We start from the raw sequence: 251,447 nt of genomic DNA on the forward strand, positions 1-251,447 counted from the left end.
CAGGCCCGCCGTCCCTCCCGCGCTCCTCTGCCTGCGGCTCGGGGGCCTCGAGGGGAGCCCCCGCGGGGGGGCGGGCGGACGCGCCGGGGTGTCCCCGCGGCTGGGCCCCCACGCCAGCACCCGGGAGACCCGCCCCGGCACGCGCACCCCTCCCGGCGCCGCGGGTCCCCCGCCTCCTCCGGCCGCCCCGGGGCGGCGGGGGGCGCGAAGGTAAAGGTCCCTCCCGGCCCGGCCCGCGGTCCCCATCGCGGGTCTCCGCGCAGGGCCTGCGGGAGGGCGAGACGCGCATCCCCCGAGTCCGCGGCCCCCGCGCGCCGCCCCGTCTGTGCACCTGCGCACCTGCGCGCCCGGGACCCCGGCGCCCGCTCCCCGACGGCGGCCCTCGGGAGTCCCGCGCTCGGTTACCTGGGCTCCGGGGGTCGCCCGCGGCCGGGACAGTCCTCCGGGCCGCCGCGGCCCCCAGCCACGCGGGCGCTGCACCTGGCCCGGCCGGTCGGCGCGCCTCCCCGCGGGTCCCGCCCCCGCCGGGGCCCTCCGGCGCAGGGCGGGGCGGGGCGCGCCGGGCCTGGGGGGCGGGGCCGAGGGCAGGGGCACCCCCACACCCCACACCCCCCGCGCCCGCCCGCGTGCCCCCGACGCCCGCCCCGCGCCCCGCTCGCCGCCCGAGGCGCCGCAGCATCCGCGCTGCAGGTGCAGTCGCGAGGGGCGCACGGGCCCTCCGGCCCCTGGACCCCTGGGCGCGCCCCACGGCCCCCACCCCCGCTCCGGCCCGAGGGCGGGCAGCCTGCCCTTCGGAAGAATGCGCGGGGTGGAGCCCAGGGAAGGGAAAGAAACAACAGGGTACCCGCAGCCCCACCCCGCCCCGCCTCCCCGCGCCCGCCCGGCTCTCTCCGGAATGCCCCTGCCCTGCCCAGCTCTGCCAACCTCAGCCTTGCCCAGGGCTCCGCTTGCTTCCCGGCGCTGGAAGGCGCTGGGCCTGGCTGTCTGCCACTCAGTGGACACGGCGAAGGAGTTGAAGGGACACGGGACAAAAAAAAAAAGCAACAGCCACGCAGCCTGTGTGGTGGCTACTCCCAGGTGCTGAAGGGACAGGTTGCAGCTACTTCCTGTCTGCCCCCTGCCCACCCACCCCCCAACGGGAATTCTGGAAAATGCTCCCTTTGGATAAAACTCCCAGACTGAAATGGGGGTTGTCCTTCCTCCCCCTCGCCCAGGCTTCCTGAGTCCTCTCTGCTTCCCGCCTTGCGGGACACAGTGGAAGGGGCACAGGCCTGGGAGCCCAGAGGCCTCCACTTAGCTCTGTGACCTTGGACCGGTCTCTATCCCTTTCTGAGCCTCAGTGTCCCCATTTGCTGCAGTTGATTATCTCTAAGGCCCTTTTTATGGATCCCGAATTGTGCTATTGGCATCTTGTGTAGGTTTTCCTGTAGCTTCGCCTCATAAAGGAGTGAGTGTATGTGCACGGGTCTCTGTCTAGACTGTCCTTTCAGGTGTAAGCTCTCGAAGGGAAGGGACGAGGCCACGCAATCAGGCAGCCAGCCTGTGCAAAGCGGAGCTTGACAAGACTGATCAGCGTAGGGAGAGCGGATCCCAGCCCCAGCTTTGGCTGAACACGGAGTGGCCTCGGACAAGTCCCTCGTTAATAACCCAAGGGTTTGGGGGACGAAATGACATAGGAGATGTGAAGCCCTTTGAAGGGGAAGGCAAGGCAAGGGGCTTTCTGACGTCATCTCTTGATGCCTGTGACAGTGATGGGCTCCGGAGGCAGAACAGGGTGTGAGGTGTTCTGTGTTCCCCACCCTGCAGAAGCTGCGCACTCAGGGAACAGAGACAGCCTCTGCACCCCCACCCCCACCCCCCACCCCCCACCCCCCGCAGGCTCCTGCCTGCTGCAGGGCTCTCAGGGACTGAAGAGGGAAGATTAAGAGTCTCCCAAAATCTGAAGGAGGGTGGTTTGTGGATTGCTCCTTAATTCAGCAGCATGTCTTGGCCAAACACCTGGTTGGCAGGTGCCGCAGCCCACCACGTCTGCTGCAGGGAGAGCCTAGCCTAGCCAAATGGCAGAACAGGAGCCCCCTGGAGAAGGATGTGGAGTGAAGAGGGCTGCTGTGGAGCATACAGGGAGGGCTTTCGACCACGTGGAGAAGAATAGGGAGTATTGGGCTCAACACCCCTCCAGAGAGGAGGAGTGATGTGCCCAAGATCACACGGTCAGCAAAGGTTGCGGAGCTAGGACTTGAACCAGGACGTCAGGACTCTGTACAGGGTTGGGGACCCAACCTGTGTGGCCCGAAAGAACTGGAAGCATGGGAAGGACTGGGAATGTTCCAGTGACTGAGAAGAATATTCTAGCCCAGGAGGAGGAGCTGAGCCAAGGTACAAAGATGGGGAGAGAGGGGAGGGTGCCAGAGTCCCAGGGAGGTTGTGCAAAGCCAGGCTGGGAACTGCAGACCTTGGAGGATTTTGAGGCCACACCAGTTGGGAGGTACAGGCACAGGACATTTCCTGGAGAGACACAGACCCCAAATTACCCCATGAGGCAGCAGATGCCACGTCAAGAAGGCAGTGAGGTGACATGGAAAGAGCACCAGGAGTCAGGCAGCCTGTATTCAAACGGCCTTGAGCAGCCGTTTCTCCTCGCTGACCCTCAGTTTTCTTACCTGTACGGTGGGGGTGGGGGGGTCAGCATCTTGTCCCCTGCAGGGTTATTGTGGTGACCACAGATTGCATTTGGAAGTGTGCTGTGCACTACAGAGTGCTGAGCGAATTAAAGGTTTTGTTGTTTTCTCTTCAAGGACCTCAGTGAACATTTGTGGAACTGACCCATGCTGGGCTGGGCGCTGCCTCTCTTCTTGGCAAGGAGAAGATGGGCCACAAAACGGGGTGCATCTGCAAGTGATCAGGGGGACCGTGGGAGGGGAAAGACAAGGGCTTGTCACTCAAGTGTCAGTTCTCCCTGGGACACTTTCACAACACGATGCAAATACCCTTTTGGGGAAGACGGTTCTTCTCCATCCATATGCCTTGGAGTCTCTCACCGCTCCCCTTGCCCTCCCTGGCACCTGGGTGTGCAGGGTGCCCAGTGTCAGAAGTCCTTCTCCCAGCCAGGAGCCTACTCCGCAGGGGGCTGGCCAACTCCTCCTGGAGGGGCCCAGATGTCTGTCCTCTTTGTCCCAAAGGCCTCATCAGACAGCAGGAACCGTGCACCTGCCTTTCACAGCAGGACTCAGGTGCCTCGTGCATTCTCCCTCCTCTCACGGCTGACCCTCACTCAGCTCCCAGGTTCTGTCCCTCCCCTCGGGTCCCCTGAGATGGAATCTTCAGGCCAGGCTTACGGCTCCACTTTGCAGATGAGAAAACTGAGGCCGCAGTCAGGGAGAGGGGTCAGCACTGCCCAACAGCACCTCTGGCAAAGCTCTTTCCTTGTTTCGTTGGGACTGGAAGTATTAGGCTCATCCCATGGGAGAAGAAGTGGCTGCTCAGGGGCACTGCATGATCGAGGAGGACTCCAAGAGCTTCCCTTTGGGCCACTGCGATCTGCACCTTGGCCTCCTAAGGCGGCCGAACAGATCACCACAGATGCAGAGGCCTAAAGTCGCAGAAATGTACTCTCCTGCTATCCTGGAGGCTAGAAGTCTCAAATCCAGGTGTCAGCAGGGCCACACACCCTTCGAAATTTCCATAGGACAGTGAGTCCTTGTCTCTTCCAGTTTCTCGGGGCTCCAGGGGGTTCTGGGCTTGTGGTGGCACGACTCCAGTCACACAGCCTTCTCCCCTGTGTCTGTCTCTCTGTGTCCTCTCTTATTTGTATAAGGGCTCACCACTGGCTTCAGGAGGAGCTCATCTCAAGATCCTTAACTACATCCGCAAAGACACTTTTTCCCAAATAAATTCACAGTCACAGGGACTGGAAGTTAGGACACGGTGTTGTCTTTTTAGGGGACACCGATCAGCCCAATACGATGTCTTTCCTCCTACTGGGGACCTTGCACGGTCCCTCAATTTCTCACCACCTCTCAGCTGCCTGGCAGAGGGACTCCTACGGCATGTTGCCCCACTAGGTTGTTTAGGGAGGAGATAGGAGGCTATAGCCACATGGGGACCTTGCTGGGGGCGTGAGTTGGGGGACTCACCTCCTTTGGATTCCTGTCCCAGCACCTCCCAGTCTGCCTATGGCTGTTTCAACAGCACCCTTTGTGCCTCTTTCTCTAACGCCTCTCCATTATGGGGTACCTATGGGAGAGATGCCCTCTAGGAGGACGTGCTCACCACCCCCTATGCCCCAGCCCCTCTGCTAATGCTGGGGGGGGGGGCTGACAGTCACCAAGCTGTGAGGAGTGACAAAGCTTTGCATTCCTTACAGAGATCTCAGACCCCCAGGCGACCCCTCCCCAGGTGTGGATGCGTTTTCAGAGCAGGATCGAGGGAGCTGGTCTGTGTGGAGGGGAAGATGCTGAGAGGGGAGGAGGGTGACCACCCCGTTCCCTCGCCCGGGGCCAGGGCCAGGCCACAGGACCATGCTTAGGGCCTGCACTCCTGCCTCCCCAGAGGAAGACCACAAGGGCTGTCATCTTGGATACCTGGAGGAAGCGCCAGGCTGCCCCACCGGGTGGGGTTCTCAGGGCCAGGATCCATCAAGAACCAGAGAGTCTGGAAGGGCCTTCTGGGTCATTTGACCTAAGGAGTAAAGATGCTCAGGGAGAAGCAGCAGAGACACCGTGAGGGAGCCCACAGACCACTGGTGTCTCACACGCGAGCATCCTAGGCCAGACCAGATCTGTGCGGCCCACAGGGGCCCGCAATCCACTCTACAAGGGGCTTGGGCCACCCCAGTTTGCAAGGGGAGGGCGACAGGACTGCAGCAGCAGAGAAGTGCACAGATCTGTTAGGGTGGAGGGTGTCTTTGGGTGACTGGGGGGGGGCACACATGGAGATGATAATGGGGATTAGCCCCCTGCTCCCCAAACACCATCATAACCCACAGTAACCTCTGTCTTCTCCTCATGGCCTCTGTCCCCGCATACAAAAATGACCTACCAAGAAAATGTAAGATCTAATCCAGTGGTTCTCAGTCCTGCCAGACGTCAGCACAGCCCCCAGTTGAATCCAAATCTCTGGAGGCGGGGCCTGGGGCTTCTTGAAGGTTCCCCAGGTGGTTCTGAGGAGTAGCCAGTGTGGAGAAATGTTAGTCCACCCCCTGGGGCTGCCTGACTCGCAGTGCGCCTAGAGAGCCGAGGCCACGGGTGTGTCCTCAGCAACCTGCCCGCAATGCCCTGGGTTGGGCCCAGCTCGTGGCAAATACCCACCCAGATATGGGGGAGCCTGCCCTGCCGGCTCCAGCGCCAGCATGCTGGTGTGCTTGCCCCAGCAGAGACTGAGCTGCACTTCCTACCTGAGTGGGGGGCCATCTGTGCACATGGCCAGCGCTTCCCTGGGTTTCTCCTTCTGCTGTCCCCCTGAGCTCCATGCACCAGGTGTGGACGCAGCACCTGCTGGAGGTGAGTCAAGCTCTCCAGGAGGAGTGCAGAGGGATGGGGGGCCTCCTCCACGCAGCCTGGGGTTATCTGCTCTCAGTCCGAGGCTGCAGCCTCTCCTCCAGGACTAACTGCCTTTAAGGATTGTCCTCCCCACCCCAGCAAAGGCCCACTGCCCCGCTGAACCGGAGACCCCTCCTCCCCGACCCCCAGCTCTTTCTCAGCCCCCAGGTCCCAGCTGTCTGCAAGCTCCAGGCAAAACCTGGACTCTCTTTCCAGAGCCACATGCCAACGCATCACCTTTGACACAGCAGTGCCCCACCTGAGAGTCTACCCTAAGGGAATAACCCTCAAAAACTGAAAAAGCTGGACGGCCCTGGTGGCTCAGTGGTTTAAGTGCCACCTTCAGCCTGGGGTATGATCCTGGAGACCCGGGATCGAGTCCCATGTCAGGCTCCCTGCATGGAGCCTGCTTCTCCCTCTGCCTGTGTCTCTGCCTCTCTCTCTCTCTCATGAATAAATAAATAAAATCTTAAAACAAAAACTGAAAAAGCTCTTGGAACAAAGTTGCGGCGTTATTTCTGAAAGCAGGGAACTGGAAACAGCTTCGGAGTGCAGCCCCAGCGCGATGGGGAGCAGCAGCACGCCCATTGTAAAAGCTAATTGTGAGCACGATTGCAACACGGGGAATCACTAAAGATACAGCGTTGAGTGCAAAATTGCATTGGGCGGGAGTTCAGCGGTGGAAAAGTTGTATATTTGTCCCTACAAGGGCCAGACGGGGGAAAAAAAAAGAGAAAGAAAAAAAGAGAAAAGAAAACCAGTATGCCCTTTATTTAAAAAGGTTTGTGATTGGGGGTGATTCCTTTTTCTGATTTCTGAACTTGTTGTAATATTGTTTGTGCAATAAATATTTGAATGAATATTTAATAATAGTGATTTTATTAGTGCCTTGTTCAGGGAAGGCTGTTGAAGACGCCCATTCAAGCTCAGGTGTAAATGAGCACAGGTCCCGGTGTGGGCTGCCTCTGTGGACTATTTGCATTTGAAAGAAGCTAAAGTTTCAGACAAACAGTAGCAATCCGGACCTCCACAGACCTCCTGATGTAGGGTCGCCACTTTGTGGGGCAGCCCAAGAAGGGACAGCTTACAGGTAACAGCCTCTGAGCCTCCCCTGCCCTGCACATTATGTTGTACAATAATAAGGACACCTGTGGGGTCACACGGGGACACTGAGCTGCGGGAAAGGTGTCACGGGTCCGCAGCTAGGAAAGGGCAGGGCTGGGATCTGAACCCAGGTAGGGTTTAGCTAAGGGCCAGAGCCTCCTCCCCCCTCTGAGATGGAGAGGTGGCAGGTGCTCTCCGGAGCCTTCTCAGAGGCAGCCTGGATGGACAAGGACACTTGTTACCGGTCCGACAGGGACGAGGTTCTGCCTCCAGGGAGGAGGGGGGCTGAGCCTGAGGCTTTCTTAAAATCTGAGAGTGGACCTTTTGAAGTTGTGCTCTCAGGAAAGGCAGCAGGAAACCTGCTGTGTTCTCTCTCCCCACCCAGCTCCGGAGCTGTCGGGTGGGGGGGGGCGGAAGGGCCCCCCTGCTGGCCTCCTGGGGCCGGCTACAGCCGCTGAGCCCTATAGGATACACACCCAGCCAGCGTGGGCGTGGCAGGACAGACTCACACAAACCCTTCTTGGGAAGGAAAGCTTCACTTGGACAAGGAGATTGAAAGCGACAATCACGACCTGACCCGTGTTTACCAAGTTCTCACGACAGGAGGGGTCTGTAAGCTCGAGGGACACCAGATCTCACTTAATGCCTGCTGAGCCCCACGTCATTGTCCCTGTTCCAGAGACTGGAAAGTTGAGGCAGTGACTTAAAATGAGGTCACCCGGCAGGGACTCAGCTCAGGACCGGTGCAAAGTTTTGCTCTCAAGGGCTGTGCCGTTCTGGCTTCCTTAGTAGCCAGAGGCTACATTTCGATTTCCAAAACTTAAACACATACGTGGTTTCTCCTGGAACGTGTCTGCTCTGAAGTTCACCACAACGTCTATCCTACAGGTAACGTCCAAAATATGACTCCTGGGACGCCCTGGGGCTCAGCGGTTGGGCATCTGCCTTTGGTTCAGGGTGTGATCCTGGGGTCCCGGGATCGAGTCCCACATCGGGCTCCCTGTGTGGAGCCTGCTTCTCCCTCTGCCTGTGTCTCTGCCTCTCTCTTCTCTGTGTCTCTCATGAATAAATAAATAACCTCTTTAAAAAACCAAAATGTGACTCCCGTTTGCATGAACCGGCCCATCTTAAGGCTTTCCCAGGATCAAGCCTTTGAGGAACAGTCCACGTTAGAATCCAAGGACCGGAGGGATCTATTAGCCATCCTAGGAGCAGGGAGGGACTTAAAGGGCAAATGGCCTGAGTGGCTCCATGAAGTCAAGGCCGAATTTGTATTAGATTGCCATCTGCCCTGCTGGGATTTCTTCCTCCTCAAAAATTGTTGTGCAACTCTCTCCGGTATGGTTTCTGACCTACATTCTAGAAAGTCCCTTTGGCTCCAGCCTGTGTCATACCTAGCCTACATGGTTTATTTTGTTTGCCTTTTAAAGATCCAAGTGCAATGTCTTTCGTCCAAGATGCAGATCTGGCCGAGCCAAGTGGAGTCTCCTGGCCTCCGATGAAAGCGCCCAGCGCTGGGAATGGGCTGAAGCCTGTGGTCACGTCCTCCTCACTATCAGATGACTCTGAACCACAGTTGGGTTTGAGAATATACTCTTGAAATCCCTGCTAAATATTTTAGCGCGGGGAGGGAGCTGCTAAAGAGAGGGAGAAGATCATCGAGGGCTGTGTAAATATTTAATTTAGCTCCAAGCTGGTATCCTCCATTACAGCACGCTAATGTCTTCATTGGAATATTCCTGAATCTAACTGAGGACAAACAGCCCTGTCTCAGGCACAATTCAAATCCCGGGGGCTGAAGACGCCAAGCAGAGCCTCTTGCTATCACTCCCCAAATCTGCATTCCCCTCCGCCTCCCTGGCAGGTCCCGGCCCAGGAGGGCCAAGGAGGAGTGGGGACAGATTGCATCTTCCCTGCTTACAGAGGGGGACACTGAGACTTACAGATGCTTCCCCGAGGAAGCTGGTAAGGGGATTGCTCAGACTGTCCGTGCCCAGATCTTGAGCATTTCCTGCTCTACCTTGGAGTCCACAGGGAGGTCCCGTGACTCCTCCCCTCTCTGAGTTTCCAGTTCTGCTGCAGTGATGGCCAAGGGGTGTCAGCAATTGCCAGAGAGAGAGAAAGGGCCAGGGTAGGCCCCGGAGGCTAGTCCCCAGAGAACCCAGGGTCAGGGTCAGTGCCTGCCCCTCCCCGGGTGCCCAGGGCTCTGGCTCCCTCTCTGCCCTCCTCCCCAGGGGTGCAACCCCACCGTCCTCCACCACGCCAGGCCTGGAACTTCGTGCCTCCTGTGTGGCTCTCACCCCCCCTCCCCCCCCAGTGAGACTGCTGGTATCATTCCGAGTTGCCCATGGAGAAACCAAGGAGGGACTCCTCTGTGAGCGGCACATGGCTGAGTCAAGACTGGAGCCCAAAGTGCATGTTCTTTTGGTGACCCCAGGCACCAAACCCACCAGCAGGGCCCCCGTATTCCCCTCGCAGCTTGCCAGCCCCAAGTTTGCTGAGTGCCGCCCCCTGGCCCCATCCTGGCTGGTGGAGGCTCACTTTTGAGCCTCACCTGCCCAGCGCACGTGCACTTGAATCGAAGGAGCAAGGTGCCCAGAGGTATGGATAGGTCTCATCACTTCTGGACCTGGTTGGATGCTGGAAGGAGGGCCAGGGCTCATAGGATGGGGAGGAGGGAGGCTTCATCCTCTTCCTTGTTTCTTTCTTCATTCACTCATTCATTCTTTTTTTTTTTTTTTTTTAAGATTTTATTTTTTGGGGCAGCCCAGGTGGCTCAGCGGTTTAGCGCTGGCCTTCAGCCCAGGGCCTGATCCTGGAGACCCGGGATTGAGTCCCACGTCGGGCTCCCTGCATGGAGCCTGCTTCTCCCTCTGCCTGTGTCTCTGCCTCTCTCTCTCTCTCTCTCTGTGTGTGTGTGTGTGTCTGTCATGAATAAATAAATAAAATCTAAAGAAAAAAAGAATTCTTAAAATTAAAAAAATATATATTTTATTTATTTGAGAGAGTGAGCACAAACTGGGGAAGAGGCAGAAGCAGACACCCCGCTGAGCAGGAGCCCATCAGACTCCAACCCAGGACCACCTGAGCCTAAGGCAGACCCTTAACCAACTGAGCCACCCAGGTGCCCCTTCACTCATTCATTCTTTCTACAGATCCTTGCTGAGCACCTGTTCTGGGACAGAGGTTGAATAATGGTCCCTCAGAGATGCTCACAGATCCTATGACTATGGAACCTACATGGTGAAAAGAACTTAGCAGATGTGACACAGTTAAAGATCTTGAGATGGGCAGATGGTCCTGGATTTTCAGGGTGGGTCCCTTGTAATCACTAAGGTTCTTAGAAGAGGGAAGTGGGAGGGTCAGATGTCAAAGTGTGACAATGGGAGTAGAGGTCAGAGTGCTGCAGCAATGAGCCAAGGAATACAGGCAGCCTCTATAAGCAGGGAAAGGCAAAGAAATGAATGTCCAGGAGGCACACATCCATTTACACCGGGGAAACTGATTTCGGACTTCTGCTCTCCAGAACCATAAGATAATAAATTTAGGCTGTTTTAAACCACTGTGTTTGTGGTCATTTGTTACAGCTGCAATAGGAAACTAATACAGATGCCAAGATAAACGAGCTGTGGTCCCTAACCTTGAGGAGCCCTTTATGGGGCTATGCGGAATCCCTTAGAGGGCCTATTAAACACAGGTGCCGGGTCCCACCCACAGAGTTTCTGATACTGCAGTAGGTCTGGGTGGAGGCTGAGAATTTGCATTCTAACAAGCTCCCAGGAGATGCTGAGGCCACTGGCTGGGACCTTTCTCTAAGAACTGCTTGCACAGAGGAGTGGTTCTCAAATTTTAACGTCCATTCAACTGTCCCAGGGGTCTTGGAACAAGCGGGTTCTAAAGATAATTTCTTCGGGTTTATTACCTGAACCCTCTGCTAGAATGGCAGGTCTGGGAAAGCAGCTCCTCTGCTGCTGCCGCTGGAGCTGCTGCGTCTGGCAAGAGGCACGCAATCCACAGCTGCTGCACGGCTGTGTGAATGAGCAGGGGTTGGAGCTTGCCTCAAAGGTTAGGTCAGACACCGCCGTGTGCGTGTCCTGGGCGCCCTTGCTAATGGCACAGACTGACCGAAATCCCATAGGGACAGAACAGGGGATCAGGAATCAAAAGGGTGGGAAGGGTCCCTAAAGACCCCACCGTAGGAGAGGGGCAGTGGGAGTATCCAGCAAGGAGGGGGGGGGCAGGAAGAACACCGGGAAGAGAGGGGAGAGCTAGGCTAGCCCAGAAGGAGGAGTACCCCAGAGGGAAGGGAAGTCAGCAGCCTCCAGAGCAGACAGTGGAAAGGGCCTTCTGGATAAGGCTGTAGGGAGGGAGAAGCTAAGCATAAAACTCCCATTTTATGGGTGCTAGGGTGGCATCCTCTATGGGAAGGCTTAGGGATTCGGCTATGCATCCATTTTTTCCTCTCTTATTAGACAATTTTATTTTTTTATTTTTTTAAAGATTTTATTTATTTATGATAGAGAGAGAGACAGAGACAGAGACACAGGCAGAGGGAGAGGCAGGCTCCATGCCGGGAGCCCGACATGGGACTTGATCCCAGGACTCCAGGATCGCACCCTGGGCCGAAGGCAGGCGCTAAACCGCTGAGCCACCCAGGGGTCCCCATTATTAGACAATTTTAAAAAGCAATATGTGCATGCTGAGAATATTTTGGAGAATTCTGAGAGGTATAGAAAAAACCCGAAATCACCCATAATTGCCACACCCAGAAATGAGCCTTATTTACGTGTTTATGTATTCCGGTTTTTATTTAATACATGTACGGGGGCCCCTGGGTGGCTCAGTCGGTTAAGCAGCCGACTCTTGATTTCTGCTCAGGTCATGATCTCATGGGTCATGAGGTTGAACCCCGAGTCTGGCTCCACATTCAGCGGGGAGCCTGCTTGAGATTCTCTCTCCGCCTGCCCGCCCCCCACGGTGCACATGCTTTCTCTCTTTAAAATTAATAAATAAATCTTTAAAAAATACATGTACGTAACACACACAAATTTCCTTCATAAAACTGTTCATATCTTTAAATACTCTTTCTTTTACTTAATATATTGTTCCATAGGCATTTTTATGCTTTTCTGAAGAGCAAAATATAAATTTTGAAGGTGGATAATATGCTTTTGCACAAATGCACCATAATTTAGCTATACCCTTATTTTTGAATATTTAAGTCGTTTCATTCGGTTTTAATTTACATTACCCTAAGACTAATATGATGTTTGGCATCTTTTATGTGTTTATTTGCCATCCTTATTTCCTCTCTAGTGAAATAGCTGTTGAGATCGTTTGCCTATTTTTTAATTGGGTTATTTCTTTTCTTATATATTCTGAATATAAGTCCTTTGTCAGGGATATGATTTGTAAGTTTTTTTCACCCAGTCTGTGTTTACATTCTCAGTGTGTCTTTTGCAGAACAGAAGTTTTTAATAGTGATGAAGGCCACTTTATTATCAACGGTGGTCCTTTACAGATTCTGGTTTTGATATCTGAACACTTTTTGCTTAACCCAAAGTCACAAACATTTTCTCTTGTATCTTCTAGAAGTTTATAGATTTGCATTTCACATTTAAGACTATGATCCAGGGCAGCCCGGGTGGCTCAGCGGTTTAGCACCACCTTTGGCCCAGGGTGTGATCCTGGGGGCCGGGGATCAAGTCCCATGTCGGGCTCCCTGCATGGAGCCTGCTTCTCCCTCTGCCTCTCTCTGTGTCTCTTATGAGTAAATAAATAAAATATATATTTTTTAATAAATAAAATCTTAAAAAAAGTAAGACTATGATCCATTTTGGAATGAGGTCTTTTTTTTTCTTTTTTAAATAAGATGTTGGGGGGTAGGTGAAGGTTTTTTTTCTTCTTTTTTCTTTTTGGTCTTGCAAAGAGATGCCCAATTATCTCAGTGACCCTGGCTCTGCACATCCCCACTTATACAGAGAAGGGGCACAGGAATTCACCACTGCACCTGCACTGCACTCCTTTCCCACAAGCAGAGTCGGTGCCTGGCAGGAAGTGCCCCGGGCTTGTGTTCAGATCCCCATTGTTTCCTGCGTGCCCTCCTCTGTGGACCAAGTCACACCACCTCCCTAGGTCTCGGTTTGAAGACCAGCAACAGCCGTGCTGATTTCAGCGGGTTGTTGTGAGATTAGAACAGATTTCCAGGGATCCCCGGGTGGCTCAGCGGTTTAGCCCCTGCCTTTGGCCCAGGGAGTGATCCTGGAGTCCCGGGATCGAGTCCCTCATCATGGAACCTGCTTCTCCCTCTGCCTGTGTCTCTGCCTCTGTCTCATAAATAAATTCAAAAAAATTTTTTAAAAAAGGAAGAAGTGAAAGGGGTCAGTGAGTGACCGGTCAGGAGAGCAGCGCGAGTCTTTCCTGACTGCAGTTGTCCTGACTTTCTTCTCTCCAGGGTGACCTGCCCCCCCATCCCCCCCCCGCCCAACCCCACCCCGGGGCTCGCTGCCTCTCTCTGTGTCTCTCATGAATAAATAAATACAATCTTTAAAAAATTATTTGTATTGGCTGCATACGGAAATGACAGTTTTAAAAACCTTGTAATGAAGTTTTATGTTACTTTGTAGTGAATATAGTCTGATGCATCTATTCATGAAATGATATGTCTGAGATAGCAAGGGTCAGCACCCTCTCCCTCTCTCTGTGTCTCTCATGAACAAATAAATAAAATCTTTAAAAAAAAAAAAAAAGAGTAATCCCTCCCACTTTGTAGGGCCCTCAGGACACCTAACAAGCACTTAAGGGGTCAGCGATCATTGCCAATCAGCACACATGAGGTGTCCCAGACTCAGGAAAGGCTACCTTTCCCACTAGACGGACTCGGCTGAATGCTAAGAATCACAGTGGTTTTATTTTTATGAAGTATTTTAACAAGATTCAGTTATAATTTTAAAGACTTAAGAATTCCAGATTAAGTTACTTTTATTTCAAGTTTTGGTATTCATTACTTAGGATTTGTATTTGGCCTTTAAGGTATAATAGGTAACTTTTTTAATATCTTAGAAAAAATACAATTATTTTTCACATCCTTTTTTTTAAAAAAAAGATTCTATTTTTTTATTCATGACAGACACAGAGAAAGGCAGAGACACAGGCAGAGGGAGAAGCAGGTGCCCCCTGGGGAGCCCGATGTGGGACTCGATCCCAGGACCCTGAGATCACACCCTGAGCAGAAGGCAGGCGCTCAGTCATTGAGCCACTCAGGCATCCGAATTCAACTATTATATATGATATTTTCTGGGTCTGTCCCAAGACTGAACATCTTGATGAAACACTTACCAAATCTGACCTTACAATCAGTCATACACTTGATGGGAATGCCAGCAAAATGCTCCTAAAGGAATCAAGATATCATTTGGACGAGATACCACATAACTAGAAGAGCTCAGGTAAACAGCATGTCCTCCAGTAAAGAGCAAAGCATGGTCTTTGACGGAAAATGAAGAAATATTCTTTAAATTTATGCTATCTGTAATTACACGGTGTGAACTGTTGCTTGCTGGGCCATTAACAACAAAGACAAAAGGTTATTTTTCAAAAATAAACAGAGCTTAATTGGCTGTGTCACTTTTTAAGATGCTGAAAATATTTTTAAATGTTTAGAGAAAATTGATTTTTTTAAATGTGTAGTAAGGGCCTTCATAGAAAATATGCAATAAATGCGACATTCCAGTAAAATATAATTAGAAAACAGAAGTAAATGCTCATAAGACTAAAAAGGAGGAGGTTCACATTCTGATAGTCCAGGTTTTAGTGACTATGTTCAGGGCACTCTAGATTAAGGCAAAGTCTCAATTAAAGAGATTGTAACAGGGACGCCTGGTGGCTCAGTGGTTGAGCGTCTGCCTTTGGCTCAGGTCGTGATCCTGGGGTCCTGGGATGGGGTCCTGGGATCGAGTCCACCTTGGGCTCCCTGCATGGAACCTGCTTCTCCCTCTGCCTGTGTTCTCTGCCTCTCTCTCTCTTTCTCTGTGTGTCTCTCATGAATAAATAAATAAAATATAAATAAATAAATAAATAAATAAATAAATAAATAAATAAATAAATAAATAACACTTATGGTTCCCTTCTGGATCTAAGTACTCCTGTAAGGAATGTATTGATAATTCCAGTTGCTATTGTCTCAGAAAATTGAAGTTTCACATACAGAATTTAAAGGAAAACCGTCTACGAATTCAAGAAAGATGGTCTCATTTGGCATTTCCTTCAATAAAAGAAAATGTTGTTAGTGATTCTGTAATCACGTTGTGAAATATAATTATGTTGTTGCCTAATTAATTTTGTTGAAATAAAGGGAGACAAATTTCATGAAATAAATCAATGTATAATGTGTGTTTATTGTTCTTGCAAACATCATTAGCCCTTCAGCTGAACACTGATATCCACAGCAATGATCATGTGCAGTCATCTTTGGTTATTTTACTGACTTTTGGCCATTTTTCAGTCATTTGTAAAAACACTCTTCCACTTTTGTCACTTTTAAGGTATATTTGTTAAGGTAGGAGGAGAAAACATTTCCCTTTTAGGGACCATGAGCCTGATTAGTTACTAATATTTAGACATAAAGTAGGTGGGCCTCCTTTTGTGCTCTTTCAGGCCCCAGAAGCGTCAGGAAACTTCCCTAACTGTGAAGTGTTAGGCAGGTGCCTCACTCCCTCACTTCTGAGGGGCTCTGAGGCATAATGGGGAAATCACTGCATATAAAACAAGAGGACCCACCCGGCTTGCTTTATTTCCTTTGTCATCCATAAAGTGCAGGTGATACCATCTGCCTCACAGCACTGCTTAGAGATCATGTGAATAGTACAGGTGTGTGTGGGGGCGGTGCTTCATGACACAGACAGGACCATCCAGATGGAAACTATTCCCTTTTTTTTTTTTTTTAAGATTTTACGTATTTATTCATGAGAGACACAGAAAGAGAGGCAGAGACACAGGCAGAGGGAGAAGCAGGCTCCATGCGAGAAGCCCGACGCAGGACTGGATCCCAGGACCCTGGGATCACAACCTGAGCCAAAGGCAGACGCTCAACCACTGAGACACCCAGGAATCCCCAGGTGGAAACTATTCTTGTCAAGGCTCAGGACTGCCAGTATCATGCCTCAGCTCCTTCCTAAGGAACACTGGCTAGCCCCAGAGCGTACCTCAGTGGCAGCTCCAGACCATCTTACGTACCAAGGGCTCCCTCTTACCCACAGTTGACCCAAGGGTAGTCAACCTACCACATAAGAGTAGACAAAGACGGGCTAGAACAGAGAACGTTTTGAGCCTCCTATGGATGCCCCCTCCCCCTCCAGGACACCCTTATGATTGCTGCTCAACTTCTCTCTTCACTCTGCCTCCCCTCCTTTGTCACCCTGCCTCTCCAGCTCCTAAATGTCCTCACGGTTTTCTTGTGGTTTAAACTGAGAAGTAGTTACAAGTCCTAAAGATTATTATTTTTAAAGATTTTTATTTATTTATTTGAGAGAGTGTAAGATGAGGATGATCAGGGAGGGGCAGAGGGAGAGCAGGGAGAGGGAGAAGTGGGCCCCCCTGCTAAGCAAGGAGCACCTACATGGGACTCAATCCCAGGATCCCGGGATCATGACCTGAGCCGGAGGCAGATTCTTAACCTACTGAGCCACCCAGGTGCCCCCAAATCCTAAGGACTGTATCCAATGCATAGAAAAACTAAGATGGCTACATTAGTAATTCGTAATCTACTAGAACTCATGAAAGAATCCAACGTTCTTGACAAAACTCAGAACAAAATTGGACCTTGGACAACGGATTTGGTAGAAATAAAGCTCACAAGAGGAAACTCGCCACCACAGACACTCTCATCAACGTTGCTATTGGCAAAAATTTGATCTATGGGCCAAATTTCTGATATAAAATTTAAGTGAAAAAGAATTGGTCCCAGTGAGAATAGTTTCAATCAAGTCGAAATGAAAAAGTGAAAACATTGGAAATGGCTTAACAGAGCTTTATAGAAAATTGATCAAGGAATTAAATTGACCTAATGGAGTCCATTCCGGAAAACACTTTCCCAAGGAAAATTCATCAAAGTCAGCAGACTCCCTAGATACACGGTTGTATTCAGAATGTCTCCAGGGCTCCAGGGCATTCTCTGGAATTTTCGTTAACAAGCAAGGAGAGCTGGCCCATACAGGAGGTGCACCTTCAAGGTCACAGTGTAGAAGGACCGGGAAGTGTGATGGGCGGTGTGCCTCAATGGGCAGGCCTCTCAAAAATATTTTAAAAATTACATGACTGCATTGGCACAGAGAGGGACCCCAAATAGGCTACATTCATTATTTTATATTCTTTTATTATATATCATCGTATTCTTTTTTTTTTCCTTCTGATTTTAAAAGAAGTTAAAATATTTTCACTTAAAAAGTGCCCTAGGCCCTGTGGCTACTGGCTCAGTTGGCCTGGAAGGGCCCAGGTCAAGTGTAAGCAGAAGAGCCTGGATAAACCCTGTATCCGGGTGGCATGGGAGGTGTAGAAGTGACAGGGCTTTCTCTGTATCTGCTGAAAAGACAGTGCCAGGGTCCCGGCTCCCAACCTAGCCCTCCCCGGTGCTCTGCTTTTGCTAAGGCCTGCGTTTCTACTCGTGTCTCTTCACAGTGAATAATCGTTGCATCTCCCAAGGAGCCCTGGGTACACTTCTGTTCTTACAACCTAAAGAGTCCAACTAAACAAACAATTCTAAAAAATAATAAAATAAAATAAAATAAAAAAATAAAATAAAATAAAATAAAATAAAATAAACAAACAATTCTAAGCCCATGAAGCCCCTCGTGGCAAACTCATCGCATGGCCTTAGTTGAGTGGTCTGTGTGGAAGAGGGCCAGCGGGCTGGAGGTTACCTCCTGGACTCAGCTGTGTGCTCCTGGGGCTAACATTGGCTCTTTCTGTCTCTCTCTCTTTTTAAGATTTTATTTATTTGAGAGAGAGAGAGAAAGCACGAGTGTTGGGGGCGGGGTGGGCAGAGGTAGAGGGAGAAGTAGCCTCCCTGCTGAGCCGGGAGCCCTACATGGGGGCTCGATCCCAGGACCCTGAGATCATGACCTGAGCTGAAGGCAGACGCCCAACCGACTGAGCCACCCAGGTGTCCCCAGCTCTTGCTCTTGTGCCCATCGTCTCACCATGTGCCCATTGTCTCACCGTGATGTGTCTCACCTCATCAACACACCTGCCCTGAGGCCCTTCTGCCTGCCAGACCCTGTGTTACAGGCCCTGAGAGCAGGGCATTAACCAAGGCACAGCCCTGCCCTCCAGGAGCTCATTCAGGGCCAGCTCAGGTCGGGGTTTCTCAACCGTGGCACTATTAACAGGCCAGGTGATTTTTATGGGGAGGGGGAGGGTTGTCCTGTGCATCGTAGGATGTTCAGCAACATCCCTGACCTCTGCCACTAGATGCCAGTGGCACCCTGTCCCAAATCATGACCATCAAAAATGTTTCCAGACACGGCCAGATGCCCCTAGGAGACCAAATCATTCCCCCCACTATTGACAACTGAGTCAGAGGGCTCCGGGAGCACAGGGTGGTGCATTGGGGCTCCCCCAGGACACCCATAACAACTAAAGGATGGAGGGATGTAGGTCTGGCTGTCAGGGCCACTGCATGGCTGAAATGCTGTTTAACCTGGGCCTTGGACTAAGTAGACAGACTCCTGCAAGAACTGGGAGCAGCACAAAAGAAAAGCAAAGAGAAAACTCTTATCGAGTAAGACCAAGGGGGAAGTGGCATGTGCTGCAGTAGGAATGATTGGGGTTGGGTAATAGGTAGATCTCAGTATCAGTTGGAGGCTGGGGCAGGTATATATACCTAGAAGATCCTATGACAACACACAGGTAAGACATGAGCTAATTCTAGTCTAAAGATGTGTCTTGTCTGGCTCATCCAATAATAATTTAATTTTTGAAATGATTATTTTTATTTTTTTGTTTTTTGGGGTTTTTTGTTTTTTTTTTGAAATGATTTTAAGTGCTCCATTTTAGCCACAGTCCTCAGCATTCCTTATCACCTACTGACCCAATTAGTCACTTACAATCATTTTACCTGTCAGGTTTCTCGAGGCTTGTGAGTTTATATTTTCAAATATAAACAAAGCAATTTTTCACTTGGGGTTCATGGATCCTCTCCAGATCTTAGGTGAAATTCAGGCTATCTGGAGGCTTAACAATTGTGGGCAGGGATAATGAGACCCTGAAATGCATCTAAAATTCTCTGGGCATTTTTCTTTTCTTTTTTTTCTTTTCTTTTCTTTTCTTCTTTCTTTTTTCTTTTTCTTTTTTCTTTTTTGGAGTTCAATTTGCCAACATATAGCATAGCACCCAGGGCTCATCCCATCAGGTGTCTGGGCATTTTTCTGATGAAAGAGTGCCTGACTTTTATAGAGTTCTCTGAAGGTTCTCCCCCTCACCCCACAAAGCTCAGCAAGGTGGGACAGGGGTCCCTGCAGGTCCCTGGAGAAATTTTGTGCCGTTGGCAAAAGAGAGGCCCAGGGCTGAGCTCTGCTCACCTTTCCTTCTCGGTCCAGTTTAATTCGGTTAGTGGTGAAAACTAACGATGCACCATGGGACGTGCTATGGCTCAGGCAGGGGCTGGGGCTGTCCCTGGAGGGCTGGGCCCATTGATTTGAGGAGGTGGTGCAAAGTGAGCATCGGGAGACAGAGAGAAAGCCTCCCATTAGTGATTTCTTCTCCTTAAGAGGCTGCTTCGGAGGACACGGGGAGCCAGAGCGGGAGGCAAGAATTGTGGCAGGTGGCAGTCGCCCAGGGAGGACACCTGGTGAGGGTGGTGTGGCCCACAGGCAGGTCTCTCCCATCCTCCTCCATCCCTGGCCCCAGGGCCCCCTGGCTGTGCTACCTTCCACCCAGCAAGCCACTCCCAACAAAGGATCTGGTCACTCCATTCACCCAGGAAGCTGACATGACAACAGCTTGCCACTGGGTCTGCATTTGAACCAGAAGCATCACTGGGCGAAGGGGCAGGAGTTCTGTCCTCAGATTCTTTCTGGGTGGTTCCAGCACGGGCAGAGACTCATTTCCATTGAAGACCCAGCAGCTGAGTGAGATTTTCCTAATTTCTCTTGGTTTTCTGTTCCTCCTACCCCACTCCAGCTGTTGTCCAGAGGGTCTGTTGGGCCCACCAGGCCTGAGAGGAGCTCTGGATTTCCCAAGGGGGTGGGCAGGCTGGCAGGGAGTGTGTGGGAGCATGCACACGGGCAACTGCACACGCCGGCACGCTCACACGCATGGGCCTGGTGTGACCCTGACCCTGACCCACCTTCCTTGCCCAGCATCCATCATAGAACTGCGTGGGGGGCTCTGGAGAACGGGTTTGTTTCAGGGGATGGAGAAAGTGAGAAGACTTCGTTCGGGAGGTCCTTATCTGACCACGGTTTAGTGCCCATCCTGGGTAATGCCCCAGTGTGATGGGGGAGACACAGCCCTCCCGGTCGGAGAGCACCATGAAGAGGAGGGAAAGAGGGCCCAGAGCACCTTAGGAACCAAGAGAAGGGTGCTCCCATATAACCAGTAAGGGCAAACAAGCGCCCCGCTGACAGCTGAACCCCAGGTGGGAGGCAAGCGGTTTCCCTTTCTTTCTCCCACCCTTATCACGCCTTACCATTCTTCCAGCTTTTTTTTTTGCTTGCCAGCAGGAAAGCTCCCCAGACCCCTCCCTGGTTCTCCACCTGGGCTGCACTTTACAATGGCCTGGGCACCAGGCCTCCCAAGAACAGGTCAGATGGGAATCCGGGGCGGGGGGGGGGTGGGGGGCAGGCACCAGTGTTTTGTTCGACTCCCAGGGGACTTTCAGGCTCAGGCAGTCCTGAGCCTCAGTGCACCAGGCAGGGCCTCTTACACTTTAACACCCACACCGAAATAAAGTAAGTAAGTAAGTAAGTAAGTAAGTAAGTAAATAAATAAATAAATAAATAAATAAATAAATAAATAACACCCACACCGACTGCCTGGGGATGTTGGTAAAATGCTGACTCTGCTGCAGCAGGTTTGCTTTGCGCGGAGCTAAGACTCTTCATTCCCAGCAAGCTCCTGGGCGACGCTATGCCGATGTTGGAGGGCGTAAGGAGCTCTGTCAGAGAGTTGTAAGGAGAAAGCTAGTTCCCAACCCCCTCAATTCTTTGAAGCTTGCCTGCACGCATTCATTCATTCATTCACCCACCCGGGCACCATTTATGGAGCTCACTTACGGGCTCTGGGCTAGGTGCTAGGGATAAGGTAGAGACCAAAGAGCCAAGCCCCTCTGTTAAAGAGGCTGCAGTCTAGTGGATGGTGGGGGCCGGGGGTGGGGGGGCAGTGCGCAGGTGAATCCACACGTGAAGGCTGCTGGTGAGAAAGGCTACACACATATATAAAGTGGGGTGCTGTGGCAGGGGTGTCTGGGAGGCTACCTTAGCTGGGTACTCAGAGGAGGGGCAAGGACCTGAGACTGGAGGTGACATCTGAACAAGGAGAAGCAGCCACCCCTGAAAACCTGGGAAAGAGGTCCAGGCGGGAAGCATGGCTGTGCAAATGCCCGAATGCGCTGGAGCTTGGCCCTGCAAGAGGCCCTCAGTATGGAGCGTGGAGTGTGGAGAGCGGTAACAGGGGAGAGGCGAGAACGGGGTGTTGGGTGGGGGCAGGGGCAGCTCCCAAGGGCCTCCCAGGTCTGGGGAGGAATTTAGATTCTGGGTTTGGCAATGGGAAGCCACTGGAGAGTTTTAAGCATCTGATTTTTGGTCTAAGACAATGTCTGCTGGCTACAGGGACACAGTGTTACAAGGCAGCAGGAGTGAAATCCCACTGGCGAATGAAGTGGCTCGGGTAGTGCAACACACACACACACACACACACACACACACACTCTCTCTCTCTCTCTCTCTCTCTCTCTCTCTCTCTCTCTCAATCCTTTTACCTCCACATACCCTTAGATACCCCTGGAAAAGGCACTGCTCGTAGGCCCAAGAGGGGACCTGGTCTGCAGAAGCCCCCTGAGCGCACATGAGGCCTCCCATCTCAGCCGGGGGCCCTCCTGTCACCCACACCTGGGGCTGCCCTGCTCCCTCCCCGTCCCTCACCCTGCACGCACAGCCAGCCCATCCGCTGCACATCTATCCTTAATCCAACCACATCTCACCAGGCCACCTCACCTCTCACCTGGGCGCCTGCAATGACCCCCATACTCCACTTCTTACTCCCACCCCGCCCTTGCCTCTGAGACCCTGTGTCCACACAGCTGGTGTCACTGAGCTGTGGAGAGGCCTGGGGAGCACTGGGCTAGTCTCTCTCAAGCAATACAGAAATGAAAGGCTGGGTTGGAGTGGGGGTTCTCAAGGGTGAAAGACTCTGCTTGGGTTTTCCTGAGAACAAAATTAAAAAAAAAATGATCATTCTTAAAAGTTTATGAAGAATGGCACCTTAAGATAGGGTATCCCTGGGGCGCCTGGGTGGCCCAGCGGTTGAGCATCTGCCTGCGGCTCAGGGTGTGATCCTGGGGTCCTGGGATCGAGTCCCACATCAGATTCCCCTGTATAGAGCCTGCTTCTCCCTCTGCCTGTGTCTCTGCCTCTCTCTCTGTCTCTCATGAATAAATAAATAAAATCTTAAAAAAATAAGAGGATATTCTTTTCCTTTTGACATTCAATTTTCTTTAAATAAAATCCCAGCTTGAAACAAGGCAGCCAGGCGCCAGTAGGCAGGCCTTTGGGTGGTGTTTGGGTCACTTTCTTCTGTCCTGTCAGTAAGAGCTCAGCCGTGATGACATAGGGGACTGATAACCAAAGAGGAACAGAATCCCAGAGGGAAGCGCCCCTCTTCCAGCAAGGCCGAGGCCAAAGGAGACACGCAGGGCACTTCCCACGCTGACCTTGGGCCTCCCTTCTGGACTCCCACACAGGCCAGGATGACAGCACATGAGGAGACCAACGGCGGGTTTCATGGCCCAGCCCCCAGTCCATGGACCAGACTCCCGCACTGAAAGCAGATGCCCTCCCCTTAGGACCACCCTGAGGATAAACTCTATAAAGTTGGATGTAGGAAAGTTCTTTAGGATCTCATGAATCTAAACCCGGATCTGGCATTTGTCAGATTTCCAACACCAAGAATAAAAACATCGACCCCCTGAATCCGTTCCTGGCAGACTTGCAGAGGGCAGGGGCTCGCTCTTACCCATCATTGCATCCCCAGCAGCCAGCAGGGTGCCTGGCACCTTCCCTGTGCCTCCTTCCAGCTATCTCACGTGCATTTGGGTGCATGCCTGCCCACACGCACACGCTCCGTTATACCCTCCTCTGTGATAGATAGAGCTTATGGAAGTCCGTTAGGGAAGGCAGTCAACAGCAGGAGGGGGTTGCAGAGAGGCTACCGACGGGGCTCTAATGCTGGGCCCTCAAAGTCTAATGTAACCAGACAACCCAGGGATGCTGAAATGGGGCACATGCCCAGGAGCCTTGATCGAGAAATAACCTCCTGTTTCTGGACTCTTCTAATCATTTAGTGGCTCAAGTACCAATTTCAGCAGGTCTGATAGAGCCTGCAAGTGATATGTGCTGATTTTCTCATCTGCTGGGGCTTTCTTATCCCAGGAAGAGCTGCGGCCCAGGTTGGGCGCTGTGTGGGACGGCTGGGGGGGTGGAGCCAGGAGTGAGTGGAGGTGGTCACGGCCTGGGGTGGCTGGTTCAGGACACGGAACCTGGCTTCCAGACCTTGGTTTGTCAAGTAATAGCCCCTCTGCAAAAAGGCACTGCTCTTAGGCCCAGCTTAGGCCCGGGAGGTGGGGGACCCGGGCTGCAGAACACCCCTGTGCACACGTTTAGACCTCCCATCTCAGCCCGCGAACCACCAGTCACCGTCCCCCTGAGGTTGCCCCGGCCCCTGCCCGCCCCTCACCCTGCACAGTGTCTGTCAGCTGCACGGCTGCCCTTAATCCAACCACGTCTCACCAGGCCGCTTTCGCAGTTATATTGCCACTACTGCTTGGTCTTGGATTTGGGAAAGCTAAGGCTACCCCAGGCCTACCAGAGGAGAGCATTCCAGGCTGTGACTCAGGGCAGGAATGGCATCTATTCCACTTCTCCTGTTGGCAGGTAGCTCAGGGCTGGCAGGAAGGTGTCAGTAAGTGTTCAGTGGAAACAACTGCCTGACCTTGAGCAAGTTACCTAAATGGTGTTGTTTCCTCATCCCCTCTTAGAGTCAGGCCTTCACTCACGTAAGCTGTGAGAGTTTGGGAAGCGCCTAGAATGGTGCTTGTTCCCTACGCCTAACCTTAAGCAAAGATCATCAAGCATCTGCTCTAGTCAGATAGCAAGAACCCAGAATACTCCTTCAAGGGCACTGGCACTTACCCGGGGAGCATCTTCTGCTGGGCACTTCCAGATGGAGATAGTGCCTCTCTGCTGCCTGCAGGAGTTGAGAAGATACGCTCTCCTCCCTTACCTTGTCACACCATTGATGGGATTTGAGAATTACTTTGGGGCCTCCCACTCAATATTCAATTGAATTGCAGAGATTTAATTTCACTGGTGTTAAAGAGGAAAGACAAAGTAACAGGCATTAAATCAAAACCGTGCACTTTTGCCAAGACACCCCCACCCCCACCTGGTCCCAAGGATTTATTTCCTTCTTCTAGTCCCCAAAGAGATTACCCCTCTTGGCTAGATTTTTCTAAACTGAAAAGGAGCAGCCTTTCTTATTTCAGTGCTTTCACAAGGTACAGATGAGAACAGCAGAACCCCAAGAAAGTACCAGCTCTTCCAGGGGGCGGGGAGCTCGGATGTCACGAGCTTGGGGTTGCCCCATAATATCTTTATCTCAACTGTGTGTTTGCCATCAGTTCCAGGGCTGCTCTATTCCTGAGGCTTCACGGTTTTTTTTTTTTTCCCCCTCCCCTTTTGCTGTTCTCTTTGCTACAGCTCCCCCTTGGTTTGCTTTGCAGCCCTGTCATTTTCCAAAATCCTTCTACTCCTGGAAAAGGATTAGCAAAATTACAGTGTTGCTGCTACTTAACATTCAGGAAATGCAGCACACACACACACACACACACACACACACACACACACACAAGTTACCAATCGTGCTCACCAGATGGCAAATGTAGCTCTTTTCACCAGAAAGTGAGCAGCAAACATTCAAATTCATCATCGATACAGCATTTAAATTCACATCCATTTTCAGTTTGACATCTTTGATGGGTTGGTATAATGAAAAGCAGTATTTTATCCCTATGTTGTTAACTATTTGTAACAGTTGCAATAATGCAGACTTGAGATTTTTTTATAAAAAGATGTCATTAAACACATCTCACCACAACTTTGCAATTCGGATACACCGTTTATCTGTTTTTAATACCTCCAACTTCCGTATTCGGGGTGGGCTAAAGGTAATGTCACAGGGTAGGAAGAATAAAAATCGACAGCTGATGTTTGGGTCTGTGGACTTTTTTAACACCACTGATTAAGTTTAGTGGTTACCTTTTATGAGTTTATAAAACTTGAAGATCGATTAGTCTCTCTTACTGGACTGCATTACAAGACAGTTCGAGGCCATGGGGGTAGAGCAGGTTCCTGATGCTAACTAACAATAGCCAAGCCTCAAGTGTAGATTTTTTTTTTTAAGATCTTATTTATTCATGAGAGAGAGAAGCAGAGACACGGGCAGAAGGAGAAGCAGGGTCCCTGTAGGGAGCCCGATGCGGGACTCCATCCAGGACCCTGGGATCACGCCCTGAGCCAAAGGCAGATGTTCAACCACTTAGCCATTCATGTGCTCCTCGAGCATAGATTTTTGCCCACTCGATATTCCCTAAAGATCTAGGAGTTTTGGCCTTTGCTGGCTATCAACTAATTAAATGGAGACCTTGGCTCGTTCTGTTTCTCTGCACTTCAGAGTGAAGAGTGGTTGTTAGGAGCTGATTGTTTCCTTCCCCCCAAATCCATGTTGAAGTCCTAACCCCTAGGACCTCAGCTGTATTTGGGGATAGGACGTTTAAAAAGGTAATTAAGGGAAAATGAGGTCATCTGAATGGGGCTGAATTCAGTATGACTGGTGTCCATATAAGAAGGCAATAGGACAGAGGGACGACCATGCAAGGACACAGTGAGGCAGCTGTCTACAGGCCAAAAAATGAGGCCTCAACCAAACCTGTTGACACCTTGATTTTGAATTTAGCTTCCAGAGATGTGAGAAAATAAATTTCTGTTGCTTAACCCGCTTAGTCTATGGTACTTTGTTATGGCAGCCCTAGTAAATATAGTCCAGATTGGAGGAAGAGGTCTGTAATGTAGAATTTACATTATACGTTTCTCTGTAACGCAGGCACGGTGTCATTAATCAGTGCTTGTTATTCTAAGTAACGTAAATCAAGCCCAGCCAACTTCAGCACACAGAGGAACGCATCCTAAGAATATACTAGTAGCTCCTGAGACTGAGGGACACAGCTGGCCTCAGAAATGCACCGGATCCAGGGCCTGGAGCACTGTCGAGGTTCTGATTTCATCTCTGCTTTTCACTGTGTATCTGCTTCAGGTTTCTAATCTTTCTCGATTTTGGATTCTGGGCAAGAGGCTCACTGGCCCAGCTTGACTGAGGGCCTCACCCCTAGTCCAGCGGTTCTGGCTAAGAGGCGGCAGGGTCATGCGACCCACAGTGGCTGTCACAGTCCCGTGGAGGAGGAGGCATTCTCTGGGAGGAAGAGCTCATCAGACTATGGGCTAAGTCCACCGCCATGTCTAGGAGGGTCTGGGCCCTCTTGAGGGCAATAGGGAGGCAAATATATGGCGTTTAGTGTGCTAACGCAGAATGGCCAATGTATTAACAGTTTGGCTATAAATAGCAAAATCAAAGCAAGACGGAGACCTCATCCAGACCAAGAACTGCTTGCAACCTATGGCTGTTTCCCAACTGGGGATGAGAGAGGGGAGAGAGTTGCCACGGATGTTGATTAGCAAGTGGTTGGTGATCCATTGGAATTCCATCATACAAATGGTGCAGAATGCTTATAGCCCCCAAAATACTGTGCAAGGAAACATAGTATAAACCCAGACTGGTCTCTGGTTTTATTTGTATTTGGGGAGCCTGTATCATTACCCTCTGAGAAGAAGAGGGGGAGAAGATTAAGTAATGCTTATTGTTCTGGAGAAGGGGCAATTATAGAAAATACAGGAAGGACAAACTTTCAAATAAATTCAAATCAGGCAAAAATGGTAACCAACCTGAATAGCCTAAGGGCACCTTCAAAGCTGCCGCGGCACCCCGATTTTGCTCATTACCCCTTCCTCTTCCTCTACCTGGTACCTGGGCCTGAAGACCCCACTTAGGCTTTGTCTCCTCCACACCTTCCCTGACTGACCACACAATTTGGCATTTTATCTTTCCAAAGCTGTTCCCTGGACATTGTGTCCCTGTCCATCACATCTTCTGGGGGTGAGACCTGTGACAGGCTCTTCGGCACTTTGCCTTACAGGGCCTGAACTGCTCATGAACATCTGTTGCCTGACTAGTTGTCACAGGTTGAACAGAAAATGGTCAAGAAATCCACTTGCTGGGCTCAAAAAAAACCTTAGAGAAGGAACAAATTATCCAGGCATATTCCTTTTAAGATAAAAACTTTATTTTACAATTTTATAAAGCAGCTTTACATTAAGCACAAACAATCCATTTACTTTGTATAGAAACAAAATACCTTTCCATCTGCAAAAAATCAAGTTTTGCTGTATAGAAAACTAACATGTGCACATTGTGCTTAAACCGCAAAGTCTGTACAGCTTTACAAGGACCACCCTTTGGAAGGGCATCCGGTAAACACTTTATTGCATATTTGACACATGGTCTCTAACCCACATGTACAATGGAGGAGAAACAAGAACAACAATTGCAACAAGGATGAAAACAGCAGCTTTCAGCGAGAGTCCGCGCGCTGGCCAAGGAAAGGACTGCCACATCTGGAGAGTTGTGCTTGTGTCATTTCTTTATTTGCTCACATACACTGGATGGTTTTTGGATGAAGCCTTTATGTACAACGATCCTAAAGGGTCAAACTTGACCTCTGTCTGGAAACTTTTGGCTGGTTTTACAACTGAAGTGGCAACAGATTTAATTTAACAGCAAAGCTAACTCAAGATAAGCGTACAAAACAAATACCCATTACCTGGAACCAAAGAAAAATTTAATGAAACAAAACAAAGTAAAACTTTAAAACACCTTCCCCATTCTCTCTAAGCTCAGAATAAGTAAACATCTTACATGATTAAAAACCCAAAGAACTCTGTAGGTGTTTCGGAACAAAAATGCAATTGATGGTCTTGGGCAGTGTTCCTGAACGTCTGCCCCCCAGATCATCTGCACCAGAATTATCTGAATGCTTGTTAAAAATGCAGACTGTCATGCTTTGCGGGCAGATTTAGTGACTATCTGGAATCTGTAGCTCAGTAATCAACCAGGTGATTCGGAGGCAGCCTAAAGCTTGAGAACCACTGGTGTACACTGGCGGTGCTGCTGCAGGTTCAGCTCATCCTCTTAGAAAATTCTGGGATCACAAGAAAAATCAAGTTGCTGTTGCAACGTGGAAGGCAGTGTGAAACCAACAGCAGTGAAACAGCAATGCCATTTCTAGATCAAAATGTCTTTCCTTTTTCAGTGGAAAAGGACAGCCACATTGTTAAGGCACTGATATTTGTCGCGGAACAGTACCATGCTGTGTTCATGGATTCCCTTAGTCTGAAGTACCAGTATGCAAACACAAGGCCGAAGTCTGGACCGTTCTCAGTAAGAAGTAAGATAACGGGTAAAGGGTTTCCCGACTGGAGAAAGTTCATGTTGGAGCACGGAAATAAAAAAAGGAGTCCAGATAGTCTTGTGGAGGCATCTAATAATGTGTAAGAACTACAAAGGTCAAAAGCCAGCGGGAAACTTAATAAACCCACAAACCGTCGTGTTGTGGGCAGAAGAGAGTTGTGGTCATGTAACTTGGGAGTTTAAGCTTCTTCTACCGTGGCCAGTTTGTCTTCAGTGTACATCTATATTGTCTTCTCTGATCCTGCTCTCTTTGCCACTAACACATATTATATTTTGCATGTTTACTATATTCATGTGTATGTATATATTTTCTGGTTTCTAAGTAGTGTTGGTAGGCTGAGTTCAATTTATGCTGGAATATGTAGGCAAGTGCCCATGTGGCTCTTGATGTGCATTTGATACAGGTCACAGACAAATTGCAATGTGTTTGTCAGACTCAGTCTCCTGAAAAGTGTGGGGTCTCATATTTCAACCTGTATAAGTTACAGTGTTGATTTAGTGTACTGTCATACATTCAAACAAAAACAACAAAATCGACCTCGCTTGATTTGGATGATGCCTGAAGCCCCATAGCAGACACTGCCCAGGATACAAGGGCTGTGAAACGTATTTACGTGAGGTAAGGTATAGTGGGATATAAAATCCAAATAAAGGTCTTGGTTACACACGTACAGCAAATGTGGTAGCATCAATCCCTTCTACCCAAGAGCTGAAATAATTTATAATTAAAATTGCAAAGGAAAAACATTGACCATTGACCACTGCAGAGTCAATGTCAATGACCAAGAATGATCTAAAAGTAGGGAAAACACCTGCTATGATTCTTGTAAGTAATATTTGACATAGTATTTTTCTTTAAAGGGTGCTGAGGGTGGACTAGCTCCTTTCTCAAATAAAATTTCCACAATGTCCCAAAAATGTCCCCCCAAAAGAGACAAAACTCTCAAGTGCAATCTGAAATGAAACACAGAATTCTAGACAGTGACAAAAAGAAACCATCGCAGTGAGGATGGGGAGGGATAGACTGATTATCAAATCTTTACTGATTGTAGATCAAGTTTCATAAAACATAACATTTTTGTGATTTCTTGTGCAGTCAACAAGTTTTGTTTTAGTTGTGCTTACATTATATAACTGTGAAGCCTGAACACTGGTTGTGTTTTTAATTCACACATTTCAAGAAAACCATACATTCAAAATATTCTCCATATATAACAAATTCAAGAAATGCAACACGAAACTCGCCAAGAAATTAATCTGTAGAAAAGAAACATCATTTAAAAAAGTTGCACATGGTCCACTATTCAGGCTGCGAGTACACATTTACTGTATTACAGCACATTATTTTTTTTAAAGTTTGTTTCCAACATAAACATAAATCATCACATTTTAAAAGAGACCCATACTAAGTTTTCAGGTAAGTGCCAGACGACCGGCCAGTAACAGCTACTTACCAGTGTCTTCCCCAGGCCCAGAGGGACTGGACTGTCTGCACAACTGTAGACGGTGATAAGCAAGGCAAAGTTATATATCATGTTCAGCCATCGACTAAACACTTTTCTGCTCATGTTTTGAAACACCCAACTCATAGAATGCGATTACGGGGTGCATCTAACACTTCGATGTAATCCACACAAACCTAGTACACAACCTTTTAAAATGTGCCTATGCTCTGCTGAGACGGAGCCTATGGTCTCTGTGCAGGGCAGAGGCTGCAAGATCATTTTGGTTCTGAGCTCTAGTTGTGCTTTGCCCTGCTGCCTTTAAGGTAGCTCTTCCACCTCTTGACAAATTCTTTGAAGATTGGGGACTCATCGATGGTGCTGAGTAGCTGCAGCTGATTGATGTGGGTGGTGTGGTAGTCCCAGCGGGCCAGGTTGGGGGCAATGCCAAGCATGAAGTGGCGGAGGTCGTAGATGGTTCCTGAGCCAGTGTCGTACAAGGGGAGCATGGCTTTCAGGGATTCCATACCACGCTCATACAAGGACCTCGCTTCTTTGCCGAGTTTTTCCCCTGCAGTTTCTTTTAAGTCATACAGCCCGATTAAAGAATACATAAAGCCATTCAAAACGAAAGAGCTAGGTGTGGTTGGATATTCTTCATACCAGTCGTGTTTATTCATAAACACAGCCTTAACTCCATGCTGCTCGGACAGAAACTTGTAAGGGGCTGTTGCCCTTAAAGCTGAACTGAGGAATAAATGGTCCTTTGTCAATAGATAGGCCCTGACTAAAGTAGAAATGGCTTGCCCTTGGGCCATAGCAGAGTACCACCCCGGCTCTAAAGACTTGAACCCCTCTCCTAACTTGCGGGTCACCATAATCGGCCAGCCACCTTTCTCATCCTGGTTCCTTACCAGCCAGTCACTGGCAGCGAAGAATGCAGCCATGTGAGCCGTGGTGGAGATGGTAATGTTGTCGAGGAATCCTTTCCCTTTTGCAATCAACCTAACCACCTTTTTGGGCATTATTTTGGTTGGCTTGACGGCTTTTGTGTTGGAAAGACCCACTCCTTTCCTGAGGTCAGTGACCAGGTCCCTTGTAACCGTGCTCCATGAAGTTCTAGGCCCAATGCCATAGTATATGTCTCTTTCTTTAAAAGCAATTAGTTGGGTATTTGAGACATAATGTATGGTGAAGAGCTGATTCTTTTCTGTGGTCTCTAGAACCACAGACACACTTCCATTTGTCAAGAACTTGAGGTCAAATGAAATAATAAAATCTTTCGTGTTCCCCAGTTGCAAGGATACACCTTCACTGGTTTCTGTAGGGGGAGAATTTACCAACAAAGACTGGTTAGAAGAAAAGCTCCTTGTATTAAAAGTTAATTGTAATTTATCCTTGATAACCACTAACCATACAAAATTAGCACTTCACTACTTTGTGTCTGATCATCATCATCGTTATCATCATCATCATCATCGTTATCATCATCAATTATTTCACTAAAGTCACCATAAATAAATCATAGAACTGATGAGTCTATGATGGCTTGTGAGCATCAGGCCTGTCTAGTTCCTATTAGAGGCTTAAGAGCAAATGGATAAGGTATTGTTGATCAAACTGCCTTTTCTAGATGAAACGCTGGCTGATCAATAATCAATGACTGTTCTGATATATCCTTTTTAAAAAGATTTTATTTGAGAGAGAGCACGCGCGCGCGCGAGAGAGAGAGAGAGAGAGAGAGAGAGAACACAAGCAGAGGCAGAACCCTGGGATCATGACCTGAGCTGAAGACACACACGTAACAGGCTGTGCCACACAGGTGTCCCTAATATACTCATTTTATTAAAAGAAAAAAAAAATAACTAAAATAGGCTCAGCGCATAATATTGTGAGAAGCTAGAAGAATGGCTTATACATGAATTAAAATTTTTAATTTAATTAACATTTAGTAGGTATTTACTATATTCTAAGTGCTTTACTCATATTAACTCATTTAACGCTCATAACAATTATAGGAGTAGTGCTACTATTACTCTCACTTTATGGCTGACTAGGAGGGAAGTAACTTGCTTAAGATACAAAATGTTGAATGTAGGTTGCCTAGTTTGGTTCCACAATACACATTCTTTTTTTCTTTTTTACAGTTTAATTTTTTTGTAATCTCTATACCCAACATGGAGGTCAAACTCCTGACCCTGAGATCAAGAGTTGCACGTTCTCCTGGCTGAGTCAGCCAGGAAACCTCAAGACACACTCTTAATTACTAACTGATGCTGAAAACGATAAGGTTTATTTTCAGGTATTTGCTGGAGTTGTGAATAAATTTCAGAAAATTAAGCAGGGGCTTAGGTAGTCAACCAAAAGTGAGGGGTATTGGGGGAAGTTGAGGGGGAAGCAGAGGTTTTGGAGTTTAAAAAAAAAAAAAAAAGCCAAAACCTTGTTTGAATTGTTTCTCTTCCACTTCCTAGCTTTGAGATGTTCAAGATGAAATAGCTCTTTGAACTTCAGTTTCTTGATGTTAAATAGAGATAATATTACTTTGCAAGGTAATTGTGAGGATTAAAAAAAAAAAAGAAAGTGGCTTGGAACAAAGTAAAAATTGATAGTGATTATGATTATTATTATTCTGAAGGTACTGGCCTTCAGAGGCTGATAAAATAATAACAGCTGTTTTATCTGGCAAATTATCAGACAGGAAATTTCTCTTGCATATCTATAGTCAATGACGGCAGATTCCCAGAAAGTTGACTTTATGAATACTGCTGGTCTAGGTCTACCAAGAACAGAAAGAGAGCATATTACAACCCAACAGCAGCAGCAGCAGCAGCAGCAAGAACAACGCCAATGACAACAACAACAAAAAATAGGTAGTACATATTTTATATATAACCTTACAGGTAAATATGAATACTTTGATCTCTATTAAACTTATGTTTTTGAAAAACATGCCTATGTGTTATCTTGTATGATCCTTGCAATAATCTGAGGCTGGCAGAGCAGGAATTACTACTTCCATTTTAGAGATGAAGATATGGAAGTTTTGCAAGGCTAAAAGGTTTGCCCAAGCCAAATGCTAATTAGCAGTAGGGTAGGGACCAGAAACCAGGATTGCTGGATCCAAGTCCAAAGACTGAAAAAGAAATGATACTGGAAATGGAACCCTCATGAGCATAATTGGTGGAAGAGTTATTTCTCTTAAACACAGTCACAGAATCAGGTTGAGGAGTTCCTGAGGAAATCTTTAGGGTGTCAACAGGAGCAAAGACAAAACGTGGACTGATGATAGTGTTTATAGTGTAATTAGCTTGGATAGTCTTAGTATGTTGGCCTGGTAGTTAAACTCCCCCAATACTGGACTCCACCAGTGTGGATATAATTGATCCAAGGCTCTTAATGATTTCATATGGAACAATCATGAAAGTTGTATAAGGAATGAGAACATCTTGACAGACTTACAACATTAAATGATGCTTCGAGTGACTTTTTAAACAGTGACTTCAGAATCCTACTTCTAGTAAAAAAAAAATCCATTTCATCTGGAAAAATGTCAACATGCAATCTCTCTCTTAACTAGCATTTTCCTCCATCTAATGGAGGTAAAATGGAATCTGATGCTCAATACAATAACATTCCTGAATAACATTCCAGTAGTCCAATAACACTACAGGATTCTGAATTGACTGATGAAATCACTCAAGTTTCAATTATATTCAGCAGAGAAGGGTATATTGAGTGCTAGTTATTTTTCATTCTTAGGGTAATGCCTCATTAATTAGGCAGTATCATTAACCATGACATCCATTTTCCTGAAACTGGATAATAGGTATCCAACTTTAGAAGTCCAAATGGGAGGAGGCTGAAGAATTGCCTATTTTCCTCCCAGAATTCCATTCTGATTTACTGTATGAATACAAATCTAATGAAATGATACGGTCTCACTATAAATGATATGTTTCACTATAAGAGATTAGTTCAGAGAACTAAGTAACGATGTCACAGGATGTAACCTTTCAAAAAACTATTTTCCTAAAACCCCAAAACCACCAGAGGGAGTTACTGAGCCACATAGGGAAGTCCCGATCCTTCACATGAAGCAATCAACAGACCAGCGTCCTCTTCACAACAATCTTGTCTTTTGATTCCCATTTTCTAGATATACAGAGTAGCTAAATAACCTGTCAGCATCACTGAGAAGGATCCAAATGGTAGCAAGTGGAATGTGAGCGTGGTTTTGGGAACCACTCTGGAAAATGTAGCAGGCAAGGTTTGAGCATATTATCTGGAGACTCCTGCTTTAAAGCTGAATATAAAGTTTTCGGTTTCCCATTTTTTTGAAATCCGTGACTCCTTTCTCTGAGCAGTTAAACCTGGGAGTCACTACAAGTGTTTATTCTTGGCATATGCAGTTGTGTAATGTCCCTTTAGGCAACAAAGGATGATAAACACTTAAGGGCAGTCTTTAAATCAATGTTTTTACATGCAACACAAACTATTCATTCATTCATTTTAATCAACAGGTTTACTAGATGCAGTGAGAAGAGGCATGAGGAATACCTAGAGATAAGGGCCAGGCAGAGGAAGAGACCGCTCACTAAGTCTGAGAAAGAATGTCATGGAAATGGAGTGGACAGAGTGCTTCCAGAAAGGGAAAGCTATTTAACAGAGCACAAATTTATTTAACAGAGCACAAATCAGGAAGAGGAACAAAACATTATTCAACAAACAAAACAATAAAAATATGATGTAGACCCATGTTCTGGTTCTTTCTTCTAGACAACTTTATTTCCTTTCAGGGAAAAAAATTCAAGGTCCAGAAAAATAAAAGGCCAACGCATTTGGCCCCTGGTCTTCCAGGGATTCACCTTACTGAGGCCTAGGCTTTTGTGTACAAGTTCCAATTTCTTCTCAACAGTGATTCTCAACAGTGAATTGATCTCCCATGAGGTCTATGCCCTCTGAAAAGCTTCATCTCCCCGTACCTGTGCTTCAATACAACAGTCTCACCTCTTTGAGTCCCTTTTCCTGCTCTGAGCAACAAATCTCATGTAACTCCAACTCACTTGTCTCAGACACTTGGATCAAATGCACCCCCAGGCATGCCCAAGATATCAAAATAAGCACCCCATTCCCAGTTAGCACACTCCCACCAACAGGGAGTTCCAACTGTGAGCAGCTTGCGTTCCACTGGCAGAGTGACTGTCACAGAGTTCTCTCCCCCATATATTTAAAACCACCTTAGGAAGTAGTTTTATCTCCAGCTATGGGCTGCAGAATGAAGAAGTACTGTGAGGGTCCTTCACATGGTATGAGGAGACTTATCTTTTATATTACTTTGGGCATCTGGAAGTGCACAATGAAATCGACTGCTCTAAATAGGATACAGTTCAAAGAACTGTTCTAGAAAACTTGCTAGCATTTGAGATCATCAAGATAAGGGCTGCTGTTTTCCACCCTAATCCACACAACACTAACAATTAGTACAAAAATAAGCTTAGATAGAAACAAATACAAATGTATTTTTGCAAAGTCTAATCATTTTCTGCTACAATAACCTTTTAGGTATCACAAGCTACATATTCTTAAATATCTCCACATACTTTCTCACCAGTCAAGCAGACATGCCCTATCTACTAAAATACACAAAATACCATAGGAGAAAAGAAGTTCTAGTCACAGAATAAAAACTAAAGGTCACCCATTATTTGCACTGCATTAAGCACTCATAAATCCATTACTTAAGGCCATCTAGAATGAGTAGATTTGTACTGTGGCTTTCAAGGTCTGTGAATTACACAGTCATCAATAAAGAACAAGGAGAGAATACAGAAGAGGTCTTATAACCTTTTCTCTCGTTTTATTTACTGACTACAAGGTTGGTGGTGGTGGTGGCGGGGGGAGGGGGGGATGAGTTTTGTTCTTGACAACATTTCCCCATAGAGTATTAGGCCTGAGGTGCTAACTAAAATTATTTCATTGTCTTTTTAAGTAATGGACTCATTAATTCTCATGGATATTGATTAGTGGAGAAAAATACATCCTAATTAATGAGACTGTCTTACTAAAAGGGGAAATGTTGCATAAAGTTAATTTGATTTTATAAATGAAATGGTTTTATATGAAGTTTGAGACAATCTAGTACATTAACAAAACTCAATATGAGAAGCAGGCCTGGTTGCTAACGCTATCATAGCTCAAAAAAAATAAAAGCTCCTGGTAAAAAACAGACAAAGAAAAGGATGGCTCTCTTATAAAGAAAAAATTCTACCTTAACGCAAAACAGTTTAAAAGCTAAAGAATTAAATATTGTACTGAAATACTAAAATGAACCAAAGAGTATCATTCCTGTGAGACACAGATCCCTGGAAGGAGATACATACCATGCAGTAACCTGGATCTTAATATTCAATCAATGGCTTGCCTTTTCACACAGTAAATATTTTCTTCATAATCTTGAATTTTTTTTATTTTTTATTTTTTATTTTTTTCATAATCTTGAATTTTTAGCTGTTCTTTTTCTAGGGATTTCACTTGGGTGACACCGCTGGTTTCTTTATATAAAGGGTCTGCTAATGTACTTTTTAAAACCATAAAAACAATTTTAAGGGAGTATCAGGTGCCATAAATCAACATAAAATTACCAGACACACATAGTAATACATTACTTACCTGGAGCAATGAACTGTTTAACATTGGTGAATCTAGACTTCTCAGCCACACTAGCCATAAAGCAGCCCTTTGGCACGGTCCAGTCATTAGGCTTGTTTTTGTCCCTGTCTTCTGCGGTTTCATACACCTCTATGTGAGGGGGTTTCTCAGTTAGATTCTTGCTGTAATGACTTAACCCATATTGTGCAATCTGGATTGGGTAGAAATAGCCTTGCGGTCCCCACTGTGTAGATAAAGGTACACCTATAAAAAGGAGAATCAAAATAAATCACCATGTCTGGACACTTAAGAGCCTACTGTGAACACTACTCTTTACTGTTTTACCTCTGAGGCATGTTATAGGCTTATCAGCAACTTTTAAGCTTCTGCATTATGCTGTTTTCATAATTATTAAAAACTAGTACTAAATCAGATATGAAAAACAAAACGGAGGTTTATCCACTCTTGTTCAGTATTTGTTGACAGACAGCAATGCCATGTTGTAGATTACCTTTTCAGGACTGACTTTTTACATGTTGCTCATAGCAAAATGTTGCTCATAGCTATAGATGTCTTGTTTCATAATTTTGTTTCATACATTAAAATTTTGTACAATATTTATTTTTAAAGATTTTATTTATTCATAAGAGACAAAGAGAGAGAGATAGAGGCAGATGCAGAGGCAGAGGCATAGGCAGAGGCAGAGGTAGAAGCAGGCTCCACGCAGGGAGCCTGATGTGGGACTCGATCCCAGGATTCTAGAATCACGCCCTGGGCTGAAGGCAGGAGCTAAACCACTGAGCCACCCAGGCGTCCCCAAATTTTGTACAATTTAAATACACGTAGATAATGTTACCACAGGTTCATCCTAAAATATTAATCATGAAATTTTCTTAAATGTTTGTACTTAACATTCAAGTTAATTACATACTCATCTCTTTCTCCAATATCAAGATGTGGTCTTTTTTTCAAAAGATTTTATTTATTTATTCAAGAGAGACACAGAGAGTCAGAGAGAGAAAAAGAGAGAGAGGCAGAGACATAGACAGAAGGAGAAGCAGGCTCCATGCAGGAGCCTGATGTGGGACTCGATCTGGGGACTCCAGGATCACGCCCTGGGCCAAAGGCAGACGCTCAACCACTGAGCCACCCGGGCATCCCAAGATGTAGTCTAATACCTATATCATCTGACAGATGAAATATCTGCTTAAGGGGCCAGTTATGACTAGGCAACTTAAAGTATAAACACAGCTTGCAATTCTTTTTTATATCCTTCATGTCAAAATGTAATGCTTGAGAACAAGGCATGTTTTTTTAATGAATTAAAATTGCACACTTAACCATATATTTTTGACATAGTTCACTAATGGATTACCTCTAGTAAGGTTCTAAACAAAACTTTTGAATGTTTGGCATTAGTGGTTTAGTAATTTCCTACCTGGGAAATACAATAATATTACAGTGTACAGAATTTGGTCTATGTGTTGAGAGATAAGCTTCTCTCTGCAGTTCTAAAATAAATTAACAAGCATCAGATGGGCACAGCAGAAAGAAACTAAGAACCCACAAAACCATATGTGTGATGTAGTTTCAAAACAGTTTAAGGATTTAGGAACCATAAGGGCTAAGAAATCTAGGCTACAGATAAGTTCTAGACTTTGTATTTTTTTCTCCAAGAGGAGACTTTTTTCCTCAAAACTCAAATAGAATTATTTTCACTTAATGAAAGGAAGGTTTATACAGTATCTCATTAAAGATGGGTGATAATTGAAACAATGTACAACTGACATAAGAATTGATACACTGATCAATGAACAAGAATAACAGGCCAGAAACATATTCTGCTATTCAAAATGTTTTAACAATGAAGACTGCATCATGAACCAATTGGTGGGAAAAGATCATTCAGTACATATGAGAAGAAAAATCTGAAATTACCCTGACCTTGTACCATTTACCAAAATACAAATCAATTTAGCTGGCCTAAAGAGTTGAATGCAAAAAAACACAAACCTAATAAAAGTATTAGAGAAAATACAGATGAACAGCTGATTATAGTGTGGCAATGATTTTCGAAGCCATAAAAGAAGTTTAAAAATGTCTTTAAGTTCAGTAAACAGGATTTAAAACTTCTAAGACTAACAAATCATAAGTAAAATGAAAGACAAATTGAAGAAAATATCTTTAACAAATGCAATAAAGTATCATTGTCCTTAATCCATATATAGCAAAGTTCACAGGAACAGAGATCCCACTAATCACATAAGAAAAAGGGGAACAATATACAGATCTTATGATGATTAGAAAAGCATATGAAAAGGGTACGTCACCCCACTGATTGTTACAGAAAGGGAATCATGAGGTCCCTTTGTAAACAACAGATTAAAAAACAAATGTTCCGTGACAGCAAGAGCTGGGTGACAAGAGCAGCCTACACTCTGCTCTTGGAGGTACAAAAAGGTTCAACCTTTTTGGAGAGCGGTTTAGCAAAATAGATCAATTTATATTATTTGACATGGAGTTAACTTCCTAGGAAACTACTCCTAGACTATAATTAAAATAGCAAATGAGTAACTATGACTATCTATACTATCATTACGTGTAAAAGCAAAAAAAAAAAAAAAAAAAAAAAAAAAAAACTGGAAATGACCTAAGTAGCCAACTAAAACGAAAGGACTGCAAGTATTACACATATCATGGCATATTCTTATTATGAATACTAGTCATTAAAATATTCAAGATTCAACAAGGGGAAATAAGATATTTTACAGAAAAAAGGAGAATATAAAATTAACTATATAGCATGATCCCAATTTGTCTAAAAAATGTGTCTCTACAAGAAGATTGGAAAAACAATCAAAATATTATTTAACAATGGTTATGGGTACTCTTCACTTTTTCTTTAGCATCTAAAACATCTATTAATATTATATATATATATATATACACACACATATGTAAAAGATATATTTAAAAAAGATTTTATTTATTTATTCATGAGACACACAGAGAGAGAGAGAGGCAGAAACACAGGCAGAGAAAGAGGCAGGCTCCATGCGGGGAGCCCGATGTGGGACTCGATCCTGGGACTCCAGAACTATGCCCTGGGCCGAAGGCGGGCACTCAACCGCTGAGCCACCCAGGGGTCCCTAATATTATATATTTTATAGAATTCATGTGAAAAGGTTTGGTGATGGATATCTTTGAAATCTCCTAAGAAAATATTTCCATTCTGGGCAGCCCTGGTGGCTCAGCGTTTTAGCACTGCCTTCAGTCCAGGGCATGATCCCGGGGACCCGGGATCGAGTCCCACGTTGGGCTCCCTGCATGGAGCCTGCTTCTCCCTCTGCCTGTGTCTCTGACTCTCTCTCTTTCTCTGTGTGTCTCTGGTGAATAAATAAATAAAATCTTAAAAAAAAATTTCCATTCTGAACACTGTATAACTAAGTATCATTACAACTATGTTAAAATATAGGCCTACATACAAAGACCTCCATACAAAAATGGTAATGATTATCTTGAAATGGTAGGAATATAAGCGAATTTGGCCCTTCCTTCTTCTGGACATTTGGTAAATATATTATAAAACCTTAAAATATTAAGATATTGAAATCACTTTTCATAGAATGGGGAAAATAAATTTTAAACTAAGAAATCTTAAAACACACTAAGCTCTTTCCTACGGTTAAATGACGTTTTATTATTTTTTTTAAAAGACTTTATTTATTCATGAGAGACACACAAGAGAGGCAGACACACAGACAGAGGGATAAGCAGGCTCCTTGAGAGGAGCCTGATGCAGGACTCGATTCCTGGACTGGGATCATGCCCTGAGCTGAAGGCAGACGTTCAACCGCTGAGCGTTGAGCCACCCAGGGGTCCCTAAATGACATCCTTTATTTTATTTATTTTTAAAATATTTTAATTATTTATTCATGAGACACAGAGAGAGAGAGAGGCAGAGACACAGGTAGAGAGAGAAGCAGGCTCCACGCAGGGAGCCTAACGTGGGAATTGATCCCGGGACTCCAGGACCACGCCCTGGGCCAAAGGCAGGCACTAAACCGCTGAGCCATCCTGGTATATCCTAAATGACATATTTTATTTTATTTAATTTTAATTTTTTTTTTAGATTTTATTTATTTATGAGAGACAGAGAGAGAGAAGCAGAGACACCAGCAGAGGGAGAAGCAGGCTCCATGCAGGGAGCCTGATGTGGGACTCGATTCTGGGGCTCGATCCCAGGGCTCGAACCCGGGACTCCAGGGTCATGCCCCTAGCCGAAGGTGGGCTCTAAACCACTGAGCCACCCAGGGATCCCCCTAAATAACATATTTTAAAGTCAAATTCTATTTGGCTTTCTGATCAATCTTAGGTTTGAAATACAAATTCCAAAATGTACCAATTATACTCATAAGAAAGGTCTGAAAGACAATGAAAGACAGTATGTAATAGACTATAAGAGTGTAGCATAAAAGGTCAGAGAAAATGGTGTCTATGTGTTATCTTGTTCCGAGGATTTTATTTTATTATTTTATTTTTTTTAAAGATTTTTTATTTATTCATGAGAGACACATAGAGAGAAGCAGAGACATAGGCAGAGGGAGAAGCGGGCTCCATGCAGGGAACCCGATGTGGGACTTGATCCCGGGACTCCAGGGTCATGCCCTGAGCCAAAGGCAGACACTCAACCACTGAGCCACTCAGGCATCCCTGTTCCGAGGATTTTAAACCTCCCTCGAGAGATGATGCCTGGCTAATGTGGTAACAAAACTGACCTGGTACACAGATAGGTCTATTGGTCTCCTGTTCCTGTCTCCTCTCATAGGACCATAACTGTATCTTTTCATGCAAAATTTTTGGAGACGCTGTGCCTTTACCTTACTAGTGAGAATTTCAGATTCTGAGGCAGGTTGATGGAATAATCCTATTTGCTCAGGTGTGATATTCTTGAAGCCCTTAAATCACATCATCTAGAAAATTGCCCCAGGTTCAGACTTAACCTGTTCCTCCTTGCTAAGTCAGAGCAATGAATGGTCTCTGGTAATAAGCCATGTACTTGCTAGATAATTAACACCTACAACTTCTTATTCCTCAACACAATCAGGATAGAAAATACAGTGGAGCGGACGGATACCAACCTTCAACCCCACTTATGCACTTGACTCTGTCCCGGACTTCCACATTATAGCCTTCAAAGGACATAAACACACCATCAGGGTGATAGGGGGCTCTCTGTGCATAGACTTTGGAATAGCTATGAGAGAATTCAAACCGATCATAGCCATCATACTGAACCACCTTTCCATATACGTCAAAATATTTCTCCACCCAAGTGAATGGAAGAAAGACTTCATTTCCCTCTCGTCTCCCTTTAATTGTGTGTTCATCATTTATGAGACAGTCAATTTCTTCATATTTGAGCCCTAACACCTTGCTTCCCCCATTGCTGTTGAAGCTCCCAACAACAGGGGGTGCTTTCTGCTGTTCCTGAGGGAATGCTTCCTCAGACTGTTTGGCCATGTGGTTCACATAGTGATTACTCTCAGATGCTGCTGCTCTTTTTTCTAATCCATCCACTCTGAAGCCACTACTCAAGTGCCGTGGAAACTGGATCGCTTTATCGCTGGAACATTTATTCCACAGAAGTACTGTGACCAAAGTGAAGAGTGTGCAGATGATAATCAAAGTCTTGTAGTTGACCCGAGCTGCCAAGCAACGCATATTCAGACCATACCTATGGAGGCAAGAAGAAAAATTCATGCAAAGATGTTATTGCAGACATTTCGTGGGATAAGGTTTTCTTTATTTTTTTTTTATACTGAACCACATTAAGGCAATTTTATTCACTGCAGTAACCTGATCAGATTTAAAATTACTAACTCAAACTTTTTAGCAGAGACAAAGAAAAGGCAGAGGAGCTTGGCCCTCTTAAAATACTTAATTAGCATGACCCTCTAAAGCAGATATTCTTAAACTTTGTGACTCTCTAGGTGTCTTAATAATCATTTCAAAGTTTCAAGGCCAAAAGAAATACCTAAAAGAAATCCATGTAATAAGTAGTTGGGCCCAAACAACTTAATGCATTATTTTTGTCCCAACAAGTTAGCTGTTTGAAAAAACATAAGGGTATTGCTAGCCATGTTGCCAAATCCAACAGTGAATTTTTAGTGCTCGTCCTACTTGATTTCTCAGCAGCTTGAATAGTCAATGACTCTTTCCTACTGGAAACATTTTCTTCTCATGGCTTCCGGGGCACCATCCTCTTGTGGCTCCCTCTCCTTATACACCACTAGCTGCTCCTTCTCAGTCACCTCTGATCATTCTTTCTCATCTACCTGAATCTTAAGTGTTAGCATGCCTAAGGTCTCCATCCTCACACCTCATTATCTCTATTCCCTCCTAGGTGATCTCACCCACTCTGCCAGAGCTTTCTTCAGAACTGCAGACACACACGTATATATCTAAGTGTCAATCCAAGTAGTTGACATCTTTACTTGGAGGTCAAATGGACTTCTGAAACATCCAAAACTTAAGTCCTAGTCTTTTCCCTCAATCTGTTTCTCTTTTCCTACTGCTCAGACCAGAAACGTCTACTCCTTTCTTGCTCACCCTATATCTAATCATTTAGGAAATGTTGTTGGTTCTATTTTCAAATTATACCCAGAATCTGACCTCTTTTCCCCAACTCCACTGTTACCACCATATCCAAGACACTGTCATCTTTTATTTGGAATACTGAAATCATGTCCAAACTGGTCTCCTTATTTCTACCCCCAAGTCTATTTGCGACATAGCCATTATAATGATGCTTTTAAATATAAGCCAGATCATGTCACTCTAGTCATGACGGGAAAACAATCTGATGATGTTGCATCTGCTGGCCATATGGTGTACCAGTCAGTTGTGACTGCAATTAAAGTAGTCCTGAAATGCCTATTGCTGATGTCACAGGGAACTATGGAAAATTATGGGATTAGTCTCCTTATTGTTTGCTATAGTAGCTCGATAACTTATTTTATGGTATAACTCCACAACTACTTTACTGTTTGTAATTCTTCATCCCTTTTTTTCTCTCAATAAACCCTTTTGGCAGTAATGAGATTTTAAAAAAAATCAAACCCAAAATGAAAATGTTTAGTGAAAATTTATACAATAATCTTCTATTTTTAAAGAAAGCTAATGGTGAAAGCGTAATTATCTATCTAAAGTAAGCTTTACACCCATTGTGGGGCTTGAACTCATGACCCCAAGATCAAGAGTTTCATGCTCTGTAGACTAAGCCAGAGAGGTGCCCCCTCATCCATTTCTTTTAATTCCAAGACAAAGTACCTTTGAGTTCTTGAAAGTCTAAAAACAACTTCAGTCAGCTCTTACCTTTGATTAACAGTTTGGTAAGATATAGAATCTCTGGTTACACATTTTTTCTTTCGAAAAGTTGTAGACAATGTTTTACTGTCTTAAAGCATTAAGAGAATTAGAGATGACAGGTTTGATTTCGGTCTGACACTTGTCACTTTGTACATCCTCTGGATCTTTAGTTTATCCTTGAAATTCTGCAGCTTCCCAAGAAAGTAGTACATTATGATATCTGATTTGCTATTTCAGCACTTGCTGTGTCCTTTCAATCTGAAAACTTGTGTTCTTTTATTCTGTTTAATGAGTGTAGTAGTATCTTCCTGCAGCCCTAAGAATATGAGAGTTCATTTCTTGTTAAGTTCTCTCTGATTAGCTCTATTTTCTTCAGCAGCAATTTTTCTGATTATTTTAGTCTCTCTTTCATGCCATCAGTTTTGCTCACGTGCCTGGTAATCTTGGTTACTCATTCATATTTATGCCTGGATGACTCATTAATCAACACAGATTTCCTCTACCATTGTGGAAATGGTCTGATTTTTGGCTAGACTGCTCTCCTGAGGAGGACTCTGTGTAGGGTAGTTAGTTACAAGCTGTGTTCCTTTAGGATGCATGAGTAGGGTGCCAACAGGCCCTCTAAAAGCCAGAATGATGATGGTGTTTTTCTTTTGTTCTGGAGACCTAACTTGTACTCTAGAAGCCTTAGCTTTTCCCAATTTCTCTACAGGATATGTTTGATATATTGCTTGCTGTGCATGCCTGCTATATATATATATCAATAGTCCAAGTGCAGGGATGAGAGTGGTGTAGGCAGATGAGAGGGTAGAGTTGTGCCTTTTAGTACCTGAACAGAGAGATCTAGAAATCTGCTCAGTTATCACTTTTTGGTAGTCTTCCTACTTATTGGTTTCTTCATTTTTTATTTCTATACATTTTATTTCAGTAGGGCATCAGGAGGGAAAAAGGCAAAGACAGAGTTTGGTCCATCTTGGAAATCATACACAGATTTAAGAGCTGGAATCCAGTAAGACTTTATCATCTGCTATGAAAAAATGCTAAAAATGCTAAAAAAAAAAAAAAAAACCAAAGAGTGGTATAGGCAAACCTTCAGAAATCATATATTTATAAAGGATTTCCTTATATTGTAGTACAGGCAAACTGATAACACTAAATGGTGTTTATTTAAAAAAGCAGTATTTCTTTTTTAAAAAAATTTTATTTATTTATTCATGAAAGACGGGGGGTGGGGGCAGAGACACAGGCAGAGGGAGAAGCAGGCTCCATGCAGGGAGCCCGACGTGGGACTCGATCCCAGGTCCCTAGGATCACACCCTGGACTGAAGGCGGTGCTAAACCCTGAGCCACCTGGGCTGCCCCAATCTTTCTTTAAGCATTCCTGAAAAACACTTATGTGCCAACATTTGAATCACTTGTCAGCTATACCTAACATTTAGATCAATTAAAATGGAAATATAAAGATTTTGTCCCATCTCTGAGAAGTGTCCTTCCTCCACAATGGAGAGTGAACATGCTTATGGAACTAGACTACCATTACAATGAGACACATGATAGGAAAGTAAAGAAAAATGAAAATAAAAAGCTTTTATTAACCTTTAGGCTCAGATTTTATTATCTGATACCATCCCTTACTAAAAGTAATGATGGCTTCTTAGAGAAATGGAGGATTCCAGGTCTAAAGCCTTGCTATGCCAGAAAATAAAGAAAACTTTGAAATATCAGTAAGATCATAATCCAGGGGATCAAAAAAGCAGTAAGAGATAAAATGAGATAAGAAACACTGATAACTTTGAAGCTGAGGTATATTCAAGGTTCACTACATTATTTTCTATACTTTTGTTTGCTTGAACATTTCCATAATCAAAAAATAGTTATCATAGCAAAAAGACACAAGACAAGAATCAACCTGAAAGGTCCCTTTCACCATTAGTCAAAGTTGTAAGAATTATGATTGATATTAACTGAAATAATAAAAATCCACGAGTCTACAATCATAGACTAAAAGGAGAAAGTCAGAAAGAAACCCAAAAAACAAACATATCATCTTCTGATTTAGTTATTAGTAACTAAATGAAATTATTTATCTGGCCTTTGCAAGAGAACAAACCAATAGCTCCAGATGATAGACAATTCTGTTACTGAAAAACAGTGGCTAATGAGGTAGCAGAGAAAAATTTAAAATATCAGAAAATTAGTATTATGTGATCCCTCATGAAATGTACTCATTTAGACAAGCATTATATTCAGGTATATGTCTGAATAGGGACCTAGAGATTCATACTGTGCAAAGTAACACCAAATTACATTATTTTTCAGTAATAAGATGAAAAAGCTGAAACTCTACAATGAAGGGATCAGATTTGTTACCCTAATTCAGTGCTCAAATTCAATCTCATTAATGGTGACTCATCTAGATACTGTGCTTTTTGATGAGTTACAATAAGAAGTAAATAACCTGTCATAGATCCGAGCGAAAAATGTTTAATATGGATCTCTTAGGCCTTACAATTTGACTTTTAATTAATAGGAAATACAAGAGATAGAGGAACAAGTTAAATGTAGATGCGACCAGACACATCTCATTTTTTTTTTAAAGATTTATTTGAGAGAGAGAAAAAGAGCAAGCAAGCATGCACATGAGTAGGGGGAGGGGCAGAGGAGATGGAGAGAGACTCCTCAAGCAGACTGCCCCTGAGCGCAGAGCCCCACTCGGAGCCCAATATGGAACTCCATCCCAGGTCCCTGAGATCATGACCTGAGTCAAAACTAAGAGCAGGCCATTTAAGTGATGGAGCCCCCCAGGTGTCCCTCAACTAGACATGTTTAGAAAGCAAGATATCCTGCAGGAGAGCCGGTCCTGTTGCCTCAATAAGTCAGTGGTATGAAAAGAAAGAGGACTAGGTTAGATTTTTTTTTTCCCCCAAAGAGACTTATTAGGGCATATGACAACCAGATGTGAGACCTGGTCCTCCCCTCGGAAATCTGACTGTAGACTTGTTAAGAAGTGAAGATGGAAATACATACAGAAGCTGTTTATTGAAAAAAGGAGGCTACAGGGCAGCCCGGGTGGCTCAGTGGTTTAGCACGGCCTTCAGCCCAGGGCGGGATCCTGGAAACCCGGGATCAATTCCCACATCGGGCTCCCTGCATGTAGCCTGCTTCTCCCTCTGCCTGTGTCTCTTATGAATAAATAAAATCTTAAAAAAAAAAAAAAGGAGGCTACAAAACAGCATACATAGAACAGTATCACTTTAGCAAACAATGCACACATAGGTCTTTATTTTCTCATTTCTCATATGTACTGGGTTTTTAAAAAATCATTAAAATTAAGGTCAAAGTCACTTTCGTTAAAATATTAAAGGAAATGTAAATTTTAAAGTTTAAAAATGTTTATAAATATTTAGTTTTCAAAATAGGCACTGACATTTTTTTCAGGGGAGGGGGAAAATATGGGAGAAAGGCGAATAGAAAATAAGAAAACCTTGAACACTGATATGCACTATTAACTGCCAAATAGATTTATCTAAAGGTAAAAATGATAATTTATTTTAAAGTTGCTCAAATTATAGAAAACTAACCAGAAACTTTAAAATTGCAGAAAGTAGACTGCACTGACATTTTGCTAGTACAGTAACAACAGGACCTTTAACAGACCAAACCAGGGTTTTCTGCTGAGTGGTGATAAGCTTCCTACTTATTTTAAAACTTTTGACACATCTATAAACCAGATTAACCTTTCAAGTTAAAAAAGGAAAGTTTAAAAAGTCAGTAAATTCAAAAACTTTGAAACCTCATCTACTGCAGACCCTAAGATTTATTTCAATAGAAACATAATCCAATAAAAATTGGTTTTAGTACCTTTGGAGATCTAAAACAGAAAATTATATTCGGTAAGTATCATAAAGAAACTGTGAAATAATTTCTTTTCAGTAATGATGGAAAACAAAATATAACTTAGTTATCTTTTGGGAAAGCAAATTGCTCTCTTCTAAAATGATTTACAATCCAAAGAACTCTTGTGATGTAGATACTTTACTTTTCAAATTCACCTTTCTAACTGAATATTTCAAGTAACCAAGTCATTCAGTAAACATTAAATCATAGATGTCAATCACCATGAGTTTTTAAAATATGAAGGTTATATTTCAGTTAAGAATATTTAAATACATTCATAAAAGATTTCATTGAAAGAAATTTCTTTCCTCTGAATTACGCAGACCAAGGCTTGATCATTTTTTCTCTTACTTATGTATCTAATAATTTGTATTTCTTACAATACTTTGGTTCCAAGTAAACAGAAAAGTAGTTGTGCAACAGCTAAACTGTCTCAATCACCATCTATTCAGCACCTATTCTGTGGCAGGTAAGGCACTATTCTTGTCCCTGAAGGCCAGATTTTTCAGAAATATGCACGTAACAATAATGCTGAGATAAGAACTGTAAAAAAGTTACATAGAAATATGCTATGACACACAGAAAAGGAGGTCTATAAGTCTCCCTTAATTGTTTAAGGTGTTAAGGAAAGCTTCAAGGTGGAATGAATACAACTGACAACTAAGCATGTTCCCAAATCAGGTAATCTGCACTTGCCATGCCCTCTGCCTGGCATTGCTTCCCCAGATAACAACTGGCTTGCTCCCTTACTTCTTCAGGTCACTGCTTAAGTGTTAATTTATCAGAGGGGCCTTCTTTCCCTGATTACCTTATCTAAAACAGTATTTCTCACTCCATCACTCTCTAGGTCTACACAGCTATATTCTTCTTCACATTTACCACACTTGGTATTATACATATTTCGTTTATTGTCCATCTCCAATCCACTAGAATCTAAGTTCCATGAGGACTGGGATTTTGTTTCTCCTGTTCACTGCTGGATCCCCAGTGCCTAAAAATGTGTCCGGTTCACAGTAGACATTCAATAAAGATTTGTTGAATGAATGAATATTGTTAAGTATGCAATTTTATTTTTTTTTAATTTTATTTATTCATTTGAGAGACAGAGAGAGGAGGGGTATGACTGGGGGAAGGGACAGAGGGAGAGGCACAAGAAGACCCTGGCTGAGGGTGGAGCCCAAGGCAGAGATTGATCCTATGATCCTGAGATTATGACCTGAGCTAAAATCAAGAGCTGGACACTCGACTGACTGAGTCACCCAGGCGTCCCTTATTTTATTTTATTTTATTTTATTTTATTTTATTTTATTTTATTTTCTATTCTATTCTATTCTATTCTATTCTATTCTATTCTATTCTATTCTATTCTGTCAAAGGCAGGAAGGGGCAGAAAGAGAGGGGGAGAGAGAGAATCTCAAGCAGGCTCCATGCTGGTCATGGAGCCCGATGTGGGGCTTGATCTCACAACTCTGAGATCGTCACCTGAGCTGAAATCAAGAGTCAGATGCTTAACTGACTTGAGCCACCCAGGTACCCTATGTATGCAATTTTTTAAAATAATAGACAATTTTGTTTTCCTTCCCATATTTGGGTATTCTGAAATCATAATCCAAATAAAATAAACATAATTGAGACAACAGAATATGGACTGTAATGCTGTAAACTGGCCAACTCTTTTTTTTTAAATTTATGATAGTCACACATAGAGAGAGAGAGAGAGAGAGAGCGGCAGAGACACAGGCAGAGGGAGAAGCAGGCTCCATGCACCGGGAGCCCGACATGGGATTCGATCCCGGGTCTCCAGGATCCGCCCTGGGCCAAAGGCAGGCGCCAAACCGCTGTGCCACCCAGGGATCCTGGCCAACTCTTTAAAATAGATTTACAGTTTAATTATTGCTGTTAGAAATGTTCCATCTGTTTACTGCTTGATAGACCAAGACTTAAATTACACAAATGGTTAAGTACTTTGTGATAGCTCTAACACAAAAGAGAAATGCCTAATATTTCTGGTGGTCAAGACCAGCAAGGTAAAACAAGTAGTATTGTCACTATGAAGGACAAAATGAGAAGGCAACTTTGCTATCCCATTTTTTTAAAATAACAAAGTTAAAATAATCTATGATACAACTGGCTTACAATGCTTCAAATAAGATTATATTTCTAGGTAAGCACCCCAAAGAAATTGAGTAGGCGGTATAGAGTACACAGGTATACCTCAGAGATACTGCAGGTTAGGTTCCAGAACACTGCAATAAAGCAAATATCACAATATGATGAGTAATTTTTTAGTTTTCCAGTGCTTTTGAGTACACTGTTAATAGACTATTATGCTTAGTTGACTACAATGTAGTCTATTAAGTGTGCAACAGTATTATGTCTAAAAAAAAACAATGTACAGACCTTAATTAAAAAACACTTTATTGGGCAGCCCAGTGGCTCAGCGGTTTAGCGCTGCCTTTGGCACAGGGCCAGATCCTGGAGACCCGGGATCGAGTCCTGTGTTGGGCTCCCTGCAGGGAGCCTGCTTCTCTCTCTGCCTGTGCCTGTGCCTCTCTCCCCCTCTCTCTGTGGATCTCTCATGATTAAATAAATAAAATCTTTAAAAAAAACCCACTTTATTGCTAAAAAATTCTAATCATCACATAAGCTTTCAAGGAGTTGTAATCTTTGCTGGTGGAGGGTCTTGCCTTGATACTGATGGCTGCTGAGAGATCAGGGTGGTGGATGCTGAAGGTTGGGGTGGCTGTGACAGTTTCTTAAAATAAGACAACAGTGAAGTTGGCCCTTATCGATTGACTCTTCCTTTCACAAAATGATTTCTCTGCAGCATGGATGTTTTTTTTTTTTTTTTTATTTATGACAGTCACAGAGAGAGAAGGAGAGAGAGGCAGAGACAAAGGCAGATGGAGAAGCAGGCTCCATGCACCGGGAGCCCCATGTGGGATTCGATCCCGGGTCTCCAGGATCGCGCCCTGGGCCAAAGGCAGGCGCCAAACCGCTGCGCCACCCAGGGATCCCAGCATGGATGGGTTTGAAAGCATTTTACCCAGAGTGGAACTCCTTCCAAAACTGGAGTCAATCCTCTCAAAACCTGCTGCTGCTCTATCAACTAACTTTATGTCTTATTCTAACTCCTTCATTGTCATTTTAACAATCTTCAGAGCATCTTCACCAGAGTAGATTCCATCTCAAGACACCACCTTCTTTGCTCACCCATAAGAAGCAACTCATCAGTTTTTTTTTTCATCAGTTAGTTTTAGCTTGTGATTGTAGCAATTCAGTCCCACCTTCAGATTTCACTTCTAATTCCAGTTCTCTTGCTATCTCCACTACATCTACAACACTTCTTCTGCTGAAGTCTTGAACCTCTCAAAGTCCTCCATGAGGGTTGGAAAACATTTCTTCCAAACTTCTGTTAATGCTGGTATTTTGACCTTCCTCGTGAATGCTCTCAATGCCATTTAGAATACTAAATTCTTTCCAGAAGGTTTTCAATTTACTTTGCCCAGATCCATCAGAAGAATCACTCTCTATGGCCGCTATAGCCTTATGAAATGTATTTAACTTTTTTTTTTTTTTTAAGGGACAGAGTGTGTGTGCTCACGAGGCAGGGCAGAGGCAGAGAGGAAGAATCTTAAGCAGGCTCCATGACCAGCATGGAGACCAATGTAGGGCTCAATGTCACAACCCTAAGATAATGACCTAAGCCAAAATCAAGAGTCAGACACAACCAACTGAGTCACTCAGGCGCTCCTGAAATGTATTTCTTAAAGTAATAAGACTGAAAAGTTGAAATTCCCCTTGATCCATGGGCTACAGAAGAGCTGATGTGTTTGCAGGTATGAAAACAATATTAATCTCATTGCACATCTCCATCAGAGCTCTTGGGTTACTAGGTGCATTGTCAGTGAACAGTAATATTTTGAAGGACTCTTTTTCTTCCAAACAGTAGGTCTCAACAGTGGGTTTAAAAATAAAATTCAGGGGATCCCTGGGTGGCGCAGTGGTTTGGCGCCTGCCTTTGGCCCAGGGCGTGATCCTGGAGACCCGGGATCGAATCCCACGTCGGGCTCCCGGTGCATGGAGCCTGCTTCTCTCTCTCTCTCTCTGTGTGACTATCATAAATAAACAAAAAAAATTAAAAAAAAAATAAAATTCAGTAAATTGTGTTATAAAGAGATGTGTCACCATCTAGGCTTTGTTGTTCCATTTACAGAGCACAGGCAGAGTGCATTTAGCATAATCTTAAGGGCCCCAGGATTTTCACAATGGTAAATGACTCCTGGCTTCAACTTTAAGTCACCAGCTGCATTAGCCCCTAACCAGTCAGCCAGCCCGTCCTTTGAAGCTTTGAGTCCAGGCATGGACTTCTCTCCAGCTATGAAAGTCTGACATGACATCTTTTTCCAATATAAGGCTGTTTCATTCAACGCTGAAAATCTACTGTTTAGTATAACCACCTTCATTAATTACCTTGGCTAGAACTTCTGGATAACTTGCTGCAGCTTTCTGTATCACTGCTTGTTGCTTGCTTCACCTTGCACATTTATGTTATGGAGATGGCTTCTTTCCTTACACCTCAGGACCAAACCTCTCTCAGCTTCAAACTTTTCTTTTGCAGCATTGTCACCTTTTAGCTTACGTAGAATTACAGAGAGTTAGGGCCTTGCTCTGGATTAAGCTGTGGCTTAAGGAAATATTGTGGCTGGTTTGATCTTTGATGTAGACCACTAAAACTTTCTCCTATCAGCAATAAGGTTACTCTGCTTCCTTATCACTCGTGTGTTTACTGGAGTAGCACTGTTAATTTCCTTCAAGAACTTTTCCTTTGCATTTACCACTTGGCTGTTTGGCACAAGAGGTCTAGCTTTTGGCCTGTCTCTGCCTTCAACATGAATTCCTTATTGAGCTTAATCATTTCTACCTTTTGATTTAAAAACACAGACATGTGACTCTGAACACATAGAGGCCATGGCAGGGTTTTAACTGATCTAATTTTGAAATTGTTGTGTTAGGGAATAGGGAGGCCCAAGGACAGGGAGAAAGAATGGCCAGTCCAGGGAGCCAGAACATATGTAACATATAGCAATTAAGTTTGCTGTCTTTTATGGGCACAGTTCATGGACCCCCAAAACAATTTAACAATAATAACATCAAAGATCACTGATCACAGAACACCATAATAAATTGAAAAAGTTTAAAATGCTGTGAGTCACCAAAATGTGACACAGAGACAAGAAGTGAGCAAATACTACTGGAAAAATGATACCCATAGACTTGTTTGATGCACGGTTGACAAAATCTGAACTGACTCCAAACCTTGTGCTCTGACGTGTCATAAAGTATCTTTGAGCAGTTATAGATTGTACTTTAGAAGCTGAATACTATCCTTCCCCAGAATATATTCTAATTTATAACAGGTTACCACCCTGTGAATTGAACTCAGCCATCAAGGATGTTATTCTAGACAGAGTTGAATTTTGACCATGAATCCATAGTTTGCATAGGTAAAATATAATTTTAGAAAAAGTTACCTATTCTAAAAATTTATTAGTATCTCTGAATGAAGCTACTGGAATTTTTAAATTTTCTTCAAATCTAACAATTATGACATATTAATATTAGAAAAGAATAGAAAGGAGTTGTAATTATGGATATATATACATGTATGTCATCTAATAAAACTACCTGCTTTCCACATGGGTTAGAATAATTAAGCCCTTGAAAAATAGGATCCTCAGTGGCCCCACATACCCAGCAACAGCTTACAAATGCATTACAATAACTCATTTTTGCTAATAATTATTGTAATGTACTGGGATAACTTGTCCAAGAAAAACCTTTCTCTAGAGATAGAAATGGAGCTTACTAATAACAGTTTCATCAGTCCATGTTAATTTGAGGCTTTGAAAATAATGCACTGGTGTCTTAAAGACTCCAAGGTGGCAGTATATAAGGAAAGTAACTAGCATTAATATAAGAAATTAAGAATAGGGGCACCCTGGGTGGCTTAGCGGTTTGGAACCACCTTCAGCCCAGGGTATGATCCTGGGGACCCAGGATCGAGTCCCGCATCAGGCTCTCTGTATGGAGCCTGCTTCTCACTCTGCCTGTGTCTCTGCCTCTCTCTCTGTTTCTCATGAATAAATAAATACAATCTTAAAAAAAAAAAAAACAAAAGAAATGAAGAATATAAGAAAGAAAAAAATTTTTTAAGATTGTATTTGTTTATTCATGAGAGACACAGAGAGGCAGAGACACAGGCAGAGGGAGAAGCAGGGTCCATGCAGGGAGCCCAATGTGGGACTCAATCCCGGGTCTCCAGGATCACACCCTGCGCTGAAGGCAGACACTCAACCGCTGAGCCACCCAGGCGTCCCAAGAAAGAAATCTTTAGTAAAAAAAAAATTTTGTTCCATGACTATCTTTTTTTATTTTTTAAGATTTATTTACTTGAGAGAGAAAGAGAGATAGAGCAGGAGCAGAGGGGATGGACAGAGAGAGAGGGATTAAGTAAAAAAAAAAAAAATTCCATAATTTTTTTTTTAAGATTTTATTTATTTACTTGAGAGAGAGAGCTCAAGAGAGAGCAGGAACAGGGCAGGGAGGGGCAGAGGGAGAGGGAGAAGCAGATTCTTCTCTGAACAGGGAGCCTTAGGGCTCCATCCCAGGACCCTGATTTTATTACCTGAGCCTAAGGCAGACACTTAACTGACTGAGCCACCCAGGTGCCCCCATGACTATCTTCTTATTAGCAGTAACAACTGCCACCAAACCAAAAAAAGAAAAAAAAGAAAAAAGAAAAAAAATTCCTTTAATATAAATACTTTAATTTTTTTTTTTTACTTAGTCTTGGATACATATTATCTCTAACTTCAGAATGAAAATTACCTATGGCATCAAAGTTCAAATTATCTACTCAGTTACTCATCACAAATATGCTTTGAATCAAGTTAAGCCATTTTCTCTGCTATTCTCTTATAAACATATCTATTGCAGAAAAGGAAAAAAACAAACAATAAAAATGAAAAACTTTAAACACAGAGATGAAGGAGAGTCATCTAATGAGGAATACATTAACTGTATAAATAAAAATTCAAAATAGAACTTGGGAGTTGGGAGAAGATACACTTGTGGTACTGTACTCTATCTGCAAGGAGACCTGAGACCACCTGGTATTTTCTATTATCCCAGAGTGTAGAAGCTCACAGTTTTTTCCCAATTTTTTTTATTGTGCTAAAATACATGTAATATAAAATTTACCATCTTAATAATTTTTCAGTGTACAGAAAAACAAGTGGTATTAAATATATTTATAATGTTGTGCTATCATCACTACCATTCATTTCGTAACTCTTCACCTTGTAAAACTGAAACTCCCGTGACCATTAAACAATAACTCTCAGGGATCCCTGGATGGCTCAGTGGTTTAGCACCCGTCTTCGGCCCAGGGCGTGATCCTGGAGTCCCGGGATCGAGTCCTGCATCGGGCTCCCTGCCTGGAGCCTGCTTCTCCCTCTGCCTGTGTCTCTACTTCTCTCTCCGTCTCTCAGGAATAAATAAATAAAATCTTTAAAACAAAAAACCAAAAAATCCCCAGTAACTCTCTCTTCCTCTCTCCCCATCAGCCCCTGGCCACACCATTCTACTTTCTGTGTCTATGACTTTGGCCACTGTAAGTATCTCATGTAAGTGGAATCATACTATTTGTCTTTTTTTGTAACTAGTCTATTTCACATAGCATAATGACTTCAAGTTTCATCCATCCATGGTATGGATGTTAGATATGTTAGAATTTCTTTAAGACTTATTAATGTTTTATTATATGTACACACCACATTTTTCTTAGCTATTCATCAGCTGATGGACACTTGGGTTACTTGCACTTCTTGGCTACCGGGAATGCTGCTTCTATAGACATGGGTGTGCAAACATGTTTTCAAGACCCTGTTTTCAATTATTTAGGATATATATATACCTAAAAGAGTTACTGGAGCATATGGTAATTCCATTTCTAAGTTTCTGAGGAACCACCATACTGTTTTCCATAATAGCTGTTAACATTATATTCCCACCAAAAGTGCACACAGTTCCAGTTTCTCCATATCCTTGCCAACTTTTGTTTTTTCTTTAAGATTTTATTTATCTATTCATGAGACACACACAGAGAGAGTTGGACTCCCCACAGAGAGCCCGATAGGGACCCTGATCCTGGGATCCCCCGGATCATGACCTCAGCCTGAAGGCAGATGTTCAACCACTAAGCCACCTAGGCGTCCCTGTTTGTTTTGTTTTTAGATAGTCCCATCCTAATGTGTATGAGGTAGTATCTCATTGTAATTTTGAAGTGCATATCCTTAATTACTAGTAATGTCGAACATCTTTTCAAGTGCTTATTGGCCAACTACATATCTCTTTGGAGAAATGTCTTTTCAAGCCCTTTGCTCATTTAATTGGGTTTTGTTGTTGTTTTTAGGAGTTCTCTATATATTTGATATTAATCCTTTATCAAATATGTGATTTGCAAATACTTTCTGCCATGCTGTGGACTGCCTTTTTTACTCTGTTGATATTATCTTTTGGTGCACAGAATTTAATTTTTTATGAGGTTTAATTATTTATTTTTTCTTTTGTTGCCCATGCCTTTAGCATCATATTAAAAAAATCACTACCAAATCCAATGTCATGAAGCTTTCATTCTGTTTTCTTCTAAGAATTTCATAGTTTAAGGTCTAACATGTAACTCCTTGATCTATTTAGGAGTTAACTTTTACATGTGGTGTTAGGTAAAGACCAGAACTCATTCTTTTGCACGTGGATATCCTGTTTTCCCAGCACTGTTTGTTGAAAAAAAAAAAAAAAACAAAACTGTCCTTCCCCCCACGGAATGGTCTTGGCACTCTTGTCAAAATCATTTACCCATACATGCAAGGGTTTATTTCTGGGCTGTCTACTTCATTGGTCTATATGTCTGTCTTTACTCAAATAATGCCCTATTTTGATTATTGTAGTAAGCTTTGAAATTAGGAAGTGTGAGTTTTCCAGTTTTGTTTCTATTTTTTTTATTTTTTTAAAAAAATTTATTTATTTATTCATGAGAGACACCGAGAGAGAGAGAGAGAGAGAGAGAGAGAGAGAGAGAGAAGCAGGCTCCATGCAAGGAGCCCAATGCGGGACTCGAACCCAGGGAATCCAGGATCACGCCCTGAGCCAAAGGCAGGCACTCAACCACTGAGCTATTCAGGCATCCCTGTTCTTCTTTTTAAAGTCTGTTTTAGCTATGTGGGGTCCTTGGAGATTCTACAGGAATTTTAGAATGAGTTTTTCTATTTCTGAAAAAAACATATGGAAATTTTGATAGGGATTGCACTGAATGTGTAGATTACTTTAGATAGTATTGGTACCTTAACAATATTAACTCTTTCGATCCACAAACATGGATGGGTTTCCATTTACTCATGTCTTTTTTAATTTGGAAGTTCATATTCTTTTTTTTTTTTTTAATTCATGAGAGATAGAAAGAGAAGCAGAGGGAGAAGTGGGCTCCCACCAAGGGGAAAGCCTGACATGGGACTCAATCTCAGGATCGTGGGATCACAACCTGAGCCCAAGGCAGACGCTTGACTGAGTCACCCACCTGCCTGGAAATTCCTATTCTAAACCTACTGGGCCTTCCACCTGACACACTATTTTGTGGGAAAAGTTTAGTACCAATAGGACACCAAAGCCATACATTTTCTAAAATGCAGCCATCACAAACTAGATAAAAACAAGGAACATTTCTTTAAATAATTTTAAGAAGTGAAGTACAGAATAACCACTTTTCCATACTAGAGGAAAGAAACTGCATAAAAATACAAAATTAATGAAGTAAAAAATGAAAATACTTAATAATTCCAACAGTACCGGTTATTACAAAAAGCTAGTAAACAGATTCATAAATATTTTACTTGATATTACTATGTACATAATTTAGCCTAACATCTGACACTGAAGAAAATACAAAATATTTACACGTGATTCCTTCTCTCAAATGACTTACAACCTCAAAGAGACAAGCTCTGAATGTATGGAAAATTATTGAAGAAAAAATTTTATTTGAAAAGGTGTTAAAAATAAATACAATCATTGAATTTGCAAATCTAAAAGTAATGTGGCAGGAAGTTAGGTAAGGGAAAGATGCTTGAAAGGATATATGAAGGGTGCCTGGGTGACTCAGTGGGTTAAGCATCTGCCTTCAGTTCAGGCCACAATCCTGAGGTCTTGGGATCGAGTCCCACACCAGGGTCCCGGCTCAGTGGGGAGTCTGCCCCTGCCCCCTGCTCATGCTCTCTCTCTCTCATATAAAGATAAAATCTTAAAAACAAAAAAAGAGAGATGCATGGAAGAACATATACTAAAGCAGAACATAGAGAATATACTTACAGCTATGGATTTCCACATGTATTGTGCAAAGTGCTTTTATATTCATTTCTTCATTTAATTCCTCCAACAATCCAATGAAAAGGGCAGGAAAATGAGTACTATTTTACAAAAGAGAAAACTGAGGCTCAGCAATATTAAGCAGGTGGAGCCAAGCACAGAACCTAGGTCTTCCGAATCAAGCTCTATTTTACCAGTGATTTCCAAACCCAGCATATCAGCCTCTGGGGTGGGAACAGATGTTTCAAGATCTTCACAGGCGATTCTGATGATTAATTAGGTTTGGGCACCTATATACTATGTCAGCAGTTTGAGTTTTATCCGGCATCAGAATTATCTAGAAGGCTTGTTCAAACACAGATTGGTAGGTCCCACTTCCATGATTTGATTCAGTAAATCTGGGTGGGTCCAATAATCTGCCTGTCTAAATAGTCCAGGGGAGAAATCTATGTTGCTGGGCCACACTCTGAGGATCACTGTAATATACTACATGCATTAAATTTATTTAACTAGTAGGTACTATTTGCAAATGATGAAATAAGTGTGCTGCCCAAACTCAGAACAATTTTCGGCAATTGTGAAGATTAAGAGCATTAGAACACTAATTTTTGCAGAGTAATTAGTCCATACTCCAGTGAGAATGACTTCAGTTAATGTCCTTCCTTTCTAAAACTGACAAAGGAGTGATTCAAAAGCTATCTAAACCTGAAACATAAAGTCATATTTGGAAAAATGTTCCAAATTCTGGCATTTGCTTGTATATTGAAGAATTTCTCAGTCAGCTTGCATATGTTTTGAAATAATTTTTTCAGAAGGGTAGCTGCATGGTTTATACTTTGAAGCTTCGTAGAACTGAAAAGATATGTTGCTTCTTGACTGCTAAGTCGGCTGGATAAAGAATCTGGTGGTCCAAACTGTCCACAGAACTCTGTAAACAATGCTCAACTGTCTCCTGATGTTTAACTGTAAGAATAATCTAAGGCTAGGAGGCTGCCTTACTTCCCTTGTGAATGAATAACTTTTATATATTTGTTTGTTTTCTTCTTTGCCTGGATGCCTGGTCATTATTGTTATTATTTTTAACAAGGAGAAGTACAAAGTTTCACCAGGACAGGTTTAGTTGTTAGTTTCTTTTTATTAAATTCTCTTGGTATTTGGCAACAGGACTGTTTGAATTATAGACTCAGATCATCCTTAAGCTCAGGAAAATGTTTTTCCTATAGTGTGCTTAATAATTGCTCCTGTTCAATTTGTTTTGATGTCTTGCAGAATGTCAATTATCTACATGTTGGATCTCTTTTACCCTATCTTTTATGTTTATCACCTGTTCTTCATGTTTTCTTTGTCCATCACATTTCTCCTTCACCTTTGCATTCTGGGAGAGCTTCTCAAACTTGTTTTCAGTGATATCATTGAGTCAATTTTCTCAACTTTCTAATCAATTTTTTCCAGTGCACAATTTAATTTGAATACTGCATATTCTATGGCTTTTTTTTAAAGATTTTATTTATTTATTCATGAGGTGCACACAGAGAGAGGCAGAGACACAGGCAGAGGGAGAAGCAGGCTAATACAGGGAACCCGACGTGGGACTCGATCCCGGGACCACGGGACCACGCCGTGGGCTGAAGGCAGGCTCTAAACCACTGAGCCACCCAGGCGTCCTTATTCTATGGCTTATTTGGATGCTGCATTTTAGTTTCTAATCTATCATTTCTTATTTTATCCAATACCCTTTTAATTTATGCCTCCCCATTAGCCACCCTCCTTTCATCTCAGTTTACTCTCTTATGACTCATTTTCCATGTCTTACTCCAAAGAATCCGCAGGTTTTTTTTTTTTTTAGTCTGCAAGCATAAAAAATGCTTTGTGAAATTTCTGTTATTGAAGTAACCTGTAATATCAAGGGTATGTTTTTTATCCTGTATGGAGTGCTACATTCTTATTTTTTAGTGGTTGCAGGATCTTATCTCAGATTCCATTCCCAAGTATCTCCTGTAAACTGGCAGTAAGATCTATAACTTGCTATAACAAGTAGGGCTTGATTCTTCAGCAAGGATACTTCATGGTAGAGGCGTGAACCTTCATTAGGAAGCATATAACGTCTGACAGTCTTTCTTTTTGTTATGCTAGGGTTAATCTGTATGTTCATGTGCTGTCAGCCCAATCCAATATTATAAAGTTCCCCATTAGCAGTCCATCTACTAGTTTTAGCAATCACTGATGACTGTTTCATTAGGGGTTGTGAAATGGTGATATTTTATCAGCCCTTCTTAATGTATTAGCTGACATATTTCTGTCAGAAAATCTTGGCCCTTTCTTTACTAACGATCTGGTAATCCTGAGGCATATAGTCTGCACAGGAAAGACAGAATTAATGCCTGAATCTTTCCTTTTATTTACCAGTTCAAAACAATGAATTGATCCCCTAGTAACTTCTAAAAATAAACAAGTTTTTTTAAAGTAATATATGAACTCATGAATTTTAAATGTTTAATGTGTTTCAATCCATTGCAGTTTTAACTTTTTGATGCTCAAATTATCCCACCTTTATTTAGTCAGTTCAAATCTTTCAAGTTGGCTCCTAAGTCCTTGTGACACAACCCAAGTAGCTTCTGACAGCCTTTTTGCTTTTTTGTATGACAGGCTATGCCAGGCTCATCATGTATGTTTCTTGCCGAAGACACAGCCCCTTCTTCAAAGAGTTCTAGTTCTTATAGTGGGAATACCTCTATTATTTCTGATAGAATTTCTTGACATTTCCGTATTTCAGGATATGAACACCTCCCCTTTTCCATACTTTGGTGCTGGTGTACTATTTTTTAAAGATATATTTAGGCATTTCCAAACTGAGTAGATGCTGGGTTAGAGGGAGTCAGATGCTTGCACCCAGACAGCTATCTGATTGTAAGGATTAGGTTTTGCTACTAGTAATAGAAACTAGAAATAAAATAAAATAAATCCTTGTATGCTCCAGCCATTGTTATTTTTCACTCATGTAGAAGAACTCGAAGTAGGTGATCTGGAACTAATATGCAGCTACATTATCAAGAACCTATGCATTTTGTCTTTCCACACCACATTATGGCCCAAAGACAGTGACTTACATCTCATCCATCATGGCTGTGTTATAGCCCAGAAAGAAGAGGAAAGGCAGAAGGGCAAAAAGAGTATATCTCTTAATTGAATGTCTCACCCACTTACAGAAAGTACTCCATAAATATTAAATTGGAAAGAGCCTTATTCAATAACAGTGTTTATGGTTGTATACATTTTCAATCTTATCTACTGGATGTATGACCTACATGGCAATCAGTCTTCCCACAGTCTACAGCTTGTGCTAAAGATTATCACAAGCAATCACTTATGGGTAGGTCAAACCTGCCTCATCTATTCTTAAACCTTCATGAGACATACTTAGCCTTAAAAAACAAACCAGCAAACACCAAATTATATTTGAATAATAAAGGAAGTTTGTTTTTGAGGAGATAGGGGGCAAGCTCACAGGGAAAGGAAGTATTTAAAGAGTAGTTATATGCCAGGTGCTATACATATTTTAGTTACTGAAATCAAACCCTAAGAAGGAGTTCTTGTTATCACTAGCACATAGTAGAAGAAACTGAGTAGTTTTTAACTCTGATGAAGAAAACCTACTAGCAAGCACATAGTGGGATTTAAACCTAGATTTACCTGGCTTCAAAGTGTTAGGCTCTTCATATCATACCACAATAGCATATTATCTGGTTCCAAATCACTATTTACTCTTTCACCAACTAGATTAAGAGCGGAATGATTTGTCCTTGATTTGTGCAGACAACTTAAACTACTGGCACTGTACAGCAGCTTCTGAAACTAAAATTTATTTCTGAAAAGAGGTTCTAAAATGTATTCAGCTTAATTCTAACATTGAAAGCAATAATATAAAGAACTAGGACAGAAATGTTTTTTAAGGAGCAAAGAGCAGCTTTTGTATACAGAAAAGCTGAACAGTTGTAGTGTAGCTAAAATGTTCTTTGAAGTATTGTATAATATTTAACTAGAAAAATTCTGCTTCTTCTGAGCAATGTGTCAAACTAAGCATATGTTATGTAAATAAATCAGTTCAGAAAGGAATCCTAGGCTTCTCCAGCTGTGTAGCATTTCTCCCCTCATTAGGAAAGGAAGAGAAAGAAAACCTAATGATGTGTTTACTCTGCATGGTTCAAGCATAGGGGGATTTTACAGTACGGCCTTGTAGAACTATCCTAGGAAGTTCTACAGAATAGCTGCTGATAATAACTTTATCAAGTTTGGTGCAATCCTGCAAAACCAGAATGACAGAAGAGGGAAAGTTCATCAAGCTGCTTGCTTATAGCAATTTTAAATAATCATAAAGTATAGTGTCTAGGGTATGCAGAAACTATGTGGAAGAAACCATATGTGGGCATTGATCCCAGATGATTTTTAAATATGAGTAAATACTGGGGTAGTTGTAACACAGAAGTAGTAGAATGCAGTGTTGAGCTACTTCACAAGCAATACAGAATGTATCACACTGGAAAAAAGGATTGAGGGAATGTGCTAACAGGAACCATGTGAGACCAATCTGCCAAGTTGTTGGACTACACTGTGAATTCTATTTGCTAGCTGAGTTAGGGTTTTTCTAATATTTATAATAAAAAGAAACATCTAATGTACTAGCCTTCTGACATTATACAATCTTTTGCAATCAAAAAGACATGGGTGGGGTTGCCTGGGTGGCACAGTCGGCTGAGCATCTGACTCTTGGTTTTGGCTCAGGTCATGATTGATCTCAGAGTCATGAGATCAAGCTGGGCTCCATATTCAGTCTGCTTGAGGACTTTCTCCCTCTGTCCCCACCCTCTGCTCATATTCTTGTGCTATCACTCTCAAATAAATAAATCTATATTTTTAAAAAAAGACATTAAGATTAGCATCCACATTTTAGATTTCTCTTAAGTAGTTAACAGAATTGCAGGACAGGAGACAAAGAGGGACCTTTATAAGAAGGGAAGGAGAGTAAGTGGCAGTTTTGAGTCCTTATTAATATAATCACACTTAATTCCCACAACTACAAAAGTGGGCATTATCTTCATTTTTGAGATAAGGGAAGTGGTATGGAACCAACTGTTGAAGCACCCACCTACTTACTGGCTTTGCTACAACTACCAGTTACTTCTGTGAATCGTAGTTTCCTCTGCAGTGGAATACGACTGGTACTAATCTACCACATAGGTACCTCTTAGGGTGTCTTGAGGACTGAATGAGCTAATGTATGTATCTAAAAAATATGGAAACCTTAGTTCCATCTTCCTTCTTCCAGAGTAGTTACTAATTTGTTCAAAGTCACAATTTATCCAAAATCTAATAAAAGACACAGCTGAAAACTGAAACCAGATTAAAGGACTAGAAATCAATTTTCTCTTAGTCCAGTGTTTGCCATTTTACTACATTTTTACTGTACTTCATCTTGTACCATTTATCTTCACACTACTATGGGTATACTAAATTAAAAAAAAATGTCCCAAACATCAGAGTAATCTCCCAAATTTTGAAAACACTCAACTTTTATCATTCCCTAATTCTAATAGAGGGCTCAAAGCTCCCCAATGAAGTATCTCATATTTTACATTATCTAAAACTAAGTAATCTATGAACTAGTCATCTAAGAGAATGCCACGTCACTCAAGATAATGCCATGTTAACCCAGAAATTTAAAAACTAAACAGGTTATGAACATGAATTTTTATAGCATTTATTCATAATAGTCTAAAACCAGAAACGACCTAAATGTCCATCAACTAGTGACTGGATAAACTGTGGTCCACCCATATAATGGAATACAACTCAGCAATAAACCAATACCTTGTATCTGCAACAACATGGATGAATCTTAAAAGCATTTTGCTAAGTGAAAGAAGCCAGACGCAAAAGGTTACTTAATATATGATTCTATTTACATGACATTCTGGAAAAAAGCAAAATAACAGGGATAAAAATTAGATCAGTAGTGGCAGGACAGGATTGATGGGCACGAAGGACTTTGAGGGAGTAATGGAAATGTTCTAGATTTTGATTGTTGTGATACAGGTTACATTTGTCAAAACTCACCTAACTGTACACTTTAAAAGGAGTGCATTTTGGGACACCTGGGTGGTGCAGCACCTTACTCTTGATTTTGGCTCAGGTCACGATTTCAAGTTCGAGAGACTGAGTCACACAATGGATTCCATGCTGTGCATGGAGTCTGCTTGAGATTGTCCTTCACCCTCTGCCCCCTCTCAAATAAATAAATAGGGGCACCTGGGTGGCTCAGTTGGTTAAACATCTGCCTTCAGCTCATTCATGATCTTGAGGTCCTGGGATTGAGCCCAACGTGGGCAGTGGGGACCCTGCTTCTCCCTCTACTTCTCTCCCTGCTTTTGTGCTTTCTCTCTCTGTCAAATAAATAATTTAAAAATAATAAAAAACAAAATTAAATTAAAAAATAAAAGGAGTGCATTTCATTGCACGTAAATTATACCTCAATAAATCCAACTATTTAAAACTTGTAACCTGTGGGGATGCCTGGGTGGCTCAGCAGCTGAACGTCTGCCTTTGGCTCAGGGTATGATTCTGGGGTCCATGATCCAGTCCCACATTAGGCTCCCTGTGGGAGCCTGCTCTTCCCTCTGCCTATGTCTCTGACTCTCTCTGTGGGTCTCTCATGAATAAATAAATAAATATTTAAAAAAAATAAAACTTGTAATCTGTAAAATTAGGCAAGAATGAATGCACTTCTATAGTTTTTTGAGCAATAAATTCTATGAATATATGGAAATAACATAAAATAGGCCATAATAAAAGGAGATAGTGTATTTTGGAAAAAAAACAACAACAAGCTTTTGAGTCTGATACACATAAACTTAAATACTGGTAGTCTGGACAATCTTGGACCAGTTAGGTAATCTCAAATTTCTCATCTGTAAAGCTGAGATAATACCTTCTACTTTATAAAGTAGTTGTAAGATTAAATGAACACTTAATTTGGTTCCCATCACACAGGAAACAAAGGAAAATGTCTATGGATGAAGTGATAACTCTTTTTAAAGTCAATAAAGAAAGAGTAAAGCTTCACCTATCTATATTTCATTTAATCACCACATATTTGTTAAACATCCCTTATTATAGTAAGTTACCATTTTCCCAAATAAGCAATCTGAAAAATGAGATAAATACAAGTTTCCCCCTGAAAAGAACACCTTCCTCTAACTTCTATGACTTTTATTATCTCATAAAAGTTGATAAGAACAGCACTCAAGAAACAAATACAATCTACCTTTCACAGAATGATATATTAGTAAGGAAAACACATTTTTATCAACAATAAATGTGAATTAAGTAAGACTTAAGCTAAAATTTCCCAAATGTACAATTTTCTAAGCAAACAGGAAGGTTACCAAATTGAATTAACTTTAGCACTGTAGGAACTTACATTTAACTCCTACTTAAGACCTTACTGCATGCAGAGCAAAGAGTTTGGATACTTTGTTGGTTTTTAAGTTTGAAATGAATGTAAATTACCATAAGAAATTCATTTGCTTAAATAAATAAGGCAGCTGAAGGAAGCTGAAATAAAATAGTATTTCTTTATGTATAAAAACATGTTTCTATACATTTTCTAACTTTTCATTGACATTTATATTGTTTTAGATCTTGGCACTAGGACTAATTATAAAGGTGAAACCTGAATTACAATATTTGACAAAGAAAATTATATCTTCTGGAATTTTTCCCCAAATCAAAATCCTTTTCTCCATATATGTGCATTTATCATGTATATTTAATATGTATGTACATATATATTTTTTCTCTTCCAGCAACAAGGCCTATTTTATACTGCACACATAGCTTTGTGTTTTTAAAAAATTACTCCATCAGAACAGACTTTAAAGTATTATCCCATATCTCATGAGCTTTAGGTTTCTAAGTGTGGCAAATATTGATTCAAGAATAAGAAATTAAGATGATAGACAAATCTTTCCTTTGCTCTTAAGCCAATCACAAAGCAGCAAGGGCCTCCAAATAATCTAATATGAATCTGGGTTATAAACCAAGCTTCTATCATATCTTATGATGCACATTTGTCGTAAGGACAGACATCATTCTTTTTTGTTAGCGCTAAACTCCATCTCTAGGAAGCGGATAAAATTTTAAAAGCTTACTATTATTCACTGAATTTGAAGACATGATACCAATGTTTTCCATCCCCTTACTATTTACTGCGTGGGGTAGGGAAGGGGAAAGGGGCTCAAGTATGTTACTGACATCAATTTTTGACTGAAAATTAGATTCTTCTAGCAGTTTCTTGGTACAAATTCACAGCGTGAAATGCAAAATGAAACAAGGGGACTTTATCTTATAAGCTAAAAACAAACCACATTAATGAAACTTTTATTTCTCATTTTCCGCTTTAGTCACAAGAAGTGGCTAAGGAGGTTACAGGAATTTGGTGGCTTCAAGACATTTGGGAGTCATATGGAGTCTTTTACGTGTTTTTCGTTATATTCTAGACCTAAACTCTTACAAGTTATAGACCACCTTTATTATTTTATTTTTATTTTTAAAGATTTTATTTATTTATTCATGAGAGACAGAGAGAGGCAGAGACATAGGCAGAGAAAGAGGCAGGCTCCATGTGGGAAACCTGATGTGGGACTCGATCCCGGGTCTCCAGGATCATGCCCTGGGCTGAAGGCAGCGCTAAACTGCTGAACTGGGCTGCCCTATAGACCACCTTTAAAGCTAAATATGTCCAACCTGAACATACTTTTCTGTAAGGAACTCCTATAGAGAATTCATAAAATTCTAAGCCCAGCCTTTCCTGCAGGAAGGTAATGCCCTAAAATGCTCAAATATGGATATTCTACAATCTTTAAAAAAGATGTATTTATTTATGAGAGAGGGAGAGAGAGAGAGAGAGAGAGAGAGAGAGAGAGAGAGAGAGAAAGAGAGAGAGAGAGAGAAAGAGAGAAAAGCGTGCAAGCAGGAAGAGGGGCAGAGGAACAGGGAGAGAAGCTGACTCCCCACTGAGCACAGAGCTGGATGCAGGACTGGATCCCAGGACCGAGATCATGACCTAAGCCGAAACCAAGAGTCAGATGCTCAACTGACTAAGCCACCCAGGCATGCATGCAATTTGATAACGTTAAATAATTTCATTACATTACTAGAAAATTATTTCTCACTTGTATATTCTCTCAATTCCTTACTGTCTGCTGCTCCTCCCCAAACAGCATATCCTCCACTAACACAGAAACAGTCTCAATTAGCTTATGATTTTAAACTAATCTAAAGCTTCTAATTCTCCAAGGATGAATTTCTTATACATTTTACTGAGGTACTTATGTCAAAAAATAAATTCCTTGAAGGGAGAAACCAAGTGTGAATGGATTTTTCTCCCTCTCAAAGTGCCTAGGACAATACTGGGATTGTTTTCTTTCCATATAATAGTCTAATTATTTCTGAAATACATGTGTATAAATTCCTGTGAATATAATTCCCACCTCAAATTCTACTTTGCTATCATAAACACTTTTTTCTCCTGTAAGAAATACTCAGTTTGGGATGTGTGAAGTATCCCAAGCTCTATAACAATGAAACACATTTATTTAAAGGCAACCCATTTAAAAAAAAAAAAAAAGGCAACCCATTAATTAAACAACAACAACAAAAAAGTATTAGAAATCCTTAAGACACCTGGCATAAGATAAAACAGCATTTTCTACTTTCACAACTAATAAACCTAAGAGGAATTAAGGAAAATGGGCACAAGTTTATATACACACATGCTTTGTGTAGTTACACCAATCCCATTGTACCAAGTGACAGATCAAAACTATTTTGTAATGTAACACAATATTATGTATGTGCTACTGCCCAGAAATATCATAATATTATGATATACATTATATCTAAATATTATTTAGAACATATTATACCTGGATCCGCGACTATTAGGAAGGCATTAAAGACTGTTCAACCATGCTCTACTCTCCTATCAGACTGATACTACTGGTTTGACGTACCCACATACTACATACATACAGGAAGTTGCTGTCTAGCTTAAATGATTAGAATTATGTTATTTTTATGCAAATAAAAAGGTATTATGATCACTCAGACAACAGCTTACTTTATTCCATCAAAGGTTATATTTAGGGTATATAAATGGGAAAAGGATACGTAAATGACATATATAAAGATATTAAAAAGGTCTTTCAAGAGTTAAAGAAGAATAATAACAAAAATGAAACCGGGATATTTGCTATGGGTTTCAAGTGCGCAATGAATATTCCACCAAGACACCTAGTACAGGATTTTTTAGGAATGACTGGAAAAGAAATGCTAGATAGCAAAAACAAAACCCTTGTCTGCTTGGAAAAATATTTGTCTCTAAAAATTTAAGGTATAATAAAATCTGTCTCATCATCCACTTACCCACATCCAAATAGAGCACCAGGAGAAAGGCTGATTTTTGTCACAACTGCAAAGTGGATTTGAATTCTTGATCATTTGTTTTGTCAAAGATTTACTTTCACTGTCTTGTTTGAATTATCTCTATCAAGTATTCCATCTGAAATACAGGCCTTTTTACTTTAGAAGGGAGTCATGAGCCACAAAATGCTGACAGCCTCTAGAAGCTAGAAATGCGAGTAATGCAAGTAACAGATATTACCTACAGCTTCAAGAGGAGCACAGTTCTGCCAATACCTTCATTTTAGCCCAGTGAAATCCACTTTGAACCTGTGACTTCCAGCACTAGAAAATAATAAAATTGTGTTGTTTTAAGCCCCTACACAGTAATTTGTTACAACAGCAATAGAAAACTAATACATCTAGCAATCAGTAAGTCCCAACAAATAACTGTTTTTACCGATTCTTGGTTGGGGATACTTATATAGAATCTATACCTTATTTTGATAACCAGGTTTGGTAGGCATAATTTTATGGCTAATGAGAAAGTGAATGTCAAATCAAAGAAAACATTAAAGCTAAGAAACAGTGATAAATCATGCCTCTCATGGCAGACTATAGCTCAAACATATATTACTGAGAGAATGCTGAAATTTGCAACTATAATTGTACATTTGTCTACTTCTCCTTTTAGTTGTACTGTTTTTCTTCATCGATTTTGAAGTTCGATTATTGGATGCCTTACAGATCTAGGACTGTTTCAGCCTTTTGACAAACTGACTGCCTTTACATTATGAAATAACTTCCATATTTCTCATTCAGAAATCTACATTATCCAACATCAATATAGGAACTTCAAGTTTGTGATTACTGTCAACATGGTATATAATTTTCTCATCTATTTACTTTTAACCTGAATATTTCAAAGTGGGTTTCTTGTAGACAGTATCCAACTGAACCTTACTTTAAAAACATCTAATCAGACAATTTCTTTTATCTGGAGTGTATAGACCATTTACATTTAATGTGATCACTGATATGGTTGGATTTAAATTAAATCTCTTTTACTTCTCTATTTGTCTCATCTTTCTTTTGCTCTTTTTCTTTTTTTCCTGACATCTTTTGGTGGGTATTTTTTATGATTCCATTTTAGCTCTACAACTTTTAGCTATACGTCTTTGGTTTTTGTTTGTTTATGTTATAAACACCACAATATATTGTTATTCTTGTTTTAAACAATTATCTTGTTTTTCTATAGACTTCTCTATCCAAACATATTTACCATTGCCTATTTTCTAAATTTCTTTTTGTGGATGCAAATTTCCATCTGATATCATTTTCTTTCTGCCTGAAGAACTACTCTTAACAGTTCTTACAGTGTAAGCCTGCTGGTAACAAATTCTCTCAGCTTTATCTTTTATTTTGCCTTCATTTTGGAAACATTCTTTTTGCCAGGTACAGAGTTCCAGGTTGAGTTTTTGTTTATTTTTCTTCTTCCAGCACTTTAAGGATGTCATTTCTGGCATGCATAGTTTCTGACAAATCTGTAGTGATTTTTATATATCTGTTCATCTGTTATTTAATGTGGTGTATTTTCCTCTGGCTGATTTTTACATTTCTTTCAATACATTTGTCACTGGTTTCAACAATTTAATTATTATATCTGGCTCTTCTGCTTAGAAATTTGTAAGCTTCTATATTCTATGAATTTACAGTTTTTATCAAACTTGGTAAATATTTGCCTACCATTTCTTGAAATATTTTTGTCTTCCTGTCTCCTTCTGAAACTTGATATACTTGTGTTAAATTGCTTGATGTTATCCCACAGTTGACTGATGTGTCTTTTCCAACTATTTTTTTGTTGTTATTTCATTTTAGATAGTTGCTATTGCTATGCCTTCAGGTTTTAACTAATCTTGTTCTCCTGCAATGTCTAGTCTGTTAATCTCATCCGCTGTATTTTCAATTTCAGAAATTTTATTTTCTATCTCTGGGTGTTCTATTTGGGTCTCACTTTTTAAAACGAACTCCCATTTCTCATTGTGGCATGTTTGTTTTCCTCTACTCTCCTGAACTTAAGGAGTATAATCACTGATTTAATGTCCTTGGTCTGCTAATTTGATAATGTGTCATCTTTCTTCCTATTGGTTTATTTTTGTCATGGTTATGGGTCATATTTTCTGTTTATCTGCATGTCTGGCGATTTCTTATAGGATACAAGACATTAAGAATTTTACATTTTTGGATACTAAGTTTTTTCAGATTTGTTATGGATATATTTATCTTCCAAGCTTAATCTTCACTATATGGATATACTGCATAGTTTTTAAAGGATAAATGGTATTTATAGTGAATATGAATTAACAAATGAATTTTTGCAATTTATTTTATCCACAACAAATTTTTAAGTGTACAGTACAATATAAACACAATGTTGTACAGATTTCTAGAACTTTTTCAACTTGTATAACTGAAGCTTTATTATACTCATTAAACAGCAACTCCCCATTTCCCCTCAGCTCCAATCCGTGGCAACCACTATTCTACTTTTTGCTTCTATTAGTTTGACTACTTCAGATACCTCATATAAGTGGAATCATGCAGTATTTGTCTTTCTGGAACTGGTTTATTTCAGTTAGCATAATATCCTCAAGGTTCATCTATGCTGTTGCTTTACAGGATGCCTCCTTTGATTTATAATTATTTTTAAAAGATTTTATTTGAGAGAGAAAGAGAGTGGGAGAGCAGGGGCAGGGGAAAGGGAGAAGTAGACTCCTCGCAGAGTAGGGAGCCTGATGTGGAGCTCGATCCCAGGACCCCGGGATCATGACCTGAGCCAATGGCAGATGCCCAATCAACTGAGTCACCCAGGTGCCCCGAATGCCTCCTTTTAAGACCAAATAATATTTTATTGTACATACCACCATTTTTTTTATTCATTCATCCATTGATGGACACTTGGGTTGCTTCCACCTCTTGGCTTCTGTGAATAATGCTTCATTGAACACATAAATGCAAATCTCTCTTCAAAATCCTGATTTCAATTACTTTGGCTAAATACCCAGAAGTGAGATTGCTGGAAAATATGGTATGGATTTTCTGAATTCCTTTAAGTGTTTTTGGGCTTTATTCTGGGAGTAGTTCAATGGCTAGGAAACAGTTTGAGAGTTTCAAGGCTTACTTTTTTTTAAACCTTCTTAGGTGGGATCAGAGTACAACAGTCCCCCCTCATCTGTGGGAGATACTTTTCCAAGACTGACCATCGATGCCTGAAATTACAGACAGTACTGAAACCTATATATGTTTTTTCCTATATAGACATACCTCTGATAAAGTTTAATCTATAAATTAGGCAGAATAAAAAATTAACAATATAAAGTAATAATAAAATAGAACAATTATAACAATATACTATAATAAAAGTTAAGTCAATGTGGTCTCTCAAAATATCTTATCATACTATACTCACAGTTCTTGTGATGATATAAGATGATAAAATGCCTATGTGATGAGATAAAGTGAGGTGAATGACATAAGCATTGTGATGTAGCATTAGGCTACTACTGACCTTCTAATGATACATCAGAAGAACTATCTGCTTTTGGACTACAGTTGACCAGGGCTAACTGAAACCACAGAAGGTAAAACCATAGATAAGGAAGGGTTACTGTAGCTTTTATTCTAGAGCTATGACCTTTTTAAGACTTTATCCCATGCCTTTCCAATAGGTGGTCTTTCTACTCTGGTTAGTGTGCCTACCTTACTCTCTGTGATCTCTGAGGACTTTTCTTCATACTCCTTGCAGTGGTTCTTTTCCTAGTGTTGAGTAGTTATTTCATATGCATACACAGATTGATAGCCAAAGACTTGAAAAGGGTACTTTCCAGGTCCCTTGAGCTCTCCATTTCTATTGTCCTTTCCTCTCTAATATTTTGTCCTCAAAATTTTAGCTTGTCCTTTCTGAACCCCAAACTCAATCCTATGAGACTCCTGGGCTGTTTAGGTTCCCTCTATTAGCCCTGTGGCTTGGAAACACTATGGGCCTACCCTATTAGTTTCTCTTCTGTCAGAGATCAGTATCCTGGATTGATTTTTACCCAGCATGTGAGAAACCACAAGTAGGAAAGAAGTAAAGTTGAGAAGTCAATTCTTACCATTAATAAGTTCCACTTAATTATTATGCCATTGTTTTGCTGCAACTTAAAAAGCCTCACTGTATTTGCAGCTGACTAATTACTGAACTATCACATAAAATATTATTCTACAAAGTGCATTCTAAATCAAGTATGACTAAGAGGGATAATCTTCCTTAGAAATGTAAATCTTTCTTCATCTCTCCTTGTCTTATAACTGAACATGTGCATTTTTTGGCTAACTCTCCAAATATCATTTTCATTTTTTTAAATTAAAAATTTTAAATGAACTTTTTATCACAGTATAATAAATTAGTGTACAGTTTAATTTTCACAATTAATGCACCTCTGTAACCAATACTCAGATAAAAAAAAAATATAGTACAAGAACACAAGGGTGGTTTAACATTCAGAATTCAAATTAAAAGAAGAAATTGGAAAACCACATCATGTTAACAGCTTTTTTCAAATAAAAGCATTTGACAAAATTTACCCAGTCATGATTTTATTAAATGTTTACAACAATCAGTATACTAGAACTTCCTTAACTAGCTATATAGGAGATCCCATTATTTCCCAGTCAAATCTTTCCCCCAAAATAACATCTCTCCAAACTTCTAACACAATAAATCATTTTGCCTGTTTTAAACTTTATATAACTGGAATCACAATGTGTACTCCTTTGTAACTGGCTTTTTCTACTGAACATTATGTTCCTGAGGTTCATCCATTTGTCTTTGCACTACAATAGTTTATTTGTTCTCACTGCTGTGTGGTATTCTATGGTACAAATATACCATTATTTAGTTATCTAGTTTGCTGTTTTTAAACATTTGGATTGTTTCCAGTTTTTGCCTATATGAATATTGCTCTATGAACATTCTTAAACATGTATTTTGGAGAACACGTTAGTATTTCTGTTGGATATACGCCAAGAATGGAATTGCATGGTCATGTGGTACAAGTACAAGTAAGTTCAACTTTAGTGTGAGGGGAAAAAAAATGAGTATTAACCAGAGTGGTTAAAGCAATTTATATTCCTACCGGCTATGGAAAAGGACTTGCAAATGCAACATATCCTCATCAACATTTGATACCATCAATCTTTTAGTTCTAGCCATTCTGGAGGGTAGGCAATGGTATCGCATAGGTTTAATCTATATACTACAGATGACTAATGAAACTGATGATCTATTAATATGTCTGTATGCTTTTTGAAGATCTTCTGTGAATGGAGGACCATTTAAGTGTTTTGCCCATTTTTCTACTCGGTTATCTGTCTTCCTATTGCTATCTAGAAGTTTTAAAATTTAGGGGATCCCTGGGTGGTGCAGCGGTTTAGCGCCTGCCTTTGGCCCGGGGCGCGGCCCTGGAGACCCGGGATCGAATCCCACGTCGGGCTCCCGGTGCATGGAGCCTGCTTCGCCCTCTGCCCCTTTCTCTCTGTGTGTGACTATCATAAATAAACAAAAATTTAAAAAAATAAAATAAAAATAAAATAAAATTTATTCTGAGTTTTTTTGTCAGGTATATGTAATGCAAACTACAAATACTCTTTTTTCAATTGTAAATACTTTTTTCCCCCACAATCTGGCCTGCCCTTCATTTTTCACTGTGCATTTTAGTGAACAGAATTTCTTAAATTTAATGTAGTCCAATTTATCATTTTTATTTTATTGTTAATGCTTTATGTGTTCTGTTTAAGAATCTTTACCTACCCCAAGTCATGAAGATAATGTTTTCCTAGAGCCATACTAGAAGAAAATTATGAAAGAGAAAAAATTTCATTGGCAAAAGCAAACATAAAATAAAAGTAGTAGATCAATCACTTATAAAGCAGATATGAAGGTCAAAAGACAAAAGTAGTAAAATTGACTACATCTACAGTAATTAGTTCAGGAATACACAAAATAAATAGATGTAAAATATGACATCTAATACAGAAAATGCTAGAAGGGGTAAAAATGTAGTACTTTTAGAATGTGTTTGAATTTAAGCAACCACCAACTTAAAACAGACTGCTACAGGGGTGCCCAACTCTTGGTTTCAGCTTAGGTCACGATCTCAGGGACATGGAATCAAGCCCTGGGTCTGACCCCTTGTTCAGTGGGGAGTTTGCTTGAAACCTTCTCTCCCTCTACCCCTTACCCCTGACTCCCTTGCTCAAATAATCTTTTTTAAAAAACAGACTGCTATATACATAAGGTATATATGAACTTCATGGTAGCCACAAACCAAAAATCTATAATAGATACACAGAAAATAAAGAGAAAGGAATCTAAAGGAAGAACACTAAAGGAAGTCATCAAATCACAAGGGAAGAGAGCAAGAGAAGAAAGGAACAGAATTACAAAAACAACCAGAAAGCAATTAACAAAATGGTGTTAACTACATACCTCTCAATAATTACTTTAAATACAAAAGGACTAAATGCTCCAACCAAAACATATAGGGTGACTGAATACATAAGAAACAAAATCTGTCCATATACTGCTTACAAGAGACTGATTTCAGACCTAAAACACACAGACTGAAAGAGAAGGGATGGAAAGATACTCCATGCAGATGGAAAATTAAAAAAAAAAAAGCTGGGGGAGTAATACATGAGACTTTAAAACAGACTTTAAAACAAACATTGTAAAAAAAAAATAAAAAAAAATAAAACAAACATTGTAACAAGACCCAAATAAAGGCATTACATAATGATAAACATACAGTCTTCCCAGACAGAATCAGGAAGAAACAGAAAATCTGAACAGATTACTAGTTATAAAATTAAAACAAACAAAAGTCTAGGACCAGATGGTTTCACAGGTGAATCCTACCAAACATTTAAAGAAAAGTAAATTCCTATCTTTTCCAAACAATTTCCCAAAAAAGTGGGAGGAAGAAATGCTATGCTACCAAATTCATTCTATGAGGCCAGTATCACCCCGGCACCAAAACCAGACAAAGACACGACAAAGAAAGAAAATACGGGTCAATATTACTGATAAACATAAATGCAAAAATCCTCAACAAAATATTAGCAAACCAAATTCAACGATACAGTAAAAAGGATCATTCACCACCATCAAATGGGATTTATTCAGGGATGCAAAATGGTTCAATACCTATGAATCAACCAATGTGATACACCACATTAACAAAACAAGGGATAAAAGTCACATTGGCATTTTAACAGGTCCAAAAAAATTTTTTTGACAAAATTCAACACCCATTCATGATAAAAACTCTCAACACGATAGGTATAGAAGGAACATACTTCAACATAATAGAGGCTATATATGACAATCCTACAGCTAACGTCATACTCAGTGGTGTAAAGCTGGAAGCTTTTCCTCTAAGATCAAAAACAAGACAAGGGTGCCCACTCTCACCACTTTTATTAACATAATACTGGAAGTCCTAGCCACAGTATTCAGACAAGAAACCGAAATAGAAGACATCCAAATTGGTAAGGAAAAAGTAAAACTGTCACTACCTGCAGATGAAAATGATGCTATATATAGAAAACCCTAAAGACTCCACCAAAAAACTGAATATATAAATTCAGAAAAGCTGCAGTATACAAAATTAATACACAGAAATTTGTTGTTTCTAGATATTAATAACGAAGTGGCAGAACAATCTGTTTACATTTGCGTCAAAAAGAATAAAATACCTAGCAGTAAATTTAACCAAGGCAGAGAAAGACCTGTACTCTGAAAACAGTAAGACATTGAGGAAAGAAATTGAAAATGACACAAACAAATGGAATTATATACCATGTCCATGGTCTGGAAGAATTAATACTGCTAAAATGTCCACTACGTAAAGCAATCTACAGATTCATTGCAATCTCTATTGAAATTCCAACAGCATTTTTCATGGAACTAGAACAAATAATCCTAAAAATTGTTATGGAACCACAAGACCTCAAATAGCCAACAGCAATCTTGAGAAAGAAGAACAAAGTTGGAGGTATCACAAATCCACATTTCAACTATACTAAAGCTACAGTTATCAAAACAGTACAGTACTGGCACAATAAGAGACATAAAGATCAATGGGATAGAACAGAGAGCCCAGAAATAAACCCATGCTTATATGGTCAATTAATTTTCAATAAAGGAGGCAAGAATATACAATGAGGAAAAGATAGTCTTTTCAATAAAAGATGCTGGGGAAACTGGACAGGTACAAGCAAAAGAACTGGAGTACTTTCTTATACCATACACAAAAATAAACTCAAAATGGATTAAAGACCTAAATGTAAGACCTGAAACCATAACACTCTTAAAAGAAAACAGACAATAAACTCTTGAACATCAGTCTTATTAAATTTTTTTTTGGATCTGTTCTTCAGGCTAGGGAGACAAAAGCAAAAACAAACAACTGGAACTACACCAAACTAAAAAGCTGCATAGTGATGGAAAGCATCAACAAAATGTAAAGGCAACTACTGAATAGAAGAAGAAATTTATAAATGATGATATTCTAATAAGGGGTTAATATCAAAAATATATAAAGAATTCATACAAATTCTCAATACCAAAAAACAAACAAAAACAAAAAACAAAAAAAAAACCAAACAATCCACCATAATATTTCCAAAGAAGATAGCCAGCAGACTTATAAAAAGATGCTCAACACCGCTATTCATCAAAACCATACTAAGGTATCACCATACAGCTGTCAGAATGGCTACTACATAAACAACAACAACAACAAAAATAACAAGTGTTGGTGAGGATGTAGAGAAAAGAGAACCTTAATGTACTGTTGGTGGAAATGTAAATTGGTGCAGTCAGCATGGAAAACAGTATGGAGGTTCTTCAAAAAATTAAAAGTAGAAACACTATATGATACTAGTTCTGGGTATCCCCCCCCCCCCTCAAAATGAGAAAACTAATTCAAAAAGATACATGTACTCCTATGCTCACTGCAGCATTATTTACAATAGCCAAGATATGGGCAGCAACCTAAGTGTCCTAAGTGTCCACTGATATATACATGAATAAAAAAGATATGGTATACATATACAATGAAATATAACTCAGCCATAAAGAAAGAATAAAATCTTAACATTGCAACAACATGATAGAGCTAGAAGGTATCATAGGAAGTGAAATGTGTCAAAGAAATAGTGTATGATTTCATTGATATGTAGGATCTAAAAATATAAATGAACAAACAAAACAAAAACAGATTCACAGATACAGAGAACAAATGGGTCTTTGCCAGAGAGGAGAAAGGTATGGGGTGGGCAAAATAGGTGAAGGGTATTAAGAGGTACCAAGTTCCACTTATTTTTTTTTTTAAGATTTTATTTATTTATTCATGAGGGACACAGAGAGAGAGAAAGAGGCAGAGACAGGTAGAGGGAGAAGCAGGCTCCATGCAGGGAGCCTGATGTGGGACTTGATCCCCGATCCCAGGATCAGGCCCTGAGCCAAAGGCAGATGCTCAACCGCTGAGCCACCTAGGCGTCCCCCAAGTTCCAACTTATAAGTAAAGTCTTGTAAAGTATAAGACTTTAAAGTACAACATGGGGAATATATAGTCAATAATATTTAATAATTTTGTATAGTGGCAGATTGCAACTACGATGATGAACATTTTTTTTTTAAAAGATTTGAAAAAAATCTCCACTGAATGTGGAGCCTGACATGGGGCTCCATCTCACAATCCTGACCTGAGCCAAAATCAAGAGTCAGATGCTTAATGGACTGAGCCACCCTGGCACCCCAGTGAACATTTCTTAATGTATACAGATGTTGAATCATTATGTTGTTCATGTGAAACTAAAATAGTATTATTGTATGTCAACTATACTTCAATTAAAAACATTTTTTTAAGATACTTTTCTTCTAGAAGCTTTAGTGTTTTACTTTTCATCTGTATAATTCATCTATATTTCTCAATATGGCTTGAGGTTTCAATCTGTTTTTTCCCCACATGTATATCTAATGAAGCACAAGTTATTAAAAAGAACATCCTTTCCTCTCTGCAGTGTAAAATTACCTTTGCTATAAATCAAGTGACTATGTATGTGTGTATCTGTTGGCTCTATTTTGATTCACTGGTTTGTCTTGTGCCAGAACCACATTGTCTTTATTACTGTAGCCTTATGACGTCTTGTAGCATAAATCCTCTAGTTTTGTTATTCTTCAGTACTATCTTGGCTATTCTTGGCCCTTTGAATTTCCATTATTTAGGAATCAGTTTCTCAACATCAGAAAAACTGAAAAACTCTAAGAAACAAATCTGGGATTTTGTTGGAGACTGCATTCAATCTACCTGGGGAGAGCTGACATCCTTATTACAACTCTAACTCTTTCAATCTACAAAGTGGCATATTGCCCTATTGATCTGTCTTAATTTCTCCCAATAATGTCTTTAAAATTTCAGTATGGAGGTCTTTTGTTAGAGCAATTTTGGGTATCTGATGTTTTTGATATACTGATATAAAATCATTTTTAAACCTTCATTTTTGGTTTATTGCTGGTATTCAAGTCTAAAATTGATATTTTTAATGCCAATTATTATCTGGCAACCCTGCAAAAATTCACTTTTTAATTCTATTAGTTTGTAGATTATTTTGAATTTTCTTTGTAACCAATCATGTCATCTGTAAATAAATGCAGTTTTATTTCTCTCTTTCTGATCATTATGCTTCCTCCCTTACTGCACTGTCTGGATCAGCACTGTCCAATGAAACTTTCTGTGATAATGGAAATGTTCTCTATTTTTGTGTTTGGTAGCCACTGGCCATATGTGCCTATATGTGGTATGTGGCCAGTTAGACTGATGATCTATAATTTTAATTTTAATTAACTGAAATTGCCAAATATGGTATCAGACAGCTCAGGTCTACGACCTCCAATATAATGGTGGCTACAACAGTTATAGTAGCCACTCTTGTTTTATTCTTGATCCTGAGATAAATGTTTTCAATATGTTACCACTAATGTGATGCTTGCTACAGATTTTCTGGGTGGCACAGAGAACTCCCTATCAGATTAAGGAATTAATATTCTACTGATGGTCTACTGTAAGCATTTAATAAAATCATAACTAGGTAAATTTTATCAAATGCTTCTATTTGATAAAACCTATTGAGACGATGTTGATTTTTTCTTTTTCTGTTAATTTGGTCAGTTACATTTACTGAGTTGTGAAATGTTAAATCAAATTTGTGCAGTATTAAATTCAACTTGGTCATGACATCTACATCTACATTTACCTACCTAGATTTGATTTACTAGTATTTTGGAATTCATTCACCTATATTCACAAGAAAAACAGACTAGAGATTTTTCTTTTTATATCCTTACCAGGTATTGATACTAAGGTTATGCAAGCCTCAGAACAGGTTGGGAAATATTTTTTTTTATTCTCTGAAGGAGTTTTAGTAATACTGATGCTAGTTGTGAAAACTCTTGGAAAAATTCACTTGTGGAGCCATCTGAGCCCGGAAATTTCTTTGTGGAAATATTCCAAATTACATACTCAATTTCATAAATAAATAGGAAACTATTCTGATTTCTAATTTTTTATAACTTTCATCTATTTTTGTTTTTCTTGTTATTTTTTTTTAAGAGTGAGAGAGAGTAGAGGGAGAGAGAATCCCAGCAGATGCCATGCCCACTGCAGAGCCTGATGCAAGGCTCAATCTCAAATCTCTAAGATCATGACCTGAGGCAAAATAAAAAATCAGATGCTTAGTCAACAGAGATACTGGTGCCCCAATATGAGGATTTTTAATATAAATTTATGCCAATGGATTTGAAAAATGAGGTAAAATGGACAAATCCTTAGGGAAAAAGACTTATTATTAAAACTTCCAGAAGGGCACCTGGATGGCTCAGTCAGTTAAGCATGCAACTCTTGACTTTGGCTTGGGTCATGTTCTCAGGGTTCTGGGATTAAGCTCCACAGGAGGCTCTGTGCTCAGTACAGTCTGCTTCTCCCTCTCCGCCACCACTCTCTCTCTAAAATAAATAAATAAAATCTTTACAAAAAATCCTTTTATATTTTTTAATATGTGTGGGATCTGCTAAGATGTCCCTTTTTCATTCTTGATATTAGAAATTTATGCCTTTATTTCTTTTCTTCATCAGCACTCTAAGAGGTTTATCACTTTTATTAAAAGTAATGACTACGTTGATTCTCCCTTTTGTACTTTTGTTTTTTACTTTATTCCTTTTGGCTCTTTTTTTTTTTTCTGCCTTCTACATTCTTCATAGAAGAATTCTTCTTACAAGATTTTTGCTTGGCTCAAAGTGTTTGCTAAAAAAAAAAAAAAAAAAAGTTATACCATTTTTTTAATGTCACAGGAAAAAATATGTTGCTGGCTGCCCTGATTTAGTTACCTAACAGGTCATTCTACTGGCTGTATTTTCAGAAGTTTCCTCTGACATACCTACTCTAGTTATCAGCTCTAAAATGAGCAGTTAATATTCAAGACTAGTGATGTGCTGTACAGGGATTCACTAACACTTCACTGATACATCACTAATACTTTTTTCTCACCAAAATATCCTTTTATATAAATTGGGGGTCCCTAATGATTAACTGGATACCCTTACTGTAGCACATACAAATTAGTCTAGTCAGGATAATCAACATCTGGGGAAGTAACAAATATTCCCAACACTTTTAAATGACCTAGCAAAGCAAATTTATTTTTTTCTCATACATGGTCTACTAACTCAAATTACACTTAAACAATTAACCACCACTATTTAAGGAAGCAATAATTTTATATGTGGGGTTGTGTATATGTGTGTAATTTTTCTATTGACATGCATTCTTGAATATGCTAATTAGTAGGCTTACTCTGAAGACAGGAAATCTATATTTAAAGTCCTTATTTACAGATTAGGAAAATGTGAAGTCCTTACAAAGTTTCCATGCAGCCATGTTTTGATTTCCACTAAGATGTTAGAATTCCTTGTTGTATAAACTTTCCTGCTTGGCAATTTAGCCTCACTCCAAACACCCCCACTATTCCTATTACTTTTTTTGCAAATAACACTGTGGACAATGGAAAAATGCTACATTTAAAAAGTGACTGATTGGCTATATTATTGCCTCAGATTTTCCTATCTTCTTCATTGTACAGTTGTAAGACAGGGCTTATACAGAACTGGAGATTTATGAGATCTTTATAAAAATATTCTATCTTCAATGTCTACTTATCTTAGTACAGTATTCAAAGTTCTATCTAGTTTGACAGTTCCAACAACAGCAGTGTTTGAAAGTTTGCCAAAATCAAGTTTATTAGTCATGAAATAGTTCTAAAATGTTAATAGTTTGGAACAAAAGAGATTATTTGTGTCCAAAACCTAATTCTTAGCCAACTCACCTAAAGATAAGCAGTTTAGCAACAGAAAAAGTCATGATCACAAGATAGCCTAATCAGTACATCTAATAACAAAGAATTGAAATGGGTATGGTGTGTGTGTGTGTGTGTGTGTGTGTGTGAGAGAGAGAGAGAGAGAGAGAGAGACAGAGAGACAGAGAGAGACAAGAGTGAGGTTCAACGAATTTAAGTCTTAAGTCCAACAAAAATCCAAAATTTCACATATATAACACTTGGAAGCTGTATAGCATAGTAATTAAGGATATAGACTTCTAACTATTCCTTCTGGGTTAGAATCATGGCCTGTCACTTATTAATTCTGTCTTTAAGAAAGTTATTTAACATGTTTACATCTCAGTTTCCTCAAATATCGTATGGGTTTAAAGAATAACTACTTCATGTAGAATTAAATGAATTAATGTGTGTAAACGGATCAATGACAGGCACATACAGAGTATTCAATAAGTGTTAGTAAATCTACCATTTGAAAAAAAAGTGAGAAAAATAATTTTTAGTAATGACAAAGTCAAAGTTCAAAATTTTAAATGTCACAGAAAGTTGTTCATATACTTTCAACCAAATGTCTACTGAAATTTCAAAAACTTTATTACTCCACAAAACAATATTATTCCTTATACATGATGATCCAATCAACAAGTATTTATTGAACACCTACTAGGCACTTGGACATAAAGACATTAAACATTACAACTGCTATTTAAAACCTTATAATCATTATTAACTACTTAGAATATAAGACGATATATAATTAGATGCTTAACTCTGTGGTCAAGAACACACATCTTGACTAAGGCAACAGGGAATCCCTATGAGAGCTGATGCCATGATGCCTAGTGTACTGTAGGCACTCCCAGGACTAAGGGCTTATTAGTCCACATTATGCCAAGCACAGAGAGGTCCAAATAACCTAATCATTCCCTACCTCCATCCTGCAAAAAAGAAGAAAGAAAAGCTTAAAAAAAATTGGCTGTTATAGTCTTTTATTCCTCATCATCAAGAGTTGTACGTTTTTATGTACATTCGGGACTATAGGTGTGTGTGTGTGTGTGTGTCTGTGTGTGTGTATAGTACTATGAAACATTAAATTCACCAGCATAGTTGTGCTGGGTTACCCATTCTGAAAACAAACCAAAACAAAAAACCCCCAAATCCCTATTTATTGGTTGAAAACCAGAAATGACAAGTAGACCAACTATACCTTTTACGTTAAGTTTAGTATTGACATAATCTCTGGCCTAAGAATCACTGATCTGGGAATAACATTAGAAACTAAGGTCCAATTACTTTATTTACAGACAAAAAGTTTAGATCTAGAGAAGTTTAATGATTTGTCCAGTCATACAACCTATACTGTCTGTACCAACATTAGAACTCAACTAAGCTGACTTCTAAGCATCTGCTTTCCATTTCAACCTACTGGCTATACGATCTCTGTGAACACCAAAATGAATAAATAAGTAAACAGACTCAGATAATGCTTTTATATCATCCTACTTAATATTATAACACACTTTGCCCTAAAATATAACAAAACAAATAATGAATTCTGGACTTTTTCCTTACCACTAATATTTAGTATGTTTTAAACAAAAAGTCTGTAATTTGACTGATTATATATACTGAAACATATATACAATTCCTATACAATTTTTATCATATTTGAAATATTTTCTATACTTATTGATTTGAGAATTTTAATGCTAGGAAAAAATTCTAATGACTTGCCTATAGATGGATTTACAGTAAATATACAATAAGACCACTAATACAATGAAAATATTAAGAAAAACTCTTGCAGCTGACAACAAGTCTACGTATAGTCGTTAATTTTCACAGTATAACATTACTACAGGGTAAAACACCATTAAGATAAAGACAGTTTAATCACTGCACAAATGGAATTTATTGATCTACATAAAATGAGTTTATTGACCAAACAATTTAAAGCATTATTTGCAAGCTATAGAACAGTTTGTTCCGCAACTGTTATACTAAGTATCATTTCTGAGTTTATTACACCACTAAAAAGTTACAAGTGTGAATTTTTGTGATGAATATTTTTATTACTAACAGCAGTTCATACATGTACTTTCTGATTCATATATGTTTTATCTTCAAGAAAGCTATTATGCTAAAATCATTAGAGAATGCTTTTTGAGACATAAATTGGAGAGTCGGTCATAAAATTAGCATTAATGAGTATTCCGCTAGTGGTTCTCTCCTGTAACATGTATAAAATAATTTGTCTTCCAAAAGTGAAGCCCCTTAAGGTTGAAGAAAACACTACAAAGGTTGAGATAATTTTAGACTTATCTATTGGTTTCTCTCCCTGAGGCTTAAAACTTTAGAGAGATTTTCTAATAATTTTCATTATTTTTATAATTTTAGGAGAGGCAGCATAATAGATAAATGTTGGCTTTCAGCTCAAAAAACCAAAGGTTTAAATTCTGACTCTGGTGCTACCAACTATGTTATTTGGATAAATTTTTTAAATTTGTAACATGTGGATAATCATACGTACTATGTAAGCTAACTGTGAGGACTAAGTTAAATAACATGGAAATAAAAGTGCCTGGTTTGGAGTCAACCAGTCAAAGAACAGCTACTCAAAAGATGTTAAGCTCCATACTTCCTCATTCCTCAAATTCATAAACAGTGATTGGGGTGTGTGGGTGGCTCGGTCAGTGCCCAACTCTTGATTTTGACTGGGGTTGTGAGATCCAGCCGTGTGTTGGGCTGTATGCTCAGTGGGGACTCTGTTTGGGATTCTCACGCTCTTTCTCCCCCCCCCCCCGCCCCGTTTCCCTCCATCCCTCTCCTCGCTTGTGCGAGCTCTCTCTCTCTAATAAATCTTAAAAATAAATACAATCTTAAGAAAGAGAAATGGTTATTTTAATACTGGAAAAAAAACTGGTATTGTCAACTCTCAAACATGGACAACTACTCGTGGCTGCCCCTTCTTGGGCTCTAAAGTATATGCAACTAAAGTCACAAAGTTCACCTTCAAATAAGAAGCTAAAGTCACAAAGTTCGCCTTCCTAATCTATAAATAAGAAGCTACTATCAAAACATTGGAAAATGCCTCCCTCCCCTTTTCCCCTACTGTTCAGGAAAATGGAAGAAGAAAATAAGATCTTACTATAGCATAAACATACATAGTATTTTTTTTCCCCTTTCACAAGGCGACTTTGTCTTTTCCATAACTTACTTACAAAGAAAGCCTGAAAAGGTAGGTCAATATAAGTTATATATAGTGACCAGAGCAGCCACTATGAAAGGTCTGCATTTTCTTTTCTTTTTTTTTTTTTTTTAAGATTTTATTTATTTATTCATGAGAGGCACAGAGAGAGGAAGAGGCAGAAACACAGGCAGAGGGAGAAGCAGGCTCCACGCACGGAATCCGATGTGGGACTCGATCCTGAGTCTCCAGGATCACACCCTGGGCTAAAGGCGGTGCAAAACCGCTGAGCCACCTGGGCTGCCCAGGTCTGCATTTTCCAATTTAAAATTTGCTGGTTTGAATTCAGACTGCCATGATCATAATGTAATAACCATCCTAGTTTCAGCCACTAGAATCATCAGTAATGTAACCACACTGTCAAACAGGATATTTAAAGAGACAGACTCATTATTAAGCAGACAAGAAAGTCATCTTCCCATTTGTAATGATTGCTAATACTATTATTTTCATAATCTTAATATGTTAATAAAATATTCCTTAAACTGACTTTCTCCTGCTGAAATCGGGGATAATGCACTTTGATAAATAGAATCCGTATCAACAGAATCAATCATAACTATCCAAGTGATGTGATGTGATGTGATAGGAACATCATCCTTGAAGGATGTATTTTAAGCATACATTTTATGTAATATATTAAGTTCTTAAAAGGACTCTGTATAGCAAACAAACAGGAAAACCTATTTAAATAATCTGGTATCCCTGCACATAGCCTAATAGATTAAATACAGGCCTTTACAAAAAAGAAACAGTAAATATAAAGCTTTGTGTCTTTCATGAATAAATAAATAAAATCTTAAAAATTTAAGTGAAAGAAGCAAGTTCTAACAGGCTACACATTATATGATTTCATTTATATGAAATTTTGGAAAACACTAACTAAAGGCATAGAAAACAGAAGCACCTGCTTGGCTTTAGGAGAGGTGGGAAAAGGGGTTGACTACAAAAGGGCAACACAAGAACATTTTGTGGGTGATGGAACTTGTCAGTAGATACAGGACACTATGCACTTCCATAGAACTATACAGCACATGGAGGGAATTTCATTAAAAGTAAATAAATAAACAAACAAACAAATAAGCGAACAGAAGTCAGGGAAACTGAAGATGGGATGCAAACTGTGACAAACTGAACCTAACTATATTACAAATGAATGACAGCAGACTGAAGGGGATATGGGAGAAAAGACCCGACTTAATGAACTGTGGAAAAGAGCATTTTTGGCTAGACTGTGAGAATAAAGATAAAAAGAGCTGTACATAAACACTGTATTCTATTTGGTAAATTTGTTTCTCACAGGAGGATGGGTGACCAATTCTCAAATACTATACCTGGATAGCAAATACATAATTTTTTTTAAAGATTTTATTTATTTATTCATGATAGACATACGGGGAGAGAGAGGCAGAGACACAGGCAGAGGGAGAAGCAGGTTCCATGCAAGGAGCCTGATGTGGGACTTGATGCCGGGACTCCAGGATCGCGCCCTGGGCCAAAGGCAGACGCTAAACCGCTGAGCCACCCAGGGATCCTCAGCAAATACATAATTATAGTGCAGATAATGAGTCAGGTTTCTCACTGTGGACAATATAAGTTACAAACAAGCAAAAGATAAATGCTAGAATAATCCCTATGGTGCTAGACTGGAGTTGGAATTATCAGTATCAATGTTTTATGTATACATAGATAGTACATACAGAAATAAACACAGATGTGTGTATATCCGTGGGTTAATATACACGTACACATTCCCTAGCTCTGAAAGGCCTAGATGCTGTTAATGCCATGGTAGCAATGAGTACACATAGTCCCTAGATGTGTGTGTTTTTTTTTTTTAAGATTTTATTTATTTAAAAAAAAAAGATTTTATTTATTTATTCATAACACACACACACACACACAGAGGCAGAGACACAGGCAGAGGGAGAAGCAGGCTCCATGCAGGGAGCCCGACGTGGGACTCGATCCCGGGACTCCAGTGGCACGCCCTGGGCCGAAGGCAGCGCTAAACCGCTGAGCCACCCAGGGATCCCCGAGATGTTGGTTTTTAAATACTATTCTCCATTAAGATGGACCTGGGCTCTTTGGAGATGTAGGTGATTTTAGGCCTGGGGCAGGAAAAACATCAGATGAGCCTGGAGCATCCGGGGGGCTAGAGACTAAGAAATGGCTGGAAACAACAACAAAAGACGTGTTGAAAGGACACAGAGGCAAACTCCAAAGAGCTCCTGGTGGCCAAAACTCAAACAATATGAACAACAAAAGACATCAATATTAGTACTGATCCTAATCCAGAGAATAAAAATCCATGAGTGTGTATGGATATAAATAAGTGATTAAATAAAATAAATCAATGTGGGGAAGGACTTTTTCTTATAGGAGGATCATAATTAATAAATGTAGAAGAAAGGAGTGGAATAGAAAATCACCATCAAAACATCAGACTAAGGATCCCTGGGTGGCTCAGTGGTTTAGCGCCTGCCTTCAGCCCAGGGCATGATCCTGGAGACCCGGGATCGAGTCCCACGTCGGGCTCCCTGCATGGAGTCTGTTTCTCCCTCTGCCTGTGTCTCTGCCTCTCTCTCTGTGTGTCTCTCATGAATAAACAAATAAAATCTTTAAAAAAATAAAATAAAATTATAAAAAGGCTTTGGCTTTAAAAAAATAATAAAATAAAGAAGAAATTCTGTCTCGGTCTTCAACACATATATTTAATTACAGTGATACTGTCAAATTAGCAATGACTTAGTACCTGATTTTTAAAATGAAATATTTGATGCTGACCTAGAAAAATATAACTAATCTAAGTTTGTATGGAGGGACCATGATGAAACATAAATCAAAGTTTAAAAATAAAAAGACATCTTCAGATATGATTTTGATAGAGGTAAAAAGCTTTAGCAGTACCTTCTTTTATCATCCATCATTTAAAAAGGAATTCTTATTCATAAGCCTCAGTCTATGAATCAGATAGGTACTTTCCAAACCAAATTTAGTTTAGATCACAGCTAAACATGCATAATATACTAAGGTGGCCTCATTCACATATTCAAGCTACCCATCAATTCTTCTGTAGCTATATTTATCCATTTTTCAGAATTCAAATATATAAGTACTCTAATAAAGAAAGGCTTTAAATCTATATTGATTTAAATATAAAATGAGGGACACCTGGGTGGCTCAGCGGTTGAGCGTCTGCTTTTGGCCCAGGGCATGATCCTGGAGTCCCAGGATCGAGTCCCACATCAGGCTCCCTGCATGGAGCCTGCTTCTCCCTCTGCCTATGTCTCTGCCTCTCACGAATAAATAAATAAGATCTTAAAAAAAAAAAAAAAAGAAACTTTAAAAAAAATAAAGTGATACTATAAAATAATGTAAAATACATCCTTTCAGATAAATTTCTAGATTTCTCCCTTTAAAAAGTAAATTTTAAAAAGTTTTAAATTCATTTGATAAGAACACAAGCAAAGATACCTCAAACAAGTCTGTTAGGAAGCCAAAGTATCTGAGCTTCATGTATGATGGGAGACTGTTTTTCAAACCAAATAGTTCTTATGATATAAAGATTTAAGAAAGTTATTTTATTTTGTTAACAAAAAAGAATTTATTTTTCAGATTTTGTTTTCCAAAAAAGAAAATTCCTTTATTTTATATTGCTTGGAAACTCTAATTTATATGTCCATATATGAAAAAAAAAATGTTTTTCTTTAGCCAAGAGAATCCTGAACAGCCTAGCAAACATAAACTGTCTAGGCTCAAATTGTAATTTCTCCTTCTATCTTATGTTTTTAATTTTTTTTTTTTTTTTTTATTTACGATAGTCATACAGAGAGAGAGAGAGAGAGAGGCAGAGACACAGGCAGAGGGAGAAGCAGGCTCCATGCACCGGGAGCCTGACGTGGGATTCGATCCCGGGTCTCCAGGATCGCGCCCTGAGCCAAAGGCAGGCGCCAAACCGCTGCGCCACCCAGGGATCCCTATCTTATGTTTTTAAAATACTCATAATTTTAGGAATCACAAACAGGTATAAGTGATTCAGTAAATTTCAGAAACATATTTCCAACTTTAGCCACCAAAACAGATTTATATCAGAATCAATTTCATTTAAAACTTTATATACCCTAAAATACTTATGTTACCAGGACAGATATTAAACACATAATGATTACTTCCAAAATATTACTAGTTCTGTTTAAATTTACTATGAAAGAAAAGAGAATTAAATACATTTGTGTGAATCTATTTTAGACGGGAAGAAGTTTGACCTTTATCACATAAACCTTTCTTTTTAAAAAATCTAAGCAAAATGAAGACTTGTACTGGAAATAAGTACTTAGCATTTATCTGCTCACAGCACTGTCTTATTTTTAAAGTCAATTACCTCAGAAAATTAACACCTTTTTCTAAAAAATAATCTCTAATTAGTTTTCATACATGATGACACTTACAAAATCAGTTAGGTATCACTTCACATATAATTACATGGCATAAGTAAGATACTCTGATTCAGTTTTCTAAGCCAAAGATCAGCAAACGTTTTTTCTTTTCTTTTCTTTTCTTTTCTTTTCTTTTCTTTTCTTTTCTTTTCTTTTCTTCTTCTTTTCTTTTTTTTTAAGATTTATTTATTCATGGGAGACATAGAGAAAGAGGCAAAGACACAGGCAGGGGGACAAGCAGGTCCTCACAGGGAGCCTGATGCAGGACTAGATCTGATCCGGGGTACCCCAGGATCACGCCCTGAGCCAAAGGCTGACTTTCAACAGCTGAGCCACCCAGGTGTCTGGCAAACTTTTCTTAAAGAGCTAGATTTTAGAATCTCAGGTAGACTGAAAAATTAAAGTGTGTTAATAAAGCACACATTGAAAAAAATAAAACACACATTAAAATGTAAGTTTGAAAATGTTGGGCAGCCCCGGTGGCTCAGCGGTAAATTTAGCGCCTGCCTTTGGCCCAGGGCGTGATCCTGGAGACCCGGGATCAAGTCCCATGTTGGGCTCCCTGCATGGAGCCTGCTTCTCCCTCTGCCTGTGTCTCTGCCCCTCTGTCTCATAATAAATAAATAAAATCTTAAAAAAAAAAAAAAAGAAAATGCTTAGTGGGGGTATGATTAATTTTACAAAGCAATCTTACCTTAATCAAATGAAAGAATCTACACTTGACTACATGTCTAGTTTCAAATTCAAAATCTATTTGATGAAAAATTCAGTTTCTTATTAGATTCCTAGAGAAATAAAATATAAAATTTTAATTTTTTTGAAGATTTTATTTATTTGAGAGAGAGAGAGCATGAGTAGGGAGAGGGCAGAAAGTGAGGGGGCAGGAGGGCAGAGAGAAGCAGATTCTCCACTGGGCATGGAGCCCACTCAATGCAGGGCTCAATCCCAGGACCTGGGATCATGACCTGAGCTGAAGGCAGAGGCTTAACTGATTGAGCCACCCAGGTACCTCTAAAATTTAAAGCTTTTTAAAAAATATGATGTTTATTTATTTATTTTTAAATTTTATTTATTTATTCATGAGAGACAGAGACAGAGACAGAGACACAGACAGAGGGAGAAGCAGGCTCCATGCAGGGAGCCTGATGTGGGACTTGATCCCGGGACTCCAGGATCACACCCTGGGCTGAAGGCGGCACTAAACCACTGAGCCACCCAGGGATCCCAAAATTTAAAACTTTTAAGTCAGGTTTTAGTTTCAGATAAAACGGGGTAATCACACTCCAACATGTCTCTCCGAGTCAAGGCAGCTACAAGATTTGGATAGAATACATGGAAGAGCTACTTTAGAACTTTGGAAAGTAAACAGGAACACACAGATTGGATAAGAAGAGTAGAATCTGAAGTACCACTGAAATTTCATTTTCCAGTATATAACCCTCCTGTTCGGGTATCCTCCAACCTGAACTTAATACAGCCCCAAAGTCGGTATTAGTACAGAGAAAGCTTTAGTAAAGCTGTCTAGTGCTAGCTGCTCTAGGAGAGGGAAAAGGATCTTCGACTCAAAGAAAAGTGTGGAGTCCCCTCCCCATTCTCTCAAGCTCAGCCTCCTGTAGCAGCTGTGGCAATGGAGGTCCATCAGGACCCTAAAACCTCTGAGGAAGGGGAAACCTTCCTCTGATTAGAGGAGCTGTGGTCCAAAGACAATATGGTGAATCCCTATTTGCTTTCTCTCTGTTGTTCTGCCACTTGGCCCTGGATATGGGCACAGTTGTAGGGAGCACATATTAGAGAAGAAATAAAGCACCACCTTTCTGGTCAGAGAATAGAAAAGGGAGCCCTACAGGATCAGAAATTACTGGGAGATCTCAGAGAAGAAAGAACTTAGGAAAGCAATGTTTCAAACTGTTTATGAACTCTCAGACTCATCCTCAAGCAGCCCTAGTGTGGATATGACCCAAACAAGCATACAACAATTTTGAGATTTGAACTATGATACAGACTACTGCCCAAGTTCCAGACTGACCTACGTGTGGCACACACGTAGGACGGATCCAAATAGAATGGCAAAGTCTTTGAAAATTGAACTAATGTTGTAAACATGACCCACAGGAACTTGCAGTCTTAACCTAAGGGGTTGTTTGCCCACTAAAACAAATATATCAACATTCTGCATAGGAACTGAACAAGATGCAAAGTCTCTTAACATAATAGTCAAACCATCCAGGATATAACCGAAAATTACTTGACAAATGAAAAACCAAGAAAATCTCAACTTGCATAAGAAAAGAAAACAAAGACACTGAAACTACCTGAGGAAGATAAAAGATGAGAGCAAGCAGTATAGAATGCTTCACCAAGTAAGAGAAACATTCTTGAAACAAATAGAAAAGTAGAAAGTCTTAAAAAAAAAAAAAAAAAGAAATAGAAGATATAAAAAAAGGAATCAAATACCAATGTCAGAAGTGAAAAAATATCAGTAACCAAAATTAAGAGCTCACTAGATAAGCTCAATAGAATAGAGATAAAGGGCATGTGGGTGGCTCAGTCAGTTATGGGGTCTGCCTTCAGCTCAGGTCCTGATCCCTGAGTCCTCTGATAGAGCCATGCTTCAGTCCCACATCAGGCTCCCTGCTCAGTGGGGAGTCTGCTTCTCCATCTCCTTCTGCCCTTTCTCATCACTCTTACTCTCTTTCTCTCATTTGCGCTCTTTCTCTCTCAAATAAATAAAATCTTAAAAACAGAGAAAACAAAAGATGAAGTCAATGAACTTAATATAGATGAACTGAAATTACCCAATGTAAACAATAAAGATTAAAAAAATTAAAAAAAAGAAGAGTGCTTCAGACCTCACATGTGTGACACTAGAACCCTAACAAGAAAGTTCAGTATTTGTTGAATTTGTTGTTAAACTTACAGTTTTAAGCTCATCCAACTCCTCAGACAGAATAAATACAAAGAAATCCATGACTAGTCACATAATAATAAAACTTTAGAAAACTTTAGACAAAAAGTCTTGAAAGCAGCCAGAAAAATCTGACATTACTTAGAGGAAAGAAGTGTTCAAATGACTGTGAACCTATTTTCAGAAATCCTGCAGGGCAGAAGGAAGTAGAACATTTTTAAAGTGCTGAAAGAACTGTCAACCTAGAATTCTGTGTCCAGCAAAAATATCCTTCAGAGATGAAAGTGAAATAAAGACATTTTCAGATGAAGGAAAACCTAGAGAATGTTTTGACAGCAGGAGTGCTTTCAAAGAATTGCTAAAGGAAATTCTTCCAACAGATGGTAAATAACACTATACGGGAACTTTGAAACATCAGGAAGGAAGAGCAATGTAATTGTTAAATATGTAATTAATTAATAGACCATTCTTAACCTCTTGGGTTCTTTAAAATACGTTTGGTAGTTGAAAGTATAACATTGCATGATGGAGCTTTCAATGTATGTCATACCACATAATATATAACACAACAAGAGCATAAAGTGGGTGGGATGGTAAAGGGACTATACAGTGGTACAGTTTCCATGTGCTACAGGAAGTAGTAAAATCTTGATTCTAAGTAAACTGTGAAAGTTAAGTATATTGTGATCTCTACAGCAACCACTAAAAAACAAACTATAAAAAGATATAGTTAAAAGCACAATCAACAGATTATAATGGAATACCTAGGGGCAGCCTGGGTGGCTCAGTGGTTTAGCGCCACCTTCAGCTCAGGGCCTGATCCTGGAGACCCGGGATCAAGTCTCGCATTGGGCTCCCTGCATGGAGCCTACTTCTCCCTCTGCCTGTGTCTCTGCCGCCCTCTCTCTCAATAAATAAATAAAATCTTAAAAAAAAAAAAAACCTAACCAAAACACACGCACTCACACACACACACACACACACACACACATGCATGCAAACACAAATCAAATACTCCAAAAGAAGGCAGAAAAGGGAAAATAGAGAAATAAAAACAGGGTAACAAAAGGAAAAAAGGAATAAGAAAATGGTAGATTGAAATTCAAATATATCAATAATTACATTAAATGTAAAAGATCTAAACACACCAATTAATTAAAAAGTCAAAAGAGAATAGTAGAAAGAAACATTCTTTAAGTATAATACCATAAGTAATAAGTCACTGCTAAAAGAGGCCATGAGTCAGGGTAAGTGAGCAACCTTTAGAAAGTGGCAACAACAAAGAAACAAACTATCCCACAGAACTTCCAGAAAGAACAGACTTGCTGATGTCTGGAATTTAGCCCAGTGAAACCAGCTTCAAACTTCTGAGCTCCAGAACTGTAAGACAATAAATTCATGCTATTTAAGCCACTGTTTGTGTTAATTCGCTAAAGGAACAATAGAAAAATAATACACTGGATCACAAAACCTTTACAAACAAAAAAATTAAAATCATACAAAAGGATTTATCTGTAATACAATTAAGGCTAAATGCCAACAACAGAAATATAACAAGACATTCTCCAAAGATAAGGAAATTTCAAAACACATTTGTATGCAATCAATGGGTCAAAGGGTAAATAGAAAATACTTCGAACTGAACAAAAATAGACAACATACCAGAATTTGTGGGATGCAGCTAAGGCAGTACTTAGAGGATAACTTATAGCATTAAATACTTCAAGCTTTCAACTTAAAGAGACTAGAAGAAGAAGAGCAAACTAAAAAGTAGAAGGAAGAAAATTATAAAAAGGAATGAATGAAATTGAAAAGAACAAATAAATACAGAAATCAATAAAAAACTAAACTGGCTCTTGAAAAGATCAATACAAGCAAGACTGACAAAGACAAAAAGAAGACATAAATTCTCATTATCAATACAAATGGGGAGATTTCACAATAGATCATACAAATATTTAAATAACAAGGAAATACTGTGAGCAACTCTAAGCATATATACTCAACAACTCCCTGAAATCACAAACTACATTCACGTACAATAATATGGATAAGGTGCATATAACAGAAATATAAGATAAATGGAATTTGTAGTTAAAAACTTAAAAAAAAAAAAAAAAACTTTCAAAAGATGAAGACATCTTCAGGCCCAGATGTCTTCACTAATCAAATCTACCAAGTATTTAAAAAAGAGATAACTCCAGACTGATAAGACTGGCAAAAAAGAAATAAAACCATCCCTATTTGCAAATGACATTATTATCTACATAAAAAATTCCAAGGAATACAAAGAAAGCCCTCCTGGAACTAATAAGTGAGTTTATCAAGGTAAAAAAAATTCAAGGTCAATATCAATTATAGTTCTATATACTAAACAATGAACCCTATAGAACTCCAAAAAATTTAAATAATGCCATTTATAATAGTTTCATAGGAACAAAATACTTAATTATAAATCTGATTAAAACATGTACAGGATCTGTATGCTAAAAACTAGAAAATGCTGATGAAATAAGTCAAAGAAGACATAAATAAATAGAAGGATATACTGAGTTTATAGTCTGGAAAACTCAAAATAGTAAAAATATCAATTCTCTCCCAAACTGGTCTACAGATTTATGCAATTCCAACCAAAATCTCGGGATTTTTGCTTGTTATAGCAAGTTGATTTTCAAACTAATATGAAAAGGCAAAAAATCTAAAATAGCCAAAACTATTAAAAACAAATATTAAAAAAAGAAAATTGGGGAACTCTACCACCCAAGAGAATAGAATAGTGTCCACAAACAGCTCCAGCCAAACACGACCAACTGATTTTTGACAAAAGTGCAAAGATAATAATACAATGAGGAAAGGATAGCCTTTTTGACAAATTGTGTTAGAACAACTGAGCATCCAAATGCAAAGAAAACAATGAATTTGGGATCCCTGGGTGGCTCAGCGGTTGAGTGTCTGCCTTTGGCCCAGGCATGATCCTGAAGTCCTGGGATCAGGTCCCACGTCGGGCTCCCTGCATGGAGCCTGTTTCTCTTTCTGGCTGTGTCTCTGCCTCTCCCTCTGTCTCTCATAAATAAATAAAAATCTTTTTTAAAAAATGAATTTTTATCTAAACCTCTCACTTCATAACAAAATTAACTCAAATGGATCATAACCCATGAAGAGAACAAAATTTTTGTGACCCAGTAAAGAGTTCTTAAATATTGCACTAAAATACAACCTATTAAAGTAAAAAGGGATAAACTGGATTTTTATCAAAACTAAAAATATTTGCTCTAGAAAGTTACCTAACGTAATATAAAGACAAGCTACAGACTAGAGATGTTTGTAAATTACACATCCAACAAAGAATTTGTATCCAGAATATATAAAGAACTCTCAAACTCAGTGTAAGAAAACAATCTGATTTCAATATGAACAAAAGCACACTGATTAGAATGGCAAACACACAAGCGCGCGCGCGCGCACACACACACACACACACACACAAAACAACAAGACGTAGCAATAGAAAATGCTGCCAAAAATGTAGAGCAATAGGAATGCTCATTCATTGCTGGTAGGAATGAAAAATGGCAAAACCACTTTGAAAAACAGTATGGCAGTTTCTTATAAAGTTAAGTTTATATTTATACAACCCAACAATCAAACTCCTAGGTATTTTCTCAAGTAAACTAAAATCCTTTTTTAAAAAACGGAAATAATATAGGTGACAGAAACGAATTTTATTTAACATTTTATGAGGTATATAATCTCCATTCCAAGAATTGTAAAATGGGGCAGAAGACAGGAAGCTTTTAGGAAAAATGGAAAGTATCTGATTGGCTAGAACCACACACTCAACCTCATCTGGGGTGAGAACGCCCAGGATGGCAAGCATGTGCTCTTCAGCAAGGTGAGAGAGGGCATGAATATTGTAGAAGCCACGGAGCACTTTGGGTCCAGTTATGCAATGGCAAGACCAGCAAGAAGATAGATCACCATTGCTGACTGTGGACGGATCTAATAAATTTCACTTGTGTTTTATCTTACCACCAGACTATTCCTTCAGTAGCTCAGGAGAGCAGCCCTTCACCCCCACCTGTTTGAAATATCCTATGATCTTTGTGCTCTTGCTGCAGTTCTATAGGTTCCATATTTTCCTTACTCTCCCCCAAATCTAGATGGATTGCAGAGTTAAGTTCATTATTATGAAATAAAAACTCAACAAATAAACAAAAGAATGATCATGATAAGTGTTCTTATCTGTTCTGACAAACAGAACAACTGGAACTATCACACATTGTTGATGGGAATACAAAGTGGTACAACCAATTTAGAAAAGTTTGGCAATTTCTTATAAAGTAAAATTATACAGTTACCAACAATCCCACTACTATATATTTACCCAAAAGAAATGAAAATTTGCATTCACAAAGCCTATACACAAATGTTTATAACATCTCTATTCAAATAGCTACAAATTTCAAACAAATCAAAGTCTTTCAATGAATTAAGGGATGAACTGCGGTAACCCCTACATTAACTACTACTCAGCAATAAAAACGAATGAAATAATGATATATAAAACAACTTTGGTGAAATCTTAAGGCACTATCCTGAGTAAAGGCATGTGTAAGCATTCCAAATAGCTACATACTTTATGATCCCAGATAGCAGCCATTTTTTAAAAAAGACAAAACTAAAATGACAAAGTGATTGCCAGGGGTTATGGGTGGGATTGGGCAAGTACAACTATAAAGGGATAGCCTGAGGAAGTTTTATGAACTAAAGGAACTATCAAGATACTGACTGTGATGACAGTTACATGAACCTACACACATGTTAAAGTTCATCACCTGTACATAGAAAAAGTCAATTTTACTGCATATTCATTTAAAAAATTAATTTCTGAGACGCCTGGGTGGCTCAGTGGTTGAGCGTCTGCCTTTGGCTCAGGGCATGATCCTGGGGTCCTGGGATCAAATCCCGTATTAGGATCCCCATGGGGAATCTGCTTCTCCCTCTACCTATGTTGTCTGCTTCTGTCTCTCATGAATAAACAAAATCTTAAAAAAAAAAAAAAAACTAATTTCTGATACTTAAACAAAAAACCTTTAAGTAATCAAGATTTTTCCCAGGATATTTAATTTGGATTTTATAGTCTGTAAAAATCCTCTTTGTTTATTCTGGCTACTTTTAAAATAGAACAAATGACTAATTTCTCAGCTTAGTCCTAACACAGAGAATCACCCGGGGATCAACACCTTAAAAGTCAGTTCCCTTAGCCAGTGCAGCACCTTCGAAGGAGTCTAATCTGCTAACAATCACAATCCCACTTAATTGAAGAGTAAATCCTGACATGTACCAAATGGCATCATAAAAGAATTTTCTTTTTTTTTTTTTTAAAGAATACTGATTTATAGCCAAAGAATTCCACGGAGGGGGAAAAATGTGATTAATTCTACCTCAAATGCATTGAGAACATTCTAAAAATGAGAGAGTAAAACAATCATGTTTCCACTTTTATTATCAGGGAAAAATCGTTTCACTTGAATAAGAAGGTGAAGCAAGGATGTAAATCAGGTAACACAGTATTTCAGAATTCTACTCTTCTGCAAAAGTTTTACCTCAACTAATAAGATACAACTATAAGCTCCCATTACACTATACATACACATAGCATAAAACATTCATATCCATACACTAAAACAATTGTTTTAAATTTAAAAATCTAAGTAGAAAGGTATTGTCTTTCCTGAAAACACCTATTCAGGCAACTATTTTATTTAAATAAAACTTACTGATTATTTTTTTAAGTATATAACTGTTCTCAGTTATGCTAGTAAATTTACCAACAATTTTACATTGCTACACTTTATTTAAAAGAATTGGAGTTTTTTTTTGTTTGTTTTTTAATAAAAAGCCAATCCGCAACTGCACTAATTTCAAATGGAAAACAAAAAAAACTCTGTAAGGAACAGTTTTTTGCCTTAAGGGTTTTTGTTTTCCTAATATTACATTCAATTAGAAGTGAAATGGCCTGCTTCAAGAATTTAGGTTTATTTCCCCCAGAAACATATTTGGAAAAATATATGACTTACATCTGGAACCATATCCTTTCAAACTGAAGCCATTTGTATGTAGCCAGAGTAATAGTTCACTAAGGCCACTTTAGTTTTAACATCCATGAAAACAGCTCAAAACAGTGCCTACTGCAAATCAGTATGCTTATTCCTCCATGTAATCTTCTCAGTAAATGTTCAATTTACTAAACAAAGGCTGCTTTAGTAATTCAAATCTGACGTCTAAAGATGCAAATGCACCTGTCAAAAGCTTTTTCCGTAGTCAGTAAATTCCATCTCCTTGGCGTTGCATGTATTTAAGTCACTCCTACATTTTAATGTCCAAAACCACAGAGGGTTTTTTTCCATCTCTTTACAAAAATCAAAAGAACCTCAGTCATTTTCATTATTGTATTGTTATACTTCCAGCCTTTTTCAAAAGTTTCCATTTAGTAAGAATTTTTGCATATGAACGAAATCCAACAGGATGCTACTTTCCTAGACACTAAAGCATCAAAAAAAAAAAAAAAAAGCCCACAGAAATCAACATTATCTGTTAACACTTTCATGATTACGGTGTACTAAACCACCTCTATAGGGCAGCCCTGGTGGCTCAGTGGTTTAGTGCCGCCTTCAGCACGGGGTATGATCCTGGAGACCCAGGATCCAGTCCCACATGGGGCTCCCCGCATGGAGCCTGCCTCTCTCTGTGTGTCTCTCATGAATAAATAAATAAAATCTTAAAAAAATAAACAAACTACCTCTACAAAAGTAGCTACCACCTCCCTTGACCTACATTAATATCACTCAAACTTAATAAGAGCCATCTCGACATAAGCAAATGAAATGAATTTTGCATCCATTGTTCTAAAATTTCTTTTATCAGAAATGAAATTTTGCATTAATATACTTAGGCTACTTTGTTTGGAGACATGAAGAGTCATATGGATGAGATGTCATCCATAAATAATGTTAAATTGACAAAGAATCATGAAAGAATTTTGGTTGGAGCTCTGTATGTACTGAAACTAAGGTGTCTAAGGCCCCATATGACATTTATGCCTTGGAATCCCAGCCATGTAACAAATATATTTAACCACTTGTCAGTTGTTCTGATAAAAAGTTGTGTTGATCCCATCTGAAATTAATGCTGGTATATTATCTATAAATTTCACATACCCATGCTTACTCCAATCCATCATTACTGATGTTCCTTATTGCTGCTCTGGGACATTACATAGCACAGAATAACCTTGACCATCACTGAAAAGATTAAGAACTGCTTTTTAAAAGTCTTTGAACAATTGGTAAGAATCCTATGGATTTTCACCAAAAAAAGAGACTAAGGCTCAGTACATAGTGGGAGCACAACAGGGAGCTGTGTTTGAAGACAACTCCAGGCACAGTAAACAACAGTGAATTTCATTATCTTATTTTTATTCATTCATTCTTTTTTTCCCCCTATTACTTTAAAAGGCTACCCAGGCACAGAAAAGCCATATTGAGAAGTTTATTTTAATGTGCTTCGGGGGGATCCCTTGGTGGCGCAGCGGTTTAGCGCCTGCCTTTGGCCCAGGGTGCGATCCTGGAGACCCGGGATCGAATCCCACGTTGGGCTCCCAGTGCACGGAGCCTGCTTCTCCCTCTGCCCATGAGACTGCCTCTCTCTGTGTGTGTGTGTGACTATCATAAATAAATTTTTTAAAAAATTAAAAAAAAAATAATGTGCTTCAGGGTTGGTAATTCTTCACTATCTATTGATGAATACAGGGCTTAAAGCAACTGCTGATTTTTTTTTAATTGGGTAAGGACTTTCTGGCTGTCGAACCTAGGGGGAAAAAAGCAAAAGTGCCAATTTATATAACAGCATTTGTAAAGCTGCCTTTAGCACTCTGGAGTTTTAACTCAGAAAAGGAAGATGGAGTACATGATAATTCTTAAGGCCTTTTAAAAAATTCTTCAGCAGGTATCTGATTAAATCTTAAATTGTCATGGGTCTGGATTGAACTCAAAATTCCTTGCTGCTTTTAGAACGAAAATATCAGAAAAGAGAGATAAGTCAATGCAAAGGAAAAACAAGGTAAGCCTTTGTGAACAGTATCTGGTAAGCATCTAAGATGTAAAACACTGTTGTAGTGGTGGGATGAGGAAAAGGCCACAACAAAGAACACTATGACCTGCTTTCAAAGAATTTAACATAAATAAGAAATACAAGAAGAAGAATCTTCTCTAATGCACTACTCTATCTGTTTTTGTTTATTTTCTAAGTATGTTGCAATATACTTACTTACAGGCAGGGTAGGGAATGTGTTTTATCTATCACAATACCCCCAGTGCCTATTGCAATGCCTGGTACAATGTAAGTAATCAAAAATTATTTGTTAGACAAATGAAGACTTTCAACAGCTATGTCAATACTGACATTTGGTTTCCTCAACCCTTTTGACAGACAGAACAGCCCTCCAAAGATGTTCTTGCTCCTAGCTTCCCTACCCCCGGCCTAGCTTTCCTTACATGGCAAAAGAAGACTATCAGTTATAATTAAGATTAAGGATGCTGGGACAGCCCAGTTGGCTCAGCAGTTCAGCACCGCCTTCAGCCCCGGGCCTGATCCTGGAGACCTGGGATCAAGTCCCGCGTCGGGCTCCCTGTGTGGAGCCCGCTTCTCCCTCTGCCTGTGTCTCTGCTTCTCTCTCTGTTTCTCTCATGAATAAATAAATAAAATCTTTAAAAAAATAAAAATAATAAAGTGGAAGAGGAAGACAAAAGGTAGATCAGAGAGATGAGACAGAAGAGGAACAAGGAAACACTGTGAGTATGAAAGGGCCTTGAACTGTTGTTGCTGGTTTTCAAAATGGAGGAAAGAATGCCGTGAGCCAAGGAATGAGGGTGGTCTTTAGGGTCTGAGAAGGGTCCTCAACTGACAGCCGGCAAGGCAACTGGAATGTGAGCCCTACAACTGCTAGGAAAAGAATCCTACCCTACAGCCTCCAGAAAGGAACACCACCCTACTGATATCTTGATTTTAGCCCCGTTGGAGCCTTGTGTTGTCCTACTGACCTATAGAATATAAGGTTTTAGATTCCTGTTGGTTAAGCCAGGAAATCTGTAGTGATTTTCTACGGCAGCAATAGAAAACAAGTACACCCCCATAACCTCCACTCCAGCCACCTGAATGTATAGCCTTTTGCCATCACCTTGACACTACTTCAATAAAAGATCTAAAATTCTTAAATGCGTCAATCTGATCACAATGTCCTATTAACTCTTCTACTCATGCTGCTGGTTCCTGTCATTATGAAGGAAATACCTTGTTTAAAGGAAGGGATATCTTGAAACAGAATGTCTTGTTTACCAACCACAAATTCTATTTTCTAGTTACAATGTTCAGTTTCCTACCAAAGAATACATGACTGCTCTCACAGAATGGTTATAATAAAACTGCAAATTTCACATTCCATGCAACATGCAGTACCAAGGACAGACACAGAAATGTGTTATTAAACAACCCAGTATGTCAAATCCAGATTAACTTACTTTCAAAGGAAAAACCTTTTGTTTTTAAATCTGGAACCATTTCTTTGCCTCTTTATATTTATATGCTTGCTCTAAAATATTAAAAAAAAAAACAACCACCTCATAAGCAATCTGTTTAACAGTAATTAGAATTTTATCTAGTTAAAACAACAGCAGAGCATGCCACAACACAGATGGCAGAAGACTTTCTCCTTGCCTAATCAGTGTCAAAGAACTGTTCTTCTATTTCATGGTTAAGAAGAATTCTGTTGCAGGTTACCTCATTTACAAAATACACGCTAGTGAGTGAAAGGAAAGCTTTATTAAGAGAGCCTTTGTTCAGCAGAATTCCTGGCTATTTCTCAATGTAAAGGTTTTCTTACTCCCCAGACAAAACCTAGCCAAATATATGATTAAGGAATCAGAATGGACGGAAGTCTGTACTATTGATTTCATTCTGGTTCCAAGTCCTTAAGCACACTCAATCCTTATGGAGCAGGTTCCCAAACTTGGGAGTTTTTAAAAATCCCAGTGTTCAACTTCTACCCCATACCAATGAACTCCGAATATCTGGGGATGAGACAGGCATCTTGAAGTAGTTCCGGTATGCTTTATTATAATTAGTGTGGTGGGGTACCAATGCACTTCATGGAATTACAGGCCTGGGATCTTGCATTGGCCCTGCCACCAGCAAGTTTATATATATCACTGACTGGGTAGCCATTTCCTCATCTGTAAAAAGACAAGGCTGGGTAAATTATTGCCAATATCAAACATGCTACGAGTTTAGGAAACATTCCTTGGTTCTCTTCTAAAGATTAAACTGCCTCAATTTTTTTTTTTAAGATTTTATTTATTTATTCATAGAGACACAGAGAAAGAGAGAGGCAGAGACACAGGCAGAGGGAGAAGCAGGCTCCATGCAGGGAGCCCGACGTGGGACTCGATCCTGGGTCTCTAGGATCACGCCCTGGGCTGAAGGTGGCGCTAAACCGCTGAGCCACCGGGGCTGCCCAACTGCCTCAATTTTAAATGCCCCCACCCACCACCAAAATCCAAATCCATGACTTGATGTTTTTTCCAGCCTATTAAGAGCTTATTTTTGTAAAGAAAGATTATTTTATAGTAGAGATCAAATTTAGCTATACCTCCAACTGCTCACATTTTGATACATCATTATGTCTATCCAAGTCATAAAGTAGTATGGACTTGGAATGACTGGGGAACCTTGAATGATCTCAAAATACAAGCCTGCTATTAAACTATCTCTTGAATTCCCATTAAATTACATACTACATGTATCCTGATTTTCCTAAGTAGCATTCTTCATTTTATTTAGGTAACAGAGAAATAAAATGATTTTAACTTTTCACTAATGTTAACTTATTTCATAAAAGCAAAGCATTAAGGACATGGGAAAACAGGGGTTGGGAGAACCCCTGAGTAGGAGTTGTCTGACAGTGTCAAGCTGAGTCCTTACCCTAGCCAGCCATCTCATTAATGTATGCAACAGTGATTTGAGTGCTTGTGAAAAAGGCTAATCCATTCAATGCGTTAAGCATTTCGTAATACCTGGGTTTAGGGACTGGGTGACAGACTTCTAAAATGGATCTTTCATGATCCCAGCATTCATGGTACTCACATGCTTGTGTAATTCCCTGTTCCCGAGTGCGGGATGAGCCTAGTGACTTCCTTCCTAAAGAATATGGCAAAAAAAAGAAGAAAAGAAAGAAAGAGAGAAAGAGAGAGAGAGAGAGAGAGAAAGAAAGAAAGAAAGAAAGAAAGAAAGAAAGAAAGAAAGAAAAGAAAGAGAGAGAGAGAGAAAGAAAGAAAGAAAGAAAGAAAGAAAGAAAGAAAGAAAGAAAGAAAGAAAGAGAAAAGAATATGGCAAAACTGATGGGATGTCAGTTCTGTGATTAGATTAAAAAGAGTATGATATCCTTCTTGCTAGCATTCTCTGCTTCTGGCACTCTTTCTTGCCCTCTTGATTACTTGTTCTGAGGGAGATATTCTATGGAAAGGTCCACTTGTAGGACACCTGGGTGGCTCAGCGGTTGAGCGTCTGCCTTTGACTCAGGGCATGATCCCGGGAATCCGGGATCGAGTCCCACATCAGGCTCCTTGCATGAAGCCTGCTTCTCCTCCCTCTGTCTGTGTCTCTGCCTCTCTTTCTGTGTCTCTCTTGAATAAATAAAATTTTTAAAAAAAAATTAAAAAAAGAAAGACCCATTTGGCAAGGGACCAAGGGAGGCCTCTGACCAACAGCCCGAGGAGGAAATGAAGCCTGCCAACAACCATATCAGTAAGCTAGAAGTAGATCCTTCCATAGTAAACTTTCAGATGAGTCAACAACACATTGATTATAGCCTTTTACAAGACCCACCAAAGACATTCCTATATTCCTATCCATAGTGAAATAATCTGGTGTTGGGCTGCTAAGTTTTAAGGCAATTTATTCGGTCGGAACCAAGAGCGGAGTAGTGAGTAGGATCAAGGTATCAACAATCTAGTAATGGGTAGGAGACATGTAAATAAATGTAATAAAGTGACAATGTATGGCACTGACATAAAAAGGGTTTGTTTTTGGAATAGTACAGACAATGAAGTTCTTTAAAAGGGAGGAATGTAAGTTATAAACATGAAATATAACGGTCAGTTTGGAAAACTACAGGTAATCTGATAAGTCTGGAACATAGAGGGAAAAGATGATTATTAATCCTCCAAAAATGTGAAAGTATTTATAGGTAGCATAAGAGTCAAAGAGCTCTCTAGTATTGTATGTAGTAATTTTAGTTATATTAGTAAACTCTCAACCTCCACTAGATTACAGAACATCATTTAATTATGGAATAATATCACTAATTATGAATAAATGGTCCATGCTCCAAGACAGGACTTGGCCAGGGCCAATCTTTCTACCTGTATACTAGATCCCAATTCCCTTCCATCTATGCAAGGAAAATGCTCCAGCAATGACCTCTTCTCTCTACTGCATTGTCAAATCTTCCCTTTCTACTGGATCATTCCTACTTTATATTTAAAAACAAAACTTCCTCGGGGCACCTGGGTGGTTCAGTCAGTTAAAAGTCTGCTTCAGCTCGGGTCATGATTCTGGGGTCCTGGGATCAAGGCCTGAGTCGGGCTCCCTGCTCAGCAGGAAGCCTACTTCTCCCCTCCTCCTGCTTGTGCTCTGTCAAATCAATCAATCAATCTTTTAAAAAAGTAGGGGATGCCTGGGTGGCTCAGTGGTTGAGCATCGGCCTTTGGCTTAGGGCATGATCCCTGAGGCTGGGGATCGACTCCCACATTGTGCTCCCTGCATGGAGCCTGCTTCTCCTTCTGCCATGTCTCTGCCTCTCTCTCTCTCTCTCTCTCTCTCTCTCTCCCTCTGTCTCTCATGAATAATAAAATCTTTAAAAAATAAATAAATCCCTCTCCCTTAACTCTACATGCCATATGTGCATAGCTCCCCCTTTATAACAAACTTTTTTAAAAGATTTTATTTATTATTTATGAGAGACACAGAGAGAGAGAGAGGCAGAGACACAGGCAGAGGGAGAAGCAGGCTCCATGCAGGAAGCCTGACGTGGGACTTGATCCAGGGAATCCAGGACCACGCCCCAGGCCAAAGGCAGGCACTAAACCACTGAGCCATCCAGGGATTCCCCCCCTTTATAACAAAACTAAAAAGTGTTGTCAATACTCACCATCTCATCTCCTCTTGAATCCCTGTCAACCAGGCTTTATTCTCTACCTATTTGTCAAACTTGCCCTTAATAAAGTCAACAATGGCTTCCATATTGCTAACTACAATGATCAATTCTCAGTCTTCCTCTTACTTTACCTATGACCAACAGATGATACAAACAGTAACTCCTCCACTAAAATACACTTCTCCCAGAACACTCCACTCTCCTGGTTTTCGTCTTTCTTGTTCTCCTCTGCTGGTTCCTCTTTTCTCTTCCCTCTAAATATAGAATGTTGTAGACTTCAGTCCTTGGACCTCTTCTCTCTTATGTGATACTATAATTTATAATACGAAATATAACAGGCATTAAGGAGGGCACATGATGAGATGTATCTCATCTTGTATATAGTATAGTATAGTGTGTTACACTATATATAGTATAGTGTTATACTATATATGTTGGCAAATTGAATTTAAATTAAAATATATATATATATATATATATATATATATATATATATATATATACACACATATTTGATCTTCCCTGTTTCTGGCACAAAGCTCCTAAAACTCTCGGAGTTTTGGAATTTCCTACAAGATAAGAATAAAAGTGTCTTTTGTTATGTTATTGAGGTGACTTTTAGAAAGTACCAAGGAAGGGAGCTGATTGCCAGGAGGACTAACCATGTAATTGGTGGGTTGGAAATTTCAGTCCCACCCATCTGACCTCTGGAAAAGGAAGAGGCAAGTGGGTGGAGGTTGAATCAATCACCAATGGCTAATGATTTAATTAATCATGCCTATGTAATGAAACCTCCATAAAACATACAATAGGAGGGGTTTAGGAGAGCTTCCAGATTGGTGAACAAACAGACACATGAACAAGTGGTGTGTTCCTCGAGGGCACAGAAGCTCTGCACCTTTTCTTCATACCCTGCCCTATGCATCTCCTTCCATCTGGCTGTTCCTGAGTTATATCCTTTTATAATTAACCAGTAATCTGTAGCTAGGTGTTTGAGTTCTGTTAGCCACTATAGCATAAATTAGCCAAACTCCTCCTTATGCCTCAAACACACAAGGCATACAACACTTTCCTTAGGGCCACTGAACTTGCTTTCACCTTAGAATAGGAATCCTCTTCCCTGAAATAGCTGTTTGTGTAGCTGCTTCTTTATGTCTTTGCTCATTTATTGCCTTCTTTCTCTGGCCCGCCCTCATCCAATCCTCATGCCTCTGAACATTCGCCATCCCCTTTCCATCCCTTATTTTTCTCTACAGTACCTACTGCTATCTGCATACTATGTGTTTCATCTGCTATTTTCTGTCTCCCTTCACTAAAATGTAAGCTCCACAGGTACAGGAATATTTGTCTATTTTGTTTATTGTTGTACATTACTGTAGAATAATGCCTGACAATAGCAGGCACTGTATTAATATTTTTGGTTCAATGAATGACTGAAGCAACCAAGGAGAATTCTCTCACTGATCCATTCTAATAAAGGGGAATAATCTGAATAATTTCAAAGGTACCAAAATATTACATCCATATTTCAATCACTGTGATTTAAGTTCTGGCAGATTTAGCTCCCTAATTATATTCATACTGGTCTCACATTCGTTTGCATTCCCTTGGATGCATACTAATTATGTGGGGAAGAGGAGTGCAGAACCATCTTAAGCAACAAGGAGAACCGAGATTGATTTTTTTAAAAGATTTATTGATTTATTTGAGGGGCAGGGGGAGGGAGTTAGGGAGGGGCAAAGGGAGAGAGAATCTCAAGCAAACTGCACCAACCACAGAACCTGAGTCAGGGCTTGATCTAATGACCCTGAGATTGTGACCTGAGCCAAAAGCAAGAGTCAGACACTCATCTGAAAGCACTACCCAGGTTCCCCTCAGGTTGATTTTAAAAAATAATTTTCCATAAGGGTGTCTGGTGGCTCAGTCCGTTAAGATCTGTCTTCGGCTCAGATTATGATCCTGGAATGAGCTCCACAACAGGCTTCTCGCTCAGCAGAGAGTCTGCTTCTCCCTTTCCCTCTATGTCTCCCCCCCATTTGTGCTCTCTCTCTCTCGCTCTCAAATAAAGTAAATCTTTAAAAGAAATTTTTTCAATAGATAATCCAAAGTGGAAAATCCACACACAATATTTCATAGAGTATAATTGTTAAGAATCTGCAAAGTCTAGGAGTAGAGAAGAGGTTAAGTAAAACTTTCAATGAAATTTTACTGGTACAAAAAAAAAACTACTCTTAAGATTTTATAATTTTTTTCATAGATAATTTATAAACTTTGCCTAATACAACATCACATATTTTCCATCTATACTCCAACCTACATTTCCCTTTTTCTAAACTATCAGTGATAAAAGAACTACTTAGATGAAACTAACAGATTCTCAAAGCACAAGACTTAACTGAGCTGAGATAAAATAATTTTATAACTATATTTTTCTATTTGTATGTTTTACACATTTTCCAAAATGCTTTCACATCTTTATGATGATCTTCATACTGATCTGCACAATAAGCAGACAGATATTATCACACCCTCCCCCACCTCCCATACACTTACTTACACACACTTTACAGATGGAAAAAATTGAGTCTTAAAGAGATTAACTGACTGGCTCAGAGGCACACAGCTACATAAGTGGTTCAACCTGGACTGTAACCAAGTTCTTTCACGTCCAAGTCTACTGTTTTCTATCATAACATATTACTTCACCCAGTGATTAAAGAAAGGTATCACTGCCTAAATCTACAAAACTTGACTCTAAAAGCATCTTCTTTCAGGATTGGATATTTTCACATTCCAACCTATTATAAAACACTTTGCAGATGGTACAAATGTGCTAACATTCTCACAGAGAAAAAGGAGAAAAAGCCCAAGAAGTCAATATAATTAAAGAAAACTCGGTATCCAAAGCAGTAGTAACATGAGATTAATGGCTATTCTCTGCCCACAAAATCAATGTTTTAGAACTGTTCAACTATCAAAGAGGTACTTAATACCACTGTAGCCAGCAGAAGATATTTAACAGGGGCTATTCCGAGTAAAAATCACTTAGTATTGCTAGAACTCATACTAGGTCCCTCTCTGAATAACCCTGGACATCTGGAATGAAAATAACAAGAATGAATTCTTTTTGCCCTTCTCCCCTAAGGATTAACTCAGGTTTAGATCAACAAATGGCTCCATGACTCATTTCATCTGGACTTCCTCCAGGTCTCCTCTAATATTCTAAGATGAGGAGAGAGAGTGATTCCTTTATCATTCCATCTGCACCCTAAAGCAATCCAAAAGTGGGTCAAGAATTAACTCAAAAAGTACATTCCATGTGAGATTAAATGCTTCTTTCTTCCCATCATCAAAACCTAATTGTGTGTCTGACCCATATTAAAAGTTCTCCTGGTAGAAATCTAGATTCATTTCTGAAGCCACGTCAGGCTTACTTTGGACTCTCCAAATATGGCTGCCAGCCCAGTGGGCAATAGCACACAGGAAATTAACAGAACCTGGCCTAGGTAGGGAGAGCCATCCATTTCTAGGGCCAGGAAACACTGACCTAAAAAAAAAAACAGGTAATACTTCACTTCACTACACATGGTTTGATTATGTGAAACAGTATTTGCTACCACAGATACTCTTTTTCTTTCTTCCATTTTTCAGCCAGTATCTAGGGACTGACATGTTATATCAAACTTTATTTCCAGTTCCTTCAAGAAAGTAAACGGTTGGACAGAAGTTAAAATAATTTAATATGAAGGTTAAAAAAAAAAAGATTTGAAACTACTCTAAAGTAAATATGTGATGCAGTTAACAGTAGTTTGGGACCAATGCCCTAAGTAATGAAACTGATCTTTGTCTGGAATATTCCCTGCAAAGCCTGAAACAGAGTAAGACAAGTAAGATAGCAAGATATCCAAGGCACAATATTTAAGGAGACTCTGACTTTATAAGCAGGATTGGCACCTGAGAGTGAGTGCTTCCTTATATTTTGTATCATCAGTGCCCCACTGCCTCACCAATTCAGAGCTCTGATCTACTATGAGAGAAATATAGGAGATATATATGTTCATCAATAAATATATATTCATCCACTGCAATATATATATATATATATATATATGTATGTATGTATTCAAATCATCAATAGTGGCAGATAGTGTGGCTATAAGAAGTACCTAAAAAGAATGTAAAATTTGAAATCCTGATCACATTCATCATGACTATTTTCTGAATATAATAAGAAAATGAGAGACTTGATATTTTGTACATATTCTGAAATGAAGCTGCCTTTAAAGAAAAAAGAAGGAAGGGGGATCCCTGGGTGGCTCAGCAGTTTCGCGCCTGCCTTTGGCCCAAGGTGCGATCCTGGAGTCCCGGGATTGAGTCTTGCGTCAGGCTCCCGGCATGGAGCCTGCTTCTCCCTCTGCCTGTGTCTCTGCCTCTCTCTATGTCTATCATAAATAAATAAAAATAAATCTTTAAAAAAAAAAAAAAGGAAAAGTTTATAGTGTAAATGGAAAAGTTTAGTGTTTATAGAGAGATTTTCACTCTGAACATGAAGGGAAAATAAAGTCTGGAATTATTCTTCTGCCTAAACACTAGAAACTAGACATAATATAGGAAACAACTGTTTTCAAACACTGAACAAAGGTGACACAAGACTGTGATCCCAGAGTACTGTTCTAAAAAGGCAATAAATTACAAAACCTCTAGCTTTCTGCCTGGAGGTAATTTCCAGGTAATGGTACAGAGAAGGATAACCCCAAAAGAATCCAGCACTATTGCTGAGTTAAAAAGACACAGATCAAAGTTTAGAAAAGCCAAGGTAGCTAGAATTGTGAGGGGTGGGGGTGGGAAAGAGACTAGCTGAGAGGAAAAGATCTACACAAAGAAAGAGGTCCAAAAAAAATTCATGCGTGTCCTACTGGATATTTGGCTGAATACAATTTGTACATGTAAAAAGTGAAACCCCAAGAGGCCAGGCAAAATCAAATCAACCCCTAAGGAAAGAATATTACCAGGAAGCTGTTAGATAAAAAAATTGTCAGAGCTCACAAAGAGCCAAGAATTGTTTAAATTCCCCCATTCAAAGTGGAGAGATCTTGCTGAACACAGAAGCCAACAGTGACCCCAGCAGAACCATGCCTTAGAAGTGAGGTTAAATTAGTTTTACAGTAAAGGCAATTCTGGGTATGCCCTGAAACTGCTTCAAAATAAGCCATGAAAGGACCAAACTTACCTGAAGTAACTCAGCAGTTTACAACAATTTTGACATTCTTTAATGTAACACAACAAAATCCAGCAAACAACATAAAACAATGATGAGCATATAATAACCATACAATAAAAAATCATTATAAGATACAGCATAACAATTATGCTTAGAATAAGTAATAAAATGTGACCCATGAACTAGAAAACCATAGTCAATATTAACAGAACCAGAAATGAAAGAGATGATTGAATCAGGAAATGAAGATGTTAGAACAACTGTAATAAATATATTTGCTCAACAACATAATATCTGAATATAATGAGACAAGGAAACCTATAAAAACGGATCAAATGGAACTTCTAGAGATGAAAAATATATCTGAAATTAAAATACTGTTCAAAGAGATTTACAGTAGATTAGCCACTGCAAAAGTAAACCTGGAGACCAAAGAATAGAACTATTCAAAAAAGGAGAGGAGGGGGAACAAAGACATTGCCTTCCACCTGTGGGGCAGTATGAGCAGTCTAACAACATACGTTTAACTGAAGCATGAAAACAAAAGAGATGGAGCAATGTTGGAAAAAAAAAATGGCTGAAAAAAATTTCAATTTGTTGAATGCCTCAGATTCACAGTTCCAAGAAGTCCAAGGAATTCCACAGAGGATAAACACAAACACACACTCACCCATACATAAAGCACATCATAAACCAATTACTGAAAACAATGACAAAAATTCTTAAAAGCATCTGTAGGAAAAAATGTACATTACATACAATAGAATAAAGAAATCACAAATTTCTCCTCAGAGGTTTGCAAGGCAGAAGACAACAAAATAAAATTTTTAAAGTGCAAAAAGGTAAAAATAAGGTGATGTAGTATGCAGAAGAGAGTTAACATAGCAAGCTCAAGACTGCTATCCTTAGAAAACATTTCCTAATACAGGTGGTTTACTGTGCCTACATTATCTGTACAAACAGTATGACTTATGCTAAACACCTGCTTTCCTTCTGGGAGTCTGGTACTTGGTGCATGCTGGCAGAGGATGCTTATGTGACCAACTCTTAATAAAAACTCGGGACACTGAGTCTCTAATGGGATATCATGTTAGACAACATTTTTCATGTGCTGTCACGATTCATTGTTGAGAGAATTAAATATGTCCTATGTGACTCCACTGGGAGATACCCTTGGAAGCTCATGCTTTGTTTTCTCCAGACTTTACTCATGCACCTTTTCCCTTTGCTAATTTGGCTTTGCATCCTTTCACTATAATAAATCATGAGTATAACCATATGCTTAGACCTGAGAGTTCTCCTAGTGAGCCACCAAACCTGAAGGCTGTCCTGGAAACTCTTAAAACACTAAAATTCAGTACCAGGGGCAGCCTGGGTAGCTCAGCAGTTTAGTGCTGCCTTCAGCCCAAGGCGTGATCCTGGAGACCCGGGATCGAGTCCCACGTCAGGCTCCCTTCAGGGAGCCTGCTTCTCCCTCTGCCCCTCTCTCTCCCTTGTCTCTCATGCATAAATAAAATTAAAAAAAAAATTCAGTACCGGAAAAAATCTTCCTGAAATGTTGATAAAATACTTTTTTAGACAAATAAAAGCAGGGAGTATTTGTCACCAGCAGCCCTGGCACAATAAAAAAAACGCTGATAAAGAATTTCTGGGGAAGCAAAATGATAAAAAGAAAAACATAAATCTAAACAAAGGAAGAAAGAGCACTAAAATGAGTAAATATGTGACTAAATATAAAATAGATTTTCTTTCTCATTTTAAAATAATAATCTATTCTAGGGTTTGTAAAATACATAGATAGGAGTAAAATATATAACGACATTTGGAAAAGTGATGGGAGAAGGGAAAAATACACTGTGCTTACAGTCACATACTATATATGAAGTGATAGATTAGTATTTGTAGGAAGGCTGATAAGTTAAAGGTGGATATTATACCCGTGTCAACCACTGAAAAAGAAAAAAAAGAAAAAATTACACAGTTCTAAGGCAACAGTGGAGATAAAATGGAATAATAAAATGTACTCAATTCAAAAGAAGGCAAGAGTAAAAAAAAGCAAAGACGAGATGGGACACACAGGAAACAAATTGCAAGATGGCAGACATAAGCGCAATCACATTATATAACACCTGACTGAAAGGAAGAGATTACCAGATTTGTATAATGCTATCTAAAAAGAAACCTACTTTAAATATAAAAACAAAAAGGTTAAAATTAAAGGATTATAGGGCAGCTGGGTGGCTCAGTGGTTCAGCGCTGCCTTCAGCCCAGGGCCTGATCCTGGAGACCAGGGATCAAGTCCCATGTCGGGCTCCCTGCATGGAGCCTGCTTCTCCCTCTGCCTGTATCGCTGCCTCTCTCTCTCTGTGTCTTTCATGAATAAATAAAATCTTCAAAAATAAATTAAAGGATTATAAAAATATACCAGGCTACTTATCAATAAAGAGCTGGAGTAGCACACCTGGGTGGTTCAGTGGTTGAGTGTCTGCCTTTGGCTCAGGGTGTGGTCCTGGGGTCCTGGGATCAAGTCCCACATCGGGCTCCCTGCATGGAGCCTGTTTTTCCCTCTGCCTACGCCTCTGCCTCTTGCTGTGTGTTTCTCACAAATAAATAAATCTTAAAAAATAAAAATAAAAAAGAGCTGGAGTAGCTATCTTAATATCAGATAAAATACATAAGACTATCACCAAAGATAAATAGGGTCATTTCAGGGGTGCCAGGGTAGCTCAGTCATTAAACATCTGCCTTCAGCTCAGGTCATGATCCCAGGGTTAGGGGATCAAGCCCTGCATCAGGCTCCCTGCTCAGTGGGGAGCCTGCTTCTCTCTCTGCCCCTCCTACCTGCTCATGCTCTCATTATCTCGTTCTCTCAAACAAATAGATAAAATCTTAAAAAGGGGGGGGAGTCATTTCATATTGATAAACAAATCAATTTAATCATGAAGATGTAAGTATCCTAAACTGAACAGCTTCAAAATACATAAAGCAAAAACTGACAGGATTGTAAGGAATAGACAAATCCACAATTACTGTCAGTGACTTCAACACTATAATCTCAATATGTGATAGAACAAGTATACAGAAAATGAATAAGGATATAGCAGACTTGAACAATATTATCAACCAACCTGATCTAACTGATTTACAGAACATTCCACCAACAGAATATTTTTTTCAAGCACATACAGAACCATTACCCAAGACAGACTACATTCTGAGCCTTAAAACCATTCTCAATAAAGTTTAAGAATTTTCACAATGCAATTAAATTAGAAATTAAAATCAGAACTTTAAAATCCCCAAACACCTGGAAACTAAACAATACTCTATATCTTAAAAAAGAAAGTAGGTCTGAAATCAATGACCTAAGCTCCCATCTTAAGAAATTAGAAAGAGAAAAGCAAAATAAACCTAAGCAGTAAATGTTCTCTCCTTTTCTGTAAAAATAAAAAGCAGAAGATGGAGGGGGGAGAGAATAAGGACAACAAAACAGAAACAAGTGGGAAAAAAGTAAGACCAAAAGCTAGTTTTTTGGGGATGAGTAAAACCCAAAATGGTAGACATCTTGGAAGACAGTTTGGCAGTTTCTTATAAAATGAAACATTTTCTTATACAATCCAGCATTCATACTCCTTGGTATCAATCCAAATAAGTTGAAAACATCTACACAAAAACCTGGACATGAATATTTATATAAGCCTTATTTAAAACTGTCAAAACTTGAGGGGTGCCTGGGTGGCTCAGTCAGTTAAGTGTCCAATTCTTAACTTCAGCTCAGGTCTTCATCTCAGGGTAGTAATGGAGCCTACTTAAAAAATAAAAAATAAAAACAAGAGATGACTGGGTGGCTCAGCTGGTTAAGCATCTGCCTTCTGCTCAGGTCATGTCAGGGTCCTGGGATTGAGCCCTGCATTGAGCTTCCTGCTCAGTGGTAAATCTGCTTCTCCCTCTGCCCCCCATTCCTAGCTCGTGCACGCTCTAATAGGTGAATAAAATCTTTCTTTCTTGGGGGGCAACAAGTGAATAAAATCTTTAAACAAAACAAAAACAACCACAAAAAACCTTGAAAGCAACGGAGATGTCCTTCAGCAGCTGAATGGTTAAACTGTGGAACATCCATACAATGGAATATTATGCATAGCTTTAAAAAGAGCTATCAAGCCATGAAAAGACATGGAGGAAACCTAAATGCATATTGCTAAGTGAAGGAAACCAATGTGAAAAAGCTATATACCATATGATATTCTGGAAAAGGCAAAACTATGCCAGAAGTTGGAGAAGGAGAAACGAACAGGTGGAGCACACAATTTTTAGGGCAAACTACTCTATATAATGCTGCAATTGTGAATATATGTCATTAAACATTTATCCAAACCCATGGAACATACAACACCAGGAGTGAATCCTAATATAAATCTATGGACTTTGGGTGATAATGATGTGTCAATGTAGATTCATTGAGTGTTGGTGGTGGGAGGCTATGCATGTGTGGGAGTAGGGGCTATATAAGTACAGAAAAATCTGTACTTTCCACTCAACTTTGCTGGGAACCTAAAACTGCTCTAAAAACCAAAGTCCGTTTTAAAAGAAATTTTTAAGTCCATGAAACCAAAACTGGTTCTTTGATATAAGTAAAACTGATAAACAGCTAGCCAGACTAATCAGGAGGCAAAAAAGGAAAAGAGGCAAAACACCAGTATCAGAAATTAGAGAAATTACAGACCTTAAAAGAATAAAGGAGGGCAGCCCCAGTGGCTCAGCAGTTTATCGCTGCCTTTAGCCCAGGGCGTGATCCTGGAGACCCACGTCGGGCTACCTGCATGGAGCCTGCTTCTCCCTCTGCCTGTGCCTCTACCTCTCTCTCTCTCTCTGTCTCTCATCAATAAATAAATAAAATCTTAAAAATAAAATAAAATAAATAAAATAAAATAAAGGAATGTTATGAACAATTCTGTCAATGAATTTAACAACTCAGATGAAATAAATTCCTTGAAAGACAAACTTACCAAAGCTCACTTAAGAAAAAATAAATAGAATAATCCTGTATCAGTTAAAGAAATTGAAATTGGGGCAGCCCCAGTGGCTCAGCAGTTTAGCGTTGCCTTCAGCCCAGGGAGTCATCCTGGAGACCCGGGATCGAGTCCCCCATCGGGCTACCTGCATGAAGCCTGCTTCTTCCTCTGCCTGTGTCTCTGTCTCTCTTTCTCTCTGTCTCTCACCAATCAATAAATAAAATCTTTAAAAAGAAAAAAGAAATTGAAATTATAGTTTAAAATCTTTCCATAGACAGAACTTTAGGCCCAATTGGCTTCACTGGTGAATTCTACCTAAAATACAAGGAAGAAATAACACCAAATCTAAAAAACATCCAGAAAATTGAAGCAGAAGGAGAGAATACTTCTCAATGAACTCTCTACAAGGCCAGCGCTATCCTGATATCAAAACCAGACATTCAAAAAAAAAAAAAAAAAAACCAGACATTCTAAGAAAACCATAGAACAAATCTCTCATGAATATACACACAAAAATTCTTAACATTTATGTAAATCAAACCCAACAATACAAAAAAGTAAAATGCATCGTGACCAAGTGGTGTTTTTACGAGAAAAGCAAAGTGGGTTTAACAGTTAAAAATTAATTAATGTTTAAGAAAAACCTTTTTAGGGGATCCCTGGGTGGCTCAGTGGTTTGGCGCCTGCCTTTGGCCCGGGGTGCGATACTGGAGTCCCGGGATCAAGTCCCGTGTAGGGCTCCCTGCATGGAGCCTGCTTCTCCCTCTGCCTGTATCTCTGCCTCTCTCTCTCTCTCTGTCTCTCTCATGAATAAATAAATAAATCTTTAAAAAAAAAAAGCAAAGAAAAACCTTTTTATATAAGATTCTATCCTTTAGAGTACATTTTCATTTTCTTATTCTTCACACACTCATGTTAACACTTTTTTTTTAAGATTTTATTTATGCATTCATGAGAGACACAGAGAGAGAGACAGAGAAAGCGGCAGAGACACAGGCAGAGGGAAAAGCAGGCTCCATGCTGCTTTTGATCGATGTGGGACTCGATCTCGGGTCCCTATGATCAGGCCCTTGGCTGAAGGCGGCGCTAAACCTCTGAGCCACCCGGGCTGCCCAACACTTTTCTTCATTTGCAAGAAGAATAAAATCTTCCTCAAAGAAAAGATATAATAATTACATAAAAGCAGTATGAGAAATGCAATGAAGGGAGGAGTGAGACATGGAGGGAGAGTGTGATTGACTCCCCTGTTGCAGTTATTTTGACATTACTTAGTCTCTAAATTTCAGTATTTTCTTTTGTAAAACGGGGATACTAATACTTTTCCATCGGTTGAAGAATAAAGTGACATAAACATTAGGTACTTGCTATGCTTGTGCATAGTAACAAAGTCAACATATATTAGTTCCCTTTTCCTTTCAAAATCTATATGCAGTATTTCCATATAAAAGAAAAAGGCAAACTGCAGAACTGGCCTTCCCTTTTATAAAAGAGGCTGCCCCAAATCCAACATGACAGACAGCAGCAACTAGATCTAAACAAAAAGGTAAATGATATCAATTCAGGAAGTATCTATGCTTTGTTTCACATTTTATTGTAATAAAATACAAAGAGAAACTATTTAATGTAGCTTATTAACATATTCAGATTCCACTTGTACATTAACCTAAGACATGATGAATATATTAAATAGTATTTTAAAAGTCAATTCCTCACCATCATTTCATTCAACTCCAAATAGGAACTTTTGCTCATCAGAGTTCTCAGCAGTGAAAAGCAAACCTCCTTTGGCAATAATAATCAAACTCCACCCACATTTCTGTGGGAGATCTTAGGGTTCTTCAAAAGAATAATGTCAGAAAGGAGAAGTACATTTGAAAAAACAGTCAATAACTGGAATAAATAAAAAAATGCATCCATCATACCCTGCAAGCCACACAAAGCACTATAGCTTATTACCTTTACTCTACAGCTGCTTCCTTGAAAAACAGCTTTAACCAAAACACCAGGGCAAAAATTTGAGGTAAAAAAATTATAGGGAATATCTGAGAAGTTGCTACTAAAATACACTTACTAGAAACAAGCATGCAACACCTGTTTTACAATAAAATGTCTTTTACTCGTTGAGCATCTAATTTCAAAAAAACTGTACATGTCCTTATCTTTTTCTGATAGATCCTGAATAATCAGAATCTAAGATTATTTATTTATTTTTTAGGACCAGAATCTCTCATTACTAAGTTCCCTCCCTTTAAAGGCCCACTCTTTAATTAGTGTAAAAAGCCAATTTAAAATTGTGTTAGTCAAAAAAAAAAAAAATTGTGTTAGTCTATACTTCTCACATTTTTTTCATATCATTTTATTTGACTCCCATAAGAACAACTTGGTGAGAAGATATTTCAGCTTACAAAGAAGACAGTTGAAGGTCTGAGAGATGAAGTGATCTGTCCATGATCACACTTAACTGAAAAGCAGTGAAGTTAGAATTAATTAGAACCCAAATCATAACCCAACTCACTTTCTACTTTATCACAATGCTCCAGGCAATTTTTGAAGAGAGAAAGGAGATACAAATCAAATCACTAAAGTTTCTATGTAAATGGCAGCTAAGTCAATTATCTGGAGGTGAAAGAGGTTAAAAATTATTGGTTACAAGGAGATACAGATTCAAATTTGCCAACTATCTCCAATCCTTTCACTATTTCAACATTCTCTTTCTAAAGAAAGGAATGCTTAGTAATTGCTGTATTGCTTTAGAGGATAGAAAGCTCTGAACATGGGCAATTAAATCAAAAATATGACTAAGCATATTTTGACGCATTATAAAAGCCTACCAGAAAAAGTATGGATTAAGAAACCTCACAGCATTCGGACACAACCAAAGCAGACACCATGACTGTTTGCTCCAATATCCATCCATTCCACAACTCTTTGGCAGCAACTAGGAAAACTGACTTCAGCTCAAGGTGGGTTTACCCCCATCCTTGTAGCCAGAAATTCAGAAATGAGGAGGAATCATGCCAATGAGATATGAAAAAAAAGTTTTCTGGTAGGTTCTGGTTAAGTCTGTCCTTTCTGTTCAGAGGAAGCTCTGGGGTGTCCCGATTGGATTGGGGGGGGCACCAAATGTGGGGCGCTCTGATTGGGAGGAGGCCAGCAGCACAAGTGGTAAAAGAATTCACCCAAGGCAGAACAAATGAAAGTTTACTGAATTCACTGCAAGGGAGCAGTGGGCAGGACAGCAACAGAGAGATTGTCTGTGCCAAGGCAATGGTGAGGGGCTGCAGTTATAGGGCAGAGTTAGGGAGTAGAGGGACTTACGGAATTTCCCCTTTTTTGGTAATCTTAAGAACTGTGCCTCATTGTAATTGGTCAGTTAGGGCCTATGGCTATTTCAAGGTGGGGCACTTAATGAGCCTGTTGGCAATGCCTGCTTGCATTTAGCTCAGTGGTCACTGCGGGCCCTTTTACCTTCCTCAGGCTTCTATTGCTCAAGCTTGTTGCCTAAAAGCGCCCTCTACAGAAGCCAGAGGACTCTTCTTCCTTGTGGAACATATGGTTCCTTCCTGGAAACCATCATACAACTACAGAGAACGTCCTGCCTTGGCATAAAGCCAGTACTACAGAACAATTCAAAGAATCTGAATTCTTGGTGTCTTCAGTAATGTACTGACCAAGTAATTCTGAAGACTACTATCATTTAAGACTTCCAGTTACATTAAGGCAAAAAAACCTATTGTCTAAGACTGTTTGAAATGGGCCTTCTATTACTCAGAGCCAAAAGAAGCCTAACTGAAACACACTTTGAGATAATACATTTAGCTGATAAATTACAAAAGGTGCCTAAGAACTAAAATGAGCTCTAGGATTTCAAAAAAGACTTTAAGACCACTTATTCTATTAGCAGGTAATTTAGATGTAGTAATATAAAATGAAAAATATATACATAGAATTTTGAAAAAGAAATGGAACAACTCTATGCTTGTTTTTTATAATTAATATTTTTCTTGAACTTGGGTATTCCTGGAAGACTTGGAGGAGGTATTCAGGATGCTGTAACAAAAATCACTGTTAATGGGGCACCTGAGTGGCTCAGTGGTTGAGCATCTGCCTTCAGCTCAGAGCATGATCCCAGGATCCGGGATCAAGTCCCACATCAGGCTCCTTGCAGGGAGCCTGCTTCTCCCTCTGCCTATGTCTCTGCCTCTCTCTCCGTGTGTCTTTCATGAATAAATAAATAAACTCTTTAAAAAAAAATCATTGTTAATGGTTCAGGACCAGTCTTGGGAAATATTAAAGCAATGTCCTACTTCAGTATGACATTCATTTTTATGAAAAATTTCTGTATGCCAAATGCTTATTAATGCTTAATTAATTAAATGCTTATTAATTCTCAGTGCTACTAAAAGGAATAAGTCTGCAAAAACACTGTGAAAGAGAAAGCCACAGGCCCAAAATGGCATCACTTGGGCCAAGGCAAGTAACTAAACCAGGGTTTTAACACCTAACCTAACTGCTGTCTCAATCTGCCACAGAAATAAAGGTCTTAACCTGTCCATCAGGAATTTTTTAATAAGTTCCAGTGAGGTAATCTGTCACATAGGCCCTCTCCATCCCCAAAGGAAGAGCCTTGCCCTTCTAAGGGAAAGTGACCTTGCCTGGAACAATCCTTTCTTTTCTTTCACTAATAACTTTCCTGCCCCACCCTCTTTCCTATAAAAATCTTCGTTTATACAGACCCTTTGAGCTCCCCTCTACTTGCTAGATGAGATGTCGCCCAATTCATAAATCACTAAATAAAGCCAATTCGTTCTTCAAATTTACTCATTTGAGTTTTTGTTCTTTGACAATATGAAACAGGGATACACTTAAATTCCAAAACTGCAGTTCTCCAACACCAGGTACCTATGCCTCTGTTTATGACATTCTCTATTTGGGATGTTCACCACCTCAGCTGGCTAAAATGATTCTTGCTCTAACCACCAGCTGGCTCTCCCTTACCATGGTTTCCCAGAATCTTTCTCTAAAAGTATAAGGAAAAGGAAATGAGAGGGAATCAAAATAGTACATTAGAAAAAATAAACACAGAAGAAGGCAGTAATGGAGGAACTGGGGAACAAAAACCTATAAGTACTTTAAATATAAATAGTTTAATTCAATTAAAAAGCAGAGACTGGGGGCGCCTGACAAGTCTAGCTAAAAGTTTGTCCTTTTATCTTTTCAAGTACCAACTTTAGGTTTCATTAATTCTCTGTAATGTCTTTCTATTCTCCATGTAATTTACCTCCTGGACTTTGGTCTTTATTATTTCCTTTCTTTGACTAGTTTGGTCATCTTTTTCTAGTTCCTTAAGGTGTAAAGTTAGCTTATTGACTTGAATTTTTTTTTTTACTGTAGATATTTACAATACACATAAATTAGCTGTTTGAATCTATTTAAGAGTTTGTTGTTTAATTTCCATATTAGTATTTCACTTTCCTTCTGTTATTAAATTCTAATTTTATTCTGTTGTGTTCAGAGAATATACTTTGTACGATTTCAGTCTTTTAAATTTATTGAGACTTATTTTTGTATGTAGCCTAACAGAACTTTTATAAACACAATAGGAAACCAAAACATTCACTTGACACACTTTATTTTAATATTCACTTTATTGTAGTAGTCTGGAACTGAACCCACACTATCTCCAAAGTATGTCTATATATGATCTATAGACTCTATTTAAAAGACAGACATTATCAGACTGGATAAAAAAGCGTGATCCACCCAGAAGTCATTATGAGAAACCTTTAAATATGAAGACACAGGGGTGTCAGCTAATTGTCCAACTCTTGATTTCAGCTCATGTCTTGATCTCAGGAGTCCTGGGATAGAGCCCCGCATTCCAGCGCCATGCTCAGCAGGGAGTCCACTTGAGGATTCTCTCCCTCTCCCTCTGCTCATTTCCCTGCTCTCACTCTCTCTCCCTCAAATAAATAAATAAATAAATCCAAATAAATAAATAAGAAGACACAAGTAGGCTAAAAATAAAAAAGATGGAAAAAGATATATGAAAAAAAAAGCTGGAGTAGCTTTACTAATAGACAACGTAGATTCTTAAAACAGAGTACAACAAAGAATAAAGACAGTCATATAATGATGAGCAAGTCATTTTATCAGGAAAACATAACAATCCCCAATGTTTATACTCCTAAAAACAGTTTCAAACTACATGAAGCAAAAACTGATTGCCAGACTGATGAAGGAAAAGAGAAGGACACAACCAACAGATAGATAGCAAAAATAGTATGTTCAACTCATTGGCCATCAAGGAAAGGCAAATTAAAACCATAAAGAGATACTGCTACACATCTGTTATAACACCTAAAGTAAAAAATAGAGACAATACCAAATGCCGAGTGCTGTCAACGCCCCGGCGGAGAAGCTGAGGTCATCATCAAATTTGAAATATTTACAGTGGATACAAAACTGTTTCAGCAATGCAGACAACTAAGTGCGTTGTTGTGGGCGATGATGCCATTGGTAAAACATGTCTCCTGATATCCTACACAACAAACAAATTTCGATCTGCGTATGTACCGACTGCTTTTGACAACTATGCAGTCACGGTTATGATTGGTGGAGAGCCATATACCCTGGGACTTTTTGATACTGCAGGGCAAGAGGATTATGACAGATAACAACTGCTGAGTTATCCACAAGCAGATGTATTTCAAGTCTGTTTTTCAGTGTTCTCTCCATCCTCATTTGAAAATGTGAAGGAAAAGTGGGTGCCTGAGATAACTCACCACTGTCCAAAGACTCCTTTCTTGCTTGTTAGGACCCAAACTGATCTCCGAGATGACCCCTCTACTATTGAGAAACCTGCCAAGAACAAACAGAAGCCTATCACTCCAGAGACTGCTGAAAAGCTGGCCTGTGACCTGAAGGCGGTCAAGTATGTGGAGTGTTCTGCACTCACACAGAAAAGCCTAAAGAATGTATTTGACGAAGGAATACTGGCTGCCCTGGAGCCTCCAGAACCGAAGAAGAGCCGCAGGTGTGTGCTGCTATGAATATCTCTCCAGAGCCCTTTCCGCACAACTGGTGTCAGCATCATACTAAAAGCAACGTTAAATCAAACTAAAGATTAATATTTGTTCTTGCACCTACCTACATACACTCTTGTGAGACAAGGCCATTATGTATGGTCCCTTTCCCCTTCTCAGTACTACTTAATTTGAGTAATTGTGTATTGTCTGAAAAGTGATTAGTACTAGTTTTTGTTCTGTCGTTTCAAAAAAAAATTTTTTTTTTTTTTGTTTGTTTAAAAGCAAGGCATGCTTATGATGACTCTGTAACAGACTAATTTGGGTTGTTGATTCTGCTCCCGGGCTCCATCCACTCTGGAGAATGACCTGGGACATTTAGGGGTTTTTTTTTTTCCCTTTCTTTTTTGCAAGGGGGAGTGGGTTAGTGGTGTGGGGAGCACGTGTGGGGTTTGTTTTTATTTAATCATGTTTTTTAAATTCATTAACCACTGGACAGCCCTTAAGGGGAGGAAGATGGATTGATTCCACATTCCACTTCCTAGAACTAGTTCAGAAAACTTGTTCCCCACCTGGTGCTCTTAGGAAGCAGTATAGTAAATGCCTCATTTAATAACATACTCCTTTTTGAAAGTTGCCTTTTCTCTCCACCCTTGAGTAGATCCAGTATTTGATGAAACTCATGAAAGTGGGTGGAACCTGTCTTGTCCCTCCTCTTTTCTAGGATACACTATATATGTGACTGTGACTTTCAAGGAAATGTTTGCCATTCGCCGAATTTTTTTTTGAAGTTAATTTATCAGTGAAAGAAGTTAGAAATGAAGAAAAGTACTGCACCTTTTGAAATACACCAAATGGATTGAGTGTGTAATTAAAAAACATTTTTTCTCTGTCAGTCATTGTCTTATATGCTTAGCATAGATGCCCAGCTTACTAATGTATGATATGGTGTTCCTAGAACACAATTGAGGACCTGGTAAATTGAAGAAATGTAAGAGGTGGCACTGGGAGACAGGTCTATGGAATGATGCACATCCTCGTTTTAAGTTGGGAGGAAGGAGACCTGCTTCATGAAGAAGCTGGGGGTGGGGGTGGGGAGAACATTTAACAACATGGGGACCATTCAAGGGAATCCCCGTATTTCTCATATGAGGAACCCTAGAGTAGCTAGTTAAGGTTCTCCAGTTTAATAAAAAAAACATGGAGTCTTATAAAGACTCTTCATAAGTGAAGAATCCCTATTGTTAATAGGGATTTTATCCACTTATTTTGGTTGCAGTTTCCAATTTTAAAAAATATTTAGGTAATCTTCTCCCCCTTCCCCAAATCCTAATTCTTGTAGATTTATTAGTATTGAACCAATGCTTTCTCATGTCTCAATTCTTTGTATATGCATTCTTTTCAGATGTATTAAACAAACAAAAAACTCTTCAAAAAAAAAAAAAACCCAAATGCCAAAGACGACAGAGAAACTAGGCCTCTCATACAATGCTGATATGAATCTAAAATGGTATACCACTCTGGACAATGGGTTGGCAACCTCTTAAAATATACTTTTACACTTTCTTAAATACATTTACCATAATACCCAGCAATTCACACTCTTAGACATTTATCCCAGAGAACTGAAATCTCATGTCTTGCACACAAATGTGGATAGCAGCTTTATTTGTAATAGGCCAAATCTGGAAACTGCCCAAACGTCTAACAATGGGTGATTTAAAAAACTCTGGTACATCCATACCATGGGATATTGTCCAGCAATAAAAAGGAATTATTGATACATGCAACAACTTGGATGGATTCCAAGGGAATTACACTAAGTAAAAAAAAAAAATCAGTCTCAAAGGTTACATACTTTTTTTATTCCATTTGCAGATCATCTGGAAATGACAAAGTTCAAAAATGGAGTACAGGTGAGTGGCTGCCAGAGAATAAAGGGACAGATGGGACTATAAAAGGATAGCACAAGGATCTTTTTGGTGATAAAACAGCTTTATATCTCAGTTGTGATGTTGATTACACAAATCTACATATCCAATAAAACTTCAAAGAATTATATACACACACAAATGAGTACAGGTATAATTGCTGAAACCTGAACAAGATCTGTGGGTTGTACCCATGCCAATTTCCTGATTTGGCTTTTGCACTAGTTACCTAAGATGTTACCACTGGGGGGAATGGGATGAAGGGTACCACCCCGTACTACCTGAAACTTCCTGTGAATCTGTAATGACTTCAAATAAAAAAACTTTTACAAAACAATCTTGACCTGCACACACACACAGCATAAATGTATAGTCAGGCAAACCAAAGCCTGAGATGAGATCTCAGACTTCCAATCTCCTAACCCTTCTCCAGAAACAACTACTCCTTTTCTTGTGTATCCTTTCAGAGAAGTTTATGAACATAGAAGCATAAATGTTTATTAATGTGTGCATATGTATTTGCATATACACACAACTTACTTTTTTTACAGCAATATCAACATACCATAAATACTGTCCTGCAACATATTTTTTGCGACATATTTTTTTCACCAGATAATGTGTGTCAGAGTTGAACTCATGCAGAAGTACTTTTTTCTTTCTTTTTATGGCTGTGTGAGATCCCACTACATGGTTGTAGAATCATTTATTTAACCCAGGTTAAGAATCATTTAGGGCTTCTGGCAACATATTTAACACTATAATAAACAAAGAAAACATCTTTAAAATTATTGAGTCAGAAAGCATGAACATTTATAATTTTAATAAGTACTCCAAAGAAACTACACAAATTTATATGCCTGCCTAGAATGTATGAGTGATTCTATATATCCTTACCACTGTTGGTATTACCAAACTTATCTTCACCAATCTAGCAGTGAAAAATGCTCTGCTGTTGTTTAAATTTGTTTTTACTAACAAAATAATATGTTACTACTAACATTTGATACTATATAAAAGCATAAGGTGCTGAGAATAAGTGATATACCCAAAAAAATTTTGCTATGGGGAATTATAACTAATGAAGAAATAAAAAAAGACTGGGGGCGCCCGGCTGGCTCAGTCAGTGAGTGTATGACTCTTGACCTCAGGGTTGTAGGTTCAAGCCCCAACTTGGGTGTAAAGATTACTTAAAAATAAAATCTTAAGGAAAAAAAAAAAAAAAGGATAGGAGTTGGAAAAGTCCTTAGAGAGTAAGAATAGCTTGATTAAATGCTACTCAATACACCACAATGAGAAACTGTCCACTCAATTTTCATTTCAATTGTTAAAAACATCTTCATTATGTACCAATATTTTCCTTCCACTAACTTTAATTTTGTCCTGTGGGGATACAAAAGATACGTTCAATCCCTTTTCCACGTCCCATTCCTTCATGCATTGCACAGACTCACAGATTTGAGTTAAGAAGAATACTAAAGATCATTTAATCACCCAATCTGAAAAGCATTACCATATATACCCCTCTAAAGCCGCCTTTTTTTCCTGGCTGAAAATCTCAACTATTTCAATTATTTTGCAAGTATCTGTTTCAAGACACTGCTTCATCCTGATAACTCTCCTCTGAATACATGGTCTATCAACACCCTCCTCAAAATGTGGCAGACGGAACTGAGAACATATAGCTAAATGCAGAGGAGAAAAGGATAATCAACCGTGTTTTTGACAACGTGTTTCAAAATAATGTTTAAGTGAGTGTGAGCCTTTGGAGTAGTTATAATAAACCTCTGACTCACCAACTTCAGACAAATAAGGAGACCCAGCCAGGCACACACCTACTTAAAAACAACAGAAACAACAAAAAATTACCCGTTAGCCCTCTAAGTCCAACCCTGTATTTGTGCAGATTAAAAAAAAAAAAAATTCAATTAGAAGGCTTTGTCCCTAGGCAATACATACATTTCAAATATAAAATTATTATAACAAATATTTTCTTAGATACAGTTTATCTTTCCAATTATTAAAAATAAAGGGGGAGGGTAGAGGGAAGATTCTGATTCTGTCCTGTAACATACTAGCACTCTCTCAGTTTGTAATAGATAAACATTTCGAATAGGACATGGGGGAAGACCGGACCTTGAGGGACACCACTAAGAATGAACTGCAGTTTAATTTTAACATCAGCCCATTAATCAATCACAAATCCACCTATCTATGCAATTATTCAGACTACATTTCTCTAAGTTGTCTATAAAGATATCATAAAAGGCTGTCAAATGCTATCTGTATAACCTTGGGGGTCCCTTCCCTCATTTGTAAAACAGCACTAAATGAGATAATCCATGTAAAGCATTTAACCCAGTGCCCAGCACAAATTAAAAATCCAATAAACGTAGCTGTAATTCTAGATACACTATGGCCAGAGTATCTCCTTCTGTACCTACCTGGTTACTTACCCTATAAGAAAAGAAATGAGGCCAATATGACATGACTCACTCTCTAGGAACCCATGCTGGCTCCTAGAGATCAGCGCCTTTTTTTAAGTACCAACAACACATAGGGTAAAAACCCTGAGAATGTGTAAGGGAATGACACCTAGCTCATCAGTTTATTATTATTATCTGCAACTTTTACTTGTTTTCCAATACTGTATATACTCCAGCATTTAAAACACCCTTTTACATATAGTAGGTGCTCAAAAAATTTTTGTTGAATTTTATTTTTAAAATCAGGATTAAGGTCTTAGTTTTGAAAGCATGGTTATATAAGACATCAATTAGGGTAAGCTGAGTGAATGGAATATGGGAATTCTCTGTACTATCTTAATAATTCTCCTATAAATACATAAATTTTTCAAAATTAAACATGTTTTTAAAAATTAAGATGATCTTTTCTCATTTCCGATAAATTCATTCTTAAAATTCTTCAAATATTACCAACCACTATTAGGTACAAATTCTTTAGCAGCCTTTACAGCCTTATAATTAATCTGGAATAGAAGGTATGAATTCCAGCAAATAGGAATGCTCATAAAACCCCTATTTATCCTGGGTCACACAGAGAGTTAGTATTCAGTAAACAGTAGTCATCCAAACTTTATTTTTGGAAACAAGAGCCTTAAAAAAAAAATCTATTCCAAAAGCAAGTACCTTTATGCCTAAAGCATTAGAGCTCTGTAGAATCCAATTAAAAACTCTGACTCTTATTACTCAAATCACTTATTTAGCAGTAACATTCAAGTCAAGCTCAAGATCTTTAATGTATGAGACCAATTACTACTATATAGTACCATTAGCATGGGAAATCATTTTTAAAATATGTTTACATCATGGATGATTGGTTTCCGAATTAGGTAAATAAGAGTTTAGGAAAATCATAAATTTTATTTGTAATTATTTAAGCTCAAACTTTCCATGTTAAGCAGCAGAGTCATAAAAATTCTACTAAAACTTTTAACTGTCAAGCAGAGAAATCCTAAAATACCTAAGAATAGTGTCTTTCCCCTAAAGACCTCCAAGTAAGTTTTGTACTTTAAAGAGTTTCTTTCAGGTATCAACTGTCTAATTTTCAAAAACTTGGCTTTCTTTTTTGGAACAGTACTACGGAATTGGTACTATAAACAGAAGTGCTATTGTCAAAGAATCGATCCAATAATAAAAAGAGCTAAGGCCACTTGTCTTATAGAAAATTACTGCCAAATGCTGCCAGACCCTGCTTTTCTTCCTTCTGGGCTAGTAGCCAAATACTAATCATTTTTAGACCCTTTCTAATTTTTAGTACACAATTTAGTACACAATACCACATCTGAACTAGACGGTATTTTAATGAATGTTCTCCATAATTTGTCTAATGTTTTGGCAAACAAATACATACACACATATGATCTACTATACTTCTGCAAATACATATAAGAAAGTGATTAACAGTGGTTCCCTCTCAGGCAATTGTTTAGGTCCTTGAGTTTTGTGTGTTTTTGTAAAAACTATTCAAAAAGTTAATTTATCCACTAAGAGAAAATATTAATTCCAATTAAAATATCTTACTTTACAACATAATACATAAGGGATTCTTTTAAAAATATTTTAATATGTAATTGTTTTAAAAACTATTTACAATGTTCAACTTCACTTGTAATCAAAAAAACACAAATTCAAGTAAGATCATTTTTGCTTACCAAATTAGAAAAGCTGAATATTAGCATATAAATTGGCATAACCCTTCTAGGAAGCAATACGGCAATATCTAATTTTTCTTTTAGGTCTTACCTTTCACTGAACATTTTTATTCCTATCCTTAAAAAAAATAAATATGGAGAATGACTTATGCAAAGATTTTCTTCAATGTTATTAGCAGAGGAAAAAAATGTTCAATAATTGGAAATGGTTAAATCACATTCATTCAACAGAACTGTGCTACTATTAAAAGTTTGCTTTTAGGGCAGCCTTCAGCCTAGGGTGTGGATTTTGGAGACCAGGGATCGAGTCCCGCCTCAGGCTCCCTGGATGGAGCCTGTGTCTCTGCCTCTCTCTCTCTCTCTCTCTCTCTCTCTCTCTCTGCCTCTCTCTCTGTGTGCGTGTCTCTCATGAATAAATAAATAAAATCTTAAAAAAAAAAGTTCGTTTTTGAAACAATTTTAACAAAGTAGGAAAGTCTTTATGATATAATGCTTGGTGGAGCAATAAACAGTATACATACGAGTAAGTATATTGATGTATTCAGGGAAGGAGGAAGAAGGTATACCAAAACATTAGTAATGTTTATATGTGGGCTGAGTTTATTTTGCTTTTGTCCAATTTTTATTTATTTATTTTTTAAGATTTTATTTATTTATTCACAAGAGACACAGAGAGAGAGGCAAAGACATAAGCAGAGGGAGAAGCAGGCTCGCTGCAGGGAGCCCAATGGTGGACTCCATCCCAGGACCCTGGGATTATCACCTGAGCCAAAGGCAGATGCTGGATCACTGAGCCACTCAGGTGCCCCTTTCTCCAAGCTTTTAAAAGAATACCTAGGGATCCCTGGGTGGCGCAGCGGTTTGGCGCCTGCCTTTGGCCCAGGGCGCGATTCTGGAGACCTGGGATCGAATCCCACGTCGGGCTCCCGGTGCATGGAGCCTGCTTCTCCCTCTGCCTATGTCTCTGCCTCTCTCTCTCTCTCTCTCTCTGTGTGACTATCATAAAATAAATAAAAATTTAAAAAAATTGTTTAAAAGAATACCTAGAACTTATACAAAAAGGGAGAAAATACAATATAAACATATAAAACATAAACACATACCTTTATTCTTAAGTTTATAACACTGAAAAAAAAAGTTTATAATACTGCAAAACTGATGCAGTATTTAAACAGTTGAAATAAACTAAATCAAAACCTTCTAGTTAACATTTAGGGAAACCCAAATAACTATGTATCATTAAGATAATTCCTACCATACGATAAACACTACCAGCTAGCTCATTTTTTAAATCTATAAAAAAGACAACTTCAGACTAGTATATAGGTACACAAATAGACAAAAATTAAATCCCATCAAACAGGATTAATAATGTAGTTATGAGATAAATTATAATACTTATTAGGATAAATAATATCCATGGAAGAAAGAACTACTTTAACACATAACATCTAAATTAATAAATATAACAAAACTTTTCCTTTAAATGCACTGAGTCTGCTACTGGGAAAAACAATAGTTATTGATGAATAAGTAAATTATCACTTCTCAGACATTAATCTATATAGTTTCAAATGTAAATGGAGTGTACCCCTAAAGATTATTTCTACTACTACTGCCCACTTAACTCACAAGTTCACTATTACTCCTGGCACCCTTCAGTGGATTACCAATGCCTTAAACCCAAATTCCTTACATGGGTTTTAAACTCATGGGAAGGTCCTTGCTTTCACTCCCCACTCCTCCCTTCTCACTAGCTTTCTACACCGGAACCCAGTAGTTTCCAAGAAAGCGTGATCCTTGAACCAGCAACATTTCCATCACGTGTAAACACGTTAGAACTCCGAATTCACAAGCCCTACTCCTACCGGGAGATTCATATGCATGTGAAAGCTTGAAAACCACTGCTCCAGCCTTCCTGAATTGCCTGCAGATGCCCAAATCTGTCCTGTTCTCTCTCTGCAAATGCAGTTGCCTACCTACCATGTTCTTTTACCTATTTCCCTGAGGTGTCCCATTCACCTTGTTTCCTACTCATCTTTCAAGTCTTAGCTTAGAAATCACTTCAAAAGAAAATTATACTTTCCCAGAGTTAGAAAAATATTTCTCAAGATTTCTTCTATTATTGTAGCTCCCGTTTGCATTCTTCAACTAAAGCCATTTCTAGAATTACTTACAGCCATCAAAGAAAGCTTTTGCTTGACACACCCCAAAACATATCTAACCCATGACAAAAATTAAGATTCACAGCTTTTCTACCTGTGTTATGAATGCATTGGTATAGCTTATTTTAAAGTGTATAGAATCTTAGAAAAAATATACTGTATGGAAAAAATGATTTCTATTGTTGAAAACTATAGAAAAATAGCCGACCAGTTCTGAAATTCACATCTTGAAATTAATCTGAATGTTCTCCTTCCTGCACATATTTCTCCCATCTCCTAGAGAAGGGAAAGCAAGTAATAAGTAATATGGCTTTAAAAAAGGCAATCCCAGATGAAAAAGAAATGTATAAAGCCTGGATAAAGCCATGTTTTTACGTCAGATATAGAAAATAATACGGACTAGAAATGGTTCAATATTTTGAATAAGTTTGAGATAATCTCACTGTACATGATTAGTTGCTAATTTTTTAAAAAAGATTTTATTTATTCATGAGAGACAGAGAGAGAGAGAAGCAGAGATAAAGGCAGAGCCTTTGCTCCTGCATGGGGCCCAATGCAGGACTTGTTTCCGGACCCCAGGAAAACACCTGAACGGAAGGCAGACACTCAACTGCTGAGCCACCAAGGCATCCTGATTATTACTAATTTATCTTCAGTCATTTAATGATCATCTAGCATGTGCTATAAAAACCATGTGGTATTAAGAATTATGTCTCTCTCTCTCTCTCTCTCTCTCTCTATATATATATATATATATAATATACACACACACATAAGGAGATGAGGTTAACTCCTAGTTATTTAGCCAATAAATTAATCTTTTTAAAAAAGATTTATTTACTTGAGAAACAGAGACAGAGAACATGAGCAAAGGGGGGGGCAGACTGAGAAGAGAGAGAATCCTCAAGCAGACTCCCAGCTGAGTACAGATGCCTATGGAAGCTTGATCTCAGGACCCTGAGCTCATGACCTGAAATCAAGAGTCGGACACTCAACTGATTGAGCCACCAAGCACTCCAAGAAATTAATCTTTATGCACACCAAAAAAGAGGTACAATGTTGTTTATGGCAGCTTTGTTCCTAAGAGCTAAAAACTGGAAATGGCCCAAATGTAACAAGAGAACAGAAACACATTCATACTCAAACAATAGAAAACTACACCGCAATGAAAAGAATGAATTACTGTTAACTTAAAAAAAAAAAAAAAATGGGACAAGGGACGCCTGGGCGGCTCAGCGGTTGAGCTTCTGCCTTCAGCTCAGGGAGTGATCCCGGGTCCAGGGATCGAGTCCCATGTCCTGCTCCCTGTGAGGAGCCTGCTTCCCCTTCTGTCTATGGCTCTATGTCGCTCATGAATAAATAAAATCTTAAAAAAAAGAAAAAAAAAAGGATGAATCTTGCAGACACACAATGCTGAGCAAAGGAAGAAACCAGGTTGATTCCATTTGTATGAAGTTCAGAAAAATAAAACTAATCTGTTGTGACAGAAGTCTGAACAGTATTTGGGGAAATACTGACTAGGAGAGAACATAAGGAAGGTTCTAAGGTCCTAGAAGTGTGTCCTATATCTTGATCTGGTTGGGGACTACATGTTTACACACATAGAAATTCATTGAACTGTTTATAATTTCTGTACTTTACTGTATAAGATATTCTTGAAGTCCCATAAATTTTTTAGAAAATGGAAGAGGAAGTTCCTCTTCCTCTATGCCAGCCAAGAAAAAAGGAAGAAAGGAAAAAAGGAAGAAAAAAATGTTACATAATTTTCAAATTCCTGCTTTAAAGTTCAATTGTCGGGATTCCCTGGGTGGCTCAGCAGTCTAGCGCCTGCCTTCCACCCAAGGGTGTGATCCTGGAGACCCGGGATCAAGTCCCACGTCCGGCTCCCTGCATGGAGCCTGTTTCTCTCTCTGCCTGTGTCTCTGCCTCTGTGTGTGTGTGTCTCTCATGAATAAATAAAATCTTAAAAAAAAAAATAAAGTTCAATTGTCTTATTCATTCAACAAAAATCTGAGCACCTACTTTGTAACAGGTACTGTACCATTCTGGGTGCTAGGTATATAGCACTGAATAAAATGGGTAAAAATCCCTGCCCTCATGAATCTTATAGTAGGCGTGGGAAGACAATGAAAATATAGAGTATGCTGAATAACTGGAAGAACTAAACTAAGCAAGGAAGAGAAACCGAAAGAGTATGTATGGAAGAACTGCTGTGATTTTAAGTAAGGGAGCTAGTAAAGGCCTCACAGAAGGGGTAATATTTTAATTAAGACTTAAAGGAAGTAAGGGAGGGAGACATGGATGTTTGGAAGAACGTGTTCCAGGCCTTCCGAGACAGAGAGAAGGCCACTGTGAGTAAAAACTAAACAAAACAGTGAGAGTTTCACGGAGTTTAATTATGAGTTTTACTCCAATGCCTTCTTTAAAAATTAATTTAGGGGCAGCTGGGTAGCTCAGCCAGTTAAACACCTGACTCCTGATTTAGGCTCAGGTCATCAGATCAAGCCCCTAGGCCAGGCTCCACACCCTGCATGAAACCTGCTTAAGATTCTCTCTCTCCCTCTGCCCCTTCACACCCCAACTCCCTTGTGCTCTATTTAAAAAAAAAAAAAAAAAAAAAAAAAGATTAACTTAAATCGGGATACCTGGCTGGGTCAGTCAGTAGAGTATATGACTCTTGACCTCAGGTTTGTGAGTTCAAGCCTCACCTTAGGTGTAGAGATTACTTAAAAATAAAAGTCCTAAAAAAAGAAAGGATTAACTTAAGTCAAATCCTTTCTACACAGAAACTTCTGTAACCACTAGCTCAGTCCACCCTTATCTAATCTTCTGAGCTCCTACAGCTGTACCACTCCTGGCATCTTTACATACTATCTCGTAATTAAATATATACTGTCTCACACTCCCAAATAAATCTTTTTTATCTCCATTAGTTGGCTTATGGTACTTAAATGGTTACTAGTAAGGCTGATGCTAATAACAACTTCAGCAGGCATAAGATTAGTTAACTGTGGATAGATTTAAAAAAAAAAAAAAGATTTACTTATCTGAGAGACAGAGAGAGAGCAGGAGGGGCAAAGGGGAAAAAGAGAAGCAGACTCCCCATTAGGCAGGGAGCCAGATTCGGACCTGGATCCCGGGACCCTGGGATCATGACCTGAGCCAAAGGCAAACACGTAACTGAACCATGTAGGGCACCCCTTGTGGGTAGAGTTTTGAAAAGAAAGAGGAAGGAAATAAACCAAGACAAGGCAACTATGTGAGTAAAGGCACTGAGGCGTCTCCATGTGTCATGATCCAAAGTCTGGATTTTCTCTGAGCCATGTCCTTAAGACTCTGAGATCCTCAACATCACTTTTCTAAAAGCCACTCCAGGCTTTTTTTTTTTTTTTCAGGGGTGGGGGAATCAGGCACCTGGTATTCCTTTCAAATAACGATTTTATAACACCAATGTACACAATTAGCTTAAAGAAAATCTTAACCAATTAGCGACATGATCTTGAGCAAGTCATTCAACTACTCTTGCGTATGTCAGTTCCCTCATAAGCTAAAATGAAAAGTTGGATTAAATGATATCTAATGTCCAAACAATCTCAAATTCTCTACTTTAGCATTTTTGAAAAAAACTGAATGAACATTATAACCTAACTTCTTCAATTTATGAAATGAATAAAATATCTATCAATAATTTTTTTAAAGATTTTATTTACTTATGCATGTGAGACCTAGAGAGAGGCAGGGACACAGGCAGGAAACCGACGTGGGACTCCATCCCTGGGTCACCAGGGTCACACCCTGGGCTGAAGGTGGCGCTAAACCGCTGAGCCACCCGGGCTGCCCTCTATTAATAGTTTTAATACACTGAATAAGCAATCATATTCAGAAAGCAGTATAGTACTTGGAAAAAGCACAGAACCAGGAATACAACAGACCTGAACCTATTATAGCCTGCTGCTTAGTAGATAATGACCCTGAGCAAGTTATTAAATCTTCAGCCAATCAACAGATAACATAAAGACACACACACGTTGGTCACTATCATGTCCCATGCAAAAAGCAGCCAAGGTGAAAGTATCTACCAATCACTGATAGCCAAAATCTGAAATACCCCAAATTAGTTTATAACTCTCCTAGCAATTTTAATTATAGGGACTAATGGTTGCCTCAAAATCTTCAAGTTTAACAGAGTAACCCTTAGTGCTGGGAGTCTCACTTCTTAAGTATGAAGATAAGAACTATAGATCTAATATTAGTTTGTGGGACGCCTGGGTGGCTCAGTGGTTGAGCGTCTGCCTTTGACTCAGGGCTTGACCCCAGGATCCGGAATCGAGTCCTACATCAGGCTTCCCGCATGAAGCCTGCTTCTCCCTCTGCCTATGTCTCTGCCTCTCTCTGTCTGTGTCTCTCATGAATAAATAAATAAATAAATCTTAAAAAAAATAATAATATCAATTTGTGGTCATAGGGATAAGAGAATAAGATAACTTTAGAAAGCCCAAAATTTTAGAAAAATAGGACAAGACTGAGATTTGGGCTTAACTCGGACATTGGAAAAATATCAATCTTGGCACTGAGAATTCAAACCTGTAATGAGAGCCAACTGTGTAAAATAAGCAATAGAGATTTAAAAATAAGACAAATATAAACCTGGCTTTGAGTCCAGGAAGATCCAGTGACAGACAAATAATTACAGCATACTTGCAAACACAAGAGAATGAATGAACAAGACAAAGAGAGTGAATAACCTGGTGTGGTAAGGAAGAGGGAGGACACAGAAAACTTAAAAAGCAGATAGTGCTGAAGTTATGTCTTGAAAAATCAGAAGACTCTGTCAGCAAAACAGGAGGAAGAAAGGCATTCTAAGCAATGGGGAGAATATATGAGAAGGCTCTGAGTCAGGAAACAGTATGACTCTTTCAGTGAATTAACTGGATTACTTGAGTTGGAGCTTCAGATTTATGGCGGGGGAAATGCAGGAGATGAGCCAGATGATGAAGGGCCTTGTAATGATAAAAAGTTAGAATTAAATATGTACTGTACATAAAGGAGAAGTATGGATTTTAAGAAAGACGCACTGAACAGATTTGCATTTTAGAAAAGTCACCTTGGTAGCAGTGTAAGGGATGGATTAAAGGGGGTCAACTAGGGCAGCCCCGGTGGCTCAGCGGTTTAGCGCCACCTTCAGCCCAGGGCCTGATCCTGGAGACCCAGGATGGAGTCCCAAGTTGGGCTCCCTGCATGGAGCCTGCTTCTCCCTCTGCCTGTGTGTCTCTGCCTCTCTCTCTCTCTCTGGGTCTCTCACGAATAAATAAATTCTTTAAAAAAAAGGGGGGGGGTCAACTACTAGAAACCTCATTCTGCATCCAAAATTAAATAGGGACATTACATTATCACATAGATACTCAACCAGAAATCAGAAATAAAAATAATAATGCTTTAAGAGATAAAGCTAAATTATCAAAAGAAAACCATTTACCTTCATGGAATGTATATTCTGGAATATTTCCTATGTATCTTAAAAAGGAAGAAATTTCTAAAATTAGGTATCATAAAGAAAAATTACAAGGAACTAGTTGTATCCTGAGAACCAGCTACTCTTCAGGCATCTATCCCTTTCTGTAGACATAATAATGCTGTAGACCTATACTGATTATTGACATGGACTTCTCTCTCTCTCTCTCTCTCTCTCTCTCTATATATATATATATATATATATATATATATATATAGAAACTGAGGCCCTAAGAGTCTACCCACGGTCATACGCTTAGTAGTACAGTGAAGACTGGAATCCATGTCTTATGATTTCCTTCATAGAAATTGCTTAGTATACCACATTTATAATCCTAAAATTTTAAATTATACTCCAAAAGACACTCCTGTATTACCACTTTCATTACAGTAATAATGAAATAGTAATACTAAATTATAATAAGGAACCACAATTTTTTTCATAAGCCTCAGAAGAAAAGCAAATCTAGATGTATCCGTACATTTGACAAAAAGAAATCCCTTCCTGAAGTCTGTGCCACACAACACGAACACCTCCACTCCCAACACAAAGACACATGGTATTCTTGTTTAAGGAGTTGAAAAACTTCCCTTCTCAAACTCTTAAATTTGAAAAAAGAAAGGCCTTAGATTAGTTTATCTTTATATAATTAAATATACAACATCCTTAACATGTTTTTAACATTTTGCTTAGTTCTCAGTATTCTTATTCTGTTGTGCTCTATAATTCTAGATTCTTGAAATACATGTTTTCCTTCACTAGTACACACAGTGGAAGTGGCAACACTGACAAAGTGCCTTATAAATAAATTTGCATAGCAACCAAAAAGTTTTAATTTTTAGACTTCTTTAAATTGCACTTAAGTTACGTGTACTCATGTTAATACATTCAAATAATATAAAAGCATAAAATTAGTAGCTCTCTTCCTTGCCTCTACCACACTCTTTTTTTTTTTTAAGATTTTATTTATTTATTCATGACAGACACAGAGAGAGAGAGGCAGAGACAGAGGCAGAGGCAGAGGGAGAAGTAGGCTCCAGGCAGGGAGCCGGATGCGGGACTCCAGTATCACCAGGATCACGCCCCGGGCCGGGCTGAAGGCAGGCGCTAAACTGCTGAGCCACCCAGAGATCCCCTCTACCACACTCTCTTAAAGAATCCCTCAAATACTCGTAAGTTCAATGTGTATCCTTACAGACTTTTAAATGCTTGTGTAACAAATGGTGCTAATCCTCAAAGAGTCAATATCAAATAGAAACACCCAAACTGTACTGATCATAATTCAATCTTCAATAATTCAGAAGGTAGATAATTATCTTATTTGGTTTCTGGTTATCACAACAGACATCAATTTTTTTTATTATTCGGGGGTTATAAAAACAATGAGCTGAACCCCAAGTACCCTGTTTCTTCATTCTTAGCATCTCAATGATTTTATGTATTCATTTTATTTGCTTTCTCTATATACAGGTTACATGTGAGGTACATGGAATCACTGTACCTCCAGTGCTGTGACACTTACCAGATAATCAAATATTTGTTAACCTGATCATATGTTTACTTAGAAATCATGGAAGCTGCTCTTTTTAAAAGTTACCGAAATTTGCTTGTCATTTGTCTTTCACAAATAACGAGGAAAACAAAGGTCTGCTTAGGATTTTTTGGCTGTAGTTCCAATCAAGTATCTGCTCAGTTGATCAATTTTGATACCTATGGAAGTCAGTTCAGGCAAAAACCAAAAAACTTAAGCTCGTTAATGGGTTAAATACTGCTACGTAGGATTACCCCTCCCTTTTTTTTTTTTTGTAAACGATTGCAAAACCCAAGGATTAAGTACGTGATCCCTAATCTTTCTGCTTCTAACATCAAAAGAAACGTCAATCTTAAAAAAAAAAAAAAAACTGTCACTAAAGAAAAAGACTAAGGCAGGCAAAAGTCTTTGCTCTGGCATAGCTGAATTTGTCTTGTTTAGCCAAAATGACAGAATTACTGTGAATATGGGCTCCCCACCGCCTGCCACATCAGACTCATCATTTACAGGCCTCTGGGATGAAGCAGGTCTCTAACCCCAAGAACTGACAAGCAAGTGCACAGACTTTACAAGCTATATGTTTTTTAAAAACCACATACACAGGGACGCCTGGGTGGCTCAGCGGTAGACTGCCTGCCTTCAGCCCAGGGCCTGTTCCTGGAGTCCTGGGATCAAGTCCCACATCAGGCTTCCTGCATGGAGCCTGCGTCTCCCTCTGCCTGCCTCTCTCTCTCTCTCTCTCTCTCTCTCTCTCTCTCTCTGTCTCATGAATAGAATAAATTTTTAAAATCTTAAAAAAAAAACATACACACACATACAGGTCATTTTATTTGAATTTCACCTAAGTCTGGGCTAGTTACCAAGAAGTCTGCATTAGAGTCTAGACTAACTCAACCTGTACAATAAAGCTATTAAGCAGGCGTCTCTGAAAGAGCTGCTGGCCATCCTTACAGGTCTCCAATGACGCTTCTGCAGGGCCCTAGCTTTGGGACTCCAAATTCCCGAGACATCATTTGAAGACTCACTCAACCTCAAATTATCCCTCTCCACGAACGTTTTTCAAAAGGACAGAGAGAAGCCAGGACACGCCTCCCATCACTACTGGACTCGGTCTCACACTCAGGCAAGACTTTCCGGACGGATCTGATAATGCAGGATCTGCAAAGCCGACCGACTACCTAAGAGAGCGCAGCCCAAACCACCCAGCCTGCCTTCCGTCTGCTCCGCGGCTGGCACGCTCCGGCCGAGGGACACACGCCTCCCAAGGGACCCAGAGTCTGCACCAAGGGACCCAGAGTCTGCACCAAGGGACCCAGAGTTTGCACCAAGGGACCCAGAGTCTGCACCAAGGGATCCAGAGTTTGCACCAAGCGACCCAGAGTCTGCACCAAGGGACCCAGAGTCTGCACCAAGCGACCCTGAATTTGCACCAAGGGACCCAGAGTCTGCACCAAGGGACCCAGAGTTTGCACTAAGGGACCCAGAGTCTGCACCAAGGGACCCAGAATTTGCACCGAAGGACCCAGAGTCTGCACCAGGGGATCCAGAGTCTGCACCCCCCTAAGGTGCTGCCACCGTCTCGCTCCCAGAGCAGCGAGACCAGCACGCCCCCCACCCCACCCCCGCACCCCCACGGGGATCCCGGGGCAGGGCAGAGAGCGAACTGCAGAACCAAACCCGCGATGTCTCCAACTCGCAATCCTCCCGCGGAGCACCGAGACCTGCTCCAGGACGCTGGGCGCTGGGCGGGCTCCCGATGCCCCTTGCCCCCCCCCCCGCCCCAGCCGACCTCAGCAGCGCCCGCCGAGCCGCGCCCTCCGCTCCCGGGCTCCGGGAGCCCCCGCCGGCTCGCTCGCCCTGCCGCCCCCTTACGGACTAGGGACCTCGCCAAGGTGCCGCCCCGCCTCGGGGCGAGGCAGACCCCCCCGGAGCAGCCCACCAGGCGGCCCGGCCCCTGCAGGGCGCAGACACCTCGCCCCGAGCACCGAGGCGCCGCTCCATCACCCAGGGATGCCAAACCCTCCGGCTCGGAGGACCCTCCGGACCCCCGTGACCCGCCTCTTCCGACACGGAGCACCCGCCCAGCCGACCGCTCTGCCCGCCAGGCGCCGGCGACCGCGGCAAGAGGAGCCCCCGGTTCCGGAACCCCGGGACCCCCGCACGTCCGCGTGGACCCCGCGCCCCGCCCCCCGCCCTCCCGCGCCCCGCGGAGCCGCCCCCGTCGGGAGCCAGCCCGCCCCGACCGCTCCGCAGCCCGGGAGGCGCGCCCGGGGCTTCCTCACCTGGGGGCGCCGGAGGGCGAGCGGACCGAGCAGCCCCGAGCCGGAGAAGGCGGCGGCAGGGAAGGGGCGGCCCAGGCCTGCGGCTGCCGCAGCTCCGAGCTCCCCGCCAGGCAGCGCCCGTGTGTGCAGAGCCCGCCCGCTTCGCGCGCAGCCGGGAGACCGAGCCTCCGCCGTGCCCGCCGCTCTTCCCGCGAGATCCCGGCCGCGGCCAGGGGGCGGCCGCGGCGGCTCGAGTGACAGCCGGCGGAGCCTGTCGGCGGCGGCGCGGGGGGCGGGACTCGGGCCCCCTCGCGGCCAATGGCAAAGTAGAAAAGGCGATTCGCCCCGCCCACCGCCTCTCCCCTCCCCCGCCCGTCACAATTAACCCGGGGCGAAGGTAGCAGCGACCTGCGGAGAGCGGCGAGGCCTCCGGGAGGGCGCGGCGGGGGGGGGGGGGGGGGGGGTGCTGCTCAGCCTCGGTAGACACACCTGGCTCGGGGAAGAAGCGGGTCCTTGCTGCGGTGTGGACCGAGGCGCCGTCACCCTTGGTTGCGGTTACGGCGCGGCCCCGAGGGCGCCGAAGGCTGCACCTACCTGGTCGAAAGCGCACCCTGCTGGGGCTGCCCCGGTGTCAGCCTCCCCCTCCACCCCCACCCCTCCCCACCTCGCCTCTCTTCCCTCCCAGCCTCGAACAGGGCGTCATTGTTGCAATGCATGCCCGTGAGCTCGGGACATCTGGTCTGACAAAGGACTGTCTTCTGATCCGTGCAACTTTTTGTTTGTTGTTTTTCTTTTGTTTGTTTTTCCTACTGCAGGCCTTCTAGAAGGGTAAAAAGTAAATCTCGCCTGAGTCCCAGTATTGCAGGTTTACAAAATTGCATGGAAAAGTCCCATCACGGTACACCCCAGCGTCTGATACTCGCGGGACACTGAATAAATGTGAAAGAAATGAATGAGGAATGTGATATTTGAATATTTGAAATCTGGACCTGATTCCCCCCCCCCCCGCCGCCCCCGAAAATTTGGGCCTTTTTGGCCTTTTCTCTATAATAACAGCTCGTCTCTTCACCCATAAATCCAATCACTCCATTATGATGCCTATTCTGTAGCCTTCATTCATCTTCCCCCCCCCCTCCTTCCGTTACCCACAGCGAGAAGTGCCCTTTCTCCTCATCAGGGTTAACCCCTGCACCTGTGCATGCATCTCAGCCTTTCCCAGGTTTTGTTGAATCATTGGATCCTTTCTTTCCCCCATTATCAATTTTCCTCTCTAATCTAGCTCTTTTCTCCTACAAACACACTCAGTCTCCTCCAACCTTTGAACAGAACAAAACCACCCTACCTCTTCCACCCTGTAAAGCTATTCTATCTCCTCTCAGAATCACATTTTCATGAGAGACATTAAAGTGTTTGCTGTCTCCACTTTCTCATCTCTTATTTTCCCCCCGACTACAATGTTACTTTCACCCACACAATCTACTCTTCTCTCAATGGTCACAAAAAAACCTCTTTCCTAATGGCAAATGTTCTATTTTTGGGCTTCTTTCCCAATGACCTCTCTACAGCTTTTGACAGTGCTGGCCCTCTCCTCCTTTGGTGCCTGCCTAACTACATTCTTCTCATTCCCCAACTACTCTTCTGACTTTAGGGGAGTAGGGGAAGGGGGGAGGTCCCCTTTCCTGGTCTTCAAATGGTTATGTATTGATGTTTCCTTATCTTATAGCCATATCTTGTCCAAAAAAAATGGACACATTTTTCTTGTCTAAGAAAAATGGCCACACATAGTTGCACACTTTGAATGCCAATAAGTGGCTCAGACAAGAGCTGTTAGAAGAGGCCAGTGGGAGGAGGCATGAATATGAAGCTGGGTCTTATAACAGTAGCATGGCCCATACAAATGCAGGGCAGAAATAGAGGCCTTTCAGAGAAAAATAGTATGAACCAAACACAGAGGAAAGGACGTGGGCCTAGTCTGGCTATGGGTTGACCAGTTTGGTTGATGGAAGATTCCTGCAGAATAGCAGTGGGAGGTAAGATTAGAGAGGAGTCAATAGTAAAAGGCCTTCCAAATCAGCCAGGCTGATTCAACTTGGTTCTGTATTAAAGATTGGAGCCAGAACAAACCCTGATATTTGTAGGGTACACAAAAAGGCTACGTGTAGAAGCCCACAGTCAAATGTATAAGTATGTAAAAGTTATAAAACAAGCTAACAAACTGTGAAATTAAAATGTGTATGTGTGCATGTGTGTGTGTATCCTTTCACCTTGAAAATACACTTTCAATACAACTTGGAAGACCAGGTCTGAACTTAGAATTCTGGGATTTCTCAGAGTCCCTTGCTAAAACAGGGAGAGCTGGGTTCCATACAGAGCAGCCCTCTCCACTTCGCTTCCCACAGCCAGTTAAGCTTCACATCCCATAGGCCCTCCAGCCCACATGTCCACTTTTCCCTCTACAACACTGTCATTTCTTGGCCACTCCACAGGTCCAAGAGTATTTATCAGAAGGTCTAGGGGAGAAGACCACACGGGTCCTGGGAGTGGGCTCACAGCCATTTGGGAAGGGAATTCTGGCTTCTGGGTACCTGGAGCAAGGTCTGAAGAGGTGAAATTGGCTCCAGAGGGACACATTTCCTTTGGTTTGTTGGCCTCCTGCTCGGTATTTAGGAATGCAGCTGGAGAAGAGCCAGAGCCGGAGCAGTGCCCCTAAAAGTCAGGCCCCCCCAACTGTGCCTAAAGGTGGTACCAGCAGAGCCACTAAATTTCTCTAGAAGGCTAATAACCCATGTAGTAGATCTGTATCTTGAAGCATACATCTGTGTGTTTTCTATGTTTCCTACCTCGTCTTCTCTTGCACTGGTATATCTCAAATGGCAGGAATATTCTGGAAAGAAAACTCTTCTTGACTCTGTCGCTATGTGGCATCTCTCTCTAATGCCCCTTTTCATAAACTCTACCATTGTATGATTCCCTTATCAATCAGTGTATCAGAAACCCTGGTTTCTCTAAATGTGAGAAAAGAGAAAAGCTATGAAGCACTTTTAGCCTGAACTACAGCTTGGAACACAAACATGTGACTTCTAAATTAAAATGCTTTGGAAGTAGAAGCTCTTGAAGAGGCCCTATGTCAAGGGTACACCAGCGGGATGAGTACTGAAAAGGCACTAAAGCCACTGCAGACAGGGACACCCCTCTCACCATCTGTCTCAATGGCACGATGCTTCACTCTGTGGCCTGACAGTCACGCTCTGTCTCTCAACCTCTCCATCTGTTCCCAAAGTGCTCCCTTCCTCACGTCATGCACTAAGAGCTGCCAAGGAGCCAGAACCACCAGGGTCTCTGTTTTCGAGATCCAAGCCGAGAATCCTGCCCAAGAATCCTCACATCTCTTGGTGGTGCTGCGGGTGATTTCAGCAGAGCTTTGGCACTTGCTTGATCCTAGGACTAGAGTCTGCTCACAGCTTCACTGCTACCATCTGTGGCCGGTCTTTGCCAACCAGCAGGAGAGCAGAACCAGCTAGCTTCTCACTCAGTTTTTGCCATCTGCTGGCCGTATATGACCTGTTAGGCCAGGTGAGTACAACCAAACACTCCCATCCCTGTTGAGAATCCATCCTTACTGGTGTCCCACTATTAGAGCACGCCCTGCAAAAAGCCAGCTCCTGCCCACTGCATATTCGTGAGTGATGTAGAAGACATTGTTTGAGAAGCTGGAAGAAGAAATCAGACCCAACTTCCATTCCATCCCGGTGCAGCTTTGGGGGGAGCACCTATTTGGTTAGGTTGGAAAGCTGAAATTCTATACAAATTACCCCAAGAATGAAGGAACCGTGTTCATCAGTTCATTTGCTGATCATGTACTAAACCTCTGAGTTTGGTTGTTTTTGGCAGATACTCAGTCACAAAGGGGGAAAACCAAGAAAGTTGTAGTGGTTTTAAAATATGTCTACAAATTCTTTGATACACGTCCCTTCAAGAGGTAGAGCTTAATTCCCCTCCCCCTGAGTATGGGCTAGACCTAGTGATTCACTTCTAACAAAGAGACTACGGCAGAAGGGACAGAGGATGACTCCTGAGACTAGGTCGTAAGTGGTGTTGCAGCTTCTTCTGTGGTCTTTCTCTGTAATCACTCACTCCAGAGGAAGCCAGCTGCCATGCCATAAGGCCATTCAAGCAGAGGCCCACATGGCAAGAAACTTAGGCCTCCAGCCATTATCTATGTGAGTGAGCCATTTGGGGAACCCCAGCCTCAGTTCAGGCCTCAGGTGCCTGCAGCCCCAGCCAACACCTTGATATAACCTCATGAGAGACTCAGCCAGAGCCACCTCGCTAAACCTCTGCCAGATTCCATACAGAAACTGTGTGAGATAATACACATCTCTTGTTTTAGGTGAGTTCATTTTTTACATCATTTGTTACACAGCATCATTTGTTACTCTAATACAAGAGTATTAGGAGTAGTTTGGTCCTCTCCTACTCCGGGACAAGAATCGAAAAACTCACGCCTGCCAGTCATCAGGCACTGATTAATGTCACCTAGTGGGGAAAGAATGAATTTGTAGCCATACTTGCTACATCTACAGTTCCAGTGGTGCTGCTACCAAAGAAAGTGGAAGAAACCATTTCTTGGTGGGAACGAAGATTCCAGTGCCTTCAGACTATTTAGAGCATCACAGCAATTAGAGATAACAACAACTGTGTGCCATTTGGAGGCAGTTAATAGTGGGTCTTGAACAGTAGGGAAAACTTCTCTCTCAAAAGCTTCGAGTGCTTCACACATACCACTGTCATCCAATCTTACGGGAAAGTATGTTTCCATGAAAACAGAGGGGAAAAAAAACCCTCAAACATCCTCTTACCCATCCATATTAACTAAGTATGAAAAGTTGAAGATTCTGTGGATAGGGCCCCTGTCAAAATTAAATTGACATCCTGACACCATTAAGTGCCCATGTGAGAGCAGAGTGTATTTGACAGCAAGAAGATTGAAATTCTTTCTGAATAAGAAACTGTGTTTCTGAAGTCTTAACATTGTGAATTAAGATTCAGTGGGAGAGCAATTTCCCTATTAAATAAAAAATGAGGAGAAGCCATAGAAAAAGGAGACCAGTTAGCCAAATTACATACACTGCCTGTCTAAATTCACTTTACATATGTACGAACTATATAGATGGGCCATATATACGGAATCAAGTAATTTACAAGTTGACTGAGAGAGAACTTACAGCCAAGAAGATATATTTGAGATTCATTTGCATCTCCAGGATTCAAATGACTGTAACACAGACGTGGTGATCTTCCATTTCCTTTAGCAGTGAGAGCAAAATGAAGTCTTTAAATAAGATCCTAGAAAGACTCTGAATTCTGTACCCCTCTCCCAACCCCTCACCATCAAATTTTAAAAATCAGCCAATGCTTAATGAACAGCTACTAAGTGCAAGGCATTGTAAAGATGCAAAATATAAGCCACAGTTCCTGCCATTAAAAAGAAAAAGTCAGGGGGGTGAGGGTGACTGGGTGACGGGCACTGAGGTGGGCACTTGACAGGATGAGCACTGGGTGTTATTCTATATGTTGACAAATTGAGCACCAATAAAAAGTAAATTTATTTTTTAAAAAAGAAAGAAAGAAAAGAAAAAGTCAGGGCAGCCCGGATGGCTCAGCGGTTTAGCTCCACCTTCGGCCCAGGGCATGATCCTGGAGACCTGGGATGGAGTCCCACATTGGGCCCCCTGCATGGAGCCTGCTTCTCCCTCTGCCTGTGTCTCTGCCTGTCTCTCTCTCTGTGTATCTCATGAATAAATAAATAAAATCTTAAAAAAAAAGTCATATGGACTAGATGAAAATCAGAAATACACAGTGCCTTGCATGTGGTAAGTTCCCAATTGCTAGCAGATAAGTGGATAAAAAAATATCCTTGACAACCTGGCCAATGGCAAGGACCTCACCCCTTCCTTCTTCTAACAAAACCCTTCTTTTGTTCAGCGATGTGCTCAGCCCCAGGAATGAACCTTTCATTTGCGCTAATCCATCTCAGCTATTCCATTCCCCTATGCCAGATATTCATTTTCCCTGCTTCCTTGCCAAGTGATCCAAATTTCTTGGATGGCCTCTAAGGAAGCTTTCCTTTCTCTGGAAAAGTTCCCTCTTCACCTGTTCCCTTCTTCCTTCTGCTTGGAATTCCGGCACCAAGTTACAATATTTGGGATTGTGGCAACCATCTAGTGACCATGGGGAAATAAATTAACGAACAGAACAGACAAGAAGAGCAACAGAAATTTGAAGTCTGGAGAGATCACTCACATTTCGGGGGGTAGGATGGATCTAGGTTGTCTTTTACCTACTAGACATCCATTCCTCCTTCTTCTGGTAACTGTATATCAATTTTCCTTTGGGGAGCCACCCAGTTGTCACTCTCCATGCATGCAGGTCTGTGAGGCTGACCCCACCCATGGATCCCAGGATTGGACACATGAACCAGGCCTGGTTAATCAGAGCACCATAGCAATAGGTTCAGGATGGGAACATGACCCACCCTTCCCTGGGACTTGTGTTAGAACTTTTAAGAAAGATAACCATTTTCCCTGAGGTTGGTAAACTGGTAGGATGTAAGCCCTGAGTTTCTGGGGCTGCTACATGAACCTTAGTGTCACCTGCTCCACCTAACTCAGAGAGGAATCAGCAGATTAGATCAGTCACTTTAAGCATCTAACTCTTGGTCTCAGTTCAGGTCTTGATCTCAGGGTTGTGAGTTCAAGCCCCATGTTGGCCTCTACACCCAATGGACTTGTTGATTACATGAACTAATAATAATAATTGTTGTTATTATTATTACTTTTTTTACTTAAACCAGTTTGGGATCTTCCTCATTATTTGCAACTGAAAGAGTCCTAATACAGGTGACTAGGATTACTGTACAGAGAACGTGGGATATGAGCTTTACACTCAGGATGGGTAGAAGTTTGATAACAGAATAGGAGAGGGAGCTTCTGGACAGAGCAAATACTATAAACAAAAGCTTAGAGTCAGTGAGTAAAAATGTGTGGTGGAACAAACAATTTGCTTTAGAAAGTAAGGGAACACAGAAATATAGTTCAGAATCAGATTACAGACAGGCTTCAATGCCAGGCTGAGTCTGAGCTTTATTCTTTAGCCAACTCCGCATCAGAGGCTTTTAGAGGAGTGATCTGGTCAAACCAGTGTTTGGGAAGATTAATCCAGTAGGATCCCACAAGGTGGACTGCAGTGGGGAAAGCCCAGGTATGAGACTGTGAGAGTAGAACCCAAGTACAGGGTAGCGGCGGCGGGAAGTGGTGTAGTGGCGGGCGTCTAGGCCTCTGCTGAGGGCAATCCGGCGGGAATCGGCGCCATCAGAACCGCCATCATGACTGTGGGCAAGAGCAGCAAGATGCTGCAGCATATCGACTATAGGATGAGGTGCATCCTACAAGACGGCCGGATCTTCATTGGCACCTTCAAGGCTTTTGACAAGCATATGAATTTGATTCTCTGTGACTGTGATGAGTTCAGGAAAATCAAGCCAAAGAACTCAAAACAAGCAGAAAGAGAAGAGAAGCGAGTCCTTGGTCTGGTGCTGCTTCGAGGGGAGAACCTGGTCTCAATGACAGTAGAGGGACCTCCTCCCAAAGATACTGGCATTGCCCGAGTGCCACTTGCTGGAGCTGCCGGGGGCCCAGGGATTGGCAGGGCTGCTGGCAGAGGAATTCCAGCTGGTGTTCCAATGCCCCAGGCTCCTGCAGGACTTGGAGGGCCAGTCCGAGGGGTTGGTGGGCCATCCCAGCAGGTGATGACCCCGCAGGGAAGAGGCACTGTGGCTGCTGCTACAGCTGCTGCCACTGCCAGCATTGCAGGGGCCCCGACCCAGTACTCGCCTGGCCGTGGGGGTCCTCCCCTACCCATGGGCCAGGGGGCACCGCCTCTAGGCATGATGGGCCCACCACCTGGCATGAGGCCTCCCATGGGCCCGCCGATGGGGATCCCTCCTGGTCGAGGAACTCCAATGGGCATGCCCCCGCCGGGGATGCGGCCCCCTCCCCCGGGCATGCAAGGCCTTCTTTGACCCTTGACCACAGAGTTATGGAAGTAGCTCCACAGAGGCATGGGCCCGATTGTCACAGACGTGTTTGTTTGTTATGCCGTTGTTCTTGGAGTCTCACAGGATTGTCTGGTTTCCCTTTCAGGGCCCCCTCCCCCGGGAATGTGCCCACCAAGGCCCTAGACTCATCTTGGCCCTCCTCAGCTCCCTGCCTGTTTCCTGTCAGGCTGTACATAGTCCTTTTACTTCCTTGTAGCCTGTGAAACTAGTTTATAATAAACTCTTAAGAATATTGTAAAAAAAAAAAAAAAAAAAAAAAAAAGAACCCAAGTACAGAGTCTGGCTGAGATGAGATGACCTCAACAGTAAGTGACTGCCCAGCAGGACAGAACTAATCAGATTTTTTTATTACTAAATAGTGTGGGAACTCTTTTTTTTTTAAAGAATTTTTTTAAACATTTTATTTATTTATTCATAGAGACACACACAGAGAGAGAGGCAGAGACACAGGCAGAGGGAGAAGCAGGCTCCATGCAGGGAGACTGATGTGGGACTCGATCTCGGGTCTCCGGGATCACGCCCTGGGCTGGAGGTGGCGCTAAACCCACTGAGCCACCAGGGCTGCCCAGTGTGGGAACTCTTGATGAAGGTTTGACTTAGAGACAGAGTACTTATGTTTAGTCATACATACATTTCGCAGATATTTACTCATAGAGCCCAGCACTCTGCCCAATGCTTTTTGTTTTTTGCTTTTTTTTTAACCCCTGAGGGGGTGTACCATTCCTGGAAGTACTGCAATACCAGGTTGATACATGGAGTGGATGGAGCAAGCTCCTATTCCATCCCCCTGCTCCAAAAATCCATTTAATATATTGTCCTCAGATAGAGGACGGATCAGATATTAAACTGATAAGAACAGATACTACACTTGATCTTAGCCAAAAGGCAGAGAGGCGATTTTTTTATTAGCCCCTGAGGGGGTCTCCCCAATGCTTGATGCATAATAATAGATAAGACGCCTGTGAAGACTAGTCAACGAGGTATACCTCCATGAAACTAAAGACAATCCTGATAGGTGCTATGAAAATCATTGGGTGCTGTGAGATCATGTATTAGGGAACCTAATCATGGTCTCATTAGGTTTCTAGGAGTCAGGGAAGGCTTCCTAGAAGAAGTCACATTTAAAATGAGACCGGGAGATGTCACAAGAGTGGTGGCTGTGCAGCTGGCAGGGCGGCAAAATGTCTGGCCTGTAGCCTTCCTCCTTGGTTGAGGAAATGACCAACCAGTACAGTATTCTCTTCAAATAAGAGCAAGCCCATGATGATGCCATTTGGTCGGTTGCCTGGGGGACAAACAAGAAAGAAAACCCTGAGATGGTGGTTACGGGGTCCCTTCTAGACCTGGTGAAGGTCTAGAAGTGTTGTGATGAGAGGCTGGACCTACATTGGAGTCTAGAGAGACATCAACTAGCCGTGGTGTCTGTGAACATCAGTCACACGCTGCCCATCGCTGCGTCCAGTTCTCTTGACGCTCATATTCATCTCTGGGACTTGGATAACAGCAAACAGATAAAATCTATAGATGCAGGACCAGTGGATGCCTGGACTTTGGCCTTTTCTCCTGATCCCCAGTATCTGGCCACAGGAACTCATGTGGGGAAAGTGAACATTTCTGGTGTGGAAAGTGGGAAAAAGGAATAATCTCTGGACACGAGAGGAAAATTCATTCTTAGTATTACATATAGCCCTGATGGGATGTATCTGACCAGTGGAGCCATAGATGGGGCCATCAATATTTTTGATATTGCAACTGGAAAACTTCAGCACACACTGGAAGGCCTTGTTATACCTATCCGCTCCCTGACATTCTCCCTGGCTTCTCAGCTCCTGGTCACTACATCAGATGATGGCTACATCAAGATCTATGATGTACAACATGCCAATTTGGCTGGTACGCTGAGTGGCCATGCATCATAGGTGCTGAATGTTGCATTTTGTCCTGACGACACCCACTTCATGTCCAGTTCATCTGATAAAAGTGTGAAAGTTTGGGATGTTGGAACAAGAACGTGTGTTCACAGCTTCTTCAATCACCAGGATCAGGTCTGGGGAGTAAAATACAATGGAAATGGCTCAAAGATTGTGTCCGTGGGTGATGACCAGGAAATCCACGTCTATGATTGCCCTGCGTAAACACCAGAGTCTCGCAGGCTGGTGTGCAGGTCATGACATTCCGTACCTCTCTAGCTAAAAATAGAGTGTTTATTGGAGCAGAAACTTAAAAAAAATAAAAAATAAAAAATAAAATGAGACCTGGGGCAGGAGGAGGAGTTAGCATGGCAGAAGGGGTTGACAAATAGAACACTTCAAGCAGAAGCGTGCTGAGGTCAAATGGTATTTCTACCAAAAATATGACAAAATTCTGACATGGCTTTCCTGCAAAGTGTAGAGTCTAAAGAGTTAAGTAAGAGGCTACCCCATGCAGGGTCTTCCGCAGAAAGGATTTGGAGCTTTATCCTAAGAGCAATGTTAGCATGTTTTTTTCTGAGATCAGTCAACTCCAGTCTCTGATTTTATCACAAAATGGAGCCAAGGAAAGGACCAACCTCATGCATATTCCAAGTGGGTGGTCACCAGATGGTGGGACTCTAAGGTTTTGCGAAGGTCCTCTATTTTGCAAATATCTCCCCTGCTTGCTAACTGTTGTTGAAAATTTCATGAACAGGGAACCATTTGCCACAATAATGAAAGATCAAATGTCAAATGCTAATTCCTCCAGGGGTAGAAGCACAGCAAATTAATGTTTGCTCTAAGGTGCACACAACTGATAGCTGAACTTCCCTGAGAATAGGTTTTGAGGTCAAAGAGAGGTAGAGGACAGGAGGAGGGAAAGCAGGAAGCAGGAAAATCACAGAAAGGGGAGAGAGATACACAAGAGAAACACTTGGAGGCAGAGAGAGTGCCTAGTACATAGCACATGCTCAACATAAGTTTATGGGAAGAAATAGAAGAAAGGAAGAAATAAATCTCATAATTCTGTCAAGGCTTGGCATCTATTTCAGGCAAGGAGATTGGCTCTTCCCTCCCTGAGGTCACACATGTCATGCATTAGGAAGACCAGCAGCAGGGAAAGGAGACAAGAGGGCACAAATCCATCCTCCAGAAGTCCAGAAGTATTCATGAAGTATGGCTTGTGATCCAGTTGGTTCCTGGGACCACAAGCTTAGATGATAGCTTTGCCTTCCAATGAGGAGAACATCCAATGTTTCACCGGGAAGACTGGGAGCTTGGGAATGGGCAGCGACAGAGTCCTTCAAGAAAAGCAAGCAGGTGACCTTGGCAGACACTGCATTTCCACACCTGCCAGGTGGAGGCCCAGCACCTACACTGTGGTGACCCGACATCTCTAAGGACTCCCTTGCCAAAGCCATGGCCCTTCTGACATTTCTTTAGTAGCACCTGTTCATCAGTAGCCCCTAAATATTTCATTTAAGTATTTGATATTGAGTCATTCATTACTAACCAGGAATTATCCACATCTATAGACTTTTTCACATATGTTGTGGCAGAAAAGTCAGAGAAAAACTGTTTTTCAGGAATTAAGGATGGTTTCTTTTCTCCTTTACATGCAATACGAAAGATAAACCTCCAATTTTCCTTGTTTGCATTTCAACTAAGTATGCATTTTTGCCATATTCTTATTAGCCTCTGCTGTCAGAATAAAAATCCTTCTGGAATAGCCTAGTAAATGCACTGTGTTAATGGTAACTTGACCTTTCACTGATTTCAAATTAACCAACAGGGAAACAGTAAGTTACCTTAATTAAAGCATTATCTTCATTAAAGATTATTAGATGGGTGAGAAAAGGCTCCCTGCAAACCAGCATGTGCTCTGTGGTTATAACAACTCAGCATCTTGAAGGTAGCACAACTGTAGGATTGTGTTAGGAAGCCGGGAGCTAGTATATTGAAATAAGGATATACAGCTATAACCCACCAAATGAGGGGGTGCCAGCCACCCACATGGAGTCAGCAGGTAGCTCCTTCAGGATCCAAGCTCCCACTTTAGGGAAGTGAACCCTAGAGAAACATTTTGATTGAAGGTACAGTTTTAAGATACTCACACAAAGCTAGTAGAGTCACAAGATTGATCAAATCCAGATCCCAGAATCGGGGATAGAGGTGGGCAATGAGCTGGGCGCAGGGCAGTCCAGGATCCCAGGTCAAGAGTGAGCAGGAAATAAGAGAGCAGGGTACCAAGCACATATTACTCATAAGTTGGTTGGGGCGAAGGTTGCTAGCTTTTCACAGGCTCAGCTCTTAAACGGTTATTTTATTATTTAAAAAAAAAAATTTTTAAAGATTTTATTTATTTATTTATTTAGAAAGAGAGAGCAGGGGGAGGGGCAGAGGCAGAGAGAATCCTCAAGCAGACTCCCTGCTGAGCTCAGAGCCTGACATGGGGCATGATCTCAAGAGATCATGACCTGAGGCAAACTCAAAAGTCCGATGCTCAGCTGACTGAGCCACCCAGGTGCTCTGAGAGTGGTTATTTGAAAAGGCGCCCCAGGAAAAGCAAAGCAGGAGGGCAGGAACCTGCCAAGGAAACTTGGGGGAGTAATCCTAAACTCAGGTTTTCTAAATATCCAGATTCTGGGTGTGAACAGGATTGTCATACTGTAAAATGCCTAGGCAGCAACTCAAAATAGCTGTTTTTCCATCACAAAGGTCCAGAATGGAATTTGGTGATTGGATATCTCTGCAAAAATGAGCCATGTTAACAATGATTCCTTCTCCCCAGTGTGTTCTAAAGATTGTTTCCATGGCAATCTACATTGTTTTGTCTAAATTATTCTTCATGCCATTTTTTTCCCCTCCATCTAGATATTTGCGAAGCACCTATCACTTGAGTATCTTTTCTCTGAACAAGTCCCCAGGAGGGGAAAGCGAATATTTCTTGGAAGAAATGAAAAGCTGACACTTGTCAGAAAGAGCCCAATTTGAGAGATGACATAGAGCCTGGGGATCTCTGTAGAGGGCCTCCCCTGCTGGGATCCACCTTCTGCTCAGGGAATGGAAAGGCATAAGCCCTGGTCCACATCATCTGTCACATCTGAGATGTCTTCTTAAGGAGTCCAGTCCTTTCTAGGCTTTGGACAGAGTGATAAGCTGGAGCAGATGAGGTGGGCTGGATGGGGAGGAGGCCGCCCTTAGGAAGCATGTCCCCACAGTGTAGCCAAAACAATGCTACTTGTACACCAAATGATTTCATTTTCACCTGGCACACAGGAGGGTTTCATTTTCTAGGTGCAACCAGGGGCTAGTTCTAGCCAGTATAAGGATGGAAGCAATGAACACCATCTCTTGGCCAGGTCCTAAAGTCTCCTGAGATATCCTTTGCTATCTCCCCTCCTTCCATTTCTTGGCTCGCTGGATCCAGAGGAACCAGTTAAGGATTTCAAGGGCCAAGAAGATGGAGGGGCATCGGATGGGAGGAATGGTCCTGAATCACCATGTGGTAGATTGCCAACACTTGAATTGATGTGAGTGAGAAATAAACCTGTTATGTGTTAAGCTACTGAGGTTTGGGGTTGTTTGTCACAGCAGTTGGCCCACCCTGGCATTGACTAATGAGATATGGCAGGTTTCTGGGCAGACCCAGCAACAGATGGCAGCAGGAGGTCTATGCAGGGAACAAAGTGCAGTAACCAGAAATAAGATCAACAGGAAAAGGGCCAGATTTCGGATGAGGGTCTTCAAAGTGATATTAGCAGCCATAGCCTGACATTTGCTGAGCATAACAGGAGGAGGTCTTGGGATCCAAAGGCTTGGGCTCCCACTGGACTCCAGCCTCTGGGGCACAGTTAGCAGAGGGAGGGCAAGATAGGGCCTTCATTTGGAAGGAATGAATTGGAGCATTTTGAAAGGAATTGGGGAGGCCAGGGCTTCCAGCAATGATAAGACGTAGACCTGACTAGGACTACAGCAGAAGGTAGAGGCTTGGAAGAGGGAAGGCAAGAAGCTCTGCCCAGGGGATCCCTGGGTGGCTCAGCGGTTTAGCCCCTGCCTTCGGCCCAGGGCGTGATCCTGGAGTCCTGGGATCGAGTCCTGTGTCGGGCTCCCTGCATGGAGCCTGCTTCTCCCTCTGCCTGTGTCTCTGCCCCCCTCTCTGTTTGTGTCTCTCATGAATAAATAAATAAAACTAAAAAAAAAATAATAAAAAAAAAAGAAGCTCTGCCCAGCGCAGAAGCAGTAACCACAGCAAGGGCGACTTGGCAGTCTTCTGGAGTAATAGTAGCATTTGGGGAAGGATGGCATAAAGCTACACCTAGTAAAGGACACAAGGCAGTCTTGGCAACCAGTCAGAGGACAGCAGAGCATGGAGAAAAGGCAGTCAGCACCATGGGAGATCAGGAAACCAGAGCTCAGAAAATGAGAAAAGAGTGAGACCATCTGTGGGGTTAGGCAGTGGGAGATGGTGGGAACAGAGGTTAGAAGAGTAATCTGAGAAAAAGCAGCAAGAATGGAGCTTAATGATCAGTCAATGGCCCGCTAATTCCAGGCCAGGTAGATTTCAAGGATGGCAACAAGTGGGAGATGAGAAGGGGCGCTGATGAGCCCGCAGTTCAGGCAAGACTTGACCCCAATCAACAATCAACAAAGGAAGGAAATCCATCACCAAGGAAACATGCTCATTCCTCCCTGGCAGCGCTGTGAATGGATGGTGTTGGCATTTTGGTAAAAACTTGGCTTTCCCTGAGCATCACTATAACCTACATGCTCTCACGTAGAGAATCAGCACTCATCTCATTCAGCTAGTAAGAGGTGGAATTACCACTCTAGCTGCAGGCCCTGGACGATCGCCTGTTACTTAGACACCATAAAAGAGTTTTTATAGGCAATGAGCAATGAGACTGTTAACATTTACATTCTGCCCCATGCCGAGCAGTTTGGCTTACTATACGTGAAGGGTAAGAGTTCTGCAGGCCGATCATCATGGGGCATACAGTATTTTATTGGGAGAAATGGTTGGCACCTCTCAGGATAATTAAACTCTCATCCAGACACCAAGGGAGCTCAAAAGGACCAGGGACAGTAGAGGCACACTGAGTTGGGCAAAAGGTTGGTTCAGCCCAGGATTCTGACTCTGGTGAAGAGCGGTAGATATTTCCTCATAAGACTCTCACTGTGGGCCAGGATTTCCTTGGCCAAAGGAAGGATCTCCACAACAGAGAGCTTTAACCTTTTGTTTTATATGCTGAAATAAAATTTCTAAAAACCACCACCAACAAACAAAAAAACCTCTCCAAGAAAAACACACTGCCTTCTAGGCTACAGATAATCTCCTTTACACTATAGTGTATATGACTGATAGCAGGCACTTCCCAGAGCAGATTTTAACTATGGAGAGGCAGAGAGCAGGATCTCAGAACTGGAGGTAAAGTGGGACTATGAGGAAGGAGAAGCTCACAGGAAGGGAGGTAGCAAAGGGATGCTAATAATACTCCTTTCCAATGGGACCTCAACTTACTTCTCTATCCTCCTTCCCTGCTTGTCTGGCCATGTTTCATACCTGTCCCCCCAACGCTGACCAGATGCCTACCTTTTTCATGACACATCATGTCCTGTTATGTCTCTGTGCTCCTATGTGTATTCCCCATGCTCAGAACTGTTCCCACCCCGCGATCTCTGCCTGGACAGCTCTCGCCTCTCCCACCAAAGCCAGGTTAAATGTTTTCTCCCCTCTGAAGCTTTCCGATCTAGCAGGTAGTGCCTATTGCGGCTTCCTCTGTGTTCCATCGGCACTGTGTTCAGGTTCTAGTTTAGCACTGGTTGTTTTAGAGAGCTTCTTCTTTGGGCTGTGAAACTCTCGACAGCAGAGACCATCACTGACTTGTCTCTGGATTCTGTGTAGAACATAAGACCAGGCATTGTCACTTCCCAATAGATGCCGGCTGGATGAAGGAAAAATTTTCGATTTTATAACTTCCTCCAACGTCTAATTCTTTCCTCAGACTCCACTCTGTCTCCTTGGTTCTTTCTTGGTCTCCCAGACCTCATTTTTCTCATTGGTAAACTGGAAATACACTTCAGTGTTGTGTTGAATACACTTAGGTGTTGTGAGAATGGATAAAGAGAAAAGAAAACTCCCAAGTAGGAACGATCAAAGCATCAAAGCCACTGAAAAGAAGTGTTCATATGGCCTTGGCTTTGGAAGGGATTTAAAATCAAATGTTGATTCATTAAAGCACACCAAAACAATCCTTGACTACATACCGATTATGTTTCAGATGTTGGGCAGGAGCGCCTAACCTTTTACCTTAACTTTAATGGGATTTATATACATTTTCCATTCTAATTTTCTGAGAACAGATGAGACCAAATGTTTCACCCACTAGAAGATGCTGTTCTCCCAGGTTGGTCACATACCACCATGATGAGGTTTCATATTTGAACCAGTCTTTTTACTAAATTAATGGCCAGCTAATTCAGAAAGATAAAACCCTGAGCCAAATCAGCATAGTAAAGGAGAAGGACTGCAATATGAAGGAATTGGTTCAATAACATCTGGCCTTGGGAGATGTCTCTTGATCTCTTCATCTCTCAAATGAAGAAGGTTCAGCAGACCATTTTCTAAAGATGGCCACAATATTATTGCCTCCTTAAAATATATATATTTTATTTATTTGAGAAAGAGAGAGAGCATGAGCAAGATAGCACAGGGGGAGGGGCAGAGGGAGAGAGAGAATCTCAAACATCTCTCTGCTGAGCTTGGAGCCTGTCTCGGGGCTCAGTCTCATGACCTTGAGATCATGACCTGAGCCAAAATCCAAAGTCAGATGTTTAACTGACTGAGCCACTCAGGTTCTCCTATTATCACCCTTTCTATCCCATCTTGTCCTCTTCCTTGATTGTCATCGAAACTTTGGGACTGCCTCAACCAGTAGAGCACAGCAGAAGCAACACTGTGACTTCTGAGTCTACATTATTTTAAAACCTGTGCAATTGTCTTGTTCTTGGGACACCAGCTCTTTGAACTCAGCTGCCAGTATGTGAGGACGCTTAAACTAGCCCATGTGACAAAAACCGCAGAGAAAGGACAACGTGTAGGTGCTAAGTCAATAGATGTCAATGAAGACACATTCAGATGAGTCTAACCTGCGGCCATTGAGATCTCCCCAGCCTTTAAGTCTTCCCAACTAAGGTCCCAGACATCGTGGAGCAAAGAAAAGCATTGATCGTTGTGCCTGTCTAAAATCTTGACCCAGGGGCATCCGGGTAGCTCAGATTAAGTGTCTGCCTTTGGCTCAAGTCATGATATAAATAATAAAATGGTTGTCTGATGTTACCAAGTTTTGGGGTGGTTTGTAACACAGCAACAGCAACCGGAATAGAAGGTGAAATCTGTACTGACTACCTCACAAGAGCTGTGAAGATCAGATTCGATTAGTATGTAAGTTCATTCTCTGCACATTTTCAAGTAGCCTGCAGATAAAGTTCAATAAGCATATATGAAGTGGCTGTGCCTGGCATTCGCTAACCTCCACCCGCCCCACTGCTCTTGTGGGTTCTGTGGCACCACCAGGGAAGAACAGTAAGACCTTGAGGAACCCAGTTTGAAAACCACTGTGCTCATCCCACCTATTATTCTATGGATTAAAAAAAAACATAGGCCCAGAGTGACTTGTCCAAAAATCACACAGCTAGCTATGTGCTTGCTCCAATTTGTCCTGCTGCCTCCAAAAAGAGAAGTATGTAAGGTAGGACCATCCTTGTCTGAGAGCCAGAGAGTTGCAAGCAGGGACAAGCGAGATCATTGTGTGATATTTCTTTTCAAGTCTCAAGCAGACACTTTGAGCTGTTGCCCAAGCATGCCAAAGACAAGCCTATTTCATTTCCCTCCTTCCCTTCCCGGTTTCTCTCCCACTCGGTCTAGGAGCATAGATCATTTCGTTGGGTGAAACAGAAAGACCAAGCTGCAGGCTCCACATAGAGCTCTGCAGGCTGTCAGCTCCGTGATGAATGGAGAGCTGAGCTAATGCAGAGGTCGGCCTGGTAGGAGTGAAGCTCTGTTTGATCACCCATCGCTGGGATTCATGGAGAGCTCCTAATTGTCACCTGGTGATGCGGTGGGGGCCCCCCTCTGTCATTAACCTTTATGTTGCCCCTAAAGCAGCCAGGGCAGAGGCAGGCTGGGATTCTGATCAAGTTACATTTAATGCACTGCCTCTCTTACTCAGCTAATACCTCAACTATTTCAATGGAAGGGAAAAAAATTAATAAACCCCCAAACCAAACCAAGCAGGAAGGATAAAGGTGAAAACTATTGACCTGAATACGGTAATGTCTTTCCATCTGATGTGATCCATTCCTCTACCTGGAAAGGCCCTGTGGGTATTGATGAAGGACCCCTGACATTCTAAAAGCCACAGATTCATAAATCACTGAGTTGGAAAGAGGCTTTGGTGCTTGTCTCCTGAAATAAGGGTGTCGTTCATTTAGGATTTATGGCTCTGGAGAAGACTATTTATCTAAATGGCTGCAGAGAACTTTAATGGGAGACTCTAGTCTTTGTGATCCACGGAGCTGGGAGCTTTCCATGGGGACCCAGGAGTATCAGGTTTAAATGAACCTTCAAAAAAATCCCCAGATGCAGTAATCACTGGACAATCATCTGGTTGGAATATTAGTGTCTGTATACTCGAGGATGAGCTAATGAATTGTCTCTAAAGGCAAAGCAAGATGTTTATTATAGTGTTTTGCGGCAGGCTGTGGGGATTTTAAATGTTAAAAAGATTAAAAATGAGCATTTTTATTACCGTAAAAGTTCATGTGCATGTGCTGAATAAAACTTGGTAAATATAGAAAAGTCTGAAGAAAAAATTAAGTCACCCATATTCCCACACTGCAGTGATAATCACAGTGGATATGCTGGGTGTCCTTCCTGTCAGTGATTTTTCCTGTGTGAGTATGTGCACCCATGCACACATGTAGCACACACATACTTGATTTTATGTCATATGAGTATATATAATTTAAAATTAAGAAATTTGGTACTTGGGGCACCTGGGTGGTTCAGTCTTTGGCCTGGGTGGGCATCTGCCTTTGGCTCAGATTGTGGTCCTGGGTACTGGGTTCCTGGGATCAGGACTCACATCAGGCTCCCTGCTCAGCGAGGAGTCTGCTTGTCTATCTGCCCCTGGTCATGCTCTCTCTCTCAAATAAATAAATAAAATCTTAAAAAAAAAAAAAAAAAATCTCCCGTCCTCTAGATTTTCATTCTGCTTCTTTACTCAGCATTATGTGATACATTCTTCAAAAGCACGTTTTGTAGAAGCAACATGACATTTGGTCCTATGTGCATACTGTAATACATTCCAAAAGTCCCCTAATATGAGACATCTGATTGTTTCTAGCTTCCACACCATCTCTGAAATTTTCTCTGGAAGTGAGATTCCTGGATGAAAAGATATATACTTTTTTACAAGGCACTGGTCACAAATTATTTTTGCCTTTCTAGTTTTCAGTCACTTTACATTCTCTTTTCTTTCAGCCTGGCTTTTTATCCCTCCTCCAAGGATGGCTCATGGGGTGCATCATCCGCCCCCATTGTTCCCCAGCTCCCTAATTCCTAATTTGGTTGTTTGTCCTTATGTTTGCTTACTCCCACACCTTTCCTGCAGATCTTTTTTTTTTTTTTAAGATTTTATTTATTTATTCATGAGAGACACACAGAAAAAGACATAGGCAGAGGGAGAAGCAGGCTCCCTGCAGGGAATCGGATGGGGAACTTGATCCCAGGATCCTAGGATCACAACTTGAGCCTAAGGCAAATGCTCAAACACTGCCCCTCCTGCAAACCTCTTTATTCTGGTGTCCCTAGGAGTCCCTATGTGTATGTTGCCTTTGCCACCTGCACTCACCTTCCCCTTGTCTCCCCCTCCACCCACCCCACCCACCCTCAGGGTCTAGCTGAATGCTCTCCTCCCCCACCCAACCCTCCCAGACCACTCTATCCACAGGCTTCTCTCCTGAACTGCCCTATAATTTATTGTCTTCACACCACTCCTCTGACAATTAATCACCACTTACCAGCTCTATGACCTTCAGTAATCCCAGAAGCTTGTCGTGAGAATTTAATGAGATCAAGCCTATAAAATAAATACCTATCACAGAGTGGGGCACACATTGCAGTTGAGCAATAAATGGAAGCTGCTATTATTATTATGGCCAGTTTGCCTGGTGACATTTCTTCTGTTGCATGTTGCATACACCCTCCTCCACTGCTATTTAACTCTGTGTGACCTGGATTCCAAATTCCCCAGGGACAGCTCTTCCATGGCACCTAGAGAGAAGGTTCTCTCAGAAGAAGCTCTCAGGGAACTTTGCTGCCCGGGAGCAGTAGCAGGTTTATCCAAGAGTCTCCCCTTTGCTTTCCCCAACTAGTGCAGCTTCTTAGATGGCCTTGGAACCCCAAACCTTGAACTTCTCTGCTTCTCGAGATGGTCACTGATGCACACAGCAAAATTCAGCAGGAGGCAGTGGCTCGATCAGGGCTAGTTTTCAATTTTAATTTGATTGAGGGGTATAAATGTTGACTATGCGTGTGCATCAGAATTTCTGAGTTGGAAGAGGGTGTAGAGGTCTCTTGTACCCATTTCCTGGATTCGAGATACCTTAGTGCTGTGTCTGGATTGGTTGCCAGGAGACCTGGGCTCTGGCATTTCTCTGTCTGATGCTTTGTAACCTGGACAAGTCACCATCCTTTCTGGTTTTCAGCCTCCTCATCTCGAAAATAGAAGGACTGGACTGGATCATATCCAAAAGGCCCTCCAATTACATTTTGTGATTCTATGAAACTGAAGCCCAGAGAGGCTAAGAAACTTCCCTAAAATATGGAGGGCAAAGACTAGAATAAAAATATGACTTACAACACAGAACTTTGTCCATCTGCCAGTCTATCTTGCCAACCAGAGGCACTCATCTGGTGCCATACATTAGGCAGCTGGAAGGATCACAGGTATAAGACACAGGTCCAGTTTCCCCAGAGCTTATAGTCCAGCTGGGAACACAGAAGCAAAGAGACAATTACAAACCTGCTGGTTTGTCCCCCAATATCTATTCCTCTTCTTCATTCACACAATTAATAGAACTCCCAGTTTTAATTGGATATGTAGTGACACAGAGTAAAGTTAAATGTCTCAGACTCCGTTGTAGCTACGTGTGGCCATGTGATTGAGTTCTAGACAGTGGGATGTGATCAGAATTGTTCTGTGCCACCCCTAGGTCACTGCTCTCCCTTAACTCATTTTTACTTTTCCCACTGGCTGGAACAGAGGCCTGGTGATGAGCCATCTTGGGCCACTTGAAAGAAGACACTATTCTAGGGATAAGTGCAAAGAGAGCAGGAGCCACCACAGGACTGATTATCCCTGCACTGTTAAGAAAGGCAGACATATATTTCTAAGTGTTAAATGAGGCAAAAATGTTATCCTGGGTCACTGCTACAATTTCAAAATGTACGTCTTAACCAATGTATGTAACAGTTGAGGGTCAAAGATATCCATGGAATATAGGTAAGTGGACCACTCCTGGAAACGGGTGGCCAGGGTCCTCAGAGAGGTGATAGACTGTGAGCTGAGTTAAAGGAATGATGGGTGGAAACAGAGAAGAGCCAATCTAAGTGAGATCTGTGATGCTGGGCCATATCACAGAAATGTGATTATAGGTGGTAATTGAGAAAGAACTAAAGGGAAGGTTTGTATAAGACAATGGTTTCCAAACCATGATCATCATCATCATCACCTGAGAGGCTCAAAAACAGGTTCTTGGGTCCCAGGACTGAATATTATGATTATAGTAAATGAGGGATGGGATCCCAGAATCTTTATTTTCAAGCTTCCAGGCAATTCTAATGATGGGGAGCACTGTGCCTGCACTAAGAAAGAGCTAGAATGAGACCAGATCTTGGAGAGTCTTAAATCATACTAAGAGTCCATTGTCCCCCCCGCCCCCCCTCCCACACACACACTGCACTGGGCACCACCCAGACTTCTTAGATTGGGCTTTTAAAATTGTCAGGTAAGAGGAATTTAAGAGGAAGCCCACATGGTGTCCTAGAAATAAGTCAGACCTGGGCTCTCATTCTGGCTCTTCCCTCCGCCAAGTGTGTAACCCGAAGCATGAGTCTCAATTTCTTTATCAGGAAAAATAGAGACAGAGAGCGTTGCTGTGGAGATGAAATGGGAAAGTATATGCACAAATATCTAGCTCAGCGTAAACACCCAATAATGTCACTGAAATGTTAGTTGCCCCTCCAGGCACTATGTTCTCGCTCTGCCTGCTGTGCAGGAGGCAGAGTGGTGGGACAATACTGGGGAGGGGGAGGGAGGGGGAAGTGGGGATGGTGGTATAGAGACCAGGATTGCAGTCCTACCTCTGGCATCCAATCACCTTCGACCTTGGGATCGGGACCCTGGCACTCTGCCAGAAGTGGGCTATGCCAACATGAGTCATGGCCCCTGGATAAATAATTCAACCTTGTTATTATTTAGCACTCTGTGGTCACTGCTGGAGACCCGCCAAAGTCAGGCCCAGCCTCTGTGACACCAAAGGGCTCTCGTGGGCATCCCTGCAAGCTCAGTCTTCAGCCTTTATTTCCATTAGTTCAGGATGGAGGAGAAAGGGCACGTTCTGGAAGCTCCCGGGGTTCTGCATTGTGACTTGGTGAAAATAAAAGGGCTTAATTATTTTGGGTGAAAGCGTGCAGGCATTTGACATTTTGAAAAATGGTTTTGTGACATTTCTTTGATAGGTCTGGACCAAAGGCAGCTGCTTACCTTTAGGGAGTTGACAGAAAAGGAGAAGGGGAGAGAGCAAGCGAGGGAGCTCGATATTTTAGCAATACTCCCTTATACTTACAGAGGACTTCATATTTTTTACGGCAGCTTTTCATTCATTACCAAATTACCTGGTTTCTACAGTTACTTAAGAAGGGAGGGTAGAGGGTGAGGAGATACTGGCATTTGCTAACTGGACGAGCCTTGGTAAATTAATTTCTCTGGCCTCAGTTTTCTCTCCTTTGAAATGGGGATATGGCTTGCTGTGCAGGCTAGTGGTGACAAAGAGATAAAATGCAAATTGTAAACGTCCCCAGCATAGCTGCTGGCACAGAGACTCCATATTATCCCACTAAATGGATGAGAAAACCGAAGAGAGAGAAATAAGGGGATAGGAACCAGTGTCTGGGTCACGCCTGGGCCGGGGATTTTTCTTACTACAGCATACGGACTCTCAGAAAAGGCAGTTTCACAAAATAAGACAAGACTCTCCTTTTCTTATCTCCCCCTCAGTTCCATCCTGGGAGAAGAGTCTGAAATGGAGGTGTAGGGCTCCTAATATGCCTTATGAGAAACGGATGGAAGAAGAGCAACTTCTCCTGAAGGCCCAGCCAAGCAGATGGGTGAGGGGGGAAGGAAGCTCGTGGAGAGTCTGGCTTCAGACAGGGCGTGTTCTCTGCCAAGCTTCCAGTGGGACCGGCTGGCACAGGACACAGACGAACAGCATCCAGAGCTAGAGGAAGTTCCCACACAAGGTTGGGAGGACCTGCCGCAGTAATGCATCACCAAATCATGGCTGGAAATGATCTAGACAGATTGAATGAAGTGAACGAGATGAAATCCAAAAGGACGAAAGCCAGGGCCATGAGATGAGTTTAGAAACCCAATAGCACAAAACACTGAGTGAGAAAAACTGACTTGAAAGCAGAAGATGCCGAAATGACAGCCCATCAGGGGTCAGTATGATATAGTAGAAAGAGCAGCAGATCAGGAGGTAGGACCCTGCCCCCTCCTGCCCCAACTCTGCAGAAGCTGTGAGTCCCTTGACCTCTCTGGGCCTCAGTTTCCTATAAAATTAGTGATTTGGATTACTTGATGATTCTCATGGTTTATTGTACCTTCGCATACCACTCTATCCCACGTCAAGAAGAATCGGTCAGGGATCCCTAGGTGGTGCAGCGGTTTGGCGCCTGCCTTTGGCCCAGGGCGTGATCCTGGGGACCCGGGATCGAGTCCCACGTCGGGCTCCTGGTGCATGGGGCCTGCTTCTCCCTCTGCCTGTGTCTCTGCCTGTCTCTCTCTCTGTGTGTGTGACTATCATAAATAAATAAAAATAAAATAAAAATTTTTTAAAAAAAGAAGAATCGGTCATTGTAGTTGGCTGTAAATTCAGTAAGGGGTAATAGTACACAGAAACGTGGTTAATGTGAAGTTAGGGTGCCCGAGTTGGAATGCAGTGGTCACTTGAGACAAGGCAATAGCCCAGCCGACCTCAACTTCTGGGCAGACCTCTTTATAGCAGAGAGTTTGGGGGGGAAAGCACAGTTTGAGAAGTCTATGGGAAAACTAGGGTCTATCTGCAGAAACTTTGTCAGGATCATGAGGGGCCGTATTTGAATTTGGAAAAGCCAAGAAACTGTATTTGCTCTCAAGAAGAAAATCCTGAAAAGGGACATAATAGCTCTAATCCCAATATCTGAAAGGCTGCAGCTCAAAAGATGAATCAGGATTATCCTGAGCTCTCTAACTTCTGCAGGCCAGACAAAGTGGGTCAACTTGAGCTCTTCATCGGAGTCTGCCACAGTGCAGCTGGGACGGGAACACCATTACATGGAGAAAGCAGGCTGCTGCCGGAGGATGAAGCAGCAAAAGGGACTGGATATGAGAGGCTGCACGATGAAAGCAGCAGGGGGGAGGGGGGAAGAGGAGACAGGGCTTGGCCGCCTATGGACCTGCCCCACCAATTATGTGGCCACCTTGGGCAAGTAGCAAGGGGGCAAGAGACAAAGCGGTGTGGCCAGTGTGCTGTCCCTCCACAACCTGAATGCGAGGCAACTGATTAGGGACTGCGGGGCTCAGTGGTTTCTGTCCCTGTCAGTTTGGTCTTGCAGATTGTTGGACCCCAGAGAGAGCAGGATCTTGTTTAGATCTTTCTGCTTCCCCATCGGTTAGCTGCTGGCACCACTTCAGACACACTACCAGTGCTCAATAAACATCTTGTCAAGTGCCTGTGTGAATGGATGAAGGGACAGCTGGAGCTCGATAAAGAGTATTGACTTAATTAATTAATTAATTAATTAATGGGAAATTGACCGGGCCTTCCATTCCAATCTCAGGAGGGTGAAAGTATGACAAGTAAGCTCACAGTGGAGACAAACATGGAAGTGCTGAAAGCTAAGGAAACAAGGAACGTGATGGAGGAAGGTAAAGAGAGAGAGGTGACGAGCAAAACAAAATGCTAGTAAAGCTTGGTGAGAAGGGAGCAGCAATCCTGGCAGCCAGGAATGGCACCCTATCCATCCGTCCATCCATCCATCCATCCATCCATCCCATCCATCCATTCATTCCATTATTCCTTTATTCAGCCCTTTGACCAGCCTTTCTTGAGGGCTTACTGTCACTCCGCTTGTTCTAGAGATTACCTAGGACAGCATGAAACATAAAATCCAGCTCCTGCTTCTAGTCTCTATACCAGAGGTTCACATAAAGAATATGTCTCAAAAGCATCATAGAAGATGGGTGATGAATTCGAGTTTATACACCAATTCTGTAGTTTCCTAGATCACTGGGGGCTGTCGCTGGAGGGGACCTTGAGGAATATTATTTTAAAAATATTTATCTGGTACCTCCTACCCTTTCTGTGGCACCTCAGACTTCCTTCTATGTAGTTCTGGGGGTTCCCAATAGGTGACACATGGTGTTTATGGGGGCCTCAGGGCACCTAACAGCAGGCTGCTCTTCCATTGCACCTTGCCGAATTGAAGTCTTTGGTTACCACCAATGGTACCTACAGTAGCCCCAGGGTGTGCCTGCCAAAGCCTGGAGCACAGCGGACATCACCAAGGCCCCTGCTGCTGGTACCCTCTCAGACCTGGGTTGAAGCCACTTGTGCCCAATACCTATCCACGCCTAACGCCTGGCATAGGTGTCCTACCCAGAGACAGTATCTCTTCCCACTGAGGCAGCAGTTGCTGGTCCCCAAAGGGGCAGCTATCTTAGACCATGAGGATCCATGATCAACATTGTGAAGCTTCTCTTTTACACACACATATATATAATATTTATATTTACATATATATATTTATATATACACAAATACATACATAATGTTTTTATATGTACAAATATCTACATAATATTAGATAGACAAACACATACATTATATATATATATATATATAGCCTTCCTACAGGAAAGGGCTCAGATATCAGTCTACTAGGGCTGTGTAGAGATCATTCTGAGTAGCAGAACCCACATCCCCATGTCCCACACACTGGGCCATTATACTTAAATCTAATTTCTATGACTTCCTTCTCTCTTCTCTTAAAATAAATTCTTTCCCAGGAGGCTTCTTTGTTCCTGATGTATGTAAATAGACCCCGAGGGGGCCTCTCAACAGCCCCCAAATTGGGACTCCCCTACTACCAAGGGATGAACCAAGTGAGTCCAGACACTTCTTTGTGCAGCTTGGGACCCTGGGTTGATGGTTCCAGGGCCTCATGTAAGCTTAGCTGGACCACGCACAGTGCAGTCGGTAATTACTGATGCCCAAGCATGTGTTGGAAGGAAGGGCATGGGTGCCGTGTGTGCTACATCCGTACCTTCCCTGGTCTAGGTTACTGTTTGCCTCTAGGAGAGGAAAGAATAGTAGAATAGTAGAAGATTGGCTTATACAAATGTTTGTTAGTGGAGATCTCATTATACCTCACCACAAGTCTGCGGAAGTGATATTGTTAGCAGCCCCTTTTACAGATGACAATCTAAGACTCAGGGAAGGCGAGGAATTTGCTTACAGCCAGACAGCTATTCAATGGCTGATATGGGGGATCCACACCCTGGCTTGCCAGATCCCAGGAACCGGGCTTTGGCCGCCGCCCTGCATGCTCTCCTAGGGGTAGGCTGAAATGAGAGGGAACATACGACCACTGAGAGCGGTGCTGAGGACTCAGGGCTTATCCTGGACAGAGCTTTAACCAAGCTCCATACATAAGCAGGCATTTCAGTAGCTCACCCTGGCCACAATGATGGCTGATTCTGATAAAGACAGTGGGAAGGTCACCCAGGTCCCCCTCTTTACAAAAGGTTAGACCTCACAGCAGTAGAATAAGGGAGAGTTGCCCCCAAATGCATTTTTACAGATGATAGGTTATCAGCAGACTCCTGATCAGACTCCCGATCATTTCAAAACTCACATATTCATCTGCATCATCCATAGGAGCACTCAGCTGGGAGACTTGCCCGAATGCCTTTCCTAAATGCAGACTCTGTCTTTCTCCTCCTTGCCGAGACCAACCATGGCAGGGCAATCACCTTTGACTGCTGGCTGCCCTTGACCACCGAGGCGTCTGCATGCAGTAGCTATATTTTATGCTTATAGCTTCCCCATGACGTTTTACAGTTTAACAAACTATGTATGCTTCAATTCCACATTATGTATCTTCAAATCTAGCCATTCTTTTTTTTTCTTTTTTTCTCTCTTTTTTTAAGACTTTTATTTATTTATTCATGAGAGACACAGAGAGAGAGGCAGAGACACAAGCAGAGGGAGAAGCAGGCTCCCTGCAGGGAGCCCGATGTGGGACTTGATCCCAAGACCCTGGAATCAAGCCCTGAGCCGAAGGCAGATGCTCAACCACTGAGCCACTCAGGTGCCCCAAATCTAGCCATTCCAATTAAGAGGTGTTAAGGTTTCATGAGAGGCAAATAGGGTGTGCCCCTGTGTCCACCCTACTCCAAGCCATACACCAGGCCTTTTCTACTTCCCTCGTTCCACACTCCTCTGAGGGCAGAAAGTGGTTTTAGCCCAGGTGGGCTGCTTTCTTCCAGCAACAACTATACTGAGCTCTCAGCCCAATGCTGATCTCTGTGGATAAGAAAAGAGAGGAGACAAGGCATTCTTCACAGACACTGCCTCCAAGAGATGAGGAGACCACCCCACCCAGCCACAGCAACACCCTGTAGCATAGAATGAAGTGCTGGACTTTGAGACGGAAAAAAATAAAGAAGAAAGAAGGAAAACAACAATTTTTTGTTGTTGTTGTTAATTAGAAGTAAATGCATAGCTACATTTTTAGCCCTCGCGAAAGGTAGCGGTGGGGAGCAATTAAATCTAGCTCTTACAGGAGGCTGGGAAGACAAATGTGGGTTTGAGTCTGGGTTCCATTCTTCACTAGCTGAGTAACTTTGGCTGTGTGCCTTTTCTGAATCTGTTTCCTCATCTCATCAAATAGGATAGTCATATTCCCCTCTAGCCCTGTGGTCTTGGCCCCCTCACCCCCCCACCCCCCAGGTGCCTAACAAAGAATCAGAATTACAAGACAATTCCTCAGTGCCCATTCTGAGATCTTTGACATCCTGAGAACAAAAAGTGACTTTTGTAACTCATTTGGTAGCCACATCTGATCCGACCTGACGTATTTGGTGATAGAACCTGACCTGAATTAATGGTCTTATTTATCCCAAGTATATATTTCACTGCAGAAAAAATGAATGTGTTTGATTATGGCATGCCACCTCGACCCCATGGAGGGTGATATATAATACACTATATACTGAGTATTCATATGCTAAAATATTGGGGCAGCCCGGTGGCTCGGCAGTTTAGCGCCTGCCTTTGGCCCAGGGCATGATCCTGGAGTCCCGGGATCGAGTCCCACGTCGGGCTCCCTGCATGGAGCCTGCTTCTCCCTCTTCCTGTGTCTCTGCCTCTCTCTCTCTCTCCCTCTCTCTCTCTCACACACACAAATAAAATCATTTTTAAAAATTTTAAAAAATAAAATCTGAACAGTTCTGAGCTCCTGAACACCTCTGGCCATAGAACACCTGTATCATTGTCACAAAGCCTAAGCTAAGAAGAGAGCAGCAGGCATTTCCAACCCACTAACCCCTGTGACAATGACAATTGCTATGGAGGGCAAAGCTTGCAGATTTTTTTTCTGTAAAGGTCGAAGTAGTAGATATTTTAGGCTTCATGGGCCACATATGGGCTCTGTAGTAACTATTCAACTCTGGAGCATGAAAGCAGCTCTCACAAATGGGCATGGCTGTGTTCCAATAAAACTTTATTTATAAAAATGGACAGCTGGCTGGGTTTGGCCCATGGGCTGTGATATGTGAACTCAGATGTAGGGGAATGGGTCTGAGAACCAGGATGAGCCCCAGAGGCCACCTACTCCATCCAACCCTCAGTTCACATTCCAAACTCTGAGAGGGACAGGAGAAGATAGAACTGAGTCCAGAGTCTACACCCGCAGCCCTCTCAATACCCACATCATGGTAAGTCCCTGAAGTGGACTCTGATCTGCTGCACAGGCCTGCGACACCTGGGAGCAGGGCAGAGGGCCAGGGAGCCTCTTTGCTCCTGACACTGTGCCAGAGAGCACTGGGAGCAGACAAGAATCTGAATTTCCTCATTCCACTAAATGAAAATGTCAAGTCAGAAATCAAAAGCGATGAGAAGAATAAAACCAAGTCTCGGTGCTCTGCGTCTCTAAAGGGCATTTCACCGACTGCCTGGGCTGCAGGGTGAGAGTGGCCAGCCAAGGAAGGCCACGACCAGAGTGAGAGTGGCCGATGACAGCCACCCAGGGCCTGGGGGCAGGGCAGCTCTGCTCGCCATCTGCTACGCTCCTTCCCCTTTCTCACTCAAATAGGAAAGAGTCTTGCCTTTTGGCCAGGTACCACGGGTGCCACCTCCTTCCCCATCCTCATGCCAAGCAGCAGGAAGGCCATGACAGATGCTCACTGAAGGCCCTGGGATGGGGTGGAAGCCACCAGCCCACGCCTGCCAGGAGGGGAGCAGCTCGGAGCAGAAGCTGCACAGCCAGCCTGTGCCCAGGAAGCCAATGGAAGGATGAGGCCCCTGGAGCAGTGATGGATCCATAGAGCCTTAGCACAAAGGAGCTTTAGCAACACTGTACTTCAATGCCTGCTCCCATTGGACAGATGAGAAGATCAAGACCCAACGTCACATACTTGTGAGCAGCAAAGTGGGATCGTGGCCCAGGCTTCTTTCCACTGAATGCATGTCTTACCAAAAGTCCACGGGAACTGCATCAATCTGTAAAAGGGGACATAATAGTAACACCTACTTCGGTTTTAAAGGTTAAATGAATGACTCTAAAGTAAAAGCTTTCTCAGAGGTAGGTTTTATCACTTGTGCTGTCCTGTTGCTCCTTTTTGTTGGTTCAGACTAATTGATTTTTTTGTGGATGAAAAGAATGCTCTGAGTGGTCATTGATCGGCTCAGCATAACGACTTCTGCCTTTGTATTAGCCAAGAGAGAAGGGATGATATGTTGCTGACTATATATATCTGTATCCATCCATCTGTATCTGTCCTTTACCCACATCCTCTGTCTTCTTTACATTCATGTGTACACACACACACACACACACACACACACACACAACCTCCTCCTAGAGACCCGCTCAGAAACAAACCAAACCAAATGGTCACCTCCAAGTGGCCACCCCTCCATCCCCAAGTACAGAGAGAGTGGGGTCAGGGGTCAGTAGCCTGGAAAGGCCTCTCAGGCACCCCTCCTTCTGCAGTAGGCCTCACTCTCAGGAGCCCCAGGAGGCACCACCAATTGCCGGGAAGCTTTGTCTTCCTCACACACTGGCTCCCTTTCTCTATTATCCTGATGGAGACAACATCACTCGGGGGCTAGGAAAGAATTCAGGGGCTGGGAGCCAGGATGCTGGGGCTGGGTTCACATTTCAGCCCTACCATTTACTTGGTAGGTGATCTTGGACTAGATAAGTTCTCTGTGTGCCAGTTTCCCTATCTGTAAAATGGTAGTAACTTTATAGGATTGTGAGAATTCACCAGTGAGTACACTCTATGTACATAGTAAGCCCCATCCACACCCACAGCCAGCATCGTTACTTTGCCCAGTCCCAAAATCTGGGGTGAGCTTGGCCCTCATTCTCTGAGCACCAAGATCCCTTACTCTTCCACCTTTGCCTTTGCTTATCTCACCTCCATTCTTTTCCATTCCTCCTCTCCTCTTAGTGGCCCTGGGGTCCCTGCGGAGAGTGGGCTCTCCTTCATCTGACCCTAGGGCCTACCAGCCCTGCCCTTCTTATAGGGTCCACCCTCAGGCACCGCAAGCCCTGCGGTCTTTCTTCTGTTTCTCTTGAAGAGGAAGAGTTTGCTTTCCAAAATTCTTATTTCAGGCCCTTCGAGTATGACTACCTATCATGAGCCAGCTTTCCGAACAAGGTGTATGGAGACAGTCACACCCTGCCCCTCCTTCCTTTCTTCAATGTCTAAAACTAGTGGTCAGGGGGCACCTGGGTGGCTCAGTCAGTTAAGCGGCTGCCTTCAACTCAGGTCATGATCTCAGAGTCCTGGGATCAAGCCCTGCATCGGGCTCCCTGCTCAGTGCGGAGTCTGCTTCTCCCTCTGGTTCTGCCTCCACCCCCACATTTGTTCTCTCTCTTTCTCTGTCTCTCAAAAATAAATAAAATCTTAAACAAACAAACCAGTGGTCAGCTTTTAAGAATGACTTCTCTCAAAACTATATGACAACATTTTCTCCATAGCAAAGGCCTCAAGGCAGTAGCCAAGCACCTCTGGTCGTGTTCCCCCCGGACACCTTGAGAAACACTCAGTAAAGATAGACCTATTGGTCAGTTGGTCAATTGACTGGCTGGCTGATTGACAGTTCTTCCAATGAACCAGGCACAAGGCCCCAGAGCAGGCTACAGGGCAGAGGAGCCCGGTCCCAGAAGTGAATCTCAATTCCGTGCTGGTTTCTTTGATCTGACTTTAGTTCCCCTCCTCACTTAGGCCCAAACTGGCTGCTGCAAAGATCCTGCTGGGATCCTGCACCATCGGGCCAGAAAACCAGCTCCTGTGAGTACTGGAGCAGCCTTGATGAATTCGACATGGCAGGGGGACTGTGGCCCAGTTCCCCAATCGATGCGGCTCAGCAGAGGCCTTTCAGAACAGAGCCAAAGGAAAATAGAAAGGGTGGTTTGCCCAGTAAATGGGACTTTGCTGGATGAAGACCACTTTTTCTTCTTTTTCTCTTAGTTACTTGTCAGTTATTCTAGCTTCTTTTTCCTGCTCTTTCCCTCCTGTGCCCTCTTCTCTCACTCAACACATAAAAGGTATTGTATGTCCTATTGTAACAAAGTAATAGCTTTTAGCTTCATTACATCTGCCTCAAATAATGTTTGGAAAAAGATGAGCTATAAAATAAATGAATGGGGGGGCGCCTGGGTGGCTCGGCGGTTGAGCGTCTGCCTTTGGCTCAGGACGTGATTCCCGGGTCCTGGGATCGAGTCCCACATCAGGTTCCCTGAGAGGAGCCTGCTTCTCCCTCTGCCTGTGTCTCTGCCTCTCTCTCTGTGTCTCTCATGAATAAATAAAAATCTTTAAAAAAAATAAATGAATGAATCAGTGGATGGATGACTGGGTCATAGCAATCTAAGCATTCGGTACTTGAGTTCGTCTGCCTGTTCTTGGAAAGGACTCTTTTTTCAACTGGTTTCCTAAAATCATTAGGACAGAGACAAATTAAATGCTAGCCAAACCTTCCTGAAAATTCTGTTTTCTTTAAACTGGGGCTCCTCGCTTATATTTGTAGGTTGGGTTTGTCAGGATATTGCATATTTCCTTGGTAATGTATCTATAATGTAGGTATGCTGTCACCAGGTGGCAGGTGAGTAGTTCCCCCTTTGTCGTCTACTGTCCCAATGTCTGGAGTTTCCGTAGTCAATGCTAAGAAACAGCAAGTGGACTCCCTCATTTAACAATTGGGGAAACTAAGGGTTAGTGGGATTAGGTGAGGGGTCCAAGGTCATGCAATGAGTTAGGGACAGAGCCAAGGCTAAGGGAGACAAATGGCATGTGTTTCCTGGAGCTTAGAGCAAGGTTCTTTGGGATTAAAGTCAATTGAGGGCTTCCTGCAGTTGGAGGAGTAAGGGAAATTGTAAGCATCGGGATTGCTCAGGAGCCCCCAGAATTGAAGCCAACTTCCTCGTGGATCTCTAATTTCTAGTTTGCTAATATTTGTGGAAAAGGACAGAGTGATGGTTTCTCTCCTTCAGATACATTTTTTTAAAAGATGAATAGGAAAAGAAACAAAGATCAAAAAGGTGCTGTGGATATTGTCATACTCTGCCTGGAGAGAAAAGGAGTTGGTTTTTAGAAACTGGGAGGAAAAATAAAGAAAAGAAACTAGGAGAAAATGAAGCCCACATTTTTGGACAGCCCAGCAACTTCTAGGGTTCAGAAGAGGGTGTGGATCTGGGTTGCTAAGAGACAAAAACTAGATGCTGGCTGGTCTCTGGCCAAAATGCCTGCCTCAACCACCACCAATGCCCTGGGCCTGATTTGGGGGCCCCCTTGGGTGCTCAGAAACCACCCCACCCAACCTAAGGTCTCAGTTCTATTTTTCTCGGTGGCCCTCCATTTGCTGGGCCTTTAGGTGGTCTCTTAGAGCAGGACAGGCTATCTGAGGAGTCTCAAGAAACCCATCCTGAAAACTGCCCTGAGTTCTGCAAATTGCCCAATTAGAGATCATTCCCTTGCCTAAAGCGAACCTCAGCCTGCATCAGCATCCAGTGGAGGACCGTTAACACACGGAGTGCTACGCCCCACCCCGCTCTGGCGTGGGGCCTGATAATTTGCCTTTCTAACAAGTTCCTGGATATCGCTGATGCTGCAAGTCCTCCCACTGAGAGTCCTGGCTGAAAGCATGACCCTTGTCACTGGCTCCATCTTTCAGGAGGTGAAGTGGCCTGGCGAGACGGGAGGAAGCCTTTACTGGGAATGAGGCACCCTAGGCTTATCTCTGGATTGTGGGCAAGTCACTTCATCACTTCACCTCTCTTGGTCTCAATTTTCTCACCTGGAAAATGGGATGTCTACTGAATAGAATACTTTTCCTGTGACTCTTGTGTTGGACACCTAATGAAAGTGATGTGGTTTGGTTTGTTTGTTTTTTTTCAGGGCTCCTAGTGCCCCTACATTGGAATCACCCAGGGGTTCATTAGAAATGCACAACCTCTATTCAGCCCATCATTTTGAGTAGAGACCACTAGCTTTGCTTCCAAAAGCCATTCTCTCCTTTTTCCTTTAGTACAAGATGGGCTGAGTGCAGCTGCTCATAGAGCACTCCAAATAAAGACTACATTTCCCAGGCTCCTTTGCAGTCAGAAGGGACAACAGTGTGATTGATGCTGGCTGCTGGGACATGAGTGGATACAATGTTTGCAGCTTCTAGTTTATACCATTTTTGGGGGACAAAGTGTTCTGTGTTGTGCCTATCCCCCCTTTCTGCCCTGACAGAAGGCATCAAACCAACTGCACTGAAGCAAAACATATTTAATGAGCATCTACCATGTGGCTGGCACTCTTGCAGGCACTGGAATCTAACAGTGAATAAAAAGGACAAAGATCCCCACCCTGGTGGATCTTGTCTAGCAGGTGGAATCATTCAATAGACTTTTGGGGGCCACCATTCATTCAACCAGCTACAGGCACCAAGAAAACATGCCATGTAGCGCCTCAAAGCGTGAGCTCGGCCACAGGGCTCCGTGAGCCAGAGGGACTGAGTCCTCGGGGTAGGAGTCTGTGAAATGGGCCAACCAGCTTTTAGCTGCTGACTACACCATGGGGTGCGCTCCAGCCCCGGGCAAGAGCGAGTGTAGACTCAAGGCGAAGAACACCCTCTCCTGTACCACTTTACTCTTACAAAACAGGTTCACCTCTTTTAACTTATCTGATCTGAAATCCACCCACAAAGGAAATAGTCATAAAACCACATGGAGACCTAAGAATATTTAAAAAGCAATACAAGGCACCAACCTCAACGTCTCAGTTCTTGACACAGGAAACAAGGGGTGATGTGAGCACATGAAAGAGGATAAATTTTGACGGAGCTTTGACTCAAGAAAACCAACTCGGGCAAGTCAGTGCTGTGAAGTATGAGGATTATAAAAATTACCATTTCTCTCATGTCCCAGGAACTTCTGTGCATCCATTATCTTATATGGCCAGAGCCAAGGGTCATGCTAAAATATTTAACAACCAGGAAGGCCTGACACCATGCACTGGCTCTGGAGCCATGTCTGCATGCTCCTGTTGGACGGAGTGTGACCCTCAGGCTGCTGAGTCTGTGGATGTCTGGGGGTCCCCAAAGGGGGTATCTAGAATGTTAGAGGCTGCTGGAAATCCAGAGGCTTCACCAACCACTCTACGTGCATTTGAACATTCTAGCAACTGGAGCACCTCTACTGATGTGCATGGGCTGAGTAACACTCTTCCAAGGTAGGCTCTGATGTCTCCGTTTTGCAGACGAGGGTGCCAAGATCCAAGTGGGAGATTTCCCTGAGGGCCCACGGCTAGTAAGTGAGATTCTTGGCTGGGAAGAAAGGATGTCAGAGTTGTCGGCAGAGTGTGGGAGTGTCTGGGCCACAGCTTTGGAGAGTGAAAGATTTCAGCTAAGAAATCTCCCCTGACAGTTTTCATCCAAGGAGCTTAGAGAAAAGCAGCCACTCATCGGTTAGCTTACAAGGAGGGGGGATCTCAAAGCAGCATCTTCCTCCCCAGGGAGCCCCTGGTCTTATGTTAAATATGATGAAAACTTATCAGCCGTGCCCAGACACTGAGGCCTACCCCCCCCCCCGCCCCCATGAGGGACAGTGCAGTGCTCCAGCTGCCCGGCTGGGCAGTCCTGTGTGCGAGGTGCAGGATGGAATGGAATGTCCAGACCCTGCCAGGCAGAAGGCCATGGAACAGAACATTGCAACGTGGCAGCAGGAAAGGGCTGGCGGAAATCAACCAGATTGGCCGATCGTGAGTATTTAGGAAACACTTGGCATGTGGAGCATTAGCAGTGTGAGAGGTCAGCCAGGAGTTCTTTGAAGGGCTTTCAAATCACGCACCTGGCAAGAAGGGGGGAGGCAGACGATCCCAGCCCTGCTTCTGCCACAACACCCCTCTTTCATCTGGTTTATGCATCAGGGTGCCGATTCCAATTGCGCAAAAGGGCTCCACTGCTTTAAAACATTCTTCTGGGTTGGCCAAAAGACCTCAGTCGCTTGGCACATTTTGCTGATGACAAAACCGAGGCAGAGTTGGAGTGACTGGCTGTCTCACAGAGGGTGTGGTCTCCTGGGGGCTGGTCCAGAATTCTGTTCACTTGGCCTCCCACCGCCTTACTGCATGCCCAACTCTCCGCCAGGCAAAGGGGCAGGGGAAGAAAAGGAAAATCATGCTTGTCCTCAGGGGTGGGCACATTTCGTTGGGGAGAAAAAATTGAAATCCCCAAAGCTGTCGTCCGGGTGGATTATGTCTGGCAGACACTCCAGAGACTCCAGGCTGCAGAAACTCAGGGAGGGGGAGGGGAGTTGTTCTAGAATGTTGGTGACGAAGGAGTGACCAGCCGGGTCCCAAAGGATGAGCAGGGCATAGAGGAGCAGAAAGGGATAGAGGAGGCGCTGGGGAGGAAGGGCTCGAGGAAAGGGAGACTAACAGGGTGGTGGGGAGACCCTGACTGAGGGGGGACGTGGGCGGGGCCCCGGGCCAGGCACTTAGTGTCTCAGACCACAGCTGGTCCTCCATCATTTAACGGACAGACCAGAGCAGTGGTTCCCAAGCTCCACTGGCCAACACAACCAGCTGGGGGCTTCCTAATAACCGGGTCCTGGGTTCTGCAAGTTCTGAGAGAGAGCATTCAAGCTGCACACTTAGAGAACCTCAAGACCCCTGCCCCCACCCCCCCACACACCCTGTGTGCCTCTTCCAGCTCTGAAATCCGTGACTTTCTGGTGCTTCCATGGGCATTTGGATCTCTTCCCATAGAACTCCGAAAGCACGCTATTCTCCACCAGAGAGGAGGTCCTTGACAGATGTGTGCCTGTCCGGAGCCTCCAGGAACAAGAGCTACATCCTTCAAGGATGGATCCGATCCCTCCAGGCTCTGCAGGCCCATCCCACCCCCCCAATCCCTAACAGAAGCTGTGGCCTGAGGGTGATGCTTTTGTTCTGGTGTTCATACCAAGCCCGAGGCCTGAGGCTTCCCCTTGATTCCAACCATTTCCTCTCACCCCAAAAGTCCCACAGCCTCCCCCTTGCACCCCTTCTCTCATCTCCAGGGTGCACACATGCCCATTAACAGCTGGCTGATGCTGTCGGGTTCAGCACCAGACATACATTTTTTTACAAATTGAAAAATTATTTTTATTGGATATTTAATGTAGGCTCATTGGAAGAAAATTAGGCATTATGCATTGGGGGGGGGGGGAGAAAGAAGAGAAATCACCCCAAATGTCATTTTAATCATACCCACTATTGAGATGCTGAGATATGTTCTTCCAAATTTTTTTCTATCCAAATGAAATCCTGCTGTATTTCTTTATTTATATCCCCACACTTCCTGCCTCATGTTTCTTTGAGAGAATAGAAGCCCTCTTATCTTCTCACCACCAGGCTTTGAACTTACCTCCATCTGTACATGCACTGGCCTTTCCACCTATTGCAATGGAAGAGGACTTGTGCAGGTCAAAAACCAACCCCCCTACCCTCCAGGGCACTGGATGCCATCCCCCCTTTACCCCCAGTGACCCCACTCACTCTTACCCCAGCCCTCTTATATCCTCTGGGCCTCATGCCCTGGCTCATACCCAGTGGCATACAAAACAAACCTGCTCTAACATTCCCTCTGTTTAAAAATCCCCCCTTTGGGGGATCCCTGGATGGCTCAGTGGTTTAGTGCCTGCCTTTGGCCCAGGGCGTGGCCCTGGAGTCTCAGAATCAAGTCCCGCATCGGGCTCCCTGCATGGAGACTGCTTCTCCCTTTGCCTATGTCTCTGCCTCTCTCTCTCTCTCTCTGAATGAATAAATAAATAAAATCTTTAAAAAAATCCCTAATAAAATCTTAAAAAAAAAAAAAAATGGGGCAGCCCCAGTGGCTCAGCGGTTTGGCGTCTGCCTTCAGCCCAGGGCCTGATCCTGGAGACCCGAGATCGAGTCCCACATCAGGCTCCCTGCATGGAACCTGCTTCTCCCTCTGCCTGTGTCTCTGCCTCTGTGTGTGTGTGTGTGTGTATGTGTGTGTGTGTGTGTGTCTCATGAATAAATAAATAAAATCTTAAAAAAAAAATCCCCTCTTTTGAGGGCACCTGGGTGGCTCAGTCAATTGGGCGTCTGACTCTTGATTTCAGCTCAGGTCATAGGTCATGATCTCAGCATCCTGGGATCAAGCCTGGCATCAGGCTCCACACTAAGGGGGCAGTCTGCCTGGGGATTCCCCCCCCCCCGCCCTCTGCCCCTCCCCCACCTCTAAAATAAATAAATCTTTTTTAAAAAATCCCTTCCTTGGGGCCCCTACCTGGCTGGCTCAGTCAGTAGAGCCTGCAACTCTCGATCTCAAAGTTGCAGGTTTGAGCCCCCTCTTGGGTGTAGAGAGGACTTAAAATATTTTTTAAAATAACCAAAAAAAACCCTCTCCTTGACCACTGTATTAGTTTCCTAGGGCTGTTGTAACTAAGTACCACAAACTGGGTGGCTTACAACAATGGAAATGTGTTGTCTCGCAGTTCTGGAGCCTAGAAACCCCAAATCAAGGTTTTGGCCGTGTTCCCTCTGCAGCCTGTAGGTGAGAATCCTTCTTTGCCTCCTCCTGGTTTCTGGGGGTGGCTCACAATCCTTCCTGTTCCTTGGCTTGAAGCTGTAGCTCTTCAGTTTCTACTGCTGTCCTCAAGTGGCACTTCCCCTGTGTGTCTGAGTCTCTTCTCTCTTGTAAGGACACTCAATCCCTTGGGATTAAGAATGCACCCTACCCCAGGAGGACTTCATCTTACTTTACATCTTAATTCCATCTACAAAAACCCTATTTCCAAATAAGGTCACTGTCACATGTAATAAGGGTTAGGACTTGAGGTAACTTTGAGGGCAACAAAAGTCAACCTACAACCACCACCACTTCCCTCTGGCACCTGCTCCTTCTCTGGGTCCCTCCTCCAGTGAGGAAGCATCCAAAGCAGTTCCATCTCCCTACCCCCTGTCTTGCCCCTCCCAGTCCCACTCCCCAAACCTTCTCAATCCCCTTGTCCTTCTGCACCGTGCGGTTACCTGTGCCATCAACCAAGCCATCACCATACTACCCTTCCAAAGGGCTACCTGGTCACTCTGCTCCCACTCTTGCTCTTGGGTTCATTCTCTCACTGAGCCAGACTGGTCTTGTAAAAATATGAACCAGCTCATGTCATTGGTCTGATTAAAACCCTCCAGTGCCTTGGTATCGCTCTTGGAGAAACACCTAAACCCCTTACATGCCCTACAAGGGTCTTCTTGGTCTGCCCCTGCCTGTGTCTCTGCTGCCAATTCCCCCATGGTTCCCTCCACTCACTGGTCACTGTTCAGGGACTCTCCCGTCCCCCTCCACTAGAATGTGGTCTCCAGGAGAGCAAACACCTTGTGTCTTCTTATGTGTGTACTTCAGTGTGATACATTGGGGTTGGCTGCCTCCAAGATGACCCCCAATGATCCCTACCTCATGCCACCAGTGTAGTCCCCTCCCACACTGAATAGGACAGATTTGCAGGATCGAAGGAATATTGCAGAGGTGACAAAGCCTGACTTCTGAGGCAGGTTATGAAAGACACTCTGATCTTTGTCCTGTTCTGTAGGATCACTTGCTCTGGCAAAAGCCAACTGCCATGTCAGGAGGACACTCAAGCTGTCCTACAGAGAGGCACATATGAGGAGAGGCAGAGGCCCCGGAACAGCCACGTGAAGGAGTTATCTTGGGAGCAAGGCCTCCAGCCTCATCAAGACTACAGGTGATCATGGCTATAGTTGGCATCTTGACCACAACCTCATTTGAGGCCATGAGCCAGAAGTCACTTTTGAGTTTCCAGCTCACAGAAACTGTGAGGTAATAAACGTTTGCTGTTCTAAGGCACTACGCTTTGGGGGGTAATTAATTATGCAGCTATAGACAACTAACACACTTATATTTTTCTTGAAAAGGTAGGATCAGGGCAGCCCAGGTGGCTCAGCAGTTTAGCGCCGCCTGCAGCCCAGGGTGTGAGCCTGGAGACCCTGGATCGAATCCCGCATCGGGCTCCCTGCATGGAGCCTGCTTCTTCCTCTGCCTGTGTCTCTGCCTCTCTCTCTCTCTCTGTGACTATCATAAATAAATAAAAAAAAATTTAAACGATATATCATGAACATCTTCCATGAGAATAAATCCATCTCTATAATCATTTTTTTAATGGCTCTTCAGAATTTCAGGGAATAAACATACCACAATTTAGCTAATCATGCCTCTGAGTCTCAAATTGTTCAGGCCTATAATAAAAATTGCAATGGACACTTTTGTAAGTAATTCTTTATGCCATTCATAATTATCCTAGGATAAATTCTTAGAAGCGGAAACCCTGGGTTAAAAAATGTATTTTGGGTTACATATTTTTGAATTGTGCCTCCAGAAAGCTGGTATGAGTCTTTCTAGTAGGATCTGAGAACACCTGTTTAGTAGACAGGTCTTCAAAAACTTTTATTATTTCGCCCATCTGATAAGTTCTTAAGATGGCCTTTGATGGTGTGAACGTACATTTCTTTGATCCTTCATTAGAGCAGCTTTGAAACTGTTGAGAGGAAAGCCCTGTGTGGGGAGAACCCAGAGGTGAGGGCCCTGCCGGATGTTGGTTTGCCCAGCCTCTCCCCCCTTCACCCCACCAGACAGCCCTTGGGAGAGCCTGCACTTCCTGGGTCTATAAGCTCCTCCTTGGTTCCCCTCCCCAGGGGGTGGGCAGATGAGGGGTTTCCTTCTGGAGGCCAGGCTGGGGTCTTGGGTTCTGGAAGGCTGTTTGGGCCGGGCTCAGCAGGCTGCAGGCCTGACCTGGCTGACTGGCGGGGTGAGGTCCAGCTGTCTGGCCTCCGAGAGCCCTGCTTCCATCTCCCCACCCCCAGTCCATTTTTCCAAAGTGCTTGAGGAGAGGGAAAGAAATGACACTTAAACTAGTAATGACGCCGCAAACCCTGGGGCAGCTTTCTAGCCAGCCTGAGCCCTTGAGAGCTCCACTCACTGGTCACTGTTTAGGGTGTCAGGAATGTGGCTGCCACTGCTCTCAGGGAGACTTCCAGAGCTCCTGCTGGAGGTCCACACGGTGGGGACCTCCCATGGGCAAGCTTCTCTCTCTGGAGGAGGAGGGTGGGGAAGTGGAGGAAAGGGAGGAGGGGTAGGAGCAGGGTCTGGTGGGGAGGGATGGGAGAGGGGAGGCAGGAAGGAAGGGGGAAAGAGTGAAGGACAAGAAGCAGCAAAGCAGATGGGTGATGGGCACACACTCGGGACTCGTCTGGCACTTAGTGGCATCATCAGAACAGAGGACCCAGGGATGCCTGGGTGGCTCAGAGGTGGAGCGGCTGCCTTGGGCTCAGGCTGTGATCCTGGGGTCCCGGGATCGAGTCCCACATAGGCCTCCCCGCAGGGAGCCTGCTTCTCCCTCTGCCTGTGTCTCTGCCGCTTTCTCTGTGTGTCATGAATAAACTAAAAAAAAATCTTAAAAAAAAAAAAAAAAACAAGCAAACGTACAACTCGGCTCCAGAGCTGGGGTGAGTGATGCTGATTTGTGGGCGTTCCTTGCGGGGTAGGAGCAGAAGCAAGTTGTATCACACCCCAACAGCAGACCCTCCCCAAAGCTCCCCCTTCCCCCTCTGCTAACTCTCCCATAACCTATTTTTGAAAAGTCCTTTCAGCTTGTGGGGGCTTCAGATCTTCACCTGTGCTTAGGAACCCCGCGGAGCAGGGCCACCTGCAGATTGGCCAAGCCTCTCACACCTGGAGGCCCTGCCTCCTGCATCACCATCTCCCTGCTCCCCTGGGTTATTCTAGAAGCCAGCCTAGCACTCAGCCAGAGTTGTGTGGTTCTCCGAAGGCTCCCTGGAGCCCCCAGGACCCGTGAAAGGTCCATGTAACTTGCCCAGACTCTCCCTAACTTATTTTTGCCCAGGGAAGTCACAGATGGTGACTGCCTGGGGGATGTTAGGGTGTCATGGAAAAACTCAGCGTCCTCTGGGAGCATCTGCGTCTCCCTCTGCAGTGTGGGTAGTGAGCAGGTGACCTGTTACATACCTGGTGCGTGTTTACACATTTGCACACAGCAACCGGCTCCTTAGAGATGGGCCCAGAGGCAGGGAGGAAGAGAAGCCCTGGATTCTCTCCTGCATTTGCTGGACACTGAACCAGAAAACGAATGATTTGCTCAGAGCCACAGGGTCAACAAGGCCTGAGGAGGGACCATAGCTTTGCCACCAGTCCCCATTCAAATCCCTGCCCCATGCTCAGGGCTGCCTTATGACTTCCTTGGGCACTAGGCATTTTTGCCTTCACGGACTCCTTTTGCCATAAAATAATACTGAAAATGATGTTCTATGATTACATTGGTATGAAGAAAACAAAATCCCAGCTGGATTCATCATTCTATAGTCATTATTATTATATTCATTTTTTTCTTCTGCTTTTATAACAAACTAAACATTTTTTCATGGCCCCTGAGAATCCTGTGGGCCCCAGGCACCGTGCCTGCCGTCCTAAGTGGGACCAGTGGGCCCCAGTCCTGCTGGTTCACATTATTTTTTTTAACGAGTATTAATATGTTATATTTATGTATTCATTTTGCAGTTTCAAAGGTTTTATTTTTTGTTTGTTTCAATTCTAGTTGGTTAACCCTGCTGCCTCACATTACACACTCTGCACAGAGACCCTGCTGCCTGCTTTTCAAAGTGTCTCCATGATGTGGGGAAAGAGGAGATTATTAGGAAGAAGAGAGGATAGAGATGATTAATAAGGTAAACACTCGTGTGCTTCACAGGCCTCCAGCCGGGAAACACACAGAAGCCGGAGTTGATCCCCTGGGGTGCTTGGTTCCTCGGGTCCTCTCATCCTCTTAGTAGCTGCCCCCTCCCACCCCACCCCACCTCCACCACAATGAAACCAGCCTCAGCATCTGTGCGGTGCACCTGCCCGGCCAGGACCATTACAGAGGCAGACTCTTTCTCTCCCTGAGGGTCCACGCCAAGGACGCTTATCAGAAGATCCCCAGCCTTGCGACTGGGGACAGCGCCAAGGTTCCAAAGTGACCCTGGGAGACGGTGTTCAATTAAGAGGTGAAGTTGCCCTTGAAGTTCTCAGGTAATGGCTTCTGTAATTCTACTTCAGGTAATTACAAGAGTCCCCCAGCTTGCCTTTGGCCTTCAGGGAGGCGGCACCTAGAGCAGAGATGGCAAATGTGGGTTGCATCTGCTCCCAGGCCCCCTGCCCAGGTCGGAGCAGACATTTCCACTGGGTCATGCACTCCACTCCATGGAGCTGGAGTTGTCCTTGGAATCCGTCCCAACTCTGAGGCACCTGCCCGACCACCCAAGTTAGCGTCCTGCTGTGGGGACAGGGGGACCTGCTAGCCATCCCTGGCCTCAGCCCTTCATCTCAGTCCTGTCCTCCATTCTTGCTGTAGCTTTAAACAAGTGTGTTTATAAAGAATCCAAACAGCACTGCATATTTTTAGCCCTCGAAATAATAGGTATATGTATAATATATTATATATATACATAATATATATATAATCACTGTGTATATAAATAATCACTGTCCCTATTTCACAAAGGCAGAACGTGAGGCTTGAAGAGATTGAATTTTTAACCCAGAACAGAATAACTAACCCATGGTAGACCTGGAGTTTGAATTCAGGCCTGCGTAGCCCAAGCTCAGAACATAGCACAATGGAGACGTGAATTGTAGTAGGGAATAAATCCGTATACATTTTTGAAAGATTTTATTTATTTTGAGACAGAAAGCACAAGTAGGGGTGGAGGGGCAGAGGGGGAGGGAGAAGGAGGCCCCCTCCCACTGAACAGGGAGCCCGATGTGGGGCTGGATCCCAGGGTCCTGGGATCAGACCTGAGCTGAAGGCAGATGCTTAACTGACTGAGCCACCCAGGCGCCCCTAAACCCTTACATTAATGATGAAACCTTTACTCTGGGATTCCTGCCAGTAGGGAGCTAGGAAATTCAGGGTATCATTAACCAGAACCACATCACATGAGCCTGCCTAGTGAGACGAGATCTTCATGTGCTCTCCCATCAAAGGCCTTAAAAGAAAGGGAACCAGGCCACTGTGGGGCCATATATCTGCCTCTCCAGGGCCACATCTGCCTCTCTTGGGAAGCTCTCAACCGCATATCTTTTGGCTCCTGGGCAGACCCTGGTAGTGTCTGGGCAAGAGGCAGATCTCCAGCCTCCTCATCAACTGTTGGCTCTCTTCTTAACTCCAGGGACCCAGCATTACAGGAAAGCTCGCCACTTCTGTATTTCTACCAGTCATGCCCCCAGAGGAAGCACTTAGGCCTGTAAGTCCTGCTCCCTGAAAGAGGTTAGAATGAAGTAGGGGTGGGGGTGGGGGGTAAGGTTAGAATGAAGTAGGGGGAGGGTAAGCAAAGAGTCAGGCCGGCCCTGCACCTGGGAAGGATGGTGGTAGGAAGGCCCAGAAAGCAGAGGCAGCCAGAAGGGTGGAGTCTGAGGGTTGCTCCTTCTGGGTTCTGCTCTTCTCCTCTGTCTTGGCCTCCCATCCCCTTCCAGTATCTTCCTTTCCTGGTCCATGCCTGTGGGACTCACAGATCCTAAGCCCTCTTCCCTACCAGGGCACTCGACCCAGACTTCTCTGTAGGTTCCTGGAGGGTTGGGGAGAGGATCTTAGCATCCATTACACACCTAAGTACTTTATATATCTTATTTCATCTTCGGCCCTTTGAATGGGTTGTGCAATCTGAATTTTACAGTGGTACAAGCAGAAGCTGAAGAGATCAAGTAATTTGTCCAGGGCCGAACTGCTGGGAGGCTGAGCTGGGAGTCTGTCCCAGGTTTGGCTGCACTAGCCAGGCAAGACCTCCCTCTCTACTCTCTGTCCCTGTCCCTACCTCCTCCCAGCCCATCGAGCTGAACTATACATCAGAACTAGCACAGTGATGTGTTTTATCCTTCTGGGCAATACCCTCCCTTCCCTCCGTGGTTACCAGTGCATCAGAAGCACCAGCAGGGAGTGTTAAACCCAGATATTATTTCCCCCAGATCCTGATTCAGGAGGTCTGGGGAGGGCCTGAGCATTTCTGATGAGCTCCCAGGTGCTGCTGCTGCTGCAACTGCTGCGGGGGTGGGGGTGGGGGTGGGGGGCGCACACCACACTTTGAGAACCGCACCACTGCTCCAAATCATGAGCTTGAGTATCTAGTAGTGCAGCTTCAGCCTTATAGCAGGAAAAGATTCGAGGCTGGAGGGATTTTTCCAGCGACCCTGGAATCACACCAAGGAGGCAGCTGCCTCCTCATCCCCAGGCCGGCTGCTTTCGCTCAAGTCTTTGATGATGTTCAAGGTGGAGCCAGAGAATGTGCTCTGTAACTCGATCTTTGGGGAAGGAACCTCAGTGCCTGGTCTCTGCCCTGGCCCTGCCCAAGAACACTGGCCAGGAACACAGAGGAAAAACCAGGACCGCAGCTGCGGAGCTGCTCCAGAGGCTACAGTGAACTTTTCATTAGCAGGAGCCCTATTTGTCCTCTGGGTGAATCTGATGGGGGCCGGGCGGGGGTGGGGGGGTGTTGCTGACAGGCTACAGCAGGTGTGGCCCAGGCACAGCAGCTGGCCCCACCTGCCCAGCAATCAACACGAAGCAGGAGGGGGTTAAAAGAGCAACTGCTCACCTCCGGGGCACCCCATTGAGGGCTGGGGGAGCTGTCTCCCAGTCTGACACATAGAAGGCACAGGATGGAGGTCCTGCTCACCCAGCTGTCCCAGGAACGCTCTCCTTAAGAGGGTGGGAAACCCAGGTTCAGGAGGTAGTCAATGAGGACAGCATGGTAGGCCCGTGAAGCCTCAAATACTGGCCCCGCCCCTTCTAATAAGAGCCTAACATTTATTGGGCATTTACTAGTTCCAGGCACTGGGCAAAGCACATTAAATGGCTTATATCATTTACTCCTTGTAATAACACCATCAGGACTTTACTATCCTCATTTCTCATGGAAGGAAAGTGGAGTTCAGGGAGCCTGAGTGACTTGCCTAAAGCAGCACAGCTGCTAAGTAGCAGAGCTGGGATCTGAGTGGAAACCTTCCTGTCCAGACCCATGCTCTCTGTTGGGCCGCCTCTCTTCTGAGCTGAGATTCCCACTCACTCACTTGTGCATTCAGGTAAGCCCTCACTTCAACACTTCAGGCGTGGCGGGTAAGAAAGGGAGACCCAGGGGCACCTGGGTGGCTCTGGAGGTTGAACATCTGCCTTTGGCTCAGGTCATGATCCCAGGGTCCTGCGATGGAGCCCCAGGTCCGGCTCCCTGCTCAGTGGGGAAACTGCATCTCCCTTTCTCTCTGCTCCTCCCCACTGCTCGTGTTCTCTCTCTCAAATAAATAAATAAATAAATAAATAAATAAATAAATAAATAAATAAATAAATAAACTATTTAAAAAAGAGAGAGAGAAAGAAAAGGAGACCAGCCTTTACCCTCAAGGAGTTCACAGGAGTGGAGAAGAGAAACAAGTGATTCACAGAGTGAAAAATACCCCCAACGGGTTAAGTACAGGGCCTGGGGTTGTTAGATGAGGAAGCCTCCCCCAGAAGGGCAGGGAAAGGGCTTGAAGGGAAAGAAGCTTGAATAAGTGAATGGATGAGCTTTGAGGGCTGACTTAGTCTGATGTGACACAGGGTAGGGTCGATAGTCCCAGTTAGGAGGCTCCCGCCCTCGTTCTGGGCGGTTTTGCCTTTGTGGCACTTTGGAATTGCCTGAAGACCGTCCAAAAATCCTTGTGCCCTGCTCCCTGCCGGTCAATCGGGGGGTGGGGGCACCTGAGTGGCTCAGTGGTTGAGCATCTGCCTTCCTGGGCCCTGGGATCCACATCAGGGATCTGCCTGCTTCTCCCTCTGCCTGTGTCTCTGCCTCTCTTTCTGTGTCTCTCATGAATAAATAAATAAAATCTAAAAAAAAAAAAAAAATTCTGGGCTGGGGACTTCCCAGCCGATACTATCAGGTAGCAGAGCTTGGCGGCACCGTTCTAGCCAGTCCACAGGTACTCCCGTAGAGAGCTTAGCAAGCTCTTACACACTCCATGCTCCTGCTTCCCAGTGAATGAGCTGGGGTTCAAGGAAAACTAGAATGGGCCCCTGGTGATCATGGAGTCTCCAGAGGCCTTACAAAGAAAGGCCTGGGAGCACCAGTTATGCTTTCCTGACCGTTTCCAGCTGAAGTCTCAAACTTCAGAAGAGAGCAGTGTTTGTGAGGAGGAAACAGCTGGATCGAGGTTTAAAGCGAGATTGCAACTCCAGATCTGTGCTTGTCTTTAGCTCTCTCTCTCCCTGCATGCACAATCACAGCGTCAGATCTCTGGGTCTGGTCATCTGGACCGTGGCTGATGCAGAAGAAATGGTGGCCTCCTTGCAAGGGACTCGGTGCCTCTCGGGAAGACTTAGGAGAAACTTTTTGGTAAGAGAATGTTAACAACAGCAATGGCCATGTCTGAGCTCTTACTAAGTGCTGCTCCAGACCAAACACTGTTTCTTTAGCCCTCACATCAAATTCAAGAGGGAAGTATTTATTCCCTTTCTAGAAATGAGGAAATGGGCTCCTAGCGAGGCCACCCAGCCAATAAAGGGAAGAAGCAGGATTTGAATCCAAATTCCAAAGCTCTTTCCACTGGACCATGCCATCTGTCCGCTGAGTATAAAGGAGTGACTGACATGAGAAAGGGGACTTTGACCTAAAATTTAAGGGGGAATGAAGGAGGTCAGATAAAACTGCAAAACCAGACTCAGTGCAAGGCTCCTTCTTTCATCAATTGTTCTGTACAATTGATCATTTCCATCAGTAAATGTGTAAAATCATACCTCCATATTTAAAAAAAAGATTTTATTTCTTTATTATAGAGAGAGCACAAGCAGGGGAGTGGCAGAGGCAGAGGGAGAAGCAGGCTCCCCAGTGAGTCCCGATGCAGGACTCCATCCCAGGACCACTTAACAGACTGAGCCACCCAGGCACCTCCCTGCAGCCCTTTGTGAAGCAAGGACGAGAGGCTTAGAAGCAGCTTCACCCATTAAGCAAGATGGTCCACAAAAAAGTGGGGACCACAGGCATATCACTGCTTTCAAAGAATGTACTATTCAGCTGACAGCATGAGGGAAAAATCACAAAGCATGTTATTAAGGATCAGAAGGAATGTTCCAGACAATAGGCATGTGAGCTTTTTGATGGAGACAGCTCTCCAGAGTCTAGGATGCAGCAAGGAAGGCTGAATGGCAAATGTGGGGTTTGGGCTGGACTTGGTGAGAAGGATTTTACTAGGAGACAACTGGAAAGGGGTTTTTGTTGTTTTGTTTCATTTTTCCAGATGGAGTGGCTGGCATGAACAAAGATGTGAGGGCAGGAAACTGTAGGCCATGTTTGGAGGCAAGCAGGAGGCCAGTTTTGTTGTTTGGTTGGCTGGTTGTTTTTTTTTGTGGAGCTTGAACTCACAACCCTGAGATCAAGACCTGAGGTGAGATCAAGAGTCCTGCCACTTAACCTACTGAGCCACCCAGATGCCCCCAGGAGGCCAATTTTTAAAGGGCAGCCTGGGTGCAGGCAGGGAGCTCAGGTAGGGGAAGTGGTAAAAGGTCGTTAGAACCAGTGGCCGGAAGGCTTGGGTTTGACTGTGTGGCCACAGGGGAGCCACGACAGGGTCTTGAGTCAGGGGTGGTCTGTTGAAGGGTGGCAAAAGTGTACCAGGTGGATGGCGGGCCAGATGTAAGGATGTAGCAATGCAGTGGTGCAAGAAGTGAGCGGAGATGAGGACCCTGATGGCTTGTCACAGCTGCAGGCATAGACAGCGAGACAGAGTAGCAGGTACCACTGGAAAAAGACTGGATGGGGTGAGGTGACTCGCTGCCCATGGGAGCCGAGGGGAGGCAGGGGTCCGAGGGCATTCCAGCTCTCCAGCTGGAGCAACTGGACAAAAGGTGTTGCAGAACCTTGGAAGGAAACAAGGCGTGGGGGAAGGTGCTGAGTTTTCAGGGGGAAACCAGAAGGCGGACCACTGCGTGTGGAACAGGGAATGAGGAACCTGGAGTGTGAGACGGGTCCTGAGAAGGTTTCTCTGAGAATCCAGAGACAATGACAACAGTATCAGATGCTCTAGGGCTTCCCCCAGAGGCACTCCCACTCCCACCTGCTGGACCCCTCCACCCACCGTGCCTCCAGAAAGGGCATCCTGCCCTGGTGCCCTCATCCCAAGTCATCACTTAATTATTTCACTCCCAGATAACAGGAGCCACGTAGTAATGATGCTGTGGCCACCCAACAGCAATGGAACAGTAGAGAGGTTAATTACATTTATTTTTTATTTTTTTTTCAAAAATCTGTTCAAAAGGAAGATGTTCAAACAGTTGGGCAGACTAATTGAAAGCTAATGTTGTCACTAAATTGAATTTCAAATGAATTTTATATCCATAGCTCATTTGGTTAATTCCATTCTCTGTATCCTGTAATTTGTTGACAGTGATTGATTATTTAAGTGAATAATGTCCGTGTACCAGGATCATTTCATGAATACTGTTTACTTAAATTTTTACCACCTCCTTAGTTTGTGAAAGGTACTGCATTAACAGAACTAGCCCCAGGATTCAGGGCATCAGAAATTAGAGTGACCATGGGGGCCCATGGGCATTGGGGTGACCTTCACTGCCAGGACTGGAGGGATCCTGACACCTGTTAAGACACCAGGGCACAGCTTGATTTATTCATGGGTCATCTGTCAGTATTTTTTTTTCCAACAAAAAGAAATGAGAAACAGACGCAGATTTCTGGGTTTGCAACCTAGGAATTTCTTTTGAGAGGATCACTGGCTATGCTGGTGAGGAGAAAAACAGGGTTGGGTGGGGGGGGGCGTGAGGAGGAAAGGTGAAGAAAGGTTCATGATAGAGCCAGAGTAGTGCTATCTGGATAGAGCCACACGCAGTCTCCACTCCTGGGGAAATGTGGGAAGGGACCTTGGAATCTGCACACGGATAATAAGTACCCAGAGTGAGGCTAATGTGGGTGGTCCTGGAGGACTCTTGGAGAACCACTGTTCATCCCTAAACATCACTGTGACCTGGATCGAACTCTTTTCCCAACTGTTTCTGATCCACTCTAGTTATTGTCTCTCTTTTTTTTTTTCTCCCCAGGTTTTACTTATTTATTTGAAAGAGAGAGAGAGCATGCATGCATGGGGAGGAGCAGAGGGAGAGAGAGAAGTAGGCTCCCCACTGAGCAGGGAACCTGGCATGGGACTCCGTCCCAAGACCCCAGGATCAGGGCCTGAGCCAATGGCAGGTGCTAAACCAACTGAGCCACCCAGGCGCCCCTTTGCTTCCTCTTTTATAATAAAGTCCTTTATAGAAATGGTTTGGTTTTTTTTTTTTTTTTTTTTAGAGAGAATCACACACACACACACACACACACACACACACCCCAATGTATGCTTTTTTTCCTTTTCTGCCCAGTTTTCCTGTCACTGGCTGTAGATGGTTTATACTGCGTTCACTCAGACCATGTTGCAAATCTGTCTCATCTAGTGAACTGAAAATTATTATTATTAAGATTTTATTTATTTATTCATTAGAGACACAGAGAGAGAGAGAGAGAGGCAGAGACACAGGCAGAGGGAGAAGCAGGCTCCATGCAGGGAGCCCGACGTGGGATTCGATCCTGGGTCTCCAGGATCACGCCCTAGACCGAAGGCAGGCGCCAAACCGCTGAGCCACCCAGGGATCCCTGAACTGAAAATTATTGCTTAAAAAAAAAAAAAAAGCCATCTGCCAAACTCCCTCTCCTACCCCCAAAACAACTGCACAGAGTAACTGCCACTGTGGTTTCTGTGTTATAATTGGGGAAAGAAGAGGCCCAGGGAGCCTAAGTGTGTAGTGGTTTCAAGTCTAAGTTGCTCTTGGTTCTCACTAACTCTGCAACCATGGGGGAGTGAAGGACTCAGCCATCCTGAGCCTCAGTGTTTTCAACTGTAAATAGGGACTCTAATCGCTCCCTGACCGAGCATTGGGTGGGATTTGGTAAAGTCCTTTGCGTGATGCCAAATGCCCAGAAATCCTCCAGTGACCTCTTAGCTGGCTCTGAACTCCATCTCCCCCCCACCCCCCCAGAATGAGAACGTGAGAAGCCGAGGGCCGAGGGGAGGCTGGGGCAGGCGGGGGGCATAGCAGGCCTGGTTACAAGCATACGATGAGGCTCAGTGTTCAGGTGTTAAAATTTAAATGTTAAAGTTCGATTATTTCAAAAATGTACTGTTCTACAGTGACATAGTCCCAAGTGTGGAAATAGTCCATATACAGTGTCCCGGCATTGTCTGGAATATCAAGAAATTGCAAATAGACTAAGTGCCTATTCGTTGAGTGCTCATTAAATCGTTTTAAGGTTTCTATATACCATGAGATGCCATCCCACTGTGACAGGAGTAGGCCCTCACGTACTGCGGTGGAATACCTTTAAGTTTCAGCGTCAATTCAAGGTCAACAAGAGGGACACCTGGGTGGCCCAGTGGTTGAGTGCCTGCCTTCCGCTCAGGGTGTGATCCTAGGGTCCTGGGATCAAGTCCCCCATCGGGCTCCCCGCATGGAGCCTGCTTCTCCCTCTGCCTGTGTCTCTGCCTCCCTCTCTCTCATGAATAAATAAATAAAATCTTTAAAAATAAAAACAAAATAAAAGTCAACGAGGGGTGAAAGGTATAGGTAGAGAAACAGAGAGGTATGAAGTCTAGAAGCATAGACAAGAAACATCGCCAGTCGTGCTGTAAGGAAGGGAGGCGGAGCTGCATGCACGTGGGTTGGAGGGAGACTTTTGCTGTAAATCTTCTTGTGCTTTTTGAACTTTGAAAGATGTAAATGTATGGCATATTCAGAAAACAAACGATAATTAGAAAAAGTGCACCACCGGCTCTTTATTGATTCCTTCACAAAACACTTTTGTGCAACCCCAGCTACGTGCCAAGGTGGTCAGGTCTCCACGATGAACAAAACAGGCAGGAATCCCTGCCCTCTGGGCTTCTATTCCTGCGGGAGACAAGCCCTAAATGCCATAAATAAATGAAGAATCTAGCACACTAGTGATGATGGAGGCTGGGCAAGCAGAGTGAGGAATGCTGGAGGTCCACACTTCACAGGATGGGCAGGGCGGTCGTCTCTGAGATGGTGAAGTTGGATCAGACTGGAGGGAAGCTCGGGGGTTGGGGGAGCAACAGATCCCGGGAAGGGCCCTCCAGCAGGAGGAGCAGGCCAGGTGGGGCTCTAACGGGGGCAGGTGCTCTGCTTGGGATAGAAAGGAGGTGGTGGTGGGACTGGAGTGAGCAAGATGGAAGGGGGAAGGCTTGGGGTCCAGAGAGAGAAGCTGGGGAGGGGCCAGAGGAGACAGCGCCTTTTGGGCCACCATAAAGAATTCAGCTTCTATTTTGGGTTAAATTGAGCCACTGGAAAGTTTTGAGTAGAGTGGGGAGATGTGACTTAGGATTCAAAAGGATTGCTCAGGGGGCACCTGGGAGGTTCAGTGGTTGAGCATCTGCCTTCAGCTCAGGTCTTGATCCTCAGGTCCTTGGGTCTAGCCCCACATTGGGCTCCCTGCTGGCAGGGAGCCTGCTTCTCTCTCTCCTCCCCACTTGTGCTCTCTCTCCCTATCTTTCTTTCTCCAATAAATAAAATAAAATAAAATAAAATAAAATAAATAAAATAAAATAAATAAAATAAATAAAATAAATAAAATAAATAAAATAAATAAAATAAATAAAATAAAATAAAATAAAATAAAATAAAATAAAAATTTTTAAAGGAAAGGATTGCTCTGGTTTGTGTGTTGAGGAGGGACTATAGGGCAGAAGGATGGAAACAGGATTAGAGCCTCTTACAACAATCCGGGTGTAAGATGATGGTGACTATACTCACTTCCTAGACCTGCCTTAACAAATTAACACAGAGTAGGTGGACTGAAACAGACACAAGTCTATTCTCTAACACTTCTGGAGTCTAAAAGTCCCAAATCTAGGTGTCAGCAGGGCAATGTTTCCTCTGAGGGCTCCCGAGGAGAATACTTCCTTGCCTCTTCCAGCTTCTGGTGGCTCCAGTCATTTCCTGGCTTGGGACTGCAAAACTCCCACAACCACTTCCACCTTCTCATGGCCTTCTCCTGGGGTCCCTGTGTCTCTGATCTCTCTCTGCCTCTTTCTCTTAGTGGATCCAGGGCCCACCCTGAGCGTAGGATGACCCCACCTCAAGATACTAAATTACGACTACAAAGACCTTTTTTCCAAATGAGGCCACATTCACAAAGGAGCATAATTCAACCCACTACAGTGACTTAGGGCCACGCTGATGACAGTGAACGTATTAAAAAGATTTTGGATATGTTTGGAAGACAGAGCCCACATACGACTTGAAGAATAAGAGGATGAAGAGTCAAAAGTGACTGCATGGGTTATGGCTGAGTGACTAGAAGAATGGAGTTGCCACCGATGAGCTTAGAAAGGCTGCAGGTGGATCAGACTGGGGGAGTGTTAGATCAGTTCACTCTTGAACGCTGAAAGCTGGAGATGAGTATCTGGCGCCCAACTGGAGATGTCAGGTAGGCAGGTGCATATAAATGCCAGGGTGAAGGAGAGAGTTCTAGGCTCAGGCCATAAATCTGTGACTCATCAGCATGCAGGTGGTATTTAAAATCATAAAGCTGGGGACACCTGGGTGGCTTAGCAGTTGAGTATCTGCCTTCGGCTCAGGTCGTGATCCTGGGGTCCTGAGATCGAGTCCTACATCGAGCTCCCTGTGTGGAGCCTGCTTCTCTCTCTGCCTATGTCTCTGTCTCTCTCTCTCTGTGTGTCTCTCATGAATAAATAAATAAAATCTTTAAAAAATAAAATTAGGGCAGCCCTGGTGGCTCAGTGGTTTAGCCCGCCTGCAGCCCAGGGCGTGATCCTAGAGACCCCGGATCCAGTCCCACGTCAGGCTCTCTGTATGGTGCCTGCTTCTCCCTCTGCCTGTGTCTCTGCCTCTCTCTCTGTCTCTATGAATAAATAAATAAAATCTTAAAAAAAATAATAATTAAATTAAATTAAATTTAAAAATCCTAGAGCTGGATGCAATTGTCTCAGCTGTAAGACAGTAAGAAGAGGGAAGAGAACCTGTGCCCAGGACCAGTGCTTGGCTGCGGCCAAAGATTTGACGTTCCTGCTCCCAACTAGCCCATGGGTGCGGGCGGGAGGCAGACCGATATGCATAGATTACTGTGGCTTACAACTGCCAGCCACCCTTCCTCCCCAGCCAGCACCCAGGTCACCACAGGGCATGACCACTCTTCCTGCACACATCCTCCAAGAGGCCAATAGGCTATGGCTTCTTTTTTTCATCGACTTCCTTTAATGATCCATTCCTCTGGACATCCATACATGTTGAAGAGTAAGAGCAAGAAGAGGGAAAGACGAGCCCCTTGTGGTTTGGGGTAAGCCCCTTGCACTCACCACAAAGACCGTGGACCACGGCACCCCGGGGTTCATCTCCACCACAGAAGACAATTCCCGTTTCCCACTTTTCTTTCCAAACCAAAGGCCTGTCAGACACGTCAGCTCAGATCAAAATAGCGCTGCCCATGAGAGTGGCATTGCCAACCTCTGTTCATTTCTGCAGCTTTTAGCTGCCAGTCCCATTTGTTGAAAGACGAGAAAACAAATATATTGGCAAGTTGTCAGGAAATATTTTCTCCCAAAATCCAATATACTGGGAATCCCTGGGTGGCTCAGCAGTTTAGTGCCTGCCTTCGGCCCAGGGCACGATCCTGGAGTTCCAGGATCAAGTCCCACGTCAGGCTCCTGGCATGGAGCCTGCTTCTCCCTCTGCCTGTGTCTCTGCCTCTCTCTCTCTCTCTCTATGTCTATCTTAAATAAATAAATAAATCTTAAAAAAATATACTGTGTATGCCTCAAATCTATTTATATTAAAAAAAATAAAATCAATGCTCTGTTTGTAGCACAGCCGCGTCTTCTAATCGAGTTTACCTTCACTGTGAAGAAACTCTACAGTCTGCTGAGAGCTTTCTCCACCCAGGAAAGGTGTGTTTCTGCAGGCGGGTGATGGCACCAAAGTTTTGGAATAGACAAGAGCAGTCGGGGTGGAGCAAAGCCAAGGCCAAGAGTGTTGTCTTTTGGCTGACCATCAGTGTAGTTCCATCTTATGGCCCCAAAATATAAGTACCTGCAATTTTGCTCTTGAGGTAAAGAGAGGCAGGATTTTGCCAGCACTGTTGGAGTTTCAACTGGTACAACTAATTCATATATTGTCTAAGATGTGCATATCCTCAACCCACTCGATCCTCATATGGCAACAGAGCCTACAAATATAACCACATATATACACAAAGCATATTGCAAAGACATTGCCTGCAGCCTTCTAAGTAATAGCAGAAACCTGTGAACAACCGAAAAGTCCATCAGCAAACACATTTTTTGTAGTGTCTATGAAATGGAACACTGTGTCTCTATGAAAGCCTGGGTGTGTTAGTTTGCTTGGGCTGCCGTTAACAAAAACCAGAGACTGGGGGCCTGAAACAACAGAAAGGGGTTTTCTCCAACTTCTGGAGACTAAAAGTCCAAGATCAAGGTGTCAAGGCTGAGATTTCTTCTGAAGCTTCTCTCCTTGGCTTGCAGACCACTCACCCCCTGCTCGCTGTGCACTCACCTGCTCATCTCTCTGGGCATTCACTTGTCTGATGTTTCTGTATCCTAATCTCTGCTTAAAAGGACACCAGTCAAAAAATAAAAAAGAAAAAAAAGGACACCAGTCATATTGGATTAGGGCACATCCTAATCACCCATTTTAACTTCATTACCTTTTTTAAAGGCCTTATCTCTCAGTACAGTCACATTCTGAGGTACCCGGGGTTAGGCCTTCAACATATGCATTTTGGGGAGGACACAATTCAGCTTTTAACACTGGACTAGCTCCATATACTCTAACTTGGAAAAGTGGCCATGAAATTCTGCTTAGAGAAAGAAACGAGCTGTAGAAGAGTCTTTGGCATGATCCTGATGTGGCTTTAAAATAATGTGTGCATGTGTGGGTGTGTGATGTAGAAAAACATCAGCAAGGGCACATACCAAACAGCTAGTGGTGGCTCTTTCTAGAGAGTAGGATGGGAATTAAGAGAGGTCCATCCAACTTTCTATTTTATAAATGCTCACATTGTTTGAATTTTTTAAAACAAAAAGCAAGAAATATGGTTGTTGTAATTTAATTTTTGCAAATCTGGCAAGAGAAAAGGAAGGCTGCTCTAGCTCCCCTGGAGGGTCCAATGACGGTACTTGGCTCAGTATCTTCATCATTGTCACTGGATCGGGGGCCTACCATGTGCCGGGTATCTTATTGTAAGTCTTATTTGGGGTGTCTGGGTGGCTCAGTCAGTTAAGTGTCTGACTTCTGCTCAGGTCATGATCTCAGGGTCCAGCGGGGAGTCTGCTTTGCCCTCTTCCTCTGCCTCCCCCCACACTTCTGCGCTCTCTCCCTCTCAAATAAATAAAATTTAAAAAAAATCTCATTTGACTCCCCACCATAGTGCTATAGGCTACCCATTAGTACCCCCATCTTACAAATAGGGAACTTGAGCTCAGGGAGGGCAGAGGATTGACCCAACAAGTAATGGGCAGAGAGGTGGGAGTCAGGCCTGTCATCCAGAGGCCATGTGGATGGCTTGAATCAAATCTTCCCTTTTGCTAGAAAAATGACTTGGAGCACCTGCTGCTGAGCTTGTTTGCTGGTAGGGGATTAATGACATTTCCTTAGAGAAGGGGTGTCCCCTCTTTGGCTACTGGGAACTCACCCAGGAGATGCCCACAATGAGTTCTCCAACTGCTCTTCCTTTGAGCTAACATTCGTAAGTGCCCCTGCATGCCCAGCTCTGCTTATAAACGCTTAGCTTTTGTCAACAGATCCCTTGCAACAACTCCATTTTGTAGATGAGAAGAGTGAGGCATGAAGAGCTCCCCAAAAGAGAGAGAATATGATGAGCCATGCTGGCTTTGGGCAAGCTGCTGAACAGCTAGGTACCCTGCTCTCAATTACTCACCACGTGGCAGGAATAGCACGAGTAATACAAATCCCTTGGTAATCAAATAGGATCAACTGGAAAATGTGGGCCAGAAGACAGTGGAAGTTAAGCAGATTCACCACTGAGATAATGGGTGCTGCAGTGCCAAGAACAGTGCCTGGCACAGTGTGTGGCCTCCTGGACAGCAGTTGTTCAGCCTCAGACCGCAGGCAAGGGGCCAAGTGCCTAGGATGGGCACTAAGCTGGGGCCACACTGATCCTTGAGTCCCTGGGTGTGAGCGTACATCCAGAGGTGAAACTGAGATCCAGAGCTGGAAATTCTGTTCAATCCATAATCAATCTCAGAATTCCAATGCAGAGCTGAGAATTCAGGTTTAGTGCTGAGGAGTGAAGCCTTGGTCACTGGGCAGAGCTGCAGGAGGGGTCTCTGCGGCAGGTGGGGCATCGGTATGAACGAGCTGGCAGGCTTGAGCTCGTAGTACATGCTGAACATAGACGTGTATCCTTGCAGCCTAAAGCCAGGAAGTGTTACTAGTACATTGGTGATATTTGGGGGTGCCTTGGAGCTCCATATTTTTAGCCAACATTAATGCCCTCAGGACTGATCAGAGTCTATCAGGGTACTGGGCCCAGTGGGTGATTTCACGGATGCTGCATTGTTCAAAGCTATGCACAAAAGTGGGTTAGAAAGGGATCCCTGGGTGGCGCAGCGGTTTAGTGCCTGCCTTTGGCCCGGGGCACGATCCTGGAGACCCAGGATCGAGTCCCACGTCGGGCTTCCTGCATGGAGCCTGCTTCTCCCTCTGCCTGTGTCTCTGCCTCTCTCTCTCTTTGTGACTATCATGAATAAATAAATAAAATCTTAAAAAAAAAAGTGGGTTAGAAAGAAATAGACAGGGATGCCTGGGTGACTCAGGGGTTGACCATCTGCCTTCGGCTCAGGGTGTGATCCTGGAGTCCCGGGATCAAGTCTCAAGTCAGGCTCCATTCATGGAGCCTGCTTCTCCCTCTGCCTATGTCTCTGCCTCTTTCTCTCTCTGTCACGAATAATAAATAAAATCTTAAAAAAAAAGAAAGAAAGAAAGAAAGAAAGAAAGAAAGAAAGAAAGAAAGAAACAAAACTCTCCAAGACAGAATGAGGGCCGACAAGGGTGAATGCAAAGTCCTGCAGTGAGGTTCACAACATCATGGCACAAGATGGTTAGAGAGCTCAGGCTGGACGAGACTTGACATGAAGGCTTTAAATTACTCCCTTGGCCATAAATTCCATATGAACTTAAAATATGACACAGCTGCCAGGAAAGCTGGTGCAAATTCAGTCTCCACTCCTAGAAGCATGATGTTTAGGTCAAGAGAGGTGAGGGTCCCACATCCCGGGACTGGCCAGACATCCCCAGGGCTTTGGATCTAGCCGGTGAACAGTAGTAGCAGTTGTAAACCAGCAGCCCAGGGGCACATTCTATTTGGCTTACACAATGCTGTCAAAAAAAAAAAAAAACCAACAAAAACAGAATCAAGAATGCACAAAAACTGATCTGATAAAAATAAAAAATTTCCAAACAGAAACCCAGATCTCCAGCAGCTTCCGAAAGCTTCCAAGATCTGGCACTGGCATCATCGCTTCATGACAACACCTGGCTGGATCCGAGCAGCATCTGCTTCCTTCAGACCAAGCATTTGTTTGCCAGTTTGCCCACCACTCCCTGCCATCGCCAACCATGCGGCTGAGGGTTGGTTGCCTTCTATTACTGAATTTGCAGAGGAAAACTTCGTATCCAGCTCTCTGTGCAGAGTGGGGAAACGGGAGAGTGAGAAGACCATGCAATTTTACTGTTGACGGCCTGTTCCTTTTGTTTTCCTGACTAGCCCGGTGTCTGTGGAAGCTCGAATTCACAGAGAACAGGACACCCAGAGGAAGAAGCGCAACACCTCGGAAGGTCTGATGGGGAAGGGCGACGTTGGCTGTGGGTATTTAGCCTGGAGAAGATTAGGCTCCGAGGATGTAGGACTGTGGAGTGCAGATATTGGAAGGACTGTCGCAGGGCAGGGGACTGGCCTGTGTGGTACTTTGGTGGGTGGACCAGATGACACGAGTTCTAGAGAAGCAGACTTCACCTTCCTAGACAGATGACTTTTGGAGCAACCAAGCCTTCCAAATCGGGATGGGCTGTCTCGGGATGCAGAAGTAGAAGGGGTGGAAGTCGCCAGGGGATGGGATAGAAGGAGCACAGGAGGAGGCAGTGCCGAGCCAGGCATTCCCTCCCACCATTAGTCACCGTGGCCTTCGAGGAGTTAGTTAACTTGATGCCTATAAAACAGGCATTAAAATCATGCTGCCTTAAAAAAAAAATCATGCTGCCTTTTAGAGATACGGTGAGGCTAAAACTAAAGAGTGCAAGTAAATTATTTTGTATAACGTTTGGCATGCAGTAAACACCCAGTAAATGTTAGCTGTTATTATTTGCAATGGGGTGAAAGGTTGGATAAATTCATTTCTAAGCACACTGCCAAGTCCTGGTTCCGTGATGCTACGTCCCATCCATCTCCGTTCCCTCCCTCCAAGAAGTTGCTAAACAACAAAGAAAGTGAGTGAATTTTCAATCTCATCTTCTTTTATTGCTTCACTCCCACTCCCACCAAGGCACTTGTAACTCATGAAACGGCCACAGGCTAACTCTGTGAACTGCAGGCTTTATTTTTAGCTCCTTCTGTGGCCTCTTCCTTCGTGCCAAATACCCTGGAAGTCCGAGCAGCCTCTGCAGAAGGTATGCTTATTTGAAAATGTTTGCTCATCTCGGTTGCTTCAGATTTCACATCGATTGTCTTGAGGCCTTTTGTCAGTAGTGACGATATCAATGGGCTGAATCAAGTTCAAGATCAATCAGCTTCTTATGACAGGAGCCTGGAAGAAGCAAAGACAAAATGCTGAGCCGTTACGGGGAGACAGAGACTTCTTCCTCTGAGCATGGGGTAAACATGGGCTGTATGGGCTGCTGGGCCTGCGGTGTTACAGCTAAATTTGGTAGAGAAGGAAAAAATTGTGAGAAGAACACAAGTTTCTTTTTCTAGCAGAAGCTGGCTGTGGCAGACACTGCAAAATATATGCCCATTCCTCCTTCCTCCTTCTTTGTTAAAACCGCAGTTTTGTTCAGGATGTGAATGTGCCCGGTTAGTTAGGCTTTCCTAGTTTCCCCCCCGGGGTGGCTTGTCCTTATGGTTGAAACACAGGTTGACTTCTTGTTACAAGAGAATGATAAATTAAAATTAAAAAAAAAGGGGGGGGGGCAGCCCGGGTGGCTCAGCGGTTTAGCACCTGCCTTCAGTCCAGGGTGTGATCCTGGAGACCCAGGATCGAGTCCCACGTCCCACGTTGGGCTCCCTGCATGGAGCCTGCTTCTCCCTCTGCCTGTGTCTCTACCTCTCTCTGTGTCTCATGAATAAATAAATAAAAATCTTAAAAAAAAAATCAAGAGAATGATAAACATCTTACTTAAGTCACTGTTTATCATGTGTTCCAGTACTTCCAGCCAACCAGAGTCTCTACAGTTCTCACATCCTCAACTGGGTGTCCGGCAGTTCAATCCAATTCTGATACTATTTAGCCAGAATTAGAGTCAGACCCCGCAGGCTAGAGGCTCCATCGCACAAGATGACCCCCACTTCAGATGCTGGTCATGAGTCCTGGGCCATCCTTACTGCTCATCAACCAGCTATAAATCCAGGGTTCCACTACCCTCTCCTCAGATTTAATAATTTGCTAGAACTGCTCACAGAACTCAGCACTTTACTTGTGTTTACTGGCTTATTAAAAAAGATTTAACTCGGGAACAGCCAAATGGAAGAGAAGCATAGGGCAAGGTCTGGGGGTGCATATGGAGCTTCCAGGCCCTCTCCAGGCACTACCCAGTCAGCACTTCCAGGAGTTCACCAACCCGGGAGCACCTGAACCTGTTGTCTAGAGGTTATTTGTTTTATTTTTTTAAAGATTTTATTTATTTATTCATGAGAGACACAGAGACAGAGGCAGAGACACAGGCAGACAGAGAGGCAGGCTCCATGCAGGGGAACCTGATGGGGGCCTCGATCCCAGAATCCTGGGATCAGGACCTGAGCCAAAGGCAGATGCTCAACCACTGAGCCACCGAGGCATCCCTGTTTCGAGGCTGTTTTTTTTTTTTTAAGATTTTATTTATTTGTTCATGAGAGATACACACAGAGAGGCAGAGACACAGGCAGAGGGAGAAGCAGGCTCCACGCAGGGAGCTCAGCGTGGGACTCGATCCCAGGTCTCCAGGATCACACCCTGGGCTGAAGGCGGCGCTAAACTGCTGGGCCACTGGGGCATCCCTGTTTCGAGGTTTTTTTATTTTTTATTTTTATTTATTTATTTTTAAAAGATTTTATTTATTCATCCATGAGAGACACAGAGAGAGAGGCAGAGGCACAGGCAGAGGGAGAAGAAGCAGGCTCCATGCAGGGAGCCCGATGCGGGAATCGACCCCAGGGACTCCAGGATCACGCCCTGGGCCAAAGACAGGCGCTAAACGGCTGAGCCACCCAGGGATCGAGGTTTTTAATGAAGATTTCAATACTAGGCATGATTGAAATCACTGGCCATTCATGATTGAACTCAATCTCCATCCCCTCTCCCCTACCCTGACTCTTTTCCTTTTCTTCTCCTTACAACTAACCCTCACCCCCCCCCAAAAGCTAAAATATGCCAAGTTCCCACAGAAGCATCTCAGTGACTGAGAATCTAGGGATTAGGACCTGAGCTCCTTAGGGTTACAAACTGATAGCCTACAGATACATTTTGATTGGAGCTCAGTTTTTAAAAGTAGGGAAATTTCAGGGGCGCCTGGGTGGCTCAGTTGGTTAAGCATCCGACTTGATTTCTGCTCAGGGCGTGATCTCAGGGTCCTAGGATCAAATCCCAAATTGGGCTCCATGCTCAGCAGGGAGCCTGCTGGAGGTTCTCTCTGCTTCCTCTGCCCCTCCCCCGCTAATAAATAAATAAATCTTTTTTAAAAATAAGAGTTGGGAGGGCAGCCCAGGTGGCTCAGTGGTTTAGCACCGCCTTCAGCCCAGGGCCTGATCCTGGAGATCCAGGATCAAGTCCCACATCAGGCTCCCTACATGGAGCCTGCTTCTCCCTTTGCCTGTGTCTCTGCCTCTCTCTCTCTCTGTATGTCTCTCATGAATAAATAAATAAAATCTTAAAAAAAAAAAAGTAGGGAAGTTTCAAAGTAAAAATAGACTCATAAATATAGAAAAAAAAACCTGGTGGTTGTGGGGGGAGGGAGTGGGGCTGGATAAAATAGGTAAAGGGGATGAAGAGGTACAAATTTCCAGTTATAAAATAAATTAGTCATGAGGATGAAAAGTACATCACAGGGAACACAGACAATAATATTGTAATAACATCATATGGTGACAGATGGTAACTACACTTCCCATGGAAGCATTTTGCGATGTATGCAAGTGTTGAATCGCTATGTCGTAAGCCTGAAACTAACATTATATGTCAACTCTACTTCAATTTTTTAAAAAGTAGGGAGATTTCATATTAGAATTCAGATTCCCAGCTTCCTTTGAAATCTGAAAGAGCAGGCAATTTCTGGGTTGACATGCTTCCATGGCAACAAGAGGCAAGAGCTGTTGACGTTTCCCTCTTAGAAGGGCCACGGCTCTCCAGCTCACCAGAGTCCATAGTGGTCTCGTCCACACTGGAACCACAGACTCTAACTTGCCTTCTCTGCCTCACTCATTTCTTTCATCTCTCTGGCCTCCGAAGGGTTTTCGGTTGCAACCCCTGCTTGAAACTAATTCTGAATTTTCTCTGTTTCACTGTACCTCCCCCTCACCAATTTATCTCCTCTCTGTAATAAGTGCTCACTATTAGTTTCCACTCGCTCACTGTAATTCCATCATCATGCTTTATCTCAAGTCCTTCCCAGCTGGGGGACAGCTCAAACAGTGCCTTGCCTTTTGTTTAAGCAATGCCAAAAATCCCACCTCCTTTTATTTAAAAAAAAAAAGATTTTATCTATTTATTTGAGAGAGAATGAGCATGAGCAGGGAGGAGGGTTAGAGAGAGAGGGAGAAGCAGACTCCCCATTCAGCAGGGATCCCCCCTCCACCTCCATCATGACCTGAGCCACCCAGCCACCCCTCCTACCTCCTTTTAAAAGCCTCGCTTGCCTTAATAGTGGTAGTGGATTCATCTGGATTCAACCATGTTTAAATTCAGGACCCTGGGACAGCCCCGGTGGCACAGCGGTTAGGTGCCGCCTGCAGCCCAGGGCATGATCCTGGAGACCCTGGATCGAGGCCTGCATCAGGCTCCCTGCATGGAACCTGCTTCTCCCTCTGCCTGTGTCTCTGCATCTCTATGAATAAATAAATAAAATCTTAAAAAAAAAATTCAGGACCCTGGACTCATTTCCATAATGTCTCAGGTCAAAACTTCATTACCGATATTACTGTTTCTGGATTACAGATAGATGCCCAAGACATGAGGATAGAGTCTTCCTACAAAGTAATATTCTATAACGTGAGGACCAAGAAACACAACTTAAGTCCCTTTCAAAGAGACATATTTGGTTCAAATTTGGAGAACACTTGAAGGCAGTGGTTCTCGAAGTGTGGTCCTTAGAACAGCATCACTAGCCTTACCTTTTCTTTTCACAGCTTTTTAAAGACTTTTTAAAGTCTTTAAAAGCTTTTTTAAAGACTTCATAGTCTCCGGCCTCACCCCTGACCTAACAGATGAGGCGCTCTGGGGGGCAAGGTCCAGCAATCTGTTTTAACTCCGGTTCATTCTGATGCACGCAGCAGTTTGGAAATCTCTAACTTAGAGTCGTCCCACACCTGCTGGCCTTGTGGTTCCAGTTTGAGCCAAGCAGGGTAAATGGGCCCCCTCCCCCAAGGGGCAGTTGGTTCTGCTGCCTTTTTTATATTTTCCAGAGTCCCTCATGGCTGCAGGTTAGTGATTCCCAAAGTAGCTCAGCATCAGTGCCACCTGGCAACTGCTTCCCAGCTCTCCCTGCCCCCACTCTGAATCAGCAGGTCTGGGCTAGAGCCTGGAAGTATGCGGCTCTAACAAGCTCCCTAGGTGATGCTAGTGATCACTTGTGTTTGGAAACCATTTGTAGAAAGTACCTGCTAATGGGTTCATCTCTTGCTACCCACCACTAAACGCAGAAAGGGGCAATCTGGCACTCCAGTTCCTAGAAAACCACTTTCAAAGTCCACTGGTTTTGGAGGGGCACTGAGTGGCACAGGGCATCTGTGAGTGATCCATCTGTCTGCACACTGCACCACTTCTGAGTGCAAACTGCAGCTCGCCTGCCCAAATGCCCACACTACCAAACTGTTTGGTAGGCCTGCCCTCTGGGGCTTTTTGTAATGGCATTTGACCCATAATATGCTTTCTGCCTGGCCACAGGGGATTGCTCGCAGACCTTCTGGAGGGTTAATAAATAAATGATGGGCTTCTTTCTGGCCACGGGAAACCACCTCAAGGTCAATGATATTGCAGAGCAGAGCTTTACAGAGCTTGCTAAGATTAAAAAATCATCAGCTCCCACTAACCACATCCCCTCTTTTCTGAAACTTTGAAGCTTTGCTGCTGCAAAAAGGAGCACAATTAAGCCTCGATAAAATTTTAATAGCAGAAATTATGCACTCTGCAACCAGCCTACAATTAGCCGTTGCTATGCTACGGGCAGAACCTAATCACGATAATGAGGCAAACAAAGGGAGGGAATTAATCAGGGCTATAAGGTTAGTGCACAGCCGGTTCCATCCCGGAGCACTGATTTCTGAAACACAGCAGTTGGGCCCCTGGGAAATCTCAGTCCTACGCAAGGTTAGATTAGCTGGTGTGGGGTGGGTGTGTGCAATCTTCTGAGTAAGGAAGGCTATGTGTGATATGATTCCTACACTGCCATGACGATGCATTCATTTTTAAAAAAATGATGATGCCCCTACTCTGGGCAGAAAACCATGCTAGTTTCTGTGAGAGAGAGATTGCTATACCAGACACAAGCCCGGTCCTCCAGGACTTCGCCACCCCAGGTGTGCTCCTTGGACCAGAAGCAACAGCAGCACCTGGGAGCTCGTTAGAGATGCACAATCTGGGCAGCCCGGGTGGCTCAGTGGTTTAGCGCTGCCTTCTGCCCAGGGCCTGATCCTGGAGACCCAGGATCAAGTCCCACGTCGGGCCCCCTGTATGGGGCCTGCTTCTCCCTCTGCCTGTGTCTCTGCCTCTCTCTGTGTGTCTCTCATGAATAAATAAATAAAAATCTTTAAAAAAAATGCAGAATCTCAGGTCCCACCCAGACCACCTGAATCACAGCTGAATTTTAACAAGATCTCCAGGTAACCTATGTGCATACGGAAGACGATGCACTCTACTCCAGATCTCTTCCTGGTAATTATAACATTGGCATTATAATGATAAGAGCTATGGTTTATGCCAGGTTTTGCCTGAGGCATCCCAAATGCATGACTATCTAATTTAATCCTTACTATAACCCTGTGAGGTTCCCCACCCCCCGCCATTATGCTTGTGAGGAAACTGAGGCTCGGAAGAGTTAAGAAACTTGCCCAAGGTCACCCAACTAGCAGGAAGAGGAAGTAGAATGGGAATTCCAGGGTTTCCTGATGGCAAAGTCTGCGCCCTTACCTTCTGCTTTGAAGTGCCTCCTATTGTGAACAGATGGAGGGTAAATACAAATGATCACAATTCAGGGGCCCCTGGGTGGCTCAGTTGGTTAAGTGTCTGCATTTGGTTCAGGTCATGATCCCGGTGTCCTGGGATCCAGTCCCACGTTGTGGGGGGGTGGGGGGGTGGGGGTCCTGGCTCAGCAGGAAGCCTGCTTCTGCTTCTCCCTCTCCCTCTGCCTGCCGCTCCCCCTGCTTGTGTGCTCTCTCCGTGTCAATTAAACAAATAAAATATTTTTTAAAAAATCACAATTCAGATCAGTGATAAAGGGTCACAGATGAGTCAAAAAGGGAAGATGGATTTAAGAGATTATAAAGAGGTAGTAGTCCCTTTTGGCTGGGGTGAGCAGGGATGGAGGAAGTAGCATTTGAGCTGGAATTTGAGTAAGTAGGATTTATGCAGATATAATAACAGGAAGGGTGTTCCCGGCAGCAGGATCAGCATAAGCAAAGCACAGTGACTTGAAGGCATGGGGCTAATGGGAAGAACACTTGAGTGTGATCCATGTGTGAGGTGGGGCTGGCTTATGGAAGGCGTTGAATGCCGAGATAACATCATTGGGAGGTGATGAGGATCCATGGAGGGTGTCTGAGCTGGGCTTGTGTCATGGTCAGGCCAACCTCTCAAAAGAGCTGTCCTGGATGCTATAAACTGCACTGAGAAGACCAGAGGGAAGCCTGAGAGCCCAAGTCACCATGGGGTCTTTGGGGTCTGAACTGAGGGTGTCAGGGAGATTGGAAAGGAAGGGGTGCCGAGAGATCCTTGTAGATGGGGGGACAAGGCATTGGGATGAGTCACAGCTTCCAACTCCAGACCCCACCCTTGGTGACTGGGAGAGCACCAAATCAAAGGGAAAGATGCTTTGAGGAGAAAGATGGCATCATGATTTGAGATTATTACATTTGATGCAATTCGCATCCTCTCATCAGCAGCATCGATGCTCATCCCACAGATGTTTACTGAGAGGGACAGCAAAATGAATAAGGCACAGAAGCAAAGAAATGACAGTCCACAGTAACTGAGCACCACGTGCAGGGCAATGCCTTTCTGACTCCTCTACTGCCTCCTGAAGTGACTTCCCACCCAGTCCCTAAAACCCAGGATGTACATTCTAATCATCCAGGGAGCTTAAAAAAAAACAAAAACAAAAACAAAAACAAAAAAACCAGGACCTAGTTACTGAGATGAGTGAGGGTCCTGGTCCAAGGCGGTGAGGGTATCAGCTGAGTCTTAGTGGAATCTCCGCTTCTATCAATGCTCTTTAGCTAAAGAGCACCAGAAACACATCTGTAGTTAAACAAGTGAATGCACTTGGGCTTTGATGGGTGACTTGGGAGCAGGGTCTCAGGAAGTGGGGGTTGCCCTAGTTGGATGGCTTTGGAAAGTGGGGGCAATTGGAGAAGTATCTCAAAAAAATCCCCTCTAGGGAAAGGGGAGACCGGAATAGAGACAAAGTTGAGGGGCACCTGGGTGGCTCAATGGCTGAACGTCTGCCTTTGGCTCAGGTCATGATCGCCAGGTCCTGGGATCGAGTCTGGCATCCGGCTCCCTACATGGAGCCTGCTTCTACCTCTGCCTGTGTCTCTGCCTCTCTCTCTCTCTGTCTCTCAAGAATAAATAAATAAAATCTTAAGAAAGAAAAAAAAAGACAAAGTTGAAATTGGTAAAGAAGTAGCAGCCACTCATCATGGCCAAGAGAGGGGGTATCTGGGACTTGGCAGATGGCAGAGTGATCCTGTTTTGTCTGAGCTGGAACAAAATTAGGAGGTGGCTTTGCTTCATCTCGTTGCAGCTTGGTCTCAGAGTAAACTTGTCCGCAGTCGGCATTCTGTGAAATCATTTTTATCTAATAGGAACTTAACCTGGCCTGGCTCTGCGCATCAGGCCAGCTTCTGAGTGTCGGGGTGCCACCACCCATGCCCTCTGTGTACCTCCGTCCTCTGTCCTCCAGGCAGCTGGGGGCAAAGGGAAGAGAAGGCCCAGCAGAGGGGAAGGAAGAAGGAAGAAGGTGTACAGCTCAGGAAGTGAAAAGCCAGGGCGGAGGAGGAAGAGGTGCAGCTGGGTGTGGGGAGGGCAGGCTGCCAATCCCGCTGCCCAGCCCCGAACTGCACCACACAGCAGGCCGCTGAACGTGGGTGGCCGGGCAGGAAAGGGCCCCGACTGAGCCCGGGATGAGGGGAACCATTCATTAATTTTTCACTGTCCTGCAGTCCAGCCCTCACTTGTCAGCGGGGACCTCGTGGCCCAGCCCCCTCAGAGCCAGCGCTCATCTGCCATCTGTTGGGCATCAGGCGACCAGGGATGCTCAGCTTGGTGTGAAGGGGGACCTGCTTACCGAAGGGGAGGCAGCAGGCGGTGAGGGGGTCCGGGGAGCCAGGCCCCAAAGCCCCGGGTCAGGGGGAGGGGAGCTTAGAGGACTCTTGGCCAGACTGTTCCCTACGCAGATTGACAACGGACGGTGTGCGGGCGAGGGCTCTCCTGCATCTGGAGTCTGGCCCTACAGCAGGTGTGTGCAGCCTCCCTGCCTCCATTCCAGCTTTTCTAGAGCTGGAGGAGGAGGATCCCCTGAGCCCTTCGGTGCTCTCAGCCTGCTCGGGGGCTGCCATCTGGGTGGCCTGTGCCTTCCCTCCACTTTGGGGCTGGCCCTGTGGACTCTGATGGTTCAGAAGCTGCAGAGACAGCAGGGGCCAGGTGGCACCAAACCTGCCATGTCTGTTGTGCCTTTTCTTGCCTCGGCCCAGGCTTTCCTCTTCCTGGAAAGCCTCTGGCTCCCGTGCCCCAGCCAGCCACGCTGAAGGGAAATTCCTGCTCCCCCAGCAGAATCAGTTGTCCCCTCCTCCGTGCTCCCCGAGGGGGGCCTTTGCCCCTCTTCTACAGAGAAACTCCTCGAGTGGTGTTTGCGACTGTGTGATCCCCACCTGAGTGTCTCTCCTAGGGACAGGGAATGGGTTTATCCATCTCTTGGTCCTCAGCCCCTGGACCTTGGCCAGACTCCTACCAGACATTTGGTAAATGTGTGCAGAGGCGAGGAGAGAGAACTCGACCGCCACTCGAAACTCCCAGCAACGTCCTGGGGGTTGAGGGGACCCAGAAGCCAGGCAGCCAAGTGGGCCCTGGATGCTGTTGAAGACGGGCAGCCCCTTTCTCATCTGGGCTGAGCTGCAGCCGGGTGCCCCTGCCCCTCCTCTCCCCATCTCACCGGGGCTTCTATGGAGTTGGGAGTAGCTAAGCCAGACGTGGAAAGTTCCAAACTCAGGAAGAATCTAGGCCACAGTTAGCAGCAGGTACTCTGCCGTTAGTTCAGGAGAGCCTCAAAGGAAGGAGCGAGTGGCAGGTGGCTGCCCTGTTGATACAATTTTAACCTACAACTTTTGCTGCTCTCTAGAACCAGCTCCTCGGTGAGGCCATGGAGAAAAACAACCAAACCATAAACCCCAAGCAAAGTTCCCAGGGCGATAAGATGGGGGACTTGGGGACTGGAAACATTACTCACCCACCCCCCCAACCCCCGCCCTGGGCTCCCTGGCGGGGAAGCAGAGGTAGCTTCGGCTCTCCCCTGGGGTGGCTGTGTCCCTGGGCAGGCCACAGGCTGTGGCCGTGTCTCCTGGCCCTCGTCAGGGCCTCTGCATGGGGACCTGCGCTCGGTGGTGTTCGGGTGGAGCCGGGCCCCCTCTTTGCAAATAGTGCAGCTCCACAGTTATGCACTTCAACGCCTGGGAGCTTCGGTGAGGAGGATGCTAAGTGAGTGATCATCAGCACATGCATGAGGATTCCTAGTGTTTGTGATGGACGAGACACCCCGAAACTGAGACTCGGGTGAGGCTGGGAAGGTAGGAGGGGTTTCTGTTCTCAGCCAGAGATGAGCATGGGGCTCGGCATCTCAGTACTCCCCAACCTGCCAATACCTACCCCAGGCTACGTCAGGAGCCACAGAGGCTCCTTTCTGAGGTTTCCAGATCCAGCCAGGGGTGCGGGTAGGAAGGGGGAGAGAGTTGGGAATAACATTTGAAACGTTCCCCTAGCCCAGCCTCATGGGCCAGGGGGCAAGACCTTGGCAGTGATGATCTCATAGAAGCCACTCAGTGTAGCGGAGTGAGGGAAGATCTGCATGGCACGTAGGCTGGGGTTCAAATCCCAGCTCCACCCCCCACTAGGTCTGTGATCCTCGACAAACATTTGAATTCCTCAAGCAGCTAGTCCATCTTCCCTAATAGAGATCGTCTCCTTCTGAAGCTGCTGGGATTTGGATGAAAAGGAAGGACATGGGCAGCCCGGGTGGCTCAGCGGATTAGGCCGCCTTCGGCCCAGGGCGTGATCCTGGGGATCCCGGATCGAGTCCCACATGGGCTCCCTGCATGGAGCCTGCTTCTCCCTCTGCTTGTGTTTCTCATGAATAAAAAATAAAATCTTAAAAAAAAGAAAGAAAGAAAAGAAAAGAAAAGAAAAGAAAAGAAAAGAAAAGAAAAGAAAAGAAAAGGAAGGACACAGCCCATTGGGAAGGAAGGAGCACAGGCCAACCTACTGGAGCTGCAGGAGGAAGGAAGTGCCCTTCCCACCCACCCCTCTTCACAGGAGAGGTGGACACCCCCCCCCCCCCGGCCTGCAGGCCTGCACACCAAACAGCCTTGTTTCTCAGAACACGGATTACCTTGGAGTTCACCTGCATCTGGACACTCGGTGGGAGGAAGCGGCTAGCTGGCTGCTTGGTGGGTTCCAAATATTGCACCCCCCCGCCCCCCCGCCCCCCTCCGTGTGTAAAGCCAAACTCCTAATCTGTCCTAAAGAACAGCTCCCCAGCTGCCCGCAGGGCCTCAAGCTTGAGCAGGGCTGGGAGTGGATGAGCGTCTCCTTTCCCATCGTGATTTTATCGACTCTAATCGTCTCTCTGTCCAGACTTGAAGCCTCCAAGTTTTCAGCTTCAAGTGATTCATCTCCGAGGCTACCCCCATGGGCCCCTCCCTCATCTGCTGCTTAATTGGAGAAGAGGGTGCTAGACGCCCCAAAGCCTTAACTGCCTCTGTTAATGGGTAGGTACAATTATCCCCGCTGCACTCCTGCACACTGTCGGGCCGACAGAAGATGATTAAGCGGATCTTTAAAACTCCAGCTCCCCACAGCCCTCTCCACTAATTGAGCAGCGGAGGAAGCGATACTGAGCTCCCCCACTCCTTTTTATAAATTCACTCCTGGCTCCGAAGTCCTCCTCAGAGCAGAGCTTTGACCACATGGCTCAGAGCATTCTGTTCCAACCCCATCTGTCACCCGTCACTTCGGCGCGGGGCCCAGCCAGATTGGCGGTGGGTCCATCCATCATCACCCGCGGGCTGGGAGTAGACTGGGGCAGGGGGTACCTTTGTGACCTCCAGAGGGTGATATCATCCAACCTGACTGTAGCACCTGACTTAACTGAGAGGTGGCCTAAAGGTGTCCCATTGTCCCCCGACTTTGGCCACCTGTGCTCAGTCTGGACCGCAATGGCTGGTCCACTGTGCCCTGATTTCGTGCATTCTCCACCCGGCAGCCAGAGCACAGCTATCAGCTTGAATCATAGACATGGTAGAGCACTGATGTGCTTTCACAGCTTCCCACTTTACCCAGAATGTGATCCAAGCTCTACACCATGGTCTACAACCCCTGGGGTCTACAACACCATGGGGAGGGAGGTTGGGGCCTGGCACTCTCTCCCGTCTCACCCTGTATCCCTGGCCCTTGGCTACTGAGCTCTAGCCACACTGGTCTTCTCAGTCCAGGTCCCCAAATATACTGAGCTCTTTCCAGCCTCAGGGCCTTTGCACATGCTCTTTCCGCTTCCTGGAAGAATTCTCATTCCCTGTAGAAAATCTCCTACTCTGTGTGCCCATCGCAGCATGGTGCTCAGGTGAGCTTGGGTTTTGGCCTGCCTAGCATTTCTTCTGGAAAGAGCATCCCAAGTTTTGTTTGGAGACCACTCCCTACCCCATTAGATGCGGGCTTGGTAGGACTGTCAATCACACCCTCTGCCCTCCCCCAGGCAACCGGTGGTCCTGGCTCCAGGCCCCCCTGAACTGCAGTCCTAAATGGAGAGACAGGATGATTTCAAACCCAAAGTTTGTTCATTCTCCTGAAATGATTGTCCATTCATTCTCACTCCCAGGCCCTCAAAGCTTTCCTGTCCCTGTCCTTTCCAGTCGTATGTCTTACTTGTCCTTTCTTCTTGGGGCTGCTCCACCGTCCTTCCATACAACCTTTCTTGTTTATGACCAGGGGGTGGGTTTCGGTTGCTTGCAGCCAGAGATCCTGCCCAGGGCTGCATCAGCACAGGCGGATATGGCTGCAGACCAGGGCTCTTGTTTGCGGCTGGGGGGACTGGGGCTGGAAGCCCATGCTTTTGGGGCTCGATTCCCTTGCCAGTAAAATGAGGACAATGAGAGCTCGGTCCTCAGCAGACGGGAGGTGTGTGCCTGTGAAAGTGCCGGGCAGCCCTTCCCTTCCAGCGCCCTCCCTGACCTCACACACAAGTCCAGGAGGAGATGGAGTCAAGTGGCAGCAGCCAGCAGCGGTCCCCACAGGGGTTGCTATGGGAACCCCAGCCACATGTGCAGCCTCGGGGTGGGAGGGCGGGTGTGGGGGGGGGGGAGGCTGCCTGCAGCTGCTGGGGGGCTGGCGGCAACGACTCTGCCTTTTGGAGCAAAAAGGCCCAGCTGTTCCCGTCCCCCCAGGTCCCAGCTCGGCTCAGTTCACAGGACTCGGAACAGAGCAGCTGTTCAGCTTGGGGAGATGGGAGGACCAGGACTCGGTGCAGCTCTCAGCTTCCAGTCCCAGGGGAGGTGGGGGGGTGGGTGGCAGGAAGGAGGAGGAGGAGGAGGAGTATCTCCGACTACAAACAAGCCTTAAGGAGCCACGATCAATCCCACAGCGAAGCACCAGTGAGTCAGTGCTGGGAGCCCAGCACTTAGCTGAGTGGGCAGGGAGGAGGACGAGGATCAGAAAACAGTAGTGGGAAGACCTCGGTGGAAATAAAAATAGAAACTGGCAACAGCAAGCTGGGCTCTAGCTTACAGAGTGCCCACCCCGGGTTAGCCACCCAGCCTACCGCTCTACCTACACCCCGAGAGCCCGCACCAGAAACCAGCAGGAGCCAGGAGCAGGCCCATTCCCCGAGTGGCGGGGAGCCCGGAGCCCCAGGACTGCCTAGCCAGGCAAGGTGGCCCGGTGTGATCCGAGCCCCCCAGGGCCAGTTCATTCACTCACTCACACCCAGGGGCTCGCTGAGGACCCAGTACGTTCGGGGCCATGTGTCAGCCCTGCTTGGAGCTCCAAGGGAGAAGCCCATGCGCACACGGCCGACAGTGACACTGGTGAGGGCCAACGACAGGCCTGTGAAAGCAGTAGGGCAGGACGGGGGCAGTGCCTTGGATGTCAGGGTGAAGCGGAGAGATGGGCTGAACTGGGCCTGGAAGGATGGCCCAGCGGTCACCTAGGAAAGGAGCCCATGGAAGCGGGGAGGAGGGCCTTGGATGCAGGGAACCAGGGCTGTGGTAGGGAGGGAAGAGGGACACCTGGGGGAAACATTCAGAGATGGAACCAGGAGACCTTCGGTGGCAAGAACCTGAGGACAAAAATGTTCTTTGCCAGAAACCTCTGAGTGTGTCTGTGTGGCGTTTGTGTGTTGACACGCACACCATGCGTATGCATGGCCTGCGCACACGTGCATATGAGGCTGCTCTCTGGAGGCCCACGGGGGCCATGCATGCAAGCAACCTGCGTGACGAGCTTCTGTGTACTCGCAGGCCCATCTGCACGACTATATCCGTGTGTCTGTGCCTGTGGCCTGTGGATCTGTCCGCTGCCCCCAGTCCGACTGTGAATCCCCCGCTGCCTTGCTGTGCTCTGGGCTTAGTGGGATTCTGTGTGCCAGGCACCCCCAGGGACTCAAGCTTTAGGGGCTCCCACTGCTAACCCGCGATGCATCTCCCATCCCTGCTTGATGCTGCAACAGGAACCAGAGGCAGGTCTTCAAAGGGAGCACTGGGGGGTGGAAGAAGGAGGGCAGCAGCATCAGGATTAAAATGGTGAGCTAGCCCTGCTCCTTCCGGCTCCAGCCCTGGCCCGGGGCCTTTCCTCCACAGACAGGCTTTGATTTGACAACCGCAGGGCCAGGATGAGGGGCTTCTGGGAACAGTGATGGGCAGCACCGGTGGAGGGAGAGAGCTGCCCCTCCCACGCAGCAGGTCCCTTGGCCTGTAGAATAGGCTGCCAATAGGGCCGGTCAGAGGAACCCTCCCTCCTTCCTTCCTGTCCTCCTCTTTCCCCTCCCTCCCCTCCCCTCCCGCCGCCCTTCCCTTCCCTTCCCTTCCCTTCCCTTCCCTTCCCTTCCCTTCCCTTCCCTTCCCTTCCCTTCCCTTCCTTTCCCTTCCCGTCCCTAAACACCTTTTTCAGAGTATTCCAAGGCTTCACTTACTCTGATACTTAATGATTGTGGGATGGTGGGCAAGGGCTCCCCCAGTTTTAAAAGGTCGCCACTCTCACCAGCCAGGGTTGTTAGAATCATGTAAACGCAGGCACGAACGGACGGCGGTGCCAGGCTCCCCAGAGGAAGGCGACGAAGGGTAGCCATCCATTTGTACGGTGGATCAATAAGGCATCGCCCCAGCAAACTGGCTTCTACCAGTAGCAGACACGGGCAGATGAACGAATAGCGCAGTAAGAGTCTTATAAAAGGCGGGGTGCTGGGGTAGCTTGGAGGGGGTTCAGAAGAGGAAGGGCCACGCTCCCTAGGAAAGGTACAGGATTAGGGAGAGCTTCTTGGAGGTGACTTCTGAATCCTAAAGGCTAACTGGATTTCGCCAAGTGGGTGCCAGGGGAGGGTGGCCAGGCTGAGGAGAAGACTTTGCCAGGGTGTGGGAGGGAAACTGCAAAGGCACTGTGGGGCATCCCAGCCTCCGGTTTCTGTGTGGGAAGCGGGCCGCAGGCTGCAAATGCCAGGCAGGTCAGTGAGTGATCAGTGCCCCAGGGAGAACTTACGCAGGCTGGGAGTGCCGGGCTGAGGGGCCTCAGTAAAACCTTTTAGGCCCTACGATGGCTTCCACTCAGGTGGCAGGCTGCCTGTGGTGGCCGCCCACCTGCCCCTTCCTGCCCCTTCGCAGGCCTGCTGGGAGGGCTGTGGCATGTGGCCTTCAGGGGTCAGCTCCCACACACAGACGCCCCAGCAGTGGAAGGCAGCTGCACCCAAGATCCCAACCACCCCCTGCCTCCCCGCCCCAGCACAAGCTGGGGACTGACCAGAGCCCTGGCGGTGTCAGGGTCAGGCCATTGCAGCCCAAGTCAGGACTTGGGGCTGACCTAGCTCCAGAACTTCCCCAAGAGAGGTCAGCTGAGGCTGCCAGGGGCCTGCCTTGCAGCTGCACGGGGACCTCTTCCTCTGCACCCCTTCCCCCTCCAGTCCCTCCCTGCAGAGGCTCCCCTCCATTGCAGGGGCCTCCCTAACCCGAAGGTTGGCTGCTAAGGCCACTCACCTCCGCCTACGTTGTCTGTCCCCGCCCCCCAACCCCTTCCTGCACTAACCTTCTTTTCCGTTGGACTCACACCTGCTTACAGGGAGGTGCAGCACGCAGGCGGGCGGGTAGGTACAACTCCAAGTCCTTGCAACTTGAGCTCAGCCTGTAGCTGTCGCCCAGGTCGGGAAGCAGCTTTTACCAGCCCGCGGAGTCCCTTTGCGCCCCCTGATTCCCGAGGCCACCACTGTCCCGACTTTGGACACCGCAGGGCGGGGAGAGGGTGGCTTGATTCCACACCTGTCATTAGTGGAGTCGGCGGTGCGGGTTGCGGGGCTGCCTCCTTTCCCGCAGTGTTCCGCGGGTGACCGTCCCGTGGGTGACCATCCCGCGGGCGCAGGCGACAGGACTTCATTCCTTCTCCCTGCTGCACAGTGCCGGTGCCAAGCGCACTGGCCTTGAGTCATCCATTCGCTGCCCCCGTAGTTTGGGTAGGTTCCGGGCTGCGACTCTTACCAGCTGCTCTCCTGTGCACCTTAGTGTCCGTGACATTTGGGGTTTTGTGGACAAATACCTGTTCGGTGTATACCCAGGCTGAGGATGTGGGGGGCAGGTAGGGGTATGTTCATCTTCAGCGACACCTGTGAAGGCTCTCCCCCTCCCCAGCAGTGCATGAGGGGCCCAGTTACAACACATCCTCACCAAAACTGGATATCACCCAGCTTTTTAATTTTAGTTTTGTATTTTTTAAAGATTTTATTTGGGCAGCCTGAGTGGCTCAGTGGTTTCACGCCACCCTCAGCCCAGGGTGTGATCCTGGAGACCCAGGATCGAGTCCCACATTGGGCTCCTCTCGGGAAGCCTGCTTCTCCCTCTGCCTGTGTCTCTGCCTCTCTCTCATGAATGAATGAATGAATGAATGAATGAATAAATAAATAAATAAATAAAATATTTTTTAAAAAACAGATTTTATTTATTTATTTATTCATGAGAGAGAGAGGCAGAGACACAGGCAGAGGGAGAAGCAGGCTTCCCGAGAGGAGCCCAATGTGGGACTCGATCCTGGGTCTCCAGGATCACACCCTGAGCCAAAGGCAGCCGCTCAACTGCTGAGCCACCCAGGCGCCTCTACCCATCTTTTTTAATTTCCGTGGTGGCATATAGGGCTCATTTCAGTTTCCTTGATGGCTAATGAGGTCGAGCATCTTCTCATGCTCATTGGCCATTAGGACACCCTCCTTTGCAAAGCAGCTGCTCTAAGTCTTTTGCTTATATATTTACTGAGGGGTTTTTTTTCTTTTTTTGCCTTATTGATTCATAGGAGCTCTTTGTATATTCTGTATATAAGTCCTATGGCAGATCCCCATGTTCCTTTTTTGAGATTCAAGTATTCCTAAGAGAGGAGTGGAGGGGTGGGGCGATGGGAAAGAGGAAGAGGAGGGGTGAGGCCTGCATCACCAACACCTGAGTTATACCAAATTCCTTTCTCCCCTCTCTGGGCCTGGGAAGCCCTTCCAGAGAGAAGGCCCCCTCAGTGGGGCTGCATTTGCCTTCCTCCTACAGTCTTCTTTCGGCTGGGAGAGGTGGAAATACAAAAGAGCAGCCCCAGAAGAGCCAGCAGCAAAGGGCTGGACTTTTCACAGTAGCGGAGAGGAGTGAGGGGAAGAGTTTGACCTCTCCCCTCCTTTGGGGCCTGTACAGGGGGTGAGCAGGGAGCGTCTATTGCCAGGACAGCAGGAGCCCCCTTCCAGAAAGGGGGCTGAGCTCCCAGGAGGCATTGGAGCCCAAGGGGATTGGAGGAGATGAGAGAAGGAAAACCCAGGAGACCAGAATGTCCCCCTCACACTGCGATGTGACCCCCTCACTCTACAGGATCCCCCTCCTTCATCCCCAGATCCCTGGCCCTTGGCACAGCAGGTGCCGTGGGTTTGCCCAGCAGAGAGTAAGGGACCTGTGGAAGCTTCTGGGAGGAAGCTGTGAGGGAGGGCCTGGGGGTGCTCATTCGCGGGGGCTCAATGAATGAAGTTCAAAATGCGGTGTGAACGGGATGCACCTTTCTTGAGCACCTGCCATTTCCGACGCTGAGGGGAAGGGACTTGCCCAGGGTCACTGGGCTGGCCTTGCGACTCCGCTGCGACCCAGCTGCGCCAGCCCCTGAGTCTGCGAGCTGCCCCTAAGCCGCCCAGCTTCTTGGGAGGGGAGGGGAGCCCCAGAGGGCAGTTAGCCAAGGAGGGGGCTCCCTCCAAGGACCCCAAGGCTGGTGGGCGGGGCTCCGGGAAGGGCGGGGCTAAGGGGATCACAGCTCCTCCCCCAGCTCTCGGGATGCACCTGCTACTCTTACCCACCTGTCTGCCTGCCTCCCTCCTCCTCCTCCCTCCCCCACTCTTCCCCCTCCCTCCCTCCTTCCTCTTCCCTCGTCCCTCTCCCCTCCCTCCCTTTTCTTCCTCCCTCCCTCCCTCTTTCCTCCTCCCTCCCCTCCACTCTTCCCTCCTCCCTCCCCCCTCCCTCCCTCCTTCCTCTCTCCCCTCCCTCCCCTTTTCTTCCTCCCTCCCCTCTCCCCTTTCCCTCCTCCTCCTCCCTCCCTCCTCCTCCGGCCCTCCTTCCTCTTCCCTCCCTCCCTCCTTCTTCCCTCCCTCTCTCCCTCCTTCCTCCCCCTCTCTCTCCCTCTCTCCCTCTCACCTTCCCTCCTCCTGCCCTCCTCCTTCTCTCCGGCCCTTCCTCCTGTCCACAAGCACTTACTGCGCCCTACCACATGCCAGACCTGGTGCTAAGGGAAAGTGAAGAAAACCAACACAAGACCCCCTGCCTTTCTGCAGCTTACACTTGAGCCAAGCAGTGAGCACCTGAGACAGCCAGTAACCCCATGACCCTGTGATCCCACCCGGGAGGTGGGGGTGGGGGGGTTCACATGCGTGTTGCTCTCCCACTGATGCCCTCTTGGCATGAGAGAGTCCCCCAGTCTCTGAGCTCCGTTCCCCAAGGCCCCTTGTTGCTGGGTGAGCCAGCCCTAGGCTGCTGTTGCCAAGCACCCAAAAGATCTCCTTCCCCTTTCTGGCTTTTGTTTTGTAAAAACACATTTTCAGGGGAATTTTGCTGCATGGTCCGAGAGGGGGAGGGCTGGGGGGGGGGATGAGGTGGAAGCAGCTGGGGTAGAGAACTGGGGCTTTCTACCACCCTGCAGAAGAGGGTCAGGCTTGGGGGGTGGGGAGGGTGCTCTGGGGCCTTAGAGGGGAGTGGTCAGCCTGCTCCTCACGCTAGCTCCCAACCCTGGCAAAGACCCGGATGATCCCTCATACACTCACAGGCTTGGCGGGGACACCGTGGAGCTTCCAATCTTCCTGGTTTATAGGAAATCTGCTATTACCTGTGACGTCCAGGGCAGAGCAGCTAGCCCCTGAAGGGCAAGTAACCTCTAAGGCCCCAGGACCCTTACTTGAGTGGGGAGGAGCCTCCTGGTCTGCCGAGGTGGGGTTTCCTACCCTGATTCATGTTCAAACTGCTGGCCTCTGAACTATCACGTTTTTGTCTAACTCCAGTGTTGACCTCGATCCCAAACCCAGATCTGTTTGTCCAGCAGGTTTCCCCACACCTGAGGCACTGACCAGGGGCCAACAATACAGAGGGGGGAGGAGGGAGGATACCCTTCCCAGGGAATTTGTAAGGTTTAAATGAGATAATTCACATGCAGCAGTGAGTACAGTGCCTGGTCCATGGAAAGGACCCGATAAACATTAGCTGTTGTTATTAATGACCTGCCCAAGCGTGCAGGAAGCAGAACACAGGCCCAGAGGCATGGAGGGGCTTGGCACGTTCAGATCGTTTGATTCCAAACAGCTGGTACAGTACCAGGCTCCTGGGATGGTATCAGACATAGGAGAGCGACCCAGGATCTAGAACACGTGTGCGATCACAGGCACCATACAAGGGGGTTGCGATTTCTTCCCGCAAGCCCTGGGAAGTACTGGTGTGTTTTTTGTTTTTTTTAAAGATTTCATTTATTTATTCATGAGAGACACAGAGAGAGGCAGAGACACAGGCAGAGGGAGAAGCAGGCCCCATGCAGGGAGCCCAACGTGGGACTCGATCCCAGGTCTCCAGGATCACACCCTGGGCTGAAGGCGGCCCTAAACTGCTGAGCCACCCGGGCTGCCCAGTACTGATGTTTTATCAGCAGGAATGCACAGTTTCGAGATCCCACTGGGCCACAGTGTGGAAGGTGGATCTGATGGGGGGGGGGTGCGGGACACGACTCAAGGATGTGCCACTGACCCTGGTTTATGAGGACGGCCCCTCAGTGTCTGAGTGGCAACCTAAGGAGAAAGGGGGGTGTCTAACCTAATTTCCAGCAGCAACTGGTTTTTAGTGAGTCAGCAGCTTTAGAATGTTAATTGTACAGTCAGGGAAGCAATAGAGCAGGAGAGAAAATAAAACAACAGAAACCTGTAAAGAGATTGCAAGTGTGATTCTGTAGGCGACAATGATTCAGGGACACAGAAGTGTCAGAGTTTCTGAAATCCTGACACCTTCCTTCCCATCCTGTGTTCTACCCACTGACCCCGGGAGACCTCCTCTTTAGCTTGTGTCTTAATTAGGACTTCTTATCGCAAGCAGCAAAATAAACAGAGCCTCTGTCCAACAGGCTTAAACAGTAAAGCGAAGGTACTGACTTGCATAACTGAAAAGCACTAGAGGGAGGCTAGCTTCAGGTGAAGCTTGATCCAGGGGTTCACACAATGTCATCTAAGAATTGGTGGCTCTCTGTCCTGCTATCTAGACAATCTCCAGCCACCCCAGGCTTACCCTCACAATTAGGATGGCTGCGTTGGTGCCTGACTTCGCATCCTGACTAGTCTTTCCAAAGTGAGGGTTGGGGGGATTGGGGGGTTGAGGGGGGAGGTGGAGTCTCTTTCCTGGTAGAAGAACTCCTCTTTCTGAGAATAGCTGCCCTTTCCTTCCCTCACTAACATCCATGTCTCCTTGCTTCCCATTGCCCTTGAGAGCTTATACGGCCCTCCTAAATTTACCAAGCTGGCTGGTGGAGGCTGGGAGACACACTTGCCTTGGAACTGACCGTCCTCACTCAAACCACGTCAAAGAACGACACGAGAAGGGTGGCGGCGCCTGGAGGGTTCAGTTGGTTAAGCATCTGACTTCAGCTCAGGTCATGATCTCAGGATCCTGGAGCGGGGAATCTGCTCCTCCCTCTGTCCCTCCCCCCAGCTCATGCTCTCTCTCAAATAAATAAATAAAATCTTAAAAAAAAAAAAAGAAGAAGAAGAGGAAGGGTGGTTTCCTAAATGAAACTACCCTCAAGAAGTGGGGTAGGGAGGTGCCTGGGTGGCAGAGTGAAGCAACCGACTCAGGGCATGATCTCATGGTCATGGGATCAAGCCCTGCATCAGGCTCTGCGCTCAGCATAGAGTCTGCTTGTCCCCCTCTCTCTACTCCTCGCCCTGCTTGCGTGCTCTCTCTTTCCAGTCAAAAATTAATTAATTAATTAATTAATTAAATCTTTAAAAGGTGGGATATGGACACAGGCCACCATGACATTGTTTCTCCGCGTGCCCTCAGCCTCCTAGACTTCGGGGCTCCTCCTCTTTTCCCATCCTTGAAGCCTAGGGTCCCCACGGTGCCGTCTTCGGTCTTCTCTCTCCTGAGCGGCCACCCCCTTCCACCTCCTCCGCCCACCCCTTTGTTGACCCCTGGACCCACACTGCCGGTCCAGCTCTCACTCCTGTGCCATGACACTGCGGGTCCCACCGCCTGCTGGCCCCTTGCCCTCAGAGGTGCCGCTGAGGCCCAGAATCCACCATATCTAACACCAAACTCATCCTTACCCCACCCCCAAACCCATGCTCCCAAACTGCTTCCCTCTCCGTTCCCACCACCGCCACTGAGTTCGAAACTTGCTCAGCCTGGACCCTTCCTCCCCTCTGTCCCCCAAGACATAACCAAGCCCCGACTCTTAATGGCCCTGGAATCCATCCACCTCTTTCTAGCCCCAGTGCCCGTTCATGTTAGGTGCTCAGGGATTCTGGGGTGACTGATGGATTCCATATTAGCCAAGGTCCCACCCATGTTCTCTACAACCTCCTGTCTGCTCCGGTGGCCACCAGAGAGGCCTTGCCTTGAGGGCAGAGCCTGTATCACTGTAACTGCTGCCTGACCAGAGCCTGGGACAGTGCCTGGTACCTAAAGATCTCCCCAGAACTGTGTGCATCAAACAGATGAATGGATGGATGAGAGAGGAAAGAGAAGAAGAGGGCCTCCTGGGGGAAAGAGGCAGGATCTCTGAAGGCCTGGGAAAGCAGAGGGGGCCCCAGGCCCCTTGTGCTGGTGTTGCAGCAGCGTCTCTTGGGGGGCGGAGGGCTGCCCACCACCTGGCAATGGAACTGCAGAGAAGCTTCTGTGTGAGGCAGCCAGTAGAGCAGAGTTCTGAGGATCCTGAGCCTCCCCGGATCCTGGGATTCCCTTAGGCTCAGTACAGTTAGCCCCTATTACCACCTGGAGCAGCTAAAAGTCGGATCGCTCCATTTCTTGTTTGAATGTTTCAGAAAACTAGCACATCAAGGCAGGGGCCCTCGGGCACAGAGCATGCTTGCTCGTCGCCCACCCTGGTCACGGGTGCCTGGCATGTGGGTTAACAACACCTAGGAGTTCAGCTACTGCAGTGACATTAAAATGTGCAGCGGGGAGAAGGCAAAAGGAGCCTGCTCGGCTGTAAAAGGCTCACAAACTTTATTGACCTTCTGTGACTTGGGAGAGATGGCCAGCTGGTGGCAAACACACAGATGTGGAAACAGACACGTGGCTCCGTGACTTTGGTTGGTCTTCCCTCTGAGGTCTCTGCACTTTTACACAAAGGCTCACTCTGACCTCTCTCCTGCTGGACAGGGTCTCCCTTCAGCCTCTTCAGGCTTGGAAAGAAAGGTAAGGAAGGAGAACTCTTGGCTTTGTTGTGCCATGCAGGGCAGCTCACAAGCATTATCTTATTTAAACTTCACAGTAACCCAGAAAACAAACACCTTCCCCTTCCCCATTTTTATAGACGAAGAGACAAAAGCCCAGAGAAGTCCCCTGACTTGTCAGAGGCCAAATGAGGGGTGAGTGGCAAAAACGGGACCTGCATGCACATCTGTCCTTCCCATAGACCCAGTCACCAGGCCGACTACACAACCGTGTTTGGATTTTAGGGTCTCTGTGGGATCCCTGGGTGGCTCAGCAGTTGAGCATCTGCCTTCAGCCCAGGGAGTGATCCTGGGGTCCCAGGATCGAGTCCCATGTCGGGCTCCCTGCATGGAGCCTGCTTCTCCCTCTGCCTGTGTCTCTGCCTCTCTGTGTGTGTGTGTGTCTGTCATGAGCAAATAAATAAAATCTTAAAAAAAAAAAAGATTTTAGGGTCTCTATAGTCTGTGTCACAGATGTGAGCAGTGCAGGGGCCTGGAGATGTTCATACTTCCTTAGGCTCTGGCTCGCGAGAAGAAGCCTAAGACGATAATACACACGTACCGTGATAGATTCTCTGTCTGATTTCTCATGTGGGACTCAACTTTCATGATGCTGCTTAAAACTTGCTTTCTTCTCTCTCTTTTATTAATATGGAGAGGTTCCAAGAAGAAAACCAAAAGTAAGTCATTAAGCTTCTTGGTCTGATTAACCTTTGTTCACACACACACACACTTGGGGCTCCTGGGTGCCTCAGTTGGTTGAGCATCTGTCTGACTCTTGATTTTGGCTCAGGTTGTGATCTCAGGGTCATGAGATTGAGCCCCGTGTCAGGCTCTGCACTGGGGGTGGAGCCTGCTTAAGATTCTTCCTCTCCCTCTGCCCACCCCCATCTCCCTGTCTCTGTCTCAAAAAACAAAACAAAGCAAAAAACTATTAACTAAACTTATCGTAGTAATCATTTCACAAGATATACATGTATCAGATCATCCTGTTGTACACCTAAAACTTATTAATGTCATCTGTCAATTATATCTCAATAAAACTGGGAGGAAATTGAAGTATAAATTTTAAAAGTTCAGGGACGCCTGGGTGGCTTAGCAGCTGGGCGCCTGCCTTTGGCACAGGTTGTGATCCTGGGATCCGGGCTCGAGTCCCGCATCAGGCTCTTACAAAGAGCCCGCTTCTCCCTCTGCCTGTGTCTCTGCCTCTTTCTGTGTCTCTCATGAATGAATAAATAAAATCTTAAAAAAAAAAACTTACGGAAATCAGATTTTGGTCAATTTTATGTGAAACAAATACGTTTTCTCCATCTTTCACTGTATAATCTCAGATACATGCTAGCATGTCTTGTTTCTAGATGTAGCTCAAACGATTGCTTCACAAGGACCATGGGGAAGGCGGTGGGAGGCTGTATTCGTTTTCTATTGCTGCCATAAAAATTATTAGAAATTTAGTGGCTTAAAAGCAATTGAATTTACTGCCTGAGGTTTGGAGTCTAAAGTGGGCCAGCAGGGCTCCTGGAGGCTGTGGGGGAGAACCCATCTTCTAGCTTCTGGGGTCCACCTTGATTTGTGGCCCCTTCCTCTGTCCCCAAAACCAGCATCGTAGAATCTTCTCTCCTCCCTGGCTCTGTTTCCCTCTTTCCATCTTTTTTTTTTTTCCTCTTTCCATCTTTTCTATTTGAGCCTCCTGCTTTCTTTTATAAGGATCCCTGTGATTACATTGTGATTACATCCAGGTAATCCAGGATAATCACCCCATCTCAAAATCTTCAATAGGCCAAGAGGGCATAAGGTGACACAGCCACAGGTTCTAGGGATTAGGACATGGACATCTTTTGGCAGGCTTATTCAGGGAAGAAAGGGAGGAGGGGAAGGAGGGACGGATTCTAATATTATTCCAAAGCATAGCCATCTCTCCTCCAACTCTGGCACTCTGGAACTTTCTACATGCAGCGTGACCTAAGCCTCATCACAGACCTCTTCTTCCAACCCCACCTAAAAGGTGACATCCTTGTTCTTCAAGGGCTGTCACATTGCCTTGTTTGTCTCTTACTTTATCCTGCCCCACCCACCCCACCCCCAATGGGGAGCAGGGACAACTTCTGGAAATCAAACTCTTGTGCAAAGTAATCAACTTCCTGAGCTGGGTCTTACTTCCTTGCCAGGCTCTAGGCGCCTGGAAGCCTAGGGTCAAGTCTTCAGCTCTTGCTATTGTTGTTTCGTACCCAGAACGCCTGGCCTGGCATCAGAGAGAAAAGGAAGGAAGGGGATGTAGAAGAAAGGGAGGGAGCTGCTGCCCTCAGCCCAGCAGGCCTTGCATACAATCCTGCACCAAGGCGGCTCCCTTTCCGGAGGGCCTCCACCCACCTGGGACTCAGCTGGACTTCTGTCTTCCCTTGGGGGCTTGGGTTTTCTAAGAGCCACCTGGGAGCAAAGACTCTGCAGGAGGACCCAGCCCTGTTTTCTCCCCGGTAGGATGCTGGAGCCACCGCAAGAGCAACAGGGACACTCGGCATGAAGTCGAACCTCTTTTGGAGTTCTGCTGGGGGTGGCGGGGTGAGGAGGCAAGGGGCAGTTTCTGGCACAGGGACAGAGTTCAGTGTCTTGCTCAGAGGCAGGGTGATGGACCAGATGGCCTCTCGGGGTCACTACCACTTTGGCAGATGCAGAAGTGCTGCGTCCCCACCCCTGCAAACCAGCTTCAGCCTTCCTTCTCTGAAACCTCCAGACTTGAGCTCTCCCTGGACAAATGGCCATGGAAACCTTTTTCCCTCCAGACTTTATTTTTATTTTTATAAATATTTTATCTATTTATCTGAGAGAGAAAGAGCACAGTCAGGGGAGAGGCAGGCGCCCAGCTGAGCCGGCAGCCAGATGTGGGGCTCCATCCAGGACCCTGGGATCGTGACCCGAGCCAAAGGTTGACATTAACTGCAGACTGAGCCACTCAGGCACCCTTCCTCCTGATTTTAAAAATAGTACATACCTCTTATTGTTAAAAAAAAAAAAGAAGAAGAAGAAGAAGAAGACAACAATTTCAGAAAAACATAAAGAAGGAGCAAAATCCAATACCCACAATCCAGATGTCTGGAAGGAACCATGGTTAACATTTTAGCCTATTTCCTTCCCGCCTTCTTACTCTGCATTTGTATTTGTAATTACTATTACTGTGAGCCGCTTCTTTCTGGGGTCTTCAGGGGAGGGGGCATCTGGAGATGAACTTCCTCCAGGCATCCCTAGAAGGGGGGTGCCATTCGTGCCCTCTATTGCTTTGGCCCAAGTCACCAGGGGGGAGGTTGAACCTTCTTGGCAGTGGCCCTGGGACCTTAAGGAGGATTTCAATCCTGTACTGAATGAGAGCAGAAGACGGCGTCCAAGTGTTACAGGATTGAGGTCCTCTGTGGTGGGGAGGTGAAGATGGAGGTGGAGGAGGAATCTGCCCATATTCCCTGCACCTCTGTGAGCTCTCCTGCTTGGGTGTCTTTCTGCCTCTCCTGTCCTCCTGCCACCCCTCCCACTTCTTACCACTTCCCACTCACCCCCTTCTGGGAATGACCTCTCTTCTCCAAATGATGAGGAACTCTTTTTTTTTTATTTTAATTTTTATTTATTTATGATAGTCACAGAGAGAGAGAGAGAGAGAGAGGCAGAGACACAGGCAGAGGGAGAAGCAGGCTCCATGCACTGGGAGCCCGACGTGGGACTCGATCCCGGGTCTCCAGGATCGCGCCCTGGGCCAAAGGCAGGCGCTAAACCACTGCGCCACCCAGGGATCCCCCCCCCCTTTTTTAAGATGTTATTTATTCATGAGAGACACACAGAGAGAGGCAGAGGCACAGGCAGAGGGAGAAGCAGGCTCCATGCCGGGAGCCTGATGTGGGACTGGATCCCAGGACCCCGGGGTCACGACCTGAGCTGAAGGCAGATGCTCAACCACTGGGCCACCCAGGGGCCCCTGAGGAACTCTTGAATCCACTCCTGCACCACCCACATTCCCATCCCCTGGCTCTGAATGACGGTGGCTTGTCTCCACTGCAGCCAGCTGCTTGTGCTCTAGAAGACTAGTAGGTCTCTGCAGGAGGGTGCAAGGGGGCAAGGGAGGAGCCCTGTTTTCTGGAGCCCAGGGATGGAGGGTAGGGGGGGGCGGGGGGTGGGGGTGTGGAGGGATCTTTCACCCAAACTTAGCTGCTTCGCCCAACAACGCATCTACAATACGACCTATTGCTCTACCCCAAGACTAATTTCTTCCAGGAAGAAAGTCCCACAACCGTACAAATAATACTTGACACACATAAGAAATTAATATTCTTCCTATTACTCTACTCGTAACTCTATTTCCTGTGAGCAAACACGCTGACCTTATTAGCCCCAAAGAACATTTACCTCCTCTCTGTCAAGGTTAGATGACAATATATCCTTCATTAACTTGGCAAAAAAGCATATTGCTTTAATTGCTTGGGAAGGAAATTGGGGTGGGCATAGGGTGGTGGGGATGGAGGGGTGAAAAGTCTCTCTCCATCTATTCCACACACATTTTAAACATACTTGAAATTATATGATTTTCCATCCTGCTTTTTTCACAAGATGATAAACATGCTCCCAAATTTTTTAAAATTCCCTAAAAGCCCTCTTATATAAGCACCATTTTAAACGATTGTGTAACATTCCATTGTAGAACACAGCCTGAGATTTTTTTAGGGGCAGAAAGTCAACGTCCCAGGATTATTCTTGCTAAAGTAAATCCTTCAGAGCCCTAATAACTAGCTGGGGAATTGCTGGAGCCTTTCCAAAGAAATCACTAATAGGGAGCAGCTTATGTTAAGTTGAAAATGTTGTTCTGGGTATCAAAGCTGTGTGCAGGAAGCATCGAGGCCAAACCTGCTGGAATCGTGTGAGTTGGGTCAAGAAACATATCCTAGGAGGAGCCAAGGTGAAAGTATGTATTTTTAACAACCCGAGACAACCCAGCCCATATACTAAAGGCTCCCTACCTGGATGTTTGTGTCAAGAGCCATCAATCTGTCCCCAGGGAGTAGATCCAATGACATTTCATCTTGGACACAGGCAGACAGCTGTATTCCCGGATGGGAATGAACAGAACTGCAGCCAGAAAATTCCTAATTTTGAGCTCCAAACATCTCTGGGACTAGGTAGCCCTCAGTTCTCAACCCTGACTGACCATTAAAGGGGGAAAAAAAAAAAAAAAGAAGGAAATGCCCAAGACTTAATCACATTTTGATTAAAGGGGAAAAAAAATCAGATTTTATTTTTGCTCTGGGGAGCCCTCGGGAAAGACAAAGCTCTCTGTTCGGTTTGTGCACATTAGATGCTCTAGAACACCTTTCTAAGGCAGGGGGTGGACTATGTGACCTCCAATAGGTGGCACATCTGCCTCCAGAAAGCAAGAAATGCTGAGATGGCAACAGTTTTACAGAGCATCTTGGTACCCAGGTTGTTTTGTTTTGTTTTGCAAACTGTTTTCAGGTGTCATCATCAGGAGACTTGGTTGATAGGACAGGAATTGGGGGATAACAAGGAACTCTGCTTCTGACTACCTTAGGGTCTTCTCAGACATTCCCAGCGGTCCTGAGTTGCATCCAGACATCTGTGGGGGAACCTTCCAGGGAAGCGGTGGGATGCTCACTGCCCCATGAGGACTCTTCAATGGCCTTCCCAGAGCGCCCAGCCTGAGCAGATGCAGTCTGGAACTGGCGGGAAGCTGTGTTACATCACACGCTCGGGCAGCCGGCCCTGAAATAGTCCCTCGGCCCCACTCACATATCCAAGCAGCGAGTCCTCCACACTACCTCCCAAGGCCGTCCAGGATCCACTTCTCTTCTTCCCCGTCTCCAGCTCCCCAAGGTGGGACCAGTCTCCTCACCGGTCCACCAACCTCAGATCTTTCTGCCTCCAGTCTGTCTGATGGGGAGCAGGGCTAGCTGAGGACAGAGCACAGCTGATACCCCACAAACTACCCCCAATGAGATGAGACAGGTGCGACATTCCTCAGGAAGTTTCTCATTGTCTTAATGTTACTGCCTTGCTAGAGGGAAAAGCAATCTTTGACTTGACAATGGCAAGGCCTCCAGTATCTCTCGACCCTCCTTAGCACATGAAAATCCTTTTGATATCTCCCTTTTCCTTACCTCCCCCAACTCCCAGGTATATAATCAGCCCCATCCTCACAAGCCTGGGACAGCAGCTCTTCCTGCCCCCGGGGCCTGTCCCAGTGCTTTATTTAATAAAACCACCATTTCGCACCAAAGACATCTCAAGAATTCTTGGTTGTGGGCTCCGGACCTCACCTACATTCCAAAACTTCATCTTGTCCGCATGCCCTAGCCAACGAGACCCTTGCCAGCTGAGATCTCCTGTTTGCAAGATGGTGAAAAGGTGGCAATGCCCCTTTCTTTTACCGGAAACCATCTCACACCAAGCGCAAGCTCCATTTTCAGTAAAACCTAAAAAAGTAAAAACCTAAAACACAAAATGGGTGGCAGGGTTGACCCCAAACAGTGGATCTTCAGCAGAGGTGCTCGCAGGAGGAAGTGGCATGGGGGGGGCACCGGGCCGTCGAGTCTTAGGGACCGTAAGGGGCACAAGTGGAGGAGCAAGGGAGAGGCCTCATGTGCAACAGCAGGAAGCAGGTGCACACGCTGGTGGCAGGGGTTCTGTGGGACCAGGACTTATTGTAGGACACAGTCCATCTCCGTGGCAACACTGAGGAGCCGGAGAGACTTTGAACCGGGAAGAGCCTCATCGTTGGTAAAGAGAATCCAAGGCTAAGTGCCCTTATATTGAACCTGGGTCATAAGGAAAATGTAGCCCTCCTGGAAGACCCCCGTGGCTGCTGTCATGCAAGAGCAAAATAACCTACCTGCTCCAAGGATGAGTAATCTATACAAAGCAATGACAAGAAAAAAAGGGTTGCTGGGGCGGGGGCGGGGGGGGGGCGGGGTGCAGCCCCAGTGGCCCAGCGGTTTAACGCCACCTTCAACCCGGGGTGTGATCCTGGAGACCCAGGATGGAGTCCCACGTCGGGCTCCCTGCATGGAGCCTGCTTCTCCCTCTGCCTGTGTCTCTGCCTCTCTCTCTCTCTCTCTCTCTCTCTGTCATGAATAAATAAATAAAATCTTAAAAAAAAGGGGGGGGTTTGTGGAGGTGGGGGTGGGGGGGGGAAAAACACAAAGCAGGCAAAGAAGACACACCAAGAAACATTGCCAGGGAGCAGATGAACAATCTACTCAGAAAATTAAGAGAACAGGGGCACCCGGGTGGCTCAGCGGTTGAGCGCCTACCTTTGGCCCAAGGCATGATCCTGGTGTCCGGGGATCGAGTCCCACGTTGGGCTCCCTGCATGGAGCCTGCTTCTCCCTCTGCCTGTGTCTCTGCCTGTCTCTGTGTGTCTCTCATGACTAAATAAATAAATCTTTAAAAAACAAACCAACCAACCCCTGCATGGCTCTCCTTGCCGAGAGCATAAAAAGCAAGTGCACATCTCCAGATGGCTTGGTAGTAGGGGTGACCATAGAATGTGTTCCCCAACAGGGCAGTTCTGAGGTCGACAGGGGGTGCTCCATGTGTAACCCGAGGCAAAGGTCACCCACCTATGGGGCAGTTGTGCCCTCCCCAGCCACACCTCACAGCCCGCAGCTCGGGGTGGGAGGGGGGCACCCAAAGCCCAGCCACAGGCCAGCCCTCGGAACAGGGGCTGCTCCCCCTGCCTCTCTGCCTCATACTCTCTCTCCTTCCCACACCCTCATTCTTCTTTCTCTCCACCCCCACCCCTGATTCTGTCCAACGCCCTTTGGGTCTGAATGGACCCCTCAACACTTACACATTTTACCACTTCGAAAAGGTACATTTCCCCCTCTACATGCGCACTTCTGAAATTAGAATAGGGCTCACCATCCGCAGCATGTCCCAGTTTCATCCACAGCATTTTTCCTGGAGGACCGTGAATTAACAGCACATCTTACAACAGAAGGCATCTTAGATTTGATGACACATGTTATCACTCTGTACTATAACTGTCTAGTTCCACGGCTAGCTTCTCACTAACTGGGATATCTTTGGGGGCTGTCCTGTGTGTGATTTTTCATTGAATCCCCAGTGGCACTTACTGGGAAACAGCAGGGATACAGTAAATAAATTCTACAATGAGCTAGAAATTTCAGATAAAAAAAAAATGGGGTAGGGATAGGGGATTTCCTCTTGAAAACTTCAAAAAGTTTTGTTTTGTTTTGTTTTTTTTCCTCCTAAACATTTCTGGTTTTCTTGGGGTCTTTGGATCTCCAAAAACCCAAGCTTGACGGAATGAAGAAAATCAAGTTCCATGTAAAATACATCTTTGTGTTTCTAACAGCAGGACTTCAGGTCTATACAGGAAAGTGAAATCAAAGTGGAAAATATATATGTTTCTATTTTCTTTCAGTGTTTCCATCCGATCCTTGACTTGGTTTACACGGTAAAAGTGACAAAGTGGAGAAGAACATATTCATTCATTCAACAAACATCCACGGAGGCCCCATGATGATTTGCCTGCATTTTTTTTTCTTTTCTTTCTTTCTTTTTTTTTTTTGCCTGCGTTTTTGTTCCAAACTGATGACACCATAGCAAGTAAGACCACGTGTCCCCCCACCCCCTGCCGGCCCCCAGCTCACAATCTAGTGATGGCTGTGAGACAGTAACATACGCACAAATACAAATATATAACATGTCAGAAGTGGTGGTTATGATGATGATAATAGGAAAGTATGGCGTTTTGCTACATTTGGGGGGTCCCCAGGCTTATCTGATCATAACAAGCACCAGGAAGCTCATTAAAAACAGATTCATGGGCCCATTGCCAGGCCCACTGATCTAAGACCTCCAGGGGAGAGACCTGGTGAAATCATTTGAAGGAATGCTCCAGTTGCTTCTTGTGATCGCTGGAGGCCTGGGCTGGATCAGAGGTTTTGAACTTTGGCCACATGATAGAATCACGTGTAGAGCTCTCAAGTATATGACACCCAGGTTCCTCCGCTAAATATTATGATTTAATCTATCCAGGTGAGTCCCGAGTTTTGTATTTATATACAAGCTCACCTGGTAATGCTAGCGGGCTGCCGCAAGCCCTTGGCTTCAGGGATGGCTGGAGATCAGAAATCAGGAACTTGCTGCCTTTGGGCTGTCCGCTGCCCATGCTGGCCAGGAGGCTCGCATTAGGCCCTTCCACCCAGCTGCCTGCCTGTCCAAGACTAAATGTCTTCAGATCTACACCCAAGGACAGACTGGTGGCCAACTGGACTACCGTGGTTTTGCATCTGCTTTTATACTTTTATAAAAAAAAAAAAAGGTTTTTTTTTTTTGGCTCTGCTTCCTGTATAGAGCCAAATCTGAGCGGTGACCCCTACTATAACATTTCAGCCCCGCCAGGCCCCAAGACCTTCTGCGCACAGCTGTGACTACCTGGAGAACACTCCCAGTCACTGAGCACAGGCTGCTCTTCATTAGCAATTTCTTTGGAAAGTCCCCAGTGTATCATTTCCATTAGTAACTTCATTTTGAAATCCCATCAAGTCTATCAGGTGCTATGCCAGGAACCCACTAGGCAAACATCCTAACATCTCTCTCTTAAAAAAAAAAAAAAGAAGAAGAAGAACAGAACAGAAAAGCAAAGAAAAAAAATTATTTCCTTTTTCAGCTCAAAATTTCCAAAATCATTACATCCCTACTCCTGGCCTGTGAGGGGAATTGAAGAGGGAGAGGACAAGATTGGGGTTCTGGGACGTCCAGGCGAGAGGAGCCTAGCTATTCTTTTCCTATGACTCGCCTCTCAGTCACTCCCACTTTGACATAAAATTGAAGGGCAGCCCCCCAAGTGGCCGTGTTGGAGCTGGGTGATCTCCGAGAGCCTCTGTTTCTCCATCCACCTGTGCTGTTGGAAGAATTGGGGGTGCCCATCACTAAGGCAGAAAGTACTGCCCCGAGCACGTAGTAGGCTGTTCTGATTGTTACTCCCTCCCTCCGCCTTCTGGTGTTTTCTTCTAGAGAACTGATCGTGTCAGGACTTTTTTATGTCATTGCTCAATGAGCTGGAAACGGCAGCCCTGCTGATTAGAATGCTGGTTTGCAGGGAACAAGCGGTAGTGTTGACATTTGCAGAAAGCTTCCTTGCTAAACTTTAAACACTTCGCAGATCTAATCCTGCTGGCATCGCCTGTTAGTGATATTCCTATGGCTATGACGGGCACGCCGAGTTCAATCAGACACCAAGGGAAAGGGCAGGATAATTGGCTTCCTTTAGGGTTCCAGCAAAGTTGGGTGGACACCACGTCCATTTTAGCGTGAAAGAAGCTAACTTGTATTGAGCGTTACCTGTCTGGTGCATAGGGGGAGCTCAATAAATGTTGACAAGCTGAATAATGTGAAGGAATGATTAATTAATTGCATAGGCCAGAATGAATTGTGCATTTTTATTGGGCACTATTTATTTTGCTATGCGCAAGTGGCTAATTTCCAATATTGATGTATTTATTTGGGCACACAATGGCCACCTTCTCACTCTGTTCCCATATGGCCTTTGCTTGGTGCAGTTTAGAGAGAGAAAGCTCTGTGGTGTCTCACCTTATAAGGACACCAGCCTTATTGGATCAGGACCCCAGCCTATGGCCTCATTTTACCTTATTTGCCTCCTTATTCCAAATAGAGCCACATAGTTAGGCCTTCAACATATGAATTGTTGGGGGGGCGGGGCAAGGGGAAGGGATGCACAGGTGCAGACCACGACATGGCCCTGCAGTGCGGTAAGTCCTGTGATTGAGAAAGCCTGAGGCCCCCAATGCAGACTGGCAAGAAAGCTGGGGCGGGGGAAATGGGGTGAGGGTGCTGGGAGTGAGAGCTCACTGGGAAGGCCTAAGACAGGTTAGCTAGGTGGAGAGGGCTGGTGCACCTGCCAGGCCCTGGGAACTTCTCTGGAAAGGCCTGGGGGCGGGAGCGAGCTGAGCCTCAGAGGAACTGGAACCTGGCTGGTGGGACTGGTGATGGGGCCAGAGCAGAGGCAAGGTGGGGAGAGGTGGGAGAGACCCCAGCAGGCCTGGCACCACTGCAGGGTCAGCTGGTGCTCAAGCTAGTGCACTGCAAGGCAAGGGGCTAAACGTGTGGTTGCCCAGGAAATCATTTGATGGGGGAAAATCAGCTCTTTGTAAAGTGTCCTTTGCATATGGCTTTCAGCTTTCAGGTAGAGATGGAGTGGAGGTGGTGGCTTCCATAGGCTTTGTAACGTTTAGGGCCTCTAGGGGGCTTTATGGGGCCCTGATTGTGAGGTCCTGAAGGCCGAGAGGAGCTATTGGAGGGTTTAGGCAGGGGAGCTGGTGGTAAGTAAGAGGTTAGCTTTCTCTTTGTTTCATCTCTGGTGTGTAGGGAAGTGGATTCACTGAGGCTGCCCTGATTGGGGGTGGGGGTGGTACCCAGCTGCAGGGCAGGAGGCAGAGAGGGAACACGGGGTTTGTCTCAGGTCTGCAATCCCCTGTCCCACTCCAGGTGGGGATCCCTCTCCGCATCCCCTTCTCCCACAGATGCCTTGGTAGGGTGGGGACAAGGGTGGTGACCAAGAGGCCAGACCCTAGAGCTAGAGCAGATTGTCTGCCCCGCCACTGCAGCTACAACCTCATAGGGGTGCAAACTCTGGGGCCTTTCTGTGCCCCCTCCTCCAGTCTCAAGGCCTCGATTGATTCTTCCGTGGGCCTTTATGCAGGATCTTTGTGGACTTCAGAAGCCCGGGGACTCCTTGGTGGCCATTGCTTCCACAGGGCAAGCAGAACAGAGCACCCCGGGGAGCGAGAACGCCCCACACCCCACCCTGCTCCAGGCTTGCCATTGCATCCCCTTTGTCCCTTCTCCCCTGATGTCCCTCAGCCACTCTTCTCACGCCCTGCCCCTTGCGTGTAGACACCCTCCCCAGCCCTGTACCCGCAAGGGGAGTGCGGGTTTCAGAGAAAAGGAGGGATCAAGTCAGATAGTTAGAATCCTCTTCCTCCTGAGTACCCCTCCCGCTGGCAGCAGCTGGCAGCAGGGCCAAGGCCCTGGTCATGGAAAGGCCAAGGTCATGGTCATGGAGAGGCTTCCATGGTTTTTTTTTTTTTTTTTTTTGACCAGATGGCTATAGTGAGGACCCAGTGAGCTATGAAATGCTTCTCCCTCTTGTCTGCTGCCTTCCGTACCCTCTGCCTGCCCCTCTCTCTCTCTTGTCATGATTTTCCTTGTTCCATCACACAGGGAGTACGTAAACACATTTTCATGGAAGATGTTGAAACCATACACGATTGAGATCACACAGCAAAATCTCAATGTCATATTGCATCATCTCCAGCCCCGCTGCTCCCCACCCCTCAACTCCCTTTCCCTCCTCCCAGCTGGAACCCCAGCCAGAGTTTGGTCTGCACCATTCCATCGCCGTCCTTCAGGGAAGCTCCTGCATTTACACACATGTGAATACACACGTCTGAACATACACAAATACGGCTCCATTGCGTATATGACTGTGTGTACATACCCTTTTTTGGGGTATTTTTATAGAACTGGGGCCTTGCCATAAGTGTTGTGCAAATTGCCATTTTCATATAATGTGTCCAGGGGAGCTGTCGATCACAGAACACACCGGTCTGCTTGGAGCCCTATCTCATCCTAACAGCTGCACGTTCCAATCTGCGGAGTCCTAATGGTTTTTCCACCTCTCACTATGGACATTTCTGGTGTTTCTAATTTTTATTTTGCTATCACAAACAAGGAAGTGACGATTATTATACTAGTTATCTATTGCTGCCTAGCACATTACCCCAAAACTCGGTGGCTTAAACCCATAATAAATATTTATTATCACTCACAAGTTTTTGCTGGCCAGGAATCTGAAAGCTGCTCGGCTGGGTGGCTTCTGGCTCAGCATTTTTCAGGAGGTTGCAGTCACTGTTTTTTTTTTTTTTTTTTTGGTCACTGGGTTTTGACTAGGGCTGGAGGGTACAGTCACTGGCAGGGGGGGCAGATGGCTGTTGGCTGGTGGTGGCGAGCCTCAGTTTCTCCCCAAGGTTGAGTGTTCTTACAACATGGTGGCTGCTTCCCTCAGAGAGAATTATATAACAGGGAACAAGGTGGGAGCACCGAATGCCTCTTGCAACCTAAGCTCACAAGTCACACAGTTGTCACTTGAGCCACAGTCTCTTCATCAGAAATGAGTCACTAAATCTAGCACTTTTGAAGGGAGGAGTGCACAGGATTTGTGATCATATTTTAAAACCATCAGTACTGCCCCTATACATAATCTTTGTGGATTTATGAGTGTATCCCAAGAACAGATTTCTAGGACTGGGATTACTGGATCAAGTGGTATATGCACTTTTAATTTTGATAATTCCTGTTTGTGCCAGAAACTGTTAGCCACCTCCTAATATCCATCATCTGTCTTTCTCCCCTTAGCCCCAGACCTCCTCCATTTGAGCTGGCTTGGCTCAGGACTGTATTTCCCAGCATCCCTTGCTGCTATGTGGGGACAGTTCACTAAGTATTTGCCAATGAGAGGCATCATGTCAAACTGGGTCATGCCCTTAAAGGAAGTTGTTGGCCTACTTCCTTCCTCCCCCAGGGAGATCGTGGGGTGATATGTGGAAAGAACCTGTCCCTGGATCACCTCACAGAGCCACCCCTCTTCCCAGGACTTCCTACCAGCTTAGACCTTCGTATAAGAGAGGGATGGAGTGTGATTCCCTGCATTCATGTCCCATCTCTGCCACTTGACTCTGTTGACACGTCCATGCTGTGTGCCTGCTGTGTGCCACTGGCAATCCGTGAGAGGCTGCTGTGTCTGGAGCTTACCTTTGGAGGGCTGAGAGGGACAACAGGCCAGGCTGGGCTGCAGATCCCTCACCTGGAGAGTGGGAACAACTCCCAGGCCCAGTGCAAAGACTGAAGTTGCATGTGGATTGGATTGCGCCCACAGCACCTGGGCACCGCAGAGCCTCAGTCCAGGCAGCTGTGATAATTAAGAAAAGCCATAAAAGAAAGTCTCCAGAACCACCGTCACCCCCTTTCCTCTCCAGTGACTCCCATAGACTTTAATACCCATCATCCCAGAAAAAAACCAAAACCAAAACCAAAACACCTGCTTTTATAAACGATCTTCTAAATTCTCTCTCACTAAAGTAAAATTGATTGGTGTTGCTTTATGCACTGCTCCCGTCACATGCACACTTTGGTGGGCGACAGACTGTGCTTGCCTAGACCACATGCAGATCTAACTGAGATTTCAGGTACCGGTGAAGCTAAGTGGGGGCACTTGGCCCACTCGGAGGTGCTTCACTGCCACTGTCAAAATCATAATTTTGGGGGGGAGCTGGCCCAGACTTCCTCTCACCCTCTTCCCTCCCCGCCTATGTCGTGTCCCCTCTCTTCTCTCTCCTGTTCCCTCTCTGTCTTGTCCTGGCCCAAATGGCCACCTGAGTCCCCAATGATTCAATGCGATTACATTTCCACAGGCAGGTGTGTGTCGTGTTTAGTCACATTAAAAATAAATCACTTGGCCCTACACGGTCAGTGCATCAATCTGTCGCTCTCCTCCGCTTTCCAGGAACGGTTTGCTCAGAGTGCAAATGACTGCTGGGTAACGTGAGCGGGGGAGGATGAGGTGGAGGGCACAGGGCCCTTCCAGCTCGCCCTCCAGCTTTCCGCCCCATCAGACGGGGACGGTCATGGCCACGGATATGCCCGTCGTGCAGCATGTGTTGTGCTCCTGGGGCCAGTGATGAACTAAAGAAGAAATCAGGTCTGGGGAGGAGAGGTAAGGACCCGCATTTACTGACACCTGCTCTGTGCCAGGCCCGTGCTTTCTTTGGCATCTGTTCTCTTCTACAGGGTAAGGGGGTGGGCATCAGGATGCTTGGGCAATTTCTCCTTTCGGGGCCTCATTTGTTCAGACTAGAAACATTACCTCATTGTCTAATCATTCCTTTTGGTATGATGGCAGCGTCTGGGGGTTAGCAGACCCAGCTCACCACTGTAAGCAGGCTGCTTGGCCTGTTTCTTCCTCTCTGAAATGGGGACGGCAATCAGGATCGAACGAGATAATATATTTAAGACACCTTATAAATAGGCAGCTTAAAAAGGCTCGTGTTTAATCTCTCCATGTAATGTGCTTCACCATCTTAGGGATTTGATTATTTTTACCGGTTGGGGTGGCAGGGTGTCAGGGTGCATGTGTGTGTGTGTCTTGATGGAAACAATGTGTGTGGGGTGGATGAGTCTTAGAAGAAATCTCAGCACTTTAGAAAAGGAGATCCCAGCCTCTATAAAATGCTAGTGGGAAAAAAAAAATGCTAGTGGGCATTCAGGGGGTGATGGGTATCAAAGATGTCCCCTGGTCAACCAGTTGTCCCTACAGTCCCCCTCTAGGGATTGGCCCTCCTTTGGTGTCCCATCTGGGCCAGTCTATGGATTGCTTTAACCAATACAATGTGATGGACACTGAGACAGTTCTGGGCCTTGAGTAGCCCTGGAAACTAACAATTTTGTGCTTTGGGGGACCTTGAGCCAATATGTAAGAAATTTGGTCTCTTTGTGCTGGAGAGACCATATCAAGAGAACACATGGAAAAGGAGAAACCCTAAGAATATATGGGGAGGGTGGAGAGAGAAAAATGCAACTGTCTCCATGTCCCCCTGAACCCAGCCTTCCAGCCATACCTGTAAGGCACCAGCCATGGGCGTGACCTCTCCTGGCCCTCTTGCCTGGTCCAGCCCTCCCGTGGCTGCGGCCCCCCACCCATACCATGTGCAATGGAAGATTTGTCCGGCGGATGCAATCACCCTCCCGTCTCAAGAGACAATCAAAATGGTTGTCTTGAGCCATTAAATTGTGTATATTATACAGCAATAGATCATTGAAACAGCGGGATTTTCAAGTCCTCACTGTGCACCAAACCACGGATGCTCATTATGAGAGATTTGCAGGCACTACCCTTGGGAGCTTAGATTGGGCAAGGAGGTTGCACGCGGGCAAGCATGAAGATTTGAGACATTTATTAATCCACGCTCAAGTGTGTGCTTAGAAACATGAGGCACAGACTATTGATGATGAGGTTGGAAAGGCGAAGCAGGAATACTTCCTAGGGAAAAGGAGTTTTGAGCTGGATTTTGAAGAGAAGAGCAGATGACATTAGGTGACATTTCAGAGAACCATGGGTAAGACGTACAGCAGCATGGCAAGACCATTAGGAGCACATGGAGCCGGAGCTGAGAAACTTGAAGTCTGGTATTAGCTGGATATAAAACTAGGGAGGCTAAAGCTAATCTTGCCAAGTTAGGTTCTAGGCCTGCAGAAAAGCTGGTTATTTCATGAGCTTTCCTTTCTCCATCCCATTTGATAAAAATATAACTTGTCAATGGCCGTGTCCCTTCGCTGCTGAGTTGTCCATGTTCAGCACCCAGGGTGGGAGGCTCAGGGGATGCACAGGTCCCCCCCAGGACAGTTTGTGGGGGCGAGAAGTGAGGCTGCTGGGGCACCTCCTGTAGCTGAGGAGGAGGAAGACTTAGCTGTGGAAGCACCAGCCACTGGAGCTAATTGGTTGGTAATTAGTAGGTTAATGGCTCACTTCAGGGCTAATTGGAGGCTGGAGCCATGGCAGGAAAAGATCTTAAAGCTCCCCTCCAGTCCTCTCCCTCCTCCCATATTTGGTGGGGTTTTGACCTCTCCTACCTGGGAAGATCGGGGTCACACGTGCCTCCTCAGCTCCTGGAGTCAGGGCCAGAAGGTGATGGCTAGCACCCAAAATCATTAGTTCAGAAGACAATGAGTGGTCCTGCCCTTCCTTTGAGGAGCAAGGAGGGGTGCAGGTGTAAGTTGAAGGGTGAGGGGCGTGTGGCCCTGTTCTAAGCACCGAAAGGCTGAGAGGGTCAGGGGACCCAGTGACTTCTCGCAGCATCTCTTTTCAAATTTTATTTATTTATTTATTTATTTATTTATTTATTTATTTATTTATAAAAAGATTTTATTTATTTATTCATGAGAAACACAGAGAGGAGAGAGAGAGAGGCAGAGACACAGGCAGAGGGAGAAGCAGGCTCCATGCAGGGAGCCCGACGTGGGACTCGATCCCGGGTCTCCAGGATCACGCCCTGGGCTGAAGGTGGCGCTAAACCACTGAGCCATCCGGGCTGCCCTCTTTTCAAATTTTAGGTAGGCACCTGAAATGGTGAGTCCACTCACCTTACTCCATTTATAATTTTAGCCTAGACCATTATGGATTTCTATAGGTATGGAGTGTGAACCGGTCAGGGATCTGTTCAGTTGTAAGAAACACATCACCCAACGAACAATGCCCTACGCGGTCAAGACAGTCATTCCTTGGATCCACAGAGAACTACCGAGAGCTGCCCCCCTGCCAGGCACTGTTCTAGGGGCTGCGGGGTGAGAGCAGAGACACGCGGACTTTCTGTCCTGGAGCAAGAAGCAGTGCAGGCGAGGGCAGGGCCTTTCTCTTCTCATCACCTTCTGATGGATTGGCTTCTGCCTCATGGTCAACAGACGGCTCAGCGTGTCCAGGAATCCCACTCAGTCAAGTCAGGAAGCAGGACACAGAGGTGGCAAAAGAACAAAAGCTTTCCCGGAGGAACCCCCAGCAGATTCTCGCTTACCATCAACCTGGGGTGGGGGTGGGGGGGACCTGGTGGCGGTGTGTGCCTACCTCAGAATTTGCATGACTAGCTAATCTGGTCATTATTTATCACCTGGGGTTGTCCAGAACAAAGTCAGGTTCTATTTGCAAAGGAAAAGGGGGAAGAACGTTGGGGTCAGGTTGTCTTGTGCCCTCACTGTTGATGGGTGGGGTTGGCGGATGCCACACAGGGAAACACTCCATGGGCAAATGTACTATTGCGGATCTCAAGTAGAGAGAAACAGTTTAAAAATGGTCTTAGATACAATCCAAGATCAAGCAAAAAGGCTTTTTTTGTTTGCTGCTGTTTACTAAGCTCTTTTCCAAGTGCTCTATAGGGACATATGAGAGGGATGAAAGGTTCCAGGAGCCTCAGGGAACGTTGAGACCAGCTGGAGATCACACGTGTGCGCGCACACACACACACACACACACACACACACACACACACACACACACTCACTAGCCTCTGCCATGAAAGAATAAGAGGCTTTGGTGGGATCTGAGTGCACAGGGCATCGAGGTACGAGTAGAGGCGATCATTGCACGAGGCACCCTCACCGCTTCCTGTCCATACCTCTCCTGGAGAACACGTCCTGCTCACAGCTGCTGTAGGGGGAGTTGGGATGTCCAGGCCCCTCCCCACCCCAACCATGGCTGATGGCCAGACAAGGGCCCCCACCTGAGGCAGCCAGTCCCCACCTGGGGGCACGGAGGCGGGCCCAGGCACTCAGATACTGTCTCTGGAGAATCTGAAGTAAGGGACACAGAGACTATGGCCCCTCAGTGAGGGGTCATTTTTTTTTAGGATTTTATTTATTTATTCATGAGGCAGAGAAAGAGGCAGAGACACAGGCAGAGGGAGAAGCAGGGTCCCTGCGGGGAGCCCCATGCGGGACTCGATCCCTTCCCGGATCACCCCCTGACCCGAGGGCAGACTCAATCCCTGAGCCCTCCAGGCCTTCTGCGAAGGGGTCTTGATACCAGTTGGGGCTCGATGCTGGGTCCTGCAAGCAGAGGAAGCCAGCAGGGAGCAGAGGGACCTGAGGCCACTTCAGGGCCTTGAGAAGGGAAGGGCATCCTCACTCCTGACTTGGGTCCATCCTCTCCTGGGGTGGTTCCATCCTAACCTCCAACCTTCCTTTCACTAGGGCTGGTTTGAGTGGGTTGTGTGTCTCGGCTTGGATGGTATTGGTGTGGAGAAGGCTTTGCCCTCACCCCTCACCCCTTCATCGCCTCTTCACTGCTCCCCAATCCAACCCCCGCCTCTGCCTGGGTCCCGGGCCTCTTTCCCCCTTAGGTCTCCTTGCATTTGCTCTCCAGCCTCTATTTCATTTATAAACGTGGACACTGATCTTTCATGACCCTGTCATGCATGCCCTTGCTTTAAATCTTGGAGAGGCTTCTCAGGGCTCAGCTCCACCCTGCACTCCTCCCCTGCTACCTGCCCCCAGGCTTGCCCCACCTTGACCCTTCTGTCTCCCCCCACCCACCCCAGAGCCAGTCAGTCATAGCGCCTAGCCCGCACACATGCTCCGACTTGTACCCACGAATGTCCGCCCCTGTTTCCTACTCCATGTTCAAGACCAAGGCCAAGGGGCATCTCACACTACCCCGACCTTGGTTCCCTCCTCCTTCAGCCATCACAGCACCTTATGAGGCTCTCTGGGACATCTGCTTCCTTGTATGCACCACGATCCCTGTTCTTATCGCCTGGCACTATTCCTGGCACAAGGCAGGCATCCAGCAAATGCACGTGAAGTGAATGAATGAGTGAATGAATGAGTGATTTTGAAAAACTGGACTAGTAAGCCTCAGCTGATTCCATAGGGTTTTATTGGGGAAGTAGGGCACGAGCAGCAGCTCCACTCCCTGGGAGATTAGCCTCCGTCCAGCCTGAGTGAGGGACCAGGTTCTTTTTATTTTTTTAGATTTTATTTATTCATGAGAGACACGGAGAGAGAGGCAGAGACACAGGCAGAGGGAGAAGCAGGCTCCATGCAGGGAGCCCGATGTGGGACTCGATCCCAGGACCCTGGGCTCAAGCTCTGAGCCAAAGGCAGACGCTCAACCACTGAGTCACCCAGCATCCCTGGGGGACCAGTTTCTTTTTGAGACTCTCCGACCCCCGAAAGGCCCACCCCATCTCCCTGCACCCTCTGGGGCCATGGGGCCAGGTTATTTGAAACTGGCCTTCCTATCCTCAACCCTGAATCGAAACCCCCAGGAGAATTTTGCTGTTTTCCCCTTTGGAGAAGGAGAGTGCAGAGCCCAAGAGCAGAGGCTTGGAAGTGTGGCTCAGATTTGATAAACAGGCAGGAGATTTCAGAAGCAATCAGGGGAGGAAAGAACATACATTATTCCTGGAATGCACAAGGCAGCGCTAATGAGCTGGGGGAGCTACGATTTGATCTCCTTCTGCCTCCTGCAGCCCAGGCTTGGTGGGTTGGGGACAGGACACAGGGAGGGGCGCCGTCTGCTGCCACAGGATCCACGCGGCCTGGCCAGGGCTTGCCCGGGTGTGAGGGCCCGCAGGTGGGGTGGCGTGGTGGTGTTTGCTGACCCCCGGGAGCCGGGTGGTCCTCCCTGGGATGGGAGGGGGTTTCTTAGGCTTCCAAATATGGTTGGTCATCAAGGATCTAAAGACAAGGGACAGATCCTCTCATTAGATGCAGAGAAAGCATTTGACAAAATACAGCATCCATTCCTGATCAAAACTCTTCAGAGTGTAGGGATAGAGGGAACTTTCCTCGATATCTTAAAAGCCATCTACGAAAAGCCCACAGCAAATATCATTCTCAATGGGGAAGCACTGGGAGCCTTTCCCCTAAGATCAGGAACCAGACAGGGATGTCCACTCTCACCACTGCTATTCAACATAGTATTGGAAGTCCTAGCCTCAGCAATCAGACAACAAAAAGACATTAAAGGCATTCAAATTGGCAAAGAAGAAGTCAAACTCTCCCTCTTCGCCGATGACATGATACTCTACATAGAAAACCCAAAAGCCTCCACCCCAAGATTACTAGAACTCATACAGCAATTTGGTAGCGTGGCAGGATACAAAATCAATGCCCAGAAATCAATGGCATTCCTATACACTAACAATGAGACTGAAGAAAGAGAAATTAAGGAGTCAATCCCATTTACAATTGCACCCAAAAGCATAAGATACCTAGGAATGAACCTAACCAAAGAGGTAAAGGATCTATACCCTAAAAACTATAGAACACTTCTGAAAGAAATTGAGGAAGACACAAAGAGATGGAAAAATATTCCATGCTCATGGATTGGCAGAATTAATATTGTGAAAATGTCAATGTTACCCAGGGCAATTTACACGTTCAATGCAATCCCTATCAAAATACCATGGACTTTTTTCAGAGACTTAGAACAAATTATTTTAAGATTTGTGTGGAATCAGAAAAGACCCCGAATAGCCAGGGGAATTTTAAAAAAGAAAACCATAGCTGGGGGCATCACAATGCCAGATTTCAGGTTGTACTACAAAGCTGTGGTCATCAAGACAGTGTGGTACTGGCACAAAAACAGACACATAGACCAATGGAACAGAATAGAGAATCCAGAAATGGACCCTGAACTTTATGGTCAACTAATATTCGACAAAGGAGGAAAGACGATCCACTGGAAGAAAGACAGTCTCTTCAATAAATGGTGCTGGGAAAATTGGACATCCACATGCAGAAGAATGAAACTGGACCACTCTCTTGCACCATACACAAAGATAAACTCAAAATAGATGAAAGATCTAAATGTGAGACAAGATTCCATCAAAATCCTAGAGGAGAACACAGGCAACACCCTTTTTGAACTTGGCCACAGTAACTTCTTGCAAGATACATCCACGAAAACAAAAGAAACAAAAGCAAAAATGAACTATTGGGACTTCATCAAGATAAGAAGCTTTTGCACAGCAAAGGATACAGTCAACAAAACTCAAAGACAACCTACAGAATGGGAGAAGATATTTGCAAATAACATATCAGATAAAGGGCTAGTTTCCAAAATCTATAAAGAACTTATTAAACTCAACACCAAAGAAACAAACAATCCAATCATGAAATGGGCAAAAGACATGAAGAGAAATCTCACAGAGGAAGACATAGACATGGCCAACATGCACATGAGAAAATGCTCTGCATCACTTGCCATCAGGGAAATACAAATCAAAACCACAATGAGATACCACCTCACACCAGTGAGAATGGGGAAAATTAACAAGGCAGGAAACAACAAATGTTGGAGAGGATGCGGAGAAAAGGGAACCCTCTTACACTGTTGGTGGGAATGTGAACTGGTGCAGCCACTCTGGAAAACTGTGTGGAGGTTCCTCAAAGAATTAAAAATAGACCTGCCCTACGACCCAGCAATTGCACTGTTGGGGATTACCCCAGAGATACAGATGCAGTGAAACGCCGGGACACCTGCACCCCGATGTTTCTAGCAGCAATGTCCACAGTCGCCAAACTGTGGAAGGAGCCTCGGTGTCCATGGAAAGATGAATGGATAAAGAAGATGTGGTCTATGGCTACAATGGAATATTCCTCAGCCATTAGAAACAACAAATACCCACCATTTGCTTCAACGTGGATGGAACTGGAGGGTATTATGCTGAGTGAAATGAGTCAATCGGAGAAGGACAAACAGTGTATGGTCTCATTCAATTGGGGAATATAAAAAATAGTGAAAGGGAATATAAGGGAAGGGAGAAGAAATGTGTGGGAAATATCAGAAAGGGAGACAGAACGAGAGACTCCTAACTCTGGGAAACGAACTAGGGGTGGTGGAAGGGGAGGAGGGCGGGGGGTGGGGGTGACGGGCACTGAGGGGGGCACTTGATGGGATGAGCACTGGGTGTTATTCTGTATGTTGGCAAATTGAACACCAATAAAAATTAATTTATAAAAATAAAAAAAAATAAAGACAAGGGACAACAGGTGTCTCCTGATGGCAGTGGGGCAACTGGGAGGGTCCTCACCAGAACCCCACCACTCTGGCACCCTGATCGTTCCTGAACCCCCAGCCTCCAGAAGCGCGAGAAATAAATCGTGTTGTGTATAAGCCACCCAGTCTGTGCTATTTTGTTTCAGCAGTCCAAACCGACGAGGACAGAAATAACCATTTATTGGAATGTACTACATGCCCAACACTGTTTTAAGCACCTCCCACACATTAACTCATTTAATCCTAACCGTGGTCCTATCTAATAGGCACCAGGATGATTTCGTCCCCATTTCACAGATGAGGGAACCGAGGGCAGACACCTCGACCCTCCTGTCCACTGTAGAACTCCAGTGCCCAGAATGGTAGGGATTCCACAGACTTGTCTCCTTCAGGGCATGGAAATGCGCCCTAATGTGGAACCCCGGGGGGTCCACAGCCTCCCAGGTGATGGCATGGTGGGACCCGGGAAATGGACCGAGGCCCTCCTGCCCTTCAAGAGGCTCTGCGCCTCCCTCCTGCCCTCTGCTCATCCCCGCGGATCGCTCAAGGCCCCCTGGTGCAGCGCTTTGACATAGAGCAAAATCTGATTTAGGTTTTGCCCCCAAGTCAAGATTATAATTATAATTTAATAAGCAAGGGATAACTTTTGTGCAAAGATTTTGGCAAAGTAATAAGAATCACAAAGAGAAGGAAGCAATGTGCTGTCATAATTTTCTCATTCATTCATTCACTCGCCCGCTCAAGGAGTGTTCACTGGGCTCAGCCTTGGGGTGCAGGAATGAGGGTGGCTTAGGCTTTCCTTCTGGTGGGAGGAGGTAGGGGCTGCCCCTCCACTCCCTGGCACCCCCCAGGGTAGCAAAGGCCTAGAGGAAGCAGCTGAGGGGAGCAGGCTCCAGGCCAGAGGCTTGCCCCACCACCTGTCTCTCCTCTCTGGCCTGAGGGGTGCTCCCCGCCCCCCATTTGGCCCCGGCCCAGAGCATAGCCTTCAGGGCTCTGGCCTGCCGAGAAAAAGCAGGTCAATGGACTTTGTCCCCATTCGGTGTCCCTCTGGCCTCCCTCCCCCTGTGATGGCTGGCAAAGGGCCGCGGGCTCCCGGCCTGGCTGCCCACTCATGCACCTGCTCCCTCACGCAGAGCCATCTACGGACAGCCCGGCCACTTCCCCCACCGGCCGCGCAGCTCTGCGGAGTGATGGATGGGGCTGCTCTTGCTCTGAGTCCCGGAGAGCTCCTTTGAATAATAACTTGGCAAAATTACTCTTTTTTTTCTCTCCCTATTTCTGATTCATTTGCTCTTTCCAAGTCATTCATCTCTTTTGAGTTACAGGAAGAAAGAGGAAGAGGAGGAAGAGGAGGAAGAGGTGTCTCAGGTGCAAGAGACCACAAGCCCCACCTCCACATCTCACAGAGAGGGCTGGAGTCCATAAGCACCCCTGTCACTGGGATGTCTCTATTACACCTGACCTGCACTCATGGGAGAGAAGCCAGTGTGGGAGGCAGGGGAGGTGAGGGCCGCAGGAGCCTTTCCAGGAGCCCTAAAGTCCCGCCTTGAAGGCAGCTGCCTGCTTAACTCACCTGAAATGTCCTGTCTGCCTGCAGGGATGTTAGGGTTTTCCCACCCTCGAGGGGGAGCAGCAAAGAGGATAAGGAAAAGAAGGAGAGATGGGGGTTCAAGGGGGTCCCATTAGCTTACCAACGACTTCACTGACCGCCTGTTACATGCCAGGGGCCAGACAGACAGACAGACAGACTCTGTTCCTATCCTCAAGGCACTCCCAGGCTAGTAGGTAAGTACCTGCGGAAGATCCCTAGTGGAGGCAGGTCCTGTGCCATCATACGAAGGAGGCTGTTTATTCTGTGACAAGTTGGTCATCAAGGATTTCATCAAGGTGATGAAATGTTCTGAAACCTCCATCTGAAGATGGGAAAGGGTGCTCCATACGTCAGGCGCTGCAGAGGCCAAGGCTTTGAAGGTGCTCTGGGGGGAGCTCTGTTACCTGGAGAGGGAGATGGGCATGGGCAAGACACAAGAGGTCAGGAAGGGCCGGTAGTAACGTGGTGGTTGCAGATCTTAACTGAGTCCTTAGCTTATCGGGGAGGCCCATGTGCCAGTCTCAGGGCTCGGATGACTGCAAAGGGACAGTTACACAACAGGAAGTTGTGTGATTAGATCCGCAACAGTGTGTGTGGGGGATGGCTGGGAGAGGCTGGAGGCAGGGAGACCAGCCAGGAGGCTGCTGCCAGGGTCCAGGCAAAAGGCGATTGAAAGACTGAACCTGGGCAGGGCCAAGGGGAGAGGAAAAGGATGTGAGAAACACGGGGAATGTCATGTGACGGGGCCTGGTGACCGGCTGGGGCCAGAGAGTGGGGGAGACAGAAGAGTCGATGCTACCTCCTGGTGCCACCAGCTGAAACAGGGACCGTGGTGAGAGAAACATTGACGACACACAGCCGAGCGCCTGCTAGGTGGTAGCGCTATTCCAATCACAGAGACACAGAGACAAATAATCCATTTTTCTCGACGGCTCTCAGGGGCATTTAAAGACAAGCTTAATCTATATATGTAAACTATCCTACCACATCTCGAACTTTTTTTTTTTTTTTTTTTTTTTTTTTTACAAAAAATGTGCCCTTTTCTCCCCTGCCACACAGAAACTCACTACCTATTTTTCTTGATTTTGCTTTCTCCACCAGGCTACACTCCACACAGTGGAGATGATTCAAGGTGGCCGCATTGCCCAAGATGGTCCGTGGGCAGGATAGGGGAGCCCTTTTGGGGCCACTACCACGTGGCCAAGGTTGGGAGGCTGGAAGCTGCCTGGAGAGTGAAATCTCCTTCCAGCCATCTCTGCCATTCAGCTTGGGGATTTTTTCCCCCCCGGGATGGCTTTCCCCATAAAATAAATGTCTTGTCTGAATGAATCTTATTTTTAAAAGGAGAGAGTCATCATATTGTAAAGACAGATCATAAAAAGATGCATCAATCTGTCGGGAAGGCTGGTTTCTATGAGTGCTTGTTTAGCAGGAACAGTGTCCCCCACCCGCGCCCCCAGCGGCTGTGCTGTCGCTGGACCCAACCCCCCCCCATCCCAGCAGACAGCTTCTCCCGAGTGCCCAAGGCCTCTGCAGTCTCCTTTGCGGACCAGCCTCAGGCCTGGAAGGGACCCTGTGTTTTACTCCGTAGCCCCCTGGGGCCCACAGGTTGGCACACTGAATCCTGGCTTGTCCCAACATCCCTTTGCAGAAGAGGTCCCAGAGCGCCCCCAGCTGGAGGGGCCGATCCCACTGCCCAGCCCTGTCCCACACACTTTCATCTGGGAGCCACTCATTATTCAGGATCTTTTTTTTTTTTTTAAAGATTTTATTTATTCATTCATGAGAGACACACACAGAGAGAGGCAGAGACACAGGCAGAGGGAGAAGCAGGCTCCATGCAGGGAGCCCGACATGGGACTCGATCCCGGGACCCCAGGAGCACACCCTGGGCTGAAGGCAGGTGCCAAACCGCTGAGCCACCCAGGGATCCCCATTCAGGATCTTAATGACACTTCAGACAACCTCTCCATTTTGTTTATTCTTTAAAAAGAAACGATATTAGGCCTGAACCTAAGGGCATAGTTTAAAAAGCAAACAAGCAATTCCTGAAGAGCGTGGTGTAAAATTTCTATACCGTAATGGGAAGCGTTACGTGTATAATACGTGAATACATAAAATAGGAAAGAGGAAAGCGTGAAGGTTCTCCTTTACCCCCTCCACCATTGACCACTGTGGATGTTTGGTGTGTCTCCTGTCTTCCAGCGCATTTCTACCGATTTATCCCCTGCTCCATACACATAAGCAGTTTCTTTGGGTTACGTGAAGTTGTTTCTTTTTTCTTGTACTCAGCATTTTTTTTTTTAAAAAAAACCAAAACTATAAAACCTACAGCTATCATAAAAACTTCAGACTTTATGGAGGATTAGAAGATAAAACGTAAAAAAAATAAAAATAAAAACAACCCCCAAACAAAATCCTTTCCTTCTTGTCCCTCCATCCCCACTCCCAAAGCAAACAGATGAAAAACATCTATTTTTTTGCATATCTTTTAAGAAAGGAATATGCATATACTAGCATTTTAAAATACTCATCCTTAATCTGTTCATTTTATAAATGAGGAAGCAATTGCTCAGAGAGGTCACGGGGCATACCCAAGGTCACACAGCTGACTGGGACACAGGCAAATGTGGGACCCAGTGCTCTGTCTTCAGAGGGCAAAGGCCCCCTGCTCACCTCCAAGATGTTTGCCCAGGGCCAGTCTTGGCTGGTATCTCTCTCTTTTTTTTTATATATATTTTTAAGATTTTATTTATTTATTCATGAGAGACACAGAGAGAGAGAGAGAGAGGCGGAGACACAGGCCGAGGGAGAAGCAGGCTCCATACAGGGAGCCCGACGTGGGACTCGATCCCGGGTCTCCAGGATCACGCCCTGGGGCAAAGGTGGCACCAAACCGCTGAGCCACCCAGGCTGCCCTTGGCTGGTATCTCTGATCCCTCCCTCATCTTGACTCTGTCTGCAAGACTGCTGACACCTGTCAATATGACCCGTGTCACCCTCCCTTCCCGTCCATGCCCGTTGGCTCTCAGTGTAATAGACTGCACTTGTGCCTCTGGTTCATCCGGGTGGGCCTGTCTAATCGCTTCGCCAGCCCCTGCTGGCTCTGTGGGAGCTGACCACAGGGCACAGCAGCCTCGTGGAGCCCGGCAAGGCCATTGGTTCAGTGGGCTCAGAGTTTGTGCTTTGGCATCCCAGATTCCAAATGACAGTTCTATGCAGAGGACCCTTCCTTCCCAAGGATAATTCCAGTTAAGTAAGCCCTTTGCTCCCTTTGTGGGAGCCCACATGCCACGCCACACGGCCTAGCGCCCCTCCCTCTGTGCTAGATGTTGGGGCCGCAGGCCTGACCGTGGGGAGCTCACGCCCACATAACCCACCCCTTACCTGTAGTTGGCTTGTGTTCCCTCTGTTCCCTGTGTGTGTGTGTGTGTGTGTGTGATTGCCTGAACCCTCTTAGACGCCCATATGCCTACGGAGGAGGAAGGTCAGCCAGACATGCAGATGCATTTCTTTCTGGTTGATGGCAGGACGGCCCCCATCTGCACATCCAGGCAACATCCAGATGGACAGACCACATATTCGATCCTGCCACCTACGATGAGAGGTAGGTGGCTGAGCCCCAGGGTGGAGCCTGGACCTGCACACTCTCCCCCAGCAGGCCTATCCTGTCCTTACTTACAGATGGAAAAATGGGAAGCCCAGGGAGGGAGAGGTGTGTGGGCGGGGGGAGGGGGGTGGTAGGGAGGGGGTCTGTGTGCGCATTTGTGTGCTGGTGCTAGGGGCTGGCGGCTCCAGGAACTCTGATCTGGAACATGAACCCTCTTGACTTCACACATCGGCCCAGGTCTGGGGCAGAGGTGCTCCTGGAGCCGGAGCTTCGGGGTGGGGCACAGTGTCCTCAGGCCTGCCTTGGATTCACTG

General features: G+C 44.1%; 3 protein-coding genes, 1 non-coding gene and 2 pseudogenes across 9 annotated transcripts in view; 3 read left to right on the plus strand and 3 right to left on the minus strand.

The window, feature by feature from the left end:
• PAQR5 (progestin and adipoQ receptor family member 5) overlaps nucleotides 1-503 on the minus strand; it is a 71,079-nt gene extending 70,576 nt beyond the window's left edge. The window contains exon 1 of one of the 3 annotated variants that reach the window (XM_055319725.1): nucleotides 406-503. The gene's annotated coding sequence lies outside the window, so the exon portion shown is untranslated. Of the gene's footprint in view, nucleotides 1-339; nucleotides 359-405 lie in introns of those variants that run through there. The other 2 variants (XM_055319726.1, XM_055319727.1) reach the window with 2 other exon arrangements.
• Nucleotides 504-27,284: 26,781 nt separating this feature from the next.
• On the minus strand, nucleotides 27,285-141,109 carry GLCE (glucuronic acid epimerase). Of its 4 annotated transcripts, XM_055320053.1 has the most exons (5): nucleotides 140,934-141,109; nucleotides 123,099-123,174; nucleotides 41,722-42,317; nucleotides 36,602-36,844; nucleotides 27,285-31,253 (listed from the first exon to the last, which is right to left on the minus strand). In XM_055320053.1, exons 3-5 carry the CDS (start codon nucleotides 42,302-42,304, stop codon nucleotides 30,229-30,231), a joined length of 1,851 nt encoding a protein of 616 aa, XP_055176028.1. In that variant the 5' UTR covers nucleotides 42,305-42,317; nucleotides 123,099-123,174; nucleotides 140,934-141,109; the 3' UTR covers nucleotides 27,285-30,228. The 4 variants fall into 4 exon arrangements, with proteins under 4 accessions (XP_055176028.1, XP_055176027.1, XP_055176030.1 ...); XM_055320052.1 differs by lacking the exon at nucleotides 123,099-123,174; XM_055320055.1 differs by lacking the exons at nucleotides 123,099-123,174; nucleotides 140,934-141,109 and adding an exon at nucleotides 71,647-71,725.
• LOC129506384 (cell division control protein 42 homolog) lies at nucleotides 122,790-123,605 on the plus strand (annotated as a pseudogene).
• Nucleotides 141,110-148,233: 7,124 nt separating the features above from the next.
• On the plus strand, nucleotides 148,234-149,268 carry LOC129506355 (small nuclear ribonucleoprotein-associated protein B-like). The gene has a single exon (XM_055320023.1). The coding sequence runs from the start codon at nucleotides 148,297-148,299 to the stop codon at nucleotides 148,990-148,992; it is 696 nt and encodes a 231-aa protein (XP_055175998.1). The 5' UTR covers nucleotides 148,234-148,296; the 3' UTR covers nucleotides 148,993-149,268.
• A 467-nt stretch (nucleotides 149,269-149,735) lies between these two features.
• On the minus strand, nucleotides 149,736-149,926 carry LOC129506503 (U2 spliceosomal RNA). The gene has a single exon (XR_008663825.1). It is a non-coding gene; the product is annotated as a U2 spliceosomal RNA (small nuclear RNA).
• Nucleotides 149,927-150,245: 319 nt separating this feature from the next.
• On the plus strand, nucleotides 150,246-151,213 carry LOC129506395 (SKI8 subunit of superkiller complex protein-like; annotated as a pseudogene).
• Nucleotides 151,214-251,447: the final 100,234 nt, after the last annotated feature.

This window comes from Nyctereutes procyonoides, unplaced genomic scaffold (genome assembly GCF_905146905.1).
Source record: "Nyctereutes procyonoides isolate TBG_1078 unplaced genomic scaffold, NYPRO_anot_genome, whole genome shotgun sequence".
NCBI lineage: Eukaryota > Metazoa > Chordata > Mammalia > Carnivora > Canidae > Nyctereutes > Nyctereutes procyonoides.

Coding starts and splice junctions, on each gene's coding strand:
- GLCE (XM_055320052.1), bottom strand. CDS start 42,304: ATGCGTTGCTTGGCAGCTCGGGTCAACTACAAGACTTTGATTATCATC. Junction 36,845..41,721: donor GTGCATAAGTGGGGTTGAAG/GTTGGTATCCGT, acceptor TCCTTTTTATAG/GTGTACCTTTATCTACACAG. Junction 31,254..36,601: donor TAAACAGTTCATTGCTCCAG/GTAAGTAATGTA, acceptor CTCCCCCTACAG/AAACCAGTGAAGGTGTATCC.
- LOC129506355 (XM_055320023.1), top strand. CDS start 148,297: ATGACTGTGGGCAAGAGCAGCAAGATGCTGCAGCATATCGACTATAGG.